This window comes from Chamaea fasciata, unplaced genomic scaffold, assembly GCF_029207755.1.
Source record: "Chamaea fasciata isolate MVZ Bird 193981 ecotype frontalis unplaced genomic scaffold, bChaFas1.0.hap1 SCAF_1, whole genome shotgun sequence".
Lineage (NCBI taxonomy): Eukaryota > Metazoa > Chordata > Aves > Passeriformes > Sylviidae > Chamaea > Chamaea fasciata.
Window position 1 is genome coordinate 47000511 of NW_027094086.1, and position 206770 is coordinate 47207280.

Consider the following 206770-nt stretch of genomic DNA (forward strand, 5'->3'; position numbering starts at 1 on the left):
TATCAAGGTCGCTTCAGAGTGACACTCCTGGGACTATCCTTTGTTTGCAGATATCCAAGGGAATTAAATCCAAATGACTTAGTCACATATGCAAATATCTTATTGAGTCAAGGCTTCAGTGAAAGGGAATGTGATAAAACAAAAGTCTTCTAAGGAACAAGGTTATTTGCAACTTTTTACCTTGTTTATCAAAACATTTTTTCTGGGAAACCCTATGACTTCCTGAAGCTTTATTAAAGTAATTATACAGATGTATTTTCTTTCCATTTAATTAAATTCTTTCACTAGAAACTTTTGAATGTTTAATCAAAGAAGACTTAGTAGGAGAAAAACAGGTGCCCACTTTTTACCTTAAGAAAGGTAGGACATTTCACAGAAGACAAATCTTGACATTCCTACGGAGCTAGTCTAAAGCCAGGCTGGCAACTGGGAGAAAAAAACATCCCTAAAACACAAATTCTCAACAGCTCTGTTTTGGACTCTCAGATCTAGGAACCAGTCTTCACCCACGAGGAGCTTCTGTTCAACACAAGTATTGGAGAGGAGGAAAAGAGAAATAAAATTCCTTTGTCTCTTTGCTTGCCCAGCCTTACAGTCTGCTTCAGCCTAAATGCTCTGAAGAAAGCACAAGTATTCACAGGTTTGCCTAACATTGTACTGTCTGCAATTTTCTCTGGACAGACCCACTGCTCTGGGCTCGCTGGTGTGTGTCAGATGTTGTCTGCATTGGGAGCACCTGAGGACACTTCCCAGCTCCCTAACTGGGTAGCCCAGCTGCTCATCTGGGCAAGATCAGTCACATGCTGCTTTCCACACACCCTGCTTGCCCCAGGAAGGGAGTGCAGGCCGGGGACAATGTGCTTTTCCTGGCTCCCTTCCTGGCATCCTGCTGCTCTGCCCTGATGCTCTGCAGGTCCACGAGATGCAGCCTTCTTGTCCTGGCTGGACTCCCGCTGCCCTCAGACCTTTGTATGCAGAGAAGAGATTAACTCTTGACTGTGAGGGGGCTGAGGCACTGGAAGAGATTGTCCAGAGAAGTTGTGGATGCTCTGTCCTTGGAAGTGTTCAAGACCAGACTGGATGGGTCTTTGAGCAACCTGGGCTAGTGGAAGGTGTCCCTGCCTGTGGACAATTGGATGATCTTAAAGGATCCAACCACCATTCCATGATTCTATGAGTCCATGAAGTGAGCAGTCACAGGAAATGTCAAAGACACTCTAAAGCTACTGCTGAGGGAGCCTGCTAATTTCATCAATGTTTCCTTCCACCATCAAGAAGTAGCTATCACAAACAATGCACAGCACCGACACTCATAGCGTCCATACCTCACCCTCCCAGAATCCATACGGACCTTTTGCGTGAGTCGGGGCTGCTCGGAGCCACTCAAAGCAGCAGATCCCGCAGTGGGTGTGAAAATCCGTGTTCTGCCACCCCACAGCTACCATCGCTCCCACCCCGCCCGTGGCTTTCGGAGGGTTTCCGCGGAACAACAGTGACATCCAGTGGCCGCATCCACCCGGCCGAACCGTGGGATTCCTGCTGCTGGAACGACTCGGGAGCATTAGAGGTGCTCTTGCCTTCATTAGGGGAATAAAACCCTTCGCGCGGAGAGCCGGCCGCTTGGTGAGAGCGCAGCCCTAAGGGACACGCGGGGCTCGTTCTCCGGCGGCAAACCTGTGCGCCCTTGAAGGAATCTGGAGAGTCGCAGGTCAGCCGGGGGAAATCAGAAACTGCCCGAAGAATGAGGGCAGAATGAGGGGGAGACAGTATTTCCGAAGGGGAAGGTCATCTTTATGCCTCTGTCTGCTAGCCCCCCACAAACCACAAAAGAGATGGGGAGTAGCCTTACAAGGGTGAAATTGCCCTGGTGGTGTTTTTCCTTCTTCTTGTTTCAAACCTCACAATTGTGCCTGTAAATCATCCAGCTACAGTCAAGGGACTGAAAAAAAAAAATGGCAAATGCTGTGATTCTCCTGATACCTGCCCATCACTGGAACCTTGGCTCCAAAATACTGAGTGCAGGGAAACAGACAAAATCAAAGGGTCAGTGATGCTGCAACCTCTCTGACTTTTCTCCCCCAACAGTCCAGCTTTAGTGTAAATGATGACAAGAGCTACCCTTAAAAAACTGACCTGAGGCTAAGTCTGCACTGGAAACCTCTATCTGTGGAGCCACATTGGTTTAAGCAGTGACATTTTTATTCCTGTTTTTTATTCCTGGTAAATCCCTAGAGCAGGATTAGCTGTACTAGCAAAAGTTCCTGTGAAGGAGTGATGGCAGGTGAGTTAACAGGCAGTAGTCTCGGCTCACTAGCAGTGCCTGGGGCAGCCCTAGCTCAGCGTCAGTGGCCTTTCCTACTGACCCTCCTCCCTCTGAAGCTCAGCCCTTGAGCTGTGGCTGTGCTGGTGGGCTCTGCGGCTGCGCCAGCTCAGCTCTCCTGCTACAAAGAGACCCTTCATCACCACCCCTGCCTCTAAGATCCCTTATGCAGCAGCCCAGTATTTCCAAGAGCATGCATTTATAACCAATACTGATTATAAGTGCTGCAAGGTAATTTGCCACGACTCCTACACCTCTCATAAGAACTACAATAGTAAAAAAATACTCAGTAGGTGGAAAAATGCCATCATAAAGGAGGGAGAAGGGCTTTGTGCACCTGAGTCATTCCTTGTGCATTAAAGATGAAAGACTGGAGTAACTACACGAGAAGCCACTTCCCAATTTCATTATCCTTGGCTGCACTGTAGATATCATAACTCTAACATTTAAATATATTACATGGATGCTGAGAGAGGAATCCATGACCCATGAATGTTGAGAAGTGGTTTCTTGGTCCCTGGGAGGAAAAAAACCTAGATAATTAATTAAGGTAAATAGTAGCTTTACTTGTAGCTTTCCCAGTTGCTCCAGGGACATCCAGGATTGTCAGTGAATTGGAAAAAAAATCAATAACTAATTGAGAAGTAAACATTTGCTGTTACAGGTCATCCCCTGCAACCTCAAGCCACAGAAGGGGAAGCCTCTTCTTTTAAAATTTTAGTGCCTCAGGCCAGTTTAGGACATTGACAGGACTTTAGCAGAACACCTCCACCTTCCACATAATAGATTTGAGGGAGGATAGAAACTCTGCAGATCTCCTGCTAGAGCCCTTTGGAACAGTGCCTGGGACACCCTCCTGTTTTCAGCCTTCCTCCAGGTTGTTCGTGCCTCCTAACAATCTCTTTCTAGAAATACTGGAAGAGGTTTCCTTTGTAGTAGTGAACATTTTCAGGATGCCATGGCCACATGGGCAGAGCTGGACCTATCCTGGATGAGACAGCACCAGAACAGATGCTTCTTCCAGAGGCAACTCTCCTTTCAGGGAACACATGCCACTGATCTCATGATGATAAAATTACTTTTTACCACTGCCACTGTTGTAGTTACCATTGCTGGCTGCCCTGGCAGGCAGGCAGAAGAATGTGCCCCTGACCTCATCATGGAGCTACTCCCATTGCAGAGCACCCACAATTGTTCCATGTGTGGAGGCTGAAGAGAAGAACAGACTCTGCTTTTCCACCCCTCACTTAGCAGCTGCAGTAAAAGGTGGACCGATCTAGTCTGTAAGAAAAAACTTTCTCACACAGTTTGCTTGTTTAACAGTGTTGGCTACTCTGCTGTCTTCCATCCCCAAGCCTAACAGGGAAAAATCCCATGGGAAACCAGCTGCTGCTGGAAGTGCAGCAGCTCCAGCGAGGGGCCAGGGTCAGCGGCAGTGGTGGGGACGAGCCAGGGCCCTGGAGCCGAGGTACAGCTGTCAGCACAGTATCTGGGTGCCAAAATTACACCAGCACCTCATTAACCTGGAGAGGCAGCTCTGTGCAGCAGTGGAGGCAGGGATGGCTGAGGAGGAAGAGGCCAGGCTGCTGCTTGGGTGTCAAAGCACAGGCAGTAATTGACAGCTACATGCTGGCAGGCAGCAGTGAAGGAGAAATCTGTATACTTGTCTTCCCAACATGAGGAAAGAGCTGCATGGTTCTCTAACAACCTCATTTCGGCATCGTCTTCCCTTTCATGTGCATAATAGCTACCAGCAGCATCTCCTGTCAATTGCTGACAAAGGATCCCACCTGGCACTGTGCAGATGCTGCCTCATGAACAACAGGCCACCAGGAGAGAAGTGTTGAGCATTGGAAGATTTATAGGAATCAAATTCTTCTCTGTGAAAGAGAGAAAGTGTGGGTGGAAAGAACAAAAAGGATAAGAATAGCAAAAAAAAGAGACAGGGAGGAAAACCTGCTGTGAGGAAATACAAGAGGAATATACTTACAGAAAAGAAGTCAGTGTACCAACCAGACTGGTGTGGTGAGTTTGGTCCCCTCTTTTGCTTTTAAACTGTGTCAGGATTTTCAGTCATGGATACTGTCTTCAGAGGTCTGCATTTGCACAGACAGTTCCTACAATTCTTTTTAACTCACAAGGTTTCCAAGTAGTTGTCACTTCCCTTCCTCCAGGAAGGGCCAGGAAATGTAAGAGGAAAGACCAATGCTGTGATATTTTGCCTCAATCCTTCCTTTGTATTGGTATAAGTTCCAAAGGTGTATTTCCTCACCTCTACGTGTCAGTAATTGTGGATGTCAGGTAGCACAGTATCTATGACCACAGACACTACTCTACAATTTGTCTTCATTTTTCACCTTTTTGTTTTGTGGAGGCACAGCTTCTCTTGCTCACCTGGCAAACTGAGTCATCTGACATTACATTTGCACTTTCCCAGAGGCCAGCAGGCTTCAGCTACTAAGCCATCATCATCCAGCCTCCCCCTATGGGCATAATATGCTAATTTATACCTACAATCAAGCATCTGTGATACCATTTGTGCTGCAGATACTGTGGAGGGAATTGATGGTTATTCAGATCTTGTGTTAACTGAGGAAAAACTGATTTATTTCCCCACTGAGTGGAGCAGTTACTAAAACCAGTGTGGATGAACTCTGCTTTTTCAATGTGCCTTGGCTGCATGCTAACAGTTTGGATCTAGGTGGCTCATTCGTTGGAGAAACTTTGCTCTCTGAATTATTCACTTATTCAGCCTACTAAGCCAGATAATAGGAGATGGCAGAACCCTTCCTCATCTCTCAGAGGGTATATTAATATCCTTTAAACATTCATACTCTGCCCAAATATATACATTTAAAGACATATTTTTGCCTGTGTTCTTGATATTATTTTATTCTAACTTCACTTGTACCATGCACATTTGTCTGGGAATAGAGTCATACTTCCACACAAAGGGAGAAGGCGGGTTCCCTTTTTTACAGAGGCAACTTACATGTGAAGATGTTCAGCATTTGTCACATGGGAGGGGGAACACCACTGCCCTCTTTCCTGTCCTATTGTCATTGTCTATATCTAAAGTCTTTAGATATGACTTCAACTCTTTTTTAAAACACAAACAACTCTATATGAGTGAATTCATCATCGTTAACCTAGATTCCAGTAGTTTTTCTCTGAGATAAAATCCAAGATGCACATTACTTCTTGTGTGTATTCAAAACAGATTTCATGACACCTTTGTAGCTGTCTACCTTTTCACTTACACTGATCCCCATTTCAAATTCACCTCTTGCCTTTAAGTCTTTTGCTGTACCAGGTCCAGGCTCCCCCACATTGCAGACCCCTTCTGCCTGCTCTCATTTTCCTAAGGGCCCAGCTTCTCTGTCTGCTTTACTTCCTATTCAAGCTACAAGAATCAGATTAACCTACTACTCCCTCCTCTTTCCTTTTCACAACTTATTCTGTACTGATCCCTCCTCCTGGAGCACATCTTCCCCACCACAACACTCGTCACTCACTGTGTCCCCAAGCTGTTCCCTGCAACTCCAGCAAAGATGAATCATCAAAATCATGGCATCATGGACATTCAAGCCCCAAAGGTGAGCAAAGTGCTGGAAGGCCCTGTATGCTGGCAGGGATTTTAGCATTGCTATTGCCCTTATCTGTATATCACCACATAATTATTTATCATAGTAAATTCTGTTAATGAGGAACAATACTGAGTCCAACAACAGACAGACAAGATAGGTGTGATCTACCATCCTAGATCCTTCTTCAAGACTCATTCCTTCCAGAATCTTTGAAAGCTGATGAGGAGTCACAGATGGCTGAGATGCTTTTAATGTACTAATTTTGTTTCATTCTGTTGTGTATGGAGGCTGGTAACTCCTTTTCAGGCAAGGACCAGATCATTCTGTGATTATAAAGCACCTAGCACAGCTAAATCTCAGTCCAGCTTGTCTGTCAGCCTCCAGTTATGCAAATCATGATAATATCTGGTTGCATGCCTCTCCATTTGTCCCTCCCTTGGGGCTTCCAATATGAGAAACCCAATCAGGGACCAAGTCACCCTCTGCATTGTCTATTGCAACAGACTCCCGTTCCAAGTTCCTCTACAAAATTAATGTAGCGTGATAATATGTAGAAAGTCTTCACTCAGACTTCCTTTTTTTCCATTTATTCTTACAATAGAAACTTAGCAAGGTCACATGTAATGATAATAATAATGGGATTAAGGGTAATTTCAAACATATATAAGGACAGCTTCTGATCACAATCAGGTGAAACGCCTCTTTTCTCCTGCTGAGGCCTATTTGCTCTGAGTCATTATTTATCTCTGGCTCTTCACAACCCTGCTGCGCTAATACTGTTTCAACAGAGATTTTTAACATTTAATGAAGGCACTATGTTAAATTTTAACCAACTGATTGTTGTATTCTGCATAGCTGAACCTTATTTTTCCCCTTCACTTTCTTTCAGGCAAAGCATTACATTTCATTTCAACTAAGTTGATTTCTGAATAGACCAGATCTAAATATCTGCGAACTTGCTTGCATATTTTTCACCTAGGGATAATGAAGCAGCGCATGAAAGCCATGTTTCTGAAGTTCATTGCTGAACAACACACAGGGAAAAAATAACATGGTCAATAATGGGTGAAAGAAATGGCACAGTGAGTGCTATTTTAAGAAGAATTAACACTTTCAAGGAGAAGAGAAGACCCACAGGGGCTGAGTGTGGCCTGTGAGTATGAGCATGGGTGAGAACCAAAGTAATTCCTTCTTGCACAGCCAATGTAAGCCATAGAAATACTCTCAGTGTGTGGTTGCACCTTGTAGGGTCAAGAAGCAGCAAAAATCCAATTCATACAGACACTGAGAGAATCTAAAGGATGAAAAAAAGTCTTCTTCAGAGATATCCAGAGTCCTATGGGTCCATTGTACTGTTTTACCTATGCCATCCCTTTGCAGCAGATGAATAAAGAAGGGAGAGTGTTAAATTTCCTGGCATCTATTTTAACACATCTTCCATTCTGGGACCTTAATTATATCCAGGTGGTGTCCAGGTGCAGTTGTCTGGACTATCTCCACTGGGCACATTTGCTTGTAGAATAGTCTGGTTAGATGCTTTTTTGTTTTAGAAAAATGTGTTCTCCTGGCCATTCATTACGGGCTCACAGTCTTCCCAAATCTTCCCTATGTCCCCAAACTGAGAAATAGCTAATCAAAGCCATAAATAAAAGAAACCCACTTTGACAATTGCAAACACTTCTAACTAAGTTTATACAATACATTGGGTATCACTGATTTTTCCAAAATCCACAGCAAGGGCATATTTTAAAGAGTGAAATGTTATTTCTGAGATGAATACAGTTTGTGTTTTTTTCTTTTTGTTCTTGAGACCACCGAATTTCAACGTGAATCTAAAAAAAACCCTAGACTTTATGAAGCAGTAATATGGGAAGAAAGAAAGTGATAATAATAAAAAATGATGGCACCAATATGCAAGAAGAGCTTGAGGACAAAAAAAAAAATTCTGGGGGGGAGCCAGAAGCATTTTCCAATGATCAGACACTAAACTTTACCACCAGATTTGGTTATACCCTACAATCTCAGAGCTAAGTGCTGTCAGAAATGTCATTTTGGCAAACTGTGACAGCCTAGATGTGGGTTAGCAAACAAATGTTTCTAATGGTAATATGGTCTCACAATATCATTAACTGAGATGACCAACAAGTATCCTCATCCTCAGCAGCCCTCATTCAGAATATCACAGTCTGGACTTGATTTGGTTCATATCTGAGGCACTATAAAAGACAGATGATTAAAGAAAATATCTTTTAATGGGTTATTACAAATTTTCTCAGCTTAAATTAAATGAGAAACACAGGAAAAGAAGTTTTATAAGTAGATTCATTAATTTGAAAGAACGAAAGTGCAAGTAAGTCAGCCAAACTAAATATTAAATATAAAGAAAATGTTCAGCTTCCCTAAGACAAAGGTGACCAGCATGCTAGAATAGGAAGGATGAGATAATATCCTGCCTTAAATTAGAAAAGCTTTGCCACAAGATTTTTCAAGTCTGTTAGCAAGCCTCTTTGGTAAAGTAATAAGGTTGTGGGTGGTGCCATAGGACCGGGGAACAAGGGTATGACCTCCAATTAAGAAGGTGAAAAAATTGACCCATATTTACAGGTCTATTAGAGCCACTTGAATAGCTTGCTAGGCTTTAAAATAGTGTTCTGTGGGGAGTCTAATTAATGATGCAGAGGTAAAAGCAATATGGGATAAAATGCAACATGGGTTTACTAAAGGTAGACCTTGCCAGACTCACTTAATTTCTTTTTTTTGAAAAGGGAATGATGAGGGCAACAGGGGAGGTATTTCTAGTAAAAATAGGGAAGTATTCATGTCTTTGTATGAGGCCCAGGTGATACCATATGGAAAACTGCTACAATCCTGGTCACCCACATTTCAGGGAGATGCCTTCCAGCTGGAAGAGGCAGAGAGGTCAGTGGGAAGGTTAGGAAAATGCATGTGAGATGTCTGACTGTTCAGCCTGACAAAGGGTGGCTGACTGGGGATGTGTCTGCGAGAAGCAGCCTGGGGAAAAGAGACCTAGCTAAAATAAAAAGCACTGGGATGGAACCTATACATAGAAAGTGGTCAGAAGTAAATTCAAGCTGGAAGGAAAATGAGCCTGAATTTGCAGCTCAAGCAAGGGTTTCCAACAAGAATTGTGACACAAAAAGTTTACTACAACTCAAGTTGAGCTGCAGGTATGTGAGAAAGGATGGCCCAACAAAGTGACCAGAGTGTCACTTTGAAGACTCTCAGTCAAGATTTCCTCAGTTGCCACTCAATGATTTCAGACAATTGCTATGGTTTTACATAAAACACGTGCTCTGAACTAACGTTCAAATCAAATTATTCAAATTAGTTCATGTTAAGAAAATAGCACAAAACTAGCATTGCTATTAATTTTGCTAGTGGCAGGAATTGCTGCTGGCTGCTGACAGGATCCCGTTGGCCATTGAAAGCCCTTGTCTCTTTTTGATGGGCAGGGTGTGATGAGGAGGTGAGTGCCACACTGCAGCAGATCCCATTTTGCTGCCTCAGAAACATTCCCCCCTGTTTGAAATTCGTCTTGCTTTAGAAATCTTTTGCACAGGAAAACAATTGTGCATTGTAGCACTCTACTTCCTCTGCTTTCACTTCCTCAGAGAATCAGAACTGGCACACAGAGAAAGTACTAAAAAAAAAAATAGAACTTTTTAACTTGTTTACGCATTTAAAGTGTTCTCTCTTGAGCTAAATGACCTTCACAGGTCACCTCCAACCAAAATCATTCTGCAGTTATATGAAGTGGTGCTACAGGCCTTGTCAGCCTCTTCTCCCAGCTGACCCCTCTCATGGAAGCTGGAAACAGTTTGGAGCAGAAACACTCCATTTGATGCCGTTAGATGTACAGTTGACCAACAAGGATGGCACTGCAAGACCAAGCCATAAGAAAGCTGCTCACAGTATCCCCAAATTCATGAATATTTGAGGGGAAAAAAATTAAACTTTGGGTAAGTAATTTCAGTGGCGTTGAACACTTTGAGAGGGACATAAGGTGTAACCGAGTCAGCTTTGAAACCTGCTGGATTTGACACAATCTTTGCTGCATGAGGAAGGCTTAATATTTTTCAAAATGTCTGAAGGCTGGCCTGAAAATCTGCAGCTAAGCTACATTAAAGGTTTAAAGACCATTTATTATTTTCTACTAATCTAAAATCCTTAAATCACCTTAAACTCTTAGCTCACCTAAGATCTTAAAATAGAAGAACTTAAGCTCCCTTTGTCACTATATCAAGCATTAATCTGATCAATATTTACTAAACCTATTCAGATAAAAGTCTAGGCTTTATATTATTAAAAAGTTGTGAGGTTTTAGAATTGTCATGACTAAATGTGGCTCTCAGCCAACTTTGCAAAGGCAGTCTGCATTCATGTGAACATTCACGCTTTAGAGACAGTTTATTCTCTGTATTGCAGACATGCCTTCAATTTGGGGACCCCTCTTTATAATTTATGAGGTAGGAAGCCACTATAATAAAGAATAATCAAACAATACCATACCAGTTTTGTCTGTATGACTAAGGAATGCATCCCACAATATTTGAAGTTTGTACGGATAACTGCATTCCATCATTTTGTTGTCCTTCAGTGGGGTTTTGCACAATAATCACAAATATTGTGAAACATAAACAGTCTTTTGATTTATTTTTCAGATCTTAGAGAATCATTAAGGTTGGAACAGACCTCCAAAATCATTAAGTCCAACTTTAACCAAAAACTATCATGTCCACTAAAGCATACCACAAAGTGCCACATCTGCCCTTTTTATGAACACTTCCAGGGATGGTGACTCCACCACTTCCCTGGTGAGCCTCTTACCATGCTTAATTACTCTTTCAGTGAAGAATTTTTTCCTAATATCCAGCCTGAACCTTCCCTGATGCAAACTGAGGATATTTCCTCTCGTTCTATCCTTCACTGCCTGGAAGAAGAAGCCAACACCCACACTGCAACTTCCTCAGATAGCTGTAAGAGCAATAAGGTCTCCCCTTAGCCGCCTTTTCTCTTCCCCCATTTCCAGAGAAACTTAACTTTGCCCACTCAGTGTTAAATAGTCTTTCACTTCCTTCTATCACATCTTTCGTTGCAAATAAAGGGTAGTTTTGCTTTTTCTTTCTGCTCCCTTAGTTAAACCACACAGATGGAAAGATAACTTTGCTTTCCCCAGAACCAAGGACGCATCCAGAGCAGTTAAAGGTGAGAGTAAATAAAAAAAAAGGAAAGAAAAGAGGCTTTAGAGGACTAGAAGCTCATGTTGCTGGAGCCATGAACATTACAGTGGAGAGGGAAATAATGGCTCAGCAGAGAAAACTGTAGGGGTGATGGAGCAGTCTAAGGACCCACCCAAAGTGTGTGCTCAGACAAAGGTCTTCTATGCTGGCCCTCATCTCTGCTTCACCCTTCCAGCAAGAACTTCAATCACATTCACACTTGACCAGTAAATAAACAATTTATAGTCTGGAAACCTCCTGTGGCAAGATCCATAGCCTTATTTTAGGTATTAAAGAGGAGTAAATACCTTTTGGCTATAAATTGGAGCAGCAATTAAGCAAAAGTTTTTAGGTGAATTTTTTTTTCAAAGCCCGACATTTAGAGACAAAAAAAAAAGAAGCAGAAGACATTGCCCAGCTTGAAATGCCCAAGCTTGAGGAAGATCATAAGTTAGATAAACCTGCCCTCGATGTTTGTCATTAAATGCAAAGATAATTTAGAATTGGAGACCCTGCAGGCTGGGCCATCCAGGTGCCTGTGCTCAGGGTACTCAGCTCTGGAAAGGTGCTTCCCTTGGTTCTCTGTTGCCCACCTCACACCTCTGCCCTCATCTCTCCTGGGCAGGGCACAGCTTTCAAATTCACCTCACAGCTATGGAGCTGTGGAGCTTTTTGCCTCTTAGAAAAGCCAAATTGGAGGCTAAGTGCCCTGAGTGTCAGCAAAGCACAGCTGATAGCAAGAGCCACCAGGCAGCCACTTCTCTTTGCAGGCTGCTGCCCCACCTCAGGCTCAGCTAGAAGCCCTTCAGGTGCCATAGAGGCAGCTTCCCTTTCAATTAATAAATCGGAACTGGGAAGAGCCATGGAGAGGCAGGAATTATGCAGGGCAGTCAAAGGGGACACAGCAAAGGCTAATGGCCTGAAGCGAGAAAGAAAGACAATCCAAGATGAAAAGATCTGAACAACAAGATCTGCCAGGAAGCACCCACAAGAACTCTTAGAATGGTTATTTTTGCTTTGGGAGGATCAGGGGAAGGAAGGAGAGGTTGCAAAGGCTTTAAGTCCAAGAAATAAACAAACACACTCTAGGAATACTAATCACTATAGAGAGACTTCAAGTTGCTCCGCTGTGAGTGAGGTAGTACCCTCTCCACGACCTGGCCAGAAATCTGTAACATTATCAGCAGTGCAAGAGTTCAGTTCACATTTTTCCCTCTCTGCAAAGCTGGCGTGCCAAAAATGAGGAAAAAAAGCCCATTTTTGAAATGGGCAATCTAGTAAACTACGCCCATGTGACTAGCATCCTTTTTCAAAGGATCTAGTAAATTTGGAGGAGAAAAGGAAAAAAGAAAGACTCTATTTAAACTCTCAGAGCTTTTTCAGCGCAGAACTGGATACAGCATAGCACTGAATTGCAACTGTCCCTCTGCTGGTTCCTTTTGTCGTGAAAAATACATCCAAAGAAATCTGCTACATCTCTCTGTGGTAATTGATTCACTCAGATCCTTTCTAACATCTAAGAAACTATGTGAGATGAGACACTCAAATACGGCTCAAGGTCTTTACCAAAACCAGAGGTGTATTTTGTCTGTTTGCTGTTTTAGTAGGCAATTACTCCTCCTCACATCCCCCATTTGGTTCAAATTTTCTGTCCATGCAGATGTGCCATGTTACAAAGGAGCAATAATTCTCCGACTTAGCAAGAAATAACTTGCACGAGGGCCAGGGCCTAGGCTCTGGACATGGGAAGAATCTCTGGAAGATGTGAAATCACCACTTTGCTTCAGTTTTCGCTTAAGCTCCTCTTTCTTCAGTCTCTTACATGCCCAAATTCAAGTAGCAAGGAATACCTAAATCTGAATGTTGGATGGGAAAAACATTAAAAAATATAATAATGCTGTTCCTTATCAAGAAAACAAACTTACAAGCATTTGCATACCGGTTTTAAAGCACTCGAATTCTGGTATCTCCAGCATGGTAAAGAGGAGGGATACAACACCAGGTGCAAGGCTGTAAGAGGAGGTGAGTCAGAGGGCAGAGAAATTTAGTCTCATTATACCTGATGTATAATAATGAAAAAATTATATTGTGATATTAAATAGTGTGAACAACCCAGCAACAGAGAACAGAAAGAAACAGTGCATCAGTATAATACCACAAAAGCCAGGTGGTGAGTTAACATGAGATGGCATTAGTAGAACAAGTTGAAAATTGATTGATCTGTATACACCAGAAATTATTACAGAAATAGAATACAAATAATATAACCCCTTAAACTTCAGAGGCTATACACATTAACTTCCTTGGCTTTACTCCAGGAACTAATTTGGCTCATGTCCTGTAAAGAAGGCATTTGCACTGACATACTCTCTTTGTATATACTTGAGGATTGACTCTGCTTGCAGCCATTTGTCAAAAGCAGCAGAATCAGCTGAATGTAAATGTCCCAGCAGGGAACTCCACAAATTTTAACAGTTACAAACAGTTTCCCGTGTACAAACGGTTCAAGACATAGTTCAGGTTTCTCAGATCTTTAGATTGCCAGGGAAAGCATTAGAACTAAGATCTGTCTTACTGGGGAAGTTCTCCATCCTCAAAAACTTTTCTGAGCTGATCCCCTTGAAGTTGTCCACTGTACAGATCAGGCAAAGGCCTACACCGTTCTTGTTTTGCACAACTTGGCAGTCTTGGTAAATCCTCAATGACTTTGGCAAAGCTAAAGCTCTGATCCAAAGGAAATGACTGAGAAACATAACCAAATACTCACATTCAAAGCTGCATCTTCATTGATAGTCAAAGATAACCCAAAAGTAAGCTGCTGACAAAGGGCAGCAAGAAGGGTACAAGAGGTGGACTTCTTTAGCAGCAGCCCACAAGTAGAATAGCTTAAATAGCTTAATGAGAAAAAAAACCTTCTATGTCAGAAGAGAAGGAACTTTTTTTCTGATAAGCCAATGCTGAGGACCGGCTCTCAGCTAACTGTGACTCTCTCTCCTTTTCCATGGGTGACATGAGGCCCTGCTTTAAATTCTGAGCACAGGATGATTTCTATGCAGAGCAACTTAGAAGTTCTGTGCTGACTTATGATTATCTGTGTGACTAAAGTCTTCCTTTCTTTGCTAAGGTAATAAGTCATTCTCCTAATCTTTCCTGCAGCAGAGTAAATATAAGATGTAATACAGCAGATCTGGTGGCAGTTTTAGCAGGAAGGTGCTGGTGTCATATCATGTAGGATTGTACACATAAATGGCACCTTTTGGAAAACTCACGGATTTGCAAGGTTTAAAAATACCGTGTAGCACCAGTGACATCTGCAGGAAGATACTGGTTGGAACAGCCACAGGAAAAAAATGCCAAAATGAGGCTTCTGTGAGAAGCTGTAGTGAGGGAAGCCAGCAGATGTACCCACAGTGCCTGCCTTCCAGGCATATTTAAGCCTACCCAGGCATATTTAAGATAAAAATTTTGGGCAAAGTTGTTTAGCAAGAAGAGAAAGTAAATTAACAGATATACACACGAGCAAAGATCAGGGCACTGTGCCAACATTTAAAGGCAAGAAAATTTGATGCAGCTTGAAGCATAGTAGTCAGATCCCAAAAAAAAGAGCTAAAGGGGGAAAGTCCTGAGAGGACAGTACCTAGTGATTACCAGTGACATAGAAAATAGTCTGCTTTTTCCACTTCCCTGTTTCTGCACTAAAAACTTGAATGTCACCTTCATCTTCTCTCATTACATAATGCTGTCCCAGTTTTGCCGCACAAAAAATCCAGCCACTCCCCTTTATGCCAGTTTACCCTATTTCCACCAGGAAAGCTGTTTCTAATGAACTTCATTAACACTGCTGCTAAAACATTTTGTTTAAAATAAATGCATGCAAGTTGAAAACAAGGCCAAAGAAAAAAATGGATTTTTCTGCTCTGAATTAATTTTTTGTGTTTCTTGTCTCAAAATGTCTTTTATTATTTTTGTGAAAAAGCTGTACCAATATGACTGGGGAAGTGTTGAGCAAGGCACAGAGGAATATGTGCCACAGCAAATCTATAGACACTACAAGAGTGTGGAGGAACACGAGCTACCTGTTGCAAAATGGGAAACCTGGTAATACAGGAATACAAGAAATGTGGTGAGTCTGCAAGGAAAAAGAATGTATCATTGAAGGATACAAGTGAAGGGAAGATTGATAAAATGATAAAGTATTAGGGTAGCAGTTGTTTAAAAAAAAAAAAAAAAAGAGTAATTATTGGGATCTGGAATTGTCTGGGGGAAGAAGGCAAGAGTTCCTTTGCAGGCAGAACTGAGAACCTCCTGGGGAGTCCTTGATCAGATTGGATTTGATCCACTGGTGTGATTTCTTTCTGAGAGATGAGTGATATCACAAACTATGCTGCTGTGGATGACTTCAGTTCCCCAGGTATGGCTGGGGCAGAACATGACAAAATATGAGGTGACAAGCTGGGTCCAAGGCCAACCTCTGAAGTTCCAATTAAAGCTGCAAAAAAAAGCAGAAGATGATGCTCAGAGCAACCCACAAGCACTCGTGTATCTCAGGAGAGGACCACCCCCGTTTAATGATGTTCTTAGGCCCAAGGCTGATATAAGGAGTGGAGGTCCAGGGGAGGTCAAGTCATGGCAATTAAGTCCTGTTGGGTGCCCACAAGGCCCTCACACAAATAGAATAAGACTTAATTGTTCTTGACTAAGTTTTCTCAGCAACAGGTCCTGCATGAGTTCTTTTTGTTAGAGCCCAAAGATTTTTTGTCATGAAGGACTAAGGTATTGTTCACTAATGAAACTAAAAAGCCACCTCTCCAAGGTCCAGACAAATTTCTCCTAAAAAGCATGGCACAGTCTTTTATCCAACTTTAGATTTCAGTTTTAGGTGCACATCTGAATTTTGGCTTGTTTTATGGTTCTATCAATCTAAGGGAAATCCGCATCTGACAGCGGTATCAGATTTTCCCTCTAATCTCATAAGCCTTTCTGATGCCTTTCATCAGCATGGATCCCAAGCCATGGCTTGCAGGACCTGCACTGACCATGGGCTGCTAGCAGTTGTAGGAAGAATTTCATGCCATCAGTATGAAAGCATTACTTAGGTCAGTAATGCAGCTTTCTTGTGCAACTTCCACAAAGACTCACTGTCCACAAGATTCTTCTTGGTCTAAACCCTTTCCCTGACAATTCCAAGCCTCGATGAAAAGTAAGGGGTACAATGTACAGAGATCTTATGAGACCCCACCTGGAGTTCAGCATCCAGCTCTGGGGTCCCCAGCGTAACAAGGGTATTGACCTGTAGAAGCAGGTCCAGAGGAGGGATACAAAGATGATCAGAGGACTAGAAGACATTTCTTCTGAAGACAGGCTGAGTGAGTTGGGGTTATTCAGCCTGGACAAGGTGGCTCAGCTCCAGGGAGACCTTGAAACAGCCTTCCAGTACCTAAATGTGGCTACAAGAGAGCTGGAGAGGGACTTCTTATAAGGGCATGTGGTGATAGGACAAGAGGCAATGGCTTTAAACTGAAAGAGGGCAGGTTTAGATTAGACGTTAGGAAGAAATTCAAGGGAAGTGAGGCACTGACACGGGTTGTCTGGAGAAGTTGCCCCATCCCTGGAGGTGTTCATGGCCAGGCTGGATGGGGGTTTGAGCAATCTGGTCTAGTGGAATGTGCCCCTGCCCAGGTACAGATGATCTTAAAGGTCTCTTCCAATCCTAACCATAGCATCAGTGCTTTGATTCTGTGCCTCTCTCCGCTGGAAATAATGTCTACATCAGAAGAATAAAGAGACTAACCTAGCCCCTCACCTAAAAAAAGTCTATTTTGCTTTCACACCAGCTTCTTTCTGGCCACTCTATCCTAACGGTTGGTCAGAAAAAGTGAGGGAGATAAGAGCAACTAGATTCATAACTTATTTGCCAGTACAGTTGCAAAGGCTGACAAAAATAAACCAGAGGTACTACTGAAATATCTGCCCATGCCTCTAAAACCAAGTTTGCACCAAGAAGCATGGTCCCATTAGAGTGTTTATTCTGACAACATCTAACATGTCAAGTCAGCCCAAATGGAGGCAGCATCAGGTCTTTCCCTGCCCCTCAGAGCACCTAAGCCTGTCCTCCATATCTATTATCAACTAACCTCAACTTGCTTTTCCTTGGTGTTGGGGGTTGGGTTTGTTCCTTCTTTCTCTGGGGAATTTTTTCCCCACGGGTTGCCAAGGGGACCGGGTGTTGGATACTTGAGAGTGCTTGGCTGAAACAAAGAGATGGACAAAAGGTGGAAGGGGGAGATAACGCAGGTAAAAGACACAGCTTGAGGCAGCTGCGTGCTTTTCTGCTTCCGGCGTTCGGGAGACTCGTGTCGGCCGCTCCTCGAGGATCTCAGCCGCCGCAAAGCACGCCGAGCAGAAGCTGGGCGCTTTCTGCCTCGCCTTCGGCTCCTTCGGCGCTGCTCCTCTTGCTGCAGCGTGACCCTGCACCCCCTGCGCTGCCGGGACATCCTGCCCCTGCCTGCCGGGACACCCTGCCATCCCAGCTACCAGCCCGGGACTTTTCCACTGTTCCAGCTTGGTGCTCTGAGGATCCTGCAGGGACACCGAAACCAAACTGCCCTGGGTTTTGTGAAACAAAGCCCTCAAGGTTCTTGGTACTGTTGTCGTTTGTCATTAATGCTGCAGTTGTTTGGTGGGGGGGGGGGGAGTTTTTTTTTGTGTTTGTTTGCTTTGTATTACATACTAGTACAGAACTGCTATTCCTATTTCCCAAATCTTTGCCAAAGAGCCTCTGATTGTAATTTTACCTAGCAGATACCTGTCTTCCTAAACCAAGACACTTGGCTTTGCACAGGGCACTGCTGCAGAATTCATAAGGCCTCAGTCAGCTTATTAATAAATCTCTGTTGATGTGAGCACTCAGATCTTCTGGACTGTATGAAAGAGTTGTGGCAGAAACCAGGTTGGTATGAGAAGAAAACAAAAGATGTGAGCAAGGAAGAGGAAGAACAGAAAAAAACATAACACGTCGTAGATGTGAGATTATGTGTCCTTATCTACACATGGTAATAGCTAAATTTCAAAAATATCTTTTTGATAAGCTAACCAGAATGAAATCTTTAACTCTGTATTGCTGACACAGTCAAAAATCATGTCTTACAAACTTTAGGGAGGTTTTGCTCTAAAAGCTGACACAGAAGGATCTGTTTGCATGTGTTCAACAAAACTGACTTTACAAGTTGTATTTTAAAAGAATGACAAAAACTTTGCAGGTGAAAGACTGCTTAAAGAAAACAGGTGGGTGTAGTGGCTCTTGTGCTTTGCATTCTGACATGCTTTGTAGATACACATATGCTGACTTTTAGCAGTAATTACAAGCCAAACTCACAGGCCAAAATCTCATAACAAATGAATAAAACAGGTCTTCAAAGTAGTTTGTATTGAATATTAGAGTTCTCATCTCAAATTTGAGACACAATACTTCTTACATTGCTGAATACGTGTGTAATTTGTATAAGTAAAAGTATAAATTATCATATGGTATAGCAAAACACATAATTGTGATTAAATGGTAATTCAGCCTAGAATAACACTCAGAAGACTGTTAAGTAAAATATACTAATATACTACCCCAAATAAAACCAGAAGATAAAATGGACACCAAATACCTCTCACATTTCTTTAGTTTTCATTCTTCCATTTATTTCCTAGCCTTATACTTACTGACCCTGTGATAAAATGAAATTATTTACATTTTTAAGTTACACTTATTTAGTAAGAAAGTTAATACCTGAAAATTCCAGAGAAATGCAAGTAAATAGCCCTTAACAGTATGGAAAGTGTGTTTTGAAGGAAGATCACCTCCAAGCTGTCTCAGCTCTCACCAGACATTCTTCAGGCAGCCATCAAGGCCAGCCATGTCCCTGGCTCATGCAGAAAAACAAACACAGCTTTACACAGTGTGTAAGAAATACACCCATTTATCACAACGTCCATCTGAGGGCTTGTAACAGAAACAGAATTGGATTTTCCCCCCAGGGAGTAAGAACAAATACTTGTCTTCCCATGATCTCTCAAAACTACATCTGAAGAAAGCTGGTTTCTTGCAGAATAGTTGGACATCCACATAAATGCTTTACAGACCTGAATTCTCTACTGCTGCCTCTGAGCAAAGATAGCGAGTGATGTCCGTCTGTAGAGAACACATACATCCAAGTTTTTGAAAGTAGTTCCTATTTGCTTCTGATGGCCAAAAACCTTTAGTGGAAGGAAGTAATCCTGCTACTTGCCTGAAAACAAAAATGACAACTTCATTGGATGTTTCATATAGGCAAAAATTATATTCTGGATGCAAATTGTTCAAAAGAACTAGAACGGAGAGATAGCAATTTTAGAATGCAATTGACCCTATGGATAATACACAACTTTACTGTATTTTTAACTAGTATCACCTGTGAACATAAATATAAGCAGTACTGCAACTGAAGACAACATTTTCAGTGATCAGAATCAAGATAAAGTGGATAGACTACTAGGCAAAGTCAGACAGAGGCAATAGCCTTTAACTGGCCAATTAAAATAGTTGGGCAAAATATACAAACCTTGATCATGCACATTTGTCTGCAGGAGGACATTTCACTGAAGGCTTATTTAGATTTTCCAACTAGTTTAATCTCCTGGAAAAGACTAAATCTGATCTCAAACAGTGGCAACTTAAATCCCTCATCCAGGTCATCTTGGACCTTGTTTTTCTTTTTCCTTCTAAAAGGAACCAGATCTCAATGTTGCAAACTTTTTGTGACACAGTATTTTCAGAAAAGCCATCCGAAATTTAACATGACAGAGAGGATAAAGAAATGGGTTCAGAGAGGAATTGATCCACAAAAGCCAAAAGGTTGCTTCATACAGGAAGCTATGGACACAGGTTCCCTGGCAGGCCCCACGGATAATCATTAATAAGGAGTATGGAGCCCAGCAAATGGCAAACACACAGACAATTATGGCAAGAGACTTTGCTATTTTCTTGTCCTGTTGCAGTTTTGATCTGGTCTTTGCACAGAAGGAAACAGAACAGTCGTTTTCTGGGGTTACAGAATTGTCCCTGGATGGACAGTCAGTTCCCAAAGACTCTTTCTTTGGTCTCATGGAAGAAGAAACACTGTCCTCTGCCTCTGATGAAGGAGATGATGCCCCTGGCCACGGCAAGCCACAAAACCTCCAGGACAGGCTGCTGCTCCTTGCAGGCTCACAGTCCTGTACGCTGCCACGCCGCTGGCGCCTCTGGATGTTGTGGAAGATGTGCATGTTGAAGTAGGTCACCAGGAGCAGTGGCACAAAGAACTCCAGGGTGGATGCACACAGCAGGAAGTACCAGTTGTCAAAGAACTCGGCGTAGCACTGATCCACCGCCACCACGCTGTGTCCGGCCACGTGCTCCCAAAACAGGATGGCTGGGCAGTACAGGAGAAAGGCTAAGACCCAGATGGCCACCATCTTGATGGCAGGGTTAGATGTTGTTCCCTGTCGGGCTCTGTAAGATACCTGTGAGGGAAAAAAAAACATAAGAAGATCAGACTTGTAGAGACCCATTTTGGAACTAAGAGAAGCAACAGAAAATGAACTCAAGAGATGCTTGGTAATAGAGAGATTTGGCTGTGTCGATCAGCTGAAGCTCACCCAAGGATATTTATTTCATTGATGCTGATAAAGCATGATGTTGTCTCTCTGCAAATTAATGTCACTGTACCAGGGTCCAGGTACATGAGATGAAACATAATCCATCCACTGTGGTGGTGTCTGGACCATCCACACAGAATGATTCACTCCTTCACAAACAATTTGTAGTGACTCCCCTTTAGTAAGTCCCCTTGGGAGACTTCCTTACAGCTCAGGATGAGCAAAAGTGCTTCAACCCGTATGCAGCCCCTAGGCTGACTTAGTTCGCAGGGACTCTCCTTTAGGAAGTCCCTGTGAGAGTTTTTGTTGCGGCTCAAGTTGAGAAAAAATACTTCAACCCATTTTTGCAGTTGTGTGTTAATGTTTCATACCCCATTGGTTATTTCCTTTGTTCCTGGTTTTAACCCCTCCTGATTGGTTCTTTTTAGATCCTTCCCCTGATTGGTCCCTTTCCCAATTCCTTTCCCCATTGGCCAAGTTGTGAAACCCTGCACCTGGCTACCATATATAATCCTGCTCCCCCAAGACCATTTTGCTCCTTTGTCCTCTGGACCTCATGGAATAAAGAAGCTCTCCTGGAGATCAGGAAGACCCCATCTCACTGCTTTATTCCTGCATCACTGAGGGTGGCAACTGTGCCTCTGCGGCTCAGGCAGCCTCACAAAGAGCAAATCATTCTGCATTTGAGAGTGCATCAAATAGCTGATCACTCACACCTAAGGGTGCACAAGAGCTGAATCACTCTCCGCCTGAGAGTGCCTGTGCCTCCGTCAATCTAGGTGTCTTTTTAAAGACACTTCTAGCGAGGAAGGTCGCGGCACCTTCACTACCAGACCAGACTGTGACAATCCATCAGTACCTAGTAATTTGGTATGCCTTTTTTGAGATACCTATGGTCTAAAGTGCCAGAGGAATTAGCACTTTATAGTTGTTGGGAGCATGACTCCCACTCACTTGAAACTGCACGGCTTTTTACAGCATTTTACAAACAAATAACGTTCTGCATCTTTCAACAGAAAAGGCAAAAAAAAAATAAATTATTTACTAGACAATTTATGAGGATGAAGGAAGAGATACTACACCTGCACCACAGCCCTTAGCTGACGAAACTAAAAAAACTACCTATTTTCTTCCTTCTCCATCCACTCCAGGGCCAGCACATATTTGTCACTATACATTGCAGAACAGATAGATATAATGTGGATCATATTCTGCTTCATCCCTTTCACAGGACAAATGTGTAATTCTGCAAGCTTAGACAGCCAGCTGATAGCAAAATTTTGAGTTAATGTCACTAGAACTATCATACAAATATCCATAGGTCTTAATTGCATTTGTATAGGAGCTCTGAATTTTGCACTTTGTAAAAGCTGAGTCTTTGGCCTTCTAGCATAAGGTTTCTTACACGCCAGCAATTCTGGTGTTTGGTTTCAAAGATTTTTTCCTTAAATAAAATAAAATAAAATAAAATAATAAAATTTAATTTAAAAAGGCAGTAATAGAAGTTAAATCAATTACCACAAATAAGACTGAAATTCTATTGCATGAAGTTACGTTGACAGTCTCATATGCACGAAAGAGCTGGAACCTTTAGTTCTCTATGACATTTCCTGCCACTTGAGCTAGCAGTGTGGCTGGTGAGAAATACTGGACCCCACCTCTAGCATGGCCCAAGACATAAAGCTCACACCAGGTGTGTAGGATTCTCTGCAGAAAGCAGAGACAGGATGGGTCTGAAGTTTGGGATTCTTCTCCAGACACAAAGAGGAGTTTATTGCTGCATATCTACAGGCAATGATTGCAGTTTGCCTTTTGTCCCACTTTCTGACTGTTTTCTCTTGCTCCCAGTCTTATCCAGAATCTTTTTTGACCACATCTCAGGTCTAGACACCCTCCCCAGTGTCCTTTATTTCACTGCCCTAGATCCACTGTCTTTTCCTTTCATGCCTGATTTTAGGTCCAACCCCAAATCCAGTTTACTCTGAATTTCCTCTTTCCCTGCTCCTTTTTTACCAGTCTGCTGCCTTACACTTTTTACCCCCTAGACTTCTTTTCCTCAAGCAGTAACACAACAGCAGCTTGCAGCAGAAATTGTGAGAAAAGTCCTGGTTGACTGGCTCTGCACTGAAGCATGCTTAATGTAGAATATTCATCCCATCTGGCTGCAAAATATCTAATAATCTCCACATGCCAGTATATTTTTGAGGGGTATTATCTTCAACAAATTTGGGCTTATCAACACAGCAAAGGTTGGTGAATATAACCATCCAAAGAAAAAAATCAGAGAAGCTCTAACCAGGGTACTTACAGCTTTAGTAACAGATAGGAAACGGTCATAGCTGATAAGAACAATGTTAAATACTGAAGCTGTGCAGAGGAGGTAGTCCATTACCAGCCAGAGCTTGCAGATGCCTCTTCCCAAGTGCCATTTGCCTGTCAGGCTGTAAGGGATGTAGAGGGGCATGCAGAACACACCTGTGGAAAGCAACCACAAAGACACCATGCAGTTCATAGGGATTGCAAATTCCTGGAAGCAGAGAAACACACTGTTTTGGTGTTTGGGTAAAAAAATCAACAAACCTAGTAAGGTGAATATGTAATTTATATAAATAAATTCTTAAATTCTCAGCAAATCTGATGGTGACTTTCTATGTCTTAGATCTTGGTGTGATTGATGGATGCTGATTGTTGAGAATAAGCAGAAAGCAATTCAGCAAAGAAGGATTTACTGAAGAAGAAAATCCAAGTCTAACCAACTTAGACTCTCTAAAGGTATAAAATTAGTACTGCAGCATATATGCACTGTGGTTGCATTCTGATAGGTAACTTCATCATTGTATTTCCTCTATTCTTTCATTTGTATTAGAATTTTCCCACAAACACCTCTGCAGATGTTGCCAATGGCAATTACTCCTGTAGGATTGGTGAGCATTTATAAGCTGAAGACAATATATTGGTCAGTCTGGTGGTGTTCTACCAGAGACAGAGTAATTCAGCAGAAGTATAAAACTCTCACTTTTAAGGAGTGTTTTAATTTCATGCTTCTTCTCTACCTGAGAATAACTCCAGAACTATTCTGGTTTGTTAATTTTGTGTTTTATCCAAAAGACCTTCCACTGAAGTACTTCATTAAGAAAATCATATTTGTGTTTTATTTTTAAGCCAGCAACTTTTTCATTTTAACACTACTATTCTTTCAAAAGTGTGGTGCAATAGCTGATTCTACATTCCTGAAAATGCTGATCTACCAGAGACAAATACAAAATTATATGCTGCTTCACGATCCATTTTAAACTCTTCAGATTATTCCTTTCCTGACATGTCCATCATGATCTTAGAAGTTACTAAACATATCCAGGGTGATGTGGTCCATTGACAATAAAACTCTGGGCAATGAGCTGTCAGACTGTTATCAACAGGGAAATTCTCACAGCGCTTTCAGTACTGTTGGCTTGTTTTAACATATACCTTAAATACAAGCAGCATCACTTTGGTACGAAATACTCACTTTTCATGGTTGCTGATAACAGCTACTGTTCTCATGAACTTCAATGGGACTAATGTTTGGCACCATGTCAAAAAGTAATGACTGCTTTCAGCTGTACATATAAATATAGAGGCAAAATCCAGGTTTTAAGCATTGACATTGAAGCTATTCTTACTTTTACTAATTACTGGATGCAAAAGATACGTGTCACATCCCTGGAAAGATTCCAGACTTTTAATAAATTAAAATAAAACAGTGCCACAGCAATTTCAGAAAATAAAGTATTTCCTGACCAATATCAGAGACAAAATCTTACATTTACAGTCTATACAGGCCAATCTATTACTGATGGCAATCATTTCCTCTTGGCTGGTTTAAGAATGCATGACGCACCAGTCACAAAGAACAGATCCAGAAGGTAGATATTTAATTCTCTTGACTAAACTATGAGACATGAGGAGAAACAGACTTTTGCACAAGACCTGAGCAATGAAATAGCAGCTCCAGCAAATTGTCTGGAGACAATTTTCCTTAGCAGGAAAGCAAAGGCTTCATCATATGCATTGTTTGGTTTCTGCCCCATGGGGCAAGCCCCAGAATAAGGCAGCACATGTTATAAATGGCATAAATGAGGGAAAATCTTAAAGGCTAAACTAATACACTTCACTACACAGCGCTGACAAAGAACAGCACTGGTAGTGTCAGAAGTGCAGTAGGTCTGCGGCCATGATTTCCTTTCTCACAGTGAATACTGGTCTCTGTGACCATCCTGAAGAGAAAGCAGAAGTGTGCAGAACTACCACCTTGCCAGCCTCAAGTCAAGACATTTGCTGGCACATCTACCACATCTGCCACGGGACTATGGTTTTGTCAGGCTTTCTCTGCTGCATGTGCTGTTTCCCTGACTTCAGCCATGGAGGAGTGCTGCAAAAGGCATTCACTCCACCACCACCTCACTTGGCATCACCAGCCAGGACTGGATTCATGGCAGCTGCAGCAACAAACTCTACTGGAGTTCTGCAGTGACGCTATGGGAAGAGGGGACCAATAAGGAATATAGATCAGAGATGCCAGCAGGGTGTTACTGGTATCAAAAAACCCATCAGATCAAGAGCTGGTGTTAAGCTGAAGCCAGTAAAAAGTTCTGGTGATAAAGTGTCTTGCTGTAGTGTAATACATTCATAAACCATTATTACTATGTAGAGAAGTAATCCATTTACCTGGATTTATCACACATAACTGTCAAATACAAAGATGTTCTGAAGTGTGTGATGAATACTCTTACAGGAGAGGCAAGAGTAAAACAAACTGTAGCAAACAACTTCTTTGAAAAGCATTCACATATAATAGTCACTCCTTTTTCTTTAAGCAACATTAGAAGTATTTATATGAAAAAGGATGCATTTCTCATTATTATGTGTATTGAGACACATTGGGCTATAAAAATACTCCATGCAACTTCCCCCATTCCCCATCCTTCCCACAGACACAGGTGGGAAATAGTTCTCTCAGAAGAAAACACACAGAAAATAAACACCACTGCTTCTCCTAAGACTCCTACAACACAATTAGCAGCACACGGCTCCACACCTGGTGACTTACCCACTGCAAAGTCAGAAACAGCAAGATTCAGAAAGAAATAGTTACTCCGATGCCTCAGGTTTCTGTCCATCACAAAAGCAAGGATCACCAGGGTGTTTCCAAGGATGGTCACCAGACACAGCAGCACCATGAGGAAAGCCAGCAGCACCAGCACACCCAGGGAGAACTCGGAGCTCGGCGGCTGCGTGGGCCAGGTCTCGTTACACGTCGCAGCCGCGTGCGGAGTCTCATCGGTGCTGTTGTGCATGGTGGGTGTCCAAGTCAGGTCAGCCTGGGAAAGAAGTTCTATCTGACGTTATCCAAAAGGTTGAGATAAGTCTATTAACAGCCTGGGCTGAATACTGAAACATAAAAAGAAAAGATTCACAATATTAAAAAAATGGAACACAAGAGTTCAAGACCTGGACTCTGACATTTCTTGATCTGAATGCACCTATTGGCTTTAGAAAAGACACCTCATAAGCAGTGTCTTTCCTGGACCCAGATCCTTATCTACTAATCTCAAAAAAGCTTTTCTGAAAATAACTCTTTCACAGTCAAGCATTTTGCAAATTAGCAATGTGTAAGTGGCTTTACACATCAAATTGTGCTGAAGCGAAAATCATATCTCATTTTCACCTCCACAGTGGTGAACCGGATTAAAATTTTTACAATTCTATTTTCCTTACAGTAAAATGTAGACATTTTTGTACTTGCTGCTATACCACTTTTTAAATTTTACATTTTTAAATTTTAATAACAGAGAGATATTTCTTAGTGTTGCTGGTTACAGAGCATTTGTAATGCAGTTACATGCAGCAGAAGCATCATCAATACCTCTTCAGCTCACCCCAACCAGAAGCTCTGGGCAGAACAAACCAAATACTTGGACTTTGAAGGTTTTTATAGTGTGGCCAGTCTAATCCTGCACCTCCCAAGTAATCCTAGATAAGCTTTTACTCCATTAAGTACCAAGCCTTTAGGCCTTTTCAGGGGTGAGAAAAGATACCCTTTCCTCATCTCACCTCCATTTATTTTGGTAGGAGTGCACAGAATTTGGTAGACCATGACTGTGGCTGACACTCACTGACTGTAGCACTGTGGCACACTGAGTGACCAGCATTTCAAATTGCAGCCATAATGCCAGGTGCTTGGGAAGATGTAGGCCAAGAAACAAGGAAAGAGAGGGTGGGCAAGATGTGGGGAGGAAAGATACGGTGCTCTGCTACCATTTTGAGGAACAAAGGGAATTGTGTTGCAAAGAGTCATTATAGCAAAAGGTGTAGGGTGACAGAAACAGAAGACACCTCAGGAATGGCAAAATGTGGCAATCAGAAGACACCTCAGGAATGGCAAAACGTGGCAATGAGACACAGCTGCCTTAGATGTGTGTGCACAGCTGCAGCCTGGGGAGCATTGAGGAGGCACTAGAGCTTCCTGTGCAGTCACCAAGCCACATTTGATTTGGGTGACATTGTGGTGAGACCATGTTGCGGATCTCAGGGTGTGGGAGGTGAAGAAGTCTTCTTTAAGCAATTCAAGGAAGCTTCTGGACCGTAGGACCTGCTTCTTATGTAGGACTTCTGCAGTCATGGCATCTGCTGGAAGTGCAACACATCAGGTCCTATCAGTGAACAAGGTTCCTGGAGGCCGTCTGGGGGAACTTTCAGATACAAGTTCTGCGTGGGCTGATGGGGTGATGCACAGCTGAATCACCTGCTCAGTGGGAAAGAGGGGCTGTATAGGGATGTGCTATCAGTGCCAGACTCGGATGTAGTGATGATGAGGTAGTGGAACTGAAGATCCTAAAGGGGATGTGTTGGTGATTTAACAAAATTTAAAATTCAACAGGAAAGTCTTACAGACATGAATGCTTAGCAGAAGGTCCATTAGAAATGAAAGCAAGTTTTGATATAGAAGAATAAAAAATGTTTAAGTTAGGGATTGCTGAGTTAGTTGTTATTGAACAAAGGTTAAGATGACTTGGAAGAAAACTTTTACTGTTAAGAGCAAAGGATAAGTCATCTAGAAACAAAAACATGTTTTTACCAAGTAGAAAAAAGGTCTAAGAATTTTTCACTGCCAGAAAAAAGAAGAAAAACTTTAACCTTAAAATGTAACATACAACTCGATGTGATTGGATAGTACTAATCATAATATGGTAATAATAGTTGTTGTGATAGGCTGTAGGTAAATGTAAAGGTATTGTGTCTGATGGTGATTGGTTTTTATGTATTAAGATGCTCAGTAAAGAAAACTATATAATGCATTGTAACAAGAGCTAAAGTGGCTTCAGGTTTTGCCTATAAGCTGGTGCTGACAGCTATAGGCTTAGCTCTGTTACCCATGACCCATGACTGCTGTGAATTCAATCTATGAAATAAACAGCACCTTTAAAGAGCTGTCTGGGGTCCTGTTTCTCATGTTCAGGCCCTTACTGGGAGGAGGAAGGAGAGTAGCAGTGCAGACCATGGGCTTAAGGTGAGCAGATTTCCGTTTAGGAAAGTGGTAGTGGGAATCCCATGAGAGGCAGATCCAAAAGACAAGGAGCTCAAGGAAGCTGCAGGTGTCTAAGGACAGCAACCTCCATGCACAAGAATAGTCCATCCCATTTCTCAGAAAAACAAGCAGATGTACCGTGACAGTGGCTAACCCTGGAGACTACAATGCCAAAAGGCAGCATGATGGAGTTTGAAGGAGGGAGAGAATACTAAGGAGATATTCAGAAATGTCACCTGGCCACATATGAGTGATGTTAGGAAAACAAAAATTCACCTAGAGTTGACGTTTGTAAAGGACATCAAGGACAACATGAAGAACTTCAGCCACCCCATTAACAGCAAAATGGTGAATAATAAAAATATAGGTACTTTGTTGGATGGGACCAGTGATCCAGTGACAGCAGGTGCAGATAAGGCTGAGATACTCAGTGCTTCCTTGGCTTCATTCATTACTAAGTAGGTCTCCATTTCCTCCATGCTTAGTAAATGAGTTCAAGGATGAGAACTGTCACAAGCAGGTGAGAATAAAGCAGGATTACCTGGGGGGACTTGACCCATGAAAGTCGATGGAACCCACTGGGCTATCATGAAAACCAGCTACCACCTTTTCAAGGCCACTTTCTATCCTCTTAGAATGGTTGTGGACATAAAAGGAGATTCCCAACAACTGAAGAAAGGCAAATGTTGCAACGATCTTCAAACGCTGCCACAAGGACAAAAAGTCAGATTGTCTTTAGTCCTTGGGAAAACAATGGAGTGAATCCTCTTGGAAGGTATTTCTGAGGACCTGGGAGAGGAGAAGGTGACTGGGAAGAGTCAGCATGAACTTACCAAGGCTAAATAATGCCTGAGCAACTTGGTTGTCTTCTTTGATAAAATTACTGGATTAGTGGACAAGAGGAATGAAGTAATTTGCTTTTAAAATTAGGGAATAAATCAAATGTTGAAGTTGTAACCATAGTCCTGTGTGGCATTTGGGGGGAAATCTATGGGCTATTTCGTTTGGAAAACAAAGGACATGGACATTACGAGAATCATTAGGGTTCAATATTTGTTCCAGAAATAAACAAAAAAAAGTTAACACAATTTCTTTCAACATTTTTTTTTATTTGTTGAGGTTTTTTGGTTTGTTGTAGTTGTTTTTTAATCTGAGAGGGTCAGATTGGAAAATAAATGGTGTGGTTTGAGTTGAAAACCACAAAGTCATATATCATCATGTATTTAGAAGGTCTACTGAACATCTGCAAAGACAGAAGAAAATTCAAGGACATGAAATAGTGAAATAGTGAAATAGATGAGTGACTGGTTAGAGAGACCTGGGTTAGAAAAAGAAACATCCTTTGGCAAGAAACATCCATTTGAGTTTGGGCATAAGAACATACGCTGAATAAGTATCTTACCATAACCCTGAAAAATGTCTGATTCATGATTTACAAGGGAGAGTCTTTATGATGCCACCCTGACCAAGACAGCTTTAAAGCCGTGGGCACAGCAACCCAGTGCTTGACTCACCCTGGGAGCACTAAGCAAAAATTTCAACAATTAGAAAAGTACAACAAATTCATCTAATACACAGGAGTGGTGTGAGAAAACACTCTGAACATTGTGGGTGTAAAATAGACTCTAAAAAACACTGATCTCTAGTAGCTTCATCATGCTGTGTTCTTTCAAGTTCATTGCAGATTCTGCTGCCTGGCAAATTCCCTGAGTAACTAGTTTTCCAGCATTGCAAAATGTGGACTCAGTTTACCTAGTCAATAATTTTGTAGGATAATTTTCTAAAATGAACAACACATTCTTTAAGTATAAAATGCAAACTGAATTTTTATACTAGAAGTATAGGGATAGAAAAGACAACTCAAATACATTTCCATCTTGAGCCTATCTTCAGTTTCTCTGTTTAACAGATGTTTAGTACACCAGCTATTCTATAAATGCTAAAGCATTTACTCTGTGTGTTAGAGTTGTGTGTGTGTCTAGATTTCTTAAGCATCACAGAAAAACAAACCCCACAAAATCTATGCCAGCACCACAGTTCATGACAGTAAAAACAGCTGTGCTGAATCAGTGACCTCCTCCTGAAGCTGCATCTCTCTTAGAAACTAGGCTCTCAATCCATAACACTACCTGTGTGAGGCAAGGAAGCATGGCGAGAATGAATGGTGAAAGATAATCTTCCAGAAGAGTGAAAACTAGCAAGAGAAGTCTTCAGTTCCAGACCTCTGAACAGAAAGACATTCTAGCTCTTCAAAGCCATCAACTTTTGTGCTATAATTTGGCTGCTTCCATGCATTTGAATTGTGTTTGCAAATGAGTGCTCTGTTATGGCAACACTTCTGCAGCCAATTTCAAATTAGATTAAAAACTATTTAAATTTACTACTGCTCATCATTGTTCTGTTCATCAGATTTCTCTTTCCACATTTCATACATTTTTATATTTCTAAACAAAGAGGAATAAAATTACATAAAAGGAGAGAAAAAAATGTAGCCAGTGACTCTCACTTACCCATCCATGAAAGCCTTCTGGGTGAGTTGCAACACTCAACACATGGTAAGAAAGTTTGGCAAATGGAATGGGGTGCAATGAAGCTCCATTGCTTTCTCCAACACATCTCCTTACTCCTTTCAGCACTGGATATTCAACTGCTTTGTTTGTTAAGAGCTGCTTAAGACACCTCTGTATCAGCTTCCAGACCTCTGCAAACCTCATTGTCAAGCAGTGAATATGGCCTTTGCTCCATAATTGAAAAAATACAGTTTGATATTTGTTCTGTGGCAGAGAAAGTCCATATAATGCCACAGTAACAAGACACAAAGAACTGATCTAGTATAAAATCACACTGTCAGATCAAATTTGTTCCGGACATTTTGATGGAATACCTTTGCACTTGCAAAGCTTTACACCAGAGAGGCTATTGTCTATTCCTGCACAGCCAGCCAGAATCATAAATCCAGTATGAACTTAGCATTGCTTGCTCTGCTAATTTAACAGGAATGCAATCATGTGCCCAAACATGGCCTATCTTTTAGGCAATCACATACTGCACAGATCTGGCACTAAATATCATTTAAGCATGACAGAAGAGGCAGCCATTGTCAGGGGAAAAAACAGTACCAGTGAAAAAAATAACCATTTATGTCTGACAATTTTGATAACCAAACTCAAAATTCTCTTAGCATGGAAAATTTCATTCTCTGAAAATCATTCAGAACCACCAAATTACATGTACTTTGTCCTGCAACACCAGGTATGAACTACAATAAAATTTGGAAAGGACAGATATGGCAGGTTAGGCAGTCCATTCACTTGCATGCTGCTCACTGTGGGGATTATAACAAGGAAAGGATACTCTCTTGTCTTCATAATAGTTTATAAAATGAAAATATACTGCTTCTGTAACTATTTTTACAATCTCTTAAAAATGTAGCAGGAATGCTTTTTCACTGATAGCTTTAGGTTCATAAATAGGACATAAATTTTACTTCAACACATACATGAGCAGGTATCACCCTCCAATGACTCTCTATGGAGATTGCAATAGAGTTCTTTCACAGTGCCAGCTCTATGTATTAAACAAAGGAAAGAATAAAAGGGAAGGGAAAAAAAAATATACCTCAAACTCACAAACCAAGAGGACATCCAGCAAAGCTTGTTATTCTTTTCAATGCACTAGATGGTAATTAATCTGGCATCACACCAGCAAAACCAAAAATGAGATCATGAAAATTAGCAATATCAGGGCAACTACATAACTCTGCTGCACTCTTAAACAATGTCATTAGTAAACAAATGGTTTTTTCTTCTACTTATGGCAATGATACATATGAAAAGGTATCAATAAATAACAGAGGGACCTTATCTGTAAGACATTTCTTTTACCTCTCTAAAAAGAAGGTGTGTTACCAGATCTCAATGCTGCAAACTTTTTGGGACATAGTATCTTCAGAAAAGCCATTCGAAACCTCATATGACAGAGAGGATAAAGAAATGGGTTCAGAGAGGAATTGATCCACAAAAGCCAAAAGGTTGCTTCATACAGGGAGTTATGGATGCACTTTCCTTGGCAGGCCCCGCGGATAATCATTAATAAGGAGTATGGGGCCCAACAAATGGCAAACACACAGACAATTATGGCAAGAGACTTCGCTATTTTCTTGTCCCGTTGCAGTTTTGATCCAGTCCTTGAACAGAAAGAAGCAGAAAAATTCCTTTTGAGAGCCGTAGAACTAGTTTCTGTTCGAGGTGGACCATTAGCCACCACTGCTGGTCTCCATGACCTTGTTAGTGATGAAACACTGTCCTCTGCCTCTGATGAAGGAGATGATGCTCCTGGCCACGGCAAGCCACAAAACCTCCAAGACAGGCTGCTGCTCCTTGCAGGCTCACAGTCCTGCACGCTGCCACGCCGCTGGCGCCTCTGGATGTTGTGGAAGATGTGCATGTTGAAGTAGGTCACCAGGAGCAGTGGCACAAAGAACTCCAGGGTGGATGCACACAGCAGGAAGTACCAGTTGTCAAAGAACTCGGCGTAGCACTGATCCGCCCCCACCACGCTGTGTCCAGCCACGTGCTCCCAAAACAGGATGGCTGGGCAGTACAGGAGAAAGGCTAAGACCCAGATGGCCACCATCTTGATGGCAGGGCTGGACATAATTCCCTGACGGGCTCTGTAAGATACCTGCAAGAGAAAAAGGACATGTCACATATTCAGACAACATTTTTGGATAATTATGTAAAAAAAAAATATGTAATCAAGCCAAGTATAGTATTTGTTCTGTATTTCCCCAGACACCTATAATGTCTTACCTATGTAAGGTTCTACTAGTCTTGTTCTCCTTACACTGCAGCTCTGTGATTTATTTTAATACTGGGCATAGGAGAGGAGCAGAAATTATGATAGCTAAACTGTCATTTGGCTTCCAGATGTGAAAGAACATAGCTTGTTTCCACTACACAGTAAAGTAGCAATAAGGAATTGGTAAGGGATAGGTTTATGCTTCATCAGCCCAGGCTCAGCAGAGAGTGAAAGCAGCTGTGGGAGTTCCTACATGCCCAGCAAAAGTAGAAGCCTTCCATATTAGACAGGTTGCCATGTGAGACTGCAAACACCAGACAATATAATTTTTGATACTCTTTCCTCTTGCCATAGCAGAAAAATCTATCCCAGACATATACTATAACAGCCCTTGCCTTATTGAATCACTCCTTTAATATTAGCCTTACCTTGTAAATAGTTCATTCCACTACTGAAAGTCTTGATGCTTTTATGTCTACCCAGACAGCATAGTAAGAATTAAAATAAATTCATCCAAGGTTAGGAAATACAAGAGCTAAACCCACTCTGTAATAGCCTAGCCATACTCTTGGTCCCCTCCATCTTTCATAGCACAAGAAGATAAGTTAATGAAAAGCTGGACAATTTTATGTTCTCTGTACTGTTCAACATTTGGCATCTCAGGCTTTCCTCAGAACTGCTGCCTTCCTCATCAGCTTCCCATGCTGTTCATTAGCAGAGCACCTGTGTGCTACACAAATAATAATGAATGACACCTTCACAGCCACACACCACACAAAGGGCATTGTCCCTATTTCACCAGCAAGTATCAGAGAAGTAGTGGGTTATGCACATTGGTTTGGAGTCTCGTTTTAAGTATCTGTAGCCTGAAGGTTCAGACTCCATTACATCTTAAAGCATCATTTTAACTCCATGCACAGCTCCAAGTTTGCAGTAATGAATTTGCCACCCTGTGCAAGACCACAAGCAGCTCAATTTAGAGGCAGAAAACAGGAAGCTGGGCACAGCTTCACAAATTGTTAAGTCTGGACCCTGACCACAGGCTAGTTTTGCAGCAGAGGCAGAGGTGGATCCCAAGTCTATGAGGAAGCATGGTGTATTTTCTTTGGATAACAGCCCTGTTACACATTCCTAGCCTCACTCCATCCTAATAATCTAAAGAAGAAAACCAGAGTGTGATCATGCAAATTAAGACCATCAGCAATTGCACAAGAACATAGATCTCAGGTAGGTTAAAGAGACCCTTTAATTTACATTTTCATATTCTGAGCTCTGCAGCTTCATTAGCATCTTAAATACAGGGATTTTTATACTTTACTCTCCAGCTTCAAAAAAAAAAACCCAAAAACTATCAAAAACAACAAACCAGCAAAAACCAACTGTAAAACCACACCACTAGGGAAGAAGATAAAGTGATTAGGCATCATATCAGCACTTCCCGAACGAGAACCTCCCAGTCCAATATGAAACATGTCATTCAAGCAAGCAGACTCATCAGCCTGGAGAAGAAAAGTCTTTGGGGTGAGCTGGCTGCAGCCTTCCAGGATCTGAAGGACAAGTAAAGATAGGACAAGGAGCAATGGCTTTAAAACAAAAGAGAGTAGGTTTAGATCAGATAATAGGAAGAAATTCTTTACTGTGAGGGCGGTGAGGCACTGGAAGAGGTTGAGCAGAGATGTTGTGGATGCCCCATCCCTGGAAGTGTTCAAGGCCAGGTTGGATGGGGCTCTGAGTAACCTGATCTAATGGAAGGTGTCCCTGCCCATGGCAGGGAGTTGGAACCAGATAATCTTTAAGGTCTCTTCCAAACCAAATCATGCTGTGATTCTATGACCAAACAACAAGTAGAGCTTAGAAATGATGAATGATAATATTTATTAATTGATTTTCCTTGGGTATCTTCTGAAACAGAAGAATTACAACACTCAAGAAACATCTCTTACCTCTCCACATATTTTGATTCATTTTTCATTTTGCTTCAAGGGATCAGTTTCCACTCAACTTCTTATTGTCAGCACACGTCAATCACCCCCTGTGGTAATTCAGATCCACATCTGATCTTCACTCAGTCCATCTCACATGTCTCTCCATTCCCTCTTCTTACAAAATTTATCTAAGCCTAAGCAGATCCTTGACTCAGCCTAGTTTTCATCACCACCACCACTTCCAATGGCCAAAGGCACAAGTTCTCCACATGCCTGCAGTTCCTTTCCCACCTTGACCTTCCCATCACCTGTGTAGTGTAATTAAATAATTTCTACTGCAGGTGGCACAAGGATAACATTGAAATCATAGGCAAGGCAATGTCCTATCTCTAAGTCCCAATGCAATGTTGAAGGATCATCTTTTCTCCATTAAAAAATGGTATCAATAACAAAGCACTGTTTAGCTTAAAGTGTTAATTGTGAAACACTATGAGTTTTATAGAAATCCCAACGTATATAAAGCAATAAATAGAAATGTTATTCTTACAGCTTTTGTAACTGACAGGAAACGGTCGTAGCTGATAAGAACGATGTTAAACACTGAAGCTGTGCATACGAGGTAGTCCATGACCAGCCAGAGCTTGCACAGGCTTCTTCCCAAGTGCCATGTCCCTGTCAGGGCATAAGGGATGTACAACGGCATACAGAATGTACCTGTGAAAAGAAGCCAAATGCACACATCAGCCAGCACTGCACTGCAGAGAGATATTTCTGAGAGCAGAGAGATATTTATGCAGTATCTGATAAAAGTTGGATCAATATTGGCTGGAACTGACACATGGAAGGCTTTGTATTATCCTGCAACCAAAGAACTTTTGCTATAAACTAGGTTCTAGTGGAGTTCTTATGATTAAAAGCTCTCTGAAAGGTGTATCGTGTTTTTTATGTATCATTGTTACTTCTCCAGTGAACAACTCCTGCTAAAGGAAGGAGCAGTTGACTGCTCTACCTGGTGAAGTAAACACTATTCTGTGTTATCTGCTGACATTAAAACGAAGAAAAACATCTTTCCCCCAATGTAATTCACTGTTTTCTATAATAAATTATCCAATTGCCATGTTTCTACCCTATTAGAAACACGGGTGTCGGAAAGTGTTCCAGAACTTAACTTCTAACAGAAAAATGAGTTTCGGACTGATTTTTAAAAGCATATGATCAAAAGGCAGACAAGAACAGCACAATTAACTAACTACACCCAGCCTAACCTTTCTCCTCATCATAAATCTTGATAATAAACACTTTTCAGGGGCGAGCTGATAGGATATTATCTATGGGAACTCACCAGACTGTGGGAACACACGAGTGACCCACCCACACCCATTGCTACATAAATTTAGGTGGCTAAATCCAAATGTTGTGGAAGTGCCAATATGAAGTCATTTTAATGGATTTTGAGGTGGGCACTCTGCACAGAATCACAACACACCTTTGGGAGGCTGAAGAACTAACAGCACAGTCAACTGGGATGCAGAAATGCAGTGGACAGCATCAACACTGCAACAAAATGGAATCACTACATTTACAGAGCAATTGGCACTTGGTCTTTTGAGCAAAACATTATACATTTTAACATCCACATCAGGAAAAAAGCTGTGGTTTTAACTTTAGATTTACTACATAATAGTGTGTACTCCTGTAACAGAATATCTTGAGAGTCTCCATTTCCATAAAAATCTTACAGTTCCTGTTGTTCTTCTTCTACTAAGAATCAAGACATCTCTATTTAAACCCAGCTACATGCCCAGAAGCACAGAGCTAAAGCAAAAGCTGCTGAATGTCAAAAGCAGCTAGATTAGATATGTTAAAAGAATAAGCAAATGATTCTGCAAGCTTTTAGCAATTTAGATCAAGAAGAAAGTAAGGATAATTTAAGCATACCCCAAATCTAAATTATGTAGCTACAAAAATACAAATCAGTTGGACTCCACAGTCAAGCTAAGGCAAAGGCAAAACTTTTAACAAAATCTATAATTAAAAACTAGACATTCAGGTAAACATAACATCACAGAACAAAAAAAATATGGAAAGTAGGTAATGCCAAGTTAGCTGTATTTCCTTCTTTGGCAGAGAACATTTTTACCTCGTACTTGTCAGCTAGATGCTGGTATTTGTTCAGTATGATGCTAGATTGTTAGTCAGACAAGAGAACACCAGTTTGTCCACTGGTTTTCTGCTTGCTGTTCTGTTTTTTTCCAGTGCACTGTAACTGGAGAGCAGGCAGCAAGAGCTCTGCAGCACAACAAGGCAGAATTAAGTTGGAAGAACATATCAAGCATATGCAGGGAGGTATCAAAACATTTTACAAGGAGATCTGGATATCACAAGGATAGGACTATTAAAAGCTGTGCCCTTGACAGAATTTCTGGCACTGGCAATAAATTTTAAGAAAAGTTATTTCTGTTCTTTAAGTATACTTCTGAAATGTGTACGAAAAAAAATCATTGTGATATGACAAGTCAGAATACAGATTTTATTAAATAGTCACAACTATTTAAACCATCCTTCTACATTGAATAATTTAACCAAGGCTTTTAGGAAAGACACCCAACACTTCACAGAATATTGCAATACATCAGTCTCCAACTGAGCATCACACACGAGCAACACAATCATGTTTTAATCGTACTTTCTCTCAGTACAAGTTTCAAAATTAAATGTGTCCCTACGTATAAATATACATGCAGCATCAAACATCTAAGAAATTGCTTTATTTGTAATTTTTATTTGCCAATACAAACATATATTCCTAAGGTATTACTCTAGACAGAGCATGTACAGAAAAATGTTTAAAAATAGTATTCATTACTATTTAGTCACAAACTTCAGGTGATGATCTGTATTGTGTGACAGCAGACTAGAAAGAAGATATTGACCATGTATGCAAGATCTGTCAGGCAATATAGGCTGTATTTGGTTTGAGTATCTGGATTTCAGACAAAACTCTTCACAAACAACTCCCATTCCTTGTTGGTCTATTAAATTCCCACAGTAGTATTTTATCCTGAAGCATTAAACATTACCTGCTTCCCTAACAAAGCATTGTTTATTTTCTGAAAAATAATAGGCTGCTAAAACACTCCATGCAACTTCCCCCATTCCCCATCCTTCCCACAGACACAGGTGGGAAATAGTTCTCTCAGAAGAAAACACACAGAAAATAAACACCACTGCTTCTCCTAAGACTCCTACAACACAAATAGCAGCACACGGCTCCACACCTGGTGACTTACCCACTGCAAAGTCAGAAACAGCAAGATTCAGAAAGAAATAGTTACTCCGATGCCTCAGGTTTCTGTCCATCACAAAAGCAAGGATCACCAGGGTGTTTCCAAGGATGGTCACCAGACACAGCAGCACCATGAGGAAAGCCAGCAGCACCAGCACACCCAGGGAGAACTCGGAGCTCGGCGGCTGCGTGGGCCAGGTCTCGTTACACGTCGCGGCCGCGTACGGAGTCTCGGCAGTGCTGTTGTGCATGGTGGGTGTCCAAGTCAGGTCAGCCTGGGAAGGAAGTTCTATCTGGCAACGTTATCCAAAAGGTTGAGATTCCTAAGGAGTTAAAAGAGGATGCGTCAAAAATCCAATAAGCATTCAAAAAAAATTGTCTCAGGGAGGGGAAAAACAAAAAGCTTTTGATGCTAGATACAGTTTTCCTAAGATTCTTTTAAAGCAGAACTCTAGCAGCCTTCTGCTTAAGAAATATACAGTTTTTTCAAGCTCATATTTTAAAATGCAAGTTCTTCTTTGAGCAACTTGATTCTTATCTGTGGAGGTCAGGAGGTTTGATTTGAGGTTCCCTCCTGCTTTCCTCCCTCCCTTCCTGATTTTTGCTTGCTAGCATTATATACAACAACTTTTTCTATTTTATTTTTCTTCAACCTGTGTACATATCTTAATGAGATTTTTTTTTTTAATTTCATCCTTGCTTATCTGACACTGTTACAATTCAGCAAGACTTTGGTCCCTCTCTGTTTATGAATCTATTCTTTTTGCTGACAGAAGGCATGGTCGACTTTGTTGTTGCTGTTTTTCTCCTTTCTGTGGTCTCTGGGGCTGAAAACTGATATGATGTAAATAAGCACACATACAGTTACTTCCCAGAGCCATTAACCTGTAATGGTCCAACCCTCAGAGATCACCTCAAAACTCTCTGAAATGAGTTTCAAAAATCTTAGCAGCAGCTTCAGCGACATCACCAGCAGCTGTTGTTCCAGAACCGAGGAACTAAATGCAGACTCCCTGAATGAGAATGAGAGCTTGGCAATTAACTTTAACAGGATGAGGATTTTCTTTCCATACTGGTGGGAAAAATCGCGTGTCTTCCACGAATGCTTATATTTTGTATGAATAATGAAGCCACTTGCAGAGAGCTGTGAGTATTCTACAGTCATAAAAATTCCATCATTTTTATTATGGGTTCTAAAAACACTTTGGTGTCTAATTTTAAATACTTAAATCTGAAAAACATTGGCTGTCCTGTCTTTGCCTCTGTTGTAGGAACAAATTCATTAGCGTTTGCCAAGTGCTTTTACTGAATGTTGGAATGGCACTAGTACAAAAATCCAACACTTTATTATCCATGCAAGTATCTTCACAGCATGCACATCCATCGCTGGTTTAAGCTTTATTTCGTGTCCAGGTACTGCAGAAAACACACTGTGGCACAATCGCTAAGTAATACCAGTAGCCTTTCTTCTGCTAGCCATACTAAAGCCTCAAAATAAAATTCAGCAGTTTCACTGTTTGTCATGAGAGCCAGCTGACCTTGCCACATCGCTTAAATCTTGGAGCACTTTCCAGGAGTACATAGCTGCCTAATTAATCCCTTCTCCCTTCCTCAAAATATCTTATTGGATCTTAGATCTAACTTGAGTTCTTGAAATCTTAAATATCCAACTCTTCTACACCATGTTTGCAAAGCCTGTGTTGCAAGGCATCTACACATATGAAGTTCAATAGGAGATCCACTTCATAAGCTTTTAGCAGAATTTTTCTCTGTGTGGCTATGACAATGATTTCATCAGTCTAAAACATGTCTAGCTAGAAAAATAATAAAGTCGACAACAAACTGCTTTTATTTCTTACTGAAATAGAAATGCTAGGCAATAAATGCATAGCAAAGATGAACACACCAAAAGGATCTACAAGTAAATGTCCCATCCTTATCTTCCTTCCTTCTTTGCCCCACATTAAACACATACTACGCTGTAGAAATGCCACCCTGAATTACCTGCAACATGAAGAGATTACTAACAGTCCAGAATTGGCATGCTGCTGTAAGAAAGACAATTATCTTCACTTTTAAAAGTCAAGATTTTAAAAATGTGGCTTTTCATATTTCTGAACAGAAGATTTCCAGATGCATGCAGAACATTTAGAGGGAATGCTTGACAGCTAAACCACCAAACTGTTGTTCTTCAGAAGGTACTCAGCTAATGAGGTATTCCAATCAGAGAGCAGATATAAACTCTTGGTCTGCTCATTTAGGTTTGAGACACAAAATAAAATCATTCTGATACTACCATGTAGGAAACCCTAATGCTGCAATGGCTATTCTGCCTTCAGTTTTACTCCCAATTCATTTTCAGAATAACAAAGCAAAACCAGGAAAATAAAAAGATATGACAACACAGTGGCCAAAAAGACAAAAGCCACTATCCACCCTTTCCTGGTAATGTTTGATTCTTTGTTGACATATTTTTATGAGAGGCAATTGTACTTTGGGTATAAATTAATTCTATCATTGTTCTTTTTTTTCTTTTGCCAGGTAATGAATTTGGAAGTCTTCCGCACGTGTGCAGTATGTCTTAAAAACCTTGCAATATTTGATTAAAAAAAAAAAGGTTAAAACTGCTGCTTCAGTTTAACATTAATTCTGCTGTCCCAGCAGAATTTTAAAAGGTAAGAGTTGGTGTCAGACATTTTTGTAATCTCCTTCTCTTGTATCTACTTCTTAGAATAAAGGAAGTTTAAACTTAGGAAATGCGTGCAAACAAAAATAGGAAGGAACTGTAACTTATCTAACCAAAAGTGTCCACAAGACAGTTAGACAGCACTTCATGCTCTCTCTCAAACAAATTGTGTGAAAATGAAAATGTATTTCCACTCTGATGGTCCTTTTTCAGACATTTTAAAGGACAGGGGATTCATTTTGCTCACTGACTGTATGGTCTATTTCACTGCTTCCTTTAATTATGCAACACAAAATTTTCATCTTTTCAACAGGCTCCTGATGTGCCAACTATCACAGAACAATCCTCAAAGAAATTTTGTAGTAGTTTCAGCACATTTCTTAGCTCACTGCACATGTTCAGTCTTCCATATGTCACCAAGCAGGCCCTATCTAGCATCTGATCAGAAACTGCAAAGGCAGGACCAGGCACTCTAAGCACCACACCCAACCCCATGTCTTCCTTTCACAAAAGAGTATCTAAAACTTTGTAAGTGACCTGGTGTATGACTGACTCTAGTCCCACTTCAGTACAGAATTCAGAAGTACAGAATTCAATTAGTAATACAAGGCACGCATTTGAATCCAGGAATGGAGAAGATGAGAAATGCACACTTTCAATTAGTCAACTGTTGTTTGGTGGGAAGGGGTGCGATGGAGCAATGGTTCCAGATGCTGCACTGTCCTCATAAGAAGAAGCTCACATGTGTAAGAAACAGAAAACTTGTGTCTAAGCTCTATATCAGAACAGTGGAAGAAATCACAAAACAAGGTGAAAATATTTCTATGGCTTTACTGAATTCTCTTCTGAATACAACATGTCCATTCTTTAAGATAAGGCAATAAGGTCCAGGGGGTTTCTCTATAAATATGTGCAAAATAATATTTTAAAGTTTTTTAAAAATAAATTAGTGCTCTGTTTTCTTCTTGTTGTCCTTCCTTATCTTTTTGCTCTTTCCAGCTTGTCTAGATGACTCTTCCTGAAATGAAAAACAAGCATTGCAAAATTTAAAAAATATTCTTGTAAACCTCAAGTGTTCTCCCAAGGTCACCCATGAGAATTATTTTTTAATATGAAGAGTATTCATAGCTCACAGAGATTTATGAAAATTTGGACTTGTTTATCCATTCAGGTTGTACTACTGTTCTTCTGGCTTCATCTAACAGCGGAAAGTCACACAAATTCACATGCAAATGCCTTCATTCTGGAGGGATGAAACCTACCGTTGATGCTACATAGTTGTACTCCACAAGTACATTTCTTGCACAATTGTTTATATGTTTGAAACGATCTGGTCCCAAGAGAATACCCCCATACCAGCGGGACACCACAACTAACACATTGCGGACGTTCAAAATCTGTGAATAAAAGAAAGTAATAAAAGTTGTTATCTTTTAATTGAACCTGGTTTACTGCTGACACCAATTTGAAACATAAAAAAGGTCTACCCACTTGTATTTAAAAAAATTTCTGAGTTACATTTCTTATTCTTTGGGCTGCATCCTGGCAAAATGTACAGCAACAGCTAACTCACAGTTGGATTTATGACAACAAATCAATCAAAGTTACAGGTTTCCTGGATTCAGAAGCAGAGATATGGAAACTACTGAATGTCTGCAAAGCAGGTGCATGATCACAAGCAAAGGACTCGAAAGAAAAGCAGCAATCATTTATTCCTTCGTTGTGCAGAAACCCATTACAGTATGGGGAAAAGACCTACTGTCACAAAATACAAGTGAATTTTTAATTGGAGTAATTTAATATATTTAGGTCTGAGTTAAGTTAGGTTTTAGTATTCTGTTAATATTAAGAGTAGTTTCTGTATGGTCCATTTTAAGTTTAGGCCCTGTTAAGTATAAGTTAAATCTAAGATTAATATTTATAAAGTTTAAGTGGTGATAAATTTATATTTTATTAATTTAAAGTTTTATTGTATGTAGGTTTTATCCTAGGTTTTGTTAAAATATGCTAATCTAATTTGCAAAGTTTAGTTGTTTTTTCTTAGAAATAAGACAGCTTCGACTGAGACAGCTGTGATGAAACACTGAAAAGCTTGTTTGTGAATGGAAGAAGATTCAATTTTTACATTGTGGTTGTTATTGGTTGTAAGCTGTTTTGTTGGGGGTTTTGTGTTTTATCTTAAGGTAATAAGTACATAATAGTTTAGAAAAGTCTTATTTCAACTTCTTAAAATGCCTAGTGCTGATATGTTGATTACATAATGTGACTGTTAATTTTCTATATTTATAGTTGACTTCTTATATGTTTTAACATCTCCTTCTGTAATTATCTAAAAGATACATATCATTTCAGGATCCTTCCTTATGTTCCTTACTTGCTTAAGCATTTCCTAACTACTATTGTAAAGAACTTTGTTTTAAAAATGTATTAAGGGATATCACTCTAGTATAAAGCCAGGGTTCTGGCCACGCCTTGACTTTAACTAGATGGGATGTTTTTACCAACAAACCCAGATGTTTTCTGCACAAAAAAAAACCTAGATACAAGTCACTTTGACTTGAAAATTTGACCTTATAAATATGACACCTGAACAGACTTTAGAAGTGAACCTGGGAAGCTTGCTTGAGAAAGGATACCCAGGTCCTCACTGGAAAAAACTTTTTCAGCTGTTGCAGAATCTGGGACAATGAGACAGTATTTTGGTAATTAACAATCGTTCAACTTTACATGTGTTATTGTTAACAGTCATTAATTAAGTTTGTTATCTGAAATATTCGTAGTTGTTGTATTTGAATTTTTTCCGGATTGTTTTCAGTTTTAGCAAGAGTTATGAATTTTCCCTTCAAGGTACACTCTCTCTATTAACCTGTGGCAAAGAGCTTGCTTGTGTTTCTGCAGATACAGAACCCAAGTGAATTCTTGCAACGAATATGAAGTCATCTCAAGCACAGAAACTCTGACAACTCCAAGAGCGGAGAAGCAAGCACGCAGACATGAACCAGTGTCAAGACTGCAACCATCTCTTCGTTCAACATGCAAAGACTTTTGGAATTGGGTTTTCTTTTTCTTTCTGTGAGAAAATGTGGTGTAGTGTTGCATTTCAGAGATTCCCATGGGAAACAAGGCCATTGAACATGAAGTTCGATCAAGTATTATACTTGTGCCTTGTTATTTCACCGATTGCCTTAAGCAATGCAACAGTTTTGCCTGTGAGTCAGACAAGGGAAAATGTTTGGGAAATTCTAGCCGATGCATCAGGCTTGGACACCATTTGTTTGACTCATTCAAGGCCAAAGAAGACATTTTCAACATGTTTAGTAGGTTTGCCAGTGGACAAATGGCCAATTCAAGACAACATCCCTCCAAAACTTTTGCAGTTCACTTTGAACCCAGTGGATGGATGGGTAGTTTGGACCAAATTTCTCCCTGAGGCTCCTTACAAACCTCAGGAATTGGAAATCCTTGGTTTAGTGGAAATGGATTTTTGTATAGTTTTCAGTTTTTCAGGGTTGAAACAGAGCAAGAAAAAAATTATAGATGTTGCTCTGAATCATATTATTTATAAAAATGCAACATCTTGGTGTAATTACACAAAGATGATGGACGGACCATCCAACCAGGTTCCTTTGCAATTGCCATGAGGAATCTTTTTCATTTGTGGGGACAGACTTTGGCCTGCCATCCCTGCAAATGTCAAAGGTGGTCCATGCAGCATTGGGAGACTTTCTTTGCTACTGCCCAACATGACATTGATAAAAGAACAGAAATGTAGAAGAAAAAGATCTGTTACTCAGTATGATCCCAATTGGGATGATAATGTTAGCAGACAAGAAAAAGGCCAGAGATTTATAACAGCCCTGTTTCTACCACAGGCAGCAGCAGGAGCAGCCTTGAAACAATCGGATCAAATGGGCTGTTGGTTGAGTAAGCACGCCCAGGCTACCCCTCTTGCAGTGAGTGATTTGTTAACTGATGTTGACAGTGTGAGACGAGCGACTCCTCAAAACAGAGCCGCCATCGACCATCTTTTACTAGTGCATGGACATGGATGTGAAGAATTTGAAGGAATGTGTTGTATGAATTTGTCGGATCATTCAAAATCTATTCATGAGAGCACAAGGCAATTGGAGAATGGAATGAACAAACTTGGAGAAGAAACTGGATCATGGATGGATGGTGGTTCAATTTATTTGACCTTTCCCCAGTGTGGAAGGGAATTTTAAGAACAGCTGTATATGTATTAATTGGCATTGTAGTCCTTTTGATACTTGTGCCGTGTCTACTTCGGTGCATTCGACAATCCATGGACAAAGTTGTCAAAGAGGTGTTTCTGGTTCAAACAGGAGGGGGAGACATTGGAGTCCAGAGCACGGGAAAAAACCCTCAAATTGCCCTGGGGGCTTGGAGACCCTTGCTGGGATCCCAGAAAGCACTGCCTTTGACCTTAGTCCATGGGGAAAACTACCAACACTTATGGATGAATTGAAAACAACAAAAATTTAAATCAGATAGTAGTTTAGTTTGTCACAGGGTGAAAATTTGTAGTTTCGGGTCTTTAGAACGGAAGTAGATAGGAGCAAGATGGAGAATTTTGGCTGGTGTCTTAAGTTCTTCTTCTTCTTCGACTCCATCTTCTGCTGTGACGGTGGTACAAAGACATTGGTAGAATATGTGTGATGTAGAAAATTGCATGATTAGTAGTGATTATTGGTACCAAACTGTAAATATAGTAGGTTTCAAAAGTTAATTGGATCAGAAACCTTTAAAAGACCTTGAACACCAGGTCTGATGTTCTTGGCAGCGGAGTCTTTCAGCACGCTAAGCCTGGTGATAGGTGGCATGCAGACTTTGAGATAAGTAAATCTGATAAACACCTTTTAAGACCAAAGCTGCAAGTTCTGCTCATATTTTAAACCCTGGAACAGGACTTTGAAAGGAAAAAAACCCTAATTAGGGGGATCTTGGACTCAAATTAAAGGAATTATTCTGTCACTAAGATGATTGTCTGTTCACATTTTTGAAAGTGTTGTTGGATGAGGCTAGTAACAGTCAGGCCACAGGCATTACATATACAAATACATAAAATGCCATAAGCTAGTACTGTTAGTATGTGCATGTTAACAACCATTAATCATCTCTGTTAAGGAGAAAAAAACCAGATATCTGACTAATTTGAACAATACTGTGAAAAGAGTCAATCACTGTTTGTGAAAACAGAAATATTCATATAATTTTAAAATGAAAAGGACTGGGGGCATGTTTTGTGAAAACATTTTCTACTCGACATTTATTATCGGCCATAAAGTCCATGTATAACAATTGCTGACAGTAAACAGGATGGTACTAATCTAAAATACAGTTTCTTGTAACCTGGAAGTGCTATTTTGAAATGCTGGTTTTATCTGGAACAAGATTAATTTCTATTTTAAAAGAAAACAAACCCCAAAAAACCTAAAATACCCCTACAAGTTCAGCAACAATAAATGTTTTAAATCACCTAATTTTCATACCCCTATGTCATAAGAGCTTGAAACAAAAAACTACAAGATCTATGAACATCCAGAAATCAGTCCATAAACTACTTCAGTCTTTTCCTATGGCTGAAAATTGAACTTTTCTGATCCTTATTTTACTATTCTTCCAGAACAGAAATATCCCCAGTAACTATGATTATAGATGGAGAATGATGATCCATATAATTTAAACAAATTCACATTTGAAAGTGACATTCATGTCATTTTCTAAACTGGATTTTTATGGAATAATAAGTGCCTAGATAACTTTCAAAAGTAGGTACTAACACGCTGAGAAAAAGCTGATAATCTCAGAACAAACTGGGGTACAGTAACTGCCAGATTGTATCTTTACATTATTTACATAACAACAATGTCTTCACTGTTAGCCCATATACTTGCATATGTTACAAAGCCTAAGTTTATTTATTTAACCTTCCCAAGTCTGGTTTGAGTTATTTAGGAAGTTAGAAAAAGTTTAAAATTAAAAATGTCAAAACATTTCCATCAACTGTATTTCTTTTTCAGAAAGAAAAAGGAAACTTGCAGGAGGGAAAAAAAGTTTTCAGGAATAAGAGTGCAACATATTAAGCAAAAGAATATTCAAGCAAGAAAGGGACAGGAAAATAAAACTTCTGTTGTGAAGGGAACATCAATCTAAAATAAAAATAAATATGTCGTCTGTTCACACTGCTAAGTGACTTGAGGCACAGCATTAAGATGTATCCAGCTGCCTCCTGTAGTTGTGCTATTTTAATTACGGTTTTACTAGGGCTCGCATCATGAACCAAAATTTATCAATCTCAACTCACTCACATTTAGTAGCACCTTTGCCAAATATTATTTCAACACTTGAAGACTAAAATATATGTGAGTATGAGGGCCAAGGACCCCGAACAGGAAAAAGCACAACAAAACAGACTAAATGATCAAAAACAACTTAGCTCCTTCACTCCTTTTGTATTTGAAGTTCAACTCTGCAAGTTCATATATGAGTGTCTTTTTATTACGCCTACTCAAGGCAACCACATAGAAGGTTGTGCACAGGTCAGCTGTTACATTCTGACAGTCAGCTTCTCCCAGTCTTCATTTTCTGTGTACCTTACACCACACAGGAAGCACAGAATTTAAAACTTAGTTATCATTTAACCAATTCAAACTATTACTGCCACCTATGAAACATCACTTGTTTCTATGATCCGAGACTTGCAAGTGCTACAGTCTGCATTTTCCCTTTTACCTTGAGAAAGCAATCATCTGGCTGGCTGCTAGCAGAGCAAAAATTAAAATAAGCTTCTACAAGCTTATTTACATTGTAGTGATTTTTAAAATCAATATGAAATCAAGATTTCCAAAAGCCAAAGATTAATTTCTACAACCTGCATAAGATGAAGAAGACGTCCACCTGCTGCTGTCTCTCCATCATCTTCACAATCCTGTAGGAACGTCTGCTTACCTTCACAGTATATTCTATAAAAGAAAAAGAATAACAAAAAATAGATAAAAAATGTCAATTAGTGAATATTTCTACATGATTAATACAGTCTCAGATACCTTTCATACACACGTGTATCAATTCTAATTCTCTACTACACATATTTACAAGAAAACAGGATGAGGCATCGGGTAAACCACAAGTGTTTATCTGTACAGTAGAACAAGTTCTGAGAAGCTTTTACACAGACTTTAGCTACTTCAGGCAAACTCCAGTCATTACAAGTTTAAAGCCCCTAAACAGAAAAATAGCCAGGTTTTTAGGCTAATAATTGCATCTAGCTGAAACCTACTCTATCAGATTCAAATAATGGTATAAACCTAGAAGAAAAACTTGGACAAAAACATTATGAATAATTAATTAGGTCTGTATTTCAGCAGCAACATGAAACTATTACTGCAATTTGCCTTTGGATTCTCCATGTAATCTCCTACCTCAAGAGGCACCGTAGTAAACTTTTGGGTGTATGTTTCATAAAAAAGACAGCTGACCAGGTCTAATTTTCCAGAAGTAATGCTCAAAGGTCTACTGACCAATAAGTTGGTTTGCTACCAACTTATTTCCTAACTTCTGAACTTAGTTACAGCCAACACAGTAAGAGGCTTCTAGTACTAGATGACAAAGAGGAAGAAGCAGTAAGTATGTGCCTGCTCCTTTTTTTTTTTTTTTTTCAAGTGGATTTGGATAATATGAATGAAGGAAGCCAGATCATCATCTGCGAGAACAGAAATGCCCTCTTTACAGAAACTTTTTACTTAGATAGAAGCTTTTACTTTTTGGTAAGGTAAGCTTTCTCTTGCTCTCATTTCATGCTTCATTAGGATGACACCAGGATGGGCATGAATAAATAAGCATCTGTACATGCTTTTTTAGATGAGTGGTTCCTACAGTTCCTCCCTTTTACTGTCACTTACATTCCTCAGAAAAACTAAACCACTATCTGGACTAAGACCAATTCATTTCATATAAGCAAAAGTTGCCAGAGGCAGATGACTGCCAAACTCATTTTTACCTGTTTCTCATAATCCCTGAAGCTTTTCGTTATTTCAGCTGAAACTTCATATGCCAGATGTCTGCATCAGGCTTTCTGATTCGACTCTTATTTCAACTGAACATTTTCAGCTATTTCTAAATATAAGGTTGAGGGGAAAAAGAAGTTACTTCACCCAAATAAAAACACATTTAGTTCAGGATGACGCAGCATTTCCATGCTCAGATGTACTACAAAAGTATACCAACACATGCTCAAATTCACTTTTTTTTTCTATTCCTAATGCTGCTTTACTATCTTATTTCTTACTGTATGCTCTACTTTATTGAACTCAAATTTAAAATAATACCTGCAAGACCAATCATTCAAATCAGAAACCTATTCCCTAAAGCAAGGAATTTCTTTTAACAGCAAGAAATTTAATAGGAAGGAATTTCTTTCTCATGTCCTGCACTCATTTGTCAAAGAACATAAAAAAAAATAAAAATCACTATCTGTGTCTCACCTGTATGCATATATGTTGTGGGTAGCACTTGCAATTTTCTTGTTCTCATATAATTTTTCAAGAACTCTTTTAACCTACAAAAAACAACAGAGAAAACCTTCCTTTTAGAACTGGGGTTTCATACATCCCTCTCAATATCACTGCTAAACAAACATCTCCCCAGTACTACAATGAAATGATTTTATGCTTTGACATAAAATGTTCAGTGTGGTAACTCAAGAAGCAGCTTCTCAGTATTCCCACACTTGTTTTAAACAATTTTTCTGAGATACTGAAAACAGCTTGTCCCTTGAATTTCTACATTTTGTACATTCATATTACTGCTCAAGATGTAGAAGTGTCAAATTGCTTTATTAAACAAGAGACAGTAAGATCCAGAAAATATTTTTAGTCAGTATTAAATATCAACTGCACCTGCATATTTTTAAACAACAGAGTTAAGCTGGAATATAACACAACATACATATTCCCACTACACATTGCTTTTACTTATTTCACAAAAACATTATGTTTAGAAAGTCCTGCTACATTTCAAGTTTTTCGTTTTCCCTCAAACATGTTTCTTTCACAGTTTCCACTTCACAGAAAGAACAAAAAACATCCTATTAGGGGTCTGAAAGTGTCAGTATTTCCCAGAAAGCAGATATTCCCATCATGTCTCTCTCTTTGCTCTTAAAACATACCAAATTCAAAACATTTACCAATATCAGTTCATCATGTGTTTCTAAGTAAATAAGCTAGCAATTGTTCAACCCTTTCCAAAGGTCTAGCAAAAAGAAGAGCTTTTGATTAAGACATCATTTTAGTACATAATACAAAACATTACTGAAGTTGAGAAAGCTTGGGAAAACACGCCTGGCAAGTAGATTGCTTTCCATTAAAAAACAAATGTCTCAGAGAAGTAATCAGTAAACATATTTAGTATCTGCCCTAGCTATACTGTGCTATTTCCAATTCTTCTTGAAGAAATTCAACTGACAAAAATCAGCTCAAATTAAAGATATCTCAATGAATAAAAAATCCTATTATTAATGGAGAATATTGCTTCAGACATCTATCTTCTCCTTACTTTAAACACTGAAGGAAGATAACTCATATTACTTAATACACTTTCATACATATGGAGAGTAAGTTAAAACAATAAATTTCAATACAGGGACTCAAAGCACAAATCCTATGAAACAATCATCACCTTTGACATTACTTATTTCCCAGCTATCAGGTTCCTGTAAACGTACTTTAAAATTTAATTTTTGTGCTACAGCCGTATCTTCTTTAAGTGATTCTTTAATATAATAAATATATAATAAATGAATTCTGTTACTTTAGAAAGGGAAGAAATGGGAATAATTGGCTTAATGTATCTTTTTCATTTTAAAATATTCTCACCCTTCTATCATGATTTGTGAGTAAGATTGTTCCTACATACACAAAACCCCACATGAATGTACAGTGTATGTGAACTTGAAAGGTCAAAGTGCTCCAGAAGGGATGCCAGGACTTAGAGATCAATTCTTATGTCCGTACTAGGCAAATTATTGAGGGGGAAGAAAAAACAAAACAAAACAAAACAAACAAAAGAAAAACCCCCACAGACAGCTTCAAACATTACAGCTTTTGTATTGACAAATCAGCCTAAAAACACTGTTAATCTGTCAGTGTTATTTCATAGCCACTGAGTATGTAGTAGACCTAGCTTACCTGAGACTTCAAGAAGCACTTGACAATATCCCTTACCAAAAATTCATTTAAAAAAATCCTAAAATTGCATAAAAAGAAAGAGAAAAATCCTCTCAAGGTTTAACTCTGAGTTAATAAAAGAAAAGAGCAGTAGTTTCCCCACTAAAAGGGGATGATCAAAGGCGGCTGATGGTAACAGATGGAAAGTGATGTACAAAACAAGTTCCAAACCCCTGTCAATTAGGTCATGATAAAGATTTACTTATGCACAATCCAAGTATGTTTTTCAACAGAATTCCTTTCTAAAGGAAGGAAAACATCTTTAAACCCATTCTAGTTCTTTTTCCAACTAACACGATAGACTTGGTAACTTCCAAACATCTTATGATAAACTTGCCAACATCCAGAAGTCAAATTACAGTGTTCTTATTCTCTTACATCTAATGCACATAGTGGTAAACAATAGCAAGAAGAAGAGCTGTAGTTTCACTCTTCAGCTGACAGTGAAAGCGAGAAAACAATGACTACTCAGACAGCAATAGCACAGAAAGATGCACAGACAGAACAACGTATCTGGCAAATCCCAAGTACTCCTGTAACACTTTGACAAGCTCAAAGTACAGGCAAGAAGAGAAGAACTGATCTCTACTAACTTGTCTGGTTGTCACCACTGGAGCCAAATGTGCCTGGAAAGTGCTCCTTCGATCTGTGATTGGGTTTCCATGATGTATGGGGGGCAGTTCTTCATCTATGGGTCACAAACAAGGGAGTGTTTCCTTTCTTTTAAGAGTACAGAAACAGTGCATGTGGCTACAAAAGTAAAGAATGTCTCAACTTTAAATAAAGGGACTTGTTGAAGTGAAGTACAGAAAATAACAAACAAACCCACTAAAAATAGATTGCATTTTTTAATGACTGTTATTAAACTTTTTTTATAATTCTATTGTCACTAATTTTATTCTAAAGCTGGGTGGAAAAGCAGAATCATCAGGCCTCTATTTCAACAGAATTAACAAGAGCATATTTTTTACCTTCCTGACTTTCAGATGTCATGCAATTTAACATTTTAATTTGATCTTCCTGAATGGGCTGATAGTCTAGGAGAAAATCATCTCCATCATCTTCATCAACTTCTTCAGTGGTTTTCTTAATATCTGGTTCTATTAAGATACAAGCAGTAGAATTTATTACACATTTTCGCAAGATAAGCAAAACAAAAATTCAAATTCCTTTTCTCAAAAGTCTCTGCCTTCTCAGTTCTAAAGAGTTTGACATTAAAAATCATTAAATGCAGAACAGTAACATTAATTACAAAAAAACCCAAAAGTACTCACCCCAGTATTAACTTAAAACTTCCTGAGAATTAAAAATAAAATAGTCATACTATGATCCTTCCATAAGATATTCTGTTTCAACACTAAGTAACAGTATTTCTAAGAAAAAAAGAACAATAATGTTTACTGTTTCCATTAAACATTCAAAGTGCTACCTTTAACCCGAATTTAGAGATCAAATTAAGCTGATGTTTCACAAAAACTCCAGTCATTTATGGGTCATTTTGGGGAAAATTTAGAGCTCTTGCTCAGTGCTACTTCTTGAGGATATAAAATTATTACATTTGAAACATCTCTCTCAACAAGCTTCAGGTATTCTGGGATTCCAAAACTCCTGTTTTCCTTCATGCATAGAATGTCCAAAAAATAATAGTCAATAACAAAGGAGGAAATATACAGGGTTCTGACACCTGGATTTAAAGCCAAATTAATATATCACAGTTTCATTCCTATTTAGAGGAATCCTGCTTATGATGCAAGTTTTATAATATATGTATTTTCCATAAAAAAAAACAGGTGTGATAAAGCATGTTCAAAAATGGAAGCCATAAGGTTGTGGTCAAAATACCCAAACTTCCAATACTGTCAGTAAAATTTTCACTTCTCAGTGTCCACTCTTTTAGTCAAATCAGTGAAAAATTACTTCTCCAATGTCTCTGATGTAGCAACAAAATGCAGTTTATTGAAAGACTAACACTAGACCTTACCATGAAGCAACACTGAATTTTTATTTTTTTTCTTCAGACTTTTATTTCTCACAGGACAAAGACAACACCTCTGACAGAGAAAAGCAGTTGTTTCGTTTTGCCACAGTGCACACACACATCACAAACATTTCATAGCAATTTAGCATTTTAACACACAAAACCCCCCACCATTTTCTGAAAGAACAACTGTGAATTTACACAAACTCTGTAAGATTAACAGCAGAAGAATCACTGCAGCTCTACTGATGATGTACTTCTCATCCCAATACAGTAAAATGAATGGAAGGACAGAAAAGTAAAATGATGGAATGCTTGGTCATTTGTCTGCATAGTCCACTTTAGTTTATCTTCTCTTGAATCCCAATCCTCCAACAGTGCACTCAACACCAGAAATTAATTACTGGTATGAATAAATCCCTTGCAGAATGGAGAGCAATGCATAATGCACCTGTGGGCTGCACTGTCCTTTCATGCAAGGAATTTCATTCCCAAGAGAACTGCAACCTTGTTCCAGTTCAGAGGCCACCCCACCTTCTTTTCCCTACTGTTTTTTAAAAAGGGATACTGCCACTGAAAAACAGTAGGCCCTAACACAGGAGACTGTTCTCTGGTATTTAGATCCAATTCAAAAGTGGGCATAAACTAATTTGCACTGAAATCTTACTTTGCAGTGGAAGGAGAAGGAAAATAAAAACCCCATGTATTTTCTGAAGTACCTGGATCTGAAGACTGTGCCTTTTCCACCAGAACTTCTCGTATCTTCTCCACCCATAAATACAGGATGCTTTCACCAAGGTTCTGTCTGGAAGTAAAAGGTCATGGTAAATGAAGAATCACTTTTGCAAATTTCACTTGGAAAGTACACAAAATAACATACAGATTTCAGACACAAGAAATCGAACATAAGCTAGTGAGATAAAGAGCTTAGGCAGGCTTGTGTAAAGTTCTGTCTCTGTAGCGCACTGGGTGAAAAACTTACCAGTGGACTCTAATAGTAGGTCAGTGGAGCACTGGAATGAAACACTACAGTTTGGGTAGTGCTATAGAACAGAAAGATAAAGACTTAGGCCTAGGAGGCTTCACTCAGGGGGCACAGGTGGGTATTAAGGTACTAAGGAAGGATGGGATGAACATGTTTTATATACGGATGTCAGGAGTTAAGAAACGCTTCCTTTATGTACAGCAGGACCCAAACAACTCAAGACATATTTCAGGTGGTTAAAATGGTTATGAACTGTGTATGTTTGTCTAAGAAACAAAACTAAAGATTTAGCGCCATAGATATCTCATGGTTTCTCATTAATTATATTCTTACTGCCACCATCTGGGCACCAGGTAACTAACAAAATCACGTATTTAAGCTTTGCTTAATGTATACAGCACTACTTTGAAACAATCAAATACTTTGATTTGAAAAAGTCAAATTCTAATAAACATACATATTTTAAGAAAAATATTCAAGCAAAAGTAAGGATTTTATGAACTTGTAGCTCTGACTTCAAAATCCAGACAGACTCCAGAACTATTCAACACCCTGATTTCACACTGCTTATTATACAGAAGCACGGCTTAATACCTGAAAACTTTTTTTTTAGTGATGGAATGAAAAAAGATTAGAAAAGAAATAAAATTTCCCTGTTTTATGAAACTAAAGCTTTGTCCACCTGTTACTCAGTTACAGTTTCTGAATAGCTGTAAATTACTTTGTGTCTCCCAAAACAGACTTCTGATCTATAATTATCCATTTTTTTCCATAGCAATTGACAGTATAGTTCATGTCGGTTTAGACTGCAGAACTACACAACTTAGATCCCTAGGGACTAGAAAACTGGTCAAACACAATGTAAATGACGCAGAGTATTTCTGCTTATCTGACAATCATTTAGACATTGAATAGATAAAAGGCTTTCACAAATACTGTGCAGATCAGTGATTACTCCAGGTGTTTAAACTGTTTAAAATGTCCTAAAGTACATATGTGGTCTACAGTTCAAGCACTTTCACTTCCTGCTGAACAAACAGAAGTGACAGCAGACCAGCAAGGACTTTGACCTCTGAGCTAATATAGACAGAAGGGAGCTGAGCCAGCACAATTTGACAGCCTACAGGACTGCACACGGGGGAACAAAAAAGAACCAGCAGCTGTACCTGTGGTAGAGACTCCATCAAATCCATTGAATCTGGACAGCATTAAGGATAACCTCTGTCCTTTTTGCTTCACTGAACCGCTATGGTGAATATGATCACACAGAACTTTTCACTTAAAATGCTTGTGCATTTTTAACGCTTCTAATTGAATTTTACTTGCTTAAATTATCTGTTCTTTAATTAGCAAAGAAACCCAGTCAATCAAAGTAAAAAAACCTTATGCAGGCTAAGTACTCTATTCCTTATGGCATTACAAAATATGTCTTATGCAAGATGCTTAGATTTAACTATCTGGGGCATGACTGTGCTTCCTTCTGTTTTCATTTCATTTCTTTTATATAATCTTTGGGATCTAAAAGAAATAAATAAACCATATAAAATTACTACATTTTCTACCCCACTTTCATAGCAATTCAAAATCATGTCATTTGAGTATTTTTAAATGCAGTTTATTCTCATGCATTCATTATGCCTTGTTGTTAGCTGCACGTTGTGATGACAAACAACCCACAATGTTCCAGATTCCAGTTAATAGATTCTGCATGTGTTTATTTAAAAGCAACTTATCCCTTAGCTTTTAAGAAAAACTGGTATGCTACTTATGCTCTAAGACACAACCAAAAGTTTTCACATCCTGTGTTATACCATTCAAGTGCAGAACAGACAGAAACTGAAAATACATTGTCTCTTTTTACTATGTTTCAGTCTCAAACTTACACATATATTTCTTCCAAGCTATTTGCTAGGTCCGTATAATCTTGTCCTCGAAGCCAAGGGGCACTAGAATGAAAAGAAATGCAATGAAAATTGTGCTATATGCTGCTTCCAACATTCCCAAATAAATGTGATGAACACCTTGAAAATATAACTTTGCCAACCATCAAGATTCCAGCTGTAAACATCTTGGAAAAAGCAGGATCAAGAATAGAATATCCTTACTGGAAAGATCCCCCATTGCTGGTATACTTTAATTCAAGGATTATTTTACCTAAACTCCCACTTACAGGTAAACAATTAACAGTGGCAATTCATCAAACACAAATGTTTGCAAGAAAACTTCACCTACTTTAGTTGATAAATAGGTGGCTCTGCAGTTGGATATCCTGGTGGCAAAATCACCTGAAAGAAATTCAGGACATGTATTCATTGGACTACTCTCAGCTAGATGAACTTTACTGAAGAACTCTGATGTCAAGCACCAGGATTACAATTAGTGTTACAAATGAAGAAAACTGTTGTCACAGAATTACAAGAACAACTGAATACCTGTATTTAAAATTCCAATAGTGGTAATGCATACAATTATGTTTTATGGGACAATTTATAAGGACGCAAAATAAAGTACAGAAAAAAAACTGAAAGAAGCTCGCACACATGGTTACTGGACTTAAATAAGTGGTACCACACTTCCCTAAGTAGATACTTCCATATTTCTTACATTAAGTAAACTTATTGCTTTCAGTTCGGAAAACATAAAGTAAGGAGTTGGTTCGATTAAGTTGATCCAAACTTCATTTTGTCTCAACACTTTCCAGAATGCAAATCTAAATGCAACTGCAGTAGATTCACTGAGGAACAAAGTCAACGTAAAAGTATTTCAGAAATTAGTCTTTGGTGAAATACACTGAAATGCTTTGGTCAGGTGTGGAATTAGGTTATACTACTGAATATATCACAAGCACACCGATGTGTTACAGGAACAATCACTGAAAAGTCTTATCAATATAGAGTTTGGATTGACTCCAATCCAAAAGCTTCTTAATCATCTGAATAGATAATAAATCATATTTAAAGGGTTTCACCTGCATCAGTCCAACTGCAAAATCTGTGCTGAACTTTTTACCACCACTATACCTGCAAACAGAGGGTCCATTTTGGTTGATCCAGACAGTCACTAATCTTAATGCAATAGATTTTTTCATCTTCATCGACAACGCACCAATCATCACCATAGATCGATGAAAGGGCTTCAATTTCATCAATCTAAAAAAGAGAAAAAAGCAAAAGTAAATAACCCCCCCATAAAACCCACACAACTTTGTGTGCCAATCATCTTTTCATCTCTTTGAAGTCTTGCTCTTCTGCAACTCATTGACAGATGTGACAAGATCCACTGCACTGGAAGGCCCTAAGTATTGGGGATCCAGTCCTGACTCACAGGACTTCAGGTGAGCCAGGGGAGATTTAAGCTGGACACTAGGAAGAATTTCTTCACAAAAGAGGTGATTAGACGTTGGACTGGGCTGCCCAGGGAATTGGTAGAGTCACTGCGCCCGGAGGTGATGAAGGAAAGACTGGATGAGGCACTCAGTGCCCTGGTCTGGTTGACACGGTATGTTCGGTCACAGGTTGGACTCGATGATCTCAGAGGTATTTTCCAACCTAATTGACTCTGTGATTTTATAAGTAACCTTTGCTCAGTTCTCACACACACACACACACTAGCTTTTGAATTTCTGTGCATAATCCCGGCATCTCAGCAGTGACAAGGCGGGCAGAGTGACAGGGAGCAGACGCCAATACGCTCCCTGGAGGTCCCAATCGGGTGCTGCTCCTTGCCAGGCGGGACCCCGGCAGGGGAAAGACCCCGAGGGCTCGGCACTAAGCTCTTCCTGAGGAGGACACTCGGCAAATGCCCACAAAGAAAAACCGGGGAAGTGCCTTCCACCTAGACATGAAACCCCTGAAGTGGGTCGGCGGTGCAGGAGTGCCACAGCGGGCACGGAGCCGCTCAGGGGGCCGGGGCTCACCAGGAGCCCCCTGAAGTCACCGCTTTCCCCGCGGCCCCCCTCGCCCCCTCCGCCGCTCACCTGCTGCTGGGCCCTTTCCGTGTCACTCGCCGCCATCGGACCCGAGGGAAGGAGGAGGAGGAAGGGAACGAGGAGGGGAAGGGAACGAGCAGGAGGAAGGGAAGGAGGAGGAGGGAAAAGCACAGGAGCAGCCCGGCGGCGGGCCGTGTGCGCAGCCGTGGCGGTGACGCTGCGGGCCCTTCTTCCGCCGGAGGGACAGAGGGACGGGCGGAGTGTGTCCTCATGTCTCGTTCTGCCACACAACCTGCATTGCATCCGTCTTGTATACTTTTCCCTTATTCGCGGCATCCTGGTATTAAACTAAAGGGTGTAAGCAGTTCTGTTTCACTGAGGATTTTACTGATGCAGCCGTTTCTACCTTGCGTTTATGGCACTCGGCATGAACATAACTACAAAATTTCCCTTTAAAATTATGTTAAAAGCTATCAGGTGTTTCAAGCAGTTCTCATTACAGTTCTAGAAATCCATTTCTTTTATTTAACCTCGGGAAGTTTAAGGCATCTCTTTTAGAGACGGCACTGGTCATTAAAGGTCTCCTTGCGAGCGAAGCATGGGTTTCATAGTTTTTGCAGTTTTTGTAGCTTATGTTTTCTTCCAGTGTGATTTCTATACTGACACAGTTGGGAAGAATTCAAGGTAAACTTCAAGCTTTGCCTTTCTCGAAAGTTTAGAGAATTTGCACCGGTTCAGGAGAACAGGATTAGAGTTCAGAATGATTGTGACAACCAGGACAGGCAAAACAGACAAAACTAAAACTGAAACAAACCAACAGCCCACAGGAAACAAACAAACAAACAAAACACCACCAGGATGCTACTGAGTAGGGACGAAACTAGAACCTAGCACTGTATTATCAACTATGTATATTCTGGATGGAGAACTACGGGTTGCATAGCAGTTCTGCAGACACTATTTCAGAGTTAGAGTGAATCCAAGACCATCTTTGTCTTCAGTGTCACAAACAGAATTGGTTTAATTATTTTTGAAAAGATAATAAAAAGAACATGCTCAGTCTCAGATTATGACAAAAATGTGTATTTTATCAAAGTCACATATTCCAGTTAATTGTAAAGGAGAGAGAGAAAGAAACGTAGACAAGACAGTGAGCTTATTGTTTAAACAATTGCCTTGTGACCAAAACATAACTGAAAGCTTTAATCCATAAGGACCTAGAAAAGATGGTGCTCCATCTGTTCATCCTAATACTAAATTGCCTTATAACTCTAAAGAGAGAACTATGACAAGACTCAAACTTTCTGACAACAATCTCTGTATGATGCTTGTGCTTTATAAATTGCTAGTTTTTTCTTAGCTGAACAAGTGACTTTACAGTACTGTACACATTTTTTGTTATTAAATAACTCAAAAATGTTATTGCCATTTTTTATGACTGATGTCTCTAAGTCATATAAAAGCATTGATATGAAAGACTTCAGCAATCTGCTATCAGGTCAGGAGAAACTGTACCATATAAGGAGGCACAGAGAATAAATCACAAAAAGTGTATGAACTGTAGTCATCTCTGACAGATTTCAGAGGACTCACTAATTTCTTTTCATTGTCATTTATATTTGTGACAAATCTTAATAAATAGAAATGGAGATAAATGTGGCTAATGAATCTCCAGCATGTTTATAGATACTAAATTAATAACAGAGTAGGTAAACTGATATGGTGCACAGGAGTATTTGCCAGATAATTAATGTCTTTGTCCGGTATTCTTTTAGTATATAACTGAACATCACTTTTCGTTATGGCGAGGCATCTCCCAAAATGATACTTTTCACAGCAATGCATTAACTTGGATATTTAAAATGGTTATAAAGTCTAACCTTGGTTCATCAGTTCAGTCTTTGTGAACCACCCACAGCAAAGAGAAACATTTATAGCTCAAATCAAGTCAATTAAGCCAAAGAAAACCCTGAGGTCAGGGAGCAGCCCTAATTGCTACCTTGAATTAAAATTCTTTGTTCTGTCTTGTCAGGGCAAGATAGTACACTGGGTAATTAGTCTTTCCATTCTGCAACTGGAATCTAATACTAGAGCATGAAAAGCTTAAACGAGATATAAATAATGTTCATTCAAGACTGAATCACAAATAAGTGAAAAACACAGAACTAAGAAATACAAAACAAAGTTTGAGTACAATATCCATAACCCTGCTTTATTTTCCATACAATAGTTCAAACAACATGATGCATTTTCAACTCCTGTTTTACAATAAAACCAAAGGAAGATTGAGAAGAAAAAAGGACAATGTAATGTTATGTCATGTACTAATGATTAATCCCCTCAGTTCTGGACTCTAGTTTTGGGCAGGATTTTCTTCTACTGAGACTATTCCAGTAGTGTCTAATGGATAGCTCAAGGAGAGCATTTTGCTATAGTTACTTTTAGCTAAAACACTACATTTTCTCTAGTGCTCCAATTCCACTCTACATTCAATAGAAATCTCATTTTGTAATGAAAATCATAATTGGGCCGTCCAATAAAGAGCATTTATCCATTTAAAGACAAAGTAGTTCAGCTGATTTCAGTTCTACAGTGATGCATTTTGCTAGATTGTGGTCTAAACTGATGTAAATTAGCTATAAGGTTCATAGCTATAAACTCTCACATGCAGCTGATTTATAATTTTGGAACTAAAACCAAACCAAACTGGTTCAGTCACAAGAACAAGAAAGTGCATTAAACAAGCCTAGTTCTTGGTCTAAAATTACGTCTGGTAAGACTAAGGAGAAGCATACGTTCAGGTGACTTAATACCTTGGTTAGAAATGTTTCTTCCCATTTAGCCACAACCGAGTTTTTGTGCTGGCTACAGTGGGGTACAATTGCCTTCTGTAGAACTACAGAAATCCAAAAGCTTTTCTATGAAGTAACTACTTGCAGGTTTTAGAAGCCTCCTGAGAGAAGAGGACCAGCAGTGAATTCTCACATTTTCTCCTGCCATACCTGCATTCAGATAAAAATGGGCCTGTTAAAAGGAACTTTCCTCTGCTAAAGGATTTTTTTTTCCCTGCTACAGGATACATCAAGAAAACACCTGAGCTTGCTTCAGTGCTGCTTTGAGCAGCAAAAAGCGTTTCTCAGCTCAGGAGGCAATCCAAATCACACCATCCACAAATTCACTACATTATATGGTTATTGCTTGCAAAGTATGAAAGAAACTTCAGCAAGAGACTAGCATCTGCAAGAATTCCCATTGCAGGCAGTTCAGAACAATATGAACATTTGCTTTGGTCACTCACTGGCAGTTGCTCATGGTAATCTAGAGAGACCCACAAGAATCACATCTGAGAGTGTCAGCACATTAAATAACTCTCCTGTGTCTGCATTTTGCCAGTCTAGTAAATAAAATCTGTATGGAAATATGGCAAGCACATGTGCTTGCTGCACTGCTTTTCAGAGTTAAGGAGCAGTTTTCTCAAGAAGTGCACCAGGGCTGCAAGAAAGCTGCTAAGGAACAAATTTTTAGGACTGCTGGTGAGCTAACAAACACAGTCATTTAACATGCTACTGTGTGAAAACAAACATACAACCCATCATGTGTCATTTATTATTTCCACTTCTCATTTCTCTGTGTGCACTCCATTGCCCGGTCATATATATCTCAAATTTGACCAGTATGCTTTAGTCTGTAAAGGAAAAACACAAAGTGTCAGTGCAATAAAGGTTGCCCCTCAGAGAGAGGATATTAAAAATACTATACTGTGAAAATCACAGACAAAGTAGTTCAGTGAGTTCTGTGCAAGGCTGTTTGCCATTGTGTTCAGTCTGTTCATGTCCCTAAGATAGGACATGTTTCATGCTTTCTGAATCAGTAATTTCAGCAGGTTATATGAAAAAGGAATGACATGGAAAAACAAACAAACCAAAGTGAAACAAAAACAAACAAAAAAAACAAAGAAAAGAGACCAAAACTTCAATATCAACAACACTCTCATTTCCTCACTTCAAAGTCCAAAATGCTCTTGTGTCATTATTACCCTGGGATGTGCAAGGAGGCAAAACACAGGTGAAAAACAGAGACCCTTTGAAGATGATGGAAGCAGAGGAGTGTAGTGATCCTGGCCAGGAGAGCCCTGTACATCCAGGACCCAGTGATTCGTGGTACAGTTAAGTGGAGCAGGTCCAGGTCTGTGCCCTGCTGCCTCCGGGCCTGGGTCATGGCACACAGAACCCTTGGAAGCAGGATCAACTTCACTGGCTCCTTGGCACGGAGTGCAGGCGATTATAGCACCTGTGTGACCTTGCCCTTATCTAGACTGATACAAGGAATAAACCTCTATTGTGAACATCCTTTATGAATAGCTGCTTTCTTGTAAGAAAACTAAAATACCGCCACCAAAGTGAAGCCTTTCTCCAGAGATGGGATCTGTGCAACCTGCCAAGGGAGAAGTCCATCCAGAGTCAATCCAATACTGCAGGAACGTGGACATCTTGGCTTCTGATTTACTTGCTATCTCTGTTGGTCTTTACTCTGCCTTTTAAAAATATTTAATTTATTAAGTTATTTGTTTTCAGGCCTTTCTCAGATTCAGAGAACAACCTGGCACTGACTGACTGAAGGATGAAACTGAACTGTAAACTCTGTGTTGCATTGCAATGGGTTATAGAGTAGGTGGATGACAATACCTCTGTTTCATTACAAAACTTGTAAGAAATATGAGGTGATAATATACGCATTTTAATTTTGTATTGATGTGTGCAAAATAAATACAACATAAGAAAAGGTTTTATTGTGAGGTTGCTTAAAGCATTTATGGCATTGTGAAAGATGGCTCAAAGTCAAAAGCAAGAGGAAGAAATAACGGAAAAGGTGTGTGAGGATGACACAGCTAGTGCTTTGAAAGTAAGGGCAGCAACTTGAAGCCTTGCTTCTAAGAAAAGATAGCCAATGTGGTCCTTCCCTGAAGCCTCTCAGATGTTATATAATTATTACTAAAGCATCCCTGGAAGCAGATCTCTTAAGTAAAATAAACTAATTAAAACTAACAAAAGGAAGCAGAAGTTCAAACATGATACATTTGTGTTGTCTGCAGGTGTGGAACTGTTCCTTTTCTTCTTTTTGCTATGTCATTCTTCAAAGATTAAAAATATATGTAGCTATAGACAATACAGAAAAATGAAGCTTGCCTCATTATTTTTGCCTGAAGAATTTCACAAGAATTGCTCAAGTTTAAATGTGCCCACTTTTGGAGCAGAAGTTTCATCCTGATCTTTTGAGATAGTTTGTCATGGCACCTGTGACTCCCGCCCTGCCTTTTCAGTGCTCCTTCTGCATGTGACACAGACTTGGTCACTGTACAACACTGCAAAGCTTCTCTGCTCCCTTAATAAATTCTTGCAGGATTTCAGAGGCAGTGTGGGAGTTTTCAAAATGCAAAACCCCTCTCATGTGCAGAAAAGCAAGGTGCCAGCTCTTCAAGTGCAAGGTGTAGTGGAGAATAAATAAGGGTAGGACAAACAGAGGAGAAGGAGCGGTGGACCAAAGGGCCTTGGAAAAAAGCGAGTACTTTACTCTTTGCACCCAATTTCTCTTTTAGGTTGCTTTTGGCTGTGCTGTTCGTAGAAGCAGTGTGCGTATTGACAATTTTCTTTCACCTGCACCACGGCTGTATACGCTACCAAAGCGATTTCCGAAAAGACCCTGTTTTCCCCTCTGTCGATGCACCATTCTCGTAGTGTTACAGTCTTCTTTGAGGCCGGGTTGCCCCCCCATCTCTCTGAACGCCGGTCGGTGTCTGCGTCCCCGCCGCGTCCCGCCCCTGCCGGGGGCGCTCCCCGGGCAGCGCGGAGCCGAGGCCGCGCTCCCGCAGCCCGGGCCGCGGCGGCGGCTGGCACTCACAGGGAAGTGGAACTCACAGCACAGTTAGGGTTGGAAGGGACCTCTGGACATCGTCTGGTCCAACCCCCTGCCAAGTCTGAGTCACCCAGCGCAGGTGACACAGGGACGCGTCCAGGTGAGTTTGGAATGTCTCCAGAGAGGGAGACTCCATGACCTCCCTGGGCACCTGTTTCAGTGCTCTGACGCCCTCAACGTAAAGTTCTTCCCCGTGTTAAAGTGGAACTTCGTGTGTTTTAGTTTATGGCCATTACTCCCCGTCCTGTCGCTGGGCACCACTGAAAGGACTGCGACACCAAACCGCAGCGAGCATAGAGCAGTACCTGCGGGGCAGCCCCGTGGTCACAGGGAAGTGGGTCACTGTCCGTCCCTGGGAAGAGCGGCCGCCGCCGGCTGCGCCCGGTGCGGGCCCGTATCTCTCAGAGAGCGGGGAGAGGCGGGCGCGGCGCTCTCGGCGAGACCTTACTTCACCCCTCGCGGCTTTCCGGGCGGACTGCGGCGAGATATGGACCCCGCGGCCGGCCCCCGCCCTGCTGCCGGTCTCGGTGCCGGGGGCGGTGCGGCGGCCGGGCGGGCGGAGCCCTGTCCCGTCCCGCCCCGCCGGGAGCCCGCGCCGCCCGCCCTGCGCGGCGGGGGGAGCTGCCGGGGCGCTGCCGGTCACATGTAAGCGCGCCCGGTGCGCGTAGCACGGCGCGGGGCGGCGGCGGCAGCTCGCGGGGCGAGGCGAGGCCGGCAGCGGGTCAGCCCGCCCGCCCGGGGCGGGTTTCCTTCCGCGGCGGGGCCGGCGGGGGATGCGCCGCCCTCCCGCGGTGGCGTTGGCTTTGTTGCTGCCGTGGCCGCCTCTCCCCCGCAGCCGCCGGGAGCGTGTTCGGGGGTGGGGGTGTCGCCGGTCGCTCCTCAGGAGTCCGTTGTGCGGGCTGAGGGGACGGCGCCAAGCCAGGCTTGGCTCGAGGCACGAAGCACAAGCGGCCTTGGAGGCGGGGGCCGGGGTGGTCTCTGGCCCTTGGGAAGCGGTGTCCTCGCTTGCTGCTGTGCGTGGGTGTCCCTTCCTCCTCCTCTTCCCGCTGTTCCCCTCCCTGGAACAGGCGCGGCGCTGGTCGGTGCCCGCACGTCTGAGCGCACCTTTCCCCGCAGGCAAGGAGCGCAGCGGCTGCAACGCGTGAGCCTGACTCGCCTTAAAAAGTGTTTAATTACCTGGACCGGAACGACCCGCTCGAGTCCCGGCGGGCGTAGAGAAGTCCGGCGGTTCTGCTGAAGTTCTGGCTGTTTGGGATTGTGCCTGCCTCCTGATCCGGGTGAGATCTTGCACAAGCTGTGGGTAAGCTTATTCTGAGCGCCTGGGCTGAAAGAAAGTCTTTGATCTAACTGAAATAAAATATTTGTGGAAAACAGCCAGGAGATGACCAAGGACGAGGATTAGTTTGAGTAGTGTTGCCTTGGGAGTGGTGCTGAATAGATGTGCTATTGCAGATGTGTTAATTGCTGTTAAACAAACAGTATCTTGATTTTAGAGAGGTGCTGCTTTCACAGGAGGACTGTGTCATAGAAGCATGACCAGCTGCTAACTTCTGCAACCCTTTACCCAGAGACTGAAACAACTACTTTTAGATAACATCACTCATGCTTCTAGTACAGCCACTCTTTCTTCTTGGAGCAGCTCCTGTCAGTACAGTGTGTTGTGTGCGTTTGTGGACAGGTTCTGTCTGTTTGTGTGGTTTGGTGCATTTTGTCCGCCTTCTTTGCAAGCATCACATCGTAATTTGTGCGTGCTGGGGCATGTAAGAAATCTTCCTGAGCGAGTATCAGCCCTTCCTTACAGGAATCTAATTTTCATTGCTAGAGGAAGATCTCCTGAAATATTAGACAATGTTGTGTTTTTTGCCAGCCTTACTGTTTGTCATGATGAGAAAACTTCCTATGCAACCCGTGGCTGCTGCCTCAGAGCCTTGATGTTAAGTTGGCCAGTGCCAGTACTGCTTCTCCTGCTTTTCTAGCTGAATATGAGTGAAACCCACTCATATTCCACTTAGCATATATTGTCGTTGTTCTGGGCTGTGTACATGGCTGAAGGATTCAGCAGGAGAAGAAATCAAACCAAAAGCAAGTGGGTCTTACCAATAGTGTTGCCTCGTAGTCAAGAGTGGCACTTTGGATCTTTGTAGATCACTTTGAGAAAAGCAGCTTTTTTTTTTTTGCTTGGACTTTATCCTAGCAGTTGGGTAAAGTTGGTAGTTTGTATATAGGTAGTTAGATGGGCTTTTGTGTTGAAGTATTCTGCAAAACTCCCTTAAGCAGGCGAGCAGGCAGAATGGTAACCTGTGTTCTCTGTGTTGGAAACAACCCCTGTGTGAAGACTGACCCTGTAGTAGCGTGACAGGATCAGTCTGGCATAGGTCTCATAGAAGAAGATAAAAGCAGAGCATCTCAATGCTATTTTTTATACCTACTTAAAGGATAAGATTCAATTAGCAGTCAAGTACTGCTCTGCCTGTTCTGATGAGTTCAACAGCAGTGCCTTGCAGTCACACCTCAGCTGCTGAGGAGATGCTAAATAATATTCTGTGGCGTTGTGTCATGATGTACCAGTGACTGTGGAGACTGCCATGCAAGCCTTTCAAGGGCACAAGGCATAAAGAGGGGCCATGAAAGGCAATTTACCTATATCAGCTGATAAATGGAATAAGGTAATGATGGCGGCATAGCTGACTGAAAAATGTGTTATCTTTTAAGTGGCTGGTAGGTTTGCATAGAGGCAGCACAATCCATATAGGTGAACCTGTTAGTAGTATCTTAAGACTAACAACTCCAAACTAAACTATTAAGTTTCTTCCCCAGTGCTGATGGCCTGGCTTGGTGCCTCAAAACTGGTGGGTGAGTATTTTAGAGCTCTTCATGGTGGGTCGTGGGACCAAATAAACTCCTGTCTGCACCAGAGTATGGGTATACAAAGCACAGCTGCAAGTGCACACCACTTGAGTGCCTGTGTATTGATTTGTTTCCGTACTCTAAACTTGTCACTCAAACTTCTGTTGGTGGTTTCTCATCTCCATTATAGAGCAAATCCTATTGCTTAAAACAGTATTTACAAGAGTATAAAAAGTTCTGTTAAGAGTCTCTTTGCTGCCAGCTTTATTTAGGCGTGCCATTTAGCTCATTAGCTGAAACTGTTCTTTATCATTTGTCTCATGGGTAGCTGCATGCAGATTCCCTTTCCAGCCCCGATTGTAGAAACACTTTCACGTGAGTGATCCATCTGTGATTAGTAGCCAGACAGTAATTCTTCTGCATCATTGCATGCTTCAGGCTTACAAAGTGTATTTGAAATTGGAGGCTTGGCCTGAACAGCAGGGTCTTTGGGGATGAAACCAGTGAAGCAGACACACCATGTTACTATGCATGTTACTCCATTGGTAATGTTTGCTGTAAGAGTACAAACAAATCAGTGATTTTAACCTCACAACTATTTGATGGTAGTAAAACTATGCAAGTAATTTTATATAGTGATTGAACTTTCTGTGTATCTGGACCTGTTTTAAGATTCTGCTCATGTACATAGCAGGCCTTGCTGCATACAAGAGTTGTTTATTTGAATCAGCGTCTTGGTTTCTTTCCCAAACAGTCTTTTCTTCCTTCTTGTCGATATCGAATGGAAACAGCAGGTTGTTAATGCGTTGAAAGTGCATTGCTATTCGTACCTGCTAAGAATGTGGGATGTTGACAAATGATACAGGGTAATGATAGGAGTGTGTTTCTCATCTGAGACATGGCTAAAGCAATTCTGTGTGGGAGAGAGTGAAAATGAACGATGAGCTTTGCTTTTTTTCTTTCCCCTCCTCCCCCCCAATGAGGCTAAGCTGGCAAAATGAGTCTAACTATCCTGTTGTCTTTGGTTTGTGTGATTCTCAGTGCTGCATTCTGTGTCCCACTGAAACTGTATCACTCAGCTTCAGAGATAGTATTACAGGCTGGTAATACATTAACATACATGATTTTGGTTATTATCCCGACACTGCTAGAACTGATTCACTGAGGAAAATTATGCCTGCCCAAGTAACAATAAACTGTGCTGTCTTGCCTCCACAAGTGGATGGACTCCTGTTTAAGGAAGAAAGTAGCTTCAGGGTTTGAAGGACTGCTAGAAGAACCAGCAGTGTTTTGTTTTCTGGTAGAACTGTAAAGTATGGATGAACAAGAGTGCTGACTAACTGCTTCTGGAGAATGCATTTGTATCCTGTGTCTGTGGTAGATTACAGGTGACTGGTTCAGTTTGTTCTTCTGAAATATGCTAGAAAGGGCTTGCTTAGTCTTTGTCAAATTCTTTGAAAACAGATTCTCTCTGCCTTTGCTGGTTGAGGAAAAGGTAGGGAAACCTCTCTTTGCTTTGTTGTTAGCTCTTTGTCAGTCTGTCCTGTTCTAATTTCTGCCTCAGTCTTGAATATTGCAGGATCTGCCACTGTTACAGGCTTTTTGTTCCTTACCCAATGTTCTCACTGTCTCTCTTCTTGCTGAGTGGCTTCTTATCTTACCATAGTCGAAGAGCTCCCTGCATCTATTTAAGCTGTGAGTGTGTGTGTGGTGCAGCGAAGCTGCCTGTCCTGAACAGCAGTGTAAACAGTTTGTGGGACCAATCAAAACCTCTGCTAGTATAGGAAAGCTAACTGTGTGAGGCCCATAATCATTAACTGACTGCAGGACCTGGTAAACCTGGTGTGTCAGGTGAACATACTAAACTGGAGACACTAAATTTGGGCAGTGTCTCTTGTTTTCCTGTTGTATCAGCAACAATAAATTGTCTATAGCAGCACAGTCTTTTGAAGCTGTGTTTAACATAGTTTCTTGACACCGCTTAAAAGCACTGTATTTAAGTAGGGCAATGCTGTATCTAGGTCTAGTTGAATCATGGAATAATCTGAGTTGGAAGGGACTCATAAGGATCATTGAGTCCAGGTCTTGGTGCTATGCAGGATACCCCGAGTCACACCATGTGCCTGAGTGCATTGTCCAAACACTTCTTGAACTCCGTCAGGTTTTGTGCTGTGTCTACTTTTCTGGGGAGTCTGTTCCAGTGCTCAACCACCCTCTGGGAGAAAAACTTTCTCAACCGAAATCTCCCTTGACTCAGCTTCATGCTTTTTCCTCAAGTCCTGTCACTGGTCATAAGTGTGAAGAGATTAGTACCTGCCCCTCCAGTTTCCCCCATAAGAATATGGAAGACTGGAATGAGGTCTCCCTTCACTCTCCTCCAGGCTGTACAAACCAAATGACCTCAGCCTCCCTTCATAAAGCTTCTGCTCCAGATATTTCAGCATCTTCATTGCTCTCCTTTGGACACTCTGCAATAGCTTAATGCCTTTTTTATATTGTGGTGTCCAAAACTGCAGCCAGGATTCAAAGTGGGGTTGCTCCAGTGCACAGCAGAGCAGGACAGTCCCCTTCCTTGCTTGGCTGGTGATGCTGTGTCTGATGCCCTCCTGGCTGCCAGGGCACTGCAGACTTGTGTTCAGCTTGCCATTGACCAGAACCCACCCCCAAGCCCTTTTCTGCACTGCTACTCTCCAGCATCTCGCTCCCCAGTCTATACATACATCCAGGTTTGCCCCGTCCCAGATGCAGAGTTCAGCACTTGTGCTTGTTAAACTTTATACAGTTGGTAATTGTTGTAATACTGTTAAAAAAAAAAAAAAAAAAAAGGCAAACCAACTTCAGATTGTGATTTCAGTGTGTAAAAAGATTGGTTAAGACATCACTTAGTAACTATATTCTTCAGCAGACCTGGTAAGTAGCAGTACTGCTTGCCCAAAGATCTAAGGTTCCCCATCTAGTAGGGAGCTGTAAAATAGTTATGTTAAGAGGTTTTGTTTTCTCCTTACTTTGAAAGACGTAAATACCATTGTTTTTCCTTTGCTGTTCAACAACAATGGTAGGATTAGAATTAATTAGTGATCTTTTACAGTTGTATGTTAACTTCCTTATATTGTATTATTGTGTTTCTTTAAGATAAGGTCGAATCTACAAAGTTGTCTGAGTCCGTGATTCCCCTTCAAGTTGAGGTTACAAGGCCTCAGATACACAGACTCAAGAGATGATAGTACTAATTGCTGATGGGTATCTGACATCTCCATGCAAATACATTCTGTTCCCCAGGGTTAGCAGCCAAATAACTGTCAATTAATTCTCTGGTAATACTTGGGTTAATGGATGTACATAGTTCTTTTTTTTTTTTTTCCATTTCTGTTGCCTTTGGAAACCTTAATGCATAAGGGTGAAAGCCTTGTAAGGAAAAAGCAAATGTTTACTGGTTATGCTTGTAGCAAAGCTTGCCTAGTTTGTGGCATAGAGTTTCAACTCCCAAGCCACCCTTAGAAGCAAGAAAACATGAGTATTTGGTTATTTAACTGCTTTGTATGAGGAATTTTAATGCTTCTTAGTAGCCTGAGTGCTGGACTGTTGCAACAGCTTGCTCATTAAGTGTGTTCCACAGAAAGAATAGTTATCTTTCTCATACCAGGGTTAGTATTAAATAACAGGGAAAAGTGATGTAATTTTAAGTCATAACTTACAGCAGTATAACTGATTGCAAGATCTCTCCTTTCATATCTTTAGTTAGAGATGACTACAGAAGCAGAACAGCAGCTTCTCCATGATGCTAGAAATGGAAATGCTGAAGAAGTTAAACGGCTTTTGGATACCATGGACAAAGGAGAAATAAGCTTTGATATCAACTGTAAAGGTTAGTAGCCTTCCTCAAATGTTTGTAATCTTGCTGTTGAAGTCACATATAGTGAAACTGATAGCGATAGTATAATCTTACTTTCTTTGCAGTGGTCAATAGAGTAATAAAACCCGCTTAAACAGCTTTTATACTGTGATTTAAGGGGCATATTTGCATAGTGGAGAGATAATAAAGGAGTATGAATAGTTGCAGTGTACAGAAAAATCCAATGTAATTCATAGACACTAGGAGTGTCAACAAGACAAAGAATCAGTACCTCTTTTTGCCTCTGTTCATGCTTATGCCAACCTTGAAGCTTTAGAATACTAAACAAAACAGATTTTGATGTCTGGAGATTGTTCAGGGAGGTAAATAGATTTCATCAGAGCTGCAGGGAAGATTAGATTGGGTCAGTCATTTGAGCTCAGCTCAGTGTAAGGGTTTTTTATCTTCGTATTTTTTTTTTAAGGCTCATGTTTTGTTATCACAGAGTAGAAGTGTTACATTTCTTGCCACTTGCAAAAATATTTGGGACAAATGTATACTTCTTACTTCTAGTAGAATACTAGGTTACTTGGGAAAAGAAACTAAGACTCCGTCTGTGTCTGGGTCTTTGGCCATTGCTGAAGTTTTGCTCATGTGCAGCTAACATCGGTGTGGCTCAGCAACTTGCTTGCTGTGCATTAAAACTTCAAACTGGGACTAGATTTGCAAGCTTGCCAGAAGTTGCAAAATACCTTACTTCTTTGTTATTTTAGTAGCTTTATATTTCCCTTTATTTACATGAGTGTGTTTCTGGTTGCTTCCAAGATGTGGATGTGAATCCCACTCTTTCTACCCAGGCTGGTATTCCATTGTTTGGCATTTAACTGTTTAGCAGCACTGAGGAGAAAGTGCTATAGAGGGAGAGGGGAGAGATCAACTGTGCTTCCTCTCAGTCATAACAGAAGGGAACAGCGTGCCCTAAAGGGCAGGGATTCCTGTTACCTGGACAAGCTCTATCCCTTTCCCAAGTCTCATTCTTAATCATCAGCTTACTTATTGTTTTGTTTGACTACTCAGCTGTGTTTGAGTTTTCTCTGTGGTTAGTGTACTCACCTCAGAAAAAGAAGTTGTGAAACCCAAGCTCTTGCTACTTCATCTTTGGGGAGCTAATTCATAATTTAAAGGGGAATCAAACATACCTTGATGAAGTTTAAGTCCTCCTCACAAGTATATCCTTGATAAATATTGCAGACATGTGTAGTGCCTAAACAATTGGAATAAAAGTACCTTAAGATTCATACAATAGTGCCCGTAAATAAGTTCCTGAAGTCTCCTGTGCTTAGAAGAGATTTCAGAGTGTCTCTGAGTTCTTATGCATAAGCTGAAGTCAAGAAAGCCTAATGAAATGGCATAATCTGCCATCTATTGTATCAAGCAGATGGGTCTCTGGTCAGAAAGTCTGCAGCATAGAAGAGACTCAGGTAATAAAGTGAAAGATGGTGCTTAGCTGTTTTTCTAGTTTAGCAGTACATGCCAGCTAGTTAATACTTGCTTGCTAATGGAAGTTCTAGGAAGCTAAAGGGAATGTGCTTGCTATATTACATTTAACCTAAACTAGTTCCAAATACAGATTTTGTTCACCATGAAATCTCTGGTTTTGAAGTTTCAATTCTTCTAAATGTTAGAGGACACAAAAGTGTAATTAGTGTTATCTAGGGGAACTTCTCTAGTTGTGTGACACTTCAGGGTTAAATCTCAATTATTCCACAGTCACTTTTCAGAGACTGACTTGTTTCACTTTGCTCCCCCAGAGTGTTCCATTGGAAACGGTCTAAAACAAATTCAGGCCAAACAGCCTCTGCTGGATAACTGGCCCTGCCATTCTGCCTCCTCTCTAGCCAAACCACTATGTCTTGCTACAAGTTCTGATCTGTTGGGTACCACCAGATAGCAATCATGTAACAACCTGATGATTAACTAAAGTACTCACTGAAGACTGTAACTGCCCTTTTGCAACCCTTAATCTTCTTTCTCTTCCTGTCAGCCTCTTGTGCTTCTGTCATTACTGTGAATAATAGATGTCCCTAGAAAGTCAGGGTGTGGGGAATGTCTTCAGTGCTGTAGCAGTTCCTTCAGGATTTGCATCTGATAGATCTGATATTGACTTGGAACAAAGTGCTTCTGGAGCAAGTGGGAGGCTGTACTGGAGCTGGTGTATGCTTCCTGTAGGGTGTGCCTTGGTAGCCATATGTCAAATAAGTTGATGTGCCTGGGTGTCAAAGCCTCTCTTCAACACTTTCTCCTTGTCTTTTCAGAAGGGAGCTACATCTGAGGCTGTGTGTGCTGTATATTCATTCATAAGTGTCAAGTCTGACAACAGTGATCCAAAACATCACAATTTCAGCCAAAGTGAAGGAAGAGAAAATAAATTCAGGCTTTCTGTACTTGCTCAGTTGAGACTGTATTCTACCCAGTCACTGCTTGCAGATAAGTAGGATTTGCTTGAGGAAAATCCAGCCAAATGATCTGAACTTCTCTTTTTGGGTTCCTCAGTTCAGTGGTTTGGAAGGAAAGTATCTACATTAAACAGTACCAAACCCAGGTTTCATCCAGAATAATCATGTTTTCTAAGGCCATCTCTTGTTGGCTCATTCTCCTTCAATACAAAAAAATAGCGTATCTAGGAATTTGCAAAGTAAAAAATCTGTAAAGTAAGGTTAATGGTCAGCAGTGTGTTATGGAAAAATACATGTTTGAATGACTGCACAGTGGCCCAGTAGCCCACAGCTGGAAAATTACTGCCTACCTTGTCTCCATTCTCTACACAAATGGCAACACTTGAGACTTAGGGTTGACTGGCATTAAAGCAAAGAGTTGTGTACAAGAGGGAGAAGAATTATGGTTTTTTGTTGGAATTACATTATGTCTCCTATCCTTTCTTTCTCCCTGGTGTAATGGTGTCATGGTTTAAAATAATAATAAAAAAGTACAAACACTTGTGGTCACTTTGAAGAGAAGAAACGCCTCAAAAGCTTGAAAAATAAATGATCAGCTAACATCAGAAATACAATCATTCAAAGTGGATGCAGAACAAGGGCCTGTTCTTACTTTACACAGTAAGAACTACAAATCTGGACAGGTTCCTGGTTATTTTTTTTCACGACTGAATTCCTTGGCAGCAACACCATGTTGTCAGTGCTGTTAACTAATGACTGTTCTGGGCTAATTGTATGAATTCAGTGCAGCTCAGATCTCTTTTGTATTCTTTGAATGAGCCTTATTCCCTGCTGGACTGAGGGATGAGTGAAGTCCCTTTAGTATGTTATCCAACATAAATAGCCCCAGAGTTAGTGATCCACACACTGTTTATCTTCTGTGATACTTTGGCCCATCAGTGACATAGGGTAGGAGCTCTGTTGTAGGCCGGACTGTAATGAAGGAAAGATCTAAATCTGAGTTTGGAAACAACAGGAGTTGAGAAGAAAGAGAATCAAATTACAAAAGAAATTGTAAATAAAGGGCAGAACTGTTAGCTGGAAACAGTTATAAGAAATGGGAAAATATTTCAGCTCTGAACCACATTTTAATGTTAATTTTTAATATGAGAGTAGAAAATATGATGAACTTTCAAGATGTTTATTTTCCTTGTGCTTGTGACTTGTTTCCTCAGGGTAAACTTATGTTGTGCATGTTTCATAACTTAGTACTTGAGGTTCTATGACAGGGGAAAACTTGATGGTGGTGGTGATTTCAAAACAATTTCTACTGCCTTATTTTCATTTTTCTTCTAAGTATAAAATGATAGCTTTCAGGTGACACTGTAATGCTGTGGGTCTGTTGCTTAGTAAAAACAAAGCACAAGTTGCCTTTGCTTAATAGAGTTGAGTGTTACAGTTTGAAAGTAGAGTGAGTTGTTAATTTTAGTAATCTCTAATGCTTTAATATCTTGCTCTCAAATAAATGATTGTAGGAGAGTTGTTGAATTTCATACAGCCTGTCCTCCAGGTCATGTTTTAAATGCTCTTTAAAGCATAAATCATGTTTTCCTTTGCATGGTCATTTCTGTGTCTACCTCCTGTTTGTGCTTTATCATTCTGCAATTTGAAGCTGTCAATGATAGATGAGTTCTACTGTGCATAAAGATTTCAAAGCACATTACTTTTTGAGGCTGTCTTTATTGAAACTGAGTAAAGCACAAGGCAAGAAAAAAACTGATGACAAAAAGCCTCAACATTAGTTCATTCCACCTATTTAATTTTTAATCCTTTGTTTCAAAGCTGGGTTGTCTTACCTCTTATTTGTGTGGAGAAAATAAAATTGTGTGAATCAAGGAGTTTTTGATAAACGAGAAAAACGTGCTTGCATATGCTATTTTCATAATGAATGAAGAATGAAAGTAACTGAAGCTTCTTGGTAGTATTGAAAGGTGTTACATGCAAAAAAAAGGTTTTATTCTCAGTCTGGCAACAGGACTTTTCCCTTTCAGAAGGTTGTGGGGGTTTTTTGTTTGGGTGTTTTGGGGTTGATTTTGTTGGGTTTGTTAGTTTGTTTGGGGGATTTTTGTTTGGTTGGTTTTGTTTTTTTTTTTTTAGATTTGAATCCAGCTTTCTCAAACTGCCTCCTGATTTACTAATTTAAATAATATGAGTAGTATTGATACTTCCAGCCTCCTTGTTCCTCTGCTACTGTGAAGAATGCTCATCCATGACAACCTCCAAGCACACAACAATATCTCTTTTGTACAGTGTGACCCGAACTTAATTTACCTCCTTTGTCTTTTAGGCAGAAGTAAGTCTAATATGGGTTGGACACCTCTTCACCTTGCTTGCTACTTTGGACATGCTGTTGTGGTAGAGGATTTGCTGAAGGTATGTTTCTATTTTTCCTCTCTGTGTAAGGCCAGAAGCAGTTAGTGTTTGTTCAGGTTTTTGTGATAGAAGAAAGGAGGCTTTGCAGAGAGGCAGAGGCACTCTGTTTATCTGGATGTAACAGACATAACTGATTGTTGTGACATTAAGTCAGGCCTGGTTTAGAAGGACCCAACATAGTGACAGTGAAAGTGTATGCAGTAGCATACAGACCTTACTCTGAGCAGTTTTTACAGTTATTGGTACTTGGCTGGTTTTCTCTTGGAGTGTAACTTTCTGCATGTAGAAACTAAAGACATGCAATATATAGGTATGCACTCATGAAAGCTTAGGTTTTTTTGAAGCTCAGTGGGCATCTGTAAATAATAAGCCAGCATGTGATACTAGTAATGCAATTACTTCAACACTTTGATTAGTTTACTGTAGTACATAAAGTACTTAAGTTTAGGCAATTTCACTTACTGAGCTGTAGAAAAGGCTAAATTATCTCAAATGCAAAAAACCCCTGCATTATCTAATTCTATATTGTGCATAGAAGTATGCACAGAATTTTGTGTGAAGTAGCTTGTATGTGTTTCTTTCAGGCACAGGCTAACATAGTTTGACTCATTATTTCTTTCTAATATCTTTGTAATAATGAACTGTGTGATGAATTTTGAAACAATGGACTTCTGTTATCAAAACTGATGTGTTTGTACTGATTTTTGTTTGTTTGTTTTAATTTTTTCCTTTTTTTCTCTCAGGGTAACTTCAACCAACCTTAACTATATTAGATCCTCTTTCATATTTGAAAGATCTTGCTGGATGGCAGGAGTGTGATAAACAGGCTCAAGTGCAAAGATAATCTAAACTTGAATTTCATTAAGAATAAAAGCTGCCAGCATAATCCAGACTTTAAAGGAGGAAACAAATTTGAGATTTCTTTGAGAAATTATTTTCTAGCCTACACACTTGCTCAGTAAATAATGCTATTTTCAATTCAAGCTGGCTACTTAAAACAAAAGGTAAAGTTTTATCGCTTAATGCATTTATCAAGCATTCTACTTCAAGAGTTGGAAGAGTATATGCAACTTTGTACTTTCAGTTCCTTTAATAGAACTCTTGAAAGAGTATTATTTAAAGAGCAAGGTGAGAAATAAGTGAGGCTGTGCACTTCTGAAAGCTAGGTATATGTAAGTGTGTCTGTGTACTTGTGCCAAGAGCAAGTGAAGGAGGCATTACCACAAACAGAGCTCTGGAACTAGTCAGGTTCATCAGTTAACTGTAGGCAGGCAGCAATGACCTGGCTAAATCATGTGATCTAAACATACGTGGTGAAGTTAAGTATGCTCTGCCCTCTTTTTGACCCTTTGAAAGGTTAGGTAGAGTGGGGTAGAAGAAATACTTAATGAATGGAGGATGGGGTTTCTTGGAAGAGTGCCTGTGCAGTGTGACAAACACTCCTCCTTTCAGAGAAAAGGTATGGGATGGAGAAAGTATGTGACAAAAGGACAGGAGATTCAACAGGAAGACCTACAAAACCTCAGACAACCCAAGCCAAACAAAAGCCAAGACAACAGCAGCCCCTACCTCTTGTATTAAACTTACTTTCCATATGACCCCTTCTTAATGTGTCGGGAAGAATGCAGGGGGTTTTTCCTTTTTGAAGCAGTTGAGAGAATGTTGGCTATGGATCTTAGATCTTTATCCTTGTTTCCAGGATATCTGTGTTACAGTTCTGATCTGATTTGCCACGAGGTCTACATTAGTGTCCTGTCTCCCCTTCCCCCCCAGTGAGAGGGAGTAGCCATGTAGTTCTTGTTGGAAGGACATTCAGATGTCTTTTGGTCTTGCTGTTTAGGCTGGTGCAGATGTGAATGTGCTGAATGACATGGGGGACACTCCACTCCATCGTGCAGCTTTCACGGGGCGTAAGGTAAAGTATGGTGGCTTTTTTAAGCCTCACTTGTGGAATTGTTAAGAAAGCACTAGCAATAAGATCTCTTCAAAAAGATGTTTTTACAGTGTCTAAAAATGACTTATTGTCTGTTTTGGTACAGCGTGTTCAGAAGGATTAGGCACATTGCCTAGCTTGTATAACTCTGTCCAAAAAAAAAGCCACAGAGAGAAACCACATTGTTTTAATCTTAGTAGCTTCTGGAGGGAAAAGAAATCTCTTAAATTACATCACACAGGCCCATTTGGTGTCTGGAAGTGCTGTTTCTTCGTAGTTAATTAGGGCTAAAGAGCCTTTTATAGGCCTGTGTAACATGACACAAGTTTGATTTTTTTTTTTTCCCCCCATGCCATCATCATTCCTAAACTAGTACTACTTTTCTGGGTAACATCTTGGCCCTTCAGAAAAACTGACTACTTACTGTCTTGTCAAAAGAGCCAATTGTACGATTTTTATCTGTCAAATTCAGCATTCACGCCAGGTACACCAGCTTTTCAGGGTCAGTCTGTTCAGCTGTCCCTCCTGTTGGTTCCTTCAGCCTGACTGATGGGAGCAAAAAGGTTGCAGTCAGTCTCGCTCTTCAATCTCTCTAAAACATCCCTTCCTGTTTTCATAAGAAACCAGCAGTGGTGAGAAGCCGTTGGTTACAAAGCGCATCTTACAGGATGTCAATAACTGGAAAGCCTGATTGTGGCCTTGTAGTTACACAGACAGATAAGCAGTGCTTTTCAAATTGTTTTTCAGGAGGTGGTGATGTTACTCTTGCAGCATAATGCTGATCCTTCTATTGTTAACGGCAGTGGAGAGACTGCAAAAGAAGTTACTCATGACAAAGACATAAGGAATATGTTGGAAGGTAACTTTAATAGGTCAAAGTTTGTTTTGGGTTTTTTTTTAACATAAGCATTCTAAAAGCTGCTCTTTTTTCTGCAATTTTCTTTTTAAATTTGGTTATTAGAAAGAAAACTGTCATAGTTTTTGGTTGTCTGCAGTACTGACAAGTGGGGTTTTTTGTGACTCAGGAGTTAAGTATTGTGCAAAGTACAAATAGCATTATTCAGGTAACTGTTTCAGTCCTGCTGGGGTATTCCTTGCTACAGCTTTGAATGGTACATGGGCAGTCAAAACCTTGGCTCGCTGAATGGGACAAAGCTCAAGTCAAGAACAGTGGCTTTGTGTCAACCAAATCATTAGTGAGCAAAATTCTCAACAGTTTGCGAAGGTGTCGCTATTACGGGTCAGATTTAGGACTTGTTATTGCAGTCTTAGACATTGTGTCAAAAGGCATAAAAAATAAAATCCCCTCCCCTTGTTGGCCTCACAGTTTCAGAGATGAGGCAGATGGTGTCCAAATACTAATCTAGTTCACTGATTATAGTTTTGGAGAGTTCAAAAACTTCCTGGTATTCTTCCTGGTATTGCTTTCTGGTATTACTACATAATACTCTTAAATACTGATGAAGCTCTGTGTCCTCTACCACAGACTGCATATAAGAAGTGGTCTCTCTTCTGATTCTACATGCAAATAACTCATTCCCACTGCTCATCTGCTGAATTGTTAAAGAATATAATTTTGTTAGGATAAGAAGAGTAGAAGAGGAACTGAAAAAAACATAGGGAAGGTCTAAGATGAGGGTGTTGCATAGTTCCCATTTGCCCTTCTGCAAGGGAGTGGGCTTGGTTTTACATGTTGAAAAAATAATAATAATATATATGTGTATACAAACTTGCACATCTTGTCAAATTTTATGTGCTTTGAACATATTTTTGCTCTGACACAAACTTTTCTGAGTAAATATTTATTTTTTACCTGTCCCAAATAAATAATACTGGAAACTCTTGCTTCTCTAAGCTTGTTTTGCTGTAGTTTTTTGCATGCCTGACTTCATATGCACTTTACTGACACTGACCTTTTTTTTTTTTTTTTTTTTAATAGCAGTGGAAAGGACACAAGAAAGGAAACTGGAAGAACTCCTCTTAGGAGCAGCAAGAGAGGGGGAAACAGGGAAACTGACTGCCTTGGTAAGAATTCAAGTATTCAATCCATAATGGTAATATAACAAAATAGGACTGTGCTTTGCATTTCAAAGGCTGTGACTTTGGAATATTAGTGCTGTGCATGATGTTATATTGGTAAGATGCTGAACCCTCAAGGATTTTCCTCTTTGTTGGAGGTTGCAAAATCAATGGTTTTCAGCTTCTTTCATGATTTTAAATCCTTTAGAAAGAATTAGCTAGTTAGTTGTAAACAGCAACATAACGGTTCATGATCTGCTGAGATAAGCTTATTATGTATTGTGGATACCTTAATGTCATGGATACATAGGTTTCCATCACAGTGTGGCCTGTCTTTAATCTTGAAAGTAAGCTCTTTGTCATTTGCATCCATTGTGTTTTTAATGGACACTCGTCTGCACAATACAGTTTCATGCTGAGCAGAAATTGAAAACTCTGTGTGTGTGCACATTGTAATCCCAGATGAACAGTGTGGTGGCATGGTAAGGCTGTGGCAGAAACAGATCACAGAGACTGGAGGGTGCCTCTGGATGTGATCTAGTCCAGCTCCTGTTTGCAGAGCAGAATGAACTGGAGCAGGTTACTCAGGACCAAATCCAGCTAGGTTTTGAAGCAGAGTCCGAGTGCTTGAACTCAAGCTTTTGAGAGTCCTGAAGAGTGTCCTTGGAAGTAAGACATGCAGTATGGAATGGTTTCTATCTACTTAGTATCTGTAGTTATGCCTTTTGAGGCATCAAAATTCACAAATGTGAGATTAGTATATTGAGATATTTGATGTTCTTTATTTTTCTGCCTAAAACCAGAAATGAACATCTGTTCACAATTTACTTCCTCCCTCTAATTTTTTTTATAGCTCTAAGAGCACTTGTCCTTCTAATTCCTTGCATGGAAACTCTTGTTAAATCTTTGATCATCCTTGTAATTCTTATTTTTTGCACTGTCCTCTTTGAAATGGAGAGAGAACCAGAGCTGCACACAACACTTAAGATGTAGAAAAGTAGTGCATTAATACACTGCACGATTCTACTAATTGTAATTAATACACTGACATAAGTGACCTGTTCTTGATTCTGATAGTTTTAATACTTGTTACATGTCTGCTGACTAATCCTTAGGCTGACGTGAAAAAAAATCAGAAAAAAAGTGGCTTCTTATAGAAAGCTGTCATTAAAGAACTCTGCTTTCTCTTATGTGACATGTAACTATGCATGAGTACATAATTCTCCCTGTGAACATTTTGATTTCTAAGTGATTTTCTTTTTTTTTAAATGTATTTGCTATCTTTGAGCTCTGTAGATGTGAAGACAGCTATATATTGACTTCTAAAACTTTTCGAAGTATTGTCACATTTTTGACCCGGAGTCAGTTTTAAGTCAATTCTTAACAGGTTCCTTGGAATACACTTACAACTCTATGGTGTAAACCCCTTTGACTTTCCTACCCTTAGGTTAATACCTCTGTGCAAATTTGTGTAGTTCTTCAGAGCTGCCCTTTAGCCCCAGAGTTCCCCATACTTCGCCTACTGATTGTTCAGGCCTTTCTGCTCCTACTTAATTTTTTTTTTTTTTTTAATCAGCAGACTGTTATGCTCATGAAACTTTAGCTGCTTACATCTACTTTTACGGTGACACCTAACACCAGAAAACGTTATTTACTAGAAGTTAGATTTTCAGCAGCTGAACCTTAACCCAGGCTCTTTAGTCTACTTCAGGCAAAGCCAGTGTGTTCTTCCCGCGAGTTCTCAAAAGTGTACTGTACGTTTCCTGAAGTGACTCGAGAGATTTTTATCTCAATGAGTTGATGCATGAAGCTTTCTTCCATATATTCCCTTGTAACATGGCATAAGGTGCTGAAAGCACAGACATGTGGCTTAAAAAGAGGCAAGAAGTCAGAAAAGAAAGTAAATGTAAAACATGTGGTTGGAAAGAGCTAAAGCTTGGGAATCCTCAGGAATGCAAGTATTTGACTGCAATGTTAATGAGGGTATACTTCCACAAACTCCCTCTTTTTGACTTTTGTTCTCTTACCAGTTGAACTGTAAACAACAGATATAGTAGTTTATTCCGTATAGGACTGTTTCTGAAACACAGATAAGGTGGTTGCTGTTGTTGTTAACCTAAATTGTGGCCATGGGAGTTCTGTTATTATGGAGTAATTTTTCAAAGATAGCATATGGCTAATGCGAAAACTTAAACTGAGTTTCTCAAAAATTGTTGTCATGCAGTTGTGACTCTGGTCTCCTAAGGCTGCTTATCAGTAACTTAGCCTTTCTATTAAGGCTCTCCCATTTGGCTTGTGAGTTTAGGTGGCTGACAGTGCATGGAAATGGTTTGGGCTGGAAGGAACCTCTACTGATCATTCAGTCCAACCCCCATGTACGCATCCACTAGGCGCATATTTGAGTAGAAGTATGGTGGTGTTTTAGGGTAGTCAGCAGTGTCATGCTTAATGACCCTTTTCTTTGAAGGGGTCAGTTTCTCAAAACATTTATGTTGTGTGCAAGTAAAACTCAGTTTGGGTTGTTTTTTTTGTTTGCTTGTTTCCCTTGGTTACATAGCTACTTTTATCTTAATACTTAAGAATGTAGCAAAACTTTTTGTGTAACAGATTGCCTGTACTAGGAGCTCTAAATGGCCTAGGATATCTGGCACTGAGACTGGCACCCTTCAATACAAGGTTCTTACTCTCTGAAATGAGGTGGCTGCACAATTTTTTTAGCACTGGTTTTAGCACTGGCCTGTGCTAACTTCTGCACTTTGCAGTGAACAGCAGATTTTTGACAGTAGAACTGGGCAGGGACGTTCTAGCATATAGACTGAACTACAATACTGGGCAACTTTCCCTGGCACTGCAGTTGAGCAGAAAAACGTGTCCATATTGTGCAGCAAAGGTAGAAGGGTTATAGCAAACAAAACACCGAAGTTCCTTACTCTAGCTGAATGTATTGTTTGATTGTTGCAGTCCTTGTCCTTGTCATAACACTTGCTAAATGCCCTCTTTGTTGCCAGATCCACACTGAATCATCCTAGTTAGGAACAACTAATTTTCAAAAGAGAGAATATGACATCTGGAGAGGGGGGAAAATTGATAAGTAAGCAGAACTTCGTGTTTCTTCCAGTTAAACAAGCGCAAGCCACCTGATATCAACTGTACAGATCAGATGGGGAACACGCCCTTGCACTGTGCAGCATACCGTGCTCATAAGCACTGTGCATTGAAACTTCTGAGAAATGGAGCAGATCCTAAAATAAAAAACAAAAATGGTGAGTACCAAATGAAAAGTATGTTAAATGGAGACACAAATGCAGTATCTTCAGTAAGCTGTGTTACTGATTACAGTGTTCAAGGAAAAGCTTTGTGTCACTAGTAATGGAAAGCCAACAGTGACCAAATTGAGGGAGGCTGAAGAACTGTAGTAAAATACTTATTGTATGTGCTTTTATTTTCCAAGCTTGCCTGTTTCGGGAAAATTTACTGACTGTCTTAACAGTGAAATGTGCCTGGCTTTTGTTTTCTTGATGCTAAACATTGAACAATGGTAACAAAAAAAGCCAGATTGAAAACGTGGCTGAGACAAAGTGACTCTGAGAAGAAGGCATCTAATGAAACCAAAAAAAGGAAAACTTGATGCAGATATTATGCAAACTGTGTTCTTGTCCTCTGTTTAAAGATGCCTATGTCTTGGTTTTTTTGAGTGTCCTAAACTGGTTTTTTTTTTTATAGCTGGAAGCTAAAAACAAATTTAAATGAGTAAGGGAAAAGGGTTCTCTGCAGTTAGTAGAACTCTGATGAGCACTGCAGTGGCTTAAAGTTCAATACCTTTTTTAGTCTTTTGCCCCTGAGTTGATGTTGATGTTTCTCAGTTCCAAGTAAGTGTAGATGCTTGGGGGCCAAACTGATGGGTAAAGAGTGTCAAATTATTTTAAAGTACATCTAAGTTTATTTGCATCAAATTCTCATGCCTTGTCTTGTTACTAAACAGATCAGACTCCTCTTGATCTAGCCCAAGGTGCAGAAATGAAACTGATACTGGCAGGTAAAACTGGAAAGGTAGGAACTTTTGTATCAATTTAAAATGCCAAGGCTGTCTAGTTGATGCTATTCCTATATGAGCTTTAATTTCTGTGCAGGTTATCAACAAACCCCTGAGAAGATATGAAGGTCTCCTATGGAAGGTATGGCTTATTTCCTTTTATAAAATAGCTTGAAAGATTTCAAAGTATGTCAGTATGTCCTTTTTCTGTATTTCAGTGATAACTGATGAATGAAGGAATTTTTAAATAGTACTTAATAGTAATTTAGTCTAATATGTGTAGATGGGCTGACTGAGTGGAGCGGCTAGTAGATTCATGGTACCCTGATCTTAACCTCAATCACTAAAAAGTCTCTACTTCTTGAGAATTTTTGTGGCAAAGCTTCACTGTGATAAGACATTTTTCCTTGTCTGTGTGGTGGGAAAAATGCTTTTTGTTTTTACTTCCCTTAATAGATTACTTAGATAATCCATGACTGATACATTGTCTTTAGGAAACTGTGGCTAGTATTTTGCCATCATCTTCTGAAAATTTTAAAACTTAGTGGGAAGATGGCATTCAAAGGGTTTAAAGCTTATTTTGCTGTGTTGCTCAAGTGAATCTAAGGTTTACATGAATGCTTAATTATGTTGCTTAATGAATTCTTTAAAGTTTCTTCAGTGTAAATTTTCCTGTATCACAATAGTGATGTAAGAAACTGTTCTTAAATGAGAACTGTGTACTAAAGCTTGAGAAAGATAAAATGTAGTTGAATATCTCAATGTGTTTTGCTTCTCATTTGATTTTATAAAGTAGAGTTGTGTGATGACCAACAATTCCTGTAATATTAAAAAATGCAACATTTCAATATTTCAGTTCTTTACTGAATAGCAGGCTCAACTTTTTTCTTTAGGTAGTTCCAAAAACAAGGGTAGTGCTGGAATTGTAAAAATACTCTCAGGTTGCCGTGATCATCAGGAAATGCAGAACCTAAAAGGTTTTTGTAATGTTTGCTAGTTTTAAGGAAGCTTCTCTGCCTGACCGAGCAGGAGTCACTCTGTCCATCACACTTCTTCCACCAGAGACTTAAGTGCTGGGACTGAAGCCCCTTTGCAGATGGTTGCTCCAGTGAGTCAAAGGGTGCCCAGCTTGGCTCCCTAAATGCACCACAATCAGTCAGACAAGGTTTCCTTACTGGCTTTACCCTTGATTTCCCGTAGCTGAGTGTCAGATATCTGAATCCTTACTTTAATCATAGAGCAATAACAAAATAGCAGCTTGAGCGGATGCCTCTGAGGAAGTACCTGAGTGAAGGACTCCCTGGGGTTTTCTGCCCTTGCAGTCTAAGTGTGTGAAAGTCTGGGCTCTTCCTGCTGAGTCCTCAGCTCCTGACACCGCAAGTCCCTGTGTCCTTGGCTAAGCAAAGGGTCACTGCCACTTCATGGTCTCTTGCCTCAGGCTCCTACCACCCAGAGCTCAATTCTGCAGCTCACACTGCAGCTGCACACTGAGTTGTCTGTACTAAAAGTATTCTGTTAAGCTTACCTGGCCCTTTTTTTTTTTTTTTTTTCCGTTTTAGAACTCACGATTTTTTGGTTGGAAACTCTACTGGGTAGTTCTAGAACATGGAGTGCTTTCCTGGTATCGGAGACAGTAAGTTCTGTGTTTAAATTTTTGAAAAGCAATTTAAATCATTCCTGTCCTCACTAAATCTCTCCTTCTTTCAAAGAGCTGATGCAGTGAATAATGATCATCGTCAGGGATGCAAGCATCTAACACAAGCTGTCTGCACGGTAGGAAGTGAAATGTGTTGTAACTACTGGTTTTTATATTCCATTATATTCCATTCCTGGTTAATGAAAACTTCCGCTGGATTGGTAAGCCGATCTTTGTTATAAAAGAGGGAGAAAGCTTGTGCTGTTGAAAGAAACGCTTGTTCCTGTCCAGCAAAGTATTCTTTTATGTAAAGTGGCCATAAAGCTCCCTCACTGCTTTCTAAAGTCTTGAAGATTTAGACACACAAGGCATCCTGCAAGCAGACCGGGTCGGTTTGGAGCATGTGATCTGGAATAGCCAAAGCTCCAGTTCCTCCTTAGCTGTCCCTGGCCACTTGTGACCGATTGCATAACTTAAGCTGATCTCAGTTGAAAGACTAATCAATTTTGAAAGTGACTTTGGAAAACTTCCCTGATTTCCGTTATGCTTGTGGGAATCGATTTTAGAAGGGGGGAACAGAGAAAACAAAGGCCAGGTGTCATTTATAATGCCCAAGAAGATGAAGTGTTTTAGGAATATGCATTTAAGATAATTTCCATATTTCTGTAACTGCCCTATCCTAGTTTGGCACCACAAATTCTGTTAAACTGCACTTATATATACACAAGTATTTTGTGGAAAAGTGACTTGCTTTTCAGAATCTACAAATTCCTTAATATTTGCGATCTTGAACCATTGCTGAGGTTTTGTCTGAATCAAGTGGTGCAAATAAATAAAAATTTTATATTTAACCATAAGAACCTCTATACTACTATTCATAACATAATGACACACTTTGGAAAACTGTTCTGACCAAGCGTTTTATAAACTACAATTACTTGAATCAAAACTGAGGCAAGTACTTCTGATTTAAGTGTAATTTTTTACTTTGCTTACGCTTCATTTTTTTTCTGACTGATTCATTGTACTAATTTTGTGATTTCTCGACCTTGCTCTAGGTAAAATCTACAGACAGTTGCTTCTTTTCTGTCAGATGTTTTGATGACACTGTTCATCGTTTCAAGATTCCTAAAAATAGTCTTCCTTCTCAAACTAGAGAGGTAATAATGACTCTTTATCAAAAGCATTAAAATACAGTAACTTCTGTAATGAATAATTTGCATACTATTTGCTATGGATGCATTAGTAGCAGTGTGTTTCATATTTTGATCATCAGGACTCGTAGCTTAAGTGCTGATATTAAATCATTTAACATGGTTATAGATTAAATAGCAAAAAAATGACCCATTGTAATTATCTCTTCTTTAAAATAAGTGCTACCTTGTTTTCCAGCTCTGTTCCCTGTTATCTAGCTTCCTGTTTTTCATTCACTTCTCCGTGTGGTAAATTTCTATTGCAACCTCCTTCTGTTGCACTTTTATAGTTCATTATCCCAATCAAAAGAATGTTTAATGGTACATTCTACTCTTAACCATACTCCCAGATAACCTAATAAATTGTATTTTCTGAAAAAGTGGCTCTGAAACAAGAGAAAAAAATTTTAGGGCTATTTTTAGTATATTTACTGTTGTATTTCTACAGCTGTACTAACTAGAGATGGAGTTGGGGTGAAGGCAACTGGAGTGAGTTTCTAGTTTTGGGCTTCTCACAACAAGAGAGATAGAAACATACTAAAGAGAACCTAACAAAGGGCCATTAAGGTGATTGAAGGGATCAGAGCATCATTTTTACTAGGAGAAGCTGAGAGATCTGGGACTGCTCAGTCTGGAAAAGGGGAGGCTCAGGGAACCTTGACTATGGATGTAAATGCCTGAGGAGAGGTGCGAAGAGGGACAGAGCCGGGCTCTTTTCAGTGGTGCCTGGTGACAGGACCAGAGGCAATGGGGACAAACTGAAGCACAGGGAATTCTCTCTGGACATGAGAAAAAAGTGTGAGGGTAACCATGCACTGGTAAAGGGGGCCCAGAGCAGTTGTGGAATCTCCATCCTTGAAGATTTTCAAAAGCCAACTGGATGTCCTGGCCCACCAGCTCTAGGTGGGCCTTCTTGAGCAGAGGGGTTGGACTAGATGACCTTCAGAGGTCCCTACCAGCCTCAGCCATTCTGTGATCCAATGAACAGGAAAAGAATCTACCTCTTAATTATGATAGTACTTGAGGTTTTGTGCAGAGAGTTTGTAATGCATAAGAAGGCAAATTTTGTCACAGGGACCTCGCTGTCTGAACAGAAACCGAAAGATGAAAAATATATTCCCTACAGTCCTCTAACTAATAAGATTTTTTTTATGTGAACTTGGATAGACTAAGAGTTGGGTTTCATTTGTCTTTAAGGGTTAATAAGTTAAGTATCTGGTACTCTGCCCACAGAGTATTTCATCTGCAATACATGTTACATTTTATAGCAATCTATTTCTTGCCTATTGAGTTATCTCATTTTACTAATGACTAGCTTATTTATATCAAGAGAAATTTTTGTTCTGCTTACATGATACTTTGTTTTGGGGATGACCTTTGAAATATTTATTAACTGTTTTTTTATTAACTCTGGAAAGAGTTGGCTGGAAGCAATAGAAGACCACTCTGCATATAGCACTCATTACTGCACACAGGAACAGCTGAGCAGTGATGATGAAGATGATGCAGTATCTGTTACAGACCTACAGGACACTCTGAAAGTATGTAATAATTACTTGGCTCATGTGTCTGGGCAGTATAGATCAGTATTGTTGAGATACTTCAATATCCCTTTGACTAAAAGTGATGATTCCTCCCATGGATGCATAAGTGCTGCCTGTGTTTGCATTGCTTGCTGTCTTGTATTTCTGCTCAGACTGTGTGGCTAAAATGACATGTTTATCATAGCTACAGGGCTGTGATTTCACTTTTGCCAGCGCTACTGCAAGACAGAAAGCTGCTTGAGCGTTTCAGCCAGGAGAGGGAGCCTTATGTACTGTACTTGTTATCCTCCAGTCTCAGTGTCACCCAAGCTAACCCACATCGAGCTCTGCCTGGACAGAACAGGCAATGAAGTGCTTTAGAAACGATCTTTTATCACCTCAGATCACATCAGATGCATTGTACAGTGACTGCTCATCCCTGCAATGGAAATGAGTAGTCTTTGGTAATTCTAGCATTCAGCCTGTGATTCTTGCTTTTTTGCTATACATGTACTGCTAATACCTTCTATTTTAAGGGAAAGTTGATGCTGCAGTGCAAAAATCTTCATGTGGCTAAACTCCAAGAGGCTTCTACCATTCCTTTTAGTACAAGAATTTAAAGTAGCTCATGGCACAGCAGAGGTGGGAGGATGACTGGCACTGGCAGTCCCCAGCAACCTACAGAAGATGGTATTATTTAAGAGATAACAGTGCACTTGTAGCCCAGAAGATCAACTGCATCCTGGGCCACATCAAAAGCAGAGTGGCCAGCAGGGGAAGGGAGGTGATTCTGTCCCCCTCTTCTGCCTTCATGAGACCCCACCTGGAGTGCTGCATGCAGCTCTGGGTCCTCAGCACAAGAAAGATGTGAACATGTTAGAGCAGGTCCAGAGGAGGGCCACAAGGGTGATCACCAGGAATGAATGAACACCTCTCCTTTGAAGACAGGCTGAGAGGGCTGGGGAAGCAAAGGCTTCAGGGAGACCTCACTGTGGCCTTTCAATTCTTAAAGGCAGCTTATAAGAAAGAGGGGGAGTGACTTTTTACACAGGCCAGCTGTGCAATAGTGATTGCACACTAGATGTAGTTGTGATAGGATAACTGAGAAGAGGAGAGATTTTGTTTAGATATTGGGAAGAAATTCTTTACTCAGAGAGTGGTGAGACACTGGAGCAGTTTGTCCAGAGAAGCTATGGATGCCTCATCCTTGGAGGTGTTCTAGGCCAGGCTGGTTGGGGCTCTGAGCAACCTGGGCTTGTGGAAGGTGTGGCTGGCCAGGGGATGGAACTAGATGATCTTCAAGGTCCCTTCCAATCCAAGTCATTCTGTGGTTTTATGATAACTGTCTCCAGGTTTGAATGCGGGCTTGAAACCCACATTGAATCTTGAGCTTGGTTTCTGCATGTCACTATACTTGCCATTTATCAGTTAACCTATGAATGTGCTTATTTTGTCTTTAAGTTTCTCAAAGAACTCTCAAGGGCTTACTCTTCCCAGATTTTTAAACTGTTCAATAAAGAATGAGGGAAAGAGCAAAAGTGCCGCATACAACAAAGCTTTGGGGGTTAATTTGCTATGTTAAATTAAACAAAATCTAGCCAGTGATAAAATGTTCATTAATATTTTGCTTGTGTGTCTTTGCAGGTAGTTTAAGTAATTTGTTTCAGTTTTTATATACCAGTCTCTGGCCTGGGAATCTTTGTTAAGATTTAATGCTGTCCAAATTTTAAAATTTCACTATAGTAAAGAAAGTAAACATACACTTTTCTTAGAACAAGGCACTTCTGAACTAGCTATCCTTGTTGTCTTTCAGAAAGCACAGACATGCCAACAAAGACTCAGTAAAGAGGTTTCAGACTTCCTTGCAATGGTTAAATCTTTGGATGCTACAAAAGGTAAAGCTTATTCATTTAAAATGTAGTTTGTTACCAAGCAACTATTTTTTTCTTTTTAACAGGATGCTTTTATTTCCCCAAAATCAAATTTTCAGGAGCTTGAAAATAGAGGACAATTTTCCCCATGAAAAAAGATTCAAATAAAGTAGCATTATAGTAATTGCTAACAATTAAGATTTCAGATTTGGAGAAACAACTAAGTATGCTGATTGAAAGAAATTTTATTAGCAACTGTAAATGCAGTGAAACTGCCTCTAGCTATAGTCCTTATTGAGTAGTATCATAAAAATATAACACAGGGTTCTGCTTTCACAAAGAAAATTTTAAAAAAAATCTATAGTTGGTGGCTTACTGTAGTGCATAAGTGTCTCCTCACAGGTACAAAGAGCAGTGAAATCACAAAACTATACAGAGAACTGGAGGCATGGTATGATGGGACATATTCCACAGATTTTGCCATGACTTTTATGCCAGATTTGAATTTCTCAGGTTTCATTTTGAGTTAGAATTCTTAATATGTACCTGGATTTTTGCAGCATAACTGCTAAAATATATCACAGGCATCAAGATGCCAGAGATTTTTACTTGTTTTATTAAGTGCCTTAAACATGTACAGAGGTTGGTAATGTATTAGGCACACAACGGAGTTCTGTAAGAACTTCTGACTCTTCGTCCTTTGGGTCTGAGTCCTAGTTATATATTGTGACTAAAATTATGAAGCTCAGATTAGAGAACAAGTTGCTTGTCTATACAGATCCCTAGTCTGTAGTAGAATACCAGTTCTGAGAAGAAAAAAATTCCTCTTTCATCCCTGTGCCTTTCCAAACGGAGGCTAAAATACAGCTTTTTCTCCACTTGCTACTGGGGTAAGTTACTCTGTGGTGTTACCCTGTCTTTTTCATAAACTGAACTTTACCAAATTTTTATTTCACAAGGCAAGGGGACATTTCATAATGTATATCAGTGTCTTATTGTGAAGCTTTTGTAATTACTATTATAGTAAAACTGAATTTTTCACAAAGAAAACCCCAGTTTGAAAATTAGTGTAAGGTGGATAAATTCCCTTTGGTAGCTACAGAGACAGTTTTCCTGACTCCATAGTGCTGACCTGAAGAACCAATGAAGTTCTTTTTTAAACAAGAAAAACATTTTTAAAAAGGAAATACGCAACTTAAACAACCAATACCCATAGTAACGCAAAAGCACATACTATCTCATTCCTAGAAACTGCTGATCTTGGCCAGTAGCAGTAATAAGTTCCTGTTTTCCTTCCAATGAGTGTTTGTAACTTACTAGGTGAATGAACTGTTTCTGGGTTCATGTGTAACTTCAGTAGGTTGCAACAGAGACAGCTGCTCTAGTTCTCTCATTGTATTTTTGAAGAATTTGTATCCTCTGGCTCCAGAAGAGTGTAAATTTCTGAGTTAGAAACCCTTCTGTGTGGAGTTTTCCCTAAAAGCATTTAAGTAGTATAAAAATGGCTGTGTTGGCACCTGATATTTAAAATTCTCTCCCTAACTGTTTGAACATGCTATTCTGAGTCCAGTTATCTTTGAGACTTATGCATCTTGTATATTACAAATAAAGATGTCTTCTGCACTCAGAGTGCTGCCCCTCCTTCTTGAGGCACTAGCTGTTCTTGGAAGCTGCTGTAAGAGTCAGTTTGAGTCAGTGGTGAGTTCTGGTATCAGAGACCACAATTAATGTGTGGATATGTACTGTATCTTGTCCTGCATGAGCAGTGTAAGTTCAAAAGTAAACTCAGGTACTGTCACTCTTAATCTTCAGTGGTGTGACATCAGCTTGAAGCACCTGTGTTACAAAAGGGTGTCAACTGATCCTGGAGTCTGCAGGCACTAAATGTTGCAATTTTAATTGCAACAACTATGCTTCCTGAGAAAATGGCTTACTTGATTTCCGAGGAATTGCTGCACATCACAAAACTTCACAGATTGACTCATATAATTTCTACCATCTGATTGAGTTGTCATTATTTCCTGTTGGTTCTAGACATGCTGGTTCTATTTCCTGCTGGTTCTAGACTTCTATAAGTGGTCATAGAAGTCGGGATGTGAGGTAACAAGCTGTACTACTTACACATCAGATGAGTCCATGAAAATAAGATCTTCCCCTTTAATTGTTCAGTGTGCTTGTAGTTACAACTCCATCTATATTTTCAAACCTAAATTTACAGCTGCACTGAGCACTGTGTGCTCTTTCTCTCCTATGTAATACATGGCTGAAGGCAAAAAATATCTACATTTTACACTTTTATTTATATTAAACCAGTGCAGAATCCTTTTTATTTAAGTTCTGTCACCTAAAGCTTTAAAATCTAGAAAGTGGTTTAAAGGAGATTGTTGCTAGGCCCTTTCCCAGTGTCCTGCTGCCATGGCTTACTGCCTCTGCTTTCTAAACCATGCTGAAAGAGAAACTCGATCTATTCATGTGCCTCTTATACCAGTACTAGGGAAATGATGCAAAAAAAACCAAAAAAACCACCTCCCACAGATCTTGCAATGCACCAGCCTTCCTGTAGCATGTGAATGTTATGTCTGTGTTACTTAGAGGAAAAAATAATTGAAAGAATCCTGTAGTTTACCATGCCCTTCTAACATTACTAATATTTTTGTGCTTACAGGAATATCTTCTCCCCTCCTGCAGAAAGTTGATGTGGTCTCTGAAGTATCCCAGGAAACATGTGAGGCTCTGGCTGAGTGCCTCAAGCTATTCACAAAGCAAGAAGGGGTATGTATTGTGCTGCATGGGTCTATGAATGGTTGAACAGCTTAGCATATTTGGCTAGTTCCCTGCTTACCTGTTACAAAAATAAATGCACAAACCCATACACTTCATGTTGTCAGTAAGATGTCCTTTTGCATGCTGAATGGGACAAAGATTCGTTCTTCTAGAGAAAGAGTAGGTATATGCCTTGGCCAAAGGATCTCTTAGTTATTGGGTGTTCAGAAAAAAGACATTTTGGTTACAAGCTACTGCTTGTAATGTTCAAACTGAATGCTTGAATTCAATAAAGCTGTTGCTTTGCTGATTTGAAGGTCAAAATATTGAGAAAATTAGGTATTGGATTTTTTTAAAATTTTTACTAGCTAACTGAAGTGTTGAACTATATTGTTTCTGAATTTGTTTTGCAGACCGTGTGCTTAGTGGGTGTGCAAATGCTATTTGTTGAACTTCTGGCTTTCCCAGTAACAAATATCTTGTATAGTGTTAAGCATAATGCAAACACTTCAATTTGGGAATATATGTCAAATTCACTAGTTCCTGGAGTAGGAGAGATGGTATTTTTCTTCGTTCTTGAAGATGCCCTAGTACCATGGAATTGTCTTCCTATTCTTTGGTAACTACAATCCCTGGGTTAGACTCTTACTCTACTGTCATCAGTAAACCGTGTTTCAAAATGAGGTTTGTGTTGGTGCTGTTAGTCTTCCAGTTATTTAACAGTGAGCTACAAACACTGGCTCCATTGTCTAGTTTTGGTTTTTTTCCATTCCTTTCCAAGTCCTTTGTCTCCGGTCACGAGTCTTTTAGACTTACTTAAGTTCTAGCAAAGCGGAACAAGCATTGCTTTTTTTTTTTTACATTGAGTTTTTTCCTTAAGAAAGTCTGATATTAAAGTTGCCAGCTTCATTTGCGGATGAGGGGGAAATTGTTACAACAGTGGGTGTATAGTGTTAGTTGGTATTCTTTAATTGTGTTGGCATCTTGCTTCAAGCCAGACTAAAATAGCTTTCCAGAGTGGAGTATGGCAAAACATATGGTGAAATTGTAATTTCACCTTACTTGAACTTGAATAGTCTCAGTAGGTGTAATAGGGGCCTTATTTTAATCTGGAAGCACATAGATTTGGGTACAGAGGGATAGGCTGAGGTGTGAACTTGATTTTCCACCACAGCTAGTGAAATCAGTCGGTCATGACAGGGAGAAGATGTGATCCTGGAGAGTTTTCTGTCTTGTTATTTTTAAACTTCAAACTACTGAGTTCAGGAATATAGTGCAGGCTTTTAAAGATACCACAATCTCTTCCTAAGACTTGCAGCTTTCCAAGAAGCAACATTCATTGATCATTACTGTTCTTAAACCCACAGCATTTGACTTTGTTGTCCTTTATAAGTCAGGGCCCTGGTCTTTGCCCCTTCAGTGTTGATTTCTAGACTGTCGTTTTGTTGGCATTTGAAAAGCAACGTATATAACCTTGCAACTGTATTGTGCATGTTCCAGGAAATCTGTTTCTCTCTAGAATTAATGTTTTCTCAAGCCTGGTGCTTTTTTAATCTTGCCTCTTTAAGGAGAATTCTTTTTGCCTCTAATTTAAATTGTTAGCATACCAGAAGCTACTGCTTGACTAATGAGGAGAGGCTCCTCACTTCAGTAAGGATAACCACAGTGAACGCACTTTTGGCTCTCTAGAGAAAACTTTATTTAGTGTTACTTATCACTGTGCTTTGGCAATTGTAGCATCATCGCGCAGTCTGCAGATGAAACTGCTAACGCAGCTCTCAAACAGACAGCTTCAGCCGTCTTTCACTTGCGCTAGAAATGCTGCATGAGCGTGATCTCCGATCGCTCCATCTGTCCTCTGCTTCTCCTTGCCCTTGGTGCCGCCGTGCGGGGCTCGGGGCCGCTCCGGCGGCCGCGGGGAGCGCGGCGCGGGGCCGGCCCGGCGGGCGGGGGCTGCGGCCGCAGGGGCCCCGCGCTGCTGGCCGCCACCGCGCCGGGAAAGGCGTGACCTGCCCGCTCCGCACGGCGGGAGCAGCTGTGACGCCGCAGAGCCCGGGAGCGGGGGGCGGGGGGAGCTTCCAAAAATAACTCAATGCGGCGGGGCTCCGTTTGGGGCGGCCCCGGAGGGCTCGGGAACCCGCACACCCCGCGGGGCCGCCCCGGGAGCCGCGGCGGTGAGCGCCGGGCAGCGCCCCTGCCTCGGCGGCGGGGCGGGGGCGCGGCAGGGGCGGGCGCGCTCGGTCTTGTCAAGCCATTTTTAGCCGGGCTCCGTGCCCACCCCGCCGCTTCGGGCTGGTTTCCTCCTCCTCCTGCGCCGCCGCCCCGCGCCCGGCGGAGCCCGGCGGGAGCGGCGTTGAGCGGAGCCGCGCCCCGGCTGCGCGGGGCGGCCGCGTCTCCCCCGCCCCGCCCCGCCCTGCGCCGCGCCGGGGCGGCCGCGGAGCCCGCGGCGTGTGGTGCAAGGTGAAGGGGCCGCCCGCGGCGTGTGCCCGCCCGGCAGGTGCTGCCGCCGCTGCTGCGAGCGGGGCGGCTTCCCACGGAACGGCGCCGCCCGAAATCGTCCCGCGGTATGTAGCGTTTGTGATGGGCTGGGGGCTACTGCTCGTAGCTCTGCTTCCTTCTTGACATTGGGATGAACCCTTTAGTGTCAAGCAGATGAGAGCACAGATACTTTTTGCCAAATAGTTAAAACGTGTGAGGGCAACGGGGAATGGAACTCGGTTGCTTTAATCTGAGTATTTGCTGGGGCGTTGGTGTCGGAACCAGCCGGCACAACTTGAAATGTTTTCTGCAGTGACTTTGGCACAAGGTTAGTAGGTAGTGTTTGAAAGCAGGATTTGCCTTGGACTATTTCTACCAAATCTCAGAACCTACACTCCTAAAGCAGTTTGATTCTAGTAGTTTTTGTGTCCTGAGTTATTTTATGTAGTTGTAGGAGGAGTTCAACTTAAGTTCTTTGCATGCTATTCTCTCTGCTAGATTTCCGGAATGAGTTTAAAATTCATCTCCAATACTTGACCTACCTGTACTGAAGCTGTTTGAAATTGATAGAAAAAAATTATTTATTTAAAGAAATCGATTTTCTCCTTTTTTTACCTTGCTTCTTCACTAACCAATGCTTAGGTAAAGCGTGTAGATCAGTATCTTGAATTTAACACTCTTAAGTTTCACTTTTACCATCAAGAGATATATGTAACAGTAAATTAAGAGCTTGTATCGTGTGAGTGTAGAAAGAAAAGCAGTTGTAAGCTGGTTTCATTTGTAGTCTGTTTGTGGCTTTGATCTTCAGCCCTTGCAGATGTTGTCATTCTTTCTAGTTTGCTTTTGTCTTAAAAAGGGGACTTGTTTACAAGCTGGTGAAAAGCCTTAGCTGATGAGATAAGGAATTCAGGAAAGGCTTCTTCACTTTTTGCGTTAAATGAATTGTATGTTTCAGCTATGAAGAATTTGTTATAACAAATTAAGCTTGTTACTTCTACAGAAGCTTTTTAATATTAAAATACTATGGGTCATAGTCCTTGAACTTAGCTATGTTTACCATGGCGTAATGTGCTATCTGTTATATGTACATCCTGCAAATAAAAAATGTGCACACAGTTCAACTGGTAAATACCAATCTCGGGAAGTTCAGTGCACTGCCTTAGTTTATTTCAGATTTCTTGGAAACATTAATGAATCTCTGAAGGTTAGATGTGTCTGTGTGTGTTCTTGTGAGTGAATGCTTGCATGCTCTTTGGCATACAAATAGTTGTCTTTAATGTATTTCTGATTTGTCTTGTGGGAGACAGGTGTGAGCACGGCTGTTATCACTAAAACCTACTTCCCATCTTACTGTATTGTGAATGAAGAAGGTGCCTGTAGGCTGTGTCCAGATGACTCTGTAATGAGAAATTTTATTATCTGTTTCTTCGTGGGGGTGCAGGTGGGGAGACCAGTGATGAGAATCTGCAGTCAAGGGAGAAATGCTGATAAAGGCACCCTGTCCAAATCTGCTGCAGAAGTCCTGGCATCCATCAGCAGTCCTTTTCTTCCACCTGCAATATCATCAGCTACATTAACCTCTATAAGGTCTTGGGAGCCTCTGGTGTGTGGGAGGGAGAGATGAAGAGGGGTAAGGGACTCAAAATCAGAGAAGCTAAGAAAGAGGTTAATGATAAGTTTTCTGAGTTAGGCCTAGTAAGGGGATCCTATATTGGCTGGCTGCTAAACTAGACCTACAACAATAGAGTCCACAGTCCCACAGGTGATAAAACCTGTGCCTTTGTTTTTCTGGTCTTTTCTCTCTGTGTTTAGAAACAAGTGACAGCCCTATTTTTAAATTTTTATTTTTATTCCTTTCAATCATCGGAGCACAGAGGAATTAACGTTGTCCATTCTGTTCAGCTCTTGCTAAAAGTAGCAGAGATCAAGGGAAAACCTCAGTGTGTCAAGGCCTTTAGGCAATGCCCTGAACAACTGGAATGCTGTTCAGGTTGTATGCTTGTGGAAAGGAGAACAGTTTTCAGCCGGTTGGTGATTGGACTGAGGGCAGCAAGAGCTTTTTGATGGTGAAAGAATCGAGGTGTACCTACATTACGAAAACCTTTATTGGCTCTTGGTCAGTAACTGACTTGATCCTGTTTCTTTCCTTCTCCTCCAAATGAGTGGAAATGTACTAGAAATACCTAGTGCAGATTGAATCTTCTTTGAAAGTAACAAGTTCATTGGAAGGTTCTCTTCATGCTCAGATGGGCTCCCTAGTAAAGATTGGTATTTTTCCCTTAAGCAGAGGAGCATAGGATATAAAGTGTTGTGGAATGTTGTATAGGCAGGATGTATAAGAGAACAAAGCTACCGACAGGAAAGTAATTTGATTTTTTCTCCTGCTAGAATGTTGACAGTTCTACGCATGCCTTGATAATTCTTGTTGTACTAATTTTTGAGTTCTGTATATGCACGTCTTTCTTGTGGGCTAAAGCTCTATAGTGAAGGTATTAAAGTGAGAGTAACTTAGTAGTGAGACGTTTGTGGATGGCATAGTGTTCTTCCTCTGAAAGCATTTTTTTTTCTACCAGTGTACTGCCGCCTTGCAGGTATAAAGCTAACTACACATCTGTGAAGACAACGTCCTTACCAGCAGAGGCAGCAGTTTAGCAAGTCCAAAGTACCTCGGAGGTAGGGGAGTTAGAGAATGTAACTTCTTTTTTCTGAGATTTCCCTGGAGCAGCCAAGATTCAATAGGTCACCAGAGTGGGAAGTGAAGCTAAGCAGCAGCCCAGACAGAAGCTTTTTAAAATAAGAAATACTGTGTTTCCATTCAGGGGAAAGATAAGTAAATATTACTGGTGTTCTTTTATGAAGAGTATTATGTGTGTTGACAGAGTGCTTGTCTTGAAGCACTTGATAGGTTTTGAAGCAGTTGATAAAATCCTTGGTCAAGTGCTGTATTTGGAAAGGATTCTGGGTGAAAGATGGTTCTGGCTCATAGAAGGACGTTCAGGTATTACTACAGGGTAAAAGACAAGTGCTTCTGGTCTTTCTAGTACCACAGGGTCCCAACTCTGGAGATTTTTTTTTGGGGGGGGGAGGGGGGAGGGCTGTTTTCTTATTTATTTGTTTTCTTCAAGACTGCCGATACAACCTATCACCAGTTACAAGGCAAGAGGTGACTTTGAAGTGTACAAAGTGACATACTGACTTCTAACGACAGGGAAACTCTTACTGGCCTGCACCTCAAAGAGCTTGCATGGAAGCTAGTCAGACAGCTTGTCTGAAGGCATTCCCTGCTCCTCCCTGTGTAGCCCTGCTGGGAGCCCACTGCTAACCTGTTCCTGCACTTTCCACAGTGGGTTAATGCTTATTCAAAGCTTGCCCTGTAGATGCGTTTTTTGTTGGCGGTTGTTGTTAAGCAGCCTTGTGTAAACTAACTTGGAATCCATTCATGGGCCTCTGGGGAAACACAGTGTAAAAACATACTGGTTTGAAATGAGACTCCTCCTTAATGTGCTTCTGCAACTCCTGCTCTGAGGTTTACTTCTAAGGTCTTGTCGACCACTTGTTTGAGTCCTTAATTTTTAATGTTGAGAAAACAGTCTTAGCTGAGGCTGCAGGGGGAAAAAACCCAAGCAGAATCAAATTTAATGGAATAGTTCTTGATAGAGTAAGCTTCTCAATATGAATTAGGAATTTTGTTTTCTATGAATGTATTTGCAAAATTATACTCTTGTCTCCAGGCTGATGGAGACAAGCAGAAAAAGAAATGTATAAGATAGATATTTTCTCTAAGTGTTTTCACTGCTTAGTGCTATGAGAATATTGTTTTTCCTCTCATGCTTGGAAAACAAACTGGAGTGAGAAGGGTGCACACTTTTATTCTTCTGATGTCATTGTGATGTCATCATGGCACATAAAACCGATCAGCTTATTTTCCATGTTCTGGCTTAATTTGTACTTGATGTGTTTTGGAAGAATGATTAAACAGCACAGTTCTAAAACTTGTTTGCTCCCAGCCAGCCAGTGTATTGTCAGCTAAGGACTGGTAACATTCCAAGAAAAAAAAAATGAAGCAGCAAAAAACCAGGATATAAAGGCTGAACCTATATGCCTACCACCATACCTGTTAACTTTGTTTGCTGGGATTTTGCATGCAAGTGTGTGAGATAATTGACTGCAGTCACGGTCTAGCTGAGTGGTCTGGTTTTGTGTCTCAGCTGCATAAAACATCAGAACACCCAACTGGATAACTGTGGTCACACACATTTACTAATTCTCTGAAGATGTATTGTTCTTCTTGACCTCTCTTTCTTGAAACTTAATTCATGAAAAATACTGTATAAGAAAATAAGGCCTCTTGTTCTATGTAAGTCTGATAAAAGCTACTTCATGAGAGTAATAATTTAGAAAATTAATTTCTACACATACGAAAAATAAATTTCATGTAGACTTTCCAGTACTGGATATTAACACATGCTTCTGGGGGGACAGAATATTTAGCTCTTTATTATGCATGTGTTTTGTGTGAAGCTGCTCTAAAGGCAGTGTTTCTGGGCAGTGTAAGTAACTTAAAGCTTCATGTCACTGAACAGTTGTTCAGTCATCTTAAACTTGTCATGTGGTGGGATTTTAGTATATTTTGGTTTTATTTGCTTCCTTAAACATCAGTGATACCATATCTCTTGCCTTATGGGCTAGTAGGCTGTCCATGTGTAGTCTTTCCTTGAATAAAAGAGATTGACTGAATCTAAACTTACTTTTCTCCTGTTCTGTTTTTTTTTAGTTGGCTTATTTTAGTCTCTTCTAGTTCCATGAAATACAGGGGTCTTCTAGCTATGAAGGAGAGAATGGATGATTTCCATTTAGACAGTATTAGTGCTTATGGAAGGATGTGTTGTCCATTGTGCTTTTTGCTTTTAACCTAAATTTCACCAGGTCAAAGTCGTGGTATTTCAACCAGAAGTGCTTTTTGCACTTTATTTTTTATTCTGACTTATTAGAGCTGATACCATTTTTATAATCAAGATAAGCAATTGTGGAATTTGACCTCTTGTCTGTTTTTTTTAATCTTTTGACCAAAGGTGTACTTGTTGGCCTCCCTCTCCCCACCCCCCTAGAAGGCCAGTGATTTTAAAAGCTTAACTTGTTTTAATATTAGTATTCAGAAGTGTGTTATCTCTGCTTGCTCTGCTGCCCAGTGATGAAATTCCTTAGTACAATGCTAGCTGCTGAGTCACTGACGATATCACTAGAATTGGTAAATGGGCTGTGTTCAGTATTTACACCCTGAGAGTAAATCACTGGTCTTGTAGTTTTCCTTGAAGGTACAGGCCATGCCTGTTCATAAAGGAATGTTAGTAAACTCTTTCTCTGTATTGCTTGTGTTGTTCTTAATGTCACTCTCCTTGAAATGCAGCAATAATACACTTAAATAATAAATGCTTTCAGTGTTACGTGCAAATGGGAAATACAAGCCTAGGCTATCAAGGTTGACTGATTAGCACACACAGAACGAATTATGCTCCATTTAAAGTGAACTTAATGTTGCTGCAAAGAAATGGTAAGGTAGAGCCCCTCTTACAGAGTGTATCCATTTGTTGTGAACATCCTGATGAGTCCAGTATAAAGAGGATGCATGGATTTCTAAGCATAGCCCTCATCTAAATATCTTGTCTTTGGGAGTGACATCTGTGATGTGCTTACTTTGGTTGCATAGCTTCATTTTAAGCCATTTGTAAGGTAAATGTGGACTCGGTGTTTTTGAATAGGAATGTTTTCCCTCCTCTCGTGCTTGTCAGGGCTACTTTATTAATGTTAAAATGTGGATATCAATGCAATAACTCTTGGATCCGTGGGTATGCTAGGAGACTTTGAGAATGGCTTTAGAGCATGCCTATTTGAAGGGGGTCTGCAGTGTACCTTCATAATGTAGGGGTACTTTTTAACATAGAAGTAGATTGCAAACTTTTTCATCTGCTTCAGGGAGTTTTGTGTTGGCAAAGCTACACTGCTTCCACAACAAAATCTTGTTCAAATATGTTTGACCTTTAAATAGAGATACAGCTTCTTGTTAATCTTGAAACATAACAGTATCACTATTGCACACCCCTATTTTTGAGTCAAGAACTATGGTGGGAGAAAGGGTAGAGAGAACAAAACTGCTCTCATCTTGTCTGGAACTATTCAGTGTAATTGGTCAGAGTATCAACCTCCAGGCCTTGAGCAGGGCTACAGTAGCAGAAAAGCATCTGCGGGAGCTTGGTGGGTTTGACCTGATAGACATAAACTAAGGGAACACCCATAAACAAGGCTTTTTTAATCTTGAGTTGTCAAGATGATAGTATATCTCCTCTAGGTAATGTGGTAATCCATGTATGTCGGTAGTTCATATCTTTCTGGAAATACCAAGATTATTAATTGTGGATGTATCCTGTGCTATGCATCCAAATTGGATTGTGTGTTTTTCCAGTGAAACACCTTGCTGCAAGGTCAGACAAGTCAAATTGAGGTTAAAATGAGCTTGCTGAGTCTTTCAGACAGCTGGAAACCTTAGACAGCAGGCATCTGTGCCTGTGGATAGCAGAAATCTGGTTTTGTCTGACCTGTATCTCCTCCACCTCTGAAGGGTCATTTTGGGCTAATGCCTAAACCCTAATTTCACAGAAGAACAAAATGGAAATGGTTGAGGTTGGAAGGCACCTTTGGAGGTCCCCTGGTCATCACCCCCTGCTCAGTCAAGGCCACCTGGAGCTGGTTGCTCAGGACCATGTTTTGATGGCTTTTGAATATCTGCAAGGATATAACCTCTATAACCTCTGTGGGCTGCCTGTGTCAGTGCTCTGTCACCACCACAGTGAAAAAATGTTTCTTGATAATCAGAGGGGATTTCCTGCCTTTCAGCTTGTGCCCATTCCTTCCTGTCCTGCCACTGGGCACTACTGAGAAGAGCCAGGCTCCAGCTGTCTTTGCATCCTCCCTTCAAGTATTTATATAGATGAGATTTGCCTTGAGCCCTCTCTTCTCTAGTTTGAACAATGCTTAGACATACAAATACTTAAGGGGTGGGCCAGTATAGTAATGTTAGAAAATTTCAAGGAGCCATGTGTCAAAGATCAGCTGATGATATATGGTCACTGCTTTTTACTATTGTCTTTGTTCACACATGCATTTATTAAATCTAAAAAATGATGTGTCATTCTAGACTGTCAGATTCTGTTTCAGCTTGGGGTGGGGAGAATGTAGAACTTTCATCAAATCTGCAAGTTCTCTTCTAGCAGCCAGTGAGTTTTGTTGGAGAAGTTTGTAAAAGATCTTAGAAGTTTAATCTGGTATCTCTTCTTCTTCTGTACTGTAGATGCTACTGGATTGCATATAGGGCAGTAGTAAATAGAAGACTTGAGAGTAAATAGATTTGCTGCAATGTTCTTGAAAAAGATTTTTAAAAACTCAAACAAATACAACAACAATAGAAAGGCCCTATCACGTAAGGGCAAAAGTATTTGAGATCATTCATAAGGAGAAAAGATCTGCTTTACTAAAAGAGAACACTGGGATAATCTAGTTCTGCACTGAATTTCCGTACTCCAGAGATATTTGTCTGTCTGCTGTAACTGCTGGACAAATGTCTGTGTGACATACTCTAATTTCAGGATATGTCTTATCAACCTATCCAGGGCCTGGCTGAAGTCTGCTGGCTGTTGCCTGCCTAGGAGTAAGGACAAAAACAGTGTCTCAGAGGAAAATCATCCCTAAGAAGGGGCAATCTTCTTAATGCTTCAAGTCCTTCTAAAATCTGAAGTAGAAGTGGGATTTTTGCATCTGTATCAGTCTTTGAAGTCTGATTCTTCAATATTGGAAACATGGGACGAACATGGGCTGTAGCAGAAACAGCAAAGAAGGCTTTCCAGGGTGGATTTTATTTGGAGATCAGAACTCCAGCATTGCATTGTAAAACTCACTGTTGATTTCTGGCCTATGTAACATTTTTCATATCAATTTGGTTAGTGTCCAAAATTAAATAAAAACTAGCAAGTGAGACATCGGAGTTCTTCAGAAATGCAAAACAACTGTACAAGCATGCATGTTTGTTTTGGAATTTCTTTTTTTTTAAAAAAAACTATCAGACTGCATGAATAATGAATAATTAACAAGATTCCCAATGCAGAGCTTGTAGAACAGACAGCCAGCTTCAGAAGTGTTACATTTTTTTAATAGGAAGCTGTTTTCACTCTGAGTCAACAACTGAGTCCAGCAGCACTAGTAAGCCAGTAAGAGCCAACAAAAACATGGCAAAAACATGACATTTGCTTCAAAAGAGAAAACATTACATGCATTTGCCATAATCCAGTTGGGAAGAAGTGTTGGGGAGAGATTACAAAGGGGTTGATCAAAGTAATCAGTGGTGTATACGGAAGAATACTTAAGGGAAGTAGTTAGATCAAAACTGCCCTTAAGATCTATTTTCAAAACAGTCCTTAAGAATAAAAAGAAAATGTTTCCTGTATGCATTCTTAAGAACTCTAACATCTTAAAATCTGATCTCTCCATGGGACTAGCAAACTTCAAAGATGTCCAGTCCCTCAAAGGGAGAAGACAAAATGTTGTCCCTACTGGGTCTGAAATCATGCAGCAGCATGCTGTTCTGGTTCTGCTGGAATCAGTGTAATAGATCAGCTTCAATGAGGCCTTTAGTTTGAGGAAAGTTACTTGTGACATATGCCTCTGAGAACATAAATGCCTAATCTTGCTGGGACAGTGAAATACCCTTGGGGTGTGGATTTTCTCTGGAAATCTTATAGCTCTGCAACTCAAAACGTGCTTCCCAAACATGTGCATCACTGCAGCTGTCATTGAGTCCCAGCTTGTTTTGGCCTTAGTGTTGGCAAGAGTGAATAGCAGCCATATTTATTTTCAGCATTACTCAGAACAGAAACAATACTTCACAGAAAATGGCAAAATCAGAAGGCTTTTTTCTTTGAAGTCCTGATATTTGGCTAATCATTATTATAGTACTGGAACACAAGCAGGGACAGAATGGGCTGTGGAGACTGGCAATTTCTGCAGCTCTCAAACCTAAGTAGGCCTTGTGACATTTATCAGATTACAGTTGAATTGTTTAAGTAAAACGTGAAAAACAAATACATTGGAGAGGAAGACAGAATTGCCATTGAGTCTCTCTTTACAAACAATCCAGAAAGAATTTTTTTTAAGTCTTGACTGTGCAGAAACACTTTGAAGAAAGCAGTTTCTCTGATAGAAAAGCTTAAATCCAAGGTTTTTGGCCAAAACCAAAACCTAATCTGCAATCAACAGTTAGTCTTTGCAGTTTGCTCATGTGCTCGTAGATAGGTTCCTGGCTGGGAACTGCGACATTCTCCACTGGTTAAAATTGCAGTGCTTCAGCAGCCTCTGAATAAACAGACTCTGACATAGCCAAATGTGGAAACAGGAGAGGGGAAGGAAGGCAGCAAGGTCCGTGTTGTGGAGGAAGTGTTAGTGTCTTAGGAGGGAAAGGTGGGAGGCAAGCAGTCCTTGTCCCTAGCATGTGGCTAGTTAGGAAACTGTTATTCCCGGCACTCTTGAATGATGAGTTTTTATATTAGATATGTACACTGGGAGAAAAGTGCTGGGTGCTCTCAGCATCTCCAGATTTTCTCTTGAATAACAGTTCTCTTACAGCCTAAATGTCTGCCTGAGGTGATGTGATCCTGCCAAAGTAAGAGTTCCTTCTGTGTGGATGATAGCTTGGCTCTTGCTTCCACTGTATTTTTCTGCTTTATGATCATACCTGAGCTTTTCCTTCATTAGCAGAATTTAATTGTATTAATAAATCAAATATAGGGAAATACTACAACTTTGTGCTCTGAAGAATGAAATGTAGCCGTTCCAAATCAGCCCTGCTAAACTTGTCCTTTTGAACTTTGATGTGAATGTTCGTAGTTGACTAACAATGAGCTCTTGTGTTCATCTGAGGAATGACTGAGGCAGTCGTATGACTTGTTCTACGAAGTCTTTGCTTTCTTCCGTAGACTTTGGGTTGGGGTGTAAGAGAAGAGATTATCAGGACTTTAAGTTGGTATGTACGGGGTTTGATTGTGTGTATGTGGGTCTTTCAGCCTCTGTACAAAAAGAAACTGTGCTGGTGGCGTTCTCTGTATATGAGTCTGAAAGCAAGCCAGCTGTTATTTTTGCCCTGCAAGTGTGTTTTCTCTTTTGAATATGATGATCTCAGTAAGATGTGGTGCTCTGATGCTGTAGAGTCAGCTGGCTGGACTTTGGAGATGAAGACTGATGCTGTCTTGTGATACAGTAAATAACCCTTTGCCTATCACCAGTGAGCTCAGCTTACCTTCTCAATTAAGTGATCACATCTTGTTCTGCTTTTCAGTAGTTGCAATAGCAGTAGTTCAAGTCACTTTCACTTTCTAACTGTGCTGGGTTTAGATCTGATAGATCTCTGAAGCCAGGTGACTGACAGTCTTATGGCACAGAGAGAGGGAAGACCTGAGCAAGAAGCAATGGCTGAAGTAAAGCATGACCTATTTTGGATCAGTCTTCTGTTCCCTGGGATGAGCCAAGACTGTGATGAAGTTTACCGGAGCTAGTTTATTCCAGCAAATGAAGAGTTAGGATGTAAGACTTTAACATATGTTTACATAGCAGACATTTGTCACTAGTGCTTGATGGTGCTGGGGAGTAGTGAGTCAGCAAGAGGTTCTTTGTAGAAGGGCCTGTGTGTAAACAGATCAGAACTCCGAAAATTTTGTGTAAAATATTTACATGCTTTAGGACTCTGGGGATGTGTTCATGAAAGTGATTGCATCTGTTTGGGAACGCTGTTGTTGCTTTAATATGAGCTGTCACACTTGCAGTTTTTTGATGTGCCATAGGAGTATTCGTAAATCAGTCATTCCTTTATCTAGCACCTCAAATACCTGAGGCATACTTGTAAAGAAACATTCTGAAACTAGAACTGTTCCTGCTTTTTGGGGGTGGAAGGTTAAGAGAAAAGCAGGATTATACATACTCATATCATACACTAATGTGTGCTTAGTGGGAGTTAAGTCCCATGAGTAGAGGTAAAAATCAATAGTTTTCTAAAATTTGTTTTCTTTCTGGGAAGCATCCTGCATTGAAGTTCAAGTATGGTTAAAACTATGAGAACTTTCGGAGTGAGCTCTCTTTGAGAGTAACTGGTTTCAGTTTCCACTTCAGTAGCAGCTTAAGCAGCAATTTGGTACTATTCCAGGTTGCAGAAAGTCTTAACAGCACTTTTCATAGAAGTCTATCCTGTAGAACTAGTGCTGCAGTAGCATGCTTTGAAGTTAGCTGGCAATATATCTAGAACTGTTCAGTTTCTGAACAGATGCACCTCAAGGAAAATATTCAGTCTTTACATTTCTTCCTTTGTTCAAGACACAGAGGCAGGCCTGGCTCTTTATAAAACTTTTTAGTTCTCATTCTATATTAACCGATTTACTCAGCGCTAGTTCAAACTGGACATCACAAAGAACTGGCTTATGCAAGAAGGCACTAGCAATAGGGACTGTATTGTACTAACAGCAAAATTGCAACTGTATGAGCTTGTTAGAATAGACACACTGTATATGTATCAAACTCTGCCTCGAGGTTGTGGTTTCCACTCTTTGCCTCAGATTTTTTTGTAGGGGTTTTCATTTAGTATGAAAATCACAGAAGAAGAGACAGAGTTCTCACTTTAGATTCTCAGTGCTTTCCGTGATGGGTTTTCTGCAGTGTGATGTGTTACAATGCAGTGCTTTGTAAGTTCTGTCTTTCAGGATAGTGTGTCCTGTTAGAGTAGCTGACCATGGAAACTATCAGCTTCATATGAATAGCAAACTATATTGCAAAAATAGCAAAAAAATAGTGAAATGGCAAACGAATGGCAGGTTTGATTTGCTTTACTTTATTACAGAAAGCATCAGGAGATGTTCACATGACATGCCAGTTCTACTATTGCAGTGTTTTTCTAATTCCTTGGTTATGTGTTAATTTCCAGCCAGGTGTTAGACTAGCCCCTACCTTCCTACTGAAAAGTTGCACCTCATTTCTGTGCCTTGTGGCAAATGTCCCATAAGAAATTACATTTTTGGGAAGGTGGAATTTCTGTGGCATTTGGACAAAGCCATTCATTTTGAAAACCAAACCCTCCCTTCTGAGTCGTCAGAGATGTTGGTGAGGCGGTGTCACAGGCAGCTCTCCTGTGCTCAGCTTACTGCAGAGCAGGGTTGGTACGCAGTGTTCTGACATTCCAGCAGTCTCCCTTCAGATCCCCTTGTGGTTTCTCTGTGAAAGAGGAGGTACTTCCTTTCAGCACACCTCTGAAGTCTGCTTGTTCTGGGCAGTCATTCCTTACGCTGAAGTTGAGTGCTTGAAAATAAAATATAACTAAATCACACAGCGGTGTTGTGAAGTCTGTCCTTTTTCTCTCCGTCCAGGAGAAGTAGGATCTAAGGTATGCTGTCTTTTTATTTACTGTTTTAACGTTGAAAGCATGTAGTACTGCATGTTATTGAAGTGTCTGTATTAGTTCTGTGCCCTGCTTGCTGTATTTTGGGTTTAGTGTTCATTTGCAGCTGCAGCAGCATGTTGCTGAGATGGTCTTCTATTAGCTAGGCATAGAGTGGTGTGATCCTTTCCTACCCTACAGAAGTGCCACTGTTGTTGTGCATTAATTTAAATTAAAAGCATCCAGCACCAAACAAAGCAAGTATTTTGGGTATTGTATTGAGATGTCTTCAGGATGGACAGAGAGGCCTTGGTTACAGGCTGTGCTGATACAGTTCAAGACTTCAGCCTTTAAATAAGAAAAAAAGGGGATAAAAAAGAGAAAAAGGAGTGGTTTGGTGCTTTTTACTGATTTCCCACCTACCTAAGGAAAACTGAGGGTACGGAATGGAGTGGGACTGGTGTTTGTTACACCCAGATGATCTTTTTGATATTTTGGAATAGACATGTGAAGTTTCTGCTAGTAGTACACAATGAAGAAGTTCGCTTTTAAACCATGCTCTTGTGCTTAGCAGGATTTCACATAACATGGAAAGGCAATAGGAGTATCTGCAAATAGTTTGTTACTTTCCTTTAACAAAAGAAAGAGAAGTCTGATTGCCAAAATAACTCACTTCTACTATTTAAACTCACAATGTGGTGTTCACAGCACCAAATGTTACAGTAGCATTTACAGAAATGTTATAGGAAGCTGTTGGAAGCAGATTTCCATTCAATTAAACCAAAAGTGAAACTAGTTACCAGACCGTGGATATCAAACATCTTCAGCTGGAGAAGTACGTTTTTAAAAGTGGATGGTTGCACTGACCTAGATACACTGACGGAGAACCACCAAGACTTCAGTCTGAGGTTATAGCTGTGTCTATAGCTGTGAGGATAATGATGGAGTGACTGTTTACTTCTGTGAGACAAGGGTAGATAGTTTCCATCAGAAATAGTAAATCTGAAGTTTGACTGTAATACCATTCTCTTCAGAGATGGAAGCAAGACTGATCTAAAGTGTCACTGTCTAACAGTGTCAGCGCAAGCCCAGCTTTATTGATAGCTATTTGCTCTTGTGCAAAACAGCTCCTGACAAGGATAAGGCCTGGCCAGCTGGGCATTGGGAACTCAGCTGGCCTCATGCTGGGTTCACTTGAGCACTTGGTGCCACTTTCTGCATAAAGCTCAGAGGAAGCACTGGCCTTGTGGGCACCAGTGACTGGGATTGAATAGGTGGCAGCCGTTCCGTAGTTGGAAGGTGAGGAGCTGAACCCAGTACAATTTGGCATGTGTCTCTTCCTCAGCTCAGGCTGTACCATGAAAGCTACAGAAACCACGGCTGTATTACAAACTTGTGCCTTTCTCTGGTTGTCAATAAAATGATTCTTCCAATAATTCCTCGTGCTCAGGCTGGATTTCCAGAATTGTGTGTACATAGATATCTGCATAATTTTGGTGTGATATTTACTACGTTACATAAATATTTATGTCAGTTCATAAAATGATTTAGTATTCAGCTGATGCAACTTCACAAAATCAGGTGATAGTTCACTGAAAAATAGTGGTCTCTCTGCATCCGGTTTAATAGACTGAAATGCTTCTCAACTTTGTTGTTTTATGCTTTTCTTCCTGCTTATTACATGAATCCTACACTTTTTGTGTTAATAACAAATTTTAAAACTAGTCTGGAAGTTCCTTCTGTAATCTTGCAGATGTTTTTTTGTTGGAACACTGAAGAAAGACACAGTGGGAAAGAAAAAACTTTTGAAACGCCATCTCCAAAAATGGTGGTGGAGTAGCAAGGTAGATGGACTAATTCACCTCAGAATCCTGTTCATTGACCACGTCTTGAGAATGAGAAATAGAGCATGGCAAAATTATGCATAATGGCAATCTGCTGCTTACATTTTGGGAAAACCTATCACTCAGATGGTCAGTTGCATTGTTCAATAAACTTACACTCTGAAAGCAGCACCGATCTGCCTGCAGTGTTTCATGTTAAAGTGGGAAGAGAGTGGGTGATTCTGAGAAAACAAAACTTTCTCCCTTTACATTCAATTTACTGCAGGTAGGTTTTAGGAGGTGTACCTCATCACCTTGACTTTTATTATTGGCAAAATGGAGGTATCTCTTAAAGCTGCTTTGTAAAAAAAAAAAAAAACAAACCAAAAAAAACCCAAAAAAAAACCCAAAAAAAACCACCTACTTATTTCAAGCAAGTTTTTTTTTCTCCTGTATTGTTGAGTATGTCACGGTTGTGCCAGCTTTATCTCTCCCAGTATTGCTTCTCTACAGGCAAAAATCAATCAAATAAGGCTACTATAACCATTGTTAAAATCCTTTTTCGTTCTCATGTTGATACTGTGAAACTGTTTTGGTGCTTAAGGATGTGGTGGTGTTGCAGTGTTTCCTGATAACAGCCCTCAAGGAATGACCAGTGTAGAGGTGCCAGGCTGTAGTGATTGGTAGGGCAATCTCTGGACTCTGTCTCAACATGTGTGTCCATCCCATAAGATCCATACTGTTGACAAAAATGTTATATTACAAATTTTCATCTCAATCCCCCAAAGATTGATTAAGGTTGCTTTAAAACCAGTTTATTCAGTTAGGAATGAACATCCCAACAGTTGCAAGCAACAAACTTAAGTGGGTTTTCTTTATTCCTTAGCTTCTAGCTAGCATTGTGTTGCTTATGGAACAGATGAAAAGCTTTGGGTTTTTGTTATCTACTGGTGTATTAATTTGTTACATACTGATGTATAATTGCTGTACTAGTAAGTGTCTGACAACCAGGAGGTCTGGGAGTACGCAGAAAAGTGAACCTTACTGTAAAGCTGGAAATTGATTTTACAAAAAGGGAATTTATTTGTAGTATACCTTTCGCAATTCTGAATAGCACTACTTTATGATAGGACAGAGGAACCTTAAAGTCAAGAAAATACTTCTTTGGAGCAGGCATGGTTTAGGCCTGTATGTGTTGTTGCTTTGGTCACACAACTGTGACTAAAGGATGCTAAAAAGGTTTTTAGATTGTTTTGATTTTCCTTCAGTTTGCTGTAAGTTTTAGATAAAGATTTAAATAGCTCAAATCACTTACCAAACCAAAGCATTAGAGCATAATGGTGTCTAATTCAGTCCTGCAAAAACAGTATTATTGCAAATGGCATTTTCATAGCTGGTTTTACTTTGCTGTTTAATGAAAAGTACCGTTTTATTTTCAGCCCTCTATCCTCCCTGTATCAGGAGAGTAAAATACCGATGCTGTTTCTCTAGGCGGGTGGTTCTGTAACTATTTGACAGCATACCAAATGTATTTAGCAGAAACTGCCTAATAACAGATCTTTTGCAGTGGCATGTCTGATTTGTATGAAACATTGCAATAATTGGCTTCATTGGTACTGTCAGAGTCAACTTTAAATGAAAGTGACAGTAACTAGTCCAGACTTTTTTCGTTTTGTTCAGAGTAAAACTATTAGACAGTAAGTGACTTATTGGTTTTTCTGCTTTTAATTAGCAACCCAATTTTATACTCTTTTAATTATCATTTAATTGGATTCCCCCCTTACACTCAGAGCCTGGCAGCCAAAACAGCTGATTTAGTATTTGGCACAACTGAGGGGGTGAAAATTTCTTCTCTAAATTTTTCTCTAGAGGATATGTTTCCACCAGCATAGAAGTTCTTTTCTGGAAGTGGCAAATCTCTTTTAGTATCTCCTCACTAGCCTCTTTTGTGCCCAGCTCAGAATCCACTATTGGAGAAGTGGTTATAAATGAGGGGGCTGAAGCCTCCAAAGTAAAGCTTTAATGTAAACTGTAACCAGAGAGGACATACGAACAGTTCTTAATTTAGATTCAAAAAGGTAATGTTGGTATATGTGTAAGTCGTCCCTGTAACTGTTCCAAGAGATTAATTGTCATGTCCTTGCATGTTCTTAGTGGAGGGGGACTTAGTGTTGTAAACTGACCTTTGAGAGTAAACTCTAGTAAACTAGAGGACAGGGCAGGGGTTGGGGATGCTTTTAAAAGGGGACTGGAAGGGAGAAAGGGTTGACTGAAAGGGAGAAACTCGATGGTTTAGGGACTGAAGGAGAGGTAGCACACTGAAGCGTTGCTGGGCTGGGAGAAGTGGCCATTTCTGAGCCTTCAGTTACAGCCCTCTCCCCTCTGCTGGCAGACAGAGGATGCAGGGAAGCACCAGCAAAAAAAAAAAAAACAACAAAAAGAGGAAATAGGAAGGACATGTTGCTTTCCCATTACTAGTACTGAACCCTAAACATGGATAACGTCATCTGCTCTGGAGCCCATTGCATGTGTGGGGTTTGAAAAAGGTCCACTATCTGGTGGCTAGGCTTCTCTTTTTGTTAACTTCTGGCTCCTCAGTTCGGGGAGTTCGGAGGGAGGGCTGTTTATATCAACATTAAGGCAGTTACCAGAGGAATCTCTTTTTTAACCTCCTTCTGTAATCTTCAGGGTTAAATGTTTTCAGCTCATAGTTCAGTTGCAGTTATTTGTAGCTGGCATTCACATTTGCTCTGTAATTCAATTTAAATGATGCTGCTTGGCCTAAATTGGAGCAGACTAGTAGAAGGAGCTTGGTGCATGTAGAAACCGATCACTGACTCCGTAGTTAAGGTCATCCAAGTAGAAGCATAAATATTTCCCCTCAGTTTTAAAGTATAGTTATCTGGCTTGAATTCACTTACAGAACTGTGATTGATACTGTCAGATCTTATGTGTCAGATTTTTCAGCTACTAAAAATGCTGACTAACAACCTGATTGTCATCACACAAGCACTGTAATATTCTCATTAATCCATGTGGTTTCAGTTCCAGCTGTTTGCTAGTTTTTTATTCATTAGAGTCCATTTTCTGAATAGCTTCCAGCTACGCATTCTTCAGAGAGATGAGATTTTATTCATACATGTATCTACTTATAGGTGAGGAATTTGAAACTGGAGCATGAGCAGGAGAAAAACAAGATCTTGTCAGAAGCATTAGAGACACTCGCTACCGAACACCATGAACTAGAGCAATCTCTGGTTAAGGGATCTCCTCCTCTCAGCATCCTCAGTGAAGAGCAGTTCTATGATGCTGTTTCAGGTAAGTGGTGATGTCCAGAATGTGAGCATGGAGAATGTCTGTAGTGAATGCCTTGGGGGCGGGTGGGGTGGGGGAAGAAGGTGGGAGCAGTCTCACTTCAAGTGAAATCTCTGCCTTTCTAACATGGACCTAATTTTAGGAGTATGCTTGATGTGGTTTATGAGCAGGGCTCTAAAAATTTGCCAGAGCTCACCTGCAGGATTGTATTACTTCACCTTAGCATGACCGAAGATTAGAAAACCACAGGACAGAAATTAAAAGTCTCTGCTTGGGAGTCTGCACTCTTGTTTTAAATAGCAAAACATAAGGCTCCTATTTTGGGAGAGGTAACTGTATTTTGTAGTCTTCTGACTTGCTTTGTCCGTGGTGGTGTGTGCTTTTTTCTTTGGTCTGTTGTTAAAATCAGACTATAAAAATCCCTAGTTTTGAGGGATAATGATGTTAAGAAAGGCTTGTACTATTTCAGTTTTGTGTACCTGAAGTGTTAAACGTGAAAGAAAAGGATGAATTAAAATCCTGCATGCATTTATTAAACGTCTTTTCTTTCCCTATCTGTTCTTCAGTTTAGTGTCTTTCATATTTTCATATGCAGAACATACCAATAGTGATTTTGGAAGATTCTAAACTGCCTGGAATGATTACAACATGCATTTGTATAGGGAGGCTGTACATAGTGCAGCTCAGTAGCAGCTCAAACTGGGTGATCTGGCAGCACACACCTGTCTACAGCTATGAGGGATCTGGCAAAGCTTGAGGGTGAACATAATCTAGCCATAGCAGACAATTGGGTTGTGATGGCAAACTTCACTAGCAAGTATGGGGTTACTTTTTCTGTGAACTGAACTGTCTGATGCTTCTGACAGATGAGAAAAGCAGTGTTCCCAGACTCCTTGATAGGTGTTCTGCAGTGAGAAACTTAAGCCATGGAAAACCAGGCAAAGCAAGTCTATGCACAGGAGCACAGCGAATCAACTTTGTGAAGCAGACTTTGCTGTTTGGCACAGCAGCAAATTTATCAAGCCTTCAAGTAGAAGAGACTGAGGAACGCTAAAACAGGTTCTTCCTCTGGAACCAAAGGAAGAATTCTGCTGAAAGGCCTTAGGCTCTTTTAATTGTCAGCTAAGCAGAGAATAGTTCTTTATCTGATGCTGCTGGAATGTAGTCTCTCCAGCAGGGCTTGCTTTGTGCATATGAGAGAATATTAAGCTTTAAAGAGCTAGTCCATACATAACTGTCCTGATCTCTAAATACTGTTCTATGAAAGTGTCCAAAGCTACCTCTCCTGTTGTCAGAGGTGGTAGTTTTGTACTTGTAAGCTACATACAAATCATATCAAGTGAATTTGTGAAATTGTGAAACTTGCTGAGTGCATATGTATACAAACATACTTTAAAAAAATCCCAAATGTGATTTCTTTCTTCTTTGGGAGAAGTTTCTCAATATAATTCATCTTAGTTTTGTTTTAAGTAATTTTCTGGGACAGACTTACTTTCTTGGCTGTCCATCAGTTTAATCAGACTGATGTTAGATTCTCTTCTCTAGTTATTCACATTTAGTGCTTTTCAGAGATTAAGGTCCTTTCTGTCTCTGAAAGGGGCAGGGATGGGGAGGTGGCTAGGAAAAGGGAAATATGATGTATTTTCCTGTCTGCTGAATACACGTTACTGCTTTCATTTTAAGCATAAAAGGAATTAGGTTTTTGTTGGTATTGTTTGAGGAGAGGGTTTTTTTTGTTTCTGGAAATCTAAATTGCTACAGCTGTCTGCAAAGCTTTTGCTTAACCTGATTTGCAAACTGATAATGTTAAATTATATTGATATTGGACAAATCCATTAATTACCTTTCTAGGTTGTATAGGAGATTAAGCAAACATCAATGTATTTTAACAGGGTGATATAACAAGTTATAATGTCTGTCAGTGGGAAAATGCCACTACTAAGAGTATTTTTTCTATCAGGATGCCATCTTTTGCTGCTTGCAGTTCTATGAATTTTTAAATCCCTGCTGTAGGAGTGAGTTTAGAAGTGAGAGTGTTGCATAAGTAGGCTTGCACTTTGTGCTGAAGAATTGTTAGTTTTGACTTGACAGGTTGAGAGAAGATGCCACTGCTGCTTTTTGTTTTGTTTTGGGTTTTTTTGGTTTTCTTAAAAGAATTTTGTCTGTATAAAAGACGTTTTTTTGTTTACCCTCAACAGAAGTATCACTAATGAGACAATTCAGAGCAATTTTCAAGCAGGTTTTTGAGGAACAGGTGTATCAAAAAGGATGTATTCACTGCAGCAACTACTTGTCCCCATTTGCCATGCTCTGGTTCACATTGTAGAACAATCAGATTGCTCCTGAATGAAGCTGAATCAGAAGATACAGTCCAGTTCCTATTGGACACTCAGTCCATGGCAGCAGAGTAAGAGCAGATCTGAAGAGAACAGCACCAGAAACGTATCTGGTTTGATTGTCAAGTCTTCAGCACCATCTGTTCCTCTTGCAAATCTGCTCAAGCCTGAGCCATGCTACCTGCTAGTGTTGGCATAGGCTGAATTGTTCACTGTTGAAGTCTGTGGTGTGTGGTTCTGTTTGTAGAAATTGTGGCCAGAGTTACAGAAATATCCTCTTCCTTTTCCAAAACTGGAGTGAGGAAAATGTTTGCATTGTGGTAAGATTACTTAATGAAATTGGAGTTTATTTTCTGAAGTCTCCTTTCTTTTTATCTTTATGATATGCTGTTGTCAGTACTTTTTGACTGTCGCAGTAATTCCTAAATCCCTGCAATGAGAGAGAAATGAAAGGAAGAACCTACAGAAAATGGAAGTTGTTTTACCAAAGCATGGTATCCAGTGTTGAGAAGAGCAAAGTTAAGGGTGTTATTAATCTGAACTCTGATAGCCATAGGTCAGTTGACAGCGCTTCACAGTGCGCTGATCCGCTCATCATGGGAGTGGTGGAAATGTGTAATTAAACTTGATACCGCACAGAGTGCTGCAGCTCTCACTTTCAGGATTGAATGCTTAACATGTGTCAAACTCTTCTATGTTTAAAGCAGGGTGGGGTGGAACGAGAGGGCTCTGGGGAAGGGAAGGAGCACTGAACAAGTGGCAAAATTCAAAAAGATCAATGCCATCTCCTAGAGAGCTGGAGAAGTTGTTAGCTTTGATTAATATAGACCTGAGGAGCACACAGAAATGGAATAGGAATGCAGAGAATATCCACAGTACTGAAAAATGACTTAAGCAGATCATGAATTAAAGGGTAGAGGTACTTGATTTTTGCCTTTCAGATAAGATTTCCTTCTCATATGCAAATTGTGCACCCAGTTTGGGAAGAGTTTATATCTGCCTTTGTTAAACAGTTTTTATCTGAGAGCTGGGGGTTTTTCAGCAAACAGATTTTGTGTGTGTGTTGAGAAGGTTATTGACAGCTTTGCGTAGATGCAATCTTGCAATAAAAGCAGTTATTTAACTACAGGAATATTTAAGTACACTGAAGCTAACCTGTCATAGTACAGCTTCTGCTGGTATCTACCACTACTGGTGCTGGGTTTATAAATAACTCTCCTAAATGGTACAAGAAGTAGCAGACTACATCCTTTTCTTTTGCTTGTTTCCTTGTTTGTCTCCAGTAATCAGATCACTTAAAAGTAAAAATGGTGCAAAAAGCATAGAAACCTCTTGCCCTTCCTTCCATGTTCAGAGTAGTTGTCAAGTGGCTTTTTTTGAACATGAACCAAAAATACTTCACAGCCTCTGTGAGAACACTGCTACCTGTCGCTTCTTGCCTTGAATAGAGTTAAAAGAATGAATTCAGGCATCTCAAAGAGATGGGAAACACCTGGTCAGTATTGAAACTCAACAGTGCCAATGGTTAAACATTATATTTCTCAGGTTTATTTATTAATCAAAATCATTGGCCAAAGTTTCTATCTGCATCTGAAGACTTACCAGTTGTAGCAATAGGAAATGAGGTCCCTTGCGTTAAGTTTCTGTCATTGCTTCTGCTGTTTCCCCGTGCTCTGCCACTCTTGCAAAATGTAGCTGGTGTTTGTACTGTGACTCTTTCAGGTTTCATGAGCTGGAGAGCTTCCTAGTCAGCCTGGTCTTGTCGCAGAGATCACTTTAAAATTTTGGCTTCTGAACAGGGAATCTTATTCCTTCTCCCTCCTCCTCAGCCCACAACTCCTTAAGTTCAATTAAAAAAAAAAAAAAAACCACCTCATTTTCTCCTAGTCATCTGTTTGACAGCTGCTCTGTAGAAACTTGTGAATATAAATCTTTTTTTGCAGTGACGGGGGAGTATGCAAATCTTAATTCAGAAAAGAGTTCGCTGCAAGTGCACAGAGAAAAGCTCAGTTTGAGTTGCCTATTGATTTGTGCTCCTAATACAATACTAAGCTTGTTCACTCTAACACCCTAACAAACTCTCAAGGCTTGCAAAGTTCATTGGGTTAAAAGAGGTAGCTGAGGTTAAGGGATTGGAGACTGAGATCTTTGATGGCAAGAGCTGTTGTAGATGTACTTTCTCTGTTTCTCAGGAAAGTGGGTGAGGTTTATCTAGGGAGCAATGTCTTACAACAGTTGTGTTTTATTCTCCTACTGTTTCTTCATGTACAGCGTGGCCTTCTTGCATGAGGTAAGGCAGGTGCCCTGGGGAAGGCTGTCTGGCCAGTGTCTCAGCTCTGGAGAGGTTTGCAGGTACAATGCTCAGTCCAGCAGGATCATCTCTTGGCACTATAAGGCTAGCATGGGGAGAACTGAACACGTGACATATTTTAAAATCTTTGTTATACCAAGAGGCATATCCAAGAGTGACAGGCAGTTCTGGTGAAGCTTATCTGCCCTTGCCTTTCTCCTCTGGAGTCCTGGGTCTGTTGCAGAAACTCAGATTGAAGGAATTTGCACGCTATGACTCTTGTCTGAAAGCGAGACAGTCCTGGATGGTACAAGAGAAGAAAGGACCCTACAGGAGCCAGTCTTTCCTTTATGCTACTGTGTTGGCTTCATTCTTTTCTTGTCATGGTAACTGTTGGCCCAGTTGGGCAGCTCTTTCAGAAGAGAGGTGGAATACACACCTCGAGGGGATTTATAGCTTGTTGTGTAGTCAGGAAGCTGAGGCCCAAGTTGTGTTACACTCCCGGAGTGTCTCTTCCTCTGCAGTGTTTGGATATTCAGGAAAACCGTGTTTTCCTGGCTAGGTGGGTTTAGGAGCTCTGGACAAATCTGTATTTTATGTAACACACTTGTCCCAAGTAAAAATGCTTTTCCTTACCCTACTTGTTAAATATAGTACCCACCAAACTAATGCTTTGATATGTTATATCATAACTTGGCACAGAACTAGACTGACAAATTTGGGGAAAATTGTGAGAAGATTCTCTGGAGTGCCAGTCCACTTCTTTAACATATCCTCAGCACCAGCTGGCAGTTCTTTTCATTCCCTAGCAACTGGCTTAATTTCAGTGCTGTCTTGATGAGGATAGGCATGGATGTTTTAAATGAGAGGAAAGATCTCCTTATGCTTCTAGATCTCTCTCTAGAAAGGATGGAGACATTGTGACACAGCCCATCCATTTATCAGGTTTCTGTCCTTTTCCTGATCCTTATGTAATCTGGATGGTAGGAAGTCCTCCTATCACTATATCTATTCATCTATCTATTTATATATACATATATATATATATATATATATATATATATATATATACACACACATATACATATATATACATATATATACATATATGTATACCCTTCAGCAAAGCAGTGTTACAATTTACATGTTCTGGAGAAGTTACTGGCATAGCTTTTTAAATACAAAACAAGAAAGCACCTGGCACTAGACAGCTGTGAGTGAGATGTTCTTTTGGACCGGCTGCTACTTCAGCAGATTTTGATTACTGGATTTGAATTAGAATGAGTGTGTGAGAGAATGGCTAATTTTGAAATTATTTCTCTGGGGTTTTGCAGCCAAGAGTCACAGCATATGCTGGAAGCAGTACACGGCAGGAATAGTGTCTGCTGTAGATTGGGTCTGCATTTTTCAGAAGCAGTGAGGCTTGCATTATGCTATTTATCATTCAGTGTGGTACCTGGTTTCTGCTAGAGAATTTTACCAGTTAGATAGAAGTTGATGTCTTGAGTTGTTCACTCACTTCCTGGAACTTGCAATTGGATAATCCTTTGACAATCTTGTCAGGTTTGAAAGAAAACCTGATACAAAAATACAGCCTTTGCCAGGAAATTTGTACCTTCTGATGTGGGGCAAGACTGTCTCTTCTCAAAGAGCTGGACAAGGACTATATGACCAAAACACTGGTTGGAAAGAAGGTGTTGTTGATGTTGGGATTAGTTTCAGATGTGATGTGGATTGTACTATTAACCTGCCTTCCACAGTACGAAGTTTACATTGTTGATTGGTGAGCTTATCACTTAGACTTTGCTGGGACCTACGTAGTTTGTGTTATCTATAGGATACATCCTCCTGTTCTTTGATACTTGTTCAGTGAGTTGGGAGGTGAAGGCTAGTGAGCAGCACTGAGATTTTTAAGAACTTAGAACCTAACTGAAGAAGGAGTCATTATTCAAGGTACCTGTTTGTTTGGTAGGGTACTGGCATCTATGTGGCACTGGCATTTGTCCTAAGCAAGGTCTAGTAGCTTCAGTTTAATAAATACTCCAAATTTTGGCTCAATTTGATAGAGGATTTTTAATGCATTGTGGTCTTGCTTATTGTGCAATTTCTTTAAATCTAGATGCTGGGCTGCAGCAGTCTCTGGCAGTACTAGTTACTTACCAAATGGATGCTGTCATCAGGACACAGTAGGCTACTTAGGTTTCAGTTTTGTACAAGGCAGGGAGATCTGTTAGTGACTGAAGTCCGGCACAGGTGGTAGATTCATTAACATGCACTTGCTCTTTTGCAGATTCGGAATCTGAAAAATCATTAAGTGGGTTTGAAACAACAGCAGCCTACTCATTAGAGGACAGCATGGATTCAAAAGATGCAATAACTTCAAGTGTGTCTGAAGAAAAGGTGTGTGGCAGTGGGGAGTCGCTGTCAAACGGAATCAAAAAACACAGGTAGGATGTTGTCCGTTCTTAAAATTTTATAATGTGCATTAATCGTAAGAGGCAATAGGAATTTCTGAAAAGCTAACAGAAAACTTTTAAAACTTTGCTAGGGATGATTGACAAGTTATCGGTTGTGCTATGGTTTTATAAAGACTGTTTTTCCAAGGCTGGTGTGCTCCTTTGCATCTTGATGATGCAATCTAAATAACTAAAAACGAAATATAATGTGCTGTTTAAAAATGGACACACTTGTTTTTTATTAACTCTTATTGAAATCTATGTGGATTTTAATTTCTTCATTTATCTTTAATGACCTATACCTCCTATTGCCTCTTTAATTTCGAGTTATTTGATCCTTCTTTTGGTATCAGGAATGAATGAAAAATATTGCTAGCCTGGCATCAGAAACTCAAATGTGAACAAAGGGAGTCCTATTCTAAAAGTCTCATCCATGTTTTATGTGCTTATTTTGTGTTGTCAAATGATCCATTTTTGTTTGTTTCCTTGCCGATAAAGGAGGACAATAGGTCTGGAGTTAATGAGATGTAACAGACACCACTATTCTCTAGTTTCAGTGAAAGGGCAATATAACATTTGTGCTACAGATAAAGCCAGACTTCAGCATGTTTCGAAAAGACTGTTCTGGAAGTGTTTTGGATGTACAGGATGATGATGATGGGGACACCACATTTCTGTAAAAACAAGAAAATAATATTTAATCTTTACAGAAGGGCGCTAGAAAGGCTTTAATTACTTGGTATCTTAAATAGGTAAGTTGCAGTATCTGTTGAAGTGAGTTGGTAGCATCAGACCTGATGTTTCAAGGGTCAACCTGTGCGTGTCTCATACTAGACAAAGATTGAAGTAAATGAGGGCTTGGGTGGAGTAATGGGTGTTTTGGGGAGATAACATAAAGCCGCTGACTAAGTATGTTGCTTTGCTCTTGTGCTGTTAGCAAGATGGTATTTATGGCCTTGGCTAAGTGCCTTCCCTAATTAGAGCAGGAAGTTCAGGAGTGGGGGAGGAAGCAGTAGGTGAAGGTGGACATCTGAATTGCCTTCACTGCCTTGGAAACAGTGAGGGGAGAGGATATAGTACATAATCAACATGAAAATGATGGTGCATGTTGACTGGCATTGTATTGAGGAGTTTTAACAGGAATTACTCTTCCATTTACTATAAAAAAGTTATTTGGCAACTTCTTGTAATGCTGCACAGTGCTGCAGGGAGCAGGTGACTGGAGGAGCATTTCAGAGTTCCTGATTTTATAAAGAAGGGTGAAAAGTAATAAACCAGTACATCTGCCTCAGTTGTTTCTCTGAGCTGCCTGTCTTCTAGTAGTAAAGAGTGCATAGGATGTTGGAGTAAAATGGGTGCATAAATTGCCTAATAATTTACTGCTAAAGAAAAGTGGAACCTTTTTTAAATCTGTTTTGCATTTAGACAAGAATGTAGGGCCATATTTTTTGTGACAAAATGGCTATAGAGTATATGGCTGTATTTTATGGGATTAAATGGCCATAACATTATAGGTTGAGCTGTAATGTTAGGCTTTTTTACCTAGCATTTTGGTGTCACATTGGGAGTTTTCCCCAAATATAATGATGCAGAATTTCTCCCCAGAAGCTCAGACAATTTAAACTTTACCTCCAAGAAAACCTTCTCAGGGAATGGGAGATGTGTGGTATTTTTAGCTTCTCTTCGGAGGCTGTTGGTAGTAGCCACGTTTGGCCTGGTACAGCATCTGTTTCATGTGACTTCAGAACTGTGTTACCTGCCTGGAGCTGCTGGCTCCAATTTGTGCCTGTTTTGTCTGGGGCCTGGTTCTAACTGTGTGCATGTGGTCAAATAGGCACTGCTTGTGATGCCACCTGTGTCCTTTTCAGAGCAAAAATTGTAACTTCTTGGTGTTATGCAAAGTTAGGGGTTCAAAATGTTTTGGCATCACTTAATTCTGTCCTTACACCCTTGAGTTTGCTTATAGCTTTTTTTCTTTGTTTTTTAACTTCAATTTATATTAACCACATGGAAACAAGTCACTTAGAAAATAGACCAGATTCTTTTTTTTTTTTTTTTCTTAAAATCTTGGTACCTTCAGATGAGTAAAGAATTTGCAGTTTGCCTATAATTTGCACACGAGATTACCAAATACTGTTAAGCCATCAATTTAAATAGGATAATTTCCTGTTTTCATCTAGACAACCTGAGCTCTAATGTGCACCTCAAATATTATTTGAGCGATTGAGAGTTTTCCACAGAGAAGTGGAGGTTGGTTTTTGCTTGATGGGGGAGCATACGTGCTTTGGGTTTGGAAATGTAGGAATAAGTCTGTTGGTTCCAATAAATTAAAGGTGTTGGGAAGTACATATACAGATAGATGAAGCCAGTACCACGTACAGTCTGCTGGTTTATTCTGTTTTTTTTTTTCTGGGTTATTTTTGGGTTTTTTTAGTGTAGTTTGCATCCTGCTGATTGTTCACAGAGTGTTTTGAGAATGGACTTAATTTTTATTACACTTCTTGGGAGAGGATTTGAGAGATAGAGTAGTAAAGTAAATAATCAGGAAGCATTCAAATAACTTCTTTTTAAGAGGGATTTTTTTAATCTGAGCCAAACTTAAAAAAAAAAAAAAAGGCAAAAAAAAAGGCAAAAAAAACCCCACACCTCAAAAAAGTCCATCAAACCCCCAAAAACTCCATTGCATAAAACTGTTCTGGATTAAGTGCCAACATTTTACATCCACTTGTTACTACTGTTTCCCTCTTACTGATGAGTTTCGTTGTCAGCTTTCCCTTTGGTCCCTGCATTGGGGGCCTTTCAGAATTCAAACATGTTGGTGTTCAGCTTCATGGGAGCCAGGAGATTGTTCAGGTTGGCACGAAAAGCAAGCTAAACATGCCTTTTTCACTCCATGTGTCCCCTTCCCCACAAGATGCGTGTAGCAGTTGATGTGTAATAGCTAATGCTTCGGACAAGTGTTTTTGTTTAAAGGATCCTAAGTATATCTCATCCGTTCTACTGCACAGAAATTCCAGCAGATGTTTTTGTCTCTTAAAGCTAAAATTAACTTGCTGAGTTGTTTTTGAAATTGACATCTGCAGGGAAATTGTTGCATTCAAAAACCTTTTGTTTAATTACAGGGAGTATGTCAAGGTTATTAGGCCTGAAGTCTTGGCTGCCTGTCATGTCCACATGTCCTTACGTGTCCCTAGGATCTTCCTTGGTGGCTTAAAACTGCTTTGTTTTTCCTCTGTGTGTGTGTGTGCTAGAGGAAGGAGAGAACTGGCTCTCGTAGCAGTTTGACTGATACAGGCAATAAATACGGATAAGTGGCTGAAACTGAGTGCCAACTTTCAAGTGATTAAACAAATTGAATAAAAGGGCAGATTAACTTTAATGAAAATGTAAATTTTAGTATGTAAGGAAAGCAATTCCTGTGTATACTTCAGCAAACTAAGGGTTAATGTGTTTAACATGCAGAAGGGCTTACTTAAACACAAATATCCTCTTTGCTGACTGCATTAAAAGATACACAGGAAAAACAATTTAACGTTATAAGTGAAGGTAAAACTGAATAGTTGGTGGACACTGTCCTCTCCTGGACATTTGTATCAAAACATCCACAAAAGTATTTTATACTTAATATTATTCAGGATGATCTGTCTCACAAAACAGTTTTGTCTCAGTGAAAAGTCAGAACAGGGAGTGAGTGGTGGTATGTTGGTAAATTAAAATAAATCCTCCTACCCATTCATCCTCTGCAGGGGAGCTGAGTACAACTAGTCAGTGTTGGGCTTGTAGCTACTTGCTAACACAATAGTTTGCTACCGTGAGGAGATCAGACACATGACTGGGTTTTTGATGGGGTGGGGCTTGTTTGATTTTAAGGAACAATTTTTATGTTGTGTTTTTTTCTGAAAACTGAAGCATCAGCCCTGGTAAGGGTGTTCCAGTGGCAGATAAGTAGGGGAGGTAACACAGCAAGTAGGGCAACGGAAACAAACAATTTACCCTGAGTATTTTTTTTCTCTAGGCAGTGTTTCTGGTTATCAGAAAAGTGGGGTAGAGAAGGAAGCCTGTTCACGCACTCTGGAAAAGATTGCTTTAGCTACCTTGAGCAGGGACAAGACTACTTGCCTTGGTTAGGAGGGCTACACAATAATTTAGAGTTAACTAAACTTTGATACTTTAATTGTTCATGCAGTTTGAGCTCTAGGTAATTTTTATCTATTGATAAGAACAGAAAAAATGTGAATTTTGGTCATTGACAATAACTTCATGATCTAAAAATGGATTTGTGTTGTGGACAAAGGACTTTGACCAATCTTTATGCCTTTCTAGAAGTAAATTGGATTAACAGTTGAGCTGGTCAGTAGCAGTAAGAGAACTGAACAAACTCTTGTGCTTGATTTCCCATAAAGCTGAGAAATGCACACTGTGTTCTCAGCCTAAATGCTGGTCCTTGAAAGGATACTTGTGACTTGTTTCAGGATATGTCAGCTCCCTGTAGAACAGGCCGCTCTGTTTGCTCTTCTTCAATGATGCTGCTTTTTTCTGTTGTTCCTGAGGGCTGGTTTTAATATAGGCCATAAATGATGTGGCCCTTCATTGTCAGTATAAAGGTGGCTAGACACAAAGAAGAATCTTAATGGTGCCACTGTGAAAAATGTTCTGATGACTGCTATAGACATTCTCTTCCTCTGGTGTTACGCAAAATTAATGGTTCTGGTTTTGGAGAAGTTCATGTTTCTGTGCAGGTAAAACAGGTTAAGGGCATTCCCCCATAATTTTTAATTTAAAAATTGGAAAACTGTTACTTTCATAAATGGGCATTTGCCTTTCTTAGTCATGGTTAGTATTGGAAAACTTTTCTTACTTCTGCTTTTTTTCCCTCTTCCCTTTCCACAGAACAAGCTTACCATCTCCAATGTTTTCCAGAAATGACTTCAGTATCTGGAGTATCTTAAGAAAATGCATTGGCATGGTAGGTAATCAAAAACTATGTTAAAAAATGGGGAGTGATTGTTTTATTTGAGGCCCAAATGAAAATTTCTCTGGGAGGACTTTTGGATGTGTTTTTTAATTTGTTTTTGAGGTTGGTTTGTTTTAGTTTGTTTAATTTGATGCTGATGCTGTATTTGCTTTCACAGCTTAAGAAGGTAAGATTTGTTCAGAGCAATATTCTTTCAGTAAAAGCATCTTGTCTCGACTTGAGCCCTTTAACTACCTCCTGTGGGGTTTTTTTACTTTATTTTGACTGTGAAAAAAACAAAACAATCCCCCCAAAACAACCACTTTCATTTTGCTTTTGTCCCTTCCCCTTAGTATCGGAGTCTTCCCCCTTCCATGGTGTTACTGATCAGACGGTTGCCAGATCAGAGTTGGTGGTTGGCACCTAATCTGCTTCCAGCTAGGTGTGAATTGAGAAGAATTCTTCTCTCCATTAGATCTTACGATAGGCTGAAAATACTTGCTGCTGATAAACCTCTGTCAGTCTCTAACAGTAGTCTACAGAAGGGAAGGTTTGTGCGTTTAGTTGCTGTTGTTTTCTCCTCCTCCCCTTGGTGTAGTTCGGAGCAGCACCAAGCAATGAGGTGTGGGAATGCTGGGGAATGCCTGCACCAGCCCCACCAAATCTCCTGAGTTGATGTGAAGTGTCTGAGGCTTCTCCCAGTGTCTTTTGTGGGAAAGTGTTACAAAATATAAGGAACAGATTGAAAGCCTGCCTTGCATAAGTTGTGTGCAGGAAAAAAGGGTCTTAATTCTGCTTTGCAGCAATTGCTGCAGAGAAGTTGTAGTTGTGGGGGGCAGCAGAACTTGCAGTGGCTTGTACCGAAACATCTGCCAAGGCTCCTGGTTGCCAGGTGCTGCTGTTATGGCTCAGGATGGTGCTGTTTGCCTCACCCTTGGCCAGCAGTCATACTTACACCCTTTCCATTTGCTGCTGCAGGCAGTTTAAACTGTTATCTTATGCATTCAGAGGGCATGCTTTTCAAAAATGGAGAGAGAGAACAAACAGCATCCAAATCGTAGGGCTTCCTTTAAATTCTTATTCATTACAAACCCCTTTTTCTCGTCAGAATACAGAATCCCTCTTTTTACTCTTGTACCACCATGTTTCACTGCCCTTTCTCATTCTCTTCCTCCCCCCCACCTACTTGCCCACCTGCCTCCAAAAAAAGATTATATGTTTAAGTAATTAAATGGTCTATGTCTATTTATGGAATAATAAATAACTTAGTCTTTAAAAGGGTCCTTAATACTCCTTTCCATTGTTTCATCTCACCTTCCTAATGCATTCATTGATAGGAAGTTTGATGTTTGGTTCTCTTTTTGTTTTAAAAGTAGCCTTAACGCCAGCACAGCTCTGCGAGCTCATAAGGGTTTTGTCCTTTCAGTATTAGCAGAGCCAGGTCAAGCACCTTGCATTAGCACTAAGAGCATCATTTATTTTTGTAATAAGCCAATTACACTTGGATTACTGCGGGTCAGTGTATCTAATCATTCAACTTCCAACACGAATTTCATTTGCACATCAGGAGTTGTCAAAGATCACAATGCCGGTTATATTCAACGAGCCCCTGAGCTTCCTGCAGCGACTCACGGAGTACATGGAGCACACATACCTCATCCACAAAGCCAGCTCACTTTCCAGCACAACTGAGAGAATGCAGGTATGTTGGCTTGGCTAGTTCATGTGAGCTCTTGGTGAGTGTTGTGGGGTCTTTCTTCCTTACAGATGGTCTCATTGTAGGAGGTGCTCCTGTAACTTGCTGCGTGTTGGGCTCTCTTATTCATTAACTGGTTTTGGTTATTGTCCTGGTTTTCACATGGATAGAGTTCTTAGAAGCTGGTATGGTGCTGTATTTTGGATTTAGGGTGAGAATAATGGTGGTAACACACTGATGTTTTAGTTGTGCTTAAGCTGTGTTTACAGTAAATAAAAGACTTTCTGCTCCTTGTGTGCCACCCCACCAGCAAGGAGGCTGAGGGATACAAGAAGCTGGGATGGTGGCAGGGCTGGGACAGCTGGCCCCAACTGTCCAGAGGGATATTGCATACCATATGGTGTCAAGCTCAGCACATAAACTAATGGAAAGCTGTCTGGGGGCTGCTGCTCAGGATCTGATGGGGCATCAATCAGTGGGTGGTGAGCCATTGTGCTGTGCCTTATTTGTTTTGATGATTGTTATTCTTTTATCATTATTATTTTCCCTTGCTTATCTGCCCTATTAAGCTGCCTTTATCTCAACCCACTGATTCCACCTTTTTTATCCCCCCAATGTAACCCCCATCCCATTTGGGCTGGGGAGTGGGGTTGAGTGAGCATATGTGTGGTGTTTATCCTGCTGGGTTAAACCACAACAGTCCTTTATGGCACCCCACAAGGAGCAGAACTTGAAGGGTTGACATAACAATGGATCTGACCAGAGCATAATAAAGCAAGTTCATTATAAGCATTTATGATATTAGTTGGATAGTCTCCAGTTGCAGTGTTGATTTATTTGCTCTCAGAGCTGCTGTGAATGTTCTCAGAGTTGGGTTATGCAACATCTAACTTGCTGTATATGTTCCCTGCTGTGCTGTTTATCACCTCTGGGGGCTGGGTTAAAGTTAACATTTTGTTGTACTTTGTAACACAGTCTTATGATATGATAGAATTCCCTGTGGTACGCCTGAGCTGGTATTTGTACTCAGCATTGCCCGCATTTCCGCACTTTGGGAGCCATCTATAGGAAACCATTCATAGTTACACCTTTTGCCTTTTCTCATCAGAGAGCCAGTCTGTGAAGGAGATAACTTCTTCCATCATTCCCTTTTCCTCCAGGCTAATTAGCTCTTGAGAATTTTAAATTTCATCAGGATATCAAATCCACTTGTTCCCTTGCTCCATCTCTTGAATGTGTTTCAGGTCTTGTGTGTGGTAAAAGAACTATTTGTGGATACCACCCAGAGATCTCCCCCGAGGCTGGAAAGCTGTGAGTGGGAGGGTGTGTGGGATGGTATGGGTAAGCATTAGGATAGTGGGCATCTCCACCGTTTTGAAATTTCACTCCTAAGAAAGTTCAGAATCCTGAAAAATTAATAAAATATTTGGAAAAGTATGCTGTCACCCTGGCACTTCTAGAGTGACAGAAATGACTGCAAGGTGCTGGGGTCTGGCCCAGGCCTAATGAACCCTGTTTAATAATATTCAGTACCCTCAAGGGGAAGAGAAGGCCTCTGGATCTGACAATAAAAGAAGAGGCACTGGAGCTACTCCATCTCCTGTGTCTGGCGCTGCTGCTGAACTGAAGAACTGACATGTGCTGGTGTCAGTCACCCCTATACAAAAGAGGAAGTGTTGGAAGCAAAGGTCAGCTCATTTAGTAAGGGATGAAGGAGTTTCTTTTAAGAGGAAGCAGGAGAAAGATGTAGACAAGACAGACAATTTTGAAGCAGGGCTGTCATGAGAGAACAGGAGGAAGAGGAGAGGTAGCTGCTCACTGGGGAGGAGGAAGATGAATTCATAAATGAGGCAGAACCCATCCAATCTCTGTCCCTGAGTGAGCTGTGAGATACATAGAAAGATTTTGGTTGTCATCCTGGTCAACACATTGTCACGAGCCTGCTCTGATGTTGGGGTAACAACAGAGCCAGTAGTCTGGAATTGGAGGGTAAGGAAGCCAAGTAGGTAGGATCCCTTTCTAGGAAAGGGGGCAGTGACAGAAAGGAAAAGTGACACAAGTCACCGTGGAGGTGACTCCTGTCAGGTGAGAAGGAAAGATATTCCTTCAAGGGAGATGTTGTATGTCACCCAAACAAGTGGAGTACCTTGGAGAAAGGTATCAGTACCTGAGGAAAGTAGCCCTGCTGGAGGTGATTTATGAAGACCTGGATGACAAGCAGTTATCCAGAGATGCACATTAAGTCAGGTGCATGTTGACCTATGTGGTGGAAGTTTGTACAGAACCAGAACTGTCACAGTTTAAGCCAGCAGGCAGCTTCAATAGCAGATAGCCACTTGCTCACCCTAGTTCCCCCCACCTCCTCCATGGGATGGGGGTTAGAACTGCGGAGTGGGGGGAAGGAGAAGAAATAATAATTTGAATGCACAAGTGATGCACAGTGCAGTTACTCTGCCCACTGACCAATGCCCAGGCAGTTTCCAAGCAGCAACAGTCCCCAGCCAGGTTTCTTTCCCCCCTAGGTTATTTATATACTGAGCATGATGTCATATGGCATGGAATATCCCCTTGGTCAATGTGTCAGCTCTCCCAGCTGTGGCCCCTCACAACTTCTTGTTCTCCCCAGCCTTGTGGGGTGGTATAAAAAGTTGAAAAGTCCTTGACTTTGTTGCAAAACATCGCTTAGCAACAACTAAAACATCAGTGAGTTAACAGCATTATTTTCATTCTAAATTCAAAACAGCACTGTACCAGCTACCAGGAAGAAATTTAGCTCTATCCCAGCAGAAACCAGGACACCTGTCTAGGAAAATATTTTGATATTCTGTAACACCATGACTACTGTCGATTAACTGTGTGACCTTACTCTTCTGAGCAGTGTGTTGCTGCATTTGCTGTGTCTGCTGTAGCCTCACAGTGGGAACGTACTGGGAAACCATTCAACCCATTGCTTGGAGAGACCTATGAACTGATCAGGTAATGAACAGAGCTGCACTGGAGGGTGGTACTCCATGGAAGAGATGTTTCATTAGATTTGTTAGCTGGCTTGCAGGCTGCCCTTCAGCTCATAAGCTTCCAGCCATTCTCCTAGGAGCTGCTGCAGGTGCATGCAATGCATGTTGATGTTCACCACTTCACCTTTCAGTGAAGAGAAACTACTTAACCTTTCAATTCAGAGCAGCCAAATGAAATTTTCCAGGTTAAAAAGCAAGTTTTATCTACAAAAATTATTTCTTTCCCTGAAACCTTATGAACGAAAAACATGCATGGTACATAAGGACAGTGTACAGGAGTGTTCAGAGTACCTATTAATGTGTAGCTGTACCTAAGGCAGATCTTTCTTTCCATTAATGTTTTGGCCTGTGTTTAGGTGATGATTTAAGAAAGAGATCAGTATCAAAAGTGATCTGGTAGTTCTTGTTTCTTTGTTAACTTCTTAGTTATTTCAAATAAAGATGTTCTATGTTTCAATTTATCTTTTCAGTTTAGCCTAGGTTTTTAATTAACTCTTGCACCGAGTACAGCAACTATGCATGAGTCCAACTCTCCCTTTCACCTCAGGGAAAACAACTGCAACTTCACTACACTTGATACGTAGGTACATGGTTTGGTTATCTTTGTTTTGCAGAGATGATCTTGGGTTTAGACTTCTCTCAGAGCAAGTCAGCCATCATCCACCAATCAGTGCTTTCTATGCTGAAGGCTTAAATAATGATTTTGTGTTTCATGGATCAATTTATCCTAAACTCAAATTCTGGGGCAAGAGCGTGGAAGCAGAACCAAAAGGCACGATGACTTTGGAGCTTCTTGAGTAAGTGGATCAGTAATAATTGAAGGGGTACACTGCCTCATCCTTGATGATTAGAGTGCATTAGAGCCTCATGGCTTAGGAACAGAGGTGTCCAACACCCACATCCTGAAGTCTGAGGGCAGGTCACTGTGGGGAGAAGGGGATGGGAAGATGAAAGGAACTACCATCATTTCCCCATACGTGCTGCTAATAACACCAGTGGGGACCTGGGCCTGGATGTTCTCCAAGTGCCTGGACATCAATTCTGCTAAAGCCAGCATGTCTGAGTTCTGTTGGCTTTCTTCGTATCCTTTTATGCTAACAGTGGCTGCAACAAAGTGACTGTTTCAAGGAACTGATAAAATCAGTAGCTAGAGGTTAATAAATTTCTTGGGTTTCCTGACTTATTGCCATGCCCGTTTCAAGACTTGGCATAATGATGGCTTATTGTAGGACTGACATCCTGTACAAAGATACAGTATTTTAATTTTTATTCCCTTCCCTTAGGCACAATGAAGCCTACACGTGGACAAATCCTACGTGCTGTGTGCATAACATTATTGTGGGCAAACTTTGGATCGAGCAGTATGGAAATGTGGAGATAACTAACCATAAGTAAGTTAAGAGTGTGAGCACTTTCACTTCCTGCAGATTTGAAAAGGAAAAGCATTTGTAAGTAATTGGTGCTCTCTTGTTCTGCCTTTAGAACTGGTGAGAAATGTGTACTAAGCTTCAAGCCCTGTGGCCTCTTTGGGAAGGAGCTGCACAAAGTTGAAGGCTACATTCAGGATAAAAGGTAACAGCTTAATTCTAAATGGGAAACAAATGACTGCCCTTGGTTGTGAGGGGAGCTGAAGAACTGAATGCCTTTAAGTGTCTGTCAATGGCACGAACCTACAACAGCAGGATTATGAATTCTGCAATACCAGTTATGGAGTTTTTAAAGTTGCCCTGGGAAGTTGTTCTTTCACGTATTTTTGTCTGTAATAAATCTCTTTAAGCTCCTTTCTAAAACTTATTCTGCTTTTTTGACAGCAAAAAGAAACTCTGTGCATTGTATGGGAAGTGGACTGAGTGTTTGTACAGTGTTGACCCAGCTACATTCGACGCTTACAAGAAAAATGACAAGAAAAGTACAGAAGAGAAGAAAAGCAGTAAACAGGTATTAATCACGTTAAGAGATGGGATCTCAAAAGCATGTTAAGACAGCTAAATATTTTAGTAGCATTTAAGACATTATGATTTCCTTCACTTACCTTCTCTTTCCTAGTAGGATACAAAACGGATTGGATGAGATGGATATTAAGGGATAAAATGATTTTCTTCTCTTGGATTTGTATTCAAACTTCCTGAAACCTGGTGTGATCTAAATACTATCTAGTTCATTACCTGCCTCTTCCTCCCAAGTGACATGGAGGAAATAACATGTACGTTAGTTGGGCCATTTCTGATCATGTATGATAACATATTCTAGTGGGAGGATTTTGCTTCTTGGAAGCAGGACAGATTAGTTTCTTAACTTGGTAGAATATCATATTTTCCAGCTTTTACAAGGAACTTTTTTATTGCTTTCTATTAAATTTTCACAACTGTAGAAGTGCTGGCAATTTTTTATTTTTCTTCATAATTGATTTTTTTTTCTCTTGTGAAAAAACATCACTCATAATTCTTCCAAACTTTTGGGCAGCAGTAAGCTTTTTGTTTAGGATGAATGGTGGTGGTGACAACATACAGCTTGGTGAAGAACAGTCACTTGGATAGGAGTTTAAAACAGGGATTGTTCCCCTTTGGTGACTGCAGCCAGGTTGTTTTTTGTGGTTTTTTTTTTTTTTTTATTTGGGTGCTGATAGTTTTTGAAGAAACTTACGAGAAACTTGGAGAACTCTGAAAGCAGTTATGCCTGTGCAGGTTCAGATTGTTGCTGTATCTGAGCTTGCTCCAGTGCTTGTCATCAGGAGAGTGGTAAAGCACTGGGGATTGCTGCTTCTCTGGGAGTCTGACTTGGAAAACTCTAGGGAGAAGGAACAAAGGAAAACACACCCTGTGTCTTTGTTCAGCTGTCTGTTTGTATTTTCCAACAACGCTCAAGATGATAACTGTTTTTCACTTTGAAATGCAACACCTTGTTGCATAAAGCTCAAGCTGCAGTGTTGCTCTGATTCGATAACAGAACTCTTTACTTATGTAGGAAACTGAAGGCTTTGTAATGTGAGGTATGAACCAGGCAATCTGTGTTGAATATGTAGTGATATTGCCCCTTGTGTCTGAGGAGTTGATATGTTCTACGGTTTTGGAGCATTTAGGTGAGCCAAGTCTCATGTATAGTGTCTGGCTTTTCCCTTCATGGTAGTGAAGGGTTCATTCAGGCACAAAAGTACATGGTTTTTTAAACTCCTAATTAGAATTTTCAGATTTATGTAGTTGTTTTCCAGATATTACATTGTGCTGCATTGCTAATCAAGAAATGTTTCTGCCTCACTTGAGGGAACCTGCTCAGATGATGCAACTTATCCCAAATCACTTTCATTTTTATAGAAATGAAATTTACAGAAAAATAATTTTTCAGGGAACTAGATAAGCCCTCAAGTATTCAAAGGTGATATTTTACTAACATCAGAAGAGTTATAGGAGACCCACAGTTAGACTAGGCTGGTTCTGCTCTGAATGAACTGGAGTTGTTTTTTTTAATCAAGATGAAGCACTTTGTGCAGAATTTTTGTGCAAAAACATGGAAGAGAATAATGTGGGCAACAGCAACTGCATTTACAGACATTTCATTTACAGAGGTCTTGCTTTGGCTAGTGTTAACTATCCTCACAGCAATGTACTGAACAGTTGAGTAGCATTGAGCATAAAATGTGGATCATTGTGACAAGAACATGAAAATCCACATTTTACCTATTTCTCTGTAATTCTTAGGCTGTTTTAAGATCTTGTATCCAACAAGGCAGAAATTGCATTGTGTATTGTAGCCTTTCTATAAAAGGCTTGAAGTTCAAAACTCTGACATTGCATTGTCTTTGTTTTGATAAAAGGATTACTTTCTGATGTGTTCTGCTTCAAATTCCCAGTTTCTGAAGGATTGATCAGGATCATTTAATGAACAGAATAATGGGTCGCCAGCACAGTTTAGATATAGTCAAGTTAAAGCCCTAAGACCTAAGAGCCCTTTAACTTGTCTTCCTAAGAGCTGAGGGGGTGAACCTGGTCTGCACATTATCCTGCTGACTGTGCATTATTAAAAGCATGGTGAAGGGCTCCTCAGTGAAGCAGAATCCTTACTACTACTACTGATTTTCTTGGGAGCATAACATGTGAATCATCTCAGAGGACAACTGAGTGCACGTTGGGTACTGGATGTTTTCAGTATTATCTGATGCAACCATGGGAGAGCAAAGCTTATTAGCAGCAGGATTAAAGCTGCTGGCCTGTAGCCAAAGTATTTAAAGCATTAGTTGCCCTTAAGTTTGGCTTTAATCTCTGATGATCTCTGAAACGTGCTGCTGTTTTTAGCTGTGACTGTGACACTAAGTTTTCTTGGGAGAGCCCTATTCATGGTCCAGCATGACTTTAGTTCAATCTTCCAATATCCCCTTCTGTGGTAGAATTAATGTCAGCAGCATCAGAGCCCAGCTGCTTTAAAGCTGTGTGTAAAACAGGAAACGGTTTAGAACTAGTTCAGGTCACACCTACACCGTGATCACCAGTTACTCTCCTGCCCCAGTAACCCTCTGTGGAGGTTTTTACTTTCTGGGAAAAGCATTTGACAGTCCTGTGGCTACAGCTGCCTCAGGTTGTATGTGTCAACCTTCACACCCTTTCCAGAAGGGGGAACTAATTTAGGATATTTATTTCACATTTGCAGTTTGCCATTTCAGTATTGTTAATGCAAAGGAAGGTTCCTCTGGGCACAGAGCAATAGCAAGAGCTTTTTGTTGTGCGCAGACTGGGCAGCGTCTGCATTACGTGCTGGCATTTCTTTGTTGTGGAAGGATGAGGAATGTGGCTTCTATTCTTCACCTCTAACAAAACAGTATTAAAGTTAAGTATCAGGCATGAAAATGCTTGTACTTGAAGGAACAGCGCGTCTCTGAGGTAGAAAAATTGGCATTTCTTAGCGCTTAAGCATCCAGCTTACATCTAGAAAGTTGTTGATGCAAGAAACTGTTGGTAGTGTTCCACTGGGAGGGAATTGGGAGTATGTGTGCTGTGTTAATGCCTCAGTCCTTGACAAGAAAAGTCTCTTTGCTAAAATTACTCACCTTTAGTCGAGGAAATAACTTTTTGTAAGTTCCAGTATTGGGATGATTGGTGTAGACGGTTCATGACTTCAAAGAACTGCTCTTTCCTTTGTGTGCTGCCTTTAGGTGGGCAATACTGAGGAATCAGATGAGATGCCATTGCCAGACTCTGAGAGTGTGTATGTTATTCCTGGAAGTGTTTTGCTATGGAAAATAACTCCAAGACCTCCAAATTCAGCACAGGTCAGCTATGCTTCTTACTGAAAATTTGTGCTAAACTGTTGCTCTGTATGGTTTACACAAAGCACATCCATTTGTTGTCTTTGTCACTAGCAAGTCTGGATTTGCCTGTTTATTGCAACAAGCCTCCCCACCACAGCTGTAACTTTCTAATGTGGAGTTGGAAGAATAACTGCCACAGTAATCAATATAGGATATGGGGAATTTCTCTGGAAAATGGGATGCTTCATGTAGATAGTGGCATGGGGCCTTTCCCCACCGTTTCTTTCCACCCTGCTTCCCCCACTGAGGCACCGGCCATGTAAGAAATCACACTGAAGGTCTTTATTAGAGGCCAGACATTTCCAAGGACAGACCTGCATGGCACAAATTGGTGTGTGAAGGGCTGTGAAGCTGGACAATCACTAGGCAGAATACAAGGGCATTATGTGCAACTGAGAAGACAAAGAATTGGCACAGAAAAGATGCCTCCACTGCATTAATCAAGGGGGAAATCTCTCTGCAGAGGTAGAGAAAATACCAGTAGGACTGAAAAGAAGTCGAGAAATAGTGCACTGAGTAATTGGATACTGGTCTCCAACAGAAACAGCAAGGATCACCTACATGCCTGAGAGTGCAGTTTTGCTGGTATCTTGAGCAATCCTTATATTGAGTGCTTAAGTAATACAAAAGCACTTTGATGTTTCTTTGTAGACAGCAGTTTTCTTTTGTATTAAGACAGCAGCTACAGGTGTCACAAAGTCACTTTTCATCTTCATCTCTGATTTTCAGATGTATAATTTTACGAGCTTTGCTATGGCTTTGAATGAGTTGGACAAAGAAATGGAGAGTGTCATTCCCAAAACTGACTGCCGGCTACGACCAGATATCAGAGCTATGGAAAACGGAGAAATAGGTAACTTCAGTTATGGGCAAAGGCAGTTTCATTTTTTCTTAAAACTGAGGAAAGTTGGAAAAACTGGAAGAAAACTGGAAAAAAAGTTGTTCGATGAACAGCTAGAGGAAGTAGCTCCCTATGCATTCCTCCATGATGCCAGGCAGTAACTCTTTAACACAACCTTCTGCAGGCTCTGTTGAGCTTCTGGTGTCACCCACCTGTGCAGGGGATGGTTGGGATGGAGCTAATCTTCCTCACAGTCACCCATATCTGCTGCTGTGGTTCTGATTCGTGACCAACAGAGTGTTGATAAACAATATCTGCACAGTCCTAAGGAAATGAACTTTTCAGTTTGTCTGTTTCCATCAGCCTGATGCAGAGAGAGTGTTTTGTTATGCCAGTTCTGAGAAATGCAGTCAAAACTATTTAAGTGAACCTACGATGCCAAAAAATACACTTGATGCAAAATTATACTTCACTGAGAATTGAACACTCTTGCTGTCCTAGAATAGTGAATTAGAGTAGTGTGCTTTTAGAATATTAAAACAGGATGGCCAGCCTTGTAGACTAAGAGCATGGGGGCTCTTGTTTTCTCTGGCCTGCTAACTGACTGGGGTAAGTCATGAAACCCTGATTTGGTTTCAGCTATATAATAAGGAAACAACTGTGAGACATCTGAGATCTAGCAGTAAAAACCAGTGTCATGGTGTAACACAGTGCAGTTGTGCAGTTTTGTTTCTTTTTTCTTAGAAGCTGATAACCATTTCTTTGAGGCTTTTAGAAAAGCAGATCAGTGAATTCCCACAACCACTCTCTCCTGCCTGTACAACTGATTTGTAGCCAGGACGATGGATATATTTGGTTCAGAGCATCCCCAGTAATTAGTCTGTTTAAATTTAAAGTGCAAATAACTATGCTGTTTGCAACAGACTGTATTTCTTCCTGACACACTAGTAGTGTGACGTTTGTAGAGCAGCTAATAATACACAGAGGGATAGAAGCTGACCAGGAATGGTTGATGAAAGGAAATAGTTGAGAATCATTCTTGGAAGACTTAAGATGTGTATGAAATGCTTTTTGAGCATTCAAGAAAGTGAGATTGACTTTCATCTAATCTGCTTCTGAGTCTGACTTCCTTCTCAGACCTTCTTATCATCCTTCCTGCCAAAGAGAAGCAACTGTTCTCTTTGTTTGGGATGCTACATTAATGCATTACCAACAAAAAGAAGGGATGCTGCAGAGAGACAATTCTTTGTGATCTGGAAATAAGCATTCCAAACGTCTGGTGATGAGGAACTAGACACTAGTACAGCTTAACTCCAAACTCAACAAGAAGCAGGTGGCCAGGCTTCTGAAATAAATTGTTCATATCTTCAGTTTCCCTACTGAAATACATTCCACGGATGCCACCTCCCTTAGCTCACATTTGCTGTCATGTAGACACATTTCCAGAGTCCTCAGGCCACGGATAAATACATATTTAGCAGTCTTAAAGCCTAGGATGCCACTGGCTGATCCTGTGCCACAGCTGGCCTGGCTTTGCTCTTAGACTAAACTAGTAACCTTCAGTGTTCTGTAGAAGGCTTTTTAAATTGACATTTTCTACTACTGCCCTTATTTATTTTCTGGGTCAGATGAAGTAATGTCCCTGCCTTATATATTATGCTTTAACACCTTCTGTATTTTGGTGTATTTTTATTCCTTCAAGATCTGGCTAGTGAAGAAAAGAAGAGGCTAGAAGAAAAACAGAGGACGGCCCGCAAAAATCGTTCAAAGTCAGAGGAAGACTGGAAGACAAGGTTGGTGCCCTTGCCTCTGTGTGTGTGTAGTTATGTCAAGGCTTTGAACACTGAAGTTAAGTGACAGTCTCCACTGTGACATGCAGTGAGTGTTGTGTCTGTCTGAAGAGCAGACAGACAGCATCAGGTCTGGCAGTGCAGGTGTTGTGTTTGCAGACTCGGTCCCAGCAGGATGTCGCGCTTCCAGGGGGAAGCGCCAGGCTTGCTCTCGCTTCCTTCTCTCACTGCTTGCACACCCTCATACAAATACAAACTGTTGTCTTCTCTGAGCACTTCTTGGTTCTGAAATGGCAAAGGTGTTACCTCTGATGGCTGCTTTTAAGGACTGTTGTTGCTGGTTAATTTATAATTGCCTCAAATTTGCATGCCTGGCCAAAGAGAGGAGGAAATGCTCCCCCCATGTGAGCTTGCCCATGACTTCTCAGCCCAGTGCCTGTGTGCTGACAATGCTGTGTTCTCAAAGTTTATCACCCAGTTATCCAAAATAACCTTCTTTCGCAGGGGGCCCCTAACTACAAAAGAGGAGCTAAGGGAAAAGCATACAATGCATACAGCATACCTGCCAGGATGTTTTGGGGTTTTTTTTTGGGATTTTCTTTAAACTATGAGGAGTCAGTTGGGAGCTCTTACACACAAGCTAAGGGGAAACTGTGAAAACCTGACCAGGTGAATCTAGTTTGGCCAGACAAAGTCTGTTTAAAAGCACAGTAGTAAGTTGGCCATTATCTTCTCAGGAAAAACAACAAGTAGGGCTAAACTTTGTGTAAGCAAGGTTCCTCTCTTCTCTATTATTAACATAGTCAGACACTCTGGGTTAAATATCTTTAAAATGTTTGTAACTATAAATCACGTTTGTTTTGTGTTGTTTTTTGTTTTGTTTTGTTTTGTTTTTTAAATGAAGTCACCCATCATCCCAAAATCCCAGGTTTGGACATGTTTGCCTTTGTCTTTTTCCTGTGCCTGTTCTCCTGAAGTGTTTGGGTTGGTTTGCATAGAGACTGATGGAGAATAACATCGTTGTAAAGCTTCTAAGTGCTGGACAGCCTTGCACCTCTCATTCCTTATCTGAATTCAGAGTGATTCTAGCTCTCCCCAGGTGTTTTCAAACCTGAGATAGTTACATAGTATTCTTCCAGGTGCCTGAAGTAGCTCAAATCTAGCTCAAAGCACCTGAGGCTGGAAATTGGGGAACTCCTATGGAACTGTGGTTTTTCAGTTATATAATTACCACAGATACCATTCACAAGATTCTGCAACTGCTTTTGTGCAGACTGTGTAGACCTGTTCAGCATGAGTCTGGCATATCCTTTAAGAACTCTTTGCTTGCCAGGATGTTTCTAAAGCTTTGGCAGAAAATTCTTGGTGTCTGATCTCTTTAGTAAGTGTGGCTGCCTATAAAGGATGATGTTAAGTTTAGGCAGAGTTGTGCTATGGGGGAAGAAGTGCATGCTGTGAAGAACTCTCCTACTTGTTCCCAGGTCATCTGTAGGTCTTACTCTGCAGCACATTATGAACTCTGATTTAAACTACTGCCATTTCCTTGCCACAGAAAAACAGGTTTCTTGCTTTGTCTAGTAGAATTCCTCCTTCCTAAGACAATTCTCCAAAGTGGCCAGTTATTAAAAAAAAAAAAATATATATATATATATAAAATTTTATTATTCTGAATCTACTTTAGAAGTGGGGTCTTGGTGTTTCTCAACATTGGTGATTAATGTTTAACACTTAATATTTTAGATGCTGACCAGTAATCTTAAGTCTTGAGTAAAAATACTTAATTCAGTTCTGAAATACAGCAGTGGTCTGTTGATTGTGCATAAGTCTGTCCCATCTTTCCCACATCACTGACTGGTTTAGGTCTTACATATCTCTCAGACTTAGTTCTTCACATTGCCTTTCCCCTTCCTATTGAAGTAGCCAGACACTGGAGGAGGGACACTCTGTCCTGACCTGTACAAGTGTTGAGGACACACTAATGAGCTGTGGGGAGGTAGAATTTCTTAATCTGAGAGGTGAGGTCACTGTGTTATAGCCCTGTCTCACGGCAAATGTTTGGCTTTAGCTCTGGAATGAGCTGCTGATCCACCACTTATTTGGGAATAGCTGGCCCCTCCTGTGGGAGGAGAAGCAGGAGTGAGCTGTGTACAGTACTAGGGGTGAATGACTTCTGTTGACTTCAGTTAACTTAACCAGGGCAGCAGGAGTACCACTGGAGTGTTCACCTGTTCAGTTACTCCCAGGAAGGCAGCACCAGGCATTTCTTCCAGCACAGCTCTCTCAAGTCCTTTGAACCAAGCAAGACTCACCTGTTAGCTGCCCTGCTTTGTAACATAACCCTGCAGTACTGGTGGCCCTTAGACTTTTGCCTTTTCAAGAGATAAAGTCATATATGGTTCAAATGTGCTTTTTATCATCTGAAACGTTACGGTGCTGGAGAAGGGAAGAGCAGAGTTAAACAGGCTGCCTTGCACACAGATGACTTCCTTCACTGAGTGTGGTCACTGCAGTGAGTCACAGAAACAACTGGCTTCTGCGGTCAGTGAGGAGGTGAAAGGAAGCTGTGGAGCACATTAACCACAGAAACAGCTTCTACCAAGCTGGCTCATGCCATAAATGTGGCTTGGCAAAACACAGAAGGAAGTTAAAATGCTTGAGGTCTGGTACTGTGCGCTGTTGAGGCGTAAAATTGAGTAACTGGACCAAACCGAAAGTGGCATTACTGTGTGCTGTATGGTGCCTCCAGATTAGGCAGGAGGAGAGAAGAAATAAAGAAAGCAGGTGCTCAACTTCAGTGTTTCTATTAATAGCCAGCTTAGTAAAAGCTCGCAAGTAGCTCCATGCAGATGGAATCAGCTTTCTGGGCATTGGGATTGAGTCTCCTGCTGCCAACAGTGTAACACAACATAGTTCGCTTGTAATAATCCAGAACTCTTCCTGCAGCCTGTGGGTGATGTTTCATCTACACTGAGTGTAGCTGGCACACTGAGTTACCTGCTGGTCAAACCAAAAGGAAGGAAGCAAATGCACAGGCAGTAGAAACAAGGATGAGTTGCCTGTGAAGAATAGAGAGATGAGTTATGTAGAGATGGGGTAAGGAGGGCCAAGGCAAAGCTTGAACTTGGCAAAGCATGCAAAAAATAACACAAAGGGCTTTTTACATGTATGTTAACCAGAAAACAAAGGTCAAAGAAGGTGATGGTTTTTAAGATACTTTCCAACCCAGGTCACTCTACAATTCTATGATGAAGTGCATTGCAAAACAAGGCTTTAAAAAAACAAGGGGTAATCTAGATCCAGGGAAATACTACTTGTTTTCAGGACTGCAGTGCTTGTGGTGTTTACATGTCTTGCAAAAACTGTTACTGCTTGTGCATGCCAGAATGGTTGTTCACAACTGCTTTGAAATAAGCTGTATCTGTCCTTTTTTATGCAGTACTCTTGGCAGCTTCAAATGGCAAAACTCTGGTGTCAGTAATTCCATCTCAGAGATGTTTAAGCGGTGTAGCAAATGGGGAAATGTAGTCACTGAAGATGACGTTAAACACACTCATGAATTTAAAACAAAGAGGACTCTTGCAATAATTATTTTGTGCAGTAAACTGCTGAAGCTGCAGCAAAGCAGTTCTGAACTTGTACAAGTGAGTCTTAATAGCTGCACTAACATGCTGTGTGTTTCCTTGCAGATGGTTCCACCAAGGCCCCAATCCCCACACTGGTACACAGGACTGGCTTTACTCTGGCAACTACTGGGACAGAAACTACTTCAACTTGCCTGATATTTATTAAAATGCAGTAAGGACCCTCTGACTGATACAAATAAGTCTTAATCCGTTTTAATGTTTTCCCTTGTTCTACTTATCTCCTGAAAATACTGACATGTTATCAAACAGAATATTAAGCATCTCTGCAATAAATCTGGTGGTACATGATCTGCAGTCCTAAAAGTAGGGGAATAACTTTTCTGGCTGATGGTGGGTCCTGCATGGACAAAGTCGCTGTGGTTTCAAGCTGCTCTGAGTACACCTATATTAGGTTGCGGTGTATGAGGAATAGAACACCTTCAGCTGTTCTATGAATACTTTATTTTGTAGATAACATTGGCACAAGTAAAACTGGTTTTATTTATTGTGACTTGGGAATGTTTAAAAAGCACACAAAGTAATTGCAATATTCTATTCTTAAATGAAGAAAAGGGTGTCACTTCTGTAAAGATGTAATTTTTCATAAAGTGACTTTTCTTTTACTAATGTAATTCCCTTGAAGCCTGAGCTCTGCTCAGGAGATTTCAGAAGTGTTCCCATCTCTGGAGCAGTAATGCAGTTGTTTAGGCTGGTAACATTACTCAGAGGTTATTTATTCAATGTTTCGTGCAGTGTGTTTTGAATTTTGCTCTCCTGTTTTGCTACCAACCTTACGGTTTAAGGAATTAAGAGCCATTTAAATATCTACAGATTTGATTTGAACTGCACACTGGTAACAGGTTTTAAAAGAATCTGTTTCATGCACTAGAAGTTCCGGTGCCCAGCACCACTGCAAGAACCTAATCAGTCCAGGTGGAACATGGCAGGGGGACAGGACTGTGTCTGTACTGTGCAAACTCCCTGGGAGGAAGTCTTGTGCATTTCAAAGGTAGTACAGCACCTCAGTGAGGCCTCCTGTGCACAGCTGCTTTACCCCTTTTCAGTGGGGTGCATTCAATCTTAGTCTGTTTATATTGAACTGTGTACAGAGCTTCTAGAGGGCGAGCTGCTCTTTGTACAATATTTTAACTGCTGTCTGGAGGTTAGTGTTAATTGAATAATTTAATTGCTACTAAATAAAGGCTTCAAAACTTCTTGCATCTAGTCTAAAGTGAGTGGTGTTCAACAGTGTGACCCCTTCTGAGCAAGCCTTGTCCAAAACCTGCTGCAATGAGAACAGGTACTATGTTTCTCTGCTCCAGGGACCTCTTCTCCCTGAGCAAAGAGGAGTCTCCTTCTAGGGGATGGGGAGGGCTGGGGAACTGAGAGCTTCCTGCAGCTTGAGCTTAGAGTGGACTACTGAAACTGTTAATAAGGCAATGAGATGGTTTCTATTTTTATTCTAGGCACTACTCCTGTTACCCAGGTCCTGATGCTGAGACATATTTGCATAGATAAGGGAAAACTTTTTCCTTGGCAGCCTTTCCTGTGAGTGGCCAGCTCTCACAGTGACCTTATAGATGCAGGATTTTAATACCTGTTCTATCTGTAGGAAGCCTGTGCTCTGGCCAGAGCTTCTTGAAATCTGTCTTGACTGCTGTGCAGCTTCCAGGTGTGAGTCTGAGATCCACAGAAGCAGCCCTGGCTGTTGGGTCAGTGCGGGTCACACAGCACTGAACACTCAGTGCTAAGGAAAGCAAAGCACTAAATTCCTGCCTGCCCCCCATGACTACACCATGGCAGCACAGTGAGAGGCTGGGTGGTTTCTCACTGGAACAGCTCCAGCAGCTGTGGCAGAGGGCACAGTTCACACAAAGCTAACATTGGGGATGTTCAACATGGGAATGCAGTTCTAATTGCTGCCTTTTTTTTTTTTTTGAGCATTTGCTTAACATTATTTGATTTATCACAATGTAAACTCCATCGATCCTGACCTCTTCCTGAAGTGCAAACAGCCTCTCTTCTCTCCCTGTTTAAAAATTAACATGAACTCAGTAGGTAAGTGTGGAAGAACTACTTTAGATGCTACCTAAATGCACTCCAAGGGGAGGGTATTTTGCCCCACTCTGAATATTACACAAATGTTAGAAGTTCAGGCTACAGGCAAAAAGATGTATATAAATGTGAGATTAAAAACTTGGTTCTTTCAGACTAAAATCAGAGCAGGACTTGGCAAACAGTAACAAGCAGAGGAAGGCAGTGTGGGTGTGTTATATAGGACAACTAGTTTAACCAATCATCTCAAACATTTTTTTTTTTATTTTGAAAAGGGTTAAATTAAGTTTCTAATAGTAAAATCCAAAGAGTAGCATGTTCCTATGTGGGAAGAAATCTTACTTCAGTACCCTGCTCTGGGCATAGGGTCTGATGTAATGGTAGCCTGTCCTTGCAGTAACTTTCTGCAGGAGCACTTAACTATTGTGTGTGCTAGGGCCAGCTTTGCAGCTATCACATCAGCCAGAGGGATGGCCACTGAAAAAGCACTGGCTCTGCATGCCTTAGCTGCACTTTCAGCTGCAGAATTAGAACCAAGGCTTGCTGATTTCTCATCAGGGAATGTAGTGGATCTCCTCCTTGCACCAGCATCTGGCTGTCCAAAGATATGGCATGGATAGAAACAGGTTTCTAGTCCTGTGTTCGGAACATCAGAGCCCCCTAGAACAAGAAGTGGAGAATTTCCCCACTTGCTTTTTCTTGCATCATATAATTTGGAGCAGATATTTATTGTTGATCTTCTCCCCTGGAAAAGCTGAGCATTGCCCAGAAATAAGGACCCCCACCTCCAGCAGGACAAAGGCTTGGGGGAATTTTTGCCTTGTCTCAACTAAGACAACAGAAGGTATACATTAGAGTGTGGTGGATGTCCCAAGCACCCGAGGCTAAAAAGACAGAAACAATTGTTGGAATCAGGAGCAGTGAGTTCCAGTCATATTGTTTGTGTTTTCCATCGTATTTATTAAGACCAATCTTAGTCTTAAACAAACACACCTAGAACCAGAGAAAGCAAGCATGATGCAGAAGGGATCTGGGACAGCAAACACCATTTGGTATGTGGTTGACAAACAACTGCAACCTAGAAAATAAAATAAAAATGAAAAACTGTTCATTGTCAGAGCAGAGGCTCTTTTGTCTGTTATTTCTGAAACTGAACTTTTAGGCTAGTTTGTCAAAGTTTATGTTTTTTTATGAAAAGCCACTGGTAATCTATAAATCTACCCATGTACAACTCTCCTTTACAAAAGATTCTGCTGTTCCAGGGAGAGCGGGGGCAGGACAGCTCCACACTGGAGGATTTCTCCAGCTGGGCACATGGCACCACAGGGTGGAAATGCTGGTGAAGGCCTCACCTAGAAAGATGGGCAGCAGCTCTCTCGCTCTTTGTGGAAGTGTGATCAGTGCTTGGCCCACTTAGCCCAGCTGCAGAAACTCACCAAGTCCAGCCACCACGGGCAACCACCACCATTTTTTTCTCTAAGTGGAAAAACCTGTGTCACTGGTGGAATAAATGATCTTTCAGGCAAGGAGAATCAAAACTAGGGCTCCAACAAGTCACTTCTCCTTAGCCACAGGGCACATGGATTACATCTTAGGTCCCAAACACCTGCTTCAGAAAATACAGGTTTTCAGCAAGACCATTTGACAGCACAGGGCACATTCCCATCACTCTGACCTGCCTCTTTGCCCTGAGAAGAACAGAGCCCTGGCCAGAGCCACCTTTCTTGGACAAAATGGCAGTGAAATCTAACACATGCACTGAGGCCAGGCAGACAGTGTTGGTTAAGTAGTTTCTTAGAAGTCACCTCTAACCCTGCATTGCACTGACAAGAGATGATCTTCCATTTATTTATCACTAAGCTGTTAGAGCTGGAAGCTGGAAAAGGGAAGTTGATATGAATGCCCAAACTTCCTTACCTGCCAAGACAAACTTGCTCAGTTTGATTCCACTTGTGCTGTAGATTCTGTTCTCTCAGGTTGGCAATTAAATCAACATCAGATGGACCTAAGGTTGCAGTACTTGAGGCCTGGCCTGCATTTAATGTCCGCTTCATCTTTAACAGGTGATTTGTTCCATCTACAAAGGGAATTACTTTGGAAATTGCTCTATAAAAGGTGGAACCTCTGCATCCATAATCAGCTCATCATCCCAATACAATGATACAACCTCACTGGTTGAGGTAACCTTGGTTTCACTGCAGAAAGGTACAACCTGTAATGGATCATTAAGAGCAGGTGATGCTGGAAAAGTGATGATTCTCTGTAAAACCAGCACAGTAGCAGAAGAGAAGGCAAGTCTTTCAATGCATCATCACAGCTCAGCGCTGAGCTGCTTTCTGAATGACATCAAAAATTATGAGAGACATTATTTGAAGCATTACAGAGCTAAATCCTGTCTGAAAAAACATTATTCTGCCTGCCAGCCCAAGCCAAGTCAGACCCATTTGTAACCTGTCAGTACTGGGCAATGCTACAGAAAGGAATCGCTGCCTTGCAGCTGTGCAATCCTGTTAGCTTCCTACTGGTGCACAACTCCCAGATCCTATACTTGCACTGTGGGTGGGAGACTCCAGAGGAAACCTTGCTCCTAGCCCAGATGCCCTGAGTGTCACTACCTGGGTGCCTCCTGGATGGTTGGACAGGGATGTTTCCTTAACATAGGCATTCAGATGACAACTTCTGAATTATGCAGCCACTCTGTCATCATATTTGAAAAGTCACAGCAGTAAGGCAAAGTCCCCAGTGACTGGAGAAAATGGAGTATCACATCTGTTTTTTAAAAAAGGTGATGAGGACTGTAGGAGCTACCAACGAGTCAGCCTTACCTCTATGCCTGGTAAGATCATGGTACAGATCATCCTGGAAGATAAATCAAAATATGTAGAAGACAGAGAGGTGGTAAAGACAGCTAACACAAGCTGCAGCTTCTCCAAGGGCAAATAGTATTAGACTGATCTAGTGGCCTTGGATGATGGAGTGACTGCATTAGTGGACAAGGGATGAGCTACAGATGTCATCTACCTGGACTTCTGGAGGGTCTTTACCAGTCCCTCACAACATTCTGGCTGCTAAATTGGAGACATATAGGTCTGATGGATAACAAAGTGGCTAGATGGGTGGAAACAAACCAGCAGTAAGTCAACCCTCAAGGGTCAGTACTGGGACCAAAACTACTGGTAATAAGGCTGTAGCAGACTTTTTACTGTCTCTTCAATGACAGCAGGATCAAGTGCACCCTCAGCAAGTTTCCACATGGCACCAAGCTGAGCGTGGTGCAGTTGAGTTACCAGAAGGAAGAGATGCCATCCAAAGGGACTGGGGCCACACAAGCCTCATGAAGTTCAGCCAAGGCCAAGTGCAAGATCTTGCATCTGCCCACAGCATTCACACGACCCGCTGCCTTCTCCCCCTCCCCACACTACATGAAACCTGCTCCTGCTTTCTGCTGCTGACTTGCCTAAAGCCCAGCACAGGCAGAACCCTTCTACACAAGTGCCTTTGCTGTTTTCCTCACCAGCAGCCAAGCCAGACATTTCTTCCCAGCACAGGATGAGGGCAGTTTTTCCCTCAGCCTGTGATGCCATCACACAGTCTAATGCTGCAACTTGCAGAAAGCAGAAAGGCTGTGGCCACATCCTACCCCTCTGCCAGCTGTGGTGAAGGGGTGGGTGCACAGGCCATCCCCTGCTTAGAGCCCGGCCTTTTAAGACAGGTGATATCCAAACCCCAAGGGATTTGAACCAACAAACTGCAAAATACAGCATCTGAGAAGCAATGTTCCTTCCTGCCCTCTGGCAGGGGCTCAGAGGACACAGCTGGAGACTGTAACCTCTTCAGCCACACCCCAAGAGGAAGGAGGTTATTCCTTCATAATGGCTTTGTTTGTACTGTGGAATCTTATGACTGCAAGGGCAAACCCTGAAACAAACCTCACCTCTCCAGGTGATCAGGGCAGGTGACATCTGCTTCCCAGCACACCTTATTAGTAGGTACATCCAAGATCATCTTCTGTTCCAATATAACAAGCACAAAAATGGTCACCACGTGGTGCTGTATTTTCAAGGTTACCACCGTGTTTTGGAGGATCATGAAGACAGAAAGATCACAGGGGAAAGGCATGATCAGGATCTGCTGAGGGATAAAAACTTTAACTACCAACATAGATCAGCCTTCATTATAGTTGGAAAACAATCATGTACCTACCTGCTCTTGCATTCCTGGATGTCTGCATCTTTACATAAATCTGAGGCGAACTCCAGCAGTACTGAAGATTTTAAATTCATTGGTGCTAAAGCATTTAGAAAATCTACAATGGCTTATTTTTAAATGTAACATACTTGCAGCAGAACTCTGCTAATTTTAATTGACTTTCAAGTTCATTCACAGGAAAGTATGCTAATGATAGACTCTCCACAAAATGCTTATTGAATCCCTATTAATTTCCCAAGAAAACTTCTCACAATATCTCTTCAGTCCTAGAGAGTTACAACACAGATGATAATATTTAAAATGCTAAACATTCATATGTTATGACTTGTGAAACTAGGAAGAACCTCCTGTAGAAAGAATAATTCAAGAATATATATATGAGACGTACAAAATGCATTATTTTTGGAGTAGAGAGAGCAATCCAAAGCCTAGATTTTTGTACTAAGAGCATATGGAAGCAACACGCCTTGATAAAAGCATTACACATACCTGAGTGCAAAGGTAGGCATGATTAATTCAAAACCATCCGCAATGAATACAGAGCAGAGGAGAACTTGCACATTTGCTTCTCTGGAAAACTTTCAGAATTCCAGGTCTGCAAATCTCTACACAGTAAAAGCTTCAAAGATGCTTAAGTATAGATGTCATAAACCACAGAAAAATGTATTACCAGAGGTGACAGAACTGAAGCATAAACCTCCATAAATATTTTAAAAGGCTGCAGGACATAATATAAAATTGTGTGTGTCTGAAACGAAAGAGCAGCTATAGGAAAAAAATACGTCTGGACATTAATTCACTGTGCTGAGACTTAAATGCTGGGTTTGGAAGTGTTCAAGGGCAATGTACCAGGTACTTTACCAACACACATAACTCTTTGGCCCCATAGGGAAGGACCTGTCAGCCGATGAGCAGCCCGCCCAACTGAGGTCACTGCCTTGTCCTGCCACCTTTTAACCCTTTGCAAAAGTAACAGCTTCCAGACAATGTTGAAATCTAAGAGCCTGGGCAGAAGTTCAGCAAATCAAGGTCCCAGATAAGCCTTATTTTTCTACCAGAAAAGGGATCAGATCATTCATTAACTGAGAAGTCTAGTACAGTCCCAGCAGGAGAACTATCTTTTTTCAATACAGTAAACATACTGCTTTTAGTGAAAGATTATCAGAATTTGCTAAGCAAAATTATTTTTGTAATAAAGACCTCCCAATCTCTTTCTCCCTTCCTTCTGAAATCCTCAACTCAAGTCATTTTTTTCCCTTTTAACCTCTTCTCCCCTGCCCATCTGGACATATCTAGCTAAGCAAAACTTGCCAGAAATGCCTGAAGAACATTGACCAACAGCCAGTCTCACTGAGCTTTAACAGATTACTTGACTGGAACACCATCATGGAATAGGTCACATCAAAAGATGAGCAGCATTTTGGAAAAACCAGCAATGGAAAAATTGGGGCAGATAGTAAGACAACTGCACATGAACTCCCCATGGCTGACACTCACTGGTGGTTAAAACACAGGGGTTCAGTAGATTGTGAAGATCTTGGGCAATTGTGCAAAGATATTCTGAGCAGAAGGAGGGAAGAAATACGCAACTAATATGCCCCTACCCCGGTAATCTGTGGTGGGTCCAGCTGAGAGGTCAAAACACACATCAAAAAAGTGATCAGAAACAGAAGTTCAGCATTTAATTCTGGAAAGGCTGCCTCAAGTTGAATTTCTGTGGTAGGAACTGGGTGGGGGAGAGGCCAGGTGAGCAGGAACACTTTCCACCATCTCCTAACAACGGCACACTTTTGTGACTTGAGTAAGTCTATTACTCCTAAACTTCACTTTTCCTTTGTGCTCTAGGTTGCCTGCAAAGCTTCTGACTGATGCCACTGGCTGCCCAATTGCCTTAAAATAAAAATTTAAGTATAAATTTACGTAAGATTAGCTTTAACAATATTTGTTTGGGATTGCATAACTTCTAATTGAAGTGCTTCCTACCACTGTTGGTGTTTCATAATGATTGCTGGAAAGGGAAGCTAAGTACTGTACAGGCTACTCTGCTTTCACCCCACTGCAAGGTTTGATCAGCCCAACACCATCTAACACCTGCTCCTGTTCAGACTTCAGCAGGTACAGAGCAATTCTAAAACACAAGTACAATCAATGGCTGGAAAGACAATCACATTGTTGCAAACTGAAAAGCAATTCAGTACAGCATTTGGGAAATTTTATTTAGGAAAAAAGCATAACTAGAATATGAAACAACCATTCAAAGTCAAAGAAGAAATTAAAGTGCTTGCTTTAGAGTAAATTAGACTTTTCAAAGGTGTAGGAATGCAACAAATACAATTGTATGTGGTTATTTTTCTTCAGTGAAGAACAAGTGTATTTGATGTCTTAAAAATGTACCTTAAAGATTGTTCACTCTATGGTTGAGCTCAACTGGACATGTAACTCACTTGCTAATCCAGGAGACTGTAATTAAACTGGAAGAACAAAGGCTGGAGGTAATTGCTGACTAGAAAACTTTGTTACAGAGTCACTTAACATCCCAGAAATTTTCCCAGTACTTGGTATCATCTTGTTCAGGAGGCCGCCAATTAGAAATCAAACTCAAGAAGCAACGGAACAAAATTCATGTCCACATTTCTTTTAATTTTACTCAGAAATATAAAAGTGCAAGTTCTGTAAATTAACAACATTTACAGTACATCACAATAAATATGCCACCTTGTGACATCTAAAAATTCTAGTTATTTATTTGAAATGAGTTGTACTGAGATAAAAACTGCATCAACATCAACAAAAAATACCTGTCCCAGTAAAGATGGCCTTAATATATTAATTAGCAAGATGCATATTCCATTATTGCTATTAGACCATGCCTCCGAGTTCCACAGTATAAAAACTTACTAGTTTACACAAAAGACCATTGATTTTTTTTCTCATCACAGGCACAATCTAACATAAAAAATAATTTTGCCATATACAGTGTAGGATGTTCCCCTATGAGGAAAGGGGGAAAAAGAAGAAATAATACAGAAACATACAGTTTTGATGATAAGCCCACAGGAAAGCTGCACTTTGCACAGAGTTATTGAACTGTTACATGAACATAGAGTGTCTTTCTATACCCACTCCTGGCCTGGTGAGAACAGACCTTTTAGTAAATTTACTACAATTTTCTAGCTACCTCCAAGTATGCAGACTCTAAATATCCCAACACAAATCGCATGCAGGTGCTTTGTGTCCTGAACAGCCAAGTCTCACATCATATTTAAGGAGTGTATTTAAAAAGAATTTTGCCAGTAGCTGCACCATTCCCAGCTATATACCCAGAGCAGACTGTCCGATTGCAAAACATTAAAAGTCAGATAGGACAAAATAAGATTTCAAGTACATTAAAGCCCATTTTTAAAATAATTATTTGAACTCTAAGCAGTCACTATATACAACGTATCATTTTCCAGTCAATACTCGGATTGACCAAATAAGGTTGAACACTCATTTATGACTCAATATTACTGTCAAAGTGGAATTAAAATGCAGTGTACTACCTGCAACACACCTAGATTATACAAAAATAAAACTGCTTTTTAAAAGAGTTTCTCCTCTCCTTCAGGAACTACAACAGGAGTTTTAAACTGCTCTAGGAATGCCTTTCATAGCAGAACTGTGTCTTTCTAGAGAGAAATAAAAAGTGTCTCAACCATTTCATTTGGCCTACCAAACAGGACATTGCTTCTCTCCTCCATTTCAGTCTTGCTTTAGATGTAACCTCAAAAGCAAATCAATGAAGGTAAGGTGTGGGAAAAGTCTAGAACTTTGGCAACATGCTCTACAAAAAGGGGAGGGGAAAAAGAAAAAAAAAAAAAAAAAAAAAAAAAAGAAAAAAGCTTAAGCTAAGGAACTGTTTAAGGCAACCTGACCAAAGTAAAGATAAGGCTTTTGGATAACTACTTCCAAGAATATCCAGTTTTCTTAGCTTTGCAAAGTAACATAATTCAACAAACTTTATGGTCAGATTTCCATTCATAAGCTTCTTTAAAAAAATACTTACCTTCCTAGAATATAATATTAGCTGAATATAAAACATAAGGAAATGCGACACACTGCAGACGAAAGTAAAAAAAAAGCTACAGATAAGCACACTGATGGCCAAGTATTAAAAATTATATGGTCATGACAAAAGTTTTAGACTCTCTGAGGTATTTCAATAACTTAACACCACAGGCTTGAAATACTATACAGAGACTGAAGATATTGTAATATTGGTGTAACTACCAAAGCAGATTTGTGGGTTGGCATTTTGTTTGGTTGCGGGTTTTTAAAATACCTTTAAAGGTCACTGCTATAAAGATCCAGCAGCTTGAATGAAAAACATGTAAAATCTTAACATGATATGCAGAATATAGGAGCCGAAATAAGAACTGCTCAAGCAGTAGCTGCATGTCCAAGTATTTGTCTGGAATGTACCAGAAGCAAAGAACCTTAATATTGACATCACTGATTATCACAAATATGAGCTGGCTTGGGAGGGAGGGGATAAAGAATAAAAGGGGGTGAGAGGTTTAAAATTCACCATATTAGTCATCATGAGGTAAGTGGCATAAGCCACTATAATTTACTAAGATTTGCTTTTTGTGGCTGAATAGTTTTCCTCCTCCTCCTCCTCCTGTGTACTGGCTAATATTTGGAAAAAAAGGAGTATTCTGACCATTTCCAACTTCAACATTTAAACCAATTACTTATATTGCGTTATTCTAATCAAACCCAAAGTGCTCCTCATGGCAAATTTTAGATGTAGATCTGTTTTAAAAGGTAGAAAAAACCCCTTGCCTATGTTGTTGAAATAAATCATGTGCTTATTTAGGCTCACCCACAGAGTTACAAGTAATTGTGTTCAGCTCGGTTGGAACAAAATAAAAAATGAAGAGTTAAAAACACAAGGTCACTTAACCTCCTTCCTTAAAGGTTGATTTACCTTCAGTTAAAACTGTCGTATTTTTACTCAGCCATACCAACTCTGACCATACTAGGAAAGTGTCTCTGGCACAAGTGGTTTTCAGAAGAAAAGCTGGACTTCCCAACAGCTCTTTCTTCTGCTTCATCCTAAAGTGCAGGAACTGTGGGCAAGGATAGCAAGCCTTCCTGTTGGTCACTGTGGAACCACTTCCCTTAGAGAGGCTAAGGCTGCGTGTATGCGGACGTGCAATCTGTTCTCAAAGTCATAGCCACTGAATTCCTCCTGGGGAAAAAAAAACAAAAAGGAAAAAAACCCCAAACATTTACCTATTAGCCTCTTTCACTAAAGGATATGAAGATAATTTCACTATTAATGCTTAAAAAAAAAATCATGTTACAAAACAGTCCAGAGAAAAGAGGTGAACTGGTGATTGCATGTTGCTATATCCCCACATTACCCACAGCAAAGGAATTATTACAGAAATTCCAAGTTTGTAAAGAGAGCAGATTGGAGCCCACATAGCTGAAGAGCACCTGAAAGGTTCTTCTAATCCAAAAGCTCCAGAAAATCCCAACAGGCCCTAGGCAGGAACCAGTTGGAACAGACAAGGAATGGAGAAATGTCATTTTCAAAATTTCTGTAGCCAAGTCTTGCTTGAAAAACTTATCAAGGTTCTAGCACGACAGGAGCTGTCAGTGATGTGGGCTCTGTGTGATGGCTGACCTAGCAGCACATATCTGTGGAGCACACATAAATGTGTATCATGCACATTAATGCATATCTATGTGACAGGAGTTGTAATTACAGGTGAGGGACACTAGCACCTAACACCCACTCCCCCTGCCCCAAACCCCTAAAAACAACCTCCCAAATGCCCTTTCATCTCAGACAATTGAATTAGAAAATGCCTTTGTTTTTACCTTGGCTTGGAGCAATAAGGTTTTGCCTCTTGGCACAGTCTACAAAAAGACAAACATTGCATTGGAAACACATCACAAATGTTATAGAAAATACTTCAAGTAAATGAGTTGGTGAGACTGGAGTAGCATCTCTACCTTTGAAAAAGGTACTAAGCAAATAAAACCCTCTCAAATTAGCAAACTGGAAATACTAATAAGGCACCCAGGAGAAACACTATTAGGTATTTCTAGTCTTCTACAGAAAAGGAGAAATTACAGGTTGCAGTTGATGATGGTGAGCTACAATGCACAGGGGAACAAAAGAGGCTATAGATAAATGATTAACTGATTGAGTAATAATCAATAAAGTAATTTTTGTTTCTTAACCGAAGTTGAAGCCATTTATTTACAAAACAAAGTAGTGGATATTAGGCATTAAATGCTGTTTCAGAAATCTCAATTTCAAACCCTTAAAGGAAAAAAAAATGTATATTTGCAGATTAATATTTGCTATTAAATAGGGTGAAAAGTTCCTGTTTTATTTCTTATCCTATAGTAGATTTTTATTGTAAGCCTTGCAAAAAAATAATCCACTGCCTGGTAAGAGACAGAAAAATTAAGTTCTCTTATCAAATATACCTAAATATGACAACATCTATTTTTATTTGTTGGATTACACTCAGTGTATAAGAGAACCACAAAATGTAAATGTCAAGGTATTAGTATGGTTACATCCAGAACTATGTGATTGGAACTCAGTATAAAATAATAAAATGATTCAGATGACACGGTAAATCAAACATGCAATTATGCCTAAGAATAATTTTAAAGCAAAGTAAATTTAATGACAGTATGCTTTTTATACTAAAATGAATACTGGTATCTCTATCTGTTGCTCAAGTCTGTAACATGCTCAGACACTCAGGTAAATGTGACTTTTAAAATCCTATTCCCTTCTCAACCATTATGGAGCTCTAGCACAGCACCCCAGCTACTAAATGAAATTTTGTGTTAAGAGGATCTACTGACCTCTAGTTCTAGCTCTTGCTTTCCCCTACCCTATCCCACTTCATTGAAGTCAAGCATCATTTACCTCCTGATTTTCTGAGTGCCACGAGAGGGAGTTTCCTCCACATCCTTCAAACGCTAAACGCTACCACAGCTCCTCCAGCTGAGGCTTGTTCAGCCCTCAAACACCCAACGTGAGGCACGTTCAGTTACTGTGGGAGGGAGGGAAGGAAGGGACGGAAGGGACGGGAAGGAAGGGAAGGAAGGGAAGGAAGGGAAGGAAGGGAAGGAAGGGAAGGAAGGGAAGGAAGGGAAGGAAGGGAAGGAAGGGAAGGAAGGGAAGGAAGGGAAGGACTGCTCTCACATTCTTCAAATCTTAACATACCTTAACTACCCACCACATCTTTGGGTTTCTTATAGAGACACTTGACATGATCAAATTTAAATGTGAACGTGGAAAGAAAGGCAGCAGGAACATTATAGGACTCAGACCTTCCTTCCAGGCTTCAAGGCCCAGCTCTAAGTCTTAGGGCAGCAGGGTTTTCAAAAAGAAAATCAGTTTTAAAAGCATTTTCTAGTTCTGTCCTTTGTCATGATAATTCTTTTTACTGAAAGATTTTCCTCTCCTTCCCCCTTTAAGGGGAAGGCTCAACTCAGCCAACTAAACCCGACAACAACAGAACCAACTGAAAACAGAATCTTAAGAATATGAGATACTATTAGCCCAAATACTTCATATACTACATACAGTGATGGGGGGGTTCAAGTGATTTCCCCCCTAACCTGCCATCTGATTAACAACCCCAGGTGGCATAAACAAGGTGCCACACAGGGTGGCATAAACTCCAATGTCTGGGGTTATACATTTGAGGAGGGAAACAGCACCAAGAGTGCTGCACAAGTTGCTTTGCTTTAAGATTCTCTGAGGTAGGGTATGTGCAAAGACCTAACAATTAAATGCACTGTCAGCCAAGCCATTTGGACAATCTGAAAGCCAGGTGGATTATCTTCTTCCTCATCCTGAACACCAAAACCCTCACTACTCAGAGTGGAAGTCAAAATGCCCACACAAACGGCTTTAATGGAATTTAAATGACTAAAATGAAAAAACAGTTGCTATTTTAGGAAGGCATCAAGTTCTATTTGGAGGATAAGTACAGGTGAACTTTGAATGGCATCCAACAGGATATTAAATAGGTAAGAAAAGGGCCCTAGGCACCTACCATAATAAATACCACCTGCAGACAAGAAATCCCAGCCTACCCAGGGCATTCTGGCCAGGCCTTTTTTGCCACCAGCAGCAGGAACACTCTCAGTACTGAAAAACTAAGACATTGTGACCTAAAACACATTCCATTTCTTGGATTGAATCCCCTTCTCCCACAAAGTTGGAAGTTTCTTTATGGTAGGTATAAAACAATTTTTTAAAACTTAATATGCATAGTCACCTACAAACTTTGTTTCATTCTTTGCATAGTGGTATGTTGACTTCTTCCATTACTTTTCTAAGTTTAAAAGTAGGTCATGCTATTACCTCTGGATTGTCTAACAGGATACAGCCAAGTTCATAGCAAGCATATGGCTGGACGTACAAGTTGCTTTGACGGCAGAGTTCATCTTTAGCAGCTCGCTGAAAGTACTGTAAAATAAAAGGAAAAAAAGAAACCGAAGACTGCAGAGTTACATTAAAATTGACTGGTTGTTACCTCCAAACAATGCAGAAGCACCATTCAACTTGAAGCTGTAGAAATTAGCCAAAGCTAAAATGAGAGTACATTAAAAATTTAAAATGGTATAGATTCCTAGATGTTTTTACCAACACTACTGTATCAAGGTAAAATTATTAGTTTAGATTTTACCAAGTATTATAGTGCCTGATTTGAGTTTTCCAACTTCATATTGAAAAAAATATTAGCTCTAACAAGAAACTGTGACATCAAAGATGAAGTCACATCTGATGAATTGGGGCAGGGGGTGATGAAGAAATGGGGCAGGGGGAAGGAGGGTTTAAAGCCAGCATCTTGGTGCTGATATGAACACCATTCTGTTTTGGGGAGGAAAAAGGAGGGTTGTGCCTACAGATCAAAACATGAAGTGGTGGCAGAATTATTTTTTGGTATGTGCTAATAATCAAACCCCACCCTCTAACACATCCAGAGAAGAAGCAGCAAACCTGTGCTTTCAAAAGGTCAATCTCCAAGATACTTAAAAAGAAAAAAAAATTTCTGATAGACAAAGTACATCGAGCAGAGCAAGAACTTCTCTTGTATTCTTCCCAGCTTCCCCTTAAATCTTGTTACTACAAACCACTTTAACTGCCATGTTCATTCAACAAACCAAATTACTTTCACAGCACAGAACATAATGAAGACACATTAAATCAGAAGATTTTAAAAGAAACTCTGCTAGAATTCATAAACCAAAATGATCAGTGGCACTGGAAAACTAATGACTTTCTTAACACTCTTACTCAAAAGTATTCACTGTTTTTAAAATAATAGTTTATAAAATAAGAATAACGGTGGAAATTACTATTTAGCTAATTACCTGAACAGCATCTTCAGAATTTCCTAAACATTTGTGTATGGCACCAAGAAGCAAATTCCTCAAACCAGCAGCCGATGAATCATCCACATCATGACAAGCTTAATGAAAAGATTCCGGTAAACAAGGTGGATTAAAATAATTTCTTAGACAAGAACTGTGATTTACATTACATTGTCTTTTAGTCTGATACTTAGATTTTACCAGGAAAAGGAGATGCTAGTAACATTAATAGAAAGCCAAGTAAGTTGTCTTCTTTTAAATACAACCCATTCTGTATGAACCTCATCAAGAAAACCATCACTCATCAGAGCAATTCCCAACAGGAATGAATGGGCTGATGTCAAAGGCAGTTGGTGCGTTCCTCTCACAAGAGGAGGACTGATCTCTTCTGGTCTTTGAAATATCCACTAAAACGTAAAGTTAAGAAACAATCTCCTCCTGGTGTTACAGGACACTGGTTTGTCCCACATATTGAAAGAAAAATATATAGTCCAAGTTAGAAGGAGCACAGGGCAAGCAATTCAGACAAATCTGATTTTTTTTCTGAACTGAAGCCAAGTGACAGACGCACAAAAATCTGTACTGGACTTAAGAACCCAGAGAAGGGTGTTTTGGCATCACAATTCTCACTGATGATGGGAGGACAAGGTTAATTTGCCAGACCTTAGCTGGTCCACAATCTGGGGACAGACTGTGCCTCAGCTCAGTGGTGCTCAGTTTCCAGGAAAAATTGAATCATAACACATGGAACCCTTTCTAAACGAATCTGACTCCATTTTGGTCAAGCTTATTAGTGCCAGCTCTGCTAAATCAAGGCGAGTCCCATGAGGAGCCATTTGCACTTGCCCACACCAGCACCTCCAGGAAGGAGAGAGTACAGGGTTTTCATCCCATAACTGCTGTGTCTGGTGTAGTGCAGCTCCTTAAACATTTTGCCTGACAGCATAAACCCTGCCACATCTTAACCAGCTCTGCACTCACAACCCAAAGAAGCCACCTGTGGATAACTATAAAGTGGCTTCATGAAGTATTTGCATTGTCAGCTGTCGTGAGGATTACAACTCCCAAATTACTTGGCATTTTACTTACAGAGATGCAAGTGGATACAAATTAATTCCTTTAAGTCAAGTTCTAGCCCTGAGGAAAAGCCTGGAAATCCACCCCAACAAATTAACAGTCCAATTGTTCATGACAAGAGTAAACAAATGTGGAAAAAAACCTAACTATTATTCATGTTTTTGAAATACAATTAAGGTGCAGAAATAACACTCACTGCACAGAAAACCTTCAGCCAGGGATGGCTGATACAGACATATTTGTCAGTGTCAAACTTACAAGCAGTGTATCTCTGAATTTGAACCTATACTGCTATTTCATATTAAAATGTGAACCACTGACTGGAAGCTTACACACGGGAGACCTACACTGCCTCTGAGTGTGCGGGAGAGAATACAAACTCCTTGCACCCTCCAAAGTTGACTGCTCTGAAGGCAAATGACAGCCAAAAAAAATACTCAAATTTATTTTGATGTAGTGAAATCTAAATTTAAAGCCTGCCATTACCTTTGTGGCTCAAAAACCAGGGATCTGAATATAACCCACTGCCACCACGCAATTTAAATGGACAAGCTATCTCAAAACTGGAACCAACACCTCTGCTAGTCCTAACTCTTGACTTCAAGACTGGAGTTTTCTAGCTTAACATGAAAATTGTGTACAAACCTCAAAATTTCACAATTACAAAAAGAAAAAAAAAAAAAGCACCCCATGGCAAACAATTTTTAGTTTTATTTTCTAAATGAGCAAGGATTTTAGAATGGTTTGGGTTGAAAGGGACCTAAAAGACCATCTAGTTCTAGCACCCTGCCATAGGCAGGGACACCTTCCAGTAGACCAGGTTGCTCAGAGCCTCATCGAGCCTGTCCTGGAACACTCACAGGGATGGAACATCCAGTGCTTCCCTGGGCAAACTGCTCCAGTGCTCCACCACCCTCACAGCAATTTCTTCTCAATATCTAATCTAAATTCACCTTCTTTCCATTTAAAGTGATCCCCCCTTGTCCTGTCACTCTCCGCCCTTGTAAAAAATCCCTCTCCAGCTCTCTTGCATGTCCCCTTTAAGTACTGAAATGTTCTCCAAGGACTGCCAGAAGGCTTCTCTTCTCCAGGCTGAACATCCCAAACTCTCCCAGGAGGGACAAACTCCTGTACTCACAGGAGAGGTACTCCAGCCCTCTGATAATCTGAGTCCCTCCTCTTGACCCACTCCAACAAGTCTATGTCCTTCTGGTGCTGAGCACCCCAGACCTGGACACAGCAGTCCAGGTGGGATTTCACCAGAGCAGAGGGGCAGAATCACCTTCCTGGACCTGCTTGCCACACTCCTTTCAATGCAGCCCAGGATGCAGTCAATGGGCTGCCAATGCACACTGCCAGGTCATGGTGAGCTTCTCTTCAACCAGCTTGAAACTGTTTGCAGAATGCAAACAAGAGTGATTGCAGGATGGAGTGAGAAGCACTGAACACTTCATGACACACACTGCTACCATAAGCTTCACGTGACAGACACCCAAAGTCAGCTGGAGACTAAGGAAGAGGCAACCACTCACCACCAAGAAGGTCCCAGGACCCTGGATACACAGAACATTTATCCTGTTACAGATAACCTCACAAGCTACCTATCTCCTCTTGGAAGAAAACTGACATGCAGGAATGAATAGGTAGTTTTAAATTTTTTTTCCTATTTTGTTGCTAGGTTTATGAGTTACATTTTGCTTAGTAACTTGGAACAGTAACTATCATGCTATTGTTTAATTTTAAACAATTAGTAACAAACAGCAGGCAGTTACAACTCCTCCCAAAAACTTACAAAAATTAAGTATTAGCCTGAATCATAATGGGTCATTATTCTTTTGTTACTCACCTGTATTTTGCTATGACACGTGCACACAAGTTAAAATTTTCATGTTACTGCACTTAGCTACTCCACACAACAGCATAAAATCATACATCTCATTTTAAAATGTAAATAAATAAATCAAGGAGCCATACATACCTTGACTCATATGCTGTAAGTTCGAGAGGGAACAGTTTGGAAGGGCTTTCCATAAGTACAACACTTCAATGGATGCCAGGACACAGAGCTCTTTGGTCGGCATTTGTTTCCTAAATCTATCTGCCTGCAAAGTGGGACAAAGAAGGAAGGGAGATCCATCACTTGTTCTTTAAGGGGGAACATGATATTCACAAACAGTGTATCACAAACACTAATTTTAACTGTTTCATAAACTCACCCAACAATTTTATGCAAATGAAGACAGTAGTAACTTAGCCTAAAGATTTTAAGACTAAAAATCAAAATCTTTCAACTAATTTAAGGGTTTACATATTGATCAAAATCAAAACCTCCTTGTACGCAGCCTGACCAGGCTTGACTGTATTTCACAGTCCCAATACACAGTGACTGGATGCTGAGGCAGTACCATCTGCAAGATCATCAGTTGAGAGCTATTTCCTAGACAACTCCTAGCTCTCAAAAACAACTAAGGCTTTCACAAACAAGACAAGATAAAAAGGAGTAAGAAGGGCAAAGCTAGAAGGAAAATTACCAAAGCAACTACACTATCGTGTATTTTTATCTTTAATAATTACTTTAGTTGTAGAGTGAATAGCTAATTCGCATTTCCTTTGTTAGGTCCTTCAAATGACACTATTCTTTTTCCACCCTATTCCTTCCCACAAATTCTATAGAAGCAGCACAGTAGAAAAGAGATACATTCTGCTAAAGAAAATACTGAACTAAGAACTGAACTGTCATCACTGTACCCAAAACACGTCAGCCTATGCAAAAACTAACCTTTTTCACTGAAAATTGTTCAATCTGATTGTTTTTTCTTTTGAAAAGCTTCTGAACTTCCTTGAACACATTCTGAGCACCATTGACATCACCAGTGGCTCCTTGACACACTGCAAGAATACAGAAACAAAAATACATTAACAGTACCGGGATATGAAACAGGAAAAATCAAGACTAGGTATCACGTAGTCACAGAGAAAAACCTTCACACACTCACCTCCAGAGAGTTATCTAGACCAAGGATTTGACAAACATGGTGATCTCAACTCCCCCAGGTCTCCTCCGTGTTCATTAAAATATCAGTACTACTTTTTATAACCATTAAAGGAAGTAATATCACCAAGCTTGTAAAGAGGTAATAATTCTATCAACATGGAGAGGGGAGTACAGACAGGCAGGCACACGTATGAGCATGCAAATGCTCATCATGGAAACAAACACACTTGTCCAAGTCAAGCCTGGCACAAAGCTGCATGTGCAGCAGGCAGTGTGGAAGGCACAACATGCACCAACAAGTTTCCCAGAAGAAAACAGTGCCAAACCCTTACCACATCACTGACTTACCATTTTTACCTAGCAGCCTGGATATACTCACCTGCTGTTAAATAAGCATAGTAGCACTGGGACCACCTGGATTCATTCTTAAGCCTTTCGAAGGATTCAAACGCGTCTTTGAAGTTCATCTCTATCATGCTGCACCAGCCTAAAAGCAACACTGATTTAATTTCAGGGAAAGTACAGTAATTCAAACTTGGTGTCAACATTATTGAAACACACAGTTCTGTTGTGTTTGTTTTGTTATGAGAGCTGGAGCACGATTAACTGGAAAATTAAAAAACAAAACAAATGACATACATTTAAACTCTGGTTTAAATTTACTGGGTCATTTTGAATTAGAAGATTCCATAGGAAAAAAAGAATCCACATTTCAGAGCAGGAACAAAATTATACACAAAAAGTTCTCATTTTAATAATTTAGATTCCACATTTTGTAGAATGCCGACACTTACAAAGCTTACTACTTTTTCCCTTATTATTTTCTACTGCAACAAGATCCCATTTAAAGCTTGAGGCAACCTATCTTCTCCACTATCAAGTGTGCAAATTAAGATCATATATCATATCCTGCTATTGATAGAAGGAAATGAACACAAAATACAGATCCTGCAAACTGTGAAGCTTCACTAAACTGATTAGGTTTTGGCACAGAAATGGTGAATCCATAGACAAGTCAGATGAATTTATTTCTAATTTTAAATAATACTCAGTAGGTTAACAGTTTGCCCTTGATTCCACAGTCTGCTCTCTGATTTTTCACCACCTTCTACTTGCAGACAATTTTATTATGAAAAAGGGTTGAATTCTACTTATCTAAGCAAGAAGATTATTACTGTAATCTACCCTAGACAAAGACCAGTAATCTAAAACCTTTTTTAAAATCCTAGTAAGAAGTCTCCAGTTTGTTTACTGAAGCTGCCAGTCGAAACTTGAAAGTGATCTTTTTATGGTGTAAACACATCCAACATACCTATTTCATACAAGCAGACGTGTTGAATCTCCCTTTGGTCTGTTGCAAGTTCCAAAGCAGTATGAAATGAGGTCAAGGCACTATTAATTTGACACTAAGAAAAGTGAAAGAAAAAGAAAAAAAATCAGACACATGATACTTACAATTTGTTGGATAATTTAATTTTGATAAAGAAAAAAATTCCTATTTCTTTTAATAGGTAATTAATAAAAACTAGAGTAGAGGAGTTCAGTAGTGTAGTAATAGCCAGATTAGATCATGTCAACTTTAAAAATCAGTGACTACATTCCTCCCATGTGCTATTAAACTCCAAAATTCATTGGATTTGTGCAGTAAGCTTTGAAGTAATCTCACTTCCACTTTTACTAGTCATTCCACCTTGAAAAGTCATATTTTTATCACGTGCCAATGAAGTTTAGCTTTCTGCACAAGAAGATGCCTTTAGTGTTTGATTTCATTTATTTTGAACTTTTCACCTCTTCTCATATTCCTCAGAAACCCCTTTAAGCAAGAGTTAATAGAAAATTTATAAATGCTGCATGACACGTAAGAAGATAAAAAAGCGTATGAGAGAAAAAGCATTTTGATAAAATCATTAGAAACAGCTTAGCAAAAAGAGCTGACATTTTTCTAAGAACTAGAATGATAGTGATAGTTCTTTTGACTACCTAATTTTCCCAGTCTGTGATGGGACTTTTCCCTATCAATCATTATGAGGGGGAATGAAAATCAATATTTAATTAGTTTTAAACATACTATATATTCCAATACAGCCTATACCAGCTTTAATACTGTTCCTGTATTTATTATCACATACATTTACTATAATTTATACAACAGAAGAATTTTTAAGCCCCTCTCTGCTGACTAAGCATGTGAGCAAAAGAAACCCTTGAAAATGGGAACTTACCATCTATGCCAGCACAACTGAGTTCAAAAACTCCTACAAAAATCTGCAGCATTGTAGTTAAATTCCAGGCACACAGAGAACTTTGAAATGACTGTATTAGGTTTTCTCCTTTGTCTCATCAGGGCAAACTGGTTTAGTTGCTAAGGAATGTTTTAACTGTAAATAATACACATGGCAAAATACACAGCGTAACTGCCTGCACAGGGAGCCACAGCTGTATCAGTATAAACACTGCACACTTAGAAAGTACAACAGTGACTGAAATAAGATGCTTGCTGGCAAGGCAGAAGAATATACAACACAGAAAGACCGGTGAGTTATATTTGCTCTCAAAATTATCAGGGAGCTTGGGCCAGGTACACCCTGTTCCCTTTTATAACAGCACATTCTCTCCACTACACATTACTCCACTGATGCTGCATCACCCCAACACAACTTCCTGGAAAGTAACCGCTACGGGCCCAGTCTTACAGAAAAAAATAAAATAACATCAGTTTAGAACTTAATTTCTGTGCTAGGAATTCAAAAGCTCTGTAAATCTGTGTTTTCAATGCTTCTGAGGAAAATGACAAAAAAAAAAAAAAAAAAATAATCTAAATATTTAGTCCTCTTCAAAGATGCACTGTCTTCTAAATTCCTAACCATTCTGAAATAGAAATCATTTATTCCATACAATGACTACTGGCAATGAACTCATTGTCTGCAATGCTGTACACCTGCCTGGGGCACCACAGGAAATACTGACCACCTGGCAATATACAAGTCCAGTTTGTTGAATATTCAAATCTTCTGTAACCCACCTCTCTCTCTAGATCTCTCAAGTGTTTTGACATCTACCTAAGTTTTCTTTCAGCATCAAGCTCATTTAAGTGTGTTTCAGAGACATTCATTAATAATTAAAGTTTCAATCATCTCCAGAGATTGCAGCAACATCCTGGAATGTGAATTACTACTCTTGGTGTTAATTCTTATATTAATTACATTCCGTTTACTGCTTAAAAGAACAAACAAAAAGAATTATAACGTCCTAAAAGTCTGCAAATATTATATCCTGGCTGCACCTGAAATTGATGCCTTTGAGATTTATAAATATATATACACACACTTGTAATTCCTTCAATATGCACCACTCATGTCTCTCTTGGACATAAAACAAAGACAAAAAAAGATCAATCCATAAAACATGTAATATACAGAAGTACAAAACCATGAAGAGCATTATTAGACCTAATGTGAGAATGCTACTCTTACATTTCTGGACTTCAAATTAAAACTAAAAGCACCCCAACTCAACAATTAAGCATCTACAGAGCTTACCAAGACAAGGTGGGTTCCCAAGACAGCATACCATTTCCCCAGAGTTGTTCTGAAATCTCAGGACACTTTCTCTCCCTCAGAACTTCTCTATTCTCAATCACCGCTCTGAATTCATAAAGCTTTTAAGAAGTCATACTCAGAAAAAAGGGAAAACCAAAAATCAATTTCTAAGAGCTAACAATTTACACCAGAGGACACTATATGAATGTTTCAAAGCCTGCATTTTCTACTCCTTAACACACTAAAGCCTATTTTTCCTTAGACAAGTCAAAAATCAAACTAGAATAAAACTAGGGTATTGCATTTTGTAGGAACAAGTAACGAGAAAAATCAGCACAATTCCTGAAAATAAACCTTGATGTTAGGCTTGCTCTGCAGATTTTTTTACTTTAGACACTACTGTGATTTTCTTCCAGAAAGTTCATTTAAGACTTCTCAATGCTTGTTATTAGTCTCATACTCAGTCTGCTTTTCTGTACCACATCCTCTCACCCCTAAATAAGAATGATGTTGCTGATACCCTAACATCTAGAAAAGGTAACTAAAAAGCAAGACTGCTTGTCAGCATTACATTTAAGCACATGTTACCACTGGACCTTTTCAGCAACCTGCTCATCAACCACTCTTCAGCACACCTGAAAATACTACTGGTGCTCTGCCTGTCAGATGGAGTATTTGATACACTTTCCTTCAGACTATTTACATGCACCTACACCAATGGAAAATATGGGTCAAGCTTCAGAACCTGAGGGGTTTTTTGCAGCCAGAGATTTCCTGTTGTTTATTTATATGTATATTTATATGTATGCACAACACACCCATGGGGAGTCTGTTCCTAATTAAAGCAAAGCAAAACTTGTCCAGTTGATGATTTTGCCAAACACTTTATTTTTGCTCATACTCTTACTGCTCTCCACAGGAAGCTATCAATCTATTAAACTGTTATTGAGGAGCATGACTGTAAAAGATTTTAAACAGTGTTGCTAGCTAGGGAAAAAAAAAAGAAAAAAAAAAAGAAAAAAGAAAAACAAAAGGGAGAGAAAGCAAAACTGGAAGCTGAAAAGCAGAAATGGGTAAGATCCAGAACACGACCTCTCACTCTGCCCTCTCCCATGCTACCACTATTGGCTACGAAACCACACCTGAATAGTGGAAGTCCTGGTTTCAAAATTAAACTGGTATTTATTAACATCATTTTAGTATCAGACAATACACATTTAGAATGTGAGTGACAATATTTTTACTTTCACAGTAATAAGAAAAGTCCACAGACATGGTCAGAAACTCCGTATTACAGACCAGAGGGTTTCAGCCATTATTATACCAACTATATTTTCATACACCTTTTAGGCCTAAGTATAAAACATAATTCTCACTTGTCTGCAGAAGTTTAAGCTTACATGAAGTATCACTACCTGCTTTAAAGGAAAGTTATTCCAAAGATAGAAATTGTCAGACCTTCACAAAGAAATACTTGTGAGGCTAGAAGACACACCATATAATCACAAATCAAGCACAGAAATGCCCATAAAAGCAGCCTTAGTGAATTATGCAAAAGTCAGTAAAAATGATACTTGCATTATACAGTCTCCTAACCTACTCTTTGGAAAGAAAAAAGCCTAGCAGTACAACCTTTAACTTTCTGGTGCACTTTCATTCCAGTCTTCCCAGAGCATCATCCTTTGCTTTCCCCTAACTTTCTCAATTCAACAGTCTCCAAACGCTTTCAGGCTTTTTTGTCGAAAACATGAATCTGGGGAAAAAAATCTGACAGATAATCTACTCTGCATTTATTGCATCTGTAAGGCTACATCGTTGAAAACTGAAGTCTGCTATGAGTTTTACTGACTAATATCCATTCATGCTTTTTGGGGCACAAAGCATTATTCAGGCCCAAGCTGTTCATCTGTCTTTTATGGAATGTTTCACAGAAACAGCACTTTCTCCTTGACTGCCTCCCCTGGCAATTTCCTCCTTTGTCAGATTTGTGTCTCACTGTCCAGTCCCGAATTACTGCTCCTGCCTTTTGAACAGTTTCCCTGTCTCCAGGAGTCCATGGGCTGAACTACGCTCCTTAGATTTTTTCTCCACAGAAAAGATACATACATACAGTATGAAGGCTTCCTAATGGAAGCTGAATATACCATCAGCTGAAGGCTACAAAAAATGTATGCAGCATCAAAGGAAAAATTTCAATGGAGTGAGTGCCAGCAGGCCCAAAGGCAAGCTCTACAACCATAAATGGAACACACGAGGTCTTATGAGCAACATCTAAGGGGCCTTTCGTCTATCTGTACTATTATACTGTGTCACAGAACTGTTAGGAGATGATAGATGTAAAAGACAGACTCGAAAATATATAAGCTTCAGCTCAAGATATATTTTTAAGTGCATATAGGTTAAAATACAATTCTGGTAAGCCACCTGGAATAACATCCCATGTCCAGTGAAAAGAATTTAAACCTACCTGTGCACTAAAAGTTCCAAGGAAGGCCAATGAAGCACTTCCTAGGTTTTGCAGGAGCTCTCCTCACCCACCTCGGAAATGACGAGGAAATTACAACTCAGCATATTAGCCTGTAATGTGAGAGTGTCTGTGCACTTTTGGTTCAGAATCAGAGAGACCTCCAAGATCAATGCAACCTTTGACCAATCATCACCTTGTCAACTAAACCACAGCACTAACAACCACACCCAGTCATTTCTTGAATACCTGCAGGGACAGCGATCCTATCACATCCCTGCACAGTTTGTTCCAATCCTTTCTGTGAATAAATTACTTCTGATGTCCAATTTGAACCTCCCCTAGCTCAGCTTGAGGCCAAGTCCCTTGTCCTATCACTCACTGCCCAGGAGAAGAGGCCAATCCCCAGCTGGCTAAACCCCCCCCTTTTAAGGCACTTGTAGGGAGTGATAAGGTCACCACTGAGCCTCCTCTTCTTCAGACTAAACAAACCCAGCTCCCTCAGCTGCTCCTCAAAGGACTCATGCTCCAGACCCTTCTCCAGTTGTGCTGCCCTTCCCTGGACACACCAACAACCTCAATGTCTGTCTTGAACTGAGGGGCCCAGGACTGGACACTACTTGAGGTGTGGCCTCACCAGGACCCCTCACAGGGGGACAGTCACTGCCCTGCCCCTGATGGACACACTGATATGCAATGGATGCTGTGAGACCAATGCCCAGATTCAGGACACATATAACCACAGGTGTGCTGTGCAGAAACCCAGGGCGGTTCCCCATGTCATTACCACCAATCACATTCCTTCCTTCACTATTATGCCAACAGCATTTAAGCAAATTGAGCTGGGAAAGTCCTACCAAAATCTGGAGAGCCCAAGACACTTAAAGTGGAACACTGGGACACAGCAAAACCTCTGTGACAGAGCACCACTGGGAACAAAGAAATTATGGGGGGAGGGGGAAGAGGCTGCTGAATGGAAAGCTCTCACGGAAACACACACATGAATAGCAAAGGGACATTTTCATTCCTGCCAGCAATCAAAAAGCTTTCTGCTGACTAAGGGCATGGCTACACAGTATAACAAACAGCACTCTGCCTGCCTGACCAAACTTACTTAGTTAACATGGCCACGCTGTCTCCATTCACTTGGAGCTAAACTTTGCTATCTCCATCCATTATTTGTGCGTTTAATAATGCATTTAAACAACTCTCCTTTGAAATATTACAGTTCTTCAGAAAAGGACTGACTACACAAAATTGACATTTATCCCAAATATATCCTCTTTCTTTACACATACACTCAATTCATTAACAACTTATGTTTAGATTTTTGCCATAACTTGCCCTGAAAGTCAGAAGAATCATTTTAATTTTATTCCTCATTACATTAAAATGCAAAGTTATACTCTGCATTCATTGTGTAGTTATTCCCAACAAATTTGATTTTTACCATAAGAATGGAATAGGAGCATAAGTTAATAAAACCCACTAAGGGTAACAGCAATACTTTCCCGAGAGCAACAACTTGCCTGCGACAATGTAATTCCCAAAATGCACCACTGCTTTCAAAAAGACAGCAAAAAAAGAACAACAGCATTCAAATCCCATGCAGTTATATGCCTGCAAATCTGAAAGGGCACTGAAGCCTGTTCCTCTGTTCTCCTACTAACTCTCTGAAAATACTGAGCTACATCCAAAAGACTAAACTGCAAATCCAGCACGACCACCAATATCAACATCTCAATTAGCTCTTGTAATTATAATGGTGACATCAAGCGTTTGGACATTCTGGACTTCTGCTTTTGTGTTACGTTTTCTGGTTCATGTAATTGCTCAGAAAATATTCTGGTCTGATAAAAGCAGCAGTTAGGAGTTGAGTAGTACTTCAGATTCTTAGAGAATAATTCAGCCGAAATCCACAAGGCTGCTGCAGTGTCTGAATAACGCTTTGCAATAGCATTCACAAACATATTTTCAGTGAATCCATTTCTGCTCAGGTCAGAGCTCACCCTTAGTAACAGAAAACACCCTGGTGTGACCTCTGAAAAGCAAAGCAGTTATTTAAGGGACTCTACTGCAGGGAATTAGCAGTATATGAACAATGCATAAAACAAAGAGGAAGACAAATACTATGTACTCAGCAGATAATACTCAATTTTAGCTTGACAAGCAAAACTGAAATAGCTCAAGAAATTCGAGTGGCCAAATGCACTTCCTTTTAGCACAGAGTTGCAGAAGTATCAAGTAGCTGAAAAAGAATTTCAAAATGTCATTAATTCAGATAGATCTAGTGGAAGAGCAAGTTTTGCATGTGAACTTGAAACTATGAAGGACTTAATCCAATCTTTCTTATCTTTCCCTGTACCTTTCCATGTATCTTTAGTCACAATCTGCTGAAGTTTGCAAAGTTCACTCACATAAAAAAAAAACATAAGAAATGAGCAGGAGGGAAAAATCAGTCTAAAGGATGAAAATGTGCAATACCTCTAATCGCTGTATCCTTCCCTTGAAGAACATGAACAGAGAAGAGTTTGGATAAGCAGATTCTTTTTTGGCAAGAATTTCTTTTGCCTCCTTCAATCCTGCCTTGTTATCACTGCCATCAAGGGCAAAGAAGGGACGAACAACTGTGTGGTACCACAACAGAGCTAATCTAGAAGAAATGTAAGAGTAAAAAGGATTACAGCTTGTAAGCAGAAATTTAAGGATAACATTCTACACAGACAAACTTCTACATTATTCTGGAAAACAAAGATGCATATGAATCTTGTATTATACAATCTGGCTTCATACTTTAAACACAATACTACGGCAATACATCAAATGTACTCCTAAACTGCATCTGAACATACAATCCAGTGCACCTCATCCAAAGGCAAAGTAACAATTGAGCTCATGGCATCAAAGCAGTTGAGCCTTTAGAACTTAGTAGATTTCAGAAAAAAAAAAACCAAACACAATAAAACTTTGAAAGCTAACTCTTGATTAGAAAGGGAAACAAAAAAAAGCTTAACAAACAAAAAACCCAAACAAAAACCCCAAAATCAAACAACAAAAAATGCCCCAACAAAAATCAACAACAACCCCGGAACACACATCAGCAGACACTCTTGAAATCAGTGTGAAAAAGAAATACATCCTGTGTTCAGAACGGCAGATATTTACACAACCTACATTGCTCCTGGAAACAAAGGCAGAGCACAAACATTTGTATCTGAAGGAGGAAACATTCCCCAAATATATCATTCCTCTCCGGCAGAAAGGAGAAAGATCAACAGGAATATTTAATCCTAAGCTTTCTGAAACAGACAGAATCCCAATACTTCTCCTGAAGCAGAAGGGACTTTAGCTCTGCTGTCAGTGTTTCAAAATTGACACCTGATGGTACCTGCAGTAGGTCCAGTAAGAAAAGCATTAATTTGTAGATATTTGTAGATAATGGACTCATAAAGCCATTTATGAGGGCAGTTTAAATTAGGTCTGGCCAATCTTTCAGCTCTTGAAAAGACCTGAGTGCAGTATGAAGTTTTGGGAGAAAGATTACACTAAAGATACTCCCTTAAAAATACTGTTAGGAACATCTCATTTTACTGAGATGCTAAAACGAACAAATTAAAACAGATGAAAACGTTTTGTGTTAGTAGTAAGAAAAAATGGCTAAATGAGACCAGTGACTCATACTAAGTAGTATGTTTGCCACAGCAGAGAATGTAACTCAGGTAAATTCACACAGCCTTCAGGGAGAGCTTTTATTTATTCTGCAGGCATTTAAATTACAGGACATTAGAACTGTGGGTACTGAAGAATACAGCAAAATACTGACCCAAATCCCAAACACATGTAAATAATTAACAGCAGAGATCTCATACAGTAGTAAGTGATGAATTCACTAAACCATGGTATGTTAAACAACAAACTACCAGTTTATTTTCACCTGCTGTTGTTTCCTTTAAAGCAACATGACTTTTTGGTTTTGACTTTTTCCCAGTTACTTACTTTTAGTACTAAGTTATCTACCAAAGCATTTCAATATAGCTACTCACGTAGCTAAAGGGGCCTTCATGTCCTTACTTTCACTTGCATACATCAGTGAGGAAAGCCCCTGTAGGCGGTCTCCAGGAAAACCCAGCAGGTTGATGATTTTGAGCAGGTTTGGGGGCACCATGGATATGCAAAGATGAAAAAGTCCATATCCAAAGCTAACAGCACCTTTCAGTCTGTTTAGCGAATCCTCCGTTACACCTTCTGCAGCAATATGATTATCATTTGCAGCATCAGAAGTCAAGGATTCCTGAGTTGTTTTCTTCTGATATATTTCCTGAAGTGTATTAATGTCCGTATAGCACTTATTGTAAATTTTCCAGGCTTTGCGGAGTATCCACCCACCTTTTATGTATGCTAAAAAAATCAAGGAAGAAAAGAAATATTTCAAGGACATGTTTCAGAAGCCAAACATCCTAAGTAGTAAATGCTGTTTTCCACACCCAGGATGCTCTATTTGCAATAACTTAGTGTATAAAGGATTTTGTAATATAGCTACTGTTCCCTCAGAGAGGTCTTGTACACTGGGCACTTCACTGCGTACAAGCACAGACTTTACAGCAGCACACAACACAAGGGCACCTGCGGTCAGCGATGTGACAGTACAGCTGTCAGAGAGAAAGAGAACTAGCAAAGAACTTAATGCTGGATTTTGCTCAACTGTAGAGTGCAGATGAAATGGCTGCCTAGCAGAGAGAACCAAAACTCAGAAGAGATTACACCTCCTCTCTGAAGCCCAAATTGTGTTAAAAGACAGTTGATGGGAAAATACCAAGGAAAGCCTCTCCTTTGGGTTAGACAGTGAGATTTTTCAACATTTATCACTCCCTTACTCTTCACATAAACACAGTGACCTACAATTAAGGAAAAAAAAAAAAAGGAACAAGAAAACATACAAAATTATATGGTTTTTAAGTATTTTTCAGTTGCCTGACTTCCTCAATTTCTAATGCAATGTGGGTACCTGAATTTCCCCAGAAATCTGGTCTTGAGCATTCTTGTTGGAGAATGACAGTATTTTTAGTCTGTGATCTTTACAGCAGGGTAAAGAAAGGCCTGACATCAAAAGATGAAAATGTTCAATTTGTCTATTTACACAGCAATCATCTTTGTTATAAGCACACCCTTTAATAATCATAAGTGTTAGACATAAAACAAATGGAGAACATCCTTGAACACATCAGCTGTAAAAACAGACACCAGCATTTTTGCTGTGACAGAGCCCTGAGAGTTAGGAACCGCAGTGACAAAGACTAACTAAAAATAAAGTAAAAACATGGTTAAAGCAGCAGTGTTCTAAACAAATATAGCCAGATTTGCAAAGACTAGTGATATAACTAATGCCAGAATTAGACCATAACAGGTGGGGTGTGTCAAAGAAAAGCAAGATGCTATTAATACCAAACAAGTCTGTAAAAGCCTTTGATGCCTTTGACAAAAACCCTCCCAAATGACAAAAAAAGCCCAACATTTCTAGAGAAAGTAACATCACTGACTAGACTGTCTCTTTTTGGATTCTTGTTATATGAAGAGGGCATGAAGCTAGTTTTAATAGTGTTAAAAAACTGTATTGAGAAAGACGATAAAATTAGTGTTCTCAGTTATGGCAGAAGGGTTCTGTCAACATGAACTTGGAAATATTAAAAAAAATTAATCCTCTCTCTTGAGATGAGTCTTAAAGGATTAGAATAAAAATGAATCCCCCCAACCTTGATTCAGCTGCATTACAAGACTAACATTACTCCAATTTTAAGCAATTAGGTCATTTTCTGGCTGCACAGAGTACTTTAAAAGTGATGTGGTTGACCACAGGGTGAATGCTCACACAACTATTCACAGCAATGCAGCACACAGAACGTAAGAAAACCTCACATTTTATTTGTCCTATAGATAGTGATTCTACCCATAGCTAACCACTGTGCTCCAATACTAGCAGGAAATGGAAAAGATGTGGTATGGTGAAAAAAAGCACAGTTTTACACTTTACTTCCACTGTGTGCTGTCAATAAACTGCTCACTAACACAGCACAACCATAATCGATGTGATATTGGTATACCAACAGAAAACAATCCAACAAATTAAAACAAGGAATTTCTGACTTTTTAGACATAAAAGTTAAAACAAGCCAAATCACTGAGTTGACTTCCCAACATGAAAGCAGTCAGACCCATGACAGCAGCGGTAAATACCAAGAAAAGGCAGTTCAGTATTGCCAGGGGAAGCTAATGTCATTTGGTCTGCCAACAACTTTATGATGAAAGTATTTCTAATACATCCATGAGGGTGGAAAAGAAAATATAAAATGTGTTAAGCATATGAGGAACCAGCTTGCGCGGCATCATATGCTTCTTGTCAAACTGTTCCAGGAAGAAAAAAACAAGGAATTTTTCACCCATCCACCAATAAAAATATTTGTCTCCTGGGTTCTGGGTTTTTTTTTGTGAAATTACACTCATTTCAATAATCTGGTTGCTATTTCTGTGGGGAAATATGGTAAAAACAAAGAATGTATGTACATAAACAGAAAGACAGCCTACTTTAAAACACAAAATAATGGATCCAATAGCTCAGCAATGTCAGTAACAAGCAGTCACTGAGGCAGCATTTAGCTGCTTGGAATTCTAACTAAAAATTTCAGGTATATTTTTTGCTCAGTAGAATAACCCAAATATACTACTCCTTCTGCAATTCTCTGCTACCCACTTCAGCTCTCTGAGCTGCAGACAAGAGAAAAAGGGAACAGACACCACCTTCAGTTACAGCATCCAACCCAGTTATGCAGCTGGAGAATACATACTGAAACAAGGGAAAAAAGCTTCAAGAGGGAGGGAAAAAAATAACCGTCACAAACAAAAACCCAGAACTGCATCAAAAATAGCAAGAAAACCCTTATGAAGCACAACACACAAAGTACACAGTAATACCTCCTGAATTTCTGCTAACAAGAACCAAACACACTCTTGATGCCATAGCTTGGAATAAAACAAGTCTACACATCACAGAAAGCGTTACATCCTTGACTGAAAGTTTTAAATGTTATTTTAAATGATCTGAATGTTATTTCCCCATTTCTTTTCAGATGAACTGCTGAGTTTGCTCTGTCTGCTATCTCTTGGTCTTCACTGATTTGGTAGGAACCTGAGATACACTCACACTTTCTATGTGACCTTGACCACAGTTTCTATAAACTTACAGATAAAAGCATGTTTTGAGATTATGCAAGAGATGCAGGAATGCAATAAAACATCAGAAACAGCTCCGCCATTGAAAGGAAGGGTTTGCATTCAACACGACAGGATTACCCTCTTTGGCATGCAAGGATGAACTCCAGTGACCAGAGAGTAAGAACTGATTCAGCAGTTCCACGTTCAGCACACTCATTTAAAATTGCTTTCGTTGGCACTTTGTCACCTCCCTGAATTGTCATGAGCAGAATACATATGGAACATCAGGATTTTCCCAGTGGCCTGGATTTAACAGCCTCTTTTATCTTGCAGGCCACAAAGCAGACAGATGCTACCCATCTTTGTCCCAACTCCTCCAACACCTCTATGATAACATGCAAACTTGTCCAAGGAAAACCAACGGAATATGATTATAGGTCTGGAAAAAGAAAGAAACCCTAATTTGTAGCAATCCATCCCATTTTTCACCACTACCTACACAAAGGTGGAATACCTCGGTAAGTGTACCAACTGTGGAATGTTTCAAATGAAACTGTGCTCCTTCTTACAAAACAATTATTTCTACTGAAGTCATATGGCAATTTTATGATCAACTTTTTTATAAACGACATGCTAAAATATATCTAAACATGAAAGACACAGCACACCTGATAACTCTTGTTTTACAAACGAGAGCACAGCCAAATAGACTTGACAGTCTGCTACAATTATTTGTCTTTGCAGACGATCTATCATGGATAGAGTGGATTTCCGTCCATCAACCTGTATGGAATATACAAACACAGAGCACAGAAAGGTATTAAGAAAGATAACACACAATACTTGTCTAAATTTGAGAAATTAAAAAATCCAAAATTAACTGCATGTGGTAGTACGGCTACTAAATTAGCTCAGCATTTTGAAGTTGAAAACTAAGCTAAAATTTGTCGGACAGATCATTAAGCAAAATCCTACTCAACAGAGACATTTTAGACATACATTACGAGTTATTTTTCCAAGGTTCTACAAATTGTCAGAACAGATTGAAATTTCATTTGATTATTACTAAATGCATAAGACATGCAATTAAGAGATAGAAGAGCACAGAAAAGGGTATATGACAAGTGGCAGGGTAAATACAGTGCCCCTCAAGAGCAGAGAGTTAAATACAACAGGTTCAACACTTTTCACCAAGCAAACTAAACACTGAAGAGAAATGGTTTCTTTTTCTGCTGTGATTCTGCTGTGTCACACTTGGCAGGCTGCTCACTGGATGCTTCTATACAACTACTTTAACTTGTTCTGAATCTCCATACTTTATTCTTTCTCTATTATTTAGAATGAAAAATCTAAAAAAGGAAGGAAAATTCCCTTGGAATATGCCTGGCTCACAGCAATCTGCAGCCTCAACGTCACAACTTTTGAACATTACTAGAGCATGGATGAATTAAAGTTAGCCTGAATTAGACAAGCTACAAGCTTCCTGAAATAATTTTAGTAGGTCACAAGTTTTGCATGTTCAGAAAACAATTACTAACATCAACACAACCTGACACTTTAGAAGACACTTTACTCACCCGAGACCAAGTATTTTAGAACAATTTGGAAATCCAAGGAAAATATTTGACTGAATTTCCAAATTTATTATTAATCTCAACTGCTCTTCACATACCAAAAATCATCTTTGAAAATACAAAGAAGACAGAAAGGAGGTTTCCATAAAATTTATTCAATACGCAAATTATGTTCTTACATTCTTTTTAATTTTATTCTTGATTGTTTCTATAACTCCAGCTTCTTCACTTTCACAAAGTTTCTCTGTAGCTTTTAAGTCATCACATGCCAGTTGCATTTTCTCCTCTTCAAATGTCATCATGGCATTCTATTAAAAACCAAGCACATTTGAATGACAAAAACCACAAATACTTTTATTTCTACAAAAGCTGTGGGGTAGTAAAAATTTTCATAAAAACTGGACAGTAAAACTTCTTAAACTGAAGTACTAATACACACACATCAGTGCAAATACTCCTAACACAGAAACACTGAACTAGGAAATTGAGTTCTTTAGCAAAATTTCAAGACAATCAACTCAGAACACACTAAGTGCTAACCTCCATCTTAGATCTTCATACAGAGTCAAACTGAATGCAGTGTCAGATTGCTTTAAGCAGGAGAAAAACTCATATACATTAATTTTCAATTTTTATTATGTAAGGCATGTTATGCATCTGTGCAGGTATCTGTTTTCATTTATTCATATAAATAACAGGCCTTCAAAGTCAGTAATAACAAGCAGCTACTAAAATCTTCAAAATAATAGCAGCAGTCCCTCCAGAAGTAAGAAGAAAAAGAAACCACATCTGACTCCAACTGCTCCTGAACGAACTGAAAAAAAAATTCAGGACAAGTAACTTCTTTTCTTGGAGCTTATTAAACAAAAGCTCTGAATGACACAGGCACACCAAGTGCTGCTGCTATATTTAGAACAGCAGCTAAGCAAGATACTTTCAAGATCCTCTGATGCTGCACTAGTTCAGCACATCAATTCAGATAAGCAAGCCTGAGAGATTCTCCCTTTTCTTTCTCCCCTCCACTGACTTAAAAGGAAGCATATGCCCCAGGAGGTTTCCTAACCAGTGTATTTTTCCATATTGCATACAAGAGAGAATTCATATTTATTTCATTCACAAATCATGTATTTCTGACATATTATAATAAATTCTGTCTTTCAAAAGGGTATTACCATAGATAATTTCTGGTGAGATCTAAGATGAAGCAGCAAAGTCAGAATAAGGACAGTCGAAAAAAAAAAGATCCAAACACTTTCTAATACACCTGCTCAGTTTTTATACATGGCATTATAATTTCTAGTCTGTTATATTTAAAAAAGAAAAAGCATTTAACAAGCCTAACTTGCTCACTATGACTTTTTAGTCAATCAATATTCTAAGTTCTCATCTATCCAAAATGGAAGCAATGTGAATGGATTGAATTAAAACCTTTCATCCAGAAGCATGGATGAAGAAATCTTCAACAGCAAAAATTACCAGAAAAACAGGCATTAATGAGTTTTATTTTAATCAAATAACTAAATAAATAAATAACTCCACTGTTCACTTAAGAGAACTTTTTATTATGGCTCTGTTAATGGAACACATAAATATTTCATACATTTAAGAAACTGAATTGCAGAACCTTTCCTTTCTATTTAAACCACAAGAGTAAACAAGCTCCACACAGCATAATGCCTTGTTCTCTAGCTATGTTTCATCTGAAAATTTAGAAAAAAATAATCTCAGAAAAAAAAAAATTGTACTATGTACTATGAACACATGCATGTACATACAGCCACAAACCCCAAGTGTACTCTGTGCTCTCAACTACTCACCAAAAAACTGACAAAACTGGCTCCAAAACTCATTAATGGGCTATGATTTCTGTAAAGAAAACAATATATAGTTACTATATTTGTACATATTTCCTGTAATAAAGATCCATGTTGAATTCTGTGGGTTTTGCTTGTATGTTTGCAATTAAATATTGGTCGGTGTTTTGTATCAAGTTACAAAGATATCTGCAAAACAAAATGGAAACATGAAACCAAAAGCTTCAGATCTTTTACTATAGATATATTTTAAGATATTGAGATTAATAGATATTTAAGATATACAGATTTATAGATACATTTTTACTACACATATTTTAAGAATATATCTTAAAAAATTTTTTTTCAGGTACTAGGATACAGATATTTTATGAGAAACTGCTGCCATCAAAATACATTCAGTTCAGGTCAAAAGAAAAAGCTACAAAGAAATTTTAAAATCTGCCAATTCACTCTCCTCTTGTGATCCATCACTGTGATTTTGTCCTAGAAGACAAATGTTAACTGGTTCTATTAAGAGAGTCCCATTTCCATCTGTTTCAATGAATTTAACTTACCCACTAAAAAATGCATCTACTACAGAATGAAGCTGTTGTAATACAAGGTTACCTTACAAGGCTTATGGTTTTGTAGTTGTTTTGTTTCAAGCTCAGAATCCATATCTTACTACACTGTGTGGAACAGCTTTAAGATGCTTCAACCGGTTCTGTTCACAGGGCTATTCCCAAAGGGTGAAAATCACAACTAGATCAAAAAATTCAGGCAACCAAAACCATGGTAATACATCCAACAGGTTTCATGAGGCTACAGTAATGCCACACAGAAGGCAATTTGAAAAAAAAATAAAAAAATTGTCAGGGCCTCAGTGGTACCATTGATTCACATTGTTCAGTGGTGGGCTGCCAGGTTACATAAAACACAGACTTCCAGGATTTAAGAAGTATAATTTAGGCAACAGAAACATATATTGCTACAGTAAAGCACCTAATGTTTTTTCAACTTTATTTTACAAGCTTTGTGTTAAAGCAGAGTTATAAAATAGCAGAGGTACTTTAAACACAGAGAAAGAAGTATATTGCTGAAAAACAAATTTCCAGTGAACTGGTATTATACTAGAGTCTGGGTGTTTGTTATTTTTTTAAAAAAGAAGCAGCCAGCAATGTTTTCCCCCCACACACACCTTTTCTCGCTTTTGATTTAGCATAAATATCTAAAAGCAAGACCATGAACAAGAATGATGAGAAAGAAAAACAGGGAAGACAAACAAAGCATGTTGTAACAGGAAAAGCCTTCCCTTTTTATATACACTGCTCAATTCTGTATATACACCTAAAAGTAAGATCAATACAACTTGTCACATTTTTCCCACTGTTTTTTCCAAAGGAAAAATAGGTTGGGTACTTTCCCCTTTGTTAGCAGGCAACAAAGAACAGCTGTCAGTGAAAGTCTCTACTCCTCAGTAGCTGGACTGTGCTCTCCCAGCAGCTGTGTCACACTGGGCAGCAGCAATCAGCCACACAAATTGCACTGGCTGCAGCTGCCACTTCCAGCATGAACTCTGCTGCAGAGGGCACATGGATCCCTCAGCATCCCTTGCTTGACTCTTGAGGCGCATGGGACCATCCAGCAGCCAGTCCCACCACCACACTCCCAGCACAACCTTCAGCACACATTTCAAGGTCACGCCTGCATTATCAACACCCAACTGATCTAGAACTGCAGCACAGATCACCACAACATCACACAGATCGTTTTTCCGTCTGTGAGTACAAAGCTAATTTACAAAGAAGCTCAGAAATAAAGCAAATGTTTCGTTTTTGTGTCTCCTCAGATCAACGTACACGGAACGTAAACAGTTCTGGGGGGTTAAAAAACGTAAAAATAATGTTAAAAACTGAGACAGCTAAATACAGTTGAGAGCCAACTGGTCTTTAAGACTACAAAATAAAGTCTACTTTAAAGTCTGCTACTGAAGCAATGAAAATTTGCCCAAGTATTCCAGTGTATATTTGTCTGAGTACAGCTGAGTTTTTTCCCCAAGTACATACTTATCTTTTTCAACTGACCTTTTAAAACTGCTTCCACACTTGCACTCTTGACACTCACTGCTACTTCTGTTCCCAACTCATCCCCCACGACCAAAGATGAAACAACAACAACAACAACAAAAAAATCAAGAGCCACATCATTATTCCATTCTGAAATTATCAGTAGCTGTAACACATGAGGTAAATGTCACAGATCAGTTCTTTTTAACTTTCAGTCACTCAATCTATAAAAAGCATTGCCATTACAGCACATATGGGCTGTACCACAAAAGGACCCTGAAGCAAGAAAACACGATGCATAATATTATCCTGTGTCTGGGAGATGCTTCTGTTGAGACCATGGAGTTTGGCAACCAAAACATCAAAACTTTCCTGTAGGAGTCCCCCACACAGAGTTTGTGTCATCACTAAAGAAAATAAGGAACACTTCTAGCACATTCCTACATAGTCACTGGGTAGAGACTATAATTGCAGCTTTATGGAAGATCATTTAGTATGGCAATTTCAGTGTTTAAAATACAGTTTTTAACAACAACCATGTTATGTGCTCAGTCTTCCTGAGTATTATGTTGACTGATAAATTCTTCAACAGTTTAAGGCCATCTTTTCCTTGAGAGCTAGGCAAAGTTTTAAATGGCACAGAACTGTCCCAGCAAAAACTGAGGTATGACTAATGATGACAGTAGGCTTCTGGGAAAACACAATCCCACAAAAAGCTCAAGCTCCTTGTGACCTTCAACTTCAGACATGAAGTTTCATCCTTTTTGACAGACAACTCTGAAGCTGTCAAGAAACAAACAAAAAAAAAGAGGCAGCACTTGAGAAGATACTAACAGCAAACCCAGGGCTGCCTCAATGCTGACAGGAGCTATGGAACCGAATACAAATTAACACCAGGACACTGCACTACCCAAGCTGTCCTTGGACTTTGAAAGCAATAACCTCCATTAAGTAAAGAAAAATCTCAAGACTTTTAATTAGCTCAAAGATGAAACGGAAAAAAAATAAATCAGTCTCCAGACATATTTTGTAAAACACAGTTTGCACTTCACCTAGGAAACTAGGACTTGGAAGGTATCTTCTTTATAAGAAACTAAGTTATTAACACCATTACTGCAAGATACCACAGTAAAAAGATCCTACACATCAATAAAGTCAGCACATGTAACTAAACTTAAGTCAAAACCTTAAGAGCACTGAAGTAGAACTTTCTTCCAGACATATTAACCAGCACTACATGAGACATTGCTTCTTCCAAAAAAAAAAAAAAAACCCTGATTGCTTTGCCTCATTTCATAGCATCTATTTAAGGTATTAACTCACTTTCAGAAGAAAGGTGGTTGCTGTGCCCCATTTTCACACATGATAACATTCTAGGGTTTTAAGCTTTGGTTTAATAATGCTGAGATAATACAACCCAGTTTCACAATTAAAAATACATCAGAACCGAACCACATAAAAACAAACAAAAAATCGATTACTCCTCAGTATCTTTTCTTTTTTTCTACGGCTTTTTCCAAGACAGTATTTCACTTCTCCACATCACCTTCTAAAGCTACTACAGCCTAGCTCAGGTTTAAATTTAGAGTAATGTAATTAACTTGCCAACACTTCCTCACTATTTTCCTAGTCATTGCTACTTTAACCACAGTCCATCAAGAATTCCAGTCATCATGCTGAGAGTGATGCTCAGGTTAAACAAATTAATTTTGTCCACAAAGTGGGAGAATAAAGCAAAATGGCATAATTCATCTAAGTTCACAGATAAATATAGTAGCGGGAACGGAATATTTTAAAACAAGACAGAAAATATGTAAACAGAAAGGTAAGGAATTTACTGCAACAACAAATAAATCCTTTGGTCATTATTCCGTCACAGATTACTCTAAAATGTGTTCTAAAAATTGTTTGTGAGACTACAAACATGACAGATCCACGCATGTACACCTCTCATCCAATACTGGTACGTGAAATACCCATGGTAATAAAAGTGTCATGGAAGCATTACAGTATTAAATCACATTGAGAACTGCAAATATCAGATCTAGGCTCAGTTTGCATTTCATAATCAGCCCAAATTTGTTTTGTTAAATGAGCCCTTAGCATACATTTCTATTTTTACTAGAAATACACAACGAATATAAAAATAATTCTGTGGCCTGTTCTATCCTGTTTTTATCCAATTTGTTTTGTCCTTCTGCAAATTAATGGGAGATTGTTTTGCCCTAACTTTGGGTTGTGAACTTTAGACTCACAACATGAAAACACTGGAGATAAGGAAAAGAATTTTCAATTGCATCTTTAATTTGAAAACCAGTTACAAAGGTGAGAGACAAGCTAGATCAGCAGATCTGTACTAACTCTCCACTTGCACTATCTAAAATCTGTAAGAACTGGGGACTTAAGCAAAACCCTTTTTTCCAACCTGACCAAAATCACTTTCCACAACCAACTACAGCAGCTTAATTGACATCACGTAACTTCTTTAACATCTAGGAAATCCTGAAGTAGATTAAAACATATCTAACCTATCACAACAGCCTGAAATATTTTCCCAGAAACAGTAGATCAAGGAGTGGGTGCACTAACAAGAGTAAAAAGCATTTGCATCTTTCACAGAATTAATCTGCTGACTATCACACCTCTTCTGCCATCTCCACCAAACCTGACTTCTAACCTATGAGTTATAAACCCAGATTTTTGTTTAGCTTTCTGTCATCTTCCCTTGGACTTACAGCCACCAGATACTGCTCCATATGACAAACAGATCTCTCAACCTCCCTCTACCATTTCCACCACTTCTTCTGGCAACACCACCTGTCTCTGTCATGAAAGCACAAAACTAAGTGTCACACTCAATGTGATCATCTCTGTGTACCAAGGTCTTGGAAGATTTAAACTGCAGAATGCTTAAAATATTTCTAATCTATCCACATAGCTGGAAAACCGATGCTGGTTTTATGTGCATGGTTAATACTTTTACTCTGCCTAGCACTGAGCAATGAAATCTCACCTCACTGAGGTACACATTTAGAATACCGCTACTAAAAATCACTTCCCTTACAAATAATTCCCCTTTCTATACATCCATCTAGCAGCTGCTCCTCTGCCTATGGCTGCAGCAAACAAAAGCACCGAGGGCTGCTAGCAGGGCACTCATGATTTATTCTCACACTGCCAATCTAGATGCTATCATCCTTTGCACAACCAACTGACGTCAGTTCCCGCTCTGCTGGCCTTATCTTTAGAGAAGCCACTGCAGCATCTACTAAATCATTTCATTTTTGCTCTTAAGGTTCCTTTGCTGAGGTAAAAAAGCAAGAATTTCAGCACTGGTTAGACAGTCCAGAGATGGGTCATAATCTACCTACTAATCAATGCTGGCTTAACATCACCTTGCCTCAACTTGCATTTGGGTCAAAAGTATTTTGAGCCACTGACAATATTTTAAGTTGGTAATATGAGGTTCAAATGCCTATTCAAAATGGACTTCTGGTCCATTACTAAGTTTGTGTGTCTGTTAATATGCATAATGTAGCATGTCAACTTTAAAGTAATTTTAGATTTTTTAAGCAAAAAGTAAGCTTTCTCCCCACTTGCACCAGCTTCCAGTTCTCCATGTTCTGCTTTACCCTAGCAGGCTGAACATCATGTTTGTCTACACCAGCCCCATTCTTCAAATCTTTACACATTTTGTCTTATAATCACATTTCTCTATATAATCTTCAATTTCTTCTGTGGACATGACCTTCCTATACACATTTTATTTGTCATCTTGTACTATTTCTCTTTCCATTAAGATGGAAGTTGGAAACTTTACCAAGCCTTCTCAGATGTTAGAATCATTCATGCAGAATGAAATGTTTCTTTGGTAAGAGACAGAAGATGGTTGGATTTCTTGTGAGATAATAGCCCTGATCTCATGATTTATGTCCTGGCAGCTTGGAGGGCCAACCATGTGTCCTGGGGTGCATGAGGCACTGTTGTCATCCAGCCAAAGGATGCAGTTGTCTTCTCTGCACTGGGGCAGCCTCAGTCTGTGCCCTTGTATGCCGTTTTAAGCACCACAATATAAGAAAGACGCGATGCCATCAGAGAGCATGCAAAGGAGGGGCACAAAGGTGGTGAAGGACCTTGAGGGGTAGCCACATGAAGAGAGGCCGAGGTCACTTGGCTGCTCCAGACTGGAGGAGACAGAGAGGAGACCTCACTGCAGCCCACAACTTCCTCTTGAAGAGGACAGATGAGGAGGGACAGACACTGAACTCTTCTCGCTCACAACCAGCAACAGGATTCAAGGGAATGTCACAAAGCTGTGTCAGGGGAGGTTTAGGTTAGGTAAGGAAAAGGTTTTTCACCCAGAGGGTGCTTGAGCACTGGAATAGGCTCCTCAGGGAAGTGGTCACAGCACCAACCCTGACAGAGTTCAAGGAACGTTTTAGACAATGACCACAGGCACATGGGGTGATTACTGCCCCTGTGCGGGGCCAGAAGTCAAACTCATTGATCCTGATGGGTCCCTTCTAACTCAGGATACTCTATGATTTGACAATTCATGTTGTGATTTAATACTCAGTGAAAAACTCCTGGCTTTATTTAACACAGTTGTCTCTTCTCTTAGCTGGAGGAAGTTTTAAAAACATTTTTGAATTGCAAATGCTCTTAAGAAGTGAAGAATCTGCAAAAAAATAAGTTCTTTTGACAGTTTCTTTCCTTCTTGTATGTCTAGAAATCCACAAAGTTACAAGGGGTAAAAGAACACTCTAGTTCAGCTTTCCTGCTAGTGTCAGGGTGGTTCACCAAAACAGTACCATCCTGCTGCCTGAGGGCTCCATCTTCACTGTCTATGTCCTTGGTTAACCTCCATCCCTCTGGCAGCTTCCACAGATACTCAAAAAGTTTAGACTGATGAGAACTAGGACAGAGTCAGCATTGTTCAAGCTGAATACAAAGATTGATATCTGACAGTTTCAAATATGAGTTAGCACTGAGGGAACCTAATATGGCTACAAGCACTAAGGACAGTGGTGCCGTCTAGAAAAGACCTATGAAAATACCACATCCACTGGTATTTGATTCATGTTCATATAGTTATCACCACTAGAAGGTAGAGGATTTTGACTTCTAAAAAACATAAGCTCCTGAAAAAGCATATGCAGATACAGATGCTACACGCAGATGATTTTTCAGACCCTACTATCTTCCCTCAAGTATAACTTAAAACAAAAATACTCACAAACAACACCTGAAAACTCATTAAGTGCTTTAGTGTGACAGTAAGCACAGTTCCAACTACACGTTGTATCTGGCACACAACTGAATATTCATCTTCTTCAGATTCTCTGTAGATCAGTATATGAGCTGTAACCACCAGAAGACAAAATACCACCCTCCCATGTCCAACACAGAAATAAGAGTTCTGTGGCACATAACTTCAAAGTACCACCACTCTTCATAGGGAAGACTTTACTCATGTGGATATGCACATGAAACACAGCTGCAATTCCAACCCTGGTTTCCTCAAGGCCTGCATTATGACCAGCTTTCAAATATAACAGATTTTAGGCTCAGTAGTCAGCTTTCTTTTGACAGTTTCTTTCTTACATGCTTAGAAATCCACAAAGCTAAAAGAGGAAAAAGAATACTCCAGTTCAATATTCATTACTTTCTGGAAGATGTAAAAATGCAGAAGAGCAAAGAAAAATACATACTACCTGTTTCAGAAACAAGGTAGCCTACTGTCCCATAAAGACAGAACCATTAATGTGAATTCTTCATGAGATCTTTCAGGTGGCAAATGAATTTAAATACTGAAGTAAGAAAAAGCAGAATCAAAACCACCAGTTTCTAAGAAATGGTTTTAAGTAATTTAAGTGATGTGGCTACTGGAAGGGAAGTTTTGCTGAGTATCTCCACTCCTCCCTCCTACAATGTATTAATAAATGTTAGCTTCTGAAACAGAGCTAAACTACCTGCATAGGCAGTAGTTTAGAATTAACACTTTCTACAAGAAAGGTCACTTAAAATACAGACAACACACACTCATATCAAGTTTAAAAAGCTGCATGGCATCAAACATCTTTGACCGCTAGCATCACAAATTACAGACATCAATATTAAATTATGGAGAGCTTCTAAACCCTCCTCATTTGCCTAACCAGCCCCATTTAGGATGGGTTCTATTTCATAACTCCAAGCACACACCTATAAAAACACACTCATTAAGACTGCATGCAAACAAACATATAATAGCACTGCTTAAATCCTTGCAAAAAGAACACATTCAAGACAAGCACAGATCCAAAAGCTGTTGGGAAAAACAAGTGGCCCTCACTGCACATATCTCCAGAATTCACATTTATAGGAAGTTGAGTATACTTTGCTGCATTTTCTCTCCTATATGAAATCCAAATTTTCAACATACAGTTAATCTGCAATTCAATAAGGGCTTATTAGTTCACAGCAAAAGGAAGCCTGCTACAAATTTTGGGATGAAAGAAAAAGTTTTTAAGTGCGTCTGAAAATCTCCCGCCCAAGATATCAATTATCAATTTATGAACCATAAACTACTAATCTTATGAAGAGATTCCTATTTACTCCTTGCAGGGGGCATTTAAAAGCCACGATTCAAAAAGTACACTGAACTCGGAGACATTTCTTGATAAAATCAAACAAAGAAAAGCCTGCATCTGGCAAAAAAGACTGGCAAGTTTCTGCATTTAAGATATCTTATGTAATAAAGCCTTCTAGATAATCAAGAGAAGATTTTGCAGAAGAAATCATTATTCACCCTTTCAAGGGAGGATTAAGCTCAATTTTGAGAACAGGAATCTTAACAATTTCACTCCCTAGTACTACTTTAAAGTGTAAGAAGCTTCACATATTTAGAATTCCTAGACTACTTCCAGATTCACACTACTGAGAGAAAGCAATGGCACAGCACAAGCAAAAGTGAAGGAGAGGAAACCACACTGAGTGTTCCTTAACTGGCACCTTAAAAAAATTTCACAACACAAAAGCATGCAACCAAAACCAACAGGTTCCTTAGATACACAGAACAACTGAGGACTTCAAAAGAAAGAAACACACAAGAAGTAACTCATAGGATGCAACTTCACAAGACAAGGACCTGGCCATCATGGACAGGGTTTAGTGGTGGTCTTGGCAGTGCTGGGTTAAGAACTGGACTTCATGCTTATGCATGTGAGGAATACAGAATTGGACCTTGCTTGTCACCTGCAGCATTCCATTTAGTTCTACACAACAGTACTTTGTGTTACACAGCAGTATATACTAGACACAAAATGACACGTTTAATATTAACCTGTTGCAGGTACACAAAAAAGTGTTATTCCCTTGTTGTTATTACTAAGGGCAATGTTCTTAATGTGTCTTACTCCCTGCATTCCACTGCCAACCATCCTTTCTGTAAACAAGATTTAAATACATAAGTACACCATCACTATGAAGTTCTATTTTGAGTCAACCAAAGCCTTTTTTAATCATACAGACAGCAGCATTATAGTGCATATTAATTATTTAGAACGTATGCGCAATTACAGCAGCAGCTCAAGCCCGAGTGGAAGACATTAGTCCTAAGAAAAGCAGCAAGCACAGGTATTGGCAACCTTTTCTTTAAGCCTGACTTACACAGCTGCACTAATGCCATCCCTACCAGATGCCTACTTAATGCAGAAACCTAGACACGGTGTATGTGGGGATTATGAACATAATCTTACAGCCCTAAGACAATCACAGCAGCACTCACAGACCTTTCGTTGCTATCCACTTTGTACACTGAAGCCCGCATCAGACCACACACGAGCACCGGAGCGAAAACCCCCCAGGACATATCTCCGGCCACACGTGCGTGTTTACACATACACGAGGGCCAAATGCAGACAGTGCTACCGAGGGACCCCGGCTCAGCCCTTCTCCACCCCTCCAACAGGTCGCCAGACACCCCCCGCCACAGCACAGCACAGCCCACCCCCGAGCCCTTCTGGGCAAGAAGGCCAACAGAATCCTGGGATGCAACAGGGAGAGCAGGGCCAGGGGTTGAGGGACGTGATCCTGTCCCTCTACTCAGCCCTGGTGAAGTCACATTTGAAGTGCAGTGGCCACTTCTAGCTTCCTCACTACAAAGGAGCTATGGGGCTCCTGAAGCGGGTCCAGCAGAGGGCAACGAGGATGAGTGGGGGACTGGAACATCTCTCTTACGAGGAAAGGCTGAGGGAGCTGGGCCTGTTCAGCCTCAAGAAGAGATGACTGAGAGGGGACCTCATCAATGTGTATAAATAACTAAAGGAAGGGTGCCAAGAGGATGAAGCCAGGCTCTCCTCGGTGGTTACAAACAGTAGGACAAGAGGCAAAGGGCAGAAACTGACTGATGCACAGGAAGTTCCACCTGAACATAAGGAGGAGCTTCTTTACTGTGTGGGTGACCCTGCACGGGAACAGATTGCTCAGAGAGCTCGTGGAGTCTCGCTCACTGGAGATATTCAAGAACGGTCTGGGGACAATCTTGTGCCATGTGCTCTAGGATGCTGAGCTGGGTGGTTGGACCAGATAACCCACTGCGGCCCCTTCCAATCCGACCCAACCTGTGATCCTGTGAAACACGCGTGCCCCTTCCCAGCCCCTGAGACCGAAGCAGCGACCGGCAGCACCGACCCTTCCCGCTCCGAGGGGCCGGGCGAGGCTTCCCGCGCCGGCGCCCCCTGCGCCCCACGGCCCCGCCGGCCGCTCACCTCCCGCCCGCGGGGGCGGAGGAGCCGCGCCGCGGGAAGAGGCCGGGGAGCGGGCGGCGGAGGGGCGGCCGGGACTGACCTGTATTTCTTGAAGAGCTGGTCGGACTCGCGGAAGCCGTTGTTCAGCAGCATGTTGATGCCGGCCAGCGCCAGCTCCGAATCCTCGATGGGCAGCGGTGCTTCCCCGTCCTCCCGCTGCTCCGAGCCGGCCATGACGATGAGGAGGCTGCGGGACCCAGCCGACTCTCCCCTACCTTCCTACCTACGCACCTACCTACCCAGCTGTCTACCAATCCACCCCTTCCCGGGCAGCTTGGTGCTGCCTCGGCGCGCCTGCGGGAGGAGCCGGGAGCGCCCGGTGCCCGCGGAGGCGCGAACTCGGTGCTGCCGCAGCCGCTCCGCGCCCGCAAACGCTCCGAAAGCGGCGGCGCCTGCCCCGCGCCCCGGCGCGCACGCGCGCGGCGAGGCCGCGCAGGCGCGGGGCTGGCGCCGGGTGAGGGGCTGCGGGCGCCGCGGCTGCGGGGCGGCTCCGCCCGTGGCGGGGCTGCGCTGGCGGAGCTGGCCGCGGAGCCTTCGGGCGCCTTGCGCGGAATCACACACTCTCTTGGTTTGGAAGGGATCCACAAGGGTCTTCGAGTTGAACTGCTGTCCCTACACAGGCACCCCAGAAATCCCACTATGCGCCTGAGGGCATTGTCCGAAGACTTCTTGAACTTGGTCAGGCTTGGTGCTGTGACCACTTCCCTGGAAAGCTCGTTCCAGTACTCAAACACCCTCTGGGTGATTTGAACCTTTTCACAAAATCACGGAATGAACTAGGTTGGAAAAGACCTTTGAGATCATCAAGTTCAACCTATGACCTGGCACCTCCTCATCAACTAAACCATGGCACTGAGTGCCAGGTCCAGTCTTTTTTCATACACATCCAAGGACGGTGACTCCACCACCTCCCTGAGCAGAGGATTCCAGTGCCAAATCGCTCTTACAGTGAAGATTTTTTTATTATAATATCCAACCTAAACTTCCCGTGACACGGCTTTATTCCCTCAAGTCTTGTCACTGGCCACCACAGAGATCAGTGCCTGCCCCTCTGCGTCCCTTCACGAGGATGTTGAAGACTGCAATGAGGCCACCCCTCAGTCTCCTCCAGGCCGAACAAGCAAAGTGACTTCAGCCGCTCTTCATATGGCTACTTCTTTAGATCCTTCATCATGGTTTTTGCTCTCATTTGGACACTCTCTAATAGCTTCATGTCTTTCTTATATTGTGGTGACCAAAACTACGCACAGCACTGGAGGTGAGGCCGCCCCAGTGCAGAGCAGAGCGGGACAATCCCCTCCCTTGCCCGGCTGGCGATGCTGTGCCTGATGCCCCCCAGCCTTGGCTGCCAGGGCACTGCTGACTCTGCCTGCAGCTGCCGTACCCCCGGCTCTGGGCAAGGAACAGTGAGCACCAGAGGGAGAGAGGCAGGACTGATGCCTGACTTAGGGGTGTCCATGTGGGGAGCTGCCCCTGCCTCCATGTGCTGCCCTTCCCTCCTCATCCTCACCTCATCTTCTTGTGCTGGCAGGCACCGCACAGTACAGGTGGCTGCTACCCACTCTCCTGCCCTCAGGTGGGCTCTTCACAATCCCGTGGCTTCTTGCAAAATCCACTGCGGTTTCTAATGGATGGGTTGTAGCAGCTGGGGCTGCAGCCTGCCCTAGAGTGTGAAGAAGAGAAGTCCAAAGTCCTCCTCTGATAACACAGCTTTCTGTTTCCAGATAATTGATTTTTTTTCTTTTTTTTTTCTTTTTTATTAGTGGTTTTATTCAGTGGCTGCAGTCACTAGAACAGAGAGTAAAAGTTCCTCTTTCATACAATGGTGACTTTGTGACCTCCCCAGTGCAAGTCTGGGAAACAAGGATTTCTAGGAATTTGCTCCCTGTGTCTTTACACACACCTTCATGATTAGTGATGTGAATTTACCTGTAATGCTGACAGCAAAAATCAATATTTGCAAGTTTGGTTCAGATACAAGCTAGTCCGGCAGGTGTTTCCAAAGCACAGGATGGGTGAGGAAGTACACTTGTGTAAATGTATCTATTCTGACCCAAAATGGCCAGGTACCTGGACACTGAAAATACACCCAGATTGTTTTCATCCTTTGCAAGAAGAGGCTTTCTTTGCTGTGCTTAAATCCAGGTGAATATGAAGGCTAATACCAACAACCTGGTCTTGCTTCCTGACAGCTAGAAGAGTGCTATAGCTGCTCTTGAGAAAAATTTAAGGCTCAGAGTTCCCGCAGCTCCCCTTGGTAGCATACAAAAGAATGGGACCAAACACTGCTTTTAGTAGCAAACCCTTTTTCCTGTCAAGCAAAACGTCTGTCTTCCTGTGAATTGAGTTGCCATATTTTCGTACATGCCTTGTGGGAATTGCTACCACCCCCTCGGGAAATACTCTGTACCAATAACTTCTTCAAACAACAGTTCTTGAAAGGTGTGGATTGCCTAATGCCTGGAGGCTTCTGCAATCTGTCAGGTGTGAATCGTGTCCTTAGGCTGATTGCCAGCCCCTGTTTTACTGAGCAGGCCTAGACACTCAGGGGGTGTTTAAAGAGGACATATCTTCTGTTACAATGCACGTCTCTAAAACAGCATGATCTACACAGCCTAGAAATCCTGAAGGGCTTCTAGAAAGTCAGCACAGCATGTCTAGGGAACAGCGTGTCCTCCAGTGTGTTTACAGGTGATTTGTGAAATTTGGACTCCAGAAATGCAAGGAGCCTCACTAAAAGGAAACTGCAGGTTGCAGTTTTGCTGCTCTCATTCTCTGTTTCAGGCTCTCTGTTTCAAGACACTGCATTCCAAGTGTAAACAATTACTCCTGTATTATTATCTGCCAGGCAGGATTCTTTGGGCAGGGGATCATGGTGGAGCAGTTTATTATTTCCTTTCCCTTTGTCAGGTCTAATCAATCTAGGGGCAATGAATCTTCTTATAGATTCCCTTAAAACCTGTCACAGGCTCTTACCTCCAAGTACTATTTCTGAGGAGCATCAAAGAGTCAAGTCCTTTGTGCAACACCTACTCCATTTCTCCAATGCTCCACTCCTATTTCCTTGCCCCTGTGTTTGAATAATAGCTAAGCAGGGCTGTGTGCTTCCTGCAGGTTTGGGTCCCATGCACAAGAAGCTAGAATTCTTTTGAGATCTTCTTTCTAGTACCCAGTTGCTCCAGATCTTGCTGAGGGCTGGCACTGATAATTTGTCTTCTGTAACAAATGCTTTTATAAGTACCCGGTAGCTAGCTATTAATTTTCAAACTCAAGATGTGAATAGCTGAATCAACTCTACAGAAACACAGTTATAAGCGTATGGAAAAAAAATGGCAGGATGAAACTGCACTTCAGCTGTTCAAGTAGACAAGTAACACGTTGAACACACACACCTTCCTTAATGAAGGAAGTTGACATGTGCAGTTTGACTTCATCAGCTGAGCAGCAGCAGGTTTATAGTGCCCATGTTGTTGTGATCTGCGCTGCAACCTCATTTTCCTGCAGAATTGGATTGGAAGTCAGTAGGGCTGTAGGTCTCCCTGCCCTGTAACAGGAGATGAAATCTTGTGATGGGTTACAATTAGTTTGATTCACATGGAGGATGTGGTACCGCTGATTCATCCTGCTAAAAATGGACAAGGGACTGAGGAAACCACAGTGAACAGGACTACATGGATGACTTGTACGTGCCAATCAAAGCTTACATCGACTTTGCAGTCTAACAACACTCTAAGTGTCTTTCTTGAGGTTTTTTGTGTTTGATTTTTTAAAATTCCTGGTAGCATACTATCATCAGCAAAATAGGCAGTCGTCAGCCAGTCATTTCAGCAGAGGGGTCAGTCACTGGCTAGTTTTCCCCTCACCTCACAGCTCCCTGCAGGGCAGTGTTGCTGCCCCTGTGGTGCTGTGGCCTGTTACCTCTAGTGAAAAAAGGTTCAGGCAACTGATTTGTAATTACTCACGGACACTGAAGTTACTGGTGAGCAGGAATTGTACTTTTAATAAATGAACTGGCCTGAATTTTACAAGACCTTTACTCTAGCTTCCCAGAAACTGTTAGAAAATGAAAGGTAAAGTGGCTACAATATTCACATCCTGTAGGGGATACAGAATTGTGGTGGTGTTACAGCCCCTTTGCACGACACTGCTGTTCAATATAGCCTGCACCTTTTGTATACTCAACTGCTCTTCCCTTTGACAAGCTTTCCAAGTTTCTGCCCTGTCTTTGTGCTTCTGACAGGGAGAGGTCCTGCTAGTCATCACACACTGGTCCCTGAGTAAAAAATACTCATGTTTTCCCTCCACAGTCTAACTGGAATTTAGCCCTACTCATAAACAAAAGAGAATAGCAGAAGCTGAAGTAGCAGGGGATAAATTATTACAGAAAAGCATATTGATTTATCGAAAGCATCAGAGAGAAAAGCGTTAAAACCAGGGGCAGGCCTATATTTGTATTTTCTTCAATATCGTTTTCATAGTCTGTAAATTAGGTCCCACTTGTCTCAGGGCTCTTCTCCACTGTGTCTGGATGCAGCAACCTAACCCCTTGTTTCTGTCTCATAGTGCCCTAAATCTAATTTTGCTGGGTTTCTCTTTACGGATATTGTCCCAAAACTCTACCTCTGTCCTGAAGCGCTTCAATAAGCCTGGTACAATTTACAGTTTTTAAGATGGTGATGAAATTTCAGCAGTTGATTTAGAATACTTGACAATCAGCATTTAAGTAAGAATCACTGCTCATTTAAGTAGAGAGAAGAAAATCCTTCAGGATGGAATTAACTTTTTTCCTCCGTGTTGCAGAAAATGTGACTGTGTATGAATGTAACTTGTTGGAAATAATTATTCAAATCATAAAGACATCTCCCACACTTTTTGCATCTCAGACACAAACCTGCAGAATCTGCTTCTGTAATTTTGAACTCCTTTCTGAGGATTTGCTATTCTAGTTCAATATCAGATGTGGTCCCATTGTTGACTATGAAGGGGTGTTGCAATCCAGAGTACATCCATCTTTTCCAAACCATCAGAGGGGGCTTATCTGTGTCAGTGGCTGCCAGTAATGGCTAGTGAGTATATAAATGGGGGGGTTTTCCCTTTTTGAATGTGGGAAGAAAAAAAAATATTAAGTTCACAAGTACATTTCTAAGGAAATGTACTTTTAATGTAGCTAAAGTCACTTATTCTTGTGCTTTGTGCTTCACGCTGTACCTCTGATCTTGAACAATAAAGATGCCTGTCTATTGTGTCTTGTCACTTAAATATTTATGAGTGGTGAGCTCTGCATCGGTTATCATCATGCATTTTCCATACAGCACAGCAACTAAGCAATACTACAAAGCCAAGCTAATCTTCAGAGCTGGCTCTTGACATTTTCCGATTAATATGCATTGTCCTTTTGAGGGCTAAACCCTGCCTGAGGACACACACATGAAACAATTTGTCTGTTCTGTCAATAGACAAGGAATATGCATACATAAACTGGTAAAACAGAACAGGCTCAATGAGTCTCTTCATGAAAAGTATTCCAAGGGTACTGAAAATTAGTCCTTTGACCCTTTCTTTTTAATTAAAGAGAGCTACAGTAATAACAATAATAGCTACTATTTCTTTGCAGTGGAGCTTACTTTAGAATCAACTACTCCTTCCTCTCACAAGCTTTCTGTTTTCTCTGCTTTTTTTTTTTTTTTTTTTTTTCCAGGAAGCCTTTTGTATGGTGAGCTATCAGATAGAAGGTGACTGATCTTTTAGTCCTGGTCTCTTGAGCACTGTTTTGTGGCTGCTCTCATTTAGCCTGTAACACAGACTGTGCTGTGTCACTTCCGCACAGAGGAATGACAGAGATGGCTGGGTCAGAGCAGGTAAAGTTCTTGGAAATTCAAAAAAGAGAGTGAAAGATAAGACAGAGCAAGGGCATTTTTTTTTTTCATACTTGCTTGTATTGGATAATGTTTATTTTTTACCCACACATTGTTGCTCTGGACCCAACGTATAATCAGTCATATAATGGGATAAATTGATGTGCAGTCACACAGAGTTATTTTTACTGACTCATATAAAGGTGTATAATTTTTGCTATATAAAGAACGCTAAATAACAGAGCTTTTTAGTGTTGGAATTTTTTTCCCAGAATGTGCTAATGGCCAAACATATGCACATAGTTCCGGAGAAAACAAAGGAATACACAAGTATTAAATACTAACAGCTGCTCTGTTCAGGCAGCAGCCACATGCTGTCCTGTTTTATAAAAAATTAATTGGAAATACTTCCACTCAAAATAATCATGCCACTTGAATTTTTAAGAGCCAATTCAAAATTTTTTACTTTCAGAGGAATGACTTCCTACAGAGTTCAGATCTACATTTGGTTATAAAAATACCTGTTCTGTATTGCCACACAGCAGGAAATTTAAAGCCCAAAGGGATCACCAGAAATCCACCAGTTCTACCCCAGTCTTTTCTGGGGAGTAAGAGCAAATTCAGCTAAATGGTAAAAGAAAAATACTTTTCTGAATGTCTTTGAAATACTTTGAGTATGGAGAGCCTGTAGATTAATTTCTCTCATGTTCTTGCTCCAGTGAACAAGGAAAACAATTATATGCATCTTTCTTATAGAAGCAGGGGGTTAGTGGCAAATTAAAACAGGTGAGCTTAATGGTTTTGTGTATGGAAGGTGAGGTCTGTCTTGCCCAAAATGGAGCAGATAAACATTATTCATCCCACTCAATATCCTTGTTTCTACATTATGGGCTCTTGATTGAGGCCCTGTTAGTCTTTTAATTTTTACAACAAATAGCAACTTTGACCTTTCACAGGCAGGTCATAAATTTTAAACCTCTAATCATTTCTGCTGATCTACTTTGGAGGGGCCTTCCAGTTTTCCTACATTGTTCATTTGTGCATGAAGCCACTTCACAGACCAGTTGCATTTGTGAAGGATGTTTTCTATATATTCCTCTATATACATGCACATGTATCTAACTATATGTATAGCATTTTTCAACAAATCATTTACCCAGATAGTGAGGATGTGCCTTTGTACTTTCAAGCTTGTGATGAGAAGGAAGAAATCAGCAAGGCCCTAGGTAAGCTGTAGCAAACATATCAGCCTCAATAAACACCCTTTGCACTACTGCTCTCCCCAGTCCTTGTCACTTACAGTAATCAAAACCCCTTGTAAAATATATTTTGAATTGTTTGGAACATAATAAAGACAGTATGTTACTAAGGCTTATTCTTCTTTCGTTATTTTAGCAGTAAATATTTTCTCACAGGTGTCAAGCAGCTTGATGCATAAGGCGGTTTGAAGTGAGACTATTTAAAGAACACTTGTCAGCAACATTTTCTACTTCCGTTTGGGACTTTTGGCATTATATGCGTTCTATGGGTAGCATTTCAACAGTTTTCACTTTGTTCTTTCTGTAGTCTTTCGCTACAGAAATGGAAAGGCCATTCAATAGAATTGAACTACAGAGGCTTTATTTTGGCGGTTAGGCATCACATTTGTTTTTCAGTTTTGAAATCTACATTTCTCGCCCCTCTTTTTATTCCTAGACTTAGAGTGGGGAATCTTTTGTTTAAAATTCTACTGACAAAAATGTCAGCAGACCCCACTGGTGACAGGAGTTTTTTTCTGACATGAAACACAAGTTTATGTAGCCAGATCGTCCAGATAATCATGTAGAAGTGACTAAGACCTGGCTTTACACTCCTTGCTTTGAAAGATCATCACAACTGCAATGCCCAATAGTTGAGGTAAACAGAAAGGAATGCAGGAGAAGAAAAGGCCTGGTGGGATGATGGTTGGGTACAACCCATGAAGGCAGATGAGAACTCAGTGGAAGGTTATAAAGCAGCCATGGCAAAGTTGTGAATCTCCACTCCTGGCATTAGTAAACATTGCAAACAATGAATTCTTGTGCAGATGTACCTTTTGGCCTGTTTTCTCATTTTCAGTACACTTTTAGATGGGAGTACTACTTCATGGTCTAAGAAACCACTGTCCCCTGACAGTCATATGTCAGTCACATATGAAGGAACTTCCTTCAGCAGTGCCTTTCAGCAAGCCACTTCAGTTGTCCATGCATTGGTTCTAGTATCTGTTGATGGGATTCTAATACCCAATAATTTTGTGCATCAACATTGATGGATATGCTACATCAAGATGTTTAGTGATCTACGACTGCCTCACACTAAAGCATTTTGACTTTTGTCACTGGAATGGACCATGCAGGACGCGTTCATTTGAGCAGCTCTGTCAGCAGTGCACATACAAACCATACCTACAAAGATGGTGAGCTCCTTCCCTTGCATTTACAGCTACTTAGCTACTGATGCCTTTGTCCCCAATTATTTCACTTCCTTATGTTTTGGGAGTTTTACCATGTCTTCTGGAGCACAGTGCTCTGTTCTTTACAAAACTCTTCTCTGAGGCTTGCACACACAGAGGTGGCAACTGCCTTTTAAAAGAAGCAGTATGATCTGCAGCACATATCACTAGTCAGAAAAAACCCTGGAAACCATATTGAGAGACAGATGCTACCTCAGATATCAAAGTTTTTATTTCTGGATACTAGCTTTTCATCTGTGAAATGTGTTTTGGTCTGACAACTTTTGCTGCTCACTCAAGAAAATAACTAGTTGTACCATTTAATTTAGGGAACCATTTAATTTGCAGGAAAAGTCATTGTGTCGATTTGTATAAACCTGAAGCGAAGGGTTCGTCTTCTTTTAAGAGTGTACTCAGGCAGTATATATATTTAAATACACTCAGGTTACAGAATTATCTGGAGACAACAGCTAAATAAATCCACATGGTTAAATAATCTTCATTCTAGTCTTTGCCTTAATTTGTTCTATAGTCATGAACATTAATTTAGGTGAATGGGATGCCAGTTGATATGAATGGAAGATTCTTCCCATTTGATGTGTAAAACTGTACAGCAGACATAAAAAGTATATTCTTGTTCTTTGGTGAGATTATTTTCTGTAGCCAACATTCAAATAGAATTAAAGAGACTGGGAACTGTTGCTTGACCAACTAGGCTTTGAGTGACAATTCTGTAATGAAATTAGCAAACTCAGGAATGTATGTGTTACCTCCTGGTACTTAATGAAATAAGCAGCATGCAGCTGCATTCCTATTCACTACAATATGAAGTGATTTCTCTTTTTGCTTACCGTTAAGTTCCACTTACTTCTGGAAAGTAACTTCTGGAAAGTTGGCCCATTTATTTGGCATACGTATTCTGTACAAATTAATTTATAATATGTTCCTATTTGGGCACTTGTTAATCAAGGTATGTGAATTGGGAAACTTTCTTGACAATTATAGATTCCTTGAAGCAGCGACTATCAGAATCAGTTCCCACTACAGGAAGTGGCAGCTCTGCAAGCAAAACACTACATTGCAGATAAAGGGAGACATCAAAGTCAAGATTTTGAGTGTGTGTAATGGTAACCACAGGAGTAACTTGCAAATCTTAACTTGCAACAAGATTTTTATTAAAGCAACACCTTAATAACAAATTTAATAACCCTCCTCTTTTTAAAAGTGTATCTGGATTCTGAAAGCACTCCTGCCTTTCTGAAAGCACAGTGCCTTTTAAAACTATACATTGGGTGACTTATCCTGTACTGACTCACAATTAATTGTTCTATAAACACGTTTTGTGAGGCTGAAAGCTACGTACAAGGCAAGTACCTTAAAATGAGTTGCATCATTTTAACATTATGAGTTATGCATGGCAATAAGCAGGATAATACAGTGTGAAAAGCTGTGCTTTTACTGCAGGCCATTTCTTCAGAGCTCATCTACCAGGCACAGCACAAGGAGAAACAATCTTCTATTTTTTCACTACACTTTCCCATCTTTCAGTTCATTAGCATTTTTTTTTCAAATGCTATTTTCTGCTGCAATTCATCCAGCAAGCATTCCTCTGTTTTCCTTTCCATTCCTTTCATTTTGATAGCTCTTGCACTCACTTATTTTTAGAGGGGTTGTACATATACAAGCACACATAAATGCGCCTTCTATCTCACATCTCTTTACTTTATGTGCCTTTCATTTGGGTTCAACCTACGTTTTCCTCTTAGAGTCTCAAGCTTCAAATCATACAAAGCACAGAAAAAAAAGTAGTTCATCATATGGAGATGCCAGAAACTAACCATGCTATGTCTGGATGACTCAGTATTGAAAAGGATGAGTGAAAAAAGCATTTATGATGTCAAATTTTCCCTGTAATTGGAAGCAGGAGATAATTTCCTGTGGCTTGTTCTTTTCTTCTGTGTGGCCTGCTGACAATACTGCACAATGATATTTCTATAGTTGGGTCATAGGTGGGCTGAGTATTCCTGAGGACTGAAGCATAATCAAGTGCTGCATCCATCTTCAGGGAATAAGTCCAGTGGGTTTCTTGCTTGGAGCCCAGAGCTAGGTTGGCTGCTGCCATGTGCTCTTACAGCATGTTTGAGATGGTGTCTGGGTGTGTTTTTGTCTGGGGATAAGTAATCCTCCTCCACTGATTATAGAAAGATAACCAAGTAGAGTAGACTATAGAGTCTACTATAGAGTAGACAACCAAGTTTTGTCCACCTGAAGTTCTGAGATGAGTAACCACACTGCTCCACAAATGCTACAGGGTCTTACTCAAGTCAAGTGGGTATTACCAGTGCTACTGGCTGATTTCATATGCCCTCAAGTCTGTCAGGCATTCCATTTGCTTAAAATCAAATAGGTCCATGTCTTTTGTAACTTTCTGTGGGTTCCCAAATGAAAAACAATGAGTTCACCTATCCTAACAGTAAAAGCCTTAACATTTTTGTCTGGATTTGGTGGTGGAATTTGCTCCTGTAAGCACAGCTATGCATAAAATGCAGATGCATGTGACACTGTTACAGTGCTTGTTGATGCCAACCAGAGTTCTTTTGTTCATTGGTGTTACACAGCATTCACAAAAAACCTCATTGGTGTTGCCCACTGAAACGCAGGAGATTCATCCTATCCATATAGAAGCAAACTTTTGTTTTCCAACAGACCTCTCCTTAGGCCTTAATAAGTTTCTGAAACTGCAGTTTTGTTTTCAAATGACTTCTCAATGCAAACACTTTCTGCAATTTGTGTGAATTTGTTATAGCTGGGAATGCCTACATTTTATTAACACACAGAAGTAAATCCAATGGAAACATCGCAAATTATACTCAAGAATGCTATTTCAACATGCACAGGAATTCCCCAGCAGACAGCATTAAGAGACAGACTCTTACCTCAACAAAAGCCTTGATCAGGCAGCTTGGTCATACAATGAGTAAATGCAAAGAGCCACATGGAATAATCACTGTTGTCCAGATTGTGAAACCATTCCATTGAATCTAATCCCTGCTTGAGGCACAGAGTTCTCTTTGATCACACTCCAATCCTTTCTTCTCCAACTTGTGCCTGCCACAGCTGAAGCCCACCCTATTACTGAAGTCCATTTTAGCATACAGATAAATTAAAAGATATGATGCCAGAGCCTGAAATTTAAGAATTTGCAATGCAGTCTTTGGTTTTCAATAAACTAGAAATTTGCTCTGCTTGGTAAATTACTCTGAACTGTGCCTCTTGGTTGCAGCGCTGAGTAGCTTCTGTTTTACCTGTCCAGAAAATTTGACTCTATCACAGGAGAAATGAGGACACCGGTTCTAGGCAACAAAATGCTATCTGTGGTTTCATTGCTAGGGGACTGTACAACTAAAAAGACAGGCATAGGAAAAATGTATTTACTTGATAGGATAAGATGTTACAAAATGCCCTTCATGGCCTTGGGGTGGAAGCTGTAAGGCAAATGTAAACTTCTTCCTAGCTGCAGGAAGCAGGGAAAGCAGTATTTGCCTTGGGCAACTGCAGAGAGGCAAGAGTCAGCCATACAAAACATCAGCAGTCAGAAGTGACTCTCTACAGCTCAGTTTCCTCAGATCTAAGAGGAGGAACGAGGAATGAAATCTGCTTATAGTCTCAGCTATGCTGGGATGTAAGCACGGATGTTTTGATTTGGGTCACCGCATCACGTCTTATGCAGAAAGCCGTTTCTACTGGAAATTGATAGATCAGAGGAAGTTCATCCTATTCAAAGTTATATTGAAGGGTTTAAGCTCAGCTGCACAACTGTCTTCACAAATAAAAAGGAGGCCAGCACTCAGTGCCTCTCAGAGATGTGCACGTGAGAGGGCCCTCTGAGGGGAACAGAAGAATAGGCAGGAAGGGGTGTGCAAAGCTATCTATGACTAATTGCTGTTTGCAGCTGCAGATAGACACGTGCTTAATTATCTGCTATATGCATGCAAATTTGGTTGCTGTCACTAGAGTCCAGATGTTCCCTTCCCTTATACTGAGTACAACACACAAAGAAAAAGGGTCAGAGAGCAAAATAAAAAGGGCCAGGAGTGGCAGTTTGTGATGTTTTCCATCCTGTCATACACTCGGCCTGGCTGACCATTTTTCTGAACTCCCTATCACAGACAGAGATTTGTAAGCTCACAAGACTGAGCATCTGGTCAGCAAAGAGGGGAAACTTGAGAAAAGCCTTTGCCCTCAGCCCTGGGGAAGGCACTCAGCCCCATTCCTCTGGGCTGAGAATAGGTTGGGACATCCCAGATGCCACGCAGGAGCAGCCCAGGAGGGCGGTACTGAGTCTGGGGTTCAAGGGGTCAGGGGCTGTGTTCCTTGTTGTAACCACATAACCTAAAATTCTCCAGTCAAATTAGCCACAGTTTCTAACAGCTTCTCTGCTGTAGACACTTCCCTCAGCAAGAAGTAAGTACTCTCTGAGCAGTTCCAAGGCTTGCTTTTTCCTGCATACCTTTTCTTCTTCAACTATAAGATCTTTTTCTTTCTATCCATCCTCTAGGCTTGTATCTCGTTTTTAAGTTTTTTTTTTTCACTGATAGAAAAACCCTTTTATTTTTTCACACAAAGTGAACTGTAACATTCCTAGTTTTAACTCTTCGCAGCAAAGTCCTTTTCATCAGGTCTATGCATTGTGTCCCCAACATTTAAAACACACAAAGCTACACAAACACAACTAGATCCTCTTCTCCTATCTGCCCAAATCCAGGAACAACAGCGTAATGTTGATTTATCCCAATCAGGCACCTGGCCTTTATTCTGTTTGATGGCATTCAGTGTCTCTTTGAAAGATTTAACCTATTCATTCCATTTTAATTAAATAACAGTAATGACCAGTAGTGGTTTTGTGGTGCCTGTTTCGAATTAAATTTGTGTTTAGCATATATGTCATGTTGATGCGTTTTATCTTTTGTGATAAATGCAATATACATAGATTCAGGGATCACATGTCCTCTTAAGTGGCTCTGCTTTGGGAACATTACCTTCCTTTAACATGCCAATATCAAGTTACAAGAACCTGACTAAATACAATGATCAGTCCGAAATTTGGTACTACTCTTCTGCATGCAGGAATAATGAAATTGCTGGAAGAGTTTTCTTTCCTTTTGGCCTGGTAAAGGCATAGTGGGATGACTGCAGTTACTTTTCATTTTGAGCAGCATAGGAAAGAGGTAAGCCTCAGTGGGGTCTTTGGCATCCAGGTTGAATGGCTCACAGCAGGCGTTCTTGAGACCTCCTCCAGCACTGCCTTCACCACTAACACTCCTCAGGGAGCATGGTTTATCTGCCTGGTGTCCTTGCTTCCCACTCTTCTTGCTGATGCAAATACCCTTTGTGTTTGTGTAAAGTTTCCATTTATGTATATTTGCATTAGATGGATTATCTTAAGTTTTATGGAGACTGTGTCCTGCCCTTTATTACATAACAAACAGATTTAATCTGCAGTAACAATTCTCTATAAACCTTGCAATATCTTGGAATACATTTTTTACAAACAGTAGGTAAGATTTACTGCATGTTTTAATAAGGTCTATGAACCAAAGTCCTGTGAACTAGTTCAATCTTTCCACTAATCCACTGAACTTTGGATTATGCCTATGTGTTTCCCTGGAGAATTGCTCAGAGTGTTTTTAGCTTCTTTACTGCTTAGGTTAATGGCCCCAGGGACATGTCCCTACCTTTGATTTAAATGAGTACAGAAAAGGGGAAGTTATAACTTTATTACTGATCTGACACCTTGTTCTCAGGTAAATTTTATTAGCTGAAGCCCTTGACCTCACCAGAGGAGTCAGTACCTGGGCATGTTACTGGTTCTCTAGGTTTGTAGTATCAGGACAGTAATTCTGATCGGAAAGTAATCAGGATCTAGAATTAGGATTTATAGTAGGTGCTGTTACCCAACTATATAACTCCTCTATTAAGTAATACCTCATACTGATAGATTTTGGCTTATTACACTAATAATTAACCTTGTTAATTAAAACTGTGTCAGCAAGAGCTGGCTGGACACAAAATTGTTCATTTCTCTATCTTTTAAAATGTTTTTCTTTGTTATTCTTCAGGCATCAAAAAATGATCTGAAGAGTTCTTTCTGGATGGAAACTCTAACAGTTCCTTTCCATATTGCCTTAGTTTTGGCCAGGACAGAGTTAATTTTTTACAGTAGATGAGGGAGCATGGCTGAAGGGGCATGGGAGGAGGCTATTCCATACCACCTCATGTCATTGCCAGGAGCAGGGGTAAGGGACTGTCTTGCTTCTGTGGCGGGGCGAGGGGGTAGAACAGGGCTTCTGGTTAAAAAACCATGGCAGCATTGTCTGCCATGGTTCATTGTCTTGGGGGTCTCCAGTGAGCATCTCTGCATGTGAATCACTCTCTCTATGTACACTTTCATTATCCATATTGTTACTGTTACTGCTCATTTTCTTATCTCATTGCTGTTTCCAGTAAATTGTTCTTTTCTCAACCTGTGATCTTCACCTTTTGTGCCCTAATTCTCAATTTCCCCCACCAGACCAGGAAGGGTCAGGGGGTAGGAGGAGCGGGCAAGTGTCACTGTGGTTTGAGAGAGTCTCAGTGGGTACACTGAACTGTGAAGCACCATTTCTAAACCATGATACATATTATTTTATAAATTACTTACACAACTTTGAATGTAATTATTCATTCTTACCAGTGCATAGTCTTCCTGTGACAGAAATCTTAGACATAGGCTCTCACACAATGGAGAAATCTGTTGTTGCTCTCAATTTAAATATAACTGAACAGAGACAAAAGGCCATAATGCCAACTATCTTTCTTTTTATTCTGTGTGACAATACAGCAGTGTTCCATCTTTCTCAACGAGTGAGTGACACCTTAACAAAGAAACTATTTCTCATGGAACATTTCACATGTGCTTCACATTTTGAACAACCTATAGGAAACACAGTAACTGGCTGAGGTGTAAAGTAATGATAGGAATGTTTAAAAAAGATCTTATGCTATCAGCTGCAAAGCAGGAGACACAGCACAATATGACCAACAGGTCATAGTTTGGTTTCATTGCTACAGAGGATCCCCTAAACTGACAGAACATAAAAAATTATTGGTTATTTTGCACCCAATTCTTTATACTCAGAAGGTGCTTCAGTGCAGCTCAGGCAATGATCAGCCTCTTGCAATTTTAAGATGTCTGGGCCAGCTGCACAAAGGATGTATATTAACATCCCTTTTGCCAGGGATGTCCATTTAACGTATTTTTAGAAAATGAAGACAGATTTACAGAAGGTTGTGTCCTAAATTTCCTTACATCATTAGAGAAAGATGCAGGAGGTTTTTGTTTGGTTTTTTTTTTTAATGAGGAAACCACAAAGAGAATGGTAAGAGGCGAAAAGCATGGCAAGAGTCCATTACAAAACCAAAATGCATTTATAGTGTTTTCACTATGACTGCATTTTCAAGGCTATTTTATGAAGGGCAGAAAGAAGGAGAGGGGAGAAAATATCCCAAATAATTAAAAAATACCATATATGAAAAATACCCATGGAGGACTTATGGAGAGGAAAAGAGGATGGAAAGCTAAATGAACTGGCTCACAGGTGACTCAAAGAAGTGGTTACAAAACCACAGAAAGTTAGCTCGCCCAATTCATGTTGCTGGTGACAGTGTAAAAGGTCAATGGCTCCATGTTTTAAATGAAAGCTCCACAGTAACAAAAGCATAGACCTTTCAGCTCAGGTACAGAAAAACTGGGTAAAGTTTTAATTGGAAGCTTTTGTTATTAGAAACTTAAGTTACAGTCATTTATAAGGAGGGAAAAGGCGGTATGTTTTCCCTTTTTTTATATATACACACTTTTTTTTTCTACCATGAATGTGTATTTCCTTCTACAGTGCTCTGTGATCTATTTAATTTTATTTGTGCTCAGTTCTCAGTGTTAGGCTTTCTGTCTTTCAGCTGCCAATAATCTGGCTGTGGTTAGTAGTTATAATAAATGGAAACTCACAGACCTTGGTGTCATCCACCTCAGATAACATGATCCTATTAAATCTAATCCAAATTAACTGGATGAGAACCCTTTGCCCTTGATACTTATATGGACTAGAGAGAGACTTAATGCTAACAATACCAATGTGGTTTAGTTCAGAGTGGAAATCTTCTGCTCTCCTTCTGTAACTGATTTGGGATTCAGAAGGACTCTAACATGCTGTAAAGAGTGTGCATTTTTTAGCCATGCATTCTCAGTGCACTGAACATGGTATTTGATTAGACTATAGAACAAAATGTTACAGGGAAAGCATCTCCTGTGTATTTTATTCTGCCATGGGAATTGCTAGTTTTGGGGGCACACCTGAAATGCTACAGCCAAAAGAGACAAATAATCAAATAATTCATGCAAGTTATTGTCAGATGGCAACACTGACAATGAAAGTGTTGGAACTACTACATCTAACAATTAAAAAACCCCATAACACAGTGTCCAGGTGGATTTCTTCAAAAATTAAAATTCTTCATTGATTGAAAGAGGACAACTTCTTTCCTTATGTAAAGATCATCCACTGGACTTGATGATCTTTGAGGGTTCCTTCCAACTCAAAATATTCTGTGAAAAAGCTTTTTACTAAGTGTTCCTCAGCCTGATATAGATTTACCTATGTGAAAGTACAGAACCTGAAACTCTAGTTGGCTTTTATTCATTGTCCCAACAATGTATGACAGCCTGACTTTGTGGAAGCAATGCAACTGAAAAAAAATTGTGGGGAAAAAACCCCAAACAATCACAAAGAACCTTAAAACCAAAGAGACTTCACTATTTTTCTGTTGTGCAAAAGTAATATTGTATTGGAATTAATACTTACTGATTGATATATCTTACATTTACTCAAGTCTTTATACATTTTTCATTTCTTTCTGTGAGCATTGAAACTACTTCTGATAAAATCAAACCAAATGGAAGGGAATTGAAATCTAGGACTGGCTCCAGGTTGTGATGCAAAAATCTTTGCCATTGTTTTTTTGTTGTTTTACTGAGTGGGGGGTAAGAGAAGAATGAAAGGTGCTTTTTTTTTGGTGATTTGGGAAAATCTGCCTCACAGAGCCATCTGATGAGTATGAGATATGGAATGTTACTAGATAGTTGCACGATAAAAATTAATTGTTCTTCCTTTCTCTTTCTGGAAACTTTTAGTGTCAACTCAAGACAGTAAATGAATTGAATATTTTCACAGTTTTGGTCAACTGAGTATTCGAGCAGTATTTGAGCTTTTATAAGTAGAAAGGATTCAGTTGTTGCTCTCATAGGATATGATTTCTGAACCCATCACCTCAGCCTGATGGGTGTTTCTGTCCCATGTGGCAGGTTGCTGTACAGGAGAATATGTTTCTGCAGAGCATCTCCAGAGAGAGGGCTCTGCCATTACATGTCAATCCTTTGCTCCATCTGAGCCCTCAAACCCAGCATGCATCTCATTCCCACCAAACCTGGCTTTACAATTCAGAAACCTCCGCCTGATTTGCCAGTGAAAAAGTTGCCATAAAAGAGAAAGCAACACAAGATTTGGTGTGAACAGATTTCTGACACTTTTGCCACCCTGCAAAGCTGTGAAATACAAGGGATTAATGACCAAAGCCATAAGGGCTATTGATCTGGCATCTGCTTCTATTAGTCCAGCTTGCACCTCATTTCAAACACACTGAGGACATGCTGCTGTACATTGAGAAGAAAGCAGTGGAAAGTGGGAGCATTAGGAGTGAAGGACAATTTGTCTGCGTGCCTCCCTACATTGATGACCAGCCTTAGAAAGTTTTTTCATTTTTTTTATTTCTTCATTTTGCGAAAGAGAGTTGGCATCAGGGCATTGGGGATAAAAGAAATGTTATCAAAATGCTGATTCTGGATGACAGTGGAAAAAGAAGTCAAGTCTATACAGTCCAGCCCTCTACTCAGAAGAAAAAAGCAAAGTAGGTTCCCTGTCCTCCACTGTGGGTCACAACCAGGTACAAAACAAAGATTTGGCTGTTGAAGAAAACAGTTTTGCTGGGTTAGTCCTGTAATTCATACTACATAATGGTAGCAGATGCAGCTGCTATTCTTGATAAAAATTTTCTTCATTTCATTAGGAAAAAAAATTGCCTATGGAAGAGACTCTCTGGCTCTGAAGATTGCAAAAAAATGACCCTCTTTTTGAGATTTTTAGATAACCAAGTTGTGATGAGC

General features: G+C 40.3%; 5 protein-coding genes across 7 annotated transcripts; 1 reads left to right on the forward strand and 4 right to left on the reverse strand.

Moving 5' to 3' along the window:
• Window positions 1–18774: 18774 nt before the first annotated feature.
• On the reverse strand, window positions 18775–30903 carry LOC136288898 (histamine H3 receptor-like). Its single transcript, XM_066182394.1, has 4 exons — window positions 30888–30903; window positions 25900–26240; window positions 23119–23285; window positions 18775–20675 (listed from the first exon to the last, which is right to left on the reverse strand). The coding sequence occupies exons 2-4, from the start codon at window positions 26144–26146 to the stop codon at window positions 19896–19898; spliced, it is 1194 nt and encodes a 397-aa protein (XP_066038491.1). The 5' UTR covers window positions 26147–26240; window positions 30888–30903; the 3' UTR covers window positions 18775–19895.
• LOC136288884 (histamine H3 receptor-like) lies at window positions 29500–39469 on the reverse strand. The gene is made up of 3 exons (XM_066182387.1): window positions 38393–39469; window positions 35650–35816; window positions 29500–33060 (listed from the first exon to the last, which is right to left on the reverse strand). The coding sequence occupies exons 1-3, from the start codon at window positions 38637–38639 to the stop codon at window positions 32266–32268; spliced, it is 1209 nt and encodes a 402-aa protein (XP_066038484.1). The 5' UTR covers window positions 38640–39469; the 3' UTR covers window positions 29500–32265.
• A 2376-nt stretch (window positions 39470–41845) lies between these two features.
• On the reverse strand, window positions 41846–58380 carry IMPACT (impact RWD domain protein). The gene is made up of 11 exons (XM_066182399.1): window positions 58258–58380; window positions 57302–57430; window positions 56514–56566; window positions 56165–56227; window positions 54016–54101; window positions 52290–52418; window positions 51912–52006; window positions 49579–49652; window positions 47967–48057; window positions 42337–42471; window positions 41846–42092 (listed from the first exon to the last, which is right to left on the reverse strand). The coding sequence occupies exons 1-11, from the start codon at window positions 58291–58293 to the stop codon at window positions 42021–42023; spliced, it is 963 nt and encodes a 320-aa protein (XP_066038496.1). The 5' UTR covers window positions 58294–58380; the 3' UTR covers window positions 41846–42020.
• A 6649-nt stretch (window positions 58381–65029) lies between these two features.
• On the forward strand, window positions 65030–142235 carry OSBPL1A (oxysterol binding protein like 1A). 3 transcript variants are annotated; one of them, XM_066182408.1, is made up of 29 exons: window positions 65030–65135; window positions 65239–65422; window positions 70708–70834; window positions 75584–75669; window positions 77510–77584; window positions 78350–78461; window positions 79542–79627; window positions 82740–82884; window positions 83604–83671; window positions 83752–83796; window positions 85214–85287; window positions 85364–85427; window positions 86349–86450; window positions 87902–88024; window positions 89820–89901; window positions 92543–92649; window positions 112557–112719; window positions 119633–119789; window positions 124689–124764; window positions 126320–126454; window positions 129327–129424; window positions 130077–130259; window positions 130746–130853; window positions 130945–131034; window positions 131274–131400; window positions 134606–134722; window positions 135491–135614; window positions 137305–137395; window positions 141079–142235. In XM_066182408.1, exons 3-29 carry the CDS (start codon window positions 70714–70716, stop codon window positions 141179–141181), a joined length of 2862 nt encoding a protein of 953 aa, XP_066038505.1. In that variant the 5' UTR covers window positions 65030–65135; window positions 65239–65422; window positions 70708–70713; the 3' UTR covers window positions 141182–142235. The 3 variants fall into 3 exon arrangements, with proteins under 3 accessions (XP_066038505.1, XP_066038510.1, XP_066038516.1); XM_066182413.1 differs by having other exon boundaries at window positions 65239–65399; XM_066182419.1 differs by lacking the exons at window positions 65030–65135; window positions 65239–65422; window positions 70708–70834; ... (11 more) ...; window positions 89820–89901; window positions 92543–92649 and adding an exon at window positions 95073–95204.
• Window positions 142236–149898: 7663 nt separating this feature from the next.
• Window positions 149899–188510, reverse strand: TTC39C (tetratricopeptide repeat domain 39C). The gene is made up of 14 exons (XM_066182426.1): window positions 188231–188510; window positions 177357–177405; window positions 175719–175847; window positions 174634–174748; window positions 170803–171157; window positions 169244–169412; window positions 162069–162162; window positions 161136–161243; window positions 160541–160650; window positions 159740–159863; window positions 156685–156782; window positions 155672–155776; window positions 153151–153189; window positions 149899–152512 (listed from the first exon to the last, which is right to left on the reverse strand). Exons 1-14 carry the CDS (start codon window positions 188362–188364, stop codon window positions 152423–152425), a joined length of 1719 nt encoding a protein of 572 aa, XP_066038523.1. The 5' UTR covers window positions 188365–188510; the 3' UTR covers window positions 149899–152422.
• Window positions 188511–206770: the final 18260 nt, after the last annotated feature.

Coding starts and splice junctions, on each gene's coding strand:
- OSBPL1A (XM_066182408.1), top strand. CDS start 70,714: ATGACTACAGAAGCAGAACAGCAGCTTCTCCATGATGCTAGAAATGGA. Junction 92,650..112,556: donor TATTCACAAAGCAAGAAGGG/GTATGTATTGTG, acceptor ATCTACTTATAG/GTGAGGAATTTGAAACTGGA. Junction 137,396..141,078: donor GAGGAAGACTGGAAGACAAG/GTTGGTGCCCTT, acceptor GTTTCCTTGCAG/ATGGTTCCACCAAGGCCCCA.
- LOC136288884 (XM_066182387.1), bottom strand. CDS start 38,639: ATGCACAACAGCACTGCCGAGACTCCGTACGCGGCCGCGACGTGTAAC. Junction 35,817..38,392: donor TGTTTCTGACTTTGCAGTGG/GTAAGTCACCAG, acceptor TTCTTTTCACAG/GTACATTCTGTATGCCGTTG. Junction 33,061..35,649: donor TCCTGTCAGTTACAAAAGCT/GTAAGAATAACA, acceptor TTTCTCTTGCAG/GTATCTTACAGAGCCCGTCA.
- LOC136288898 (XM_066182394.1), bottom strand. CDS start 26,146: ATGCACAACAGCACCGATGAGACTCCGCACGCGGCTGCGACGTGTAAC. Junction 23,286..25,899: donor TGTTTCTGACTTTGCAGTGG/GTAAGTCACCAG, acceptor TGCTTTCCACAG/GTGTGTTCTGCATGCCCCTC. Junction 20,676..23,118: donor TCCTATCTGTTACTAAAGCT/GTAAGTACCCTG, acceptor TTTCCCTCACAG/GTATCTTACAGAGCCCGACA.
- IMPACT (XM_066182399.1), bottom strand. CDS start 58,293: ATGGCGGCGAGTGACACGGAAAGGGCCCAGCAGCAG. Junction 56,228..56,513: donor CCACCTATTTATCAACTAAA/GTAGGTGAAGTT, acceptor TTTTCATTCTAG/TGCCCCTTGGCTTCGAGGAC. Junction 42,472..47,966: donor GTCTTCTTCATCTTATGCAG/GTTGTAGAAATT, acceptor TTTTATTCACAG/ATTTTGAACGTCCGCAATGT.
- TTC39C (XM_066182426.1), bottom strand. CDS start 188,364: ATGGCCGGCTCGGAGCAGCGGGAGGACGGGGAAGCACCGCTGCCCATC. Junction 169,413..170,802: donor ATGAAGGCCCCTTTAGCTAC/GTGAGTAGCTAT, acceptor CATTTCTTCTAG/ATTAGCTCTGTTGTGGTACC. Junction 162,163..169,243: donor GAAGGATACAGCGATTAGAG/GTATTGCACATT, acceptor CACTTTTCTTAG/TGTCAAATTAATAGTGCCTT.